Source organism: Notamacropus eugenii, chromosome 5 (genome assembly GCF_028372415.1).
Source record: "Notamacropus eugenii isolate mMacEug1 chromosome 5, mMacEug1.pri_v2, whole genome shotgun sequence".
NCBI classification, from domain to species: Eukaryota; Metazoa; Chordata; class Mammalia; order Diprotodontia; family Macropodidae; genus Notamacropus; species Notamacropus eugenii.
The window spans coordinates 437,973,804-438,262,161 of NC_092876.1; the positions used below are offsets into that span (position 1 = coordinate 437,973,804).

General features: G+C 38.1%; 2 protein-coding genes and 1 non-coding gene across 9 annotated transcripts in view; 1 reads left to right on the plus strand and 2 right to left on the minus strand.

The window, feature by feature from the left end:
- Positions 1-1,555: 1,555 nt before the first annotated feature.
- On the minus strand, positions 1,556-133,268 carry PRRG1 (proline rich and Gla domain 1). 4 transcript variants are annotated; one of them, XM_072615187.1, is made up of 6 exons: positions 132,891-133,023; positions 131,838-131,887; positions 94,954-95,135; positions 75,982-76,036; positions 35,518-35,678; positions 1,556-5,107 (listed from the first exon to the last, which is right to left on the minus strand). In XM_072615187.1, exons 4-6 carry the CDS (start codon positions 75,989-75,991, stop codon positions 4,583-4,585), a joined length of 696 nt encoding a protein of 231 aa, XP_072471288.1. In that variant the 5' UTR covers positions 75,992-76,036; positions 94,954-95,135; positions 131,838-131,887; positions 132,891-133,023; the 3' UTR covers positions 1,556-4,582. The 4 variants fall into 4 exon arrangements, with proteins under 4 accessions (XP_072471288.1, XP_072471289.1, XP_072471290.1 ...); XM_072615188.1 differs by lacking the exon at positions 94,954-95,135 and having other exon boundaries at positions 132,891-133,240; XM_072615189.1 differs by lacking the exons at positions 94,954-95,135; positions 131,838-131,887 and having other exon boundaries at positions 132,891-133,268.
- Positions 41,342-41,448, minus strand: LOC140509458 (U6 spliceosomal RNA). The gene has a single exon (XR_011968771.1). It is a non-coding gene; the product is annotated as a U6 spliceosomal RNA (small nuclear RNA).
- Positions 133,269-249,067: 115,799 nt separating the features above from the next.
- Positions 249,068-288,358, plus strand: part of CFAP47 (cilia and flagella associated protein 47) — a 917,896-nt gene continuing 878,605 nt past the window's right edge. For 3 of the 4 annotated variants that reach the window (XM_072615192.1, XM_072615194.1, XM_072615193.1), the window contains exons 1-2: positions 249,069-249,391; positions 283,294-283,445. In XM_072615192.1, coding sequence (XP_072471293.1) covers positions 249,239-249,391; positions 283,294-283,445 — 305 coding nt within the window. In that variant the 5' untranslated portion in view covers positions 249,069-249,238. Of the gene's footprint in view, positions 249,392-283,293; positions 283,446-288,358 lie in introns of all 4 variants that reach the window. The other variant, XM_072615195.1, reaches the window with a different exon arrangement.

The following is a 288,358-nucleotide window of genomic DNA, read 5'->3' on the forward strand; positions in this document are numbered from 1 at the left end:
TTTTGGGGGGAGGTGTGTAGATATAGGAGGGGGGAGAATTACACAGTGTAATCAGGTTTGATGAGCTTAGTCTGGTAATATACAATGTGGGTAATAGAGGGGAGAAGTAGTTATGAGGTACCAGGAAAGAAGTTGTTGATTTGCCATATTCAGGATACAGAAAAAGATCCCATTTTCGTTGCATAATTTTTGTTTTAAGAACCAATATTTACTTCATGGTGTTAACATATGTTCTCTACCTTCAGGGTGCTTTAGATGATATATATGAATTGATGAGCTGGACAGCACTCTCTGGACGGCAGGAAGAGGGACTAAATGGTTTGCTGCTTTGCAAACTTATGCCGCTTTCTGTAGGTCATTTAAGAGCTATAAATTCAAATCTACTGTCCTGTTTTGCTTTTCTTTAACTTTTTCATGGTTATTTATCCACACAGCAAGAATGGAACGAAGCTTAGGCTAAGAAAATCTTGAAGCAGCCTTGGTCTAAGTCAGGGATGGTGAGTATTCCTCCTTTGAATGAGAGAATGGATGAGATAGCCTAGACTAGGAGTTCTTCACCTTTTGGCAGTCTGGTGAAGTCTATAGACCCCTTCTTAGAATAAATAATATTATCAAGTACTTAAAATAAAATACATAGGATGACAAAGAGTAATAATTATTTCATGTTGTTCGGTTGTGTCCAACTCTTTAGTTTGCATTTCCTTCTCCAGCTCATTTTACAGATTTGAGGAAACAGAGGCAAACAGGGTTAAGTGACTTGCTCAGGGTCACAAAGTTGGTGAGTGACTGAGGCAAGACTGGAACTCGGAAAGATGAGTCTTCCTACCTTCAGGCACACTACTGTCTTTCCACTTCACCACCTAACTGATCCAATTATGTTATAACAGTTATCAAAATGTTTTCTAAAAGTTTAAAGACCCCAGCTTAAGAACAGTTGGTCATAGAACCAATTCTATGGTTCCATGAAAAGCCCACCATCTTTAAGATTAATAAACATATCTAAATCTAAAGAGGAAAGGCAGAGGTTTGAAACCATTTTATTCCACATCATTCAGATATGAATACTTACTTTTAACTGATTTGTGAGATGGTGAACATGGTGACATGGTTCTATATTCATTGGAACCAAACTGAAGAAGTTTCCTGTAGTAACAAAGATTTTCATCCTCAGCTGCTGTTTCTCATCTGCTGAACAGAAGTCTTTACTTCTGTTAGGCAAACATAAGCCAGTCCTTAAAAATCTCCATTTTTTGCCATTCTCAGATCCTGACAAAGTACACCAAAGCAGACAAACGCAATCCTCTCCTTTGGAAAGCAGGGGTTTCAGTTTATATCATTCCAGGACCATGTGATGCCAGCTTCCAAAGAAAAGTGTTTTTCTCTTTCGATATTTTAAATTCCCACTTAGAATATGCCAGTATTACATTTCACCAGCTATTCTCAGATTTCTTTCAGAGGAAAATTTTGGAGATACATCCCAAGACTGAAAATTTAGAGATGTACTCTGCTAAAATTCAAAATTCCTAGAGGGAAAAAACATTGGAAGGAGACTATGTATACAGTATCATTTTTATTGGCTACTATAATATTATGATAGCTTTGAGACTTGGCATAAAGAGTGTCTTGGTTTTAAAAATAGCTTTATTTAGCATACCAAAAATCACAGAGACAAAGAAAAACCTCATCTATTATGAACATAAACAAAATGTTTAAATACCATAATTTAATGTAAACCAAATGTCTTCAAATATTAAATCTTGTAATCAAATACATGTTATTTATACAAAACCAAGTTAGAATGACCTCCACAGTATCAATCAGGTAACCAGTCTTGAAGTTATCATTCAGCTACTGAACAGAAAAACAATGGTGCCTCTGTCCACATGGGTCATCAGAAAGTCAGAAACCACGTTATCGTTTGCATATGATGCAACTCATTGTTACATTCAAAGAAGGCAAGGTTGCTTGTCTTAGAGGTCCACAAATACAGTCACAGCATGTGGGAGGCTTGTAAAACATCCAGGGCTAAGGCTGTAAATTCTACTTCAGTTATTTAATGCAAAAATGATTCAATTTAGTTAGTTTAAGAAAGGTAGTAAATATATTCTGCAAAAATAAACCTTTATTAAAAACCACTGAAGGCAAATGCGATATCAATCAGATTGGAAAGGCAGAAACATAAAAAATATATTGCTACATTGAATGAGCCCCTTGTCTTCTGCAAATGTTAAGAAATTGAGTCTATAAAACTGGATTTTCATTTCAGGATGAGGGTGCAAATACCAAATCCTTAATGAATTTTAAACAAAACAGGTGCATTTCCCCCATCTGGCCTCTTTCACAGACATTTCTGGCTCGTTGCCTTTTATCAGTCATGTGTAGGGTTTTCTCTGATCGACAGCCATAGTCACTGATATATTTAAGGATTGGTCCTTTATTTCAACAGGTCCAAATCCATTCTGTATTGCAGTTTGGATATTCATAAAAAGCAGCAGTAAAATTAAGCCCAGGAGCTTAAAATCAGAAATAGACGCAATTCAGGCCTGTATAGTTATGGTGTATCTGGCTCTTGTCCTTCAATTCCTTCTAGTTGCCGGTCCAACCCCAGCCCAGCACTGTCTACACTAATTATCTAAGAAGAGCTTTGGGCCTACTTCTACAGAATGTTTAAAAAAAAAAAACCCACAAAACTTTTGAAGTAAAAATTCCTAATGGTTAGTCTCTAAAAATATGCCAAAGACTGAGGGGTCACGAAATATAGATTAAGAACTGGAAAAGATCTCGGAGGCCATATTGTGCCATCCCTTCATTTTATAGAGAAGGCTGTCTACTGTATGTTTATAGCCAGCCATGTTCATGACACTCAAGAAAACAATGTCCTCAGTGTCAAGACTGTAGTCCATAACTGAGTTGCTTAGTAACTACTGAATTTAAAGTCACTTATAAAATTTTCCCCTGGGCCTTCGGACAGTTATTGCTGAGCAAGCAATCCAGGTGTCAACATAGTAACAAATGGCAGAAGATGTATGGAACCAAGGCGGAATGAAGTACACTGGTGATAGCAAGGTCAAGAGAAGTTTATTTTACCCTCTTGACTGTGTGAAAGCACTATGAATTAATGATTCACAATTCCCGGGCAATAGACTGTTGTGGCTGGAACCTTTCACTAATGCACAATCTACTTGGTTTAAAGCCATCACCCTTCTTGTCTACATGTATGCCAAATATGCATTTCTTTTATCCAGGAAACAATCCTCTTTGCCTCTGTGGAGACTGGCCTTCATGGTTTTGCGGAGGAAGTGTTTGAGAACATGGGAGTGGGGCTGCATGAAAACATTCACATGGACAGGGTGGATCAATTTCCTATCAGTGCAACACAAAATCTCACCCTTAATTGCAGGGACAGCATAGCTGCCAAGACAGAAAGTTGGCATTCCTTTCTAAAACATTCTGCCTGAGGGGCCGTAACATCAACTCCCTACTTTTGGGGAGTTATGCCTGTAGCTCCTCCCCCCAAAACATAACAACATGAAAAGAAAACAGTGACAATCAAAGACCTATACAAGGCTATAACTGGATTCCAATTTGCCTCTGGCACTACACAATCTTTCTCTATCAATAGAAGACCAATATAAAAATCACAGTGCTTTAATTCTTTTATATCAAAGTTAATGGGAAATTACCTCCCTATAATCCCGAGGCAATGACTTCAGACTAACCTATAACTGTAGCAAAATAATTTTCTTTCAGAGTTTTTAAATCTTACTTATATTCCTAAGAGAATGGGGAGGAGCCAAGTGAGAGGGGATAAAAGTTTGGGATGGTGTTAATGGACAATGGGGAAGTAAGGAGGGAATTAAGATCAAATTTGAGCAATATATCATGCTGTAATAGATCTTTATATTCACTTTACAAATTATCTCATGGCAAAAAGAAAAAAGAGCACAAAATGAATCAATATGACCAAAGTCATCTAGAAATGCATAAACACTGTTTGGTTCTTTACCAAATACATCACAAACCCTGAAATGATATTAATAACCAATTATCTTACTACTTAAAAGTTGTTAGCACTTTATCATTTATTGCTGTCTCTGTCAGAAGTGTCTAAATTCAGATTACCACATGCATTTTCCTTTTAAGGTAAATGGGAAGTTAGAGAGGAAAGTTAGTCCAACAAAATTTCCTATTTGCAAAATTCACCATCATGTTGCTGGCATTCTAATTTGCAAGTAGAGTTAAGTGCTACACTTTGCAGCTTCTGGTGAGTCTCCCTCCCTAGATGACTAAGATAGAAAGATTTTTGAAGCCAGTTGCATATATACTGTGTTGGCATTTATATGCACTCTGATATAAACATTGCTGTGGGTTCCTATCTCCCCACTAGCCAAAATGAGTACTGATAAAATCTGAAAGAAAAGAGACAAAAACAAAGAAGGAAAATGATATGGGAGGGGGGAAGTGGTATGCTTTGAAGGTCCAATAAATTATGTAAATGCATGATTATGCAGTGATAAAGTGCTACAAAATTCTCCCATTAGTAGTTTAAAAAGAACCAGAGAAATGAAGATTCTTTACTGCTTTACTTGATGGTGGTGACAACAGGTACCATAGCAATAGCATTGGCTGAGCTGGAGTTCATGATGTCATCATACTGGGGGGGTGGATCTAAATGAGGTTCTGTTTCACTCCTTCTCAGGTCTGTCTGACCAGTGGCTTCCTCGTAGGTAGGTGGTGGATCACAGTTAGAGAGACGTGTAGAGACAGAATCTGAGCGCCCACCTACATAACCCAGAAATCCTGGGGACAGCCCACCACTGTCAAATAGTTCTTCCTGTGGGGAATGAACAATGTTGAGGTGGGACGGGAGAGGGCCTCGACCGTCTATCATAGTGCTGTCACTGCTAGCTTCCAGAGCTCCCCGTCTCATGTACATGGTTTGTCTGCGAGTTTTCTTTTTTAGGAGATATCTCCACATTATGAATAAGATGAGAAGGATAACGAAAAGGCCAATGATTAATGGAAATGCAAGGTAAAATGGATACCAGTTACTTCCTCTGCTACTTTCTCCCTGATGGTCCTTTGTGTAGGTGTCCCAGAATTCCTTCTAAAAACAGTAAGACAGAATAAATCAGAAACTGAAATGCTTAAAAGAGGACAAACAGAAAAAATGAACATTCGATAACCACAATGAAAAAAGGTAAACCCAGGTTAGGGGATTCAAATGACCCACACTACTTTTTCTTTCTTTCTGGAGGAAGCGGGGGAAAGAAGGGCAAACACCTTGCTGCCTGCCCCTTAATCCACTGTGCTCTCCCCCCACACCCCCAAAGTCCCTTGTAATCAAACTCTCAGCTGACTAGACCTGGGTTCTTCAACATTTTCATGTTTGTACTGTATGTAGCTAGGGGATTTTTTTTAAAAATAAAGGTAATAATGTGATTACAAAATTGAACTCCAGAAAAAACATTCTATTTCTTCCTCCTATAACATCATCAAGTCTCTGCTTCAAAATAATTGATTAATTTGATCCTAACTCAGGTCCAAAGAGCAGCCCAGCCCTGTGGCCAGGACTATTGATTTGTTTGTACCATCTTTAAAATTTTAAGCTTAAAATTTAGCTCTTCCTCCTCCCAAAGTTAATTACACTTATGTAGCTGCAGGAGCTACAGGTAATGAATTCTATTATGGAGACTTGGCTTTAATAACAAGAAAGACTTAGAATGAACAGTGTAAAATTAAAGGAGAAAGTGAAAGTCACAGAAGGAATAGTAAAATGAGAGTTTCTTCCCTTCTTCTGTTTGGTAAAGAGAAGAGAATACGGGACAGAGTTTAGAGTAAGAAGACCTGGGTTTGAGTACCTAGCTCCATCACTGCCTAGCCACCTTAGCCTTGCCATTCACTTCTGTAGTCTGTTTCTTCCTCTATAAAATGAGCAAATTTCCAAGGCTGCCGTAGAAATAATACTTGGGGATTCTCGGTTGGACCAGATGCTATCCAAGGTTTCTTTGAGTTCTAGTATTTTATGATGCTAAGAAACATTCATAAATTTACTGCTGCTATTACGTATATTTCAAATACGTAGATGATGGTGAAGTACACGTAGAAATGTGAACAGCCCCAACCAGATGATTGATATGGAAATGAGAAGCAGCAAAAGTACAGCACAATGTTAACTCTTTGCATTTTATGATTACTAATGGAGAAAACTTAACCAATTAATAATTCACTTCTTCTCTTAATTATAAAATCAGCCCCAGGCGATATTTTACACAATTCTCTTGCCTTCATTTTTTAAACAAGGTATTCCTAAAGATGTGTATAATTTTTTAAAAAAATGTACAGAGAAGTTTCTACTTATGAGAACACAACTGTGAGTCCTTAGGGGGGAAAAAACTTTTTGTAAAGTGAATAATTACTCCTAAGAGTCATCAGCATTGTAAATCCACATTTTTACATGATTTGCCAAAAATGGTGACAAAATCTGTAACAAAATTTAGTGGTACATATGGAAATTTGAGATTATTTAACATTTTATACACATAGACCAGAAATGATCACTGTAGAAAAATTAAGAGCAGATTCTTAAACACCTTTGGGTTTTCTTTTTCTTCAATAATAAAAAGACTGGATAAAAGACCAGAACACTGGGTCTTTTTAAGCATCTCTAAAACTAGCACATATAACATCAACATAATTTCCACAAAGTTTAATAGATATTAAACATAAAAGCATGGCAAACATAAAGCTTAATAGAAAACAAGGAATAATCTTTTGGACAACATATGAATGGCCAAGTATTTCAGCCAAGTGTGGTCCGTAATGGACTCTCAGTGACATACTCTAATCGAATCTGCTGCTCAAGAACCAAACTATCTAAGTCCAGAGAGACTTATTAATCAGTATGGGGTTCACCCTTAGGTGATAAAATTTTTCAGCCACAGCAAACTCATGGTGTGAATTATTGTAGAATTACAGGGTAATCAGGAGCATCCCAGTGGCTGTCTAGTGCAATTCCTTCATTTTACGGATAAGGAAACTGAGATCCAGGGAGTTTTAATGACTAGCCTGAGGTCACACACGTAGTATGCATCAGAAGGAGGATTTGAACAGGTCCTCTGACTCCAGAGTCAGTCACAGATGAAATTATGTACCATAGAAGTGATGATGTAACTTCCTGACAGTATATATACTAAATTATATTAAATTTAATAAAAAAAAGATTTCATGTTAATTTCTATTTTCAAATAGTTCATTCTCCACTCTTTGCCTGGAGATAGTAAGCTACCTTAGGAATTGTATGTGGCTAATTTTAAACACTGGATCAAATATCAGTCGGTGTTTTTTTTTTCCAGTCACCTACAAAAGTCCCAGGCCACCATTTCTTTCCTTCATCCACCTGTACCCTCAGAATAGGAACTAATATTAGTTAGACTAATTGCTGAATTACAAAATTATCTGATGCATACCACAACTAAATACAAATAGCACTTTGGATGCTGTCTATTTTTTAATTATCCAAAGAATGTCTTCCTTTCTGTTGTTATAAGACATATATCTTATATGTGTGTGATATATATATCTATATAGATATAGATATAGATATTCTGTTGTTTCTGCTATTATAATTTAAGAATCAATTTTGCAATATGAAAAAGAACTGCCCTCCTTGAGGTTCCTCACACCAAACACTCCATCTGTTGGCTATTCTCCTGATGCCTGGAATTCTCTCCTCCATTTCTGCCTCCTGCCTTCCTTCAAGTCCCAGTTGAAATCCTATCATCTATGGAGAAGCCCCTTCCTTATAACTCTTACTGCTAACCCTTTTCCTTTATCATCCTCTATTTATCCTGTATGAATTTATTTGTCTATAATCTGTATGTTGTTTCCCCTCTTAGATCATGAGCTCCTTCAGGCTAGGGTCTGTCTTTTGCCTTTCTTTGTATACCTATTACTTTCCACAGCGTCTGGCACATAGTAGGCACTTAATAAATGTTTTTTGAGTGTTTTATAGGAATGGATATGTAGACCCCGTGTAAGATTGCGTGTCATCTTGGGGAAGGAGGGGGGAGGAAGGGCAAGAAATTTTGGAATTTATGGAAGTGATCATTAAAAAGTGAAAACAAATAAATTGATAAGTTTGAAAAAAAATAAATGTTTTTTGACTTCATTGAGAACATCAGCTGGGTTACCAAGGCAGAGTGGCATTCTGTCATTAATGAAATAAGAGTCTGAAGCTTTAAGATCCAAATAATGCAGGGCACAATCTCTCTGAGACTGTCTTTCCTTGTCTGTAAGATGGAAATTACAATATGTTCACCATCTACCTCAAAGGATTTCTTTGTGGTTCAGTTCTTTCAGACTCTTTGTGACCCCACTTGGGGTTTTCTTGACAAAGATACTGGAGTGGTTTGCCATTTGCTTTTCTTCAGCTCATTTTACAGATGAGGAAACTGAAGTAAACAGACTTGGCCAGATTCACACAGCTAGTAAGTATCTGAGGCCACATTTGAACTCTGGTCTTCCTGACTTCAGGTGCAGCACTCTAGCTGCCCTGGTTTCTGGGAATATCAAAATAAGTGCAAGTGCTCTTTGACTATAAAGCAAATGTAAATGGCTACTATTAATATGTGAATTTATATAATCCATGTTACTTCTGCTTATTCCTGGTACTGATTGGAAAGTCAGAGTTCTGCAGGCAAACATCACCAGTTTCAACAAATTAAATTTTAAAAAAATACTCTGGCTGCTAAAATGATAATATGAAAAGCTCTAGAGGCATCCAAATGTCTCAAATATAGTCCAGAAAATTATTTTTAAAAAGGTAACAGAATGAATAATGAAAAAGAAATCCAAAAAGAAAAAACCCAAACAAACAGTAAAAACTTCTCTATCTGGGCCAGAACTGTACAAAAAAGACAACCAAAGGCCTATGGGTATGAAAGAGGAATGTGCAGGGAAGCCAGCACAAATCTGTTAATGCTGAGATCAGGGACATTCCAGGAATCACAGAAGTCCTCAGAATTCTGACCAGGAAAGCTCTAGGTATAAGATAACTAGGGTTCTGATGGAGGGGCCTGAAGTCTGTTTTCTGAGAGAAGACAAGCCAGAGGGAGGAGCACAAGAAATGAGAGAAAGGAGCTAACAGGGCCAGATCATTCCATTCGAGAATATGTATGAGAGAAGGTTGAAACTGGCCCTTATGTTCTAAGCTATTTATTCTCCTAGTGGTATTTTTTTTTTCTCCAGAGCTTTTATGTCATGAAAAATTTCATTTTTCATCTCTTCCTTCAGCTCTTCCAGGTACTCGGGTAGTTCTTACATCTGAGTCTCTCTCTTTTTTTCCCTCAAGCTTTGAGAATCACCGTAGAGTAACTTTCTTTTGGGTTTACCATTTGCGCTTATAAAGATGAACTGTGATAAAATACATAAAAATCATACTTCTAAGCACAAATCAGAACTTTCCCATAAAGATTAAAGGAGATGTAGAAAGAAAGAAATTGTAAGAACCAGTGCCTGGGTTCTGAGAGTGAGAGGGATCTGCTTCAGCTAGAGATTAACAGTGCTGATCACATCCTTTATCTTTCTAAAGAGGGGAATGAGTGGTAAAGAGAAGAAAAAGCATAAGAGGATGCAATGGAAGGAAATCAAAAATTAGTATTCCTGAAATGCCTTTTGATTAGGATAGAGGCATGACAGATTACAAAGGAGACCACTTTTATGCCAGCAAATGCTTAGAAAGAGCATCAGATTGAGTAGTGGCCAAGGAGTCCAAAAACAAACACCAGTAAGGTCTTTCCTCAAACCTAGGGCTACACAAAGAGATAGGAGAAATCTATGAGCACTAGTAGAAGGGGCCTGTCAGTGTAGTTAAGTGGACAGGAAACCCATGGGAGCTTTGCAAACAAGGCTCCCACAGCAGTACTCTGACTAGGGAAGCCCCAGAGGGAAGAGACCAGCTGGCATCCTGATCATGGAATGCCAAAGGGCAGAGATCACACAGGGCCGATATAAGAGAAAATCACCCACTAAGAGATGACAGATGACGATGAAGCCTGGCAATGCTCTGAGAATAGATATACTAAAGGAAATGTAAAACAAAGGTGGAAACCCAGGAAAAAGTGAGATTAGGACCTTGACCAACCTACTCAAGTGTAGGAGATGTGGAAGAGTTCTGCCCTGTGGCCTCAGACACCTGATACTCACTAGCTGTGTGACCCTGGGCAAGTCACTTAACCCCAACTGCCTCAATGAAAAGAAAAAAAGGAGGTCTCTCCTGGCACAAGGTTACAGATCAAAATTTGAGGCTAGAGATATGACTAAATAAGAAAAGATAACCAAAAGCTATGAAGGAATGTTATGGGACAAAAATCACCCAAAAGGAAAATCTGGAAGAAGATGGTAGAGTCTCAGAGGAGGAGAAAACGGCTTGAACGCAGGGTCTGCAAGAATACGTAGAAGATATGTAGCATGAGATAAATACAATTATAAATGAAATCAGTTCTGTAAGAAGGATTCTGAAGAGTTAGTAGCTTAGAACAGAAAGTCATAAAGCTTACTAAAGAAACAGACTCCCTGAAAACTAGATAAAACAGAAATCAATAATTCCATGAGATAAAAAGAAATACTAGGGAGGAAACTGAAAGTTTAAAAAAATGTAAAGTACCTATTTTTAAAAACAACTCACATGGGAAATGGAGAGAAAAATCTCCAGAAAACCATGATTCTCCTCTCCTCTCTCAAAAGCCTGGATATTCTATTTCATGAAGTCAGAAATGAAACCTAACCACATCTAGTAGAATCAGGTGGCAAAGTGAAAAAAGAATCCAAAAATCTTCTGAAATAAACTTCAAAATGAAAAGCCTTAGGAATATCATAGCCAAAATACAAAGCTGATTGCTCAGAGAAAAAAAAAATAGAAAAAAGCAGCCAGAAAGAATTTAAGGACAAAGGAAGAACCACGCTGGGTCACACAAGACTTAACAGCTATGAAGAAAGATCTTATAATATGATATTCCAAAAGGCAAATGAAAAGGTCTTGCAACTAGTAACTTATTCTAAGAAACTGAGTATAATCCTACAGATATGAAAAAAATTTACAGTATAATTCAAATTACACAGTACATAGTATTGACTCTAGAGTCATAGGAACCAAGTTTAAATCTTTCTTGTGATACTACCTGTGTGATTTTGGGCAACTTATAGGCCTCAGTTTCCTCATCTGTGAAATGATGGAAGTGGACTAGATGGGATGTAAGGTCTCTTCTAGTTCTAGATCTATGATCCTATAATAAACAGTATTCAAGCATTCTTGATGAAGATACCAAAATTGAGTAGAAATATGGAAATAGAAACAAAAGCAGTTAAAAGAAAAAGAAAGATAGATATATATTTCAGCAAATGGAAGGGGCTATGCCATGATCAAGAAATTATCTTCTAATTGGGGAGAAGAATGTAATTTCCCTTCAGAACCTTAATGTCCTCAAAGGTAACACAGAAAATTAAATAAGACAAATAGAGCAGGGTGGAGTTGGGGACTAGGAGTGAGATATGTCTATTTTCATGTTCTTAAGTGATTAAAAAAAAGAAGGAAGGAAAAATGAATATACTAGAGAAGAAAGCAAAAATGGGGAAGAAACACTATTTCAAGATCTATCTATACATATATATATATATAGTATTCACAGATATATAGATATATACGCTATATATATAGTAAACACATATACTATATGGCATTATACTTGAGAATGATTATGAAATGTTGATGAGGACCAAGAAAATTTATTGAACAACTGCGGAGTTCAGCAGACATTGGAATCAATATTAAACATTAGACAAAATCCATGTCTTTAAAGAGCTTGAACAGAAGGGCATCATATATTGATGGTAAAAGAGAAAATAGAATATTTTTATAGATATGAGTCACCAGTAATGGAAGAAAAGAAAAAGGTCTTCGTGCAACCTCAATGTCTTCTCTATATCCCCATTCATATAACACATAAGCATGAAGCACCTACTACATGAAAGTCACCAGGCTAGGAGCACTGACATAGTCTCATTTCACAGTCTTCAGTCTTACGTAAATTTCTATCTCTTTAGCTCATGTACTCCCATACTCTTTTCCTACCCACTCCAATCCTACTACTCAAAGAAAAATTCATGTTTTTTTCTTAAAAGATAAAGTTCTAAAGAAAATTACTCTAATGTATTAGTTCTGAATTTATCTACCCTTTTCCTAGAAAACTCAGTCTTCATATCATTTAATTATAATGAATACTCAGGAGAAAAAGTCAGTTGGCTCATTTCACAGGAGATTACAATATCTTTAATTAAGGTTAACAAACCTCAGAGCTTTAGTCATCCTTATTTATCTATGTGAACAAAAAAGTATGTGGTGACAGACTAATTTCTTTAGAAAATAGACTCTTCTCTACGCTAGACTGCAGATCAAATTAAAGCTTACTTAAATTTAAAGAATAAATTATATTTTATTTATATGAACAAATAAGGACAGTTCATACAAGCAATTTATTTTGTTGCCCGTATGGTAGAGAAAAAGTATCAATATGAGAAAAGTTCACATCCATGAATGTGACATTCAAAGTATGACAGAACAACATTTTGAAAGGATGAAAATAACCAGCCAAAATCTGCTAGTGTAACTTTTGAGTGTGTAATTAAATACTTCTATAAGTAATTTAGCAACATTTTACAGCACTCTGATATATATATATGCATACATATAAATGTATACATATATAATATTTATTTAAAAGTGAGAAGACTCATTAAAATTCTCAGGTTTTAGATAAAGCTAAAATTATATTATGATAAAACCAAATTCATTTGAAGCCATGAGAGGCTGACAACCACTTATTTTAGAAGGAAATTTTCTTCATGAAGGAGGCTTCATGTGAGGCTTTCCAGAACCAAATGAAATACTTGTCACAAGTCTTGTTACTTGTTACAATATCAAAATATTTTGCCTAGTTCTCTGTTACAAGTAGTGGTTCCCTGTGGAGCAGTGCAGGGAATAATGGGGGTATGTTTGGAAATGAAGAACATGTAACAAACAAAATATATAAATAAATCCTAAAGAGAAAAAGAAAGTGGAGAAGGATGGGGAAAAGAAGAAAGTCTATCAAGAATGGTGATGAGGATTTTAGTTTTTCTATTTTGTATTCTCTGCCTCCAACCTAAGAAGAGGAAATAAAATATCACTGGGAAAATGAATCAAGATCAGAAGGACTCGTAGGTCCATAATTTTGAAAATCACAGCTGTGCATTTTGCCCTAACATTCCAACAAGTAAGTCTCATCACAACTGCATAAGTTCAGGATCTAGTTAGCAAATGGGATGGATTTTTCAGTGATTCTTTCACACTGAGAATTGACAATGAAAGTTTTCTGCTGCAGAGCCAATATCAGACTTTTCTTTTCCTTCCTGAACTGCATGAAAGATCCTGGGAAAGGATCATTCTACCTTCAATGGTAACTACTTATGAGGGCCTTGGGCAAAATACTTTAACCTCTCTGGGCCTCAGTTTTCTCCTCTGCAAAATGAGGAGGTTGAATCTGATGACTCTTGGTGAACATAGGCAAAACAGGTAGCTTCCTAGGAAGCCTGATTTGAGAGAGGCCAGGAAGCCTCCTGCTACTTGGCAATCTCCCTCCCTCCTATTTGCCCCAGTGCCTGAAATCCACAATTCATTCCTCTTGTTTAAATACTGCCCTCTCCTTAAAATTGTCTTTTACTGTGATTATCAAATGAAGTTATTACTATGGCAGCATGACTTAATCAGATCAATGTTCTCTTTCATAAAAGGTGCCAGGAAAGCATGAGAGTCTTAAGAAAGGAAGGAAAATGGTAAGAAAAAGGACGATCCATGAGGCAAGTTAATAACAAAAAATTAAAATTTCTAATAGGAAAACTTCTCAACTGCTTAGGATTGATCCCAGCCATAATTTTAAAGAGGTAAAAAGTTAAAATGGAAGGGCGTAACTCATGACGTTAATATTTAGTGATACTGTACACTATTATGGGAACTGGGCTTCCTTTACTGAGCATTGTAATTATCAACTGATTTAATTCACTTTACATCTAAATATCATCTTGGGACTTCAGAATACGAAGTCCTTGAAAGCAACAAGATTATAATCCTGTAAGAAGCTTCTACAGTTCAATCAGTCCATCAGCAGACACAGGCACAGGATTTCCCCAGCGCTCTGTTTTCTTTTCTTCTCCCCATATTCCTAGTTCAGTTTGCTTAGATAAATCCCCTTCTGTCTTACAAATACTCTTACCACCTAACTGAATACGTTGAGTGGCTATAAATCATTAACAATATTGCAGAATGCCACAAAGGAAATTCCATTCTACTAGATGAACCTTTCCTAGCTTAGACCCAGAGGATCATGGAATCCCTTAGGCAGGACATGGCCATCAGGAGTGAGAGTTTTATTATTTCATCAGTCCCTCCAATCCAATCCAATCCTCCAAACCAAATATATCAAGGGGAGCTTTAACGTGATTTCAGCATTCTTCAGGCTGGCCCAGTGGTTTAAGTTTGGGAATGGAATGAAATGGGACTCTTGTAATTCATATATCAGTTAATAATAATAAAAAAACCCTTGTTTCCACAACATGAAAAAGATATTATTCATTTAATACGCAGCATTGATTTAGTTCAGTCCAGTTCCTTTGCCTCTGTGTGGGCCATGTTAGTACACCAACCAAAAATCATGCACCAATTCTGAGGAAGGAGGTCCTGATTACTTTTACTTTTGCACCAGTTTTGCAGTTCGTCTGTTACGAAGCTCTGTCTGTGAATTGAACCTTAGTCTCCTCGGGCCCATTAAGTCTTAAGGCCAGTTCCAGTTGCCTTCTAAGCCCACATGATCCTAGCCTTCATGGGAAAGATATTGTTCCTATAATACACTATGCCTTGTGTGTTCAAGTTCATAGAAGTCTTCTAGTGAGTCTTTCAAAAGCTAAGAAGAAATTAGTAAAAAAAAAAAAAAAAACTAAGAGAAAAGATGGCACCCTACTGAACAAGAGACAAAATGGGAAGAACAAAGACCCTAAAAACCTCCCTTCAGGTGCCTCCCATGTTCAGAAGAGCAAGTAAGTCTCCTGTTGCAAAGCTGGGACAACAGAAACATTGAATTTTTTGCCACCCTTTCAGAGGCTACTGCTAAGGGATTGTCTCTCTTTTCCCAAGAGGCTTGGCATATAGTTTCAGTTGCTTCCTATAATCACAAAGCAAAGCTCTACCCCACAGGTTCTCCAGGTCACTCCTGGAAAGCCACTGTCTAATGACCACCAGGTACTAAGAGTCTTACCACTTGATACAATGAGCCTATCTCAGCTGTTGTCTGTACCGGGGTCTATAGTGCTAGGTACCAAATGTTGTAGCCAGGTTGGCATGGAAGTGCAGAAATGGAATAAATGAAAGCCTATTAGACCATCTAATAGTCAAGAAGAGAAATTTATCTAGTCATAAGATGGAAGGATACAGCATTGATTCCGTAGGGTGCTGCTTCTTTGCCAGGGGTGGGGAACCTACAACCTTGAGGCCACCTGTGGCTTTCTAGGTCCTTGCATGTGGCCTTTGAACTGAGTCCAAGATCTACAGAACAAATCCTTTTATAAAGGGGATTTGGTCTGTAAAGTTTGGATTTAGTCAAAGGACCACACTTGAGGCCCTACAGGGCCACAGATGAGCTGGAGGCTGAAGGTTCCCCGCCCCTGTGATCTTGACTATACTGGCCTGGTCAGTATCAGTGAGAAGTGTCTATCATAAATAGATCCTTACTACTTGTTTCACTGGCTTTTGTACTTGTGTCTCTAGTAAACTACATCAGAAGTTCAACCTTTAGTCTCTTGATCCAATTAAGGCTTGACAAGGATTTCAGGGAAAAACAAAACTAGACTCGTCTGCATGGTAATATTTCTACAAAACTCCAACAAGCAGGTCCTGTGCCTCAAATTTTTCGTGCTGTTTCAGATTTGGGGTTGACAGTGGTATGGGAAAACTTACAGTAATGACTTAACGAGAGAAGACTTGAAGCATATATCAAGTTAGTGCAGCCACTCACCCTGGAATATCCCTCCACAAAGCCATCCTCACTTTTCCCATTGGTGAGCATCACCTGGCGCCTCCACTTTGTGAAGGGGCCCAAGGCGGCCTGCCCTCCAGGTCTGTTCCAGACTTTCTAGACTTCAAAACCACATCTGCATCACCCCCTGCTTTTGAGCTCCCGTTAGAAGAAAAGACACTTTAATGGTATTTTTGATGTTCGTATTTGTACATCTACTCAATGCTTGGAACAGGGTCAAAGTTTAACAAATTCTTGTTTCTCTCCCTCTCTCCCTCCCTCCCTTCCTTTCTTTCTTCCTTTCATTTTTCCTTCCTTCCTCTCTCCCTCCCTAACCACATTTAACCATGCAACTATTGTGTGGCACGGAAAGATCAATACAAAGAAAATCGGTACATAATAATTCTAATATCATGGGCCTCTGCTGACATCTAGGAGATTGGATGGGATGATCTCCAATTTAGTATGGTGCCTGGAATACAGAAGGAGCTTAATATTTCCTATCCCTTTCCTTCCTCCTTTTAAAGCTCTAAAGCATCTATGAATATATATATCTGAGTAGACCAAGTCTATACTTTCAAAATAGAAATTACATTAGAAAGTAGTGTTTAGACCAACAATTCTTAACCTTTTTTGGTGTCCATGGACCCCTTTGGCACTCTAGTGAAGTCTACAGACCCCTCCTCAGTATGATGTATTTCACTGTGTAAAATACATAGGATTGCCAAGAAGATCAATTACTATGTTGAAATACACTTATCAAAATGTTTTAAAAACATGTTCGTGGACAGCAAGTTAAGAATCCCTGCTTTATACTATTCCACAGTGAACAGGGCTTAGTAACTGATATATAATATAAAATTCAGAAAAAAAGACAGGTCATTTTTAAAACTTTAACAGAATATCAGAAGTTCCAAAATGCTATAACAATTAAACATCGTAGGAATATACTGACTGGTGCCATAACAACGGTTAGGATTCGCCTCTCAGCAAAGTACTTTTTGTTTTCTTTGTATGTACACTTCATTTACTTGTCTATGAACACAATATAATTACCTCACTCGATCTTCAGATTCTTATCACCAACTGCTAACTAGACATTCAAATTGGATATCCCAGAGAAAACCTGATGCTCAACATACCTAAAACCGAACTCATTACCTAGCTCCCCTCCTTTCTCCAAATCCTCTCTCCTTCCAAACTTCCCCATTTCTGTCAAAGATGTCCAATCCTTCCAGTGTTCAAAGTTCATAACCTCAGCATTATCCACAACTGCTCACTACATGTCATCCTACATATCCATTAACTGTCAAATCGGACTGTTTCTGTCTCCATAACATCTCTTGAATATGACCCCTTCTCTATACTCACAGCTACCACATTAGTTCAAGCCTTAATCACCCCTCTCTCAGATTATTGTCATAGTCTCCTAATTGGTCTCTCTGACCCAAGTCTCTCTCTATGGTATTTCATCCTACACATTGCAACTAAGATGCCTCTCCCTTATTCAATAAACTCCAGCGCTTCCTGATGGTTTCTAGAATCAAAAATAAACTCTATCTAGTTCAATTTGTTACTGAGTAGCAAAGAGTCAGTTTAAAACAATGAAATTCAATTTGATAAGCATTTGCTAATTAATTACTACGTGAGATGTTTCTCACATAGTAGACATATTATCTACTACAAGACAAGAGTATATAAGAATAGACTCTCACAGAGTTCAAGTTCGATCTCTTATACATACTGGCTATGTGATCTTGGACAAGTGACCTGATCTCTCAATACTCTGAGGAAATTCTAGGATTTTAGGTTCTGGAGCAAGCACTGAACTGGATTGGCAATGGGAATGTCTCCATTGAGAAACCACAGTTCCAGTCCCCTCCCTCTCCCCATCTCCCCCAAATGCTTCTTCAGACCTTTCCCATAGTGCTGAAGATGAAAATAGTCCCCTCCCTCAAGGCATTCAGCTTAGGGGAGGTAGGGTGGAGAACATGTATATAGTAAGTACAAAATATATATACAAATTATTTAGTGGGGAAAACACTAAAAAGTGAGCACCGAGGTGGTACAGTGTATGGATAACCTAGCCTAGAGTCAGGAGGACTCATCTTTCCATACTCAAATCTGGCCTCAGATACTCACTAACTATGTGACCCCAGGCAAGTCATTTACCCCATTTGCCTCAGTTTTCTCTTCTGTAAAGTAAGCTGTAAAATGAAGTGGTAAATCGCTCCAGTATCTTTGCCAAGAAAACCCTAAATGACATCATGAAGAGTTAGACTTGACGAAACAGCAACACTAAAAAATGGAAGCCAATTAGGAAAGGCCACTTGAAGGGGAAGGCACTTGAGGTGGGCTTTGAAAGGAATTATTGGTTCCAACAAGGGGAGAGAAATAGGGAGAACAATTCAGATGTGAGAAACAACTTGGACAAAGGAAGAGAGGTGGGAGATGCCAACTAGGCCAGTTTGTCTAGGATGTAGATTATCTGAAAGGTCATCCATGTAAGTAGTGGAGAGGGTCATGGAGATATCAAGAGGTCAAGCACAAAGATGAGGAGGCAGTGAAGCATTAAGTGAAGTGTTAAAATGTAGTTTCTTTGTCCATGACTGCAAATCTACCAATTGAGTTGATTTATTCCTTACCAATATCCAAAAAGTTTATGCCAACGTACCCTGGAAGTAGGTTAAAAAGTACAAGATGGAGGTGGTGGAGGGTTGGGGGAAGAGTTCAGCATTACTGGCAATACCTGTCATGTCTATATATTATTAGATAATTAGAGGTAGTTAGGTGGCACAATAGATAGAGCAAAGAGCTTGGGGTTAAGAAGACCTGCGTTCAAATCTATCCTCAGACATTTTTAGCTGTGTGACCCTGGGCAAGTCATTTCACCTCTGAATGCCTCAAGTTTTTCAGCTATAACATGGGGATAATAGTACCTGCCTCCCAGGGTTGTTGTGAAGATCACATGAGATAATATTTGTAAAGCACTTAACACAATGTCTGGCATACAGGAGGTGCTTAATAAATACTTGTTTTCTTTCCTTCCATAAAACTTAAAGATCACTCACTCCAAGCCTTACTTTACAGACAAGAAAAGTAAAGCTCAGAAAGATGAATTAAGTGATTTACCCAAGGCCACATAATTAATAAATAGCAGTCAGGGCAAGAACAGGTGTCCTGGATTTTAAGTCAATGCACTCTCCACTGCATCATCTGTCCCTGGCTAGCAGAATTCGTCTGCCTGGATGAACTGCTATTTTCCAACATGGTACTAAAGTAGCATGTGATCAAGTCATCTTTCAACTAAGACAATAAACATTTGCTGAACACCTAGAGTCATTAAAATCCCATAGTACATTCCCCCCACTTCCCTGCCAAGTAGGCAAGCTGTTCTAGTATCCTGCCCAAGTCCCAATTATATCTTGTCCACATAAAATTCCCCTATCAGATCTAACTGATCATTCACGTTGTTCTTCACTTCTTAATTATGACAGAATTGTTATTTCCGGCTTGACACATGACACATCCAAATGAGCAAGATAGGGAAGAGGTGGGTAAAAATATCCACATAAATAAACAAGCAAAGTTAAAAAAGTAAGACCAGAAAGTATGCAGTGTAGTCTTGTAGCTAGATTTTCAAAATGTGCCTGACTGAGTTTTCACGATTAGCCTATGAAAATTCAAGTAGCTTGCCAAATTCTTTCTTCTGTTTATAGTACTTGTAATCAATGACATTCTATTAACACAGCCTTGCAATTCCTTCCATCTTCCCTCCCTGGAAAGAGGGAGTGTTTCTTGAGTTCTAGGGTAGGCAGTGGAAATGACCACCAAGTATCTCTTAGCCAAAATGGTTACAACAGCCTAGGATGTCTTTACAAGCATTTCATGGTTCATAAAACATTTCCATAAATCTTGCTGGATCTCAACAACAACCCTATATTACATAGAACATGCACATGAAAATTTCTGCTTTTCAAAGATGAGGAAACTGAGGCCAACTATGATAACTATCTTGAATCTTGGGAAGTAGGTGAGTACTTATCTGCCAGGCTGATAGAAAATAGGACTAAATAATCACATTATGAAAATTTTAAATAGTACGTATAAACCACACATCTACACTGAAAGATTATACTTAGCAATTCACCTGATCATTACTGTTTCAAAATGTATAAGGCCATTATCATGGAGAAAAATTTAACTTTTAACAAGATCTTAGTCCTAACAAAAGGAGTATTTTTTGCTTAGTTACAACAAAATGTAAAGTTCATGTATAACACTTGGCCAGTCAATAAAAACTAACACTTAGCAGCTTTTCAAACATTTTCAAAATCGACTATGGCAGTAAATCCAGCTCAACAAAAGGCAAAGTAAAGCTATGAATTAATAAAATCTGATTAATTGGAACCACAGGGTAATTCAGTTCAATAAGCATTTATTAAGGCACTTACTCTACTACTGGGGATACAAACAAGAGGAAAAATAAACCCTTTCCTCAGGGAGCTTACATGCTCATACATTCTACCCCGAAATACAGCATGTACATACAATAAGCATGGTGAAAGTATGATAAGTGAGGGGAAGGAGATCAGGGCAGCCCCCGTAAGAGAGTGGACATAAGAGTCTGCCTTCAGGTCTAGAAGTCTCTGATACATAATATCAGCCTAACTATGACCACTAGTCATAGATAACCTTCAATGCTGCAGGTAAGACTAAGTTATAGACTACCTTCATACTGTTACAGTGTCAGGCAGGGATGTGCTAATAAATGGTTGACAACTATTTCTCACAGGAAAAGAAAAGGCATGCACTAAATTTAATTTGCATTGTTAATATTTTCTCCAATTCTTTCTTAAATCCAGAAAATCAACAAAAGGAAAAAAAGGCAACAAAATTAAAAACAAAATCCAGTCCTGATTTTCTAGTGTTTGTCAATTCAAAATAAAAATGTTCTCACCAAAAATTTAACAGTCAGCTCCCTAACCAGCAGGGACAGATCCCAGGTTCAGGATTCCTAAGTGCTATACAAGGAAACATGGGAAACAAACTGGCAGTCAACAGAAAGAAGGCTTTTCTTGAAGGGAACTCAAAACAAGAAGAACTGTTGGGGACAATGGGAAAAGTTGCACGTGTGGCCCCATGGAAAGTGGCACCCAGAATCCAGTGTTTTGTTTTATTTAATAGAGTTCTTACCTGGGTGAAGCAAGACCAGGTCTAGGTTGGTGGGGAGAGAGGGAGCCTGGACTTGGGGAATGGTACTGATTCACTAATTTATGGTAACATTATGTATGCCCCCAAGAATATCTACATATTTGATGGGATGTCAAACAAAATTCACCATAAAAGAATCATTTGGCTATTAATTAAATGCCTGGGAATTAGCTTCTTTAGCTCTTTTTTCTATCAGGTGGCTAAATTGCTTTGCACCACAAATTTAAATATGCAAAAATCAGCAGGGAGGAGGAGGAACATTTTCTGACATAAAAACATAATTTCAAAAACCACAAGCAAATAAATGAATGCAAACACAACCTGAGCACCCTGGGTTTACGGGGATGATGTTCAGCTTCTAGTGCCTGAGCCCCAACAGGATACACACAACACCAAATCTTCCAGTATCTGCCAGTTTCTCATGGCAGAGACAGAAACCTGAGAGCTCAGAAACTGTCTCTCACCACCTGGTCTGCTGTTTTCATGCCCGAGACTGACAAAATAACATATGCCCTATCCACATGACACTACTGCAAGAAATTTAACTGGAAGAGGCTAAGGTGCCATGGTAAATATTCTTGTCAAAGGCAAGTCATGTTAATTTAACTCACTTGGCAAGAAACACTTCAAACACTCAGAGTAAGGCACTGACATCTTGGCTTTCCAATGCAACAATTATGTATGGCTATTCTGAGAAATAACTGGTTTCTAAAGAGGAACACTGAGTTTTAAGGAATTAGGTTTACCTTATTTTAATCATGCATAAGGAGCATTAGTTTGTACAGATTTAAATAGGCTATCATTTACCAGATATCGACGTCTCTAGTTTGTGAACACAGTTAAAGCTTAAGAAACAATTACAAATAAACCAACAACGGATGTGGCCAGAATTTTACTCTGTGAGGGCACCTGTGAAACGAATTATCATAATGCAAGAATGAATTCAGGTTGAGAATAATATTGCAATATTTTGATAGACACATGATTTCCAAGAACTAAAACATTTGAAGGATAAGAGGGACCTCAGTGGCCATTAGTCCCAACTCATATACAAAAGAACCTAACAATAACACACTTGACAAGTGATTACTCAACCTCTTCTTGAACACCTGCAAGGAGGGTGAACCCACCCCCTCCTGAGGAACCCAGGACACTTCTGGAAAGCTCTCGTTGTTAGGAAGCGTGTCTGACGTCAAGTCCAAATTGGCCTGCACAATTTCCACCCATTGTTCTGTTTGGCTGCAGGGAGTAGAATGAGAGACAAAGTCTAATCCCTCTTCCACTCCTTCAAATACTTGGAACAACTATCACATATTCAGGTCTTCTCAGCCTAACTAACACACCTAGTTCTTACAACTGACTCTCATGTGATGTACATTCAAGGTTCTTCAGTGGTCTGGCTCCCCTCCTCTGAACATTCTCCAGTTTATCAATATCGTCCTTAAACTGTGGTGCTCAGAACTAAACACAATACTGTTGATGAAGTGTGATGAGGGCAGAATATATAACATCACCTCCCTAGTCCTATAAACCATGCATTTCTTATTGCAACTCCACATTCCATTATCATTTTGAATGGCAACCACATTATAATGCTAGCTCATCTTGATTTTGTAGTCCTTGAAAACTCCCAGATCTTCTTTCAAACAATTGGCTACCTAACCATGCATCCCCCATCTGGCATATGTGAAGTTGATTTTTTACATCCCTATATTAGACTACTTTTATCCATCACATCTTATTAGATTCAGACCAAAGCTGAATCCTGACTGTCCTCTTGTGTGTTCACCATTCCTCCCAGGCTTGTGACATGTGTAAATTTGATGGGCATGCTATCAATTTTATCCAAGGCACTGATAAAATGTTACATAGCCCAAGGCCAACAACAGAGCCTGAGGGTACTTCTCTGGAGCAAGGTGCCATATTGACTTGAAATCATTCATTCCTTACAGAAGCCAGCTGTTCTGAATTTGTTCAGTCTTGAATTTATCTAATTGTATTTCTTTCTTTTCTACAGTCTCTCCATATTTCCTACAAGAATGGTAGAAATACTCTATCAAAATCTTTGCTAAAATCTAGGTAAATCTATATCAATAGCATAGATGAGGATCTATGAGGTGATAGCAATGTGGTGCAATGGATAAAGTGCTTATTCCAGAATCAGGAAGACTTACATTCAAATCAGGCCTTAGACCCTAGCAGTATGACTCTGGGTAAAATACTTAACATCAGTTTCCTCATCTGCAAAATGGGGGTGATAAGAGCATCTACCTTGAAGAGTCACTGTGAAGATCAAATGAGATTATCTGTAAAGCCCTAACACAGTGCCAGGCACATAAGAGGAGCTGTATAAAGGTGAAAAATTATTATTATTAGTTTAGTAATCTTGTCCAAAAAAGGAAACTATTTTTGCCTGGTATGACCTTTCTCAAAGCATGTGACCTTTAAATAAGAGACCAAAGTATAAAACAAGGAACTTCTCTGCCCAGCATCCATATACACTAGGACATACTCTTCTACAGATTACCCTGTCACCAGTGGCAGAAGAAACAGACAGGAAATACGTTTAGCCAAGGCAACTGAAACTCCTTGGGTCATTTCCCAGCTGGAAGCCTTCTCTGTTTCCAAAGCTGCCCCCGCTTGAGGTCACACGTGAGACTGCTGATGTCATCTACTGGGCTAATTTCTCCAGGACTGGAAGGAACAGGTTCCATTCTCTCTATTCCTCCCTCCATGTCCTTTATCTCTTTGTCCGTCTCTCGATAAACATTTATTAAATGCTTATCATGTGCCAGGTCCTGTGTTAAATGCTGAGTTACAAAATAAAAAGGAAAAAAATCAGCTTCTACCTTTGAGGAACTCACATTCTAACGGGGGAAGGCAACATGCAAATGACTATGTACAGATAAAACACATGCAGGATAATTCAGAGACTTTTCAGAGAGAAGGCATTGGCATCGAAGGGGTAAGGAAAGGCTTCTTGCAGAAGCTGTGGTTTTAGCTGAGATTTAAAGGAAGTTAGAAGGCAGAGACAGGAAGGGAGAGAATTCCAGGAATGGGGGTGGGGGGGCCAGATGGCCAGTGAAAACATTGACCAAGTCAGGGGATGGAGTATCTTGTGGGAGGAAGAGCAAGGAGGCCCATGTCACTGTACCATGGAGGATAGTAGAATGTGAGAAGACTGGAAAAGTAGAAAGGGAATGGATTATGAAGGATTTTAAAAGTGAAATAAAGGATTTTTTATATTTGATCCTAGAAGTAATAGAAAGTCACTGGAGTTTGCTGAGTGGAGAGAGTGACATGGTCAGATCTATGCTTCAGAAAAGACTCTTTAGTAGCTGAGTTTCAAAAGATGGATGATACTGGGGAGATATCAAGGCAAGGAGACCAACCAGAAATCTACTGCAATAACCCAGGTGGGAGGTGATGAGTATCTAGACCAGGGTAGTATTGAAAATAATTTTTACTTTTTGTTATTTTGAACTTGATAGAAACCAATTATTATAACCTTCTGTATTCAAAGAACAAAAAATGATTATATGAAACTGTGAATCTCTAATACAAATAGCTTGCTTAATATAAAGCATAATAAATTCAATCTATTACTTTCAAAGTTGTCTTGTTGCCTCTATCTCCCTCTGAACTTCTGTCCACTTTTCTCTGTGTTTAAAAAGAATTCAAGACCCTCTTCTCCATTTTTTCTGGTATCATCCTAATCCCTAAATTTCCACCTCCCAAATTAAAAAACAAAACAAAACACTTTTCATAATGATAAATAAGTGAAATAAATACAAACAAATCCGCAGATAGGTCATGTCTGAAAAGGTCTATCTCATTCTACATCTCCCATCTATCACCTTTCTGTCATCCTCGGTATGACCTACCCTTGATGAAGTCATACTGGCTTTCTATTACCACTGCTTCCAATTATTTCTTTAATGATCTCTTATAGATTCTTCCTAGGAATGGAAATCAAAATAACTGGTCTATAGTGTGCAGACTGTTCTCTTCCCTTTATGAAAAATCAGGCAGATGATCAATCATGAAAGACTTAGCTACTCTGATCAAGGCAATGATCCAAGACAATTCCAAAGGACTCATGAAGAGAAATGCTATTCAGCTCCAGAGAGAACTGATGAATTCTGAGTGCAGAACAAAGCATACTTTTTTCACTTTCTTTATTTTTCTTGTCTTAAATTTTTTTTTGCAACATGGCTAATATAAAATATGTTTTACATGGCCTCACATATATAACTGATATTATACTGCCAGCTTCCTCAATGAGTCTGGGAGGAGGGACAGGAAGGAAGGAGATCAAATTTTTTTTAAATGAATGTTAAAAATTAAATTAAAAAGACAATAAAAAAGAAAAGAAAAATCGGGATTACATTGCCTTTCTCTAACCTTACAGAATCCTCTCTTATTTTCCATGATATTTCAAATATCACTGTTAATTGCTCAGCAATCACATCTGTCTATCCTTTCCAGACATGAGGATAGTGTCCAGCACTAGAGAGGTAATAATTTTTCTGTTCTCTCTGCTGGCCAGACACATCTGAAATATTGTGTTCTGTTCTCATAGAACACTGGAAAGTTGAAAAACACTGAGGGAAAAGCCATGATGATGGACGTCAGGACAAATCCAAATCAGCTGAACAGAGGAAATTTTAGTTGGAATTACAGAACAATATAGATGAACTCTTATCATTCCAAAGTAAATCTTCCATCAGCCTTAAATGATCCTTGAATGGCAAAAAGAACATCTGATTTCTTCATGAAGATTTCAGGATTAGACTTTGTAAACACTGAAGTCAGGTCTTCATTCTATCACATGCAGATCAGCAAAAAATATTTTACACTATGTTAAGAGAGCTGCATGTGAGAGATGGAAAAATATTTATCCTCCTTGAGATACCTTCACTGAGACGCCCTTACAAACTGATAAAAAATCTAGACCAACTCTGGAAAAAGTATCTCAAAGTCTTAAAATTAGATTTTGCCTTGGAAGATTCTTGATTCCCTAATGTTTAATGAGATTTTACTTGAATATGAGGGGCCATCTTCCAGAATATAAAAGCACGTTCAAAGGGGAGTTGTTCCAGGTGGCCCCCAGAGGGTAAAACTAGAAACAAGGGCTGGAGGTAATAAAGATATAAATTTTTGCCAAATGTAAAGAAAACCATCTTAATAATGAGAGCTGACCTCAAGTAAATTGGGTTTCCTTCTGCAGGACTGAATTCTCTCTTACCATAGGCCTTCAACTGAAGACTGGATGACTGCTTCTCAGGCAGGTCTATTGATAGAAGATTTTTGTTTGGGTAAGTTTGTTTCAATTTCAATTCTGTGATAACAATCAGTAGTTAGGGGAGGGAGAGGGAATAAACACATCCAAGAAAACACACACACACATCACTGTTTTTCAATTGGTATAGATACCAGCAATTAATGCACAACTGCATGTTGTCTAAAGTAAAATAATTATTCACGCACTGAATATTTCAACCTTGGAGCTGTTTAAAAACCAAAGAGTATAAATGCATCTCAACAAGTTCCAACTTGCATTCTTCCCTGGACTTATTCTCATTCAGCCATTGGACTGGCACAAATCACCCAAGAGTTTAAGTTCAAGGTTGTCTGAAGTTTAGTTCCGTTCCTAGGTTTAACCAGCATTGCATAATTAAGCACCATGAACCATAACATTCACATTAAATGGAAATGAAATTTGCTAGCAGAAAATCATGATAGATTCCTTTAAGCAATATGAAGTTTTAGGCATTTCTACATACTCTAAATTATATTGGCCACAGATTAGAAGTCAGAACAGTCTAAAACCCTTAAGAGAAGGTCTGGAGTGCTTAGTCTAACATATTACCTATCTATACTGAGATAGATACCTCCAATTAACATACCCTCTGAGAACAAAGTTTTCTTATTTTGAATAGGAATTCATTTATATGGCACTGTAAGGTTAACGTAACACTTAAAACCCTCGGTAAATATTATTACCTCTATTTAAAGATTGGGAAACTGAGGCACAGGGAGGGTTCATCAATATGCCTATGGTTACCCAAAGTGTCAAGAGTTGGGACTCAGGATTCCTGATGTACAGTTCAGTATTTTTATGAAACATCATGTTTTAAAATCCTTTCCTAAATCATACAGAGATGTACTGGAATATGGCATAAAGGCAATGATTTCACAAAGTGTTTGTGAGCATCTTGGAGTCTGAAAAATACTATCAGTGTACAACTGAGCACACAGAGTTCTATACAAATAGAAGCATGAAATTGCAACTCTACCTCTCTGTTTTCTCCTCTGCACAACCAGGAATGAATGAACTGAGCTACCTCTAAGATGCTTTTTAGCTCTGACACCGTATGATTCTAGAATTCAAAATATCTATGATTTTGTCAACACGGGTACTTCCCCTAAAGGCACAAATAGAAACCCATTCATCCACACCTCATATTGTGGGATTCTTGTCCATGCCCTTCCATAAATCACATTTCAGAATGTGAAAGTTAGAAGGGATGTCAGCAGCCCCCTAGTCCAACCCATAAACAAAAGAAAATCCCATTATTAATTTACCCAAAAAGAGACTGAAAAGCTTCTTCCTGAAGACTTTCAAGGAGGGGAGCCAACCCACCACCTTTCTAGGTCTGCTTCATTTTGGGACAGTTCAATTGTTAGAGGAAAAAAAAATGTTTTTTACATCAAATCCAAGATGGTCACTCTGTGGCTCTACCCACAAAGGTCAAATGGAACTACAGTTATCCCTTCTACATCATAGGGGTTAGGGGGGCATCACTTCCACCATCTGGAAAATCTCTGCAAAATTTTTTTAGCCCTCTTTTTATACCAGAAAAAAAAGTCTGAATTTTTTTCTTTTTCTTTTATGGGATATTTACATTATTGTAAAATTTGGGTTAAGTAGTTGGCTACCACATCCATGTGCCACTCTTCTCATCCATGACACCAGAGTCCAATTTTCCACCTCTCATTTGTGGCAGAAGCTACCCATGGATATTGAAGGAAATGCCAGCAGAATGTAAGTCCTAACAGATCCTATCCAAGCTGGCAAGGCACTGAGAACAGTCCTAGGGACAGATAGCTACTGACTACCTCCGGGAAGAATTTGTCTACACTCACTGTGTCCACTTCCTCTCCTCTCACATACTCCTCCACCCTTTGCAATCTGGTTTCTCACCTGACCCTGAAACCTAAACTGTTACCTCCCAAAACAATCCTTAACCTGATGCTCTTTTCCCACCTCCCTCCACCCCAATTCTAATCTTTCTCAACCCATCCACTTCATTCAACACTGTACACCACATTTTCCTTTTGGATATTCTTTTCTTCCCGAGACTACTCTTTTCTGGTTTTCTTTTTATTTATCTGACCATTCTTTCTCAGTCTCCTTTGCTGAATCATCGTTTATATCAGGTTGCCAACTGTGGATGTTTCCAAAGGCTTTTTTTTTAGAAAAAAGTCTTCTCTTGGTGACCCTATCAGGTTCCATGGGATTGTTATATCTATGCAAATGATGTCAAAACCTTTATATACTTACATACACACACACACATATGTACATATATACACACACACACGTATACACACACACATATCCCAAGTCTTTCTCCTGACTCCTGCTATGCATAACAAACTGCCAAACAGACATTTAAAATGTCCCAAAAACATTTCAGATTTAACACATTCAAAGTAGAACACATCTTTTTTTAAATTAATTTGTTTTCATTTTTCAAAAATCACAGAATGCACCTTTCAATCCAAGTCCAAATGTCTGTAAAAAGCCTCACCAATCTTCTAGTTCCCCAAGGTTACCATCTGAACAATAACTATTCTCAACTCCTGACTCTCTGAGCCTTCCACATATCCAACCAAATTCACGTATTTTCTGCTGTGTCTAACTAACATAAGCCTCAGAAAATAGAAAGAAAAACAAACAATAAGTTACCTCTGTACACAAATAATCTTTTTCAAAGTTGCTGTTTAGAAATGAGTAATATTAAATATACGGTAGAATATTTGACTCAAAATTAAGCTTATATCATCATCATAACAGCTAATGGTTTGTAAAGCACTTTAAAATATTACCATTTTTATTCTTACAACAACCCTGGAGTATAGGTGCTAGCACTATTCCCATTTTATAGATGAGGAAACTGAGGCAAGTAGAAGTTAAATCGCTTGCATAACTAGGAAGGGTCAGGCTAGTTTTGAACACAGGTCTTCCTTACTCTAGCTCTAGGGCTCTAGCCATGGTGCTGGTACAACACAGAAAAGAAAAACTTAGTTTTACAAGACTAATGGTAACTAAAGTATCCTGAGTCTTTAGTACAGTTGTGTTGGGCAGTTTTTGTAGATATATTCTAACAATAGCAGAAAATAAAAGATAATTTATAGATCGTCAATCTCTTCCAAGGTCATTTGTTTCTCCATTTAAAATGAAACTTAAGCACCTCCCTCCCTCTACAGTCTGCAAGTGTAATTTATATTCATAAAGAAAACTTTCTGATCGAAGATATTATAGTCTATGAAATGAGTTAGCCTAACAGCACTTAGTTCTAGGAATAAATCATCTTAGACATTCATTAATAAATAGTGAATAATAAACACTCCCAACTTCTCTGGGCCCAGTCAGTTTGGGAACAAACATTATAGTCTTAAAATCCCTGCTTAACATTACTTAGTAAGCTATAACTGAAGCCAAAGGTTCCTATTTTTTTTTAATTCCTCAAATTATTGCATCTACATTTAAAACAGAAGTGATCACATGTATGCAGGCACCCATACCCACACCCACAGAGTTCCTCTCCTGAGATCTAAGCCCGTTTTTGAGACTTCCCATTGGTTTTTGTGTCCTAGACTCGAGTAATGTTTTCTTGATATTCACAGAGAAGCTTCACTGATTGAAAATGACTGGAGAAAATTTCCTGACTTTGGCGTTGCAGCTCTCTTAATCTTGAGAGGGCTAGAAGTTAAGCAGTAATTTGGGGAGGTCAGGTTCTCTGTGGCATTTCTGAATTTGCAGTTTTAATTGATTCTAATAGCTTCATGATTCCTTGCCAAGAGTTCAGCTTTATTTTTAGAAGCTTCTGCCTATAAATAGAAGATGTGTTCTTTAAGGGGAAGGGAATAAGCACTTATACAGTGCCTAATATCACCTACTATATATGATAGGCACTTTACAAATATTATCTCATTTGATTATCCCCACAACCCTGGGAGGTAGGTGTTGTTACTATCCCCATTTTTACAGTTGAGGAAACTGAGGCAGAGAGAGATTAATTGACTCACTCAGGGTTGCACAACTAGGAAATATCTGGAGCCAGATTTGAATGCAGGCCTTCTTGACTTCAAGTCTTAGATCTGCATTCATAAAAGGAAAGGCAACTTTTGAGGGGTTAACAATCACTTTAACCAAGTACCTGTATCATTCACCTAATTCAGGGGAGTCAGAATCCTGAACTTCCAAGAAAATACAGAGAAATTAAAAGTCAACACATATGGCTCCCTCTGCCTGAATTCAAGAGATAGGTCCAACTGTCTGACCATAGTTACCAGAGAGGGAAGCACTGACATCTGGGTTTTCAAAGCCAAGGGGCTCCTTAGTGGCTTCCCAGAGTCCTCGTCTAACCAAACACTTCCAGTCAGTAAGCCCCAAAATAAAACCTGAACCTTATAGCCTTTATACACTTTTTAGAGTCAGAGGGTATCACATCCCTTAAGAACTAGTGCCTCATTAACAAACGGTGTGAACCTTCTTATAAACCTTCCCAGGCCCAACAATGGGTGGGAAAGATCCTCCTTAATCACATTCAAATAGAGGCATTATATTTCTTGATTATACTAAAACAAAAACCACAAAAGATTCTATTTTACTTGCCACTACAGGGTTAATCTCAGGTATGGCTGCCTATTATAATCTAGGTAAGGACTGGCACAGGCAACTTTTCTTCCACAGCAGAGTCCTACCCTGATCTATAGTTAAAAAAACCCTATCCTGAGAAGGATGAGAAAAGCAGACCAAATAGGGCACCTTCTGTCCAAATTATTAAAATCTGTCTGAATAGATTATCAGACATTTTGAACTGGATGTCCCAGAGGTAGACGAAAAAACACCAAAACAGAACATATGATCTTTCTCCCCCAACTCACCTCTCTCCCTAATTTCCATGTTAACTGCTGAGGACACCACCATCTACCTAAGCTCCCAACCTTGGTGTCTTTTTCAATTCCTCTTTTTTTAAAAAAATTAAATATGTTTAAATTTAAAAGTATTTATTCTTTCCACATCTCACCTTCCAACTGACCAAAAAAAAAAAAAAAAAGAAAGAAAGAAAATAAAGCTCTTGTAACAAATATGTACCATGATCAAACAAAACAATTCATTTTCACATTGGTTGTGTCTGAAAAATCTCTTGTTCTACCTGTTGCATGCATCCATCACCTCTCTGGGTCCTCATCATGAGTCCTGTGGAATCATAGTTTGTCATTACATTGATGAGGGTTCTTAAATCTTTCAAACTTGATTTTCCTTATAATACTTTTGTTTAAATTATTCTCATGATTCTGCATCTGTCCTCTGGAAATTATTATTAAAACACAAAGAAGAGTGTTTGTGCTGGTAACTTCCTCTCAACCTGAGAATGGGATCAAAACAATGTGGTCCCAATGACCTCCAAGAATTGGCAACCTTAACAAGTGTCTCTGCATTTCAGTGAGCCCTAGCATTCTTGTGAGATCTCATAATGGCATCGTGTTATTTGGGGATTGTTGGTTTGCACCTGTGATGTTGGCTTTGAAAGATGAAATGAAAGAGAAAGGGCATGGCCCATACAAAAGGGAAAAAGGAGCAGAAGAAGAAGGCAAGAGAGCAGGATGAGTTTCGAATTTTTTTTGGTGTGAGCAAATTTTTCATATGAACAAAATGGATACAAAAATGGATGGTTTCATGACTGGCATCTATTACGTTACAGTTGCAAAACTATCCTGATACTTTCTACTGCTGGGGAGAAACTATCATTTCAGTCACGTCTGACTCTTCATGACTCCATTTGGGGTTTACTTGCAAAGACACTGGAGTGGTTTGCCATTTCCTTCTCTAACTCATTTTACATTTGAGGAACTGAAGCAGGGTTAAGCAGCTTGCCCAGAGGCACACCTAGTGTCTGAGGCTGGCTTTGAACTCAGGAAAATGAGTCTTCTGACTCCAGGCCACTCCACCACCTGGATGTCCTAGCACTGTGCTACACACTTTATAACCATGATCTCATTTGATTTTCACAACAAGTCTGTGAGGCAGGTATTATTATTATCTCTAATATACAGATGATGAAATTGAGGCAAACAGAAGTTAAGTGACTTGTTCAAGGTCACACAGCTAGTTAAGTGTCACAGGTCAGATTTGGACTTAGGTCTTTATGACTCCAGACCCAGGTTTCTCTCTATCCATCACACATCTATCCTGTACTATTGATGTTAACAGCAACACTGCCCTGAACTAAACTGTACACAGTGAAAATTACTATGAAGTGGAACTTTGTGGGACTGTAATTTGATTTGATCACAGCTTGAATCCTGGTAAAAGTGGTTATTGTACTGAGTTGATAATCTGTTATACAAAGAAAAATGACCACAGGTAACTATAAGGTATGTGATGCCTGACACCCAGGCTAGTAGCAGAGTCAATTTTAGTTGTGTAGTGTTGGGGATAGCTTTATGGAGGTAATGAAAGGATTCTCTCCTCTCCCTTTCTCAATTGTGCTGTTTCCATTTTGAAGGGGAAAGTTCCCTACTTTGGAAATTATTGAGATTATGGTTACTGTACCCCTTGAATACAAATTATAAAGTGGATGCTGCAAATGTTTTCAGACCTTGACCTCAGATTCAAAGAGTTGATTTTTTATTTTTACTTTGCCATAAGAAGTCAGCCTGTACTTTTCAAACCAGACGTAGCAGGAACTATGTCAGAAGGATTTCCCACTTTCCTTTTTGTACTTAATTTTTCTGGACAACAAATTCCTTGAGACACATTTTACTGTCACTATACACTCCAGACTTATCAACAATGGAATATAAGATTTGATCAACCCTGTTGATCAATACCTGCCTCTGAGTCCAAAACAAGCTACCTGCTGCTCCCTTTAAACCCATACTTTATTTACATGTATCATAAATGAAGGGAATAGAAGAATGATAAAACTGAACTAGGCAATGTTAATTGCCTTCAACAATTGCCGTGTACTCAAGCGTAGAGTCTTCTCATTTCTAGCCTCAGACTGTCTTCCCAGATAGTCCCCATGGGAACATGCTATCAGCTCAACAAAGAAGATTGAGTCCTAATAGATTATCCCTAAAGACATGGAGCATGAGTATACACCAACCATTGAGAAAGGTTCCTCCTTCTCTTCAAAACACTATTTGCTGGCTGATCATAGCTAACCTCTTCCTAATCAGCTAAAGCCCAGGATATAAGTTCTGGCCTGCTAATCAGTGGTCTAGGGCTCCTGTAAGAAGTATCATGAATATAGGTGAACTTGGACTTAGAAAGAACTAAGTTTGATTCCTACCTCAGATACTTACTAGTTATGTGATCTTGGACCAGCCATTGAGTTTCCTTATCTGTAAAATGGGGATAATGGTAACATTTATCTCTTAGGGCTGTCTTGAAGATCAGAAGATACATAAAGAGTTTTGTAAATCTTAAAGTGTTATATAGATGTTATCATTACAGTGAGGTGGATTATCTGGGATGGAGTGTAGACCTCCATGAAGGCTCAAGAACTGCAGTGGAACTAAAGAAACACCCATAAATAAGGAGTAGGAGGAATTATACCCTGGGGTGATGGATTAGCTACTGTTCTTTTATTTACAAATCTTTCTATAGTCCCTACTATTTTTAATCATTGTCCTTTGGGTAGCAGTCAGGGTGGATTTTTGCCACAGATGAACTCGATATTTTCCTGTTACCTTTTCCTTTGGCTCACCCAAAGGAAAGGCCTACAGGATAAGGCCAATCGCTTCTACAAAGTCGTTTTCCAGAACTCAGAGAAGGAGAAAGAATTGTAAAGTTAGTAATTCTTCCAAGTATTGGCCTCCTTTTAGACCTCATCATAGTCCTCAAAGATAGTTTTGTATTATTAAGGACTTTTGGCCCTTCATTGGCCCTATCTAGAAGAGGAAACTTCTCTTCCCTAGGGATTTTCCTTCTCTGTGTCCTTCTATCTGGAGGCTGCAAGCTCTTTCCACTTTCCTGGTGCTTCAAGAAGAAATAAGAGAAGTCCCTGAAAATAGTCTTGGTCCAAAGTTCCTTCAAGCATCATTTTGACCTCTTTGCTTCGTCTTTAGAATGAAAAACACATTGTCCTTGAAAAGATAAGAAAGAGGAGATTGTAGAAGCCAGCTTAGCTACCTCTATTCAAAAAGTACCCTTTTCCTGTTCCTTCAAAGCAATACTCCAACTCTCTTCTCCTTTTTTTCTCAAATTATATGTTTGTATGTCAGAGAGGAAGCTGACCTGCTGAGAAAAGCCAGCACAATGTAATTGAGTCCTATATAACCTTTAAGCTTATGTCCTTCCTCAATTTCTGTGTTTTATAGTAGTATTCCTTAGTGCAACACTGAAGAAAAAGTCTAGATATCTCTCACAAAAGGAATTTCTTCCTGTTTGCTAACATCTATGATACACTTTGACCTCATAAAGATTGAGAATCACTTTTGAAAGAAGCAGCATCCCTCAGCTTAAGTCATATATCTTTTAATAAAACTGATCAATCTTAGTTTCATAAAACAAAGAACATTTTATTATATAATAATGTTTAGGAACAAAGTTATTCATGAAAATAATGGCTTCCTTCCAGGCTGCAGAGGTCATACCCCAGTTTATGAGAGTTTCTGAAAAAATACTGGGAAAAGATTTCTTAGTCCTATATACAAGGCTATTGCACAAATTCTTCTTTCTTTCAGAACAACCTTCAGGGTTCCTCAGAAATGCTCAGGTCGCAGACTCTTATTCACAATGAGGAGACAAAATGAGAGAGGCTGAGGAAAGCCAGGCTGCGTTTGTATTTCAGCTAGGCATATATTTTTGAAATGTAGCATTTCCATATTCAGTAGTATAGAGAGGAAAGACAAATCTACAAGGGAGTATCTTTAATTATGTTCCCCCTTCAATACTTACAGTCTTCACATCATTTTCAAAGGCTTCTCTTGCCTCTTCATAAGTACAGACTTCTTCTTTGCACTCACGTTCAATATTTCCTTGTCTTATCTCTTCCAAAAAACCATTTGCTCTTGGGTAACGCTTTAATACTGAATTGGCTTTCTCTTCAGTGAGGAAAACTGAAAAAGATGGGAAAATAAAAACACATTTCAAAAGCAAATTGGTTTTAAACATTCAAATGAAAACTGATGGCTGATGAATTAGCACTCAGTGGTCCAAAATCACTGAATCTCAGGGATTCCTCCCTGCCTGTGCACATAAAAAATATCACTGGGGCTCACTGGGTGTCTAAATGGCATAATTAATTGCTTTTAGCACACTTTTCTTGCACTATCCAGATGTCTAAATGCAGCAGCAATAATGGAAACATAAGAGATGAGAGACTGGAGGTTAAATCTGAATAAATAAATCTGAGAATTGAAGACGATAGTTTTATGAGTCATTATACCCATTCATTCATGTAACAGAAAATCAAAGCCTACTTTTCCTGTAACTTAGGTTTTGCCCCAATTTAGTCATCAATAATGAACATTTTAAAATGAAATTCTAGAAGCCTTAAAAAGAGAAGCCCAGAAAAGTCAAATAAAATTGATCAACAAACATTTATTAAGCACCTACTCTGTGCCAGGCACTGTTTTTAAGAGCTGTGGATATGAAATGAGTTAAAAGACAGTCCCTGCCTTCCAGGAGCTCACAAATCAATAAGCATTTTTAGTATGTTTGAGGCACTGTGCTAAGCCAGGGCAGCAAAGAAAAGCAAAAACAGACCTTACTCTGATGGAGCTGACAACTTAATGGAGGAAGAGGAAAGGAATAAGCATTTATATAACACCAACTATGAGCCAGATCTGATCCTGACAATAATTCCCTATTTTACAGTTGAGGAAACTAGGGCAAAATGGTTATGTGACTTGCCCAGGATTAATGTCTAAGACAGGATTTGGATTCAGGTCTTGCTGAAGGAGACAAAAAACTACGTACAAACAAGATATATTCAGGGTTCATTGTAGGTAACCTCATGGGGAAGAGTGTAACATAAAAAGAAATGAGAAAAGATCTTGCAGAAGGTAGGGTTTTAACCTTGAAGTAAGCTAGGAAGGAGGCAAGGAGGCAACCAATGAAAATCCCTTGGATTCTACTTCTGGGTAAATCAGCTCACAACCTCTCAAACTTCTCCAAAATAGAAATCATGCACCAAACATAAAGCAATTTTAGCTATTTCCATGGACAAAGATACCAAGAAGTCAAATAAGGCAGAAACTCAATGAATTAAAGGCAGAGAAGGCTAATTTCTAATCCTAATCAACACAAAATGCCCTCTCCTTCACCTCTCACCCTCTAGGCAGCATGGCTACAAAATTTGGCCCATACACTTGCAAGAGAATTCAGCTCTATAGTCCAGTCTCCATAAACCTAGTGCCACTGAGTTCCAAACAACAGAAATTGCGACACTAGTAAGAAGCGGTATCACTCAATGATGCCACAGGACTAGATCAGAACTGTGGAAAAGAGGGAATCAGAGCAGGACATGTACATGAGGCTTCAAAATGCCTGAAAGAAAGCAAGGGGCTGGGACTATGTCTATTCTCTCAGGAGTCAGTTGGGGCAGAAACCTAGGGTGGTTAAATGTACTGGCCAGCAGGAAAGGAGGCTGAGACAGCTTTGAAATTTAGCCCCCAGGGAAAATGCCTTCAGATGGAAGGGAGTGTGATAAAGTGAGTAATAAAGAAAAGAGACTAAAATTAGAAAGTACTTCAGGAAGAAAACTCAATTCAAAACCTTTAGCATAAGCAGGTAACCAACTGGAAAGATAGTAATAACAGGAAGGGAAATGAACTCCAGATCAGGGAAGAGAGACCAGGGATCTCTGAATAAGTATTGGCAAATCTAAAGAAAATGAATCAACATCTGATGAGGAGGATTCTGAAGAGAAAGACAGAACCACAGAGAGCAGGTTGTTCCTGGATGGTTTAAAAAAGTAATAAAAATCATGAAAGCAGAATTTATGGCCCACACAGCAGAAATCACTGGTAGAAGAGAAAAACATGAATCCACAGTAGAAAGTCTCATAACAACAATAATACAGAGATTGGGAATGAAAATACATGGAAGTAAAAGACAAGCTAGAAGAGAAGCAAAAAATATTTTTTAAAAAAGCATGATCTCCATTCAAACAAAACAAATTGATCTTCAAGAGGCTATACGTAGAATTTAAGAACTACAGGTCTTCCTGATATGTTAAAAAAAACTGAAAAACAAAACACCACAATTCAAGAAATAATACAAGAAAACTGCCTAGAATTCCTAAATGCAGAAGACAATAGAAAGAATCCAAAGATCTAGAAAAACAATCCATATAGCAATCTCGCGACATATAATGGTTAAATTTAACAATTACACTGGCAAACAACAAATTCTGCAAAAGACCAGGAAAAGACCTTCACATGTAAAGGAAACAAAATGTAAAAAACACCATACTATCCTGTACTCTCTCCCAGAAATTAGAGGGGAAAATTGAGTTAAGGATTCCAATGAACAAAAGAGCTCAAGCTGTAATCCAAGGTGACCCACACCACAAATCTGAGTCTAAGTATAAATGGAAATAAATGGGTGTTCAATAAAAAGAGTCATTTGAAACACTCCTCTAAAGAAAACTGGAAAAAAGTATTTGCTTCTCATGTAAACCAGACAGCAGAGAAACAAGAGGAACAGAATAACCAAAGACAAGTGACAACAAAATAACAGAGTCCTTTAAAAAAATGTTTCTTAAATGTTCACAAAGAGAAAATGGTGAAAACAGAAGTAAAATGGAAGCAATGGGGAAGAATTAGACCATAAACATCATGGATTAAAGCCTTACAATAAGCTGCCTACATGTAAACCAATGTTGTTGTGTGGGACTAAATTACAAAATTTATTGTTGTTGTTCAGTTGTTTCAACTGTGTCCAATACTTTGTGACCCCATTTGGGTTGTCTTGGCAGAAACACTGGAGTCGTTTGTCATTTTAACTGATTTTACAGATAAAGAAACTGAGCCAGAGAGGTTAAGTCACTTTTCCAGGGTCACCCAGCTAGTAAGTGTTGGTGGTGAGATTTGAACTCATGAAGATGAATCTTCTTGACTCAAGGCCCAGTACTCTATCCAGTTAAGTGCCCAAATTAGAAAATTAAAGGGCAAATAAAATGAAGTAAAGGAGAAAAAAATAGAGGAGAGTATGAATTGTACTCTCACCAAGTCAAAAGCTAGCAATAAGGGGAAAATAACTCCTGTAGTTGCTGAGGAACTCATGGGAGAATGAATGAAGCAAAGGGAGGGACTGAAAGAAAAGGAAGATGGAGGGAAACCTCATGTCAATGGTGTGACTAGGAACTACTGATGAATTTTCTTATTCTGTAAAGGGAACGGGAGCTTACAGGTATAATCTGCAGGGCTTTGGTACTCAGGGAGACTACTCATTCAGGATAGGGGGAAATCAGAGCTCCTAGGGGCACCCAGAAGAGTAGGAGGGCATGGAGAGATTTTGAGGCAAAGGAGAAAAAAATATGACCAAGGATAGGGTAAAGATGAATAATAAACTGCACATTCAGGGCCATGGGAAGATTCCTTCCATGACTCAATAGCCTCCCAGTCACTTGTGGAAACTGGTGTCTCCAAGAGTAAGGCGGGATAGCTAAGTGCCGCAGTGGAAAGAGCATGGGACCTGAAGTCAGAAAGGTTCATCTTCCGAATTCAAATCGAGCCTCAGAAAGTTCCTAGTTGACTGATCCTGGGCAAGTCACTTAACCCTGTTTGCCTTGGTTTCCTCACCTGTAAAGTGAGTTGGAAAAGGAAATGGCAAACCACTCTAGTATCTTTGCCAAGAAAACTCCAAATGGGGTCACACAGAGTCAGTGCTTCACAGATAACACACAGGAAGTACTGGAATTTTTGGATTCTAGCCTCTAACAGGTTCACTCTTGATCTCGGGTTAAAAAGCAGCTTTGTTTTAGTCTAGACTCCTCAAAGGGTTGCTGATAAGGGAAGCACTAACTCCAACAGCATTCCCTAATTACCCTTCTCATAGGGGCCAGCAAGAAGGAATAGCAAAGCAGCCAGTATCTTAAGAGCGTATGGAGAGGAGTGATATGCAAGAAGACTGGAGTGGTGGTAAAAGACCAAGTAATGAAGGAGCTACTTGCCAAGGGGAGGATTTTATATTTGATCCCACAGTCTAATAGGGAGTCATTGGAGTTCATTGACTGGGATGGTTAGAGGTGTGACACGATCAGAACTGTGTTTTAGGAAGATCATCTTGGCAGCTGAAGAGAGACTTGGGGTAGGGAGAAACCCAGAAGAGCACTGCAAAAGTCCAGGTGGGATGCAATGAGGTCCTATACCAGTGTGGTTGGTAGCAGTATAAGAGGAATGAAGAGGGAATGTTTGAGATCTATTAAAAGGTTGAATCAGCACATTAGACACAGGGTGATAATAACTCAGTTTATATACCCTGCTATGAGCACTCTCCTAAGTACTGGAAATATCTACCTCTTCTGACCCAAATTCTCAGATACTTTGCACCTTAAATCTCTGATTTTGTAATTTCTGTTCATGACACAATTATTCTGCAAATCACCTCTTTTCTTTTTAAATGGAAAGGTAAAATATGTCTCAGCTTTAAATTATCTACTGACCTGCAGTTTGCAAAGAAATTAAACACAAAGTAATAAACAGTTTAAAGGGGTCATTTGCTCTATATAATTATGTTACTAAGAACTTGAAAATGAGATTTATGGTGCAGAATTTTGAATTCAAATGTATCCATGAAACTTGGTTGTAGATATAACAGGATCCTAAATTAACCATAACCATAATAAACAGAATATAATTTTAGGCAAAAGGAGAAGCTTGGAATACTTAAAAATTCTCCTTATTTTTCCTCCAGAAATGTCCTGATTTCAGTTTCACCACTGGAGCAGAAAATTTATGAAAAGTAATCAGAATGAAGATTCAAGTTTTCTAAAAAAACCAACTGACCATGGCAAATTTTGACAGGTTTTTCAAGATATACTATCAAAGGAGCTGACTTAAAAGTTTTAAACAGGAGAAGTTGACTACTCCTCCTTTCTGCCTGTGGCTCCTTTCACCCCCAGTTTCCTGTTCCTGCTTCCTGAACTGCCAAGAGCTGTTGTACAGAGAGCAGAGTTGTCCAAGAGTGTAAATTTTGATATTTTACTGATCCACAGTCAAATATACTGGATTGAATACTTCAAATAACTCAACATAATAATAACTGACATTCATATAGTATTTGCAAAGCTTTTCAAAAATCTGATTTGATGCTTACAAAGTCCATGTGATGCAGAGGAACTGAGGCTCAGAGGGATAAGTGACTTTACTATAATCACAGTTGATGACAGAAATTTGTATCCCAAATGTCTGCTGCCTCTGTGTTAAGCACATTTTTCAAATACCTCACACTAAAAGATATTTTCATCACAAGGCACATTCTTAAAATGATTCCTTGGTAGAGCAGTTAACTGTTTTCCATCACAGCCTCCTTTTTCTCATTACTGCCTGATGAAACTTACAGACTCTTTTACAAACAATGTCTTTTTTCCCCCTTTCATCCTATTTACTTCTTTCTTTGTTAATAATTTATTTTCAGTTTTCAACAATCACTTCCATAAGTTTTAAACTTTTATCCCCCTCCCTCTCCCTTTCCTTCCCATGACAGCATGCAGTCTTATATGGGTTCTACACATACATTCTTATTAAACACACTTTCACATTAGTCATGTTGCAAAAATATGGAACGTTTCACAAATTTGTATATCCTTCTTGTGCAGGGGCCATGCTAATCTTCTCTGTACTATTCCAATTTTAGTACATGTGCTGCCAAAGCAAGCACAAAACAATGTTTTTAAGTGTATAAGATGAAATAAGTAGGATTACAAATGAACCCAAATAGAAATACAAAAAACAAGTTCAAAGTTCCCAGGTTTCAGAACCCTTGCTGATCAAGGTTAGAAGGAGAGCAGAAAGCTGGGAAACAATTTTTTAAAAGTATCTCTGATAAAGGCCTCTTTCTCAGCTACATAGAGAACTGAGTAAAATTTATAAGAATTCAAGTCGTTGAAGTCAAGTCAAGTCAAGTCCAATTGATAAATGGTCAAAGGATATGAATGAGCAAGTATCAGAAAAAGAAATCAAAGCTATCTATGATCATATGGAAAAATGTTCTAAATCATTACTGATGAAAGAAATGCAAATTAAAACAATGCTGAGGTACCACTTCATGCCTATCAGATTGGATAATATGACAGAAAAGGAAAATGACAAATGTTGGATAGGGGATACAGGAAAATTGGGACACATGTGCTATTGGTGGAGTTGTGAACTGATCTAACCATACTGGAGAACAATTTAGAACTACGTCCAAAGGACTGTCAAACTGCATATTGCAATACCAGTACCAGGTCTGGATCCCAAAGAGATTTTAAAAAAGAAAATAAAGAAAAAGGAAAAAGGGGACTATTTGTAGTGGCAAAGAATTGGAAAACTGAAATCAACTGGGGAATGAATGAACAAGTTGTGGTCAGATACTGTTGTACTATGAGAAATGATGAGCAGAATGATTTCAGAAAAACCTGTAAAGACTTATATGAACGGATGTAAAATGAGTAAGCAGAACCAGGAGAACACTCTTTACAGGTAAAGCAGCATTGCAAAACAATGAACTGCAAATGACAACTTTTCTCAGCAATACAGTGATACTGAGGACTCAGGATGAACAGTGCTCTCTACCTCCAACGAAAGAACGAATTGAGTCTGAATGAAGATTGAAGCAAGCTATTTTTCACTTAGTTTTCTTTTGTTCTGTGTTTTCTTTCACAAAATGACTAATATGGAAATGTTTTGCATGATTATACATGTTTCACTTCTATCAAACTGCTTACTGTTTGGGAGGGGAGGGAGAGAGTTTGGAGCACAAAAATTTTATTTAAAACAATGTTAAAAATTATTTGTACATGTAATTGAGGAGGGAAAAAGAACACTTGTTGTAGAAGAATTCTATGGGTGATGAGCAAAATAAATCACCATCTATGAAAAGAATGATCTGGGACTTGATCCTTCCAAAGGACAGAAGGAAATACTGGGGCTTCTGGTATTCATTCTCCTACACAGTCTTGTCACTCCTTCAGTGGATGGTTACATTGTTTTTTTATTTTTTTTAAACAATTGTTTTATTTTCTTCATTTTTTCCTACGTTTCTGTTTTAGTTTATTTCTATCTCCTCTAGTGCAGTCTGAGACAGGCTTCTCACATACCCAAGAGTAGGGCTGTTCCCTAAGTACCTAAAGCAATTGAATCACAGAAGGTTCATTATAAGACCTTTGGGATCTCACAACCTGAGGGTGGGGAGCAGTAAAGTAGCTTAATATTTTCTTTCAAAATACTGACACCCTGCTCAAAACTTTACTATCTCAAAGAATTTAAGTTTCAGGGCACTGATATAGATTTCTGGTGGTTCAAATACAAAAAAATACCCATGTGAGGATTCAACAGTTCCCTTTTTCTGGCTTCTGACTGGTAGACCAACATGAAGGGAAACCAAGTTAAATCAATTCAAGTCTATATTCATTTTGACTGTTTTCCTTAATACATGTAGGTAACCCTCTCATACCCCTTCACTTTTGCTAATTGATGGATGTTCTTAATCTCATTCTAATTTCAACCCTGCAGGGGTGGGGAACATGTAACTCTCTAGGTCAAGTGCAACCCCCTTTGACTGAATCCAAAACAGAACAAATCCCCTTAATAAAAGGATTTGATCTGTAAAATCAAATCAGTCAAAAGGCTTCACTGACCCCAGGACCTAAAACGCCAAATGTGGCCTCTAGGCTGCAGATTACTCACCCCTGTAACAACTTGAGTCAGGACAATTTGAGTCCGACCCACAAAGACACCACAAAAACAGTCTCAGGCTGTTTAGGCATCAGGGATCCATAAAGAAGCCTGAAGCCAACTTGTGGAACTCTAAAACTAGGTCAGCCTGAGCCAAAGTCATATACTGTGACACAGCAAATAATGGAACCTGACAGGACCAAACAGCAAGGAGAAACAGTCAACTTCTGATTGATGGGAGGAAAAGGAGAGAAAGACCAAAGCCAAAATTCATTGTGGGACACCGGGAGACACTCATAAACCAGGAATTCACATAGACAGCCTTCCCTTAAGCACCCAATTCATCCTGTGGCACCAGCAGCAGTGTCCAAGCTACAAAAGGAACAGGGCCAAATATCTCCTTAGAATCTCACTGTTTTCTGGGATCACAGAGATTAAAATAAAAGGAATGAAGGGGTAGAGGATGGATTTACCCAATACTATAAATTTTTAAAAGAAGGAAGAAGGGGAAAAGTGAGGGAAGAAATGAAAAAAAAGTGGGAGAAATTTATCTTTTTTTCCTCACATAATTGTTGTACAGAAGAAGAATATACAAACATGAAAGGGCAAAGAGGGAGACAAGCACTCTTATCTGAATCAGACAAAGAAGGATTGAACACAAACACAAAAAGTTTGCTGTACAAATAAATTCAATTAATCAGGAAAACAGGCAGAGAGACGGAGAGAGAAGATGGTTTATGAGAAACAGAAGGGAAGGAAAGCAAATAGAAGTAAAACTTTACCCTCAGAGGATGAATCATAAAGGGGGGACCAAAAGGAGAAAAACAAAGGATAAGAGCCAGCAATCAGGAAATGAACTGGCTAAAGAGAGGAAGGGCAAAGGACTGGGATTAAACTACTTTTCTAGTGTCAGTGACATTTCTTCTCTTAGTCTTTTATTAAGGCAGGTGAGAGAGTAAAGTGGGGGAGAAAGTATTGGGATAGGATAGAGGGAAATGAAGACTTTCATCCATAAAACAGAAGAGGATAGTGAAATGGATTAAAAAGCATCATCCAACAACATGCTCTTTACACGAAACACTTGAGAAACGTAAAGATTCAGATTTTTAAAATATGGACTTGGATGCCTGAGGTGAAATTAAAAAAGTACGGGTGGAGGAGGGGAGGGAGAAATCATGACCTCAGATAAGGCAACACTAAAAATAGACATGGTTAAAAGAGCATAACAGAGAAACTATGCTATACTTTAAATATGAGTTCTTAACCTTTTTTGGGAGGGGGAGGTGTATCATGGATCCCTTTGGTCATCTTGTGAAGCCTATAAATCCCTTCTTAGAATATTTTTTCAAAAAATCAAAATTGAAAGAAATACTAAGTGTCAGTTTGAGGTTAGTAAAAAAAAAATAAAGAAAAATAAAAAAAAATTTCCCATCCAGATGAATACACCCTGCTGAAATCTATGCACCTGGAGATTATATATGGATCCCAGGTTAAGAACCTTTGGCTTAAATATATCACAATGAAATAATCTATAGCTACCTACCTGTCTGTCTATCTATCTACATATCCCAAATGATACAGCATCTAAATAGTTACAGAAAGTTAATCAACTTAGTAGGGAAAATAGACAGCAAGATATATACAGGAATTTTATGAATATAATTATAAAACTTTTTACTAGACAAAATTATAACAAAACTTACGGGAGGAACAAAAAGTCAAAAATTTCAAGGAGAAAAAGTTTTAAGGAAGAAGGCCTAGTAGTACTATACTATAAATCAGAAAACATCAAAATAATTTAATACTAGTTTAAAAAATGGATTAAAGTTGATCATTTGAATGTATTGAGTAGACAAGATCCAGAAGCAACGGAATAAGAGTGGCATAGACTTCGGTAACCTGAGGACACCAACTATTACCTGTACTCACTATTTAACATAAACTCCTGGGAAACTAGAAAGCAGTGTGGGAGAAATGAGGCTTAGATTAGCATCTCACATCATCTACCTTAAAAAGCTCCCAGTAGATATGGATATAGATAATAGATAATGGATTATAAAAGGTCATGCCATAAATAAATTAGAGCCAACAGGGAAGCTACGGATAGGAGAAAAATTCTTGATGAAACAAAGGCTAGAGAGCACCACAAGTGATTAAAATAACATTAAAAAGTTTCTGCACAAAATTAACACAGTTAAAAGAAATAGGAAAATAGAAAAAAAGAAATAGGAATAAAAAGGAAAAATGTCTGTAGCAAAACATATAAAAGTCTTTTGATACATGTTGTCCGTTACTTAAGAGATGTGACAGACTAGAGACGGAGAATGAAGCATGCATTTTCAAGCATGATCACTATAGCACAATGACTTCATACATACACACACACACATATTTTACTAAGAACTTTTATTTTTCAGGACAGGGAGTGGGAGGATAGTTATGCAGGAGAAATAGTGATACAAAAAAAAAGAAATAGCAGCATCAATAAACATTAAAAAATACACAGAAAAGTTGGAAATTGAGAAGGTAACACAAGGCAATTGGTCCTATCGTGTTAAATATATATACATTTGTTAAGTTATATACATATAATAATAATTCTATATACAATCTCCTTTTCCTGGACCTCCTTATATACATACATACATACATACATACATATGTATATATATATATATATATATATGAAAATGGTCATGTTTGTTGACAATTTTCTAGTTCTAACTTTTTAAAGACAGCAGAATACACATTTGCAGCTAGCTGTCCACACAACTCTAAGATTATTTACCCCACCTGACAAAAAGTCTTCACTTGTGTTTTACCCATCTCATTCTACGGCTTTTTTTGTTTATTGGTTCAGCGATTTATTATTTCAATAGTTCATTCTTAGCAGAGTTGAGAATGAAAGCACAACCAATATAACCTTAAAAGTTTCTGCAACATTTCCTTGCAGCCTTCCTCACTGTAATATCACTGACATTTGTGGAGCGCTTCAGTGTTTACAAAGCCATGTCATCTAATCAGTAATTACTTCCAGAGGCAAGCACTATATTATTAGCATCCCCATTTTGTAGATGGAAAAATTGATCTTTGGAAAGGTTAAGTAAAGAGTTCCTACTAGAGAAATACTTTAGGATGATCTGGTCGCATTATGTTTATAGTTAAATATTTAATTTTGTTTTTTAATAAATTTTCTTTTTGCAAAAACATTTTTAAAAAAAGTTTTGATAACTGGTCCAAACTCATACAGTTAGTGCCAAGATTCAAGTCTAGGTTTCTCAGATCTATAGAGCTCTTGCCACTGTGTAATCTTTACAACAAACCTGGAACGTAGCCATTATTGTTATCACCATTTTACAGATGAGAAAACTGAAAGTTTCTCAGGCTGCATTTGAACTCAGGTCTTCTTGCCTCTAGGCTCAGAGGTCTATCCACCAGGCCACCTAGATGTACTACTGTCTTACTATTATTTGTTTGTGAAGTACAACATACCAAATACAAACTGTGCTAGAACAAACAACATGTGTGAAGCACAGGAGGAAGGTGGCTAAATTGCCTGTATGAAAAAAAAACATTAAGGATTACCTCAGAATAAACATTTTAAGATTACAATAAAATTATTTTAGGTTTTTTTTCAGCTTTTAATGAATATCAACTAAAGTAATGTACGAGAGCACAAAATTGGAAGAGTTTAAATCAATGGCTTTAAACACAATTTAAATGAGTGCATATTTTGTCACACGATCAACACTGAAATCTCAGTAGCATCACAAATAAAGGCTCATCCACTCAGTTAAAGCATCCTTGAAAGCAGGAGAGAAATTCCTATTTCTCCTAAAAGGTTAAAGAATGGGATGTGTCTGGCTAATTGCCACATGCGCACATAACTTCCCTTGATGTCAACACTTAAAATTTGAATATTCCAAAAAATCTATGATTTTATCCATGTAGACACCTCCTTTAGTTACCTGATGACCCTCCCATGCCTTAGTAGACTAACTTCTTAGCCCTACTCTCCCATTTTCTGCCTCCCCCCCCCCAAAAAAAAAATCATCTGGTGAAGAGTCTTTTCCTTGCGGTCTGTTTCTTCTTTCACAACATGACTAATATGGAAATATTTTACACGACTGCATATATATAACCTATATCAAATAGCTTATCATGTTAGGGAGGGGGAAGGGAGAAAAACTTGGGACCCAAAATTTTTGAAATGAATATTTAAAATCATCTTTACATGTAATTGGAAAAAATAAAATACTATTTAAAAAAAAAAAAAGAAGAAAAGTCCTTCAAGCTCTCCCCCAGCCTCTTATTTTCCACTGAATGCTACCCACAGTTTGTTTAAATAGTTTTCCATTCTAACAGAAGAAGCAAATTAGGAAGAAGGAAAGCAGGCAAAAAGTATTTTATAGAAAGAGGAAACCCAATATTTAAATGGATCCTTCATTTCCTTACTTCAGGAATTCCCCCGTAACCTTTTTATGTCCATCAATCCTGAGTAACTCCTGGTCAAGTCCTCCTGAAGCTAGGGCTTCATCTGCCATGTTGGAGACCTACCTTGTTTCCGCTTAGCATTGTCAGGGTGGGTAACAACAGAGCACTTGGCTATCTACCTGTCAACCTTGGTCTGGCCCACAATCTGCCTCCTCTTCCTATCGTAAAATTCACTGATGAAATCTGTCAGTCCTCTTCTTTGCTGTTCCTTTTTGGTTATTATATTACAAACTGCTCATGCCCACCATGTACTTTTCCCTATGAAAGACTCATTTCTAGTTTCAGAAAATGCATTCCATTTGTTGCTGTCATGTAGAAGCACTGGTAAAAGATTACCATTGAAAAGATGAGCCTCTCTCTGGATGCAGATAACATATTCCTTCATATGCTTTCATGGATCACTTGGGATGAATGAAAAGCTTTGCAATTCCCCAAAAACAATCTAGCTCACTTTCTTTCTTCCATTCATCTCTGGGCCCAACTCACCGTCCATATGAACTTTTCCAATTTTATGTGTGTGTGTGTGTGTGTGTGTGTGTGTGTGTGTGTGTGTGTGTGTGTGAAAGAGAGAGAGAGAGAGAGAGAGAGAGAGAGAGAGAGAGAGAGAGAGAGAGAGAGAGAGAGAAAGAGAGAGAGAGAGATAGTGTCCAAAGAAAACTCGTTAAAATTTGGGCAATAAACACTCTACTTCCACTTAGTCTTTTCATCTTACATGGTCAGGCCAAACTCCTTTAAGTGAGGAGGCTCTGTAACACTCTGGGTGTTGATAAAATTGCCATAAGGGCATCAGCAAACAGAAGCATCTGGAGGGATTTTTACCATCCACAGGAAAGTCCCCCTGAAAGTCGATCTCTTCCAACGCAATCACAAATACTTTCCCTTAATGGAAGGACTAAAGATGGTGCCCTGTTAGTTCAAGCTGAAGTTGGGATGAACTGAAACACTTATAGGTCATCAAACAGTTAACAAAAGGGATTTATTTAGCTATAGAACAAAGAACAACAGTAAGGACACATGAAAACTTAGTTTCAGTTTGGGTAAATGCAGCTTCTTTCACCGCTTTAAGGAAAATGGCCAGAAAGGCAGCGTATGTTAACTCTTGGGGTCTTGAAGCATCCACCAAGTCTGAAAGGACTGGACTAGACATAGATGTGGCTTTTTATACTTCTAGGTGACCAGGAAGATACATCAACATAGCCTGAGGGTATCAGGATAGGGGAAAATGAATCCCCTGTTGGGTGGGTTGGGAAACTTGGGGAACCCATGAGTCTGACCCATTCTGGTACAGTGAAAGGCACAGGTAAACCCTAGTGGGTATCAGTAGTATCCCAGAACCCTTCTCAGAATAATGGTTTGGTTTTTTAAAAGTTCATAATGAAAAGAAATGTCCTATTTTCAAGTTCAGTAAAAATAAAGATCTAATTTTTTTCTCCATTCAAGTTGATATGCACCTTGAAATCTATTGTACAGACTCCAGATTAAGAATCCTTGTCCTAGATTCATGCATAGGCTTTTGTATAGATGGTAAAGTAGGACTATATAGGTCACTGGAAACTGACGTTTTCTTGGTTACTTTTTTTTTCAGTATTAAAAAGATTTGAAGTGTTTTTTATCCATACCTTTAGCTCCTTCTCCATCAGATATCTTACATACAGGTCCTTCAACACCCTCACAATTGTATGGCCTATATGCATTTGATTTAACCAGCTATTTTTGTGATTTTTGCCCTGTTTTGGGCCTCTGCTACTTCCTCTATCCATATATTCTAGGACTGTATTATTTTGTGTTTGTTCAGTCCTTTCAGTTGTGTCTTATGACCCCATTTGGGGTTTTCTCAGCAGAGACACTACAGTAGATTTGCCATTCCTTTTCCAGCTCATTTTTACAGGTAGGGAAACTTAGGCAAACAAGATTAAGTGACTTGCCCAGGGTCACACAGCTAGTAAGTGTCTGAGGCTAGATTTGAACTCAGGAAGATGAATGAGTCTTCTTGACAGCAAGCCCAGTACTCTATCACAGCTGTAGCGTTAAGGTCCAAGTATATTGAGTGATTCCATTGCCTTTGATGAGGGAAGGATAAAAAACTATTAAAATAATTATTTGCAAAGCTTTTCCATTTTTCTTCTGTTTGGAATCTTCTAGTTTTGCTCTTTGCTCATTGGTCAGAACATGGTAAGTTTCCCTCTGCTCTTCCTGAATGCAAAGAGAAGCTTTAGGTACTCCTGGAGCATCTCTGGTGCATGCTGGGAAGCGTAAGGCTTTCTTTGTACTGGCTTTTTAATTTTTTAAATTATAATTTCTCCTTAGGTTTTCTAATCACTTTTCGGTCTGGCACTCTAGATATTTGCTGGCGTACATATTTGAGACCTGGGATCCTCTGCAACTATTTCATACAGTATATTTAAGACTGAACTCTACTAAACTGTAATAACCAAATCTCAGTTCCAAAGAAGTGATGATGAAACATCCTTCTGTCCTCTCAGAAAAAAGGCAGTGAGGTTACAGAGGTGGGGGATGGTTGCATACTATCAGATGTGCTTAGTGAGTCCACTGGTTTTGCTAAATCCTTTTCTTTATTACAAGGGACTTTTAATGGACTCAGTGTGGGTGAGGGGAACAGATTAAGAGAAATGACTGGTATAAAATCAAAGGGCATCAAAAGAACTAAAATATAACATTAGGACTGAGGCAGGCAACATTTATTCCTCACTTTTTCAAGCACCGTACCAGGGAAAAGAAAATTACTGGATATGTGAGATATGTCTGCAATGAAAAAACGTGTAAGAGCGAATCACGAGATTACTAGCAGTATAGCCTTGGATAAATCACTGTGGATTCCTTGGTGGTAAAATGGTTGTTTTAGACTCTATGGTGGATGGTGAAGGTCTCTTTCAGTTTCTACTTTCTGGGATTCTATGACTGAGGATGGCATTTATAGTTAAGAGTGAGGCACAGTTAGTTGGCTAAATGTGATCATGTGTGAGGTGGTCATTTAGCAAGATTTGTTTGGTTTTTTCTTTGTTTGCCAAAACAGAATAAGAAGGAAAGGGTACAAACATTTATTAAGCACCTACTATGTACCAGGAACTGCACTAAGCACTTTACAAATATTAACTCATTAAATCCTTACAAAAACCCAGTAAAGTAGGCACTGTTATTATCGCTGTGTTCTAGTTGAAGATACCGAGGTGGACAGAATTTAAATGACTTGGCCAGGGTCACACAACTAGTAAGTGTTCAAGGGCACATTTGAACTCAGGTCTCTCTGACTCCATGCCCAGTGCTCTGTCCAATGTACCACCTAGGTGCCTCTAAGAGGAAAGTCTCAAATATTTCTTTAGTTCTCAAACATGCAGAAGCATTATGGAATGGCTTTCTCACAGGTTATGTTTCTCTGACACACTGAACATACTCTTGGAATATCTGCCAAGCTCTGGCTGGCCTACTTTGAGTCAAGCTCTTCCGTCTATTGTGGGGTTTTTCTGTTTTGTTTGGCAGCTAAGCATGTTGTGACCCCATACAGATGGAATTCATTTCCCAGTGAAGACAAATATTCAAATACAACAATGAAGTTTTTCTTACTAAGAAATAAAGGATGGAGAAAAACAACAATTCCAAACTTGGTTTCTTTAGGTACCGTATGCTGGGTAGCATGGGGTGGTGGAAAAAGCAATGGAAGTACAGAATCTGAAGATATGAGTTCAAGCCCCAGCACTAAAATTTACAAACTGACAAAAGGCAAGGTTTTGAACCGCTCTGAATTTCAGTGTCCTTAGACTGGGAGCTCCTTGAGAGCACAGGCTGTATTTTGTTTTATTTTTTTCATATCCCCAAAGCTTAGTCCAACACCTGCCATACAGTAGGGGTGCTTAATATATGCATGCTGACTTGACATGTCCTGGGAGGAGATGACAATACCTGCACCTGTCTCAAATCACGATATCTATCAAAAGCAGCTCTATTTGGCTCAGTTCCAAGGAATCATATGCCCTTCTCAGGATAAGATTAACTGAAATCTCCTCACCAGGAAGATTGACTCAGGTTTGGATGCTCAACATCTTCCAATTCACCCTCAGTTGCCTCTCCTTTCTGACTGGAGGGCTGGAGCAATAAATTCCTCCCAAGGTCTTCCTTTATAGAGGGGTTACAACCTTTCCAATAACTCCATTTTCCAACAGCGGCTCTTTTGGGGTTTGAATCCAAGGAACCACATACCTCCTGGTACCTCTCCCACTCCTCTTTTCAGATTCCTTTTGTGTAGAGTCTTCTACAGTTAGATGGTAAGCAACTTGAGGGCAGGGACTTTCTCTTTTTCGTATTTATACTTCCAACACTTAGCACCTTGCCTGGAACACAGTAGGCACTTTATTTACTGAATTACCTACTATGTGCCGGGTATAGTTTCATTAGTGGAGCAAACTGAAGAATGAGACAATGGATGCAAAAATGTAACTTATACCTATGTAAATTGAAAGCTGCAACTAATGGGGAGCATTATTAAATATATATTAAATATAAGGGACAAAATGATATTAAAGTTTTACTTTTTTTACCTAAGACATTGAGGTGAACACAGTAACAGTAAGGACATAATCTATTTCACATGATGCATTGGCCTTACTCCTTACCAAAGCTAACCCTTCTACTTGTTTATTTTATCCAGTCTACTCCAACAGATTGTTCCCACTGTCATCCATTTATCACTTATTTTCAACCATCTCTATTATCTCACTTCTTATTGTCTATAAACATGCCTGTGTCTTCCCTATCCTGCCCTTTGCAGCTAAATTCCTTGAAAGGGCTATCTACAATAGGTGCCTCCATCTTCTCTCCTCCCACTCTTTTTAAAAATCCCTTAAAATCTGGCTTCTAACCTTAACATTCTATGGAGACTGCTCTCTCCAAACTCATTAATGATCTCTTAGCTGCCAAATCCAGTGGCCTTTTCTCCACCCTCATCCCCCCTTGACCTCTGTAGTCCTTGACACTGATCATCCCTCTCTCCTCAATGATCATCTCTTCTCTAGGTTTTCAGGATGCTACTTTCTCCTGGTTCTCCTCCTGTCTCTCTGATCGCTCCTCCCCTCTCTCTCCTTTGCTGGATTCTCCTCTGAATCACATGCTCTTTACACAGGCATTCCTCAGGGTTCTGTTCTGGATCCTCTTTGCTTCTACTTCTATACTCCTTGACTTGGATTCTCTGATCCCATGGATTTAATTACCATCCTTATTCAGATCATTTTCAAATCAACTTTTCCCTCTCAAACGGGATGTTCAGTAGACATCTTTAACATTTCCAAAACAGAACTTTTTCATTTTTCCCCTAACCTCTCCCCTTCCCTATTACTATAGAGGGCGATACTATCAGGCTCACAATCTAGGAGTCATTCTGGATTTCTCATTGCCTCTCACCCCTCATATCCAATCTCTTGCCAAGACCGGTCCATTTCACCTTTGCATCATCTCTCAAATGTACCCCCTTCTCTCATGATACTATTGCAGGCTCTAAACATCTCAGGTCTTGATTATTGCAAAGACCTGCTGGTGGGTCTGTTTGCCCCAAGTTTCTCCCTACCCCAATCCATCCTCCATTCAGCCACTAAGGTGATTTTTTTTACACAGCTCAAGTCTGATCATGTCACTCGCTACTCAATAAATTCTACTGCCTTCCTATTGCCTCCAGAAGCAAATACAAAATACTCTCTTTGACATTCAAAGTCCTTCCTAACCCAACCCTTCTACCTTTCCATTCTTCTTATACCAATATGTACTTATTCAATCCAGTGACACTGGCCTCCTGATTTCCAAGAACAAGATACTCCAACTTTCTCTGTGGCTCTCCCTCACACCTGACATGCTCTTCCTCCTCCACTCCACTACTGACTTCCCTTAAGTCCTGACTAAAATCCTACGAGCTACAGGAAGCTTTGTCCAACTCCTCTAAACTCCAGTGTCTTCCCTCTGTTACATATTTCCTATTTATCCAGCAGAAAAGCTTGATTTGTATATATGTGTTTGCAAACTGTCTCCCCTATTAGAGTATAAGTTCCTTGAAGAAAGGGACAATCTTTTGCTTCTTTTGTATTCCCAGGTCTTGGCACAGTGCATGGCATATAGTAGGTGCTTAATAAACATGTCCTGAATTGAATTAAATCTAGATAAATATACATAAGGATAAAAAGTGGCTTAGATTTATGGTCATTTACCTTTCAGCTTAGAATCATTTCTGAGACAGAGCTTGACTGTCACTCAAAAGGTTTCCACTAAAGAAGTTTTTCAATAAGTTTTTTTTTTTTTAATGGCTCCTTAGAGTTTGTTTGTTAGTTTGTCTTGAAAAAGAGACAAGTAGCTATTTTCCTTTGTGTCTTTAATACACAGGAACTGATGCCTTGGGGCATTTTGGATAAACTAGCATCTAAAATGTCCTTGAGCTTGGGGAAGAGGAGGTTCCATGAAATGAAAACAAGCATAACAATAGAGTTTCCTGGAATAAAGTTAGATAACATGCCAGAAATGGATTTATATAATAGAAGAGGCTCAAAGGAAGTGCTACTCCACAGAAAAGTCAATATTTTTTCCTCATTTTTTTCTGAGCATTACTATGTCTTTTCCCCAAGTCATCATGATCTTGCTGAAAATCAAATTTCTTTGTATATTTAGAAGTTTCTAGTCTAATGATTTCTTATTTAACAACACAGACTAAAAATATAGGAGAATAACCTGAGTCCCTCTTTTATTAGCAGCAGTTAGGGTAGTGGATAGAGAGCTTACCTTGAAACCAAAAGGACCTGAGTTCAAGTCTCACCTTGGACACGTTCTGCTTGGGTGACCCTAGGCAGACCAGGAACCCTCCAGGGCTCTGGTTCAACTTTCCAAGACTATATATTGCACAGAAGGTGCCAACCTGCATTGGCAAGCAAGGACTCTTATCCAGGGGCACTCCATACCAATGAATTCATAGTTCCAATTCCTCATAGATATAATGTTGGAATGGAGCATAAGGCAGTCATCTACTCTATCATCCCACACCCCCTGCACCCCACCCTGCCATTTTACAAAAGAAGAAATTTGAGTATGGACCTACTGATGTGCTACAAAACAACAGAATTCTGAAATGTCACGAGTATAAACCGGTTCACTGATAATAACAGTTAGTTAGAGGCAGTTAGGTAGCACAGTGGATAAGAGTATTAGACCCCATGTTTTCTTTTACAACATGGCTAATAAGGAAATATGTTTTGTATGACTGCATGTATGTAACCTGTAACAAAATTGCTTGCCTTCTTCTCAATGAGAGAGGTGGAGAGGGAGAGGATTTGGAACTCAATTTTTAAAATGAATGTTGAAAATTGTCTTTGCATGTAATTGAGGGAAAGTAATATACTAAATTTTCAAAAAAGACTATTAGATTCCAATTCAGGAAAACCTGAGTTCAAATATGGCTCAAACAACATTAGTACTACATGACTCTGGGCAAGTCACTTAACCTATGAAACAACATTAGTACTATGTGACCCTGGGCAAGTTACTTAGCCTATGTCTGCCTCAGTTTTCTCATCTATGAAATAGGGATAACAACTTACCTTACGGCGTAATTACAAGGACAAAATAGGACAGCTACATGAGCTAATGGATAAGAGCACTGGGCCTGAAGTCACAAAGACTCATCTTCCCGAGTTCAAATCTGACCTCTGACACTTAGTAGCTGTATGACCCTAGCCAATTCATTTAACATGTTTGCCTCAGTTTCCTCATCTGTAAAATGAGCTGGAGAAGGAAATTAGAAACCACTCCAGTATCTTGGTCAAGAAAACTCCAATGAAGTCATGAAGAGTCCAAAACAACTGAACAAAGATTCTTTCATTTCTATTAATCAGAAGAATCTAGGAAATGTTTCTATCTTCAGTAGGCAAAATGTATAGAGAATGAGTTTTACATGTGAATGCTTACTGTTAAAACACACACATACAAACACACTAACACAACCCAGGAAGCTTAAAAAAAAAATACCTGTCATGAAAGTAGGCAGGCAATTTTTCTAGAGGGAAAATCTTGCCAAGGAAAAAATGATGGCAGATGTCAACATCACACAGATTTGTATTACAGTTTTAAAATTCTGAAGATAAAGGCTTACAATGAATTGTTGACATCATCTTAACTACAGAAGCATGAATATACTACCACAATAAATCAAGAAATGGAAGGGCTTTAATGGAGACAAGTAAAAAGAAGTAATTAATTGCCTATAAATGTGTATGTAAGTTTGTCACTAGCTTCACATGAGTTATACACCAGAGAACTTTCAAATAAAATTAGGTACTACATTACAAGACAAACACTTTCCAGGACTTAAAGGGGATTTAAAGGTTTGTTCTGTTCTAGGAAATACAGAACAAGACAACCAGGTGTAAAGCTTTGATATGATCTCAAATGAGTAACAATAAATCAAAGGTGTATCATTACTATAGAATCCATAAACTGTGTATCCTTATCAGAAATATTGACTTTCTGATAAATGTTTGTGTTCCATGAACTACCGAAGATATGCAAATTAGAAAAATCTAGGGGCTAAAAGTCTCTTTTATTCCAGTTTGAATAAAAAATGGAAAATACAACTGATAGTATTTTAAAATTTTCTCTAAGGTTAGCTTTGTTGTGGGGTCACAACAAAAAAAATATTTATTGCTACCATCCTGACACTATTGATACGTTTGTAAAGTCCATTAAAAACTATACTTGTTAGGAAAAAAAAAAAACACAAACAGTATCACTGGAAATAACATTAGAGATCATCCCGTCTAATCCTCTCATTTCATATAAAAAGAAACTGAGGCATAGAGAAAAGTTACTAGCTTAAGATTAAAAAAAATTGAAATAGTTAAAAAAAACCAGTAGGCTAGCACTTCCCTTTAACAGTTTATAAAAACTATTATTCGGTTTTTCTGTTATTCTAACAGAAATATAACTCCATTACCACTACCAGGCAGGGTGAATGTTCTGGAAGGACAGCCCTGTAACAATGAATGCTGAATACGCAGTTCTTGCTGTTCAGTCATTTGTCAGCTACATCTGACTGACCCCATCTGGGGTTTTCTTGGCAAAGATACTGACAGAAGCAACCTCATGGATCAAACAAAGATACTGAAGTGACTTGCCATTTCCTCCAGTTCATTTGACAGATGAGGAAACTGAGGCAAACAGGGTTAAGGACTTGCCCAGGGTCACAGCTACTAAGTGTCTGAAGCCAGATCTGAACTCTGGAAGAGGAGTCTTCCTAACTCCAGACCTGGCACTCTATCTACTGTGCCACCTAGCTGCTCTCCAAAATTCTACCTCTCTACTAAAGTGGCAGTTGTTGTTCAGTCACGCTCGACTCTGTCACCCTGTGGACCATAGCATACCAATACTGTCCATGAGATTTCATGGCAAAGATACTGAAGTAATTTGCCATTTTCTTCTCCAGTACATTAAGGCAAACAGAGGTAAAGTGACTTACCCAGGGTCATACAGCTAATAAATGTATGAGGTTATATTTGAACTCAGGTCTTCCTAACTCCCAGTCCAGTGCTCTATCCACTGCATTACCTGGGCATCTCCTATTTTCATTTCCCAAGAGACTCCCAACATGCCCTAATGCAGCCAGCCCTCTCCTCAGAATTGCCCAGTATTTCCTATTTCTATCTACACCACTTACTGAGCACAGGGTGATGTTGTATTGTTTTATCTGTATGACCACCTCCCCTACCAGGCTGGGAGCTCCTTTAGGATAGCGAATGTGTGTCTTGCACATTTTTGTATCATCAGCAGCATTTATCATTGAGGGATTTAATAATTGTTGCTACTATATGATAATGAGGATTCTGATTCTTCAAAATCTTCTTCCTCTCCTCTCCCCACTCTCCCCAAACTCCACATGTTGTTTCCCATAATAGAAGTAATCTTCTTCAAGTATAAGACTGACTGCCTCATTCTCACTCCTTATTACCTCCAGAATCAGAGAGAAAATCCTCTGGCTGGCTTTCAGCGCCCTCCATAACCCAACCTCTTCCTCTCTTTCTTGTCCTCTTTCTTGTACTCCTTTCCAAGTTCTCTGAACCTGCAGCTCTGGCCTCTTTGCTGCCGCTCCACCTTCCAAACCTGTACATTTTCACTGACTGGCTGCTCCTATAGACTGGAATTCTCTCCCTCCTTCTAGTTCTCCTTTCCCTGGCTTCCTTCAAGTACCAGGATAAAATTCCACTTTCCACAAAAACTCTTTAATGGTCCCCTCTTAACACTAGGACCATCTCTAATGTATGTTCTACATGCGTTTTATTTGTGTTCGGTTGTTTATGTTGCCAGTTCTTTAAGGGCAGGGGCTTTTTTTGCCATTTTTTTTTGCCCCCAGCACTTATCTCAGTGCTTGGCACTGACAATAAATGCTTGTTAACTTGACTAAGAACCTAATAAGCTCTTTAAAGAAAGAAAGGAAAAAAGAAAGGAAAGATTTAAAGAAAGGAAAAACTGTTTCATTTTTATCTCTTTTTACAGTAAGATTCAGAAAAAGCAATGAAAGACAGAAATACACAGGGGCTTCTTTGGGATGTCTTAGGCCTGAGGGATAGGAGGCTCAGAAGAAGTTACTCATGCTACTTTGTAAGAGGCAGGATATGTGCCAAAATTTAAGCTGAATATTCCTTTATGGGAAGAAATATTGCTTCCAATTATCTTCACAAATGGGCAGAGTATGAAATCCAAGCTTGTAGAATTTCTTAGTTGTGTCTATAGATCAGTGGCTACTCCATATTATCTAGGTCAGGAGTATAAATTCCATATGAGTCATACCCAGGATAATCAAGGCAGTAACTAGTTTAGCTTTGTTTCCCCAGAGGAAGAGGAAAGATGCTTAAAAGCCAGAGCATGAAACAAGTGGTTTAGGGGTAATGTGAGCTGTCTCTAGAGACAGAGGACAAGAAGTTCAAATCACCTCTATGTCCTTCCTTTATGTGGAAAGGGAGGGAGGGAGAGAGAGATTTAAAGGGAAAAGTTATGGGTTCAAATATGGGTAAAAGATTAAAAGCAATAATGGTTCAGAAAAAAGGTCATGCAGAATTTAAAGATTTGATAGCCATGAAATTTTAGTAGTAGAAGGAACTCCTAGACACCATTCAATCCAATCTTCTCATTTTATGAAAGAGAACCAGGTAAAACTGATTTACCCAAGATCACAAAGCAGTTATTAGCTGAGCTAGTATTAAAGAAAGGGAAAAATATATATCTAAGAGTTTAAAATGGAGAAGAAAAATTATTTTTGTATTTTCATCTGATTTTGAAATGGATGCTAGTGGCTGCATTCAAATGTGTTTTATCCATTGTTTCACCACCCACCAAATATTTAGCTACATTAAACTACATTAAACTTATAACTAGTATTATTTATTGCCACTTTGCAAATGGGGAAGGAGTGGAAAGTAAGCAGCTAGGTGGCACAGTGGATAGATTGCTGGGCCTAGAGTTAGGAAGACCTGAATCCAAATTCAGTCTTAGACCTTTACTAGCTATGGGACCTCAGGGAAAGTCATTTAACCCATTTGCCTCAGTTTCCTCATCTGTAAAATGAAGATAAAAATAGCACCTATCTCTTAGGGTTTTTGTGAAGATAAGTGAGATTATAGTTGTAAAGCACGTAACACTGTGCCTGATGCATAGTAAGCACTATGCAAATATTAGCTGTTACTAACATCTTTGTCATGATTACTATTATTGTTTCTTCTCAAATAGTACTAGGAATATAGTTTAAAAAGCTATCATTTTTTTTTTCAAAAAAACTGTTAAGTGGTAAATAATAAGCAGTATCTACTTAAAACCATCAGCAAACATGATATGTAATGGGGATAAGCTAGATGCATTTCCAATAAGATCAGGGATGAAACAAGGATGACCATTATCACCACTGTTATTCAATATGGTACTAGAAATGCTAGCTGTAACGATATGAGAAGAAAAAGAAATTGAAGGAATTAGAATAGGCAAAGAAGAGATTAAGCTATCACTCTTTGCAGATGATGTGATGATATACTTAGAGAATCCAAGAGAATCAAGTAAAAAACTACTTGAACTAATTAACAACTTTGACAAAGTTAGCAGTTACAAAATAAACCCACATAAATCATCTGCATTTCTATATATTACTAACAAAATGCAACAGCAAGAGATAGAAAGAGAAATCCCATTTAAAGCTACAGTAGACACTATAAAATTTTGGGAGTCTACCTGCCGAAACAAACCCAAGGACTATATAAACATAATTACAAAACACTTTTCACACAAATAAAGTCAGATCTAAGTTAAGTGGAAAAACATCAGTTGCTCATGGGTAGGCTGAGTTAATATAATAAAAATGACAATTTGGCCTAAATTAATTTATTTATTCAGTGCCATGCCAATCCAACTACCAGATAATTATTTTCCAGAGCTAGAAAAAATAATATCAAAATTCATCTGGAAGAACAAAAGGTCCAGAATATCAAGGGAACTAATGAAAAGAAATGCTAGGGAATTTGGCCCAGCCTTACCAGATCTCAAATTGTATTATAAAGCAGAAATCATCAAAACCACTTGGGAGTGGCTAAGAAATAGAAAGGTAGACCAGTGGAATAGGTTAGGTACTCAAGACACAGTAGTCAACGAATATGGCAATCTACTGCTTCATAAATCCAAGGATACCAGATTCTGAGATAAGAACTCACTATTTGACAAAAACTGCTGGGAAAACTGAATAACAGTATGGCAAAAAGTGGGCATAGACAAATGCCTGACACCGTACACAAGAATAAAGTCCAAATGGATACGTGATCTAGGTATAAAGACTGATATTATAAACAAACCAAGGGAGCAAGGAATAGTGTATTTGTCAGATTTATGGAGAATGGAGAAATTTTTGACCAAATAAGAGATACAGAACATTATGAAATACAAAATGGATAATTTTGATTACATTAAATTAAAAAGTTTTTGCACAAACAAACCCAATGTAATCAAGATTAGGAGAGAAGCAGAAAACTGGATAAGAATTTTTGTAACTAGTGTCTGCGATAAAGGCCTCATTTTTAAAATATATAGAGAACTGAGTCAAATTTGAAAGAATACAAGTCATTTCCCAATTGCTAAATGCTCAAAGGATATGAACAGGCAGTTTTCAAAGGAAAAAGTTAAAGCTATCTACAATCACATGAAAAAATGCTCTAAATCTCTATTGATTAGGAAGATGCAAATCAAAACAACTCTGAGGTACCACATCATACCTATCAGACTGGCTAACATGACAAAACAGAAAGATGATAAATGTTGGAGAAGATATGGGAGAACTGGAACACTACTCATTGTTGGTGGAGCTATGAGTTGATCCAATCATTCTGGAGAGCAATTTGGAATTATGTCCAAAGGGCTACAAAAATGTACATACCCTTTGACCCAGCAATATCACTTCTAGGACTGTATCCCAAAGAGATCATAAAAATGGGAAGGGGTCCCACATGTACAAAAATATTTTTAGCAGCTCTCTTTGGGATGGCCAAGAACTGGAAATTGAGAGGATGCCCATGAATTGGGGAATGGCTGAACAAGTAGTGGTATATGAACGTAATGGAATACTGTTGCACTATAAGAAATGATGAACAGGAAGACTTCAGAGAAACCTGTAAGGATTTATATGAACTGATGCTGACTGAAAGGAGCAGAACCAGAAGAAATTTGTACACAGCAACAACCACAGTGTGTGAGGAATTTTTCTGATAGACTTAGCCCATCACAGCAATGCAAGGACCTAAAAAATTCCCAATGGACTCTTGAGGCAACATTCCACCCACATTCAGAGAAAGAACTATGGAACTGGATCCTAGAATTAAGCAGACTATTTTCTCTTGTGTTATGTTTTGTTTTATGGTTTCTCCCATTCATTTCAATTCTTCTATGCAACATGACTAAGGTGAAAATGTAAAAAAAACAAAAAACAAAAAAAATTATTAAGTGATGTACAATTGTCTGATTTCATTCTAATCTCAAAGCTGAACTACCACCTTTGGGTCTCAATCAAGTGCAGCCTTTTACATTTGGCATACACGGAAAGACTGGATCAGACTACCATTGTTGAATTTGGGAAACAGAAATATAGAGAAAGGTGACCCATGTAGTCTCTAAGCTTCTATCAGGGCTAAATGCTTACAAGAAGAGAGAATAGAGAGTAAATCACCTGTGGGCAGTGAGCCAGGTAAGGCAGATGTGAATGTTCTTTAAAAACCATCCTCTGGAGTGGAGCCAGGATGACAGAGTAGAGATGGCAACCCATCTTAACCGTCTCAAGATTGCCTCCATACAACTTTAAAATATCATACTGAATTCTAGAGAAACAGCCAACAAAAGGTTGAGGTGGTATATTTTTCCAGCCCAAGACAATTTACGTCACCAGGAAAGGTCTGTATCACTGAAGTGGGGGCCAGCCCAGAGAGCAAGCAGCAGCAACACCAGCTTTGGGTCTTGTAGCAGCAGAAGTATCAGGAGCCTTCAGTCCTGAGACAGTAAAGGGATCAGACAACTTGTCAGAAAGAGATTAGAGGGGAACCTGAGCTGACACTGGGCACAGGACCAGCTGCTATTTGGCAACTAGACTGCCCATGAGAAGTAGTTGGTTGTAGTTCCAGAGCAGAAAGCTCACAAAGCAGTGGTTACCCTGATACCAATTCCAGGGCAGAGAGGGACACTGGTGCTTGAGGTTGCAGGGGACCAAGGGTCCTTCCTAGGTAAAGACCAGTGCACAGACCAGGAAAGCAGTGATGACATCTCTCTCGGGATAGCACCACTTTGGAAAAACCCAAAAGTTGCGGACTCCAGAATCAGTTCTGAAAATAGGAGGCAGCACGAAACAGCCTGAAGCTTGGAACAGTGCTTCACATAAGCAGAGTCCAATTGTAACATAATGTTCAAGTCAAGAAACAGGCTGGAAAAATGACCAAACAACCATGATGACAGGGAATATCAAGACACAAACTCACAAGACAATGATGTCAAATAGTTACAAGCAAAGTAAATTGGACACAAGCCAAACAAAAATTCTTGGAAGAGTTAAGGGATAGATAAAAATGGTTGAGGAAAACTGGAAAAAGAAATGAGAGTGATGCAAAAGAAATATGGAAAGAGGATTAACAGAAAAACCATTAAAAACACAAATGGACAATAGTAAAAGAGACACAAAAATTCACTGAAGAAAAGAACTCCTTAAAGAGCAAAATTGGCCAAATGGAAAAAGAGGTACAAAAAGCTCGCTGAATATATTAAATCATTAAAACTTAGAATTGGGTAAGTGGAAGCTAATGATATCAAGAAACAACAAAACAAAGTCAAAAGAATGAAAATAGAAGAAAATGTGAAATATCTCATTGGAAAAACAACTGACCTGGAAAACAGATTTGCAGAGATATAATTTGAGAATTATTGAACTCCCTGATAGCCATGATCAAAAGGAGCCTAGACAACATATTTCATTACAAAGAAAAGCTCCCCTAATATCATAGAACCAAAGAGTAAAGTAAAAACTACGAGAATCTACTAGTCATTGCCTGAAAGAGATGCCAAAATGAAAACTCCCAAAAACATTACAGCCAAATTCTTGCACTCCCAAGAGGAAAAAAATATTGCAAGCAGCCAGAAACAAGCCACACATGGAGTCAGGGTCACACAGGACTTAGCAGCTTCCATGTTAAAGGAGTAGAGGGCTTGGTATATGATATTCCAGAAAGCAAAGGAACTAGGATTATAATCAAGAATAAACCACCCAAGAAAAGAGTATAATCCTTTAGGAGGCAAAATGGACACAATGAAACAAAGGACTTTAAATCCCATTTCTGATGAAAAGGCCAGAGTGACATTCAAACACAAGATTTGAGAGAAGTATAAAAAGGTAAAATTGAAGAAGAAATCATAAGGGACTTAATGTTAAACTGTTTACATTCCTACATGGGAAGATGAAACATGTAACTCTTAAGAACTTTATCACTGTTAGGATAATTAGATGGAGTCTACAAAGGCAGAAGACAAGGGTGCAAATTGATTACGTTGGGATAATCTCAAAAAAAATAGATGTGGAAGGAAAAGGTTTTATAATGGAGGGGAAAATGAGGATTGGTGGAAAATGTTTGAACTTCACTCTCACCAGAACTGGTTCAAAGAAGGAAGAAAAAAATATGCACACCCTCAGTTGAATATAGAAATCTATTTTACTTAACAGGGAAGTAGGAGGGAAAGGTAGGGATTAGGAAGAAAAGGGGGAAAGTTATGAAAGGGAGAGTGGATTAAGGGTGGCAGTTGTCAGAAGCAAAACAGAGTTTTTGAGGCAGGACAGGATAAAGAGAGAAGTACAAAGAGAAAAAAATAGAATGGAGGAAAATATAAAGCAATCATAACTATGAATATGAATGGAATGAATTCATTGGAAAAAACTGAAGTAAATAGCAGAATGTGTTAGAAATGCTGCTTATAAGAAACACACTTGAAATGGAAAAGACACACAGAGTTAAAATAAGGACCTGGAGTTGAATCTATTATGCTTTAGCCCAAGTAAAAAAGACAGGGGTAGTAATCACGATCTTAGATAAAGTAAAAGTAAAAATAGACCTAATTGAAAGAGAAAATGCACCTAAACAGTACCTTAGACAATGAAGAAAAAAAATTTTGCAGCAATTTTCTCTGATATAGGTCTCATTTCTCAAATATGTAGGGAATCAAGCCAAATTTATAGAAACAAGAACAATTCCCTGATTGATAAAAGGTCAAAGGATATGAATAGTTTTAAAAAGAAAAAAAAATCAAAGCTATCTACAATCATATTAAAAAAAATTCTCTAAATTATTATTGGTTAGAGAAATGCAAAAATGCAAAATAAAACAACTCTGAGATACCAACTCATACCTATCAGATTAGCTAACATGATAGAAAAGGGAAATGACAAAGACTGGAGGGGATGTGGAAAAATTAGGACACTAATGCACTGGAGTTTTGAATTAGTCCTATCATTCTGGAGAACAATTTGGAACTATGACCAAAGGCTATAAAACTGTATATGCCCATTGACCGAACAATACCACTACTAGATACTAAATAGATAAAAGAAGAGGGAAAAGGACCTATTTGCACAAAAATATTTGTAGCAGTTCTTTTTGTGGTGGCAAAGAATTAGAAATTGAGAGGATGCCTAAGTTGTAGAGTATGATTGTGAAGGAGTACTATTGTGCAAAATGAATAGGATGATTTTAGAAAAACCTGGAAAAATGTATACTAATTGACGCTTGTTGCTGTGTTTGTCCTTAGTTCTCAAAGAGAACCGCGAAATCAAGATAATGACATGACTTGCAGTTGACTTTGATTTCAGTGAGGGAGGGCTGTGCAAGGTCACCAACCTCACCTGCTTCTCCTGAGCCATCTGGGACCAGGAGCCTGATATTCATCAGCAGGACTGGAGATGGACCAGAATGAAATGTGAGACCCTGGCACATTCAGGGTAAGGTCTTATCACATTCTCACTTTGAGTGAGATACACCCATTCAATAAATAGGCTTCTTTAAGTACTTACTCAAGGGATGGCCCCTTTAATAAAAAAAAAAAATCAAACTGGGAGGGAGAGACCCTCAGGGTTCCTGGGTAAAACAGAAACAGTTACTATTTAGTAATTATATTCACTCTATGCTAGGTGGGTGAGGGACTTGTCCAGTCCATGAGCTACAGAGTGAGTTGAGTTTAAGGTTTGGTCCTTGAGCAAGAAAAGTAAACCCAAAGGAAAAAAGGCAGCTTTTGGCCATGGAGTGTACCTTCCCCTAGATAGAACACCAGAGAAGAGAGAAGAGAAGAGGGGAGGGAAGGAAAGAAGGGAGAAGAGGGGAGAGGGGACAGAAGGGAAGGGGAGGAGAGGGGAGGAGAATAAATAGTTATAATAAATAAATATATATATTTGTATAATATAAATAATATTAAATAATAATTAAATAATAATATAAATAAATAAAAACCACATAGGATTTTTTAAATGATATTTGGGAGGCCATTAGGAACTCTACCACATTGACTTTATTGGGACTATTTGGTGGTAAAAGGCAGTAGGGATGGAACTTAAAAACTTAATTAAAAGCTTAATACTCCCCCAGGGACCTGAAATTGGGGAGATAGAAAAATATGGCATATATGCCCTAGAAGATTGCTTACAGAGATAAAAAAAGGTCCACCTCAGTTTAAAAAGGTTAGAGAGCAAGCAGTGTCATTTGCATTTTTTAATCTTAAAAAAATTTTTTGTAAGTGATGACTTTCTGGGAGAAGAAGGGATATAGGGGAAATTGAGGTGATATAAAATTTTTTAAGATGATATAAATTTTTAAAAAGAAATTCAGGAAATTTCAAGTCTTCCTGATACCATATTCAGGATACTATACATTCAATTACACTGCCTTTCATGGGTTACCATGGTCAAAGAATTAATTATCCAGTGGCCAACCCATTGATGGGTTTGCCCTTAGATTAGTCTGAGAGTTCCAGAGCTTATACTGTAACATAAGCCTTCTGAGAATCCCACACAGAATAAAGTCCTAGAATATCACACTTGGGCAGTTAGCTGGTGCAGTAGATAGAGTGCAAGGTGTGGAGTCAAGAAGACCTGAGTTTAAATCTGGCCTCAGATACTCATTATCTGTATGACCCTGGGTAAGTCACTTAATTGGTTTGCCTCAGTTTCCTACATCTATAAAATGAACTGGAGCAGGAAATGGCAAACCACTCCATTATCTTTGCTAAGAAAATCCCAAATGGATTTAGACAAAACTGAAACAACAATAATCACACTTGCAGAGGACTAAAAATGACCAGAGAAAGTTTTTATCTTTGAAAAAAAGGCAAACATTTGTCAGCAATAGCTCAAATCACATTTCAAAGTTTCCTTTATCATGCTGAATATTCTAAAAAATTGTCACCTAAAAAAAAAAGCTTACTGAATATTCAACAAATAATAAGCTACATGACAAATTCAACATAAAAGTAGTTAGGATTTTTCAATCAGCCTTCCAGTGTTAGGGGTAAAGTTAACTTTAAAAATAGTTTGACTTGGACGTTGGCACAAGAAGGCTGTCACCAGTTTAGTTCACTGGAATTCTACATAATACATCAATATTTAACCAACGAATTGTTTTTCAAGTTGTTCCAACAATTTTTGGTGATGTTTTATAGAAAAACTGATTTTAACATATGCCCAATTACAACAGAATCTTTCACTAAAAAAAAGAAGAAAAACATTGCAGCTGTATGACTGAAAAGATGAAGTCTCTGACAAAGACATCTTGGGACAGAAAACTGCACAAAAACAATTCTACTCAAGAGGGAGCATAAAAGAGTAAGTCACTTTCAGAAAACTTTTCTAAGAACTCAGTGGCTTTCTGGATAATGTAACCCTGTAGAGAAGACAACTTTTATCATTTCTTCTGGAATGCCTAAATTGCCCAGGGAGAAAATGAAAAGGTTGTTACTTAGCCATCCTTGGCAACCTTACAATTAGTAACTAATGCCTAGTTACTTACTGTCTTATCTTTTTGGTCTTAGCAAAAAACGAAGAGAAAGAATAACTCACTTCATGGTTATTCAGCCCCTGTGAGGAAAAGTAGCCTCCAGTGTGCCATTAAGTAGGCATATAGGGCAGAACCCTGTGGATAGAATGTGCCACAGCTGATAGAACCCTAGGTCTGGAGTCAGGAAGACCAAAATTCAAATCTGGCCACGGACACTTAGTAACTCTTTTACAACTGAAGAAACAAAAACAAACAGAGGTTAAGTGACTGCAGCAGCGAGCACCCTGACATAACACAGGAGGGTCTGCTGTACAGGTTCTTAGATCTGCCTTTCTAAAAGGAAAGCAACTTTTGAGGGGTCAACAATTTTCTTTAATTACATTCACCAACAGAATAAATAAAGCAGGGAAATAAAGACCAACAGGCAGGACTTCTGCCTGACCCAAAGCAATACATACATCACAGACCAACAGACAGATCCAACTGTCTTTCTGTTACATACCTACATAGTTACCAGAGAGAGAAGCACTAGCATCTGTGTTTTCAAACAAGGGGATGGCTACGCAGAGTCTCATCTGGCACATGAACCTTCCTCCAAGCCCCCAAAGCAAAAAAACCTCACCTCATCTCAGTGTGTGTGTGTGTGTGTGTGTGTGTGTGTGTGTGTGTGTGTGTGCATGCACATGGGTATATACAGATATGTATGTACATATGTGTATATATGTATGTGTGCACATATGTGTGTATATACATACATATATACGTGTATACGTGTATATGCATGTATATATGTACATGTGCCAGAAGGCATCACAACCCTGGACCCCGTGTCTCATTAACAATTAACAAAAAGTGTGGGCCTTCCTACAAAAAACAAGGCTCTCCTAATCAAGCTTCCCCCAATGGGTTCCACTTGAGGCCTATTAATGGGAGGAGAAGATCTTTCCTTAACACAAATCTCATTCACATTACAGTGACTTGCCCAAATTACACAGGTAGTAAGTGTCTGAGCTATTCCAAACTGCAGGTTTTGAGGATGCCATGGCTATTATCTTTGTTCATATATCACAGAATTTTGAGTGGGAGAAGGGACTCATTTTATGAACTAGGAAACTAAGATCCAGAGAATGAAAAGGACTTGCTCACAGTCACAAAGACTGAAATTTACAGCCCAATATACTGGCTGTAATTGTGGTGATCTTTCCAATATATTAAAATATTTCTAGAGTCCTCATTTTATAAGCCATGAAACTTTAATGGCTTCTGTTCAGCCACGTTCTAGGTGTGTTAAACAATTATCTTTATGAATATAGTTCTATTATGCAGGAAGGGGGCTGCCAAATGGTCTCTCCCTTCCTTAATTTCTTATAGCACAAAAGCATTCCATCACATTTATATAACATTTCTTGTCCAACCTCATTCAAGAATTTATGGATACTTCCATAATTAGTGTCCTCTAAAAGAGATAAAAATATTTTTGTATTTTCTCAAATATTTTGTATTTATTTTGCTTAGGACCAATCTCTCCCGAATTTACTCTCCCTCTAGTACTCCTACTCCCTTCTCCCTTTCCTCCCCCTGCCCCTGTTTCTCTGTTGAGTGATATGCATTTCTGTACCCAAATGTGGGTATTCTTTCCTTCTTTGCCCAGTTCAGGTGGTGGTGAGATTCAAGTATCAGCTGTCCATCCTCCCCTTTTTGTTTGCATTAAGATTTATTTATGTACCCTGATTATGAGAGATAATTTCCCCTGACTTTCCTTTTCCTGACTCCCCCGCCTCTGCTGCCATTCCTTTTCCTTTTTCTATTTCTCTCTTAAAATTGAGATAAAATAGAACCATTGCCAAGCTTTGTGTAATTAGACTCCTTCTATGACCTCTTATAATGATAGGGCTCATAGGGGAGATATGTATTATTTCCCCATATTAGAATGTAAGTAGTTTATCAAATTCACTTAAACTGCCTTAGTTTCCTCAACTGCAGAACAGGGATGATAAAAGCATCCAATTCCCAGGGTTATTGCAAGGACAAAATGAGATATTTTAAAAACACTTAGCACAGTGCCTGCCATATAATAGGTAATATATCAATGCTAGCTATGATTAATGTCTTTTAGTATTTTTCATTCCTGTTTACCTTTTTATGTTTCTCTTAACACTTGTATTTGAAGAAAAGTTTTCTACATAGCTCTGGTCTTTTTTTTTTTTAAATCAGGAATGTATGGAAGTTCTCTATATCATTAAAAGTCTATTTCTCCCCCATAGGATTTTACTTGGTTTTTGCTGGATATGTTACTCTTTGCCTTCAGGAATACTGAATTCTAAACTCTTTATTCCTTTATGATGTTAGAAGCTAAATCATTTTTTATCTTGACTATGGTCTTGAATTTTTCTTTTTGCACCTTTGCAAAATCTTTTTTTTTAACCTAGAGGCCCTGGATTTTTATTACAATTTTCTTAGAAGTTTTTATTTTAGGGTTTCTGTTAGCAGATGACTACTTTGCCCTGGTTTGAAGAGATCGGAATAGCTTTTTTTTAAAATTTCTTGAAATACATTATCTAGGTTCTTTTATTGGTCATAGCATCCCAAGAGCTTAATGATTCTTAATATTTTTCATCTCAATCTGTTTTTGAGGTGAGCTATTTTGCTATGAGATACTTCATATTTTTTTTATTTTTTCCCCTATCTTTTGAATTTGCTTCAGTATTTATTATTGACTCATGGAGTCATTGGCTTCTATTTGGGTCATTATAATTTTCAGAGAATTTGTTGGCCGGGCAAGATTTGGTACCTCCAATGTCAAGCTTTTAGTAAGCTTTCCAATTCTATCTTCCATAGCTCTCATTTATTTTCTATATTTTTTCTCTAGAATTCTTATTTAATTCATAAAACCATTTTAAACGCTTTTAAAAAAAACCCTTGCTTCGTCTGCTAGTTGAATTTTTCTTTGAGGCACTACTTGTAGATATTTTGGAGTAATTCTAAATCATCCTAAACGCAAATCATAATAGCTTTTTATGGTGGGATTTTTTCTTCTTTGTTTCCTCATTTTTCCAATCTCCTTTCTGACTTCAAGCTTGCTGTTAGGCCTGGGCTCTATGCACTTCTGGAGGGAAGGTTTGGGCTGATCCTGCTGCTTTCTTGGGGGTACTGAGTGTTGTGTTATTCCAAGATCTCAGGAACCATTCAGGCTGTGGATCTGCAAACTTTCAGTGTTCCCAAAGTAGTCTGATCTAGCACAAAATCTGGTTACTGAGTTCTGCAAATCCCTGATCTGGCTTTGGTTCTGAACAGCAGCCCAACTGTTGCTTGACACAATCGCTATCCAACAGCGCGAAAGCATTGCTGGTACTAAGTCACAGAACTGTAGAATTTCCTCTGGTCTAGGATTACTATTCTGGTTATTCCTCTAGGCTAGAAGCTAGAACTTAAACACAGCTGTTCCTGGTGTTGGAGTTACCCTGTTGCTGCCTGAGGTTGAAATTCATGCTCTCAGCCGAGAACCTGCAGCACTTTCTTTCCTTGGAATGCCACAACTTGGCATAGGGTCTCCCTTTTTGCAGACCATTCCTGCATTTGGGGCTTAGGTGACAAAGCTGCTGGTTGGCACCTGTTCATACTGAGCCCCAGTGTGGGTTTGGAACCTGCTGCTGCCCTAGTACTCAGTGGAGTGCTTGTCAAACAATGTACTTCTGGTCAAACCCCATCCCCAGTGTCAGCAGACTTTCCTTTCTGCTTCTCTATGACTTTTTCTTGGATTTCCCCATCAGGATTCAGTCTGGTACATTTCAGTCTAGTACACGTTTACAAGATCTTTTTTGGGGGGTGGGTGGGAAATCAGCTGTATTGCTTCCTGCTACTTTGCCATCTTGGATCTAGCAATATGGTCTTGAAACAGAATTTATTAGTGTATCCTTCTCAGGAGAAGAAAGTCATTATACCCACATTGATTTCATACATGACTATTTTATGTACACAACTGTTAGAATATGATGCACCTCAGAGAGTAGTGCCTTCCCCATGTCTGGAAGTCTTAAGACAGAAGCTACTTGTAGATAAGGTTCGTGCTTTCAGTATGGGTTGCAGTATTTTATCTATATGGTTGTTTCCAGGTCTAAATCTCTGTCTATTATTTACTAGGTAAGTAAAGGTTCAATAAATATGAAAAATGGATTTCACATGCCCAAAGAGTAGATGGACAAAGGCTGACCATGGGCAACAATGATCGCCTGATGAGAAATTCCAGATACTTACTCTACTTCTAATATATTCTCTTTTGGTTGGTTTTTATGGACTTAATTTACAATCTCTTACATGACCATAAAAACATGGAATGATTTTTATAGCATATTTCTTCAAACCAAATATCCCATGAAATGCTTCTGGTTGCCTTTAAACACACAATAAAACCACCTGTCTTAGGTCCTTTATTTGCCTTGAATCTGTAAGCAAATCTTCCACATGGCTACCTATGCCTTCTAATTTCATTTGGAGTGAAAGTGTCAGAACTTAGTATGATTAAATAGTATGCATACTTTCTGGCCACCGGACAAAGATCTCACATTTGGAATGCCAACTGTTAAGACCGTATTAAGGGGTAGTCTACAAACAGTGATTCTTAACACTTCAGTGTTATTGGTAAGAAAGACGGTGGTCATGCAAAATGAAGTGTCCTTTTGAATCGTTTCCTAATTTGTCACAGCCAAAAGACACATCACCAAGAAGTCTGCTTACCAGTAATGAGCCTCTGTATATTTAGTTTACTGGTCATCACAAACAGACATAGTCTCAGACCCCAACGAAAGCCTTTTAAGTGTGGTAGACCCTGCTGAGGATTGCTCCCTGGTAGCAAAACCTATCACGAGATCTTTGTACTAGCCTTCCTTCATGCCTAGCATACTCTCTTTTCTTATCTCCAACTGTTGGAATCCCTGGATTTCCTTTAAAACTCCAAGTGTATGAGGACATTCCAGATCCCTCCAAAGGCTTGTTCATTCCTCTCCAAAAGCATTTATATAGCACCTACTATGTACCAGGCACTAGGCTACATGCTTTGCAAACATTACATCATTTGATCTTCACAACCATCCTGAGAGACTAGTATTTTTATTATTCTCATTTTACAGCTGAGGAAACTGAGATAAAGAGGTTAGGTGACTTGCCCAGGGTCATCTAGTTTGCACTTAGCATAAATATGTATAGGATTATATAGGATATTATATGGGATAAACACTTATTCTCTTCCTTTCCCCCACTCTAGTATTCAAGTCCTTGTTCTGTTAGCTAGGAAGAGGGAAGGTATCTTCATCAGAAACCCTAAGCCAAGCAGCAATGAAAACTCTTAGGAAAAATGGCCAAAGAAGTGGCCCAACTCCAGCAAAATTGTGGGTGCAGGGATTCGTAGGACTAAATCAGAATCCCTAGAGTTTCTGCCAATGAGTGTACCCCACCCACTGATGGAAGAAACCCAACATTAGACTAATCTGTTTTCTCCTACCCAAAGAAACAAACACTGAAAATGTGAGTCTTGAGAACAGACAGTAATGAATTCATCTTGGCAGCTTCCCAGAGGATAAAGAATACTGTTTTTCACAGAATAAATAATTTAAAGTAGTTCAATCTCTTCTTTGTTTCATTCAACAGCCTGAAATTACTTAATAAGAGCTGAAGTCAGAAACTCCTGCAATCATGTTAGTCAAAGAAATCCTACAACATAGTTGTTTTAATATTACTTTGCTATTAGATGTCAGCGAGACCAACAAGCATGTATTAAGCAGCTAGCAGGTGCCAAGCACAGTGTGACTAGGGATACAAAGACAAAAATGAAATAATCCCTGCCCTCAGAAGCTTTGCTTCTCTCAGGGAAACAACATGTCCACATACAGGAATATGCAAAATAAATATAAGAAGCAGGAGACTGAAAAAATGGAGGAAATGATAAGAGAGAGCAAGCATAGCATGAACCTCCCTTTTAACTGACGCAAACAAAGGAGGATTGAACACACACACACACACACACGAATTTGGTGTTAAAAAATGCATTCAAGTCAACGGGGAAAACAGGAATGGAGAGAAAGCAGTTTCAGAGTTAAGGGAGAATTGAAAAGGGAATAATTAAAAGCAAAATAAACTTAACTACAGAAGACTGATGGGGGAAGGGAGAGAAAGAGTAGAACAGGACCAGACAACTCTAATTATAGATTACTAGCATGAATTTTATTCCCTCTGTTTCAACATCCTATTTTGTTTTGTAAAGAAGGGAAAGGGAGGCAAAGAGAGGAAAATTAACACAGCTATCAATCACAACCATGAGTGTAAACAGGATAAAGTCATCCATAACACAGGAAGGTAGTGAGTGGCACAGCTTAGAAAGCAGAATCCAGCCATTTATGGCTTACAAGAAATTCACTTGAAACATAAAGATTCAAATGGGGTTCAGTCGAATCTTTTTCATTTCAGATGAGTTTTAAAAAGTCGAGGTAGTAACCATGATCTCAGATAAGACAATACAAACACACAGAAGAAATAAGGAAACTACAATAGGAGGAAATTACAATATGCTTAATGGGTCAATAGACAATGAAATAAAAATCAATGTCAAATATGAATATATGCCAAATAACACTGTATATAAAAATTTCAAGCAAAACTTCATTAAATTACAAGGAGCAACAAACAGCAAAAAAAAAAAAAGAATGATCCTCCTTTCAGAAAAAAAAGTCCAACAAAATTATACAAGAAAGAGAAAACAAACAGAATTTTGGAAAAGTCACGTATATTAAGCCTCTGGTAATTACTAAATGGGGATCACGAAGAATATACGTAATTCTTAATTCTGTATGGCAGTTGTACTACAAACCCGATCATATCGCTAAGGCACAAAGAATTCACAAACAAATACAGAAAAGCAAATATATAAAACATTCTTTACTAATCAGAACAGAATAAAAACTGTAGTCAGCAAGGTACACTTGAAGACAATTCAAACTTAAATGGATACTAAGTAATATAATCCTAAAAAAGTGTGGACCAAAGAATGAATTATAGAAACAACAAAGAGTTTTATCAAAGAAAAACAGCAAGAAGACAACAAACTGGAACTGTTTGGATCTAGCCAAAAAAGGAAGGGGGAAATTTACCACTGTAATCAAAACCTTTTGTGTAAACCAAAGAAGCAGGTGTCATATCTCAAGAGCAGTAATCACCAAAACCATTGAGCTCTAATTAAAACACCGCAAAACTATTCAATGGAACATATTAGGTGAACAAGATCAAGAAGTCATCTAGCTTAGGGGCACACCATTTGATAAACCCAAAGCCACTATCTACTAGAGTAAGGAATCTAGTCTAGAAAAAATGCTCAGAAAACAACAAAACAGTCTGGTATGTTAGTCTAGTCTCATCTAAGACTCTTTACAGCAAATTTCTCTCATAATGATCTGATAGCCAAGAAATATAGTTAATATTCATAAAGTAAACAAAGTGTTTAAGTTTTGGAAAGCACTTTACCTAAACTATCTCATTTGATATTCAAAACCACTTCATGAAGTAGGTATCACTATTATCCCCATTTTACAGATGAGGAAAACTAAGGCTCAAGAGAGATTAGGTGATTTATCCAGGCTCACAGAACCAGCAAGTATTTGAGATGGACCACTATCGTACTATTGGTGGGACCGTGAAGTTGGCCAAATATTTGGGAGGACAAAGAAAGGCATGAAAGAGGTATATGCACAAAAATATTTTTATATGGACATGAAGTATTAAGACCTGAGTTTGAATCTCACCTCTAACACTAGCTGTGTGACCCTAGATAAGTCACTTTCCTCCCTGAACCTTAGTTTCCTCATCTATAAAACAAGCAAAATAATAGCATCTATCTCATGAGGCTGCAGTGAGAATCAAGGGCAATAATGGATGTAAAGCACAGGAAACTTTAAAGTGCTACAAATGCGAGGTACTGTTATTCTATGGTGATGAATATTTAGCCAAGAGCTCTTCAATACAAGATAAGCAAATATGTCATTTCCTTTGGACCCAGGATAAAAATAAAACCAACTAAACAAAATCTGAGGGGAAGAGTTGTTTTGAACCAGGCCCAGGATTAGTTTAAAATCCCTCTTTCTCCCTTCATCAATAACTGCAATGGTGGCTCTCCAAAAGGGAAAAAAATGAAAGCGGAGGAGGGAAAAGGGAGGAGTATTTCCACTCCTTTGTAGGAGGAGACAATCAGCAGAAGCTGTTTCTTTAGTTGCATGCGGTTTGCTCCAGGTCATTTATTTCATATACTTGGGTTGGGCTGAGGTTGAATTTACGCACTCAGGTATAAACCTTGTGACACAAAAGAAGAACAAAAAAGTTCCCACAAAAGAACTTGGCATTAAAAATAGAATTGTTCCACCTGGGGTTAAGTTAATCCTAAAATAACTTGCAACATTAACACCACCTAAAAGTAAAGAGTAACTTACCCCTCTCCATGTCTTTTCTCTTTGGTTTTAGGTAGGCCCTTGGATGGTAATGATCCTGTATAAAACATGATATAAACACATGATCAGTTTTGCAAAGGTTATTTGTGAATTAGGATGAGTTTCCTAAAATCCAGATTCTTATACAGCAAATGTGACTGTGTCCTTTCGGTCTTTTTTCAAACCGTTTGATCTTAATATTAATCTTTTCTTTATGATGTAAATACAAGAGACAAATTGTGTAAACCTTGGCGCAAAGTTGATACTTCTCCTCTGGACAGATTTCTTCTCCAGCCTCCACTCTCTACTCCCTGCCCCTAAGCTGAAGTAGGAAGGAAGGGAGGGAAGGAGGAGGGGAGGGAAGGACGGAGGGAGGGAGGAAAGAAGGAAGTTACCCTACCACTCTACTTACCTCTCAGCTGTGGAAAATGCCTAGAGATCCCAGGTACAGTTTAAATTCCTGTATATTCTCCTTCAACTTGTCTGTCCCTTGGACAAATACAGTTCAATTCTCTATTAAGTTTAATGTATCTTCTGCCATTAACTAAAAGCATCACCCTCTGGGATGTTAATGAAATTGACAGTCATGATTAAGCACAGCATTCTATGCAAGTTATCACTAATAAATTATCTAATTTAATGATTAGACAAGCAGTATGGCGTATTGGATAAAATCCAGCTGGGAGTCAGGAAGATCTAGGTTGACATCCCTAACTCTGACACATACTGGCTCTGTGGCCCTAGTCAACCCAGACCATAAATTGCAGATTGCTACAGATTGCATTACTAAAGCTGGTTTCCTCTTTACACCCATGAAATCATGCAAAATAAAGTCTTTAATGATCACAGAATTAACAGAGGACAAAGAATAAAATACTTAAAACACACAAATACAAAAGTATGCAAGAGTAAAAAAATCCTTCTCTGTTTAATTTTTCGCAAAGGCATGAACAAAACATACACAGGTTGAAAAACTTAAAAGTGGTCTTACTCACTTGAACAGCACTGAACCCTTAATGAAGACAGGAAACAATCAATTAACTAGCAATTTTTGGTGGGGTACCAGCCATTACTGGATACTTTAAGGGTAATAAAAGAAGCATAAGACATGGTCTCTGCCCACAAGTTTATGACTTACATGAAGATAAGTAACGTGCCTATAGGAAGCAGTTAGAGGCTAAAACAATATAAATTGCGCTAAACGGCATAGTAGGAGCTGTCAAATAAAAAATGGACTAGACACAGGCATTCTAAGTCCTGGTCTTGTCAGTAACTGGCTATTTGACTTTGGGCAAATAAAACTCTTTGGACCTTGGTTTGCTTATGTGTAAATTAAAGGAATTAGCCTATTTCCTTTTTCCCCAGAACATGATAGTGCATCTTCAGTAAAGGTACTAGCATCAAATGGGGCAGCTAGGTGGTGCAGTGGATAGAGCACCAGTGGATAGAGCACCAGTGAGTGCAGGAGTCAGGAGGACCTGAGTTCAAATCTCACCTCAGACACTTGATACTCACTAGCTGTATACCCTTGGGCAAGTCACTTAACCCTAACTGCCTCATCCTGGGTCATCTCCAGTCATCTGATGAATATCTGGTCACTGGATTCAGATGGCTCTGGAAGAGAATTGAGGCTGGTGACCTGCACAGCTCTCCCTCACTCAAAACAAAGTCAAGTGCAAGTCATGTCATCATTTCTCTGATGGCAACAAAGGACCAACACACACACACTAGCATCAAACATAAACTTTTTGGTAAGGCTTTTACAATCCTTCCCAATCTGGTCCCAATTATCTCTCCAGCCTCTGTGATGCCATTAAACAGGCTTTCTCTCTGATCCTCACATATGGCACTTCATCTACCACATCTATGTCTTTGCACTGGCCATTTCCCAAGTCTGGAATGTACCCCCTCCTCACTCCTCAATGAGTTCCTTGTCTTCTTTCTAGACACAACTCAAGTACCACTATCTATGTGAAGCTTTTTCTGATGTCCCCTAATGGAAGTGCCCTTGACCACAAACTAACATGTAATTAACAATGTAGTTCTGATTTATATTGAGAGATGCAGCATAATATATAACCAATAAAGGAATGACCTCAGTGTCAGGAAGATGTTAGTTCAAATCCCATCCTAGATACTTAATTCGCTGTTATCTTAAAGTAGATGGGGTTTGGTACCCAAATGTTAGAGTAGGGTTGAGTAAAGCCATAGGTGGCCTGGAAGCTAAAAGTTCAAATTTGAGGTTATATATACAGTACTGGCATACACAGTGATGAATGTTTCAGTCCTAAAGCAAAAATGGTTTTCTCCTGAAAAGCTGGCCTAAAAAAGGGTAAGAATTTGTCCATTCCTCCCTTGTGAATTTTTTCAAGAGTGGCCTCCTTCTGAAGAGCAGGGGGCTGGATTAGCACAAGATGGTCACAATTACCTTTGACTTAGCAGCTACAGTGGTACCAGCGTAAAGATATAAAACCTACCCTGATCAGAACTATCTAAACATAGATGAGAAGGAAAAATCATTCTGCCTGTCTGCACAAGATTTTATGTTTTGCAACATGCTTTCCATATACTATGCTTCATTTGACTTTCCATAGTAAGTTACTTAAAGTAGGGAGTAAAAATGATTTATTTGAAATAGATGAGGAAACTGAGGATTACAAAGTTTCCATTTGTCATGAAATTGAAAGGTTACAAAAGTGGCCATCAGAACTAGAACCCTATTTGCCTCAGTTTCCTCATCTATAAAATGAGCTGGAGAAGGAAATGGCACATCACTCTGGTATCTTTGCCAAGAAAACCCAAAGAGGGTTCACGAAGAGTCAGACATGACTGAAAAACAACAGAAAATAACAAATATGCCAGGCGCCGTGCTAAGCATTTTGTAGTTATTTTCTCATTTGATCCTCACAACCCTGGTGAGGAGGTGCTATTATCATCCCTTTGTGACAGATAACGAAACTGAAGGAAACATAGGGGAAATGGCTTGACCAAAGTCACACAGTGTATGAGGCTGGATTTGAACTCAGGTCTTCCTGACGGTAGACCCAGAGCTTTATCTCCTGTGCCAATTTTCTTGAGGTACTCTGTAAGGAAGTGAACCCTGGCCTCCTTGCTGTCTTCTTACACTCTTATCTTCTGACTGAATTCTCATTGGCTGTCCCCAGTAACTGGAATTTTCTCCTTCCTCATTCCCAACCTCTGGTTCCATTCAAGTCTCAGCTAACATCCTACCTTTTAGAAGAAGCTTCCCTCTGTTGATTATTTCTAAAGTATCCTGTATATATCCTGTTTGTATAAAGTTGTTAAAAATATATCTTTTGTTTTTCTGTCTCCCCTGTATCCCTCTGATATCCCCAAAAAATCCCAAAGAAATCACTTACCAAAGATTAAAAAAAAAAAACCAATTAGCAAAACTGATCAAATACATTGAAAAAAAATCTGAAAATATAAGCAGTGTAGATCAATGTCATACTGTAATAACACTGAAGAAGATAATGCTACGCACAAATGGACTGGAAGTGAAAAGGAGAAAGAAAGGCGGAGAAAAAATATGCAACTCTCAAGTCCTTCACATAAGATTAGGAAACTTCCAGAATTCAAACTTCTGCTAAAATTTCTTTTGGCTGCCTGCAATAAACTCTGTTATTACTCTAAAATCAATGAGTTTGCTCCCTTAGTGGCATATCTAATGCACCCTCAAGATTTTCTCCCTGTATTCCTAAGGCCAAGAATTAATTATTACCTGCTCATGAGTCAGCCTCTACAGAGATTCTCATGTACCCTAGCCAGCGTGGAAACTGATCTTTTTCCCCAATGAATGTGAAAAACTGAGAATAAGCCATAATGAGAGAAGAAAGGAAAACTGAGACCCTTACAAAGCACATATAGGATGTGGTGTGGTAGGAGCAGGGAAGAGAAAAGCCTAGTCCAAGAGAAGCTGAAGTGTTCTGACAAGCTCTCTACAAAAGATGCTTTCATTTTAATCTCCTTCCTGAAGTCATGGTCCTTGTTGAGAATGAAGGACAAACAGCAAGCTGTGAGTAGTAGTAGCAGCCCCACTGGGGAACTGTCTAGTTCCAGCTGAGCAACGCAGCTCCCTCCTTCCTTCCTTTCCTTTTTTCCCTTCTTCCCTCTGTCCTGGTAGGGAATCATACTCTTACCTATGGGTGCTCTGCCCAAAGGAATATAAATTTTGGTCGCTGAAATGTAGCAAGATATCTTGAGGTTTATGAGCTAGATATCTTTTTATGAACCATGCCTTTAACCCAAATTACTCAGGCTCTGATTGACTGGCCAAAAGTAGGTCTCAGCCCAAGCCTCACTTGGTCATAGTTTGAATTCTGACGGGCAGGGTGACTGTAAATAGTAATTGTTTCTGTTTTGGCCAAAATCCCTGAGGGTCTTCCTCTCCCAGATAGATTCTTTTCTTTCTTGACTAGGTAAAAGAGACCATTTTTTGCCTCATTTTTTACCTAGTCTTAATCACAGAATAGGCATTGCAACAGACAAACATCTGGGAAAGATCTTAACTTAGAAAGGCTAAGGCCTCCCATTGCCTCTGGGACCATCTCCAGTCCTCCTAATCTGAATCTTGCTTGCCAATGGACTCAGATGGCTCTGGAGGAGAGAGTGAGGCTGGTGACTTTGCAGAAAACGAAACTGAGGTCCAGAGAGGCTAGGTAACTTGCCCAGGTCACACAGGAAGTAAGCATCCAGGTTAGAATGTGAGGCCAAGATATCTGATTCCAGTGTCAGTACACTTTCCATTCTATCACATTTCTTCCCTTCCTAGGTAGCTAGGTAAACCAGTGTATAGAGTGGTAGGCCTGGAAATCCAGCCTTGGACACTTCCTACCTGTGTGACCCTGGGAAAGTCATTTAACATCTGTCTGGCTCATTTTCCTCAACTGAAAATGGGCTGTTGAAGTAAATGAAAATATTTTAAATTGCTTAGCACATTGCCTGACACTTAAAAACGCTAACTTTCTTCCTTCCAATAGGCCTGTATTCATTCTTAGCCTCACAGACACCTACAAATTTCACCTGTCTTCCTCTAAATTCATTACTGAAAAAATAATTACAAAAATCTTATCATATTACACAAAACAATTTCACTGTGTATTTAAATAGTGGACTTCAAATAAGGTCTGTGCTCTTGGCTTAGCTCTTCCGTTGGCCATGTGACATTGAGTCAAGTTACTGAACTTTATGGCACCATAGCTTTGTCATCCCTAAAACAGGAGTAACGTTTAAATACCAGAAACATAAGTCACTCTACAGAAGGGGCTCTTAAACTTTTGTTGTGTCACGGACCCCTTTAAAGCCCATTGACCCCATTAACTTAGCGTCAGCAACTCTGTCTTGTGATTCAATAGTTTTTATGTAAGCTGTTTTTCTGTAATAATGTGGCATAATAATTTTCTGTAATAATTTAACAATACAAAATGCGTAAGATTACAAAGGAAACCAATTATATCAAAATAACCTTACCAAAATATTTTTTCAAAAACAAGTTCACATGGAAAAGAAAGGTTCAGCCTTTTGTTCTACAGAGTGGCTAGGCAAATAAGCTTCTTCTTATGTTAAGATTTTAGAATTATTTTAACTGGAACCTATTTTCAATCAACTTAAAATCTTCCAGACTTCTTCAATATTACTAACTAAACTGACTAGAAATATAAATGAATACCTTAAGTATTTCATCTTCACATGAAAGACCATACGGGAAAGAGAATTCATTTTATAGTGAAAATAGAGACAAATAAATAGGACTAACTATAATTCTCAGGTCCCCAGTGCCATATGCAAATTGAACAGTAACAAAGTTAGAGTTCTTAGAGAATACCATTCCATTAACACCACAGAAGTGACTTACACCTCTGGCATTTTTGGTAGGCTCAGAGCAGGGGTAGAAATGTCTCAGAACACAATGGTCACAGCACTTTTGTGACTACCAAAGACTGGTGGTATTTCTCAGGTTCCTCTGTGTTGATCCCAATTTTTTTATCCTTCATAAATCTTATTTGTACATAGTTGTATCCATGTTTTCTCCCTCATTAGACTGTGAGCTCCTGAGAGCAAAGAATATTTTGCTTTATTTGCAGCTTCAGGACTTATCACAATGTCTACCACATAGTAAGTACTTCAAAAATGTTCAGGGATTGATTGACTAATTGACTGTAGAGGACAGGAATAAAAAGATACTGGCACAACATGAGTAAACCTACCCAAACCACCCAAGGTCTATAATATCCTCATGAGAATCCAATGCCACAGTAAAGTTATTTGCAAAATTTTGTTCTAATTTTGTTTTGCCTACTCCGAGAGGTAAATTGGGTGGTTGGCAATGGCCCAAATTAACACCTGAGTCTAGCCAGTAACCTCTGAGCATCACAATATTTATTTACTGCATGGGACAATAATAAAGCATTCTATAAATGAGAGGAAAGTTATGTAGAGTGCTTTCCTCATTACAATTCTCTAACATAGTTAAAACAGGTATTATCACTGTTTTACAAGTATAGAAACTAAGATACTTGCTCATGGAGACACTGAAATACGCATTTCCCTTTCCAACACATATGTCGCTAAATTTTCTACGCCACTAAATGTCTCTTTTTAGCATGCTCTGCTTAATGCCATGCTATGTATTTTGTATGGAGAAAGTCACAACATGTAAGGGGATCTGGTGTCTTTGAAGGTAAAGGAGAGGTGAAGGACAAGGCATTTGATGCACAAACTACAGTGGATAACAAAGTGACAACTGAATAGAACATTTTGGAAACAGTTCAAACAAAAATTAATAAAGGCCTTTCTTAGGGAAATGGATTAAACATGATAATCACAATTTAGAGAAGTGGTACTCTTAGATAGGGCTATTGACCCATCTAGCAGCAATCTCCTATCTGTCCACTCCCTGAAGGAATTGGTATGACTGTTGTTCAGTCATGTTTGACTCTCCATGACTCCATCTGGGGTCTTCTTGGCAAAGATACTGGAGTGGTTTGCCATTTCCTTCTGCAGTTCATTTTTCAGATGAGGAAACTGGGGCAAATAGGGTGAAGTGACTTGCCTATGGGTGGGTGGGTATCACACAGCTAAGAAGTGTCTGAGGCTAGTTTTGAACTCAGGTCTATTCTGACTTCACACTCTATCCATTGAGCCACCTAGCTGCCCATGGTAGTGTTATCTTAATCCAATTTCTCTAAGAGGAAAGCTTTAAGACACTGATCAAGGAAGAAGGTCCCTTTTTTCAGTTCAGTAAAACAACTTGGGGGAGTGGTCAACTAAAGAACACAGTAGTTACTATAGTTCTGGATTATTCGTGGCAAATTGTGATTTTCTTCTTCAAGATTCCTATAAATCAGAGGTTCTCAAAATTATTCTTACTATAATAATACTAAGACTTTTCTATCTGTGTGAGGCTGGATTTTCTTCATATACTTCAATTGAAATGACATCACAACAGAGTGAATACAGAAGCAGATGTGAAAATCCAGCTGTTTGGCATTAAGCAAGACATTAAAGAGACTTAGAAAAATATACAAAACAAAGCCAGTCTTCTTACTCAGTGTTTTTAATTCTGGAAAATACAGTTGTTTCCATAAGAATGTTACTTATGTTAACATGTAATGGATTAATGAATTAACCCATTGTAAATGAATTAATAAATACTTTATCATTTTTATTTTCTAACATGATAAGCCACATAAACAAAAACTCTTTGGGGTCCTAAATTTTTAAAAGTGCAAAAGGTCTTGGAACCAGAAAGCTAGATAACTGCTGATATAAATGTTACCTAAAATCATCTTGGAGAAGAGGCATGACAATTCATGGGGAAATTATATCAGTTTGGACCTCCCTCCCTCTCTCTTTTTGAGCTGGAAATGTAAAGAAGAGAGGAAAGAAGAAGAAAGGAAGGAAGGAAGAGTGAAAAGGAGGGAGAAAAAGGAGGGAGGAAAGGAGGAAGGGAGAATAGGAGGGAAGAAGGAAGAGAGGGAGGGAGAAAAGGAAGAAGGGAGGGAGGGAGGGAGAAAGGGAGGAAGGAAGGAAGTTTTCTTCCTATTGCTTGTTCAGGACACTCCTATTCCATTTCTTTTGCATAGAACATCTTTCCAATTCACTTCCTCACCTCCAACTCTTAGGATTCTGTCCAACTAAATATTGATACAGAAAGTTCAGAATAAATTAGTTTGCTTAATTATAATGAAATTACTTGAAAAAAGAACACTTCTGCTCTTAAAATATTGACTTCATTATTTTAGTATTGACAAAGTGGTAGTTTTTGCAAAGTAGTTTTATTGACTCTTTAGTTAAAAAAATAGTGCCAGAAAAAGTACAGAATAAATTGAAGGACAAATATTCAACATGATTAATAATATCAGGTATAAAGCTATCACTTCACTAATAACTACCAAGTCATAGATATTAATTTTATATGACAATGGAGTGTATATCAAGTCCTCAATAAAATATTAAAGATAATGGAATCACAATCTAAATAAATTATAATAACACTATAAAAGAACCTTTCAATGAATGAACTATGAAGTTGCCATAAAGTATATCTACAAATTGACTGATAAAGTCAACTCAATTTCCCATGTTCTCTTCGTTTGCGGATTACATCAATCCCACGTATTCTGCTATTACCTTCAGGCCAATGATTGATTCTAGAATCTCCATCACTAAGCCTGTCCTCTTTCCCAGTCTTCAGTCCTGAATTTCTTACTGTCTGCTGGAAATTTCCACCTGAGATATTTAAAACACTATCTTCCTTCCCAAACCAATTCCCATCTTAATTTCTCTATTTCTAGTGATGTTATTAGCATCATTCTCTTAGAGATCTTGAAACCTTGTAGTGATTTTTGATTATGTCATAAATCATACCTGGTAACCAAGTCCTGTTGATATTTCCTTCAAAATGTCCCTCTGGTATTGTGCGCTCTTCCATTCCCACTAGAATGTCAGAGTTGAATGGGACCTTAAAAAAGGTCCTCTAGTCTAAGCCCCCACATCTTACAAAGGTGGAAACTGAGAATCACAGACTTGTCCAAATTGTCAAAGCTAGTGGTAGGGCTGAAACCTGAACCCAAATCTCATTTCAAACAGTGTACCTTCATTTTAAGTCCTTGTCACTTCACATCTAGATTACTAGAACTTTTTTTCAAATCTATTCAGCCAACATTTATTAATCACTTAACATATACCAGGCACTGCATAAAAAAAGATAAGTTTAGCTCCAGAAATATATGTACAAGTAGAAAGACAGTCCCCGCCATCAAAGAACTTACATTTTAAAAGGGGAAGTCAATATATAAAAGGAAGCTGAAAAGGAGGTGGGGGTAGGGAATAAGACAAAGCGGGGAGCGGGGTCTAGAGTAAAAACTGGAGAGGAATGAGAATCCACTGGCCTGGGCATCCTCCTTAAGTGAAGGCTCTGGGAGAATACATCCAATCAAAAGGAGAAGCACCAGAGTGGAGGGCAATTCCAATGTGCAAATTCCAGGACTGGAGTGAGGTTTCAGAATGAACAACTGGGACATGGTAGAGAAAATCTGTGGCTCTGATTTCTTCCCACTTCAATCTCTCCCGCATACTGCTGTCACACTAATCTTCCTAAAGCAATATCTGAACAAGTCACTCTTGTCCTTAAAACCCTGCAGTGGCTCCCTACTACTTACCAAACACTAAACTCCTTAGCCTGACATTTGAGGCCCCCTATAATAAGGTCTTACTTAGCCACCTTTTCACTATTATCTCCTCTATTCCCAAAATTGAAAGCACCACTCCACACAAATTATTCTTTCTTTTTTTTTGGGGGGGGGGGGGCCCGGGAACACAATAGGAATTAGGTGACTTGCCCAGGGTCACACTCTGTCTGTGGCCAAATTTTAACTCAGGTGCTCCTGACTCCAGGGCTGGTGCTCTGTGCCACCTAGCTGCCTCCACACAAATTATTCTATTTATTATTCCCTCAAAATGCCTTGTACTATTCAATATTATAATAATTATTTTTTATTGAACACTTTAAGCTCTACAAAATAATATATAGTTATATCTTTCACATTGTGACTTTCCCCATTGTGGTTTTGACATATTGTTGGTTGTCATAAGAAATTAAATGGGAATTTGGGGGAGAGTTTTCACATGATGGCCAGCAGAGAACACAGAAAAGTTTAAAAACTCAGAAATGCATAAAATATATGTATAATACTGCATAACATGAATAGATTTTATCTTTTAGTGGCATATAAATTCAGACTTCTCTGATAGAAAGGGAAGTTCAAAAGATTTTACACAGATTTCCCAGATCATGGGAGAACTTACCTTAACCCCAGAGATGTGGAAGGGATAATTATATTCAAACTAGCAAGTTTGGTTCTAAGATATTATCCTGATTTTAAAGCTGAGGAAACTGAGACTTAGGAAGATTAAATACCTAGTCTATGGTCACAAACTAGAAAGTGGCAGGGGCAAAATTCAGATTCCGATCTCTCTGAATTCCAAATCCAGCATTCTTGCTGCTGTATCACACCATCTCAACAGAGGGTATGCAACTTTGTAACTAATGTTATGTTGTCTGAAATTTCCTTACCAAGTATTCCCTGAATTGTATTCCAGGAACATGATGTAAAAAGGGATTCCAAAATAAAATGTATACATTAATGATACTTTATTCCTTGAAAATAGCAAATGTGAAGCAGTGTACGAGAGTGGAGAGGACAGTCTTAAAGACAGGAAGACCTACAGTCAATAAGGATTGGTTTGGAGTCAAGAGGGTATGAGTTCAAGTCCCCCTTGTGACATATACTTCCAGTTTAAGTCACTGGGCTCTCAGTATCCCAGGCACAACTAAGACTCTAAGTTAAATCCAAGTTGTCAGTTTTGCAATGGAAAGCTTCCAGAACTGGTGAAAGTCTAAGTCTGGACCAAAACATAAAATAAAACAAGAAATTATGTATGAAAAATGGTATTGTGAAATTTTTTTCTGTATATGTAATTAAGCTTACTTCCCTTTATTTTAAACCAAAAATGTCCCTTTATCCAATACTTCTAAGTTCTCCAAACCAACACTGATGGGTTCCATAAGAATATTTCAACCTCTTATAACCCAAAAAGATCAGAGAGAGGATCTGTACATGCAAAATTTTTTACAACTGACTTTTTGTTTTAACAAAAAATTGGAAACAAGTAGATGCCTGTCAGTCGGGGGAATGGCTGATTAAGTTTTCGTACATGCAAATGATGGAACATTACTGAGAAATGTGAAAAATGACAAATAGGAAAGAGTCAGTGATACCTGGGAGAATTTGTATGAAATGATACAAAGTAAACAAAACCAGGAGAACAATTTATAAAATAACTCCAGCATTATAAAGAAAAATAACTGTGAAAGGCTTCAGAACTATGCTAATAATTAACATTAGATAACGCTGTATGGTTTTTAAAGTGCTTGTATATGTTATTCCATTTGATCCTCACACTCTGTTGAAGTAGATACTATTATCTCCATTTCACAGATGAGGAAACTGAGGCAAACAGAGGTTAAGTGACTTGCCTAGGGTTACCCAACTAGCAATCATCTGAAAGAAGATTTTAACTCTGGTCTTCTGATTCCAAGCTCAATGTTCTACTCACTATACCACCTATTGACCTGTATAATTACTTATTATAATAACCGTGATCATATAATGGCCAATTATGACTCCAGAAATATAACAATGAATTGTGGTTCCCACCTCTTGGCAGAGAGGTCACAAGCCAGAAGTAGGAGAAAGTTTCGGCCATGAATCTGTGTCAGTCAAGATCCAGAACTCAAGTTCCTAATGCCAGGCTGAACTCATAACTGGCACCAATTTCATAGCCTCATGCCAAGGCGGAAGGAAATGAGACACTCTCAGGAGCAATCCCATTAGTAGGGCATACACTCAACAGCTGACCTGAGTCCCCAGCGGCATCTACTTTCTAAGGACTTGTTGCTCAGAGAGAGGCTCAGAATTTCTAGTGGATCTGAGTCCCATTCAACTAAGGCTCCATGATGTCTTACATTAGTTTTTAAAAGAAGACTTTTTTCCTGCCAGACTATGCCTCCAGAGATCATGCTCTGGAGGAGCAAAGCCCTGCTTAGCTTTGGAACTCATCCTGGCACTTTGCTAGTCAGCCTGGTGAGAATCACCTATGTTTAGCTAGCCTGACCCTGACTGTGCTTTACTGGGACCATCTTCCCTTCCACTCTGTTATATATGACATCTCCATTCTCGTTTTCCACTTCTTGCTCTGCAATAGTAATCAAATCATACTCTCATTGCTTCTACCTACTGCCTTAGGACCACCAAGGATTCCCCAGAACAAAACACCTTTTTATAATCACCCTTCCCCAATATGTTGCCTTCTCCCAATGTATATGGTAAGCTTCATAAAGGCAGGGACTATCTCTTGTAAGTATATCACCAGTGTTTGGTGGGAGAGCTAGCAAAATATTGACTAATAAATGATTTTTCATTCATTAATTCACGCTAGGGGTCTAGACTGGATCGATCTGGTATATACTTCCTCTTAGTTCCATCCCTTAGAATTTCTAGCTTCCTTACAATTCTGGTGCTACTTCCTATGTAAGGACTTTCTCAGTTTCCACCCCCAACTTAACTCTATCTACAATGATCTTTTCATCTAGATGACTGGGAAGTGAGTCCCTGCCTGGAAATGCCATGTCATCAGAAGCTCTCACTCCCTCTCAGGTCACTCTGGTCCACTCCACCCCTATCAGCTACCTGTCTTGTTTTCTTCTTGAATCCCAGCAGTTAGCGTTGTGGCTGGCACCTACATAATAAATACTTTATGTAATTTGAAAGCACTTCCTATATTTAATGTGTACATATCAGTGTACTTGTTTTATACCTATCTTGAAGGGAAAGACTGCTTTGCTTTATTTTTTTCTTCAGCATTCCATGCCTACCTAGCACAGTACTTTGTATATAATAGGTGTTAAATAAATGTTTGCTGACTTGAGAGCTCAGATCCCACAAGCGGAATATGTTGCTTATCTGGATCAGAATGAACTCTTCTTAGGGAAAGGGTGCAGGCTACTCACCCACTGACACAGAAGGTGAGGGACTTACGATGCACTGTTAATGTTTAATTGTTTCAGTCATGCCTGACTCTTCCTGACCCCATTTAGGGTTTTCCTGCCAAAGTTACTGAAGTACTTTGCCATTTCTTTATCTAGCTTATTTTGCAGATGAGGAAAATGAGGCAAACAGGGTTAAGAGACTTCCCTAGGATCATACAGCTACTAAGTGTCTAAGATGGGAACGAAACTCAGGTCTTCCTAAAATCAGGAGCAGCACTCATATCCACTGTACCACCTAGCCCAATGTATGAATTTGTTTTTCTGTGCTAATCTGTTACAAGCAGTTTTTCTTTTTTTTTAATTTGGGAGAAGATATGGTAAAAAAGGATAATGAGTGATTGTGACTTCAAGAAAAAAGAAATAAGACGGTCACTGAATTATTTTTTTTTCAAAGTACTTCCTGGAAGTTTGGTGGCACAGTGGATAGAATGCTGACTGAGGGTCAGGAAAACCTAAGTTCAACTACTAACTCAAACACTTGCTATCTTTGTGACCCTGGGTAAGTCATCTAGCTTCTGTCTCCCTTGGCTTCCTCATCTGAAAAGTGGGAAGAATAATTAGCACCCTACTTCCCAGGGTTGTTCTGTGGGATGAGATAATATTTGTCACGTCCTTTGCAAACCTTAAAGTGCTACACATGTTAGCTAGTATAATTTTTTAAAAAACCATAGAAGGGAATAGAAGTCTGGAAAAACAGATAAGCAAGACAGCTTTAAAACTAAAATACTGAATTTACTATATATATATATTTTAATGTGTTTTAATAGATATTTCAATCCTTTTTTCCCATTTATCTCTACATAGAGAAATATTTATGTTCATTGGTGTTTGTCAAGTACAGAATAACTGAAATTTTTTAAAAGAATGTCCTCATCCTCACCTAACTGGAGTGACAACAGAGCTCTGGGAAGCAGGTCAGATTAAGGCTCTGTTGGATCTTTCTATGGGATCTTAAATACTTCAAAACATAATTTAAAACTTAGCTGCTATTCTGTAACAATGACATCACTCAATGAGTTAGCAGAATGATACGGCAGCCAAAGGTCATGTGGTCTCCATTAGGCGAGATCTACATTGCAGCAATAAGAAAGAGGACAGTTTCTCTGTATTTTGCCCAAGTCTGACCACAACTGTAATACTGTGTTCAGAAGAGTAATAATAAGAATAACACTGAGAGAAGGACAACCAGGATGCTAAAGAAGTTTCTTAAACATCTAGAAATAAGACTGGTGGAAGGAGGTAGGGTGGGGCAGAAAGGAGGCAATGGAAATGACAGAAGTATGGGACTTGTTCTGTTTGGCTCCAGAAAGCAGAACAAGAAGCAATAGAGAGAAGATACAAAGAAACAAATGTAGACTTGATGTCAAGGCAAACTTCTTAACCAGTGGAGCTGTCCAAAACTGTCATGGCTATCTCAGGAGATGGTTGGGCTCCCCTCATTGAAGTGTTCCAGTAGAGTCTGGATGAGCTCTCGTCAGTTATCTCATAGCACATGGCCACTGAGGTTCCTTCCAACCCAAAAGACAAGGCAGGGACAGAAATGACATCCTGAAAACATGATCCTTGGGATCAAGAAATACTTAAAAATTAACAACAGAACAGCATAGAGTGTGGCAGTGGGAATATGGAATGGAAAAAGCGAAAGCAGAACAGATGACTTCCAGGTTAAGAGCTTACTAGGTTGTGGGTTATTTGTTTTTAGAGTTCATTTAAAAATTTTTTTTTGAGTTCTGAATGCTCTCCTTCCCTCCCACCGCTTCCCTATCAATTGACAAGGCAAGCAATATGGTATCAATTATACATATGAAGTGGAAAATACATTTAGCTATTTTGCCAAAAAACAAACAAACCCAAGAAAAATAAAGTGAAAAAAATATGCTTCAATTTACACTTAGTTCATTAGTTCTCTGTCCAGGGATGGATACATTTTTCATCATGAGTCTTTCAGAATTATCTTGGATCATTATATCGATCACAGTAGCTAAGTCATTCATGGTTGTTCATCATTACAATATTGCTGTTACAGTGTACAATATTCTCCTGGTTCTGCTCACTTCACTTTGTATTAGTTCTTATAAGTCTTCTGAGGTTCTGAAATCACCTTCCTCATCATTTCCTATAGCACAGTAGTATACTACAGAAATCATACACAATAACTTGTTTAGTTATTCCCCAGTTGATGGGTATCCTTTCAGTTTCTGATTCTTTGTGTCCACAAAAGAGTTGCTAAATTTTTTTTTATACATACATCTCCTTTCCCTTTTTTTCTTTTTAAATCTCTTTGGGATATAGACCTAGTAGCAGTATTCCTAGGTCAGAGGATATGCACAATTTATAGCCCTTTGTCACAGTTCCAAATCGTTTTCCAAAGTGGTTGAACCAGTTTACTGAACCAGGACTTATTTAGAACCTGGAAAGTATTAAAGGCAGAAAAAACAAGGAGATCCCTTCTTTGAAGAGGGGAGGGAATATGAATATGGAATATTATGTATACTATCATACATGACTGATATATTTATTTTACTAAACTATTTCCCCCTCTTTTTTTGTTATTATTACAAAGGCATTCGTCACAGGGTTAGAAAGAGAGAAGGGATATATTCAAAAATTAAGATGATGGAAAAAACAAGATATCAATAAAATAAAGCTTTTAAGGAACAGAATGGAAAGTGTCAAGAGGTCAACAACTCAAGCCACCGAGCTGGAATTAGAAAACTTTCTCTTTGGTATTCGAGAGCAGTAGGTAAGATAAATAAAATGAAAATCAGCATCATCTGACGCCAGCAATGCAAAATGGAAAAAAAACATTATGGCCCTGTTAAGTTTACCACAACAAAGAGAGAAGACAATGCAACAGAAATTACTTGTTCTTTAAATATTATTTTTGACACAAAATGTTTGTCTTTAAAGACTTTTTAAATGAGGCCCCTCAAATAAAATGAGAAAAATGCCCTTATGCATCATACTTACCAATAAAGAAAAGCTGTAGGTTCAAACAGCTCTGCAGTTTACCTCATACCCATTAAAGTGCAAGAAATAAGGGAGAAAAAAAGAAAAAAGACAACCAAAATAGTTGTAAAAATACAGGCACATTAATATACTGTTGGTGGACCCATGAATTGGTCAGTCCCACCACTCCAGAAAATAACGGGGAACTGTGTGAGAAAAGTCACTAAACTTTTCATTCTTGACCCAGTCATTCTTCTACTGGAAACTGACTCAAAGAGAGTCAGTTATGAAAAGTTCCATATATGCTAAAATAGGTTTAACAGAACTCTTCTTGGTAGCAGAATCTGGAAACAAAATGGATGTTCATCAATTAGGAAATGACTGAATAAATTGTGGTTTATGAAGGCAATCGAATATAATTATGCTACAAAAATTGAATAGAGAGTTCAAAAGCTTTACTATTCTACAAACTGATGCAAAGCAAAATAAGTAGAACTGAAAAATAATATACATAAAATAATTGCTATAATGCAAAGGAAAGCAACACTAAAAGATAGGAATTCTGATCAATGCAATGATCAATCTTAATTCCAAAGGTGTGATGAAAAAACACACCTCACTCCTCTCAATGATAAGGTAGTGGACAACAGGTACAGAATGAAGCATATGCCATCAAATACGATCAGTGGGTCAGTTAGTTATGTCTTCTTGATAAGAAAAGTTTCAAACGGAGAGGGATAAGAAATAGACCAATGTAAAAATTATCATTAAAAAAATTTTTTTGAAAGAAGATTATATGAATATAACAGAATATCACTTCACTGTAAAGAAAGTACATAAAGAATTCAAAGAAATACAGGAATATGTATATTACATAATGGACATCCAAGTACAAGAATGAGGAAAATAATCTCTACAATGTAAATGGAAAGAATAAAAACTTAACTAAATACTGTGTAATTATAATGGCAAAGGTTATTTCCAAAGAAGAGATGAGAAAATGCACTTCCCTTGCTTCACTGGAGAAGTGAAGGTTTACTAGTATAGAAGTGGAAAGGAAAAGGGAATGAGCATTTATTAAGTGCCTACTATGTGCCAGGAACCGTGCTAAGGGCTTTATGAATATTATCTCCTTTTAGAACTATATACACATATATGTACATATACGTATACACATGCAATATTAGATTGGTGTGTGTTAGTTTTTCTGAAAAGCTTGACTCTCTAAGAAGAAAAAGGAGGGATATATTCAGAAAATGTGACATAAAAATCAATAACAATTTTAAAATTTTACTAGAATTTTTTTTAAAAAGCCATTTCCTTCTACCTCTTTTTGAAATATACACTTATTTCTCTTCCTTTCGATTGAAATTGAGACATGAACGGTTGGGTTTTGAATATGCTGAAAGAATCTACACTCACCAGTACAATCAGAAATTTTCTAAATCACTGAAGTATCCTGAGAAGTCTATTAAACTTCTGCTTTTATTAGTTATCAGAACATACTGTGGCATGAACTGCTTATTTTGGTTTAACCTTTAAAACTTTAATGAGCTTCTTCAAAATAAGAGAAAAAACTCAGTAAAAGTTAGAATTACAGGAAATCAACAACGAAAAAGTGGTTTGATTAGATTTAATTTGGCAAAGAATCTTAACTCTAAAAGGAATATAAATTATCTGCAATTCAAATTTTCTCCAATAAACAAACTATTTGTGATCTTATAGAATTTTCAAAAATAAATTGAGTTGTACTGAGTAATTTCATTTGAACAAGGACATTTTGAGAGATCTGGAAAGCTTTATTACTCTACAAAGCCTGTGTACATGTGTCCCACAATGCCAGCAAATTCCCAGGTAGTAGCATCACATATCTTATAAGACAAACTGAATATGCCTCTGGAATTACAGAAGGAAACACTGCTCTCAGAAGGACCTTTAAAAGAGTGCCTAATGATACATACCATTGTCTGAAATGTGCAAGTTCAAGCAACACTCATTAAAGGTTGCTAAAGCTTGAAGGCCAGGGAGGCAATTCAAATGTAAGCCGTAAATCAATAACAGTGTAACATGTGTAGGCTGAAGTTTCCCAGTTACTTATCAAAATGTTTTCTGACCAGAGTTCTCATCAAGAATTCCCATCTTTGGTTCCCATTAGTAGAGCATGTATTCATACAGCTCCCATATCTGACTTTGAAAACAGAATAACCTTACTTTCACAATAATAAGATGATCTGCCATTTTGTATAGCACTTTCTTTTTTACAAAATGTTTATACACATTATTTTAAAATCCCAGTGGGCTAAACAGTACCAATAGTATCACCATGTAACAGATGAGAACTGAGGTACAACAATTAAGTGACTTGTCCAAGAACACACAACAAATAAGTAAGAGTCATGATCCAAACCAGGATTATCTGACTATAATTCAACGTTTTTCCCAGTACACCACAGTTATCTCCATATAACTGTAGTTGACCTTAAGAACAATGCTCCATTTTCTGGTCAAGGACTCATCTCCTATCCACAGCTATGAAGCCACAGAGCAATGTGAAGCTATTAAAAAACCTACATTTCAATCCACCCTCTCAGGATTACAGATTTAGAACTGCAGTCCAGCCCAACCCACCTCGTTTTATAGATGGGGAAATTGGGGCCCAGAGATGATACTCATATATGGTCACACGAATAATGAGTGGGGTAGCTGGAATTCAAACCTACATGCTCTGACTCATAAGATACGTGGTATAAAAACCTTTATCATTCACCACCATTATTTAGGATAGGCATGGAGGGAATAAGTGTGGTTCAAAGACAAGAACATTCAAGTCAAAGTTTGGCTATTTATAACCTCTGTGGTCATGGGCAAGTCACTTAACTGCTCCATTTCCTCACCTGTAAAATGAAGATGGGTAGATGGGTAGATAGGTGGCAAAGTGGATGGAGTACCAGGGTTGAAGTCTGGAAGCCTCATCTTCCCTGGTTCAAATCTGGACTCAGACACTTACTAGCTGTGTGATCCTGGGTGAGTAAGTTACTTAACCCTGTTTGCCTGGTTTCCTCATCTGTAAAATGAGCTGGAGAAAGAAATGGCAAACTTCTTCAGTATTTTTACCAAGAAAACCCTAAATGGGTTCACAAATAGTCAGACACGACTGAAATTACTGAACAACAAAAAAACAAAAATTATAGAATCTTTCAGCTCTAAATCAGAATATTTTTAACCTTTTTTTGTAGCAAAGGCCCCTTTGAAAGTCTGGTGAAATATATAGACCCCTTCTTGGTACAATGTTTACAAATAATAGAAGGAATTGAAGGAAAAAAAATTTCCTATAGGTTAGTGAAAACAAACATGTAATTCTTTTTCCCCATTCAAGTTCTGAGACCCTCTGAATTCTCTCCATGGGTGTACTCTAAATTCTGCATCCCTAAAATAGAGGAAATTTGTCTTTAAGGAAAGTTTTGTGAATTTCCAAGGTTAAAAGAAAGTAGAGCTGAGAGGAAATGAGGGAGATAAATGGAGAAGGAAGGAGAGAAGAAAATGGACACTACATTTTATAAATAGAAGTTAAAATCCCAAACCTCTTAGGAGGGACTTACCAGACACAAGAAAAATTACAACTTCTTCCCTCACCTTTTAAAAGTATTTTTAAGCATCAGAAAATAGTCTTTCCGGATTGGTGGCTTTTAATTTATGATGAGATGTCTAAACTAAATAAGAAACAAACTATGAAGACATAATGAATAGCTTAGTATTGTAATAAAGTCTACAACAAATTTAATCTGGAACATGTGGTGATATGCATATTGTTATAATACTGATGGTAATTAGGCAAGTAATTCACATAAATAATAATCCGTATTGATCCTAGCCCTTCTGGGGCCAATTGAGAGAACAAGAAAGATATTCTGGAGCCCCCTCTGAAAATATCTGAAAGAAGCTATGGAACCCAGGAAGCTATTTTTTTTTTCTCTGCTCATTCCCTGAATGTTGTTCTAAATTCCCCTTTGGCAAATTAGCCCACCCTGAGAAATTTAAAGTTATGCCAGGACTGGTCGTGCACACCTGTGGTCCTGGACTGGGCTTGCCTTATATACACTGTACAGAGGGAGTTGCCTCTCTTTATAGCAAAGCTAAAATTGGGCAACTGGAAAGGAAACTGGTGGGAGGAGAAAATGAGCTATGGATCACCCTTGCAGACAAGAAAGTTAGAGCATTTTTTTTTAATGGAAAAAGCTCTTTGAGGAGAAAGGAAAAAGTAAAGTTTATATAACACTTGGCTCCTTTCCCTTCTATCTCCCAAGGGGGATGACCTTATTTAAAGGAATATGCTGAGAAGTGTGATACAACGTACACAGAGATCCAGAAAATGTAAACGAAAACAACGCTGTAAAACAAGAGAATTTAGATTAAATGTCACGAACAATCTTACTCTCAGAGGACCTCTCTTGGTAAAGAGAATGTAAACACTCCAGTCATTTCAGTCATGTCTGACTCTCGTGACCCCATTTGGGGTTTTCTTTAGCAAAGATATTAGAGTGGTTTTCCATTTCCTTATTCAGCTCATTTTACAGAGAAGAAAAAAAGACAAATTGGATTAAGTGACTTGCCCAGGGTCACACAGCCAGAAAGGGTCTGAGGCTAGACTGGAACTCAGAAGATGTCTTCCTGATTCAGACCCTGCACTCTATTCACAGCACCACCTAGTTGCCCAGATAGTAAACTATGGGTGTAGAAGGTTGTGTAAGTTATGTCACTGGGTGGGGGAGAAGGGAGATTGCAGTTGTGCAGAAGAATGGAGAAATAACAGCCATATGAAATAAAAGGCATCCATTTTCAAAAGAACCAAAGTTGTCACTTCTTATCATTTCCCCAAACTACTATTAATTACTACTGCTTTAACCACCACCATCACCAATCAGTCTGAAAATTAGAGAGGGAAGATCAAGTCATTCTCTCTTCCCCAAAATAATTTTTCTCCTAAATCCCCGCAACTAGACCAGACAAACTGTCCTCATCCCCTCTTATCTACTGCTTGATTCCATTTGACCTCTCTCCTCAGGATCATATGCAAATAGAAACCGGTTTAGTGGTGATGGATAGAAAAAATTGGGATTGCTCCAAATGGAATTTGAGCACAAACAGAAGGTGTACTAGTTGGGTGTTCAGCCACCCTATTCAAATCATAATTATTAATGGCCATTGAGATATCACCTATTTGGCAACCTTAGACGAGATCATGATAATCTGACTGTTATAACCAGATCATGCTCAAGAAATACAAATCAGACTGAAATACTAAATTAAACTTTTACTTTTAACTATTACAACACATTTTGCTTATCGTATATGTAAAGAATTATTAGGGATGCAGGGGTGGGGAAAGGGTGGTCTAGAGATATAGCATACAATGGAGAAAATTATGCTTTTAATTTACTTCTAAAACCACATTAATCAGCAAAAAGCATGCGAGACAGAAGGCTGATTACAGGCAGGAGATTTGTCCATGATTTCTAGTCATCAAGAAATATTATTTTAACAGGACAGACAAGGCTTACTTACACAATCAATACTCAAAAGTAGGTAATTCATCTGCTCTCTTAGGCCTCTTAGTAAAAGCACTGAGAAGCAAAAGCTAAAACAAGGGCTAATTGTATATTCTACTCCAAGAAATCAAGGGTTTTCTCTATCATGATATGATCAAGGGCTAGCCACTTGTTTTGGGTCACTCTTAAGGAAAAGTTTCAGGGAAAGTTTCCCTCTAAAGGTTTATAAAACAAATATAGCACTAAAAATTAAAAAGAGGGGGGAGAGAAAGGCAATTGAAGATGAAATGAGCAGGTGAACTGAAGCCTGCAACCTTAAACTGAATTTAATTTAAATGGCATTTAATTTAAATGCCTAGTTCGGGGTTTCCCACCCTTGGACATTGGTCAATAAAGAGTTTGGTGCTCATGTTCTTAAGTAGTTTTAATTCTTCTATTCTACTTCTGATTGATTCTAAATCAATCTTTCTCTCCTCATCCCCAACAAAGTAGCAGAAGACCATGAGTGGGAACAGGCAGGGATGATTAAATTAGGCTCAAATATTGCCTCTTTATGCTTAGCTGTGTGACCATCCATGAGACATTTGATTGACTTCTCAGGACAATATTACTTGTAAAATCTATCTAATTCTCCAACTCTAACCCAGTAACCTTCTCATGTTGGCAATACCTTCATCCCATTTCCTCCTCTGGCATATGCCAGTCATGCTCACTTAAAACATAGCTCAGTTCTTGACTTTCCAGACTGTCTCTCACCTTTCTGGGTCCTAAGTACTTTCTCCCTGCTCCCTCCCCTACCCAGCTTCTCAGCTCCATTATATGTATTATCTCCAAAAAAATTTGAGCTCCAGGAAGACAAGGATCTTTTTTTGGGGGGGGGTAGGGAGTCTACAGGAGGTGAAGGTGGGGCATTTGTATCCCTAGCTCTTAGCACGTCTGACAGGCAGATAGACAAAGCACCTGTTAAGTCCTTACATACACCATTCAGGAGGAGACAGTGAGGCTGGTGACCTTGCACAGGCCTCCCTCATTCAAAGCAAAGTCAAGTGCAAGTCATGTCATCATTTCTCTGATGTCATGGTCTTCTTCGAAAACAAAGGACGAACACAACCTGTCCCATATGCCTGAAATGCTCTCCCTCCGTCATATCCAAATCTTGAAATCCATGAATTCTTTCAAAACCCAGTTTGAGTGCTATCTTTTGCAAGGCCTTAATTGGTCTCTCCATGTTCACCCCTTTCCCCACCCCTCATCAGCTCAATGGCTTCCCCACAAAGGTTACCTTGTGTCTGATGTGCTTCTTGTGTACACCCAAATATGTGCATTGTCTTCCCCAACAGCTGTCAATCTATTTCTCTTCTCCTTTACTGTGGCTGACATTCTTGAGAATGTCTAAATCTAAATCATGTGAATCTAAAACCTATCGCTTTATTTTCTTTCCTTTCGTTTCCTTTTTAACTCCACTCTCTGGTTTTATCACTGAATTGAAACTGCTCTCTCCAAAGTTATGGGAATGTCATGATTACAAAATCTAATAGCATTTTCTCAATCATCATCCTTCTTGACCTCTTGGCAAGAGGTTTTGGCCCCTTTTCTTTCCAAGTCTGGTTTACCTGATACTGCTTTCTCTTGACTCTCATAACCGTCAGAGCACTCCTCAGTCCTCTCTGCTGCATCTTCACCCAGATCACACCCCCTACATGGGAATGTCAACTAAAGGCTTCTTCTCTTCTGTACTGTTTCACTTGGTGATCTCATCAGTTCCCAAGCATTCAATTACTATCTATATGCTGATAATTCTCATATTTATCTAGTCCTTATTTCTTTCCTGACCTCTAATTTCTCATCTCCAACTGCCTATTGGACATTTCAAATAGGATATCCCATAGACATCTACAATTTAGCATGTAAAAAATCGAATTTATTATCTCTTTCCCTCCAAGACCCTCATACTGATGTAGAGGTTACCATCCTCCTCCCAGTCATCCAGGTCCACAAACAAGGTGTCATGCATGCCTCTTCACTCTTTCATTGGCCTAAATCCAATCTGTTGCTGAGCCCTCTCTGTTTTACCTTGCAAAATCTCTTGAATATGCCCTCTTTTCTGATGCTACCACCATGGTAGTGGCAGTCCTCTTCATCTCGTGCCTGGAATATCGCAATATCCTTCTGGTTCATTTTGCTACCAAAAGTCTCTCCCTACTCCAATCTATCCTTCACTCTGCTACCAAGGTGACCTTCCTAAAGTGCAGGTATAACCATGTCTCTCTGTCTGTCACACACACACACACACACACACACACACACACACACACACACACACACACACACACACACACACACACACACATATATTCAGTAAACTCCAGTGGCTCCCAATCACCTCCAGTATCAAACATAAAATGTTCCATTTAATGTTCAAAGCCCTTCTGAACTTCACACCAGCCCTCTTACAACTTATTACCCTCCACATATTCTTTAGTCCAGTGACACTGGCCTCTTCCTGTTCCTTTACATAAAACTCTCCATCTCCAGACTTTGCACATCTTCAATGACTATCTCCAGTGCCTAGAATGCTCTCCTTCCTCAATTCTGTTACTTAGCTTCCTTAGTCCCAGCTAAAATCCCACCTATATGCTAATGCCTTCCCCTGACTATCTCCAATTTATCCTATATATATCTTAGTTGTACATAGTGGGATGCCTGTTATCTCCCCCATTTGATTGAGAACTCCTTGTGAGCAGGGACTATTTTTTGCCTTTCTTGTATCTCCAGGCACAATGCCCAGAACAAAGTAGGCCCTTAATAAATACTTGTGGCTTCTCCTTTTTCTTTCTCTATTCTTTCTGGAAAGGGACTGGGGACAAGAGCAGAAGGGCAATCTCAGTCTTACTTGGTCTTTAATTAACCATAATATGAAACTGAAGCAAGCACCTCTTAAATTATTTAATGGAATTTTTTTCCTGTTCCCAGTTCTTAATTTAAAAGACAGAAAGGATTACAAATAAGCCAAGAGTTTCCCTCTTCTTTATACTTTCTCTGTGTTTATGAATCTAAGGATTTGTTTTATATAGGTTAATGTGGATGCTTGCCTATAGCTCCACATGGCTTACCAAGGAAAGATAAGTAAAACATAGCTCTTCTGCCCTCTACCTTTCTAGTCTTCTAGAGGAGAACAGCAAGGAAGACATTTAACTAGTGAAATTTCAACTAGCAGTTTATCAGTTATATTATAGCCTAACCTAAGGAACCAAGATGGCAGACCTTCATGAGCAGCTCAAGGCTCCTATCCTCAGCTTTGCTCTACCACCAAGGAATAAGGCCAGACTCCCAAATACTAGCAAATGAGATAATGTGTGTAAAGTGCTGCTAATCATAAAGTTATAGGATGGTTGGCTATTATGTTAATAAGGTAATTGAAGAAACTTATAATTAAAGATTTCCAGCCATCTCACTAGGCTTTCTTTACTTTAACCACTATCTCCTCCTCCTCTCCATGGGAACTCTGGATTCAGATCCTAGGTTCTCAGGATTTTACAACTGAGATTTTACCTCATCTAGCCAGTCATTTCCACCCTAAAGCCCCTTAAGGGTATTCCCCACCCTTTCTGGGACCTTTTAAAGTTATTATCTTCCCTTACTAGAATATAAGCCCCTTGAGGGTGTGACTATCCGACTAGCTTTTATGTGTATCCCCTCAGCAAAGAGTCAGGCAAGCAGATAGCATTAATAAAAGCTTTTATTTCTTAATTACAATTTAAAAATGCACAGTGGCCACTCAAGTTCCTCTTACAAAATGAATTCAGTGACTTTTAAGAATTAACTGCTAATGTATTTAAAACAAGAAAACCATTTCTGAAACATTAAGAATCAAATGTAATTGCATTAGTGCATTGTAGGCATTTAAAAACAGCTCAAGTATTTAGAAATCAGAGGACTCTGGTTATATGTAGTGATGCAAATGAAACTGATAGTATCAACCATTTTACACATTTTGTGTTCAGGCATGGCCAACTCTTCATGATCCTATTTGGGGTTTTCCTGGCAAAGATACTGGAGTGGTTTGCCATTTCCTTCTCCAGCTCATTTTACAGATGAGGAAACTGAGGCAAACAGGGTTAAGCAACTTGCTCAGGGTTAAACAGCTACTGTCTGAGGTTGGATTTGAACTCACAAAGATGAGTCTTTTTCACTCCTTGTCTAGCGCTCTATCTACTGTGCCACCTAGCTGTCCCTTTACATCTCAAAACTATTAGACCAAGAATTCCTGGAATGATATTCTCCTCCATACCTGCCCATTTCTACTCATAATCACATTAATGAGAATTTTATATTGGCTCCTGGAAGACCCACTGGTTAACATTCAGTTTAATCAGGAACTGTAACCAGAACCACACTTTTCTAGGAAAGGAGATTTACAGGAAAGGAGATTTACAGAAGTGGCTAGTTCCTGTCAATTTCAGTTTTTGAAAGTCTACTGCTACTGAACATAGCACTATTACCTCAACTTTTTCAGGCCAAAACATCAGTGAGCCAGTACACATTAGGGAAGTTCCCTTTCCCTCCTACACTCAAGAACACCTGATAAAATCTAGGTGATGAAGGAGGTAGAGCATTGGTCCTGAAATAAGATCTGAGTTCCTTGGGCAGGTCACTTAACCTCTGTCTCAGTTTCCTCAACTGTATAATGAGGATAATAATAGCACCTACTTCAGAGTTGTTGTGAGGATCATATAAGATAATATTTTAAAGCCCTAACAGTATCTGGCATGTAGTAAGTCCTAAATAAATGTTAGTTATTAATTAACCAACGCCTTGAAATTTAATTCAATTCAATAAACAGTTATTAAGCACCTACTATGTGCCACTGGGCTAAGTGCTGGGAATACAAAAAAAGAGGCAAAAGATAGCCCCTGCCTTTAAGGAGCATACATGCTAAGAAACATATATAAAGCAAATACAAGATAATCAGAAATAATTAACAGAGAGAAGCCACTGGAATTAAGAAAAGTTAGGGAAGGCTTCCTGTAGGAGGCAGGATTTTAGTTGGGACTGAAAGGAAGGCAAGGAGGTCAGCAGTCAGAGTGAAGGAGGAAAAGAATGTCAGGCAAGGGCGACAGGTAGAAAGAATGCCCAGAATCAACAGTTGGACAGCTGGGAGGAGGCAAGTGTCTCTGGATCAAAGAGTATGTGTTGGGGCAATTGCTGTCGCTGTTTTCTGTCCTGCATTCTCGAAGAAGATGTCAACTTGCAACTGAATTGGATTTAAGTGAGGTAAGGCTGTGCACATTCCTCAGCCACACTCTCTCCTTCAGAGTCATGAGAATTCAGTGGCAAGATACAGGTCAGGATGACAGGCCCAGGATGCAGTGGGAGACCCTGGTCTTTTTAAGCGAGGGTCTTTCCCAGTTTTCAGGCAATACCCATTCAGTGATTAATTGCTAGGTGTGTGTATGTTTGTCCTTCCTTGCCAAAGAAGACCATGCCATCAGAGAAATAATGACATGACTTGCATTTGACTTTGTTTTGAGTGAGGGAGGTCTGTGCAGGTCACCAGCCTCACTTCTCCTCCAGAGCCATCTGAATCCAGTGACCAGATATTCATCAGGTTGACTGGAGATGACCCAGGATGAGGCAATTGGGGTTAAGTGGCTTGCCCAAGGTCATGCAGCTAGTGAGTGTCAAGTGTCTGAGGTGAGATTTGAACTCAGGTCCTCCTGAATCCGGCCCTGGTGCTCTGTCCCCTGTACCACCTAGCTGCCCCAATTGCTAGGTAAGAACTGAGGCAAAAGACAGCCTAGTTTGACTTTCCAAAAGAACCAATACAGGAAGCGAAGACCCGCAGCGTTTCTGGCCAGAGCAGAAACAGCTGCTAATTTACACTCACTGAACAATCAAAACCCCATACCAAGAGAAAGCAAGGCTTGGGCTGGGACCTATTTTTAGTCAATCAGTGACAGCCTTTGGGTTGAAAGGCATAGTGACATAGCTCCATTTGAATCCCAATGGGTTTTATCAAAGACTGGTTAACCAGAACTATATTTCAAGAAATCAATAATGAAAACATGAGACAAAAGAGTTGTCACCTGAAGGCAATAGGGAACCACTGAAGTTTATTGAGTATATGAGTGACAAGAAATACACTTAGGATCATAGAATAAGAGCTAAAGAAAACTTCATAAGCATCTGGTCCAACCCCTCAATTTCACTGATGAGAACACAAGTCCTGAGAGTTTGAAATGACCTTCCAAAGGTGACAACAGACAGTTGGCTGAGGGAAGAAACTTGAACCAGATCTTCTGAATGCCAATCCAGTGCCCCAGATTCACTGCCATTTCTTGATATGACAAGAAATGCATTCTTCTCCTTCCTCCAAACTAAAAGCTGTTCTTCGAGTTCTTTGGTATCCAGGAACCGGATTCCTGGCTTAAAGGGGCAGCACCAATTTAATGCCAATCACCAAAAACTGCAGGGTAAGCACAAGACTGGGAAAGAGCCAAAGAGATCACATCATCCCATTTTGCAGCTCCTGGCTTGAGAAGCACTGGAAATAAATGGGATGCAATTAAGAAAAACTACCTCATCATCTCTTTCCTTATGTCTATGTAAACTACAAGGGTACAGTCATGTTACATACATGCAGCTTAATCAAGCAATCCTGCTGGAGATTCGTGGGGAACACCCATGAATAATGATAATAATGCACTAACATTTATACTAGCATTTTAAGGTTAAATCTTTGAGATAAGAGGCACTTTAACCTCCACAAGGACTTGTTCAGTTCTTAGTGACACTAAGAGAAAACAATTGTTTCTTTGAATATTTATTCATCTAAAACTTTCCTAAGTCATAAAAATCCAATTCAAGGTGGTATCTATCTTGAAAAGTCTTCCTACACACAGCAAGCCTCTCACCCTTCCCAATTACACTCATTCTAAGAAAGGGTATTTCTCTACCTTTCAGATTCTGATACTGAGTCAATGGTCAGTAATTCATTTCCCAAATAGAGGTCAATGGACAGTGTCCACATAACAACCCCGCCAAACAAAAACAAAAAACAACTCCATTCTTTTCTTCTACTATAGAATCATTCAAAGTTAGACCTGGAAGAAATCTTAGAGATTATCAATTCCAACCCTTTTCTTAATTAGAAAAATGAAGGAAGGAAACAAATATTCATTAAGCACCTACTATGTGCCAGGCACAGGCACTTGGCAAATATTATCTTACTTCATCCTCACCTTATTGTCTCCTTTAATCTTTGCAATAACCCTGGGAGGCAAATGCTATTATGATGTATCACCATTTATAGTGCCTAAAGAAGACAAGTCTTCAGACTCTAGGTCCAACACTCTCAATCTACTTTGCTGGAGGTCACTCAGCTAGTCAGTAACAAAGCTAGGACTGCAATATAACAAGGGTTCCCCAAGCGTGTGGGGGAAGGCAGAACAGGAAAGAGGGAAACAGAGGCATAGAATTAATGCAAAGGTCTTGTGAATATCATAACAAAATTAACTAGCATATTTATAATGCTTTAAGGTTTGCAGAGAGTTTTACAAATATTAGCACATCTGATCCTCACAACAACCCTGGAAGGTAGGTGCTATTATACAATTCCTGTTTCAAAGATAAGGAAACTGAGTCAAACAGAAGTTAAGTGACTTGCCCACGGTCATACAGCTAAGGGCAGATTTGAACTCAGGAAGATGAGTCCTTCTGACTCCAGGCCCAGCATCTAGACAGACTTAGTAACCAGGATGAACTTTATTTCCCCATGACAATAAAAATATACAATATGACTCAATATAAATGAGCAAATATACTTTTTTCAGCCTATTCCTGAAACATAACATACATCCATGCCTCTTTTTCCCTGAACAGTTGCTCATGATTAATGTGAAAATATTTTATATGATTTCACCTGAATATTTTTATTTCTTGTCTTCTCAATGGGTGGGGGAGGGGTAGGCAGGGAGAATATTTAGAACTTAAAATTAAAATTAAAAAAAATTACTTGGAGCAGCTAGATGGCACAGTGACTAGAGCACCAGCCCTGGCGTGAGGAGGATCCAAGTTCTAATCTGACCTCAGACACTTAGAATTCTGTGGCCCTGGACAAGTCACTTAACCCCGATTGCCTCAAAACAAGCAAACTAAAGGATGTAGTTGCTATTTTAGTTTAAGTTGTCTGTTGTTTTTTTTTTAAAGTACAATTTAACTGTAATGAGGAAATTCCAGTACGAAAACTGTCCAATGGTGCAGCCCAGCAGCATGTTTGTAACATAATTATAGACATACTGAGAGGTTAAGGGATTTGCCATGTAGGTCATGACATTAATCTAGGGCAGAATCTGAATCCAGGTCTTCTTATCTCTAAGGCCAGCTCTCTATCTACATCTCTCAGATATTACGGTTAACAAAATATTAATTTTACAGTGTTGCTTAATTTACAGTAGTTTTTGTTACATATTTCTCAATCAAGGTATATTAACCATATACAACAACTATCCTGGGGCTATGGAAAAATTTTTGCATCATAAAGCTAAATAAACCTGGCTGGATTTCAAGTTTCAATTCAAAACACCTAGGACTGGAGTAAGGCAATGCCAAACCTCTCATTTCAGTGGTATGCCAACATGCTATTTGCATCTCATTACCATTCATGAGCACATAGCAATTGGAATGGGACCTGTAATTCATTCTAATGCTGTAGCCTGCACTATAAACCAGTTGGAATTGTGAATAACTAGTTGGAGGTCGAGGGAGACGGAAGGAGAGAATAAGCTAAAAGTCACAGAATTTAGCAAAGTATATTTTGATTCATTTTAGTCTCTGTTATATTTATGGCCACAGTAAACAGTACAATAGAACATGTTACTTGTCATTGTTTGCAGTCACAGCTCAACACAGATCTGGGCTCCTCAATCTTTAATAAGAAGTGGTATAAGCGACCTCTGTACAAATTTTGGAGTTTTTTCATGTTAACAGTCTGGTTTAATTTGGCTGCCTTTGAAAGAAATAATGATGAAGATGAACTGTATTTAATTACCTAAGTCACTGTTCCCCACAGTCCTTACACAAAGCAGGCAGGTAAGAAATGATATTTGTCCCAGCCTCTTCCAGTGTTGTTATTTCTGCTGTACTATTCAGTTTATCATGGATACATTAAACGGCTGAGTATAAAGTCTTCAAAAACACTTTCTATTTATTTATTTATTTTGCAACTTCTATCAACTTCCTTATCTAAGTCTGTACTTTTCCTGATCAATTTGTTTATTGGACAATTTTTTTTCTTTAACCCTCATTTTAAGTTAAAGGGAAGACAAAGGAAGTATTTATAATACTACTATTTGTCAGGTACTATGCCAAGTATTTTACAAGTAATACCTCATTGGATCCTTATTATAATCCTTTCAGGTAACTGCTGTTATCATCCCTATTTTATAGGTGAGGAAACGAGCAAATGGAGGTGAAATGACTTGTCCAGGGTCACACAGCTAGGAAGTGTCTGAGGCCCCATTTGAACTCTGGTCTTCCTGACTCTAGGCTGAGTATGCTATCCACTGTGCCACCTTGCTGCCTAATTTGAAGTTTCTTATATAATAACAGGCTATGTCAATAATTAACATTCAGTTAACTGATTAGTGTAAGACTGGTCTTGAAGTTAGAAGATCTGGATTCAAATCCTAGCTCCATCACTTTTACCTTAGTTCCTTCATCAGTAAAATGGGTGACTTGATCTCTAAGGTCCAATTGGTCTCTGACGTTCTATAATTACTACTTATAATTTCCTTATAAAGAATTGAGTTTAAAAATAGCTCCAGATTCACTGGATAAAAAAAATAAAAGCTTTTATTGCCCAGAACAAGACAAATGGAAACACTCCGGTGTTAGCTGCCCACAAAAGAATGTCCCCTGACTTCACACACTCCTACATGGCTATCTAAGACGTACAAGGATCTATGTCATTAAAAACATTCTACACGCTACAGGTATATGACACCATTCTAGTTGTTATGAGGTTATATGCTATTTCACCGAACAAATATTTACACAGTTACGGTAACTGGCATTTATGTAGCGCTTTAAGATTCACAAAGCATTTTACATGTTTTCTCATTTGATCCCCACAACCCTGTGAGGGGCATCATCATCCCCATTTTACAAATGAGGAAACTGAGGCTAAAAGAGATTAAGTCCCGTGCCCAGTTAGTAAGTATCTGAGGCTGAATTGGAACTCCAGTCATCCTGACAACAAGTGTAGAGCTCTTTCCCACTGCACCTCAGTAGTTTTGGGGATGAGTAAAGTGGGTAAAGACCTTTTTCTTCTTCCACCTCTTACTTTGAGACTTAGAGAACTTGCCTTGCAATTGTTAATAAGACTCAGATGGGAACAATGACTGAAAAGATGTGCTTTGTTTCTTCAGTTGCAATAATCCTGTTTTGGGTTAAACCATCCCATGATTGGCTGTGTCCACTGGTAAGCTGTGAGGAGCACGATGACCAGTTCCTCCACACCTCTGACATGTCAGGGAGCCATGTGGGTTTAAGTGCTGGCCTTCTGCCTGCTTCTCTACCAAGCCTAGATGTGTGAAAAAGTAGTATGGGTTTCTGCTCATGACTCCTTCCAGCTGTAGTACAAACACTACACCAGAGGGATAACACTGGCAGTGCAGTTCAGCTGCTCATGACAGGGCGCTGCTTGCCTATTACACAAGAAGCCACCACAATCTTTAGCCATTGGGTGTGAACATTTGTCCTTGTCAAAATACTCCACAAACCATCAAGAAGCTAAACTCAACTCAAAGGTATTCCTTAATATACCAAGAGAAGAAGCCCAAGCTACCTGCTTTCTTAGCACTCGAAGCAGTGTTAGAGCTAGGATTCCAAACACTTCCTATTGCTGCTTATGGTCAAATCATTTTTCTGGGAGAGGAGAAAGGAAAGTCTAAAGTTATGGCTCTGAAGGCCTATTCAATGAATGGGCGTTAACTCACCGTAAGGGAGTACCTGTATAGACCTTGACCTAAAGGTCCCAGTGCATCCTGGGCCATCTCCAGTCATCCTGATGAATATCTAGTCACTGGATCCAGATGACCCAGGAGGAGAAAGTGAGGCTAAAGTGAGGCTGGTGACCTTCCACAGTCCTCCCTCACTCAAAACAAAGTCAAGTGCAAGTCATGTCATCATGTCTCTGATGACATGGTCTTCTTTGGCAACGAAGGACGAACACAACAACAAAGTAACCAACAAGGGCCACTACAGGCAGCTGGACACATCCCTCTGTCTCTAGGGTCAGCTAGTTGACCCAGAGGAAAGACTGCTGGATCTGGAGTAGGGAAAATGAGTCCAGATCCAGATTCAAACAGTTACTACCTGACAGGACCCTGGACTAGTCATTTAACTGTCTCCTCTGCCCACCTTCTATACTGACAATGTACTTTTGCTTATTGTTAGTGTAGTTTTGCTAATCTTAATGGAGAGATCTTTCCCATCCATTAATAGACCCCATGTGCCCTGCCTGGGTCACATGGAAGCCTGAGTTACATGAGTCTGAGTCCCATGGAGCCTGTGGTAGGAGTTGCTGAATGGGTGGAACAAGAAGAGGCAGAGCTAAAGCAAAGCTGAGAGGAAGTTAGTCATGAGAGCAGTCAGAGGTAGGAAGGATGCAGACAGCTGGCTAGCATGAGTGAAAGAGCTTGTTCGTGATTTTGTTTAATGGAGTTGGTTGGAGGGAAATATAACAGATGGAAGGCTTGGGGATGGTGTTGTCCTCTGCATTATTATTGGGTATAGATTTTTGTTGCTATGATGGATTTGGCTTTCTGCTGTCTGAATAAATGTATTGGTTCTGTCTTCCATGGGGAGAGTCTTGTATTTCACAATTCAGAATTGTGCCAGGATGTTCATGGCTGCCGCAGGCACTGTGAATATCACACTGGTGCTACATCTTCTAGGGTTATTGTCAGGATCCAGTGAAAAAATATTTGTAAAGTTCTTTGCAAACCTTAAAGCACTAATTAGTGCTGGCTAATTGGATATCTAAGTGATGCAGTGGATGCAATACTAGGTCTGGAATTGGGAAGATCTGAGCTCTCAGATACTTACTAGCTTTGTGGTCCTGGACAAGTCACTTAATCTCTGTTCACCTCAGTAATCTCATCTACAAAATGGGGATAATAATAACACCTACCTCCCAGGATTGTTGTGAAGCTCAAATGAATTAATAACTATAAAGTGCTTAGCACTGTAAGTACTATATGTTAGATATTTGTTTTTAGTTATTATTGGGCAACATGAGAACCCCAAGTGTGTGACACCAAAATACCAGGAACAACCTGACAAATTGGTTTTGAAACTTGTGCCATAGGGACAGAGAATTGCATTTACCAAAAATATTCTGTTTTTCTGTCTTATTGAAAAAGGATTCCATTAACTGGGGATCCCAAATATTGTCTTTCTTTTCAAAGCCCTTTGTAAATTTATTGTTAACACCCGTAAATGTAGCAAAGAGACACTTGGGATTTCTGTCAACATTATGTAGAAACAAGTTCAGTTCATAAAATACTGTTTGGTGATAATTAATTATTTCTTTTAAGTCTTCCCACATATGTGTGCTTGAAGAAAAGACTGAACTCAAGGCTATTATGACACAAAACAGTGAAATATATTTTTACAGCAGAACTATAAGCATAAGACTTGGGAGACCATGCAGCATGCCCAGGGTTGCATCCTCTGGATCTCTGTTTTCCCTACACAGTAAATATCAGGAGAGGAGTATAGGAAAGATCTCAAGAATCAGGTGTCCACTAGAGCTGCCATGCTGACTCATCTAGTCCAAGGAGGTAGATACTATTTCCAATTGAGCTGTCTTCTGGGGCTCCATGCTTCAGAATGGAATCAAGAATTTCAGAGTTAGGAAGCTGAAAATTTTGTTGAACTGAATATATGAAGCAAACTCAAGATGATGAGAGCACCAGTACTAAGCACCTGTCCAATTCTTCATATTGAGAACTTGAACTAAAGTAGACTGTGAGAAAAATACCTCCTTTCACACGTATGCAATGTTGTTAGGTGTTTCCCATGTCCCAGTTGTCTTTTGATAAAAGAGCAAAAATAGAATGCATGCAAAATTATGCCTTATTAAGCATGTTTTAGAGCAGAAAGAAAAATGGTGGCCGTCATTCCTACTTGGCTGTATTCAAGTAAGGAGGGGAGAACAAAGCCCCATCATGGGAATAGAGGAATCAGGCTTTTGTTTCCCCACTGAGGTCACAGAGCCTCAGTCCTGGAACCCATGGTCATGGTCCTATATTACTTCTATATATGGTGGTCCTTTGTCCTGTTTATTTTCTGTTGAGGAGAGGGAGAGGCAGAGTGAGAAGGAGAGGGAGAGGGAGAGAAAGAGAGAGAGAGGGAGAGAGAGAGGAAGAAAGAGAGGGAGAGAGAGAGGAAGAGGGAGAGGGAGAGAGGGAGAGAGAGGCAAACAATACTATAAGATCCTCCCCATTAGAAGCCAAAGCAGGCTGTTAACATAAGCCCATATTCTTTGTATTTTTTTTCCTTTTCTATTTTAAATGAAGGAGTTTGGAGATGGCTATGACCCTGTAAGCTTCTAGAAATTCTAGAGCAAGTCACCAGAGTTTTGCGAATGGTGATGATTAATTTTTGAGAATTTTATAGGAACAAGATGGTGAAGGATGAAGTCCAGAGAGACCTGCACCACCTAGTCCAGGAATAGGCGAGATGCAAAATCATCCATTCATAGGCCATGCTGCACTTAGAGGTAAATTTGGGTGGGGGGAGAGGGTCAATGCTCTGTAAAAACTACATTAAATCTGGTCTATACTCCTCAGGGACCAAAGTGGTATTGGGAAAAAGAGCACCCTCCCTTTCCCTGTGTTAAGGGAAAATGTTTCTATTTCTGTTCTTGTTACATTTTCAAAGTAATTACCCCTTTGCAAAAACTATTTTTAAAAAGTGGATGACCTATTTATTATCTGAGACTGACAAGATCTGTCAGTTAAAACATAACTATGGAAAACTGGTATGGTACCAGAGGGGCCAAATGGAGTCTCCTTAATCCATCATCTCTGACTCCACAAATGTCTATTTTACATTCCACAGAGTAGTTGAGAGCCATGATGAGAGTGTCGGGAGCAATTTAAGAAATGTTTCCTGACACCTCTCGCTCCATCAATTGTGCCATTAGTAAAGAAGAGAGAGAAGGAAAGGAAGGAAAGAATGAAAGAAATCCTCAAAACAACCCAGAGGAAGCGTTAATTTGAAGACAAACTGGAGGGCAGATATCATTATAATCCTAAATCTACCTTTTATCATGTAAATAATGGGTTCTTTCCTATAGGAAAATGTGGCGATGGGGCTCTAGTCTCCATTTGCAGGAGTTGGTAAATAAATTAAGGCTCTTCAAAGTATACAAATAGAAGATAGTGACTGTATCCAACCTACCTTACCCAAGGGCTGATTTTATTAATACTTTATTTTCAGCTAACTTTGATTATTCGTGTTAATTGAAATGAAGGTTAGAGTAAGTAAAAACCAAAATCCTGGTTCCAGAGTAACACATAGGGTCCTTCAACTTTCTCTCTGGCAGGTTAACAACTGTGTCAGTCTTCCTCCTGACACAAAGTATACTTTGGGAATCTCTCACTTGTGAGGCTCTCTGCCTCCACTCAGATGAAAGCTGGGAAATTCAGTTACCAGGCAATGTCCCAAGGAGAACCATGAGCTTCCCTACTGGCCTTTAAGCTCACAAGCCTTCAAAACCTAGAACAGTTTTATTTACACAGTAAAATACACAAAAAAGGAATTCCATCCAGGCCCTAGAGATTAAAGCCATCATCTTCCATTAGTCCACCCTCTCCCCAGGGACCTAATGGGTCCTGGTGTAAAGTACTGCCTATGGAGTTCCCATAACATATACAGTGTCACAAAAGTCTTAGTGAAGTTTTGAGTTTTAAAAAATTCAGACCTACAAATGCTGCAGATTTTTTAAAAATCATTTTAAAGTTTCACTCTTTATTTGAATGATATTAAGGCTAGAATTACAAATGCAAGCCTTTCAGTCACTGAGTAGCAGCTGATGAAAGTTTTCATCAAGTGCGAAAATTGCCTAGAGGAATGTATTACATCAGGGCAGAGGTTATTTTTTAACAAGAATGTTTTAATAATTGAAATAATTTTTGTAGATTGGTAGCAGTTATGAGTTTGAGGCAGCTAGGTGGTTCAGTGAGGTAGAGATCTGGCCAGGTGTCAGAAAGAACTGAGTTCAAATTGGCTTCAGATGCTTATTAGTCCTGTGATCCGGGGCAAATTATTTAACTTGTCTGCCTTAATCCACTGGAGAAGGAAATGGCAAAACACTTCAGCATCTTTGCCAAGAAAACCCCATGGCCAGTACGGTCCTACTATGGTCCATAGGGTCATGAAGAACTGGACACAACTGAACAACAAGGGGTTATAAGTCAGAAGTTACTGAAGCTCAAAATTAAACTAAAATTTCTGGGACAACCTGTAGTGCTCGCCCTCAAGCTAGCCCTTAACAAGGGGAATAAACTGATGACTGGATGTTCTCTCTTCCACTTCACTACTGTTTCATTTTTATTTCTCTGCAATCCCTCCCTGGTTCTCCTCCCTCCCTAGACATTCAGTCCCACATTACTGCCCTTTAGTAGCAGCACCATATACTCTGCAGCCCCAGTAGATGCTCGGCTACCACTTGGTGTTTTGTGCCCTACAGCTCCTCTGTAAATGAGCTCTTCTAAGGCACTGCTCCCTCGGTCTGACGTGTCCTGGATTCTTTTTACACCTGTCAATCAATCAAGCAGAAAAGCACTGAAGTCCCAGCTGTGTACTCCTGGCACTGTGCTGGCACTGGTGAATCAAACATAAAGAATAAAACAATTCCTGCTTTTTTAAGTAGGAGACACAATGAGTAAGTAGGAAGGAAAACAAACATTTATTAATTGACTATTATGTGCCAGGAAACAGAGTTTTACAAATATCACATTTGATCCTCATACCGTACTGGGAGAGAGATGCTATTATTATCCCCATTTTACAGCTGGGGAAACTGAGGCAAACAGAGGTCAAATGACTTGCCCAGGGTTACAAAGCTATTAAGAATCTGAGGCTAGATTTAAACTCAGGTTTTCCCAGCTCTGAACCCAGCCTCTATTCACTTGACCATCTAGCTCAGGGATGGGGAACCTGTGGCCTTAAGGTCACGTGTGGACTCCTAGGTCCTCAGGTGTTGCCTTTTGACTGAATTCAAACTTCACAGAACAAATCCCCTTAATAACAGCATTTGTTCTGTAAAATTTGGACTCACTCAAAAGGACTTAGAAAGTCACCTGCAACCTTAAGGCTACAGGTTCCCCACCTCTGGTCTAGCTAATAAAATTATAAGGTAATTTAGGAAAAGGTAATTTAGGAAGGGAGTCACTAACATTTGGGAGACTCAGAAAAAGCTTCATTTGGAAAATGTGTTTGAGCTGTACCTTAAAGAAAGGAATTCTGTGAGGAAGAAGGGCAATTCTGGAATTCGAGATGGGTAATACTAAAGCAGGACGAAGAGGCGATGAGCACGAGGGTGTCCTATGAGAGGCATGGGGAAGGTCAGTCTGCCAGGCTCCCAGCATGTGAGAAGTAATGCCCAATGAGGCTGGAAAGCCAGACTGGGACAGGTTGTGGAAAAAAACAAAAAAAGAAGACAACAGAGTTGACCTAGTAAAGGACATAGAGTTGACAACCAGACTTGACATAGTAAAGGAATTCTGATCTGCATGTAAAGAAGATGACAGGCAGCAGCTTGGATGGAGGGGAGGGGTGAGGGACTGGAGGCAAGGAGGCCAATGAGAAGGCTGTTGCAGTACTCAAGAGGAGGTAATAAGGGTGTGAACTATAGTGGTAGCTTTGTGAGTGGAGAGAAAGGGTCATGTTCTAAAGATGTTGGGGAGGGAGAAATGCTGAGACTTGAGAATTGATGTGAGTATGTGAGGTAAGAGATGTCCTCTCCTAACAGCTGGTGCTAGTTATTCTCCAGGATCTAGCTCCTGAGCAGCAGGCCCAAGAACCAATTACACTAGGGCCTGAGGGAGGGTTAAAGTTCCTCCACAGTCCCCAGGGCAACAGATTTGCCATTAGTATAGTTAACCCTTGCTTTATTTTCCATCCAGGTTCCTCTGCCTAACCCTCCACACAAAATCTCCTCAGATGGGTATGATCCATTGCATGGCTCAAATTAGTCTCCATAACCCACTCTAGGTTCTCTAGGGTGACTCAAGGGGAATTGGTAGGTTCCCTCACCTGGAATGGGAAGGAGTATGCTTTCCACTCACATTAGCACACCTCAAATGCGTCTTAAGACTTAGAGATAAATTTCTAGTCCTAACACATCATTCCACCTTTCCAGTTATACAGGAGAGCATAGGGCAGCAAATTCCTCAGGGCTGCTTCCTGAAAGACTGCCCAAAGAAATGACACTGGTTTTCCAAGTATCAAGGGAGACAGATGTAGATTCTTTTTTAGTCTTGTTGCAAAATTCAATTTGAAGTAGGCTGGTAATATGATAAATTTGAATTCCTCAGATTTACCAACAGGGAAAGGTGCTCAGAAAAACTTTGGGGGGAGAGGAACTGAGGGGGAGAGAGGAAGGATGGGATGATGTAGAAGGAAATTATTTTGTAATACATTGTAGATCACGTAAAATGAGTAACTATCATTCTGCTAACGTAAGAGTTGACTCAATTGGTACTTTACACTGAAGAATACAGAACATGTTTATATTTTGAAAAATGAATCACCCTGACCTAAATATAAAGACGCACTATAAAAAAAAATTATAATAGAAAGTGGTACTGCACATAACTATGCTAGGGGAGTCAAACAAGAACTAACAAAAAATTAATTAATTAGTTAATTAATTAAATAAGATAAAAGACGATTTTGATTACACAAAGTTAAAAAGATTTTGCATGAAATAAATCAATATAATTAAAGAGAAGTTGCAGAGTGGAAAAAATCATGGAAAAAAATCACTGAATCATTGATATCTAAAAATCATTTAGGCTGGTTTTGCCCACCATTGTTTACTTCTCCTTTATGAGGCTATTTGCTCATAACCTCCCATCATACTCCTTCATAAGATTTTTACAAACAAATTTATTCTGTTCTATCTTAGTGTTAGCTTTTGCAGCTGTCTCTCTCTGCTCAGCAAATAAGTCAAACATTTGTTGGCTAAGGCACTTTCTGGGCTCTATTGGTCTCCTTATAGCATTAGTTTAAATTATTGATGAAATTATTATTATATTAGGTTTCTATATCGCTTCTGTTGTCCATTTTCTATTTTTTATTTTCAGTAGACTGTTTAAATAATTCAATTAAATCTTCGTAATTTCCTAATTAAGAACTATTCTGTTTTCTTGATTAGTAAAAATTCTGATTTTAGCTCTGATAAATCAATGATCTGTGAACAGCTGAGGAATGAGTTTTTAAATTCCATTAATTATACTATATAATATATGCATATTTTATTATACTCTATTAACATGTTATATTAATCACGATTATAAATATTATTCCACCACCATCACATCTCTCACCTTGGCACATCTGTCACCTTCCATCCACTGACTTAGCCCTGACCCTCAATGAGATCCATGTCACCTTCTGTCCAAATCATTGGTCTCCCTGCATCCAGTCTCTCATTTTTTTTAATCTGTCATCCATCCACACAACTGCTAAAGTGATTTTCTTAAAGCACGGATATGTCTCTATCATTCCTCTTCCCAACACTCTTCAGGGGCTTCCTCTTGCTTCTAGGATGCAATACAAACTCTTCTGCCTGACAGTTAACACCCTTCACAATGTGGTTCCAGGTTAGAAGCCTGGCATGTTACTCTCCTTCATACATTTAATGCTCCAGCCAAACTGGAGCTTTGCTGTTCCTCATTCCCAATATTTTTTCCTGTTCGTGTGCTTTTGAAAAAGTTGTCTCCTCATGCGTCGAATGTGCTTCCTCCTCAATTCCACCTCTTAGAAGCCCTACGTTTCTTTCAAGTTTAATTTGGATACCTCATCCTACCCTGATTGTGAGCATATCTCCACCCGCTGGAATGCCTAAAAGATTAATTTCTAAGTTTGTAAACATTTTAATTTACTTTTTCATCTTTTACCTTTTTTTATTTTTAAATTTATTTTATTTATTCACCTTTCTGGTCTTCTTATACCTTATTACCCTTCCAACTCGGACATTCTCTCTGTTCCTGAAACAAGACAATTATTCACTGGCTGTCTGGCACACTTGGAATTCTCTCTTTTCTCACTTCTGCCCCCTGGCATCCCTGGCTTCCTTCAAGTTGTAACTAAAATCTCACCTGCAAGAAGCCTCCCCTTAATGTTAGTGTCTTATCTCTGTAATTACCTCTAATTGATCCTCTAAGTATCTTCTTTGTACACAGTTACTTACAGGTGGCCTTCCCCCACCAGACAGTGAGCTCCTTAAGGGCAGGGTGCTTTATCTTTGTATCCCCAGCATTTAGTGCAGGGTCTGGAAAAGAGAAGGTACTTAAATTTATCCTTAAGCTTTTTCACTTGACTTGCTGTATCTTATCTATACATTGGTTTTTTCCTCTCCTTAGATTAGACTGGATTAGATTAGAATGGAGTAGAATGTAAATTTAATTTAGATTAGATTATTGTGTAAACTCCTGGAGGGCAAGGACTATTTTTTGTTTTAATTTTGATCTCTATACCCTAGTATCTAGTGCTGAGTCTGCCATACAACAGGTGCTTCATAAATGATTGGTAAATGAATAAATGAGTTAATCTCTTGCCCTTTTCTCTCCTCCAGACACCCAAGTAGCCAATACTGAAAAAGAACCTTAAGCTTGTCTAATCCAACCCCCTCATTTTAAAGGTGAGGAAACTAAGTTATACGTACAATGTTACATAGGTAGAGAGAGGCAGAATCAAAACTAGAACTCAGGACTCATAACTTCCAACTAAGTGTACCTTCTATTACATGAGGTTTTCTGTCTTCCAACTGCTCTCTGAATAACTAGCTCCATCAAAATTCAAAATCATCTCAACCTCAAAATGCCTCAAACTTAAAATACCTTTTATATAGAACTAGACTCTACCATCTCTTCTAAAAAAATGGCAAAGCTCCCAAATATTAGTTAGGGTTTTTTTTACTCCTTCCTTCTGCCTGACACTTAAAATTAATCAGTTAATGTTGATGGGTGAGGTGAGTTTGGGAAGAAGAGATTCAGTCTTCTCATCTCTCAGGCTGGAAGTACAGCAGTCACTCACCAGCCTGATCCCACAACTGACTAACATGGAATCTATGACCTACTGTATTTGGTAGCCCACACTCCCAGGGGCTCACTATATTGGTAGGAGACATCTGATCGGCTTTAGCCCTACTACACCCACAAGCCTCAGTCTTTCTAGCTTCAGACATTAGAGACAAAAACCACTACACCTGGTTCCATTTAACATTTGTTAAGAATCTTCCATGTTTAAAAAAAAAGTCCCCAGCTCTGGCACATACATTCTGAGAAGAAACAATCTGTAAACATATAAACAAGTAGGAAGTATTCTGAGGAGGAAGAGAACAGTAAAAATACCGTTGGGATCAGAAAGGTTTTGCTTAAGGAAAGCACTTGGGCTGAACCTTTGAGGTCACAGTGAGGAGGGAGTATATTCCAGGTATGGGGGACAGAGTAGTCTCATCATTTCTGGGGTTACAATTCTTCTAATGTAAAATATCTGTCACACTTCTATTACCACTGCAACAGCCCTGGTTCAGGTTCTCACTACTTCTTCATATTTGATTACAGTAATCTCTTAACTGGTCTCCCCAATTCCAGTTTTTCCCATAGCCATGATATACCACATCAATAATTATACATGCACATATAATATTACATTTCTCCTACATATCATTATGACAGAGGTGGCACAATGGATACAGTGTCAAGCCTGGAGTCAGGAAGACTGGATTCAGTCCAACTCTTCATGACCTCACTTGTGGTTTTGTTGGCAAAACTGGATGGGTTTGCCATTTCCTTTTCTAACTCATTTGACAGATGAGGAAACCGAGGCAAATAGGGTTAAGTGACTTGTCCAGGGTCACAGAGTTAGTAAGTGTTTGAGGCCAAATTTGACTCAGAGACACGAGTCTTCCTGACTCCAGGCCTGGCACTCCACTGTGCCACCTAGCTGCCCTACTGAAGGGGTCCCATCAAACAAGCAATAACAACAAAAAGTTAAGAACTCTGCTCTAAAACTTCTCGACAAGAATGCCCCACCCCTCTTTCTCCTCCCATTCTGCCAATCCAATACCTATTTCTTGCTCACAGAGCACTAATCATTACCAGCTCCTCCTTGATCCTCAGTCATTTTTATCCTTAGCCCTTTTCATTGTTATTCATTCTTACATTTTCTCCTTGTGTTGATCGTATTTAATTCTGTCCAACCTTCCCAAGCAAACTATAAGTTCCACAGGGACAGGGCAGTATTTGCCTAGGAAAGCCTATTGAACATCATTATTACCAAGGGGTCCTATAAACCTCTCAAACTGAAATCATTCACAACTGAACTCATCATCATTTCCACCAAACTTCACTATTTTGGGGCACCAAGCCAACATCCTTCCAGTCTCCCAAGATTTGCAACCTTGGAGTAATCCTCTCACGCCTCACATTCAATAAGTTGCCAAATCTTGTAGATTCTACTTCCAACTAAGTCTGATATCCGTACTTTTCTCTCCATTTGTACACAACTCTCCTGGTTAAGTTCTCCTCACCTCTAACTTAGACTAATGTAATTGCCCCCTACTTTGTCTTTAAAATCCTGCTTCAAATCTCTCCCACTTTAGTCTTTACCATGAATGTTACGTCCAGCAAAACCACAGCACGTTATTTCCCATTCACCATAATTAGTCCTTCTTCTCCATCCCCCCTCCTCCATGATTTTGCACAGCATCTCTTGCATTCTAGGAATATGCTTCCTGCTCACCTAGGCCAGCAACCCTGGGAGTCTTCCCCTCCCAGTTTGATTTTTTTTTTTAATTAAAAGGGTCATCCCTTGAGTTACTTCTTAAAGAGACCCATTCACTGAATGTGCATTGTCTCACTCAAAGCGAGAAGCAGAAAAGGCCTTAGCTTAAAAGGACCAGGGTCTCCCACTGCATCCCAGGCCATCTCCAGTGTCCTGACGAGTATTTGACCACTGGACCCAGATGTCTCTGGGACAGTGAGACTGGTGAGAGGCTACCAAGGTATGAAGGGCTATAAATGCTAAACTGCATTTTATATTTGATCCTATAGGTGATAAATATCTACTGGATAGTTATATTACTTGCTGAATCAATGAAATTTTCAGATATTAGATGACTAGCAAAGTCAATCTGAATTACTGTATTTTATTCACTTTTCAACTGCAAATAAAGAAAAAAATCATCTATGACAACCCTTGGTACATCAGAAAGCAAGCTCAATATAATTCTTTCATATAGATCAAAATGTAAATGTTAAGAACTAATTTTTAAGGACCTGAAGGAGTCTGTTTCCAAACAGAATAATTCCACACAGAAAATTAAAATTTTATATAATACTTCATATTCATAAAATTTAAATACGTGGGCTTTCAATCTATTTTGCCTATTAACAGAAAAAAAATCTATTTTCAAATTTCATATGCAATAATGTCTTATTAGAAAAATCCAAAAAAAACTACTTGGATACTATGGGGAAATTACAGAGAAAGGAACATTTTTTCTTTAATTTTTCTGGACATATAAGTAACAGTAATAAAAAGAAACATGAAACATTCAATTAACTTTTTCTTGCAGAGATAGCAAATTCAAATTTCATGCATATGTTTCTGACTTTCTAGCTTCTCCCTGGCAAAATGCTTTTTTTAAAAAATAATTTTTTTCTCAATTACATTTATAAATAATCTTTAACATTTGTTTTTTTAAAAATTTCAGCAAAATGCTACTTATGGGATTATTGGGGCAAGTTACTCATGTAGATTTGTCACACACAAAAAAAGAATCATATCAGATGTCAGACCACAATACCCAGGTACCTACAGAAAAAATTGTAGCAGCTCTACAATCTAACATATAAAAAACCCTAGAAGCTCTACAATCCAGCGTATAACAACCCTTTCCTTCACACCAAACCCAAGTAGTTTGAGAATGCAGGTTAAGTCCTAAAAACACTTGTCTTATTTTTTAAATGCCAGGATTTGAAGGAGAACTAGTCTACATTCGACTTAATTCAAAGCTCAAGATTCAGAAAAGGCCAATGGCAATCATGGTTCTACAGTCATGCTGAACACAATCAGAAGAAAGTCTAATTCTCATTTAAATTCCACCTCCACCCCCCCCCACCCCCTTCAACTGCCACACCTTTTAAAGATCTAATAATAGGTTCTTTCACAAGCTCATTATCATTGTTTGAATAGGCTTTACAATAAGGACACCAATTATTACCAATCCAGGAGGAGAGAACTAAGCAACTTCAGGGATAAAATCTACTCTATTAAGCGTTTCTAGAGCTCCCTAAGCACTAGGGCACATTACCTTACTTTACATCTCATTATTTCTCATACCATTCCTAGAAGATAATGTACATCTACGTTTTCAAAGGGTGAACCTAAGGCATTCAAGAATTGTGCGATTTGCCTAAGACACAAATGCAAACTATGGAATGTGTCATGCGTCTTAGTAAAATATCCCAAGCTATTAAGCAGGTCATTACTGTGACTATGTCACTATCACTGACACTCTACCTTAGCAAGAAGCACCCACTGCAGACTGAATCCAAGGCTTCCAACTCCATTGTGGTGCTTTTTCCACTCTACTATACTTAGATAAGCCTCAAGGAGTTGTCTGAGGCTCAGAGTGGTGAAATGATTTAGCAATGATCATAAATCCAGTAAGTTTCATAGGTAATATTTGAACTCCGGTCTCCAAAACTTTCAGGTCAGTCAGTTGGAACACGTTTATTAAGTGCCTACTGGGTGTGAGGCATTAGCATGTTTGTTCTCTGCACTGAGAGTCCCTTACTCTCAAGGAGTTCACGGTCTAACAATACATGGAGGAGGCAACATGCAAATAACTATGTACAAACAAGATATATACAAAAGAAACCAGAAATAGTCCACAAAGGGAAGATCCTAGAATTGGGAGAGGCTTCATTTAGGTGATGGATTTTAGCTGAGATTGAAGGAAATAAAGGAAGCCAGGAGGCAGAGATGAAGGTCACCATTCCTGGTATTGGGAACAGTCAGTGTGAAAATGCCCAGAGTTCAGACAGAGATCAAATGTCTTATTCAAAAAATAGCAAAGAGGCCCTTGTCACTGGACAGTATGAAAACTGGGGGAGAGGAAGGTGTAAGAAAACTAGAAAAGTGGAGGAGGAGGTTCTGGGGAGAGGCTCCAAAGGTATGGAGGGCTTTAAATGCCAAACTGCACGTTATATTTGATCCTGTTGATAATAAATATCCCCTAGAGTTTATTAAGTTAGGGGGAGGGGGAGGTGACACAATCAGGCCGGAAGTTTAGAAAGATCTGTCAAAATGACATCTGAGTTGAGGATGGATTAGGAAGAGGCTTGAGATGGAGAACACCTGGAAAGGTAATGCAAAATAGTCTTGATGTGAAGATGATAAAGGCTTTGTATCAGGGTGGTGGCAAGTGTTCAAGGCTCCATAAGAGCATGTGTGAAAGAGTTTATTAAATTAAAATAAACAGGTATTGGCAACAGATTTTCTATAGAGAATAAGAGTGAGGGGGCTCAAGGTCCAGCACTATATCCACTGCCCCAAACTGCCTAAGTGAATGATTTATTTAAATAACATTTTCTAAAGAGGAAAAAAATTAAATATCACCATCATTATCATATATAAAGTCACAAAAGGATCCATATACATCTACATATATACACACACACGAAAATTTCAATTTTGTAGTCCTTGACGATAGACTTTAAAAACCTTTTGAATGAGTTTAGGCAAAATGTCCTAGAAATCACAAGACAAGCCTCTCTAGGATGGGCCTTAAATCAAACAGTTTCATTAAATACCACATAGATAACAGAAACAATTAGCAATCTCAAAAGGAGAGCAAACTTCCTGCCTCTAATTCCAGAAAACACTTGGTCACTCTGCTAAAGGGCACTTCTTAGTTTTTCCACCCCCATTAAGTTATTGCTTCATTTAAGGCGCTTCCAAAAGAGGAGAAAACATATGTAATAAATTACCGAAAGTATGCAGTGCATGAGGAAACAGTAAGAAAATAAATGAATCAGTCTGGAAACTTACCACGAGTGCTTGTTTTATAACACTTTCTTCCCACTACAGCAGAATCCTGTGTAAGGCAAATCTGGCCCATAGTCCATCTAAGGACCAAGTCAGAGGTACTGAAGAAATTCATTAACGTGGGAGTCTCAGCTTCCAAGAATATCTTATATTGAAACTTAGAATATAGCTGAATTTAACACAGTTCCAAAGGAGTTTTAATGAAGAAAGGAACTCTAACACACTAGAATATAACAGAATGCAGTACTGTTTAAATCATTCAGTAGAGTATGTCATGTGCAAGCATCATTAAACTTGAAAAATCCATCCTAATTAGAGTTAACAGCATAATAGAGAAAGTTCTATGCAACTCAAACAACCTATCCTTTCTTTCCCTTGTCAGATTATTCCATAAAACAGAAACTCAAAGTAAAGGTATATCAAATTTAATTTCTATGAAAAGGTTAGTTTAAGTTCTAAGAAATGAAACATACACCCCTCCAAAAAAAACCAAAAACAAACTGAAGAGGATGTACTAATTACCACTACATTTAATTTGCTACAAATGTAAATTAGTACTTTAAATCATCTGAATTTTCAAATCTTATTAGAATTAAAACACACTAATTTCTATTACAATCATCTAACACCTATTTATAGAAATGGTTCAAAATTCAATATTAATATAGCATAAGGATATAACAAAAACAGATATTTATTCAGACAATAAATATTTGCTGGATGCTTGTTCTATCTAAGCTATGACATGTTATGGTATGAATCTACTAGTAACTTTTGCCACAAGAATTCAAGGCATTTCCATAAACACATTTTTCAATCATTTATACATTTAACACCTGAAAAATAAGATATGGTTACTTATTCACCTGTAATACTAATTTCCAATATATGGTTGTATACTTAATATATATGGTGAGTACACAGAAAGATGTCACATTGTCTTCTGTCTTCTAATTTATTCAAATACAAAGGGGAAAATGCACTGGACTTAGTAGGTATAAGTTAAAATTTTACCTTGGGCCATTATAAGCTTTTAGATCATGCGTAAATCATAACATCTCAGAGCCTCAATTCTCCCATCTATAAAATGGGAATAATACACTACCTATCCCTTTCGTGAGTTGTTAAGGAAAGCACTTTGTAACTATCAAGGGATAGAAATAAATTTCATGTGCTTTTACCAGCCAATAGTGTAATGGTGTGACTAGCCAATGAGAATGCTGGCTTTAGAACATGTGCAATATCCAGATGGAGGTTTGATAAGCCTGTTTCTAGAAATTCACGATGAAGTCTTCCTCTCACCACTTTAGAGAAAGAGCAGGTATTCTCTCACTGTTTCCCATCTATTTTACGGTGATGAAAAGCCTTTTAACTGGCTGCTGAACACAAACTTAATGCACATAAAAACAGTTACAACAGATGGAGTCTGTTTCTTCCCTGGTGATAAGCAAGGGGAGAAATGCTGTGAGTTTCCAGGTAAGACAGGGAGCTTGGGCTGTCTCTCCCCCTGAAGGCATCTGCTTCTTTCTGCTGTTTCTGTTGTGTTTATTCCCTCCTGATCTTAGGTGATGGAATATCAGAGAGAGGATTGGTTTGTTCTAACGCTGAGAGTTTCAAAGTTCCCCTCCATCATGGGAGCCAGCCCATTATCTAAATGATGCTGCCTATCGGTCAAGGGAGAAGCTCATCCATCAGTTAGTTATGAGATAACTTTTGTAAAGTACTTAAAGCCTCTGTAAGTGCCAGTTATTATGACTGTGTCATGGAGTCAGAAGTAACCTTGGTAAGGAGGATGTTTTAGAGCCTCCATTTCAAGTTTGAGATCATTCTTCCCAGGAACCAAGGTGTATGGAGTGGAGCGTGTTCCCAGTTTGGGAATATTTCTGTGTTTGTAACAATTTCTCATCAATATATTCCCTCTGTAAAAGTGAATTGCTATTAACTGGTGAATTGATATTTGGAATATGGGAACTGGTAGAGTGACGCTGGAGGAACACATTGAATATGAAAGAAACACAATTAGAAAAAAATAACCCAGGCCCTCAAGGTAGTCTCTAGGACCCTAAGGAGAAACAGTAGCCATTTGCTGGGAACCCAACCTGCCAGTGGAACGGAAGGGTTATAAGAATAAGGTCAGAGAATGCGTGCTACATAAGCAGCTCCCTCTATTAACGCACATCAGCACTTTCTCTGAAGCTAAGGATTCTTTACAGTAGCCAGAGCATTGAGAAGTTAAGCGATCGCAGGTTCACACAGGACCAGTACATAGCAAGGGCAGAAATTGAACACAGATCTTCTAGGCTTTGAGACTGGCTCTATCCACAATGACACAAGACCTCTCATCTTGAGATGAAAATCTCTAAAAATGAAATACAGAAAATTGGGAAGAAAAAAGGACAACTGCTTAAAAGAACTAATATGAATGCACAGGAAATTAATGCACAATTTAGAATTTTTAAAAAAAACTAATTCTGAATGAACTGATCTGATTACTAAGCCAGTGTGATCTTTTTACTAAGCCAGTGTGAACTGATTACTAAGCCAGTGTCAGTGATCTTTTGAAACTTTCTGAGAAAGGGAGAAGTGGTCTAGGACCAGAGGAGAACACCCCAATTTTCAAAAAGGGAGGAGAATATAGTCTGCAAGTAAAAGTCTCTTCCCACTACAATCCAAATTCTACTTAGGTGTCTAACCTTTATAAAACTCAGGTTTGTCAACCCTCTATTCATCCCTGAGGCCTCCAGGATCAAATATTAAATCCTTTTTTTTTGGCATTCAAACTCATCAGCACCTGCTCTCACACATGTACCTTTCTGGTCTTCTTACACCTTATTTACCCCAAAAGTATTCTTCGACTTAGTGACACCAGTCTCATTACTGTTCCTTGCACAAAACATTGAATTTTCACTGGCTGTCTTTCAGGAATAGAACTCTCTCCCCTCTCTGGAACCCTCTCTCTCTACCCTGACTTCTTTCAGGTCTGAGCTAAAGTCCTATAGGGCAGCCTGGTGGTACAGTGGATTGAGTCAAGAAGTCTCACCTTCATGAGTTCAAATCTGGGCTTGTGCTAGCTGTGTGGCCCTGGGCAAGTCACTTAACCTTGTCTACCGCAGTTTCCTCACCTGTAAAATGAGCTTGAGAAGGAAATGGCAAACCATTCCAGTATCTTTGCCAAGAAAAACCCAAATGTGTTCCAAACAAGTCAGACTTAACTGAAAATACTGAAGAACAACGAAGTGCCACCTTCAGTAAGAAGGCTTCTCAGTGCTTAACCTTGGTGCTCTTCTCCCTCAGATTATGTCCACTTCACCCTGTATATATCTTCTTTGTACAGTTGTTTGCATTTTGTCTTCATCATTAGACTGTGAGCTCCTTGACTGTCTTTATATCCCCAGTAATTACTATAGTACCCGGCACACAGGAGGTGCTTACTATTTACATACTGACTACAAACTATAACTGTAGGGAAATACTTTCTTTTGTTACTCAGAAACCTTTATTTATTAATATTGTTTGAACCTAGTTTGATGTGGCTACAAATTTGTTGACCTTGTAAATATTCCCAGGGAAATCATACAGCTTCAGGGAATACTTGGATGCTACCCAAATCTAGGGTGCTTATATTCAGAGCACCTTAGATTTGAATGGTTACATTTACATCTCAATCAATTTTAATTTGAATCTTCCTGCTTATTTGTGTACAGTGGACCTTGACAGGGAATTGCCCTCTCTACATAATAGCTTAACTTCAACCAGTGGTGTCAGTTCTGGTACTTTGTATAATTTAAACCTCACAGAAACAGAGAAAGCAGCCTGGTTTTCCTTCTCTACCAAATACATTTCCTTCTAAAATTATTTCAGATTTTGGGGTTCATTCTCATGACTAACAAGATCAGTCAGCTTGGTTTCTGTTGGCAAAATTCCAAAACACTTGTTAAAAATGTTTTGATGTGTTTTAAAGAGAATTCATTTCTGGATACAACTCAACTCATTTCACACATCTCACAACAAACCCTCTCTTGTAACAAAGACAATTAAGCAAACATAACCAAAAGTGAACTTGTCTGCCAGTACAAGCAACATTCTGCACCCCAAATCTCCTACCATTCTCTTGAAAGTGAGCGAAGTTATCTTCCACCATCTCTAGAACACATTATTAAGGGAATGACTGGCTTGTGAGCATTCAGAAACGGAAGTACAGTTATCCTTTCCAAACTGAAGAGGTTAGAGCAGGGTGGGGAACCTGTGACCTCGAGGCCAAATGTAGCCCTCTAGGTCCTCAAGTGTGGCTCTGAGTGAAGCCAAATTCCATTTGTTTTATGTAGTTTGGATACAGGGCCACACTTAAGGACCAAGAGAGCCACATGTGACCCAAAGGATGTAGGTTCCCCACTCCTGGATTAGCAGCAGGTCACCCCTGAGATCTGGAAAATGCACTTAAAATTTTTTGATCCCCCCTTCATACCAAAGAAGTAGTCTGAATTTTTTCTTTTCGTTTTATGGAGTGTTTACAGTACCTTATTGTATTGGGTTACTGGGTTATAGGCTGTGTCATCTGCTCGTCTTCATGTGTCATCTACTTCTGCAAAATTCCCCCAAAATTCCCATTTAACTTCTTATGACAACCCTTGATATATTAAAACCACCATGGGGAAAGTGTCAAATACAGATTATGCCAGACTCATCTTTTTCCCTCCTAGGCAAGGTAACTCATATATGATGGCAGTGTTGTAGAAATAGTTCAGATAGATTTCAGCAACGTCTCATGCTACCCTTAAGAACAAGATGAAGTAAAGATGGAGTAAAAGTAGGTAGATTTTTAACTTGTTTAATGTCTGGAGAGGAGCAGCAAGACTGAGTAAATAGAAAGCTGATCTTGGAATACAGATAGACCTGGGTTCACAGCCCACCTGCTGGATGCAAGCCAGTCACTCTATCTCTCAAGTCTTCTAGTACAGAGCCATCAAACATGTGTCCCAAAACATTCCCAGTGCAGCCCATATCAGATTAAAATGTAACTGGGAAATGTCTAACAAAATAAATGAAAATACAATAGACCATAGATTATGTTAACGTGGATTTTTAAGTCTGTATGAAGACTGCTGGCATCCTTATACATGGTTTAGAGAGGCCTCCTTTTTGATTAGTTTGAAATCACTGCTTCAGACAGCTAAGAGTAGAAATGCAAAGAATTTGCCCATGTGTTTTGGTAGAGAAGTTTCCTTATCTGGAAGGTTTAATATACCAATGAGACCACAGACCCAGTGCATTTCCCTACCTCTCATGTCTTGCAAAGCGTCTTTCTTTAAACAGCCCCAACAGGTTAGATAATGAAAATATTATCCCCATTTGATCGACCAAAGACCCTGAAGCTCTGATTGTGTGACTTGTCTAAGATCTCATAGGCAGTATATGGCAGTAGGAACACAGCCTCAGCTTTCTTGGCTAGTTTTCACTTGGACCACTGCAACAGCCTCCTAATTGTCTGTCAGCCTCCAAGCTTCTCCTATCTAATTTGTCCTTCCTCCTGGAAGCTGACAAAATCCCTAAAGCACAGGTCTGATGTGAAGTTCCCTCCTTCAATAGCCTTCAGTGACTCCCTCTTGCCTCTCTAGAACCAAATAAATTTCTCTAACTTGGCATTTAAAGCTTTAACAATCTGATTCCAGTCCTTCCAACTTTATTACAAACTTCATTTCGACCCAAAATGCCCTACTTGCTATTTCCCTCGAATAATATTCCATCTTCAATCTTTGTACCTTTGCACCATTGTCCTCCTTGTCCAGAATGCACTCCTTTTCTCACTTCTGGCTTCCTTCAAGGGTCAGCTCAAGTACACAAAGTGTATCCAATCTCTCCAACTGCTTCTGCCAGCCTCCCCTCCCACCTCCACTGAATTACTTTGTAGTTACTTTGCTTACATTTTAGTTTTACTTTGTTGCAGCTCCTAATAAGCCCCTTGAGCCTGGCACAAGAACCTAGCATTCAGAAAGCATTTAAATATTCTTTAGATGAATTAATGAAAACATAGGCTATCTGGCTCAAGCTCCTGCTTCCTGCTTCCTCTATTTCAAAACCCTCCATGTTATCCACTGAACCTAGTCCTTAATGAAGACAGAGGCCTTTCTCCTTGGAGATTCCAACCCTTGATTCCAACTCTATTGTCCCATAAGTTACCTCATCTGTCATTCTCAATTTCATCTACAATCTCCTTATCCACTGGCTTCTTCTCTACTTAGTACACACAAGAACAAGTTTCTCCCATTCTTTTCACCTCCTCCCACCCCCCAAAGAAACCTTCATTTGAGCCTGCCTTTCCTTCAAGCTATCAAACTTGGATGAGTCACCTAACTTTACCGGATTGCCTCACCAGTCAAATGAACTGAGAGGCATCTGGAAGTCCCCTTCCACTGAGATAACAAGGCAATAAAGTAGATGCGGTGATAGATCTGGGATCAGTAAAACCAGAGTTAAAATCTAGCCTCAGACACTTACTAGCTTTGTGATACTGAGCATGTCACTTAACCTCTAGATGCCTTGGTTTCCTCAACTCTAAAATAGGGATAATAATGGCATCTATCTCCCAGAGTTGTTGGGAAGATCAAATGAGCTAATATTTGCTAAGTGCTTAGTAGAGCTTAGCAAATAGTAGACAATAAATACGTCTTACCTTACCTTCCCTCCTTCCATAATATTAATAATGTCTAGCATTTATATATGATTTATGATCCAATGATCCGAAATCGAATTCTCTATTTCACAAACTCCTAGAAAGAGTTGCCTTCATCATCACCTCTTCTGAGCCACTACTCAACTAGAACTGTGTGTGGGTTTGTCCTTCGTTGCTGAAGAAGACCATACCATCGGAGAAATGATGACATGACTTGCACTTGACTTTGTTTTGAGTGAGGGGGGTTGTGCAGGTCACCAGCCTCACTTCTCCTCCAGAGCCATCTGAATCCAGTGGCCAGATACTCATCAGAATAACTGGAGATGGCCCAGAATGAAGCAATTGGGGTTAAGTGACTTGCCCAAGGTCACACAGCTAGTGAGTGTCAAGTGTCTGAGGTGAGATTTGAACTCAGGTTCTCCTGACTCCTGCACTGGTGCTCTAACCACTGCACCACCTAGCTGCCCACTCCCCCCACCCCCCAGTTAATGTTCTCTCCTACTTCAAATTAACTTCTATTTACTTATGTGCGTACATGTTGTTTCTCACACATCCCCTCCACTGTTTTATTTTTTGTTTGTATCCCTAGAGGATACCACAGTATTTGGCACATAAATGTACATTCTTCAATGAATCTGTGACCTCATAGATGTGGAAGGAAAACAATCCATAATTTCTCATCCTGAGCACTTTCTATTCAGAAATGTTTGTTGTACTGAAAACCAGGTCAAGAAGAGACTGAACAGGATAGTAAGAAAAGTAGGTAATATGCCATACCTGGATTGATTCCAGGAACTGGGGGTGTATAGCCTAGAAAAGGCTTAGAAGTGACATGATAGATGTTTTCAAGTATTTTATGAAAGCAATGATTAGAAGAAATAGTGGGACAGGTTTGGGTTTGATGAACAGTGATTGAAGCTCACTCCATATCAAGCCCTTTTCACAATGCTTCCTCATCCTTATCCATCTTTCAGGTATATGAATTTTTGAATAATCTTTTCTTCCAACTAATCCAAGGCCTTGATGTAGTTACACAGGTTAGTGGTTCCATTTTTTAATACCTATTCCCAACATCTTAAACTTAGAACATTTTCCAACAATACTTGAAAATACTGAATTTTGAATTTATAAGGTTTTTTTTTTAAAGCCATAATGAATATAATGTAATAATATCCCATCCCCTAATGTGATCATGTCCCATCACTAAGGCCAATTAGTGGGACTTATCACACAGTAGACATTTACAAATGGCTACTACACTGGAAATTTTAATAATGAAAAGGTTTACATTTTAATGAAACACTGCCTTTGGAGCTGTTATCTACAGAGCACTAATCTTAAGGATTTTTTTTAAAGGATTAAGACCTTCCTAAATCAGTATTCAGCAAAAACTCAGATTGTTTCATACTTGGAAGATGTGGCTGGCTTTTAAACAGAACAAAGATTAGAAAATCAGTGTTTGTAGAACAGGATTCAACAGTGAAGGGAAAGGGGTGGAGGAGGAAGAAGTCCAGAATGTTTTGTTGTGTTTAACCAGAACAAAGGGGTAAAAATATCTACAACAGAACTGAGCCATGTTCTCATATGCACATACTATTGGTGCCACTGAGAACATAAGTTAGACAATGAAAACCTAAGAATCTTTAGCCAATCCAGGACTGAGTAGGTGGTGTTATTTTTTTTCCCAGAACCATATCATTTTCAGGCTCCTAATATAATGAAACTGAAGTTTTTCACACATAACCAACTTGTCTATGAAATTTAATCAGTCCTGTTCATCCCTTTGGTAACACCTTGATGTGTTGTTTCTCCAAATGTTCTCTAGCTTTGAGAACTGACTTCTCTCCTGACTTCACACACTATTTCTCTTTAACTTTGCCATAGCCCTTTCTTCCAACTATCTTCTCTCAAATCCCTCTCCTTTATCTTTTATGGATATGAACTCCTTTCAAATAAAGCATCCACAGCACAAATCACATCAGACAGACTAGCCCAAAGCAGCCCCAACAACTATGTTGTTGGTTTTTTTTTTTAAGTTATCCCCATCATGGCTCCTACAAAAAGAGTATCAAATGTCAAGGGAACAGAAAATTTTCTTCACTTCCTTCACTCCTCAGAAGTAGGCAACATGGTTGGGAAAGTGGAGAGAGCATGGATTTGGGTGCCAGAGGACCAAGGTTCAAATACCACCTCTGATATTACTTACCTGTGTGAACTGGTTCCAAGTCACTTCTCCCTGGATCTCAGTCTCCACATCTGTAAAATGGACCAGGGGTAAAAGGGGTAGAGAGAGGAAGAACTAGATGGCCCCAGAGGTCCCCACCAGCTCTAGAGCTAAGATCCTAAAGAAAGTTCCCCAATCCCCCAGGGCCATGCCTAAGTCAACAGTTAAACACCAGCTCGGATTCCCTCCTCCTCCCCAGCGGCTGTCACACATAGTTGCCTAGAAAACAGCCATTCCCTTTGTTAAAATTTCCACCAACACAATGAAGCGGAAAAATGGTCAATGCTCACGTGGAGGGAGTGGAGAGTGGGGGAGTCATAAAATCTCGGAGGGAGAAGTCATAAATCGTCACGCCTTCCCTGGCACTACCCCGCGACTAGATCTGTAGCCTAGACTACTCCTCCTCCAAGACCCTCACCTCCCACAACGAAGAACTTTTCCAGCAACTCCACAGCCCCAAAGAGAAAGACGAGATATAAAACTCGGCACAATCGCACAGCTCCCAAGAAAAAGGACCCGCTCTACCTTCCCGGGGGGACAGAAAATCACTCGCTGGGACCCAGCTATCCCGCCACCCCTCCCCTCCCCACCCCAAGCTACATTCTCAAGTCTTTCTCCCCACATTATCTGTCACAACTCCTCAGGCCCGTGAGTCGGGCAGAGCCCAACGAAACTTCGAGTTCGATCCCTTGCCCGGAGGCAAGTCGCCCACTTTCCTCCCGGTGTTGGAGGGTTGGCGCTCATTACCCCTTCCCCTCCCCCCAACACCCACAGAACTCCTAGTAATGCCCCAACTGGGCGCCCCACAGCTGGATCCTGTCACCCAGGCAGCGGTGGCACCACCCCCCACTGCTTCACGTCTCCTCTGGGCTCCGCCAGTCCTGCCCCGACTACTTCAGCCTGCCCAGGACAGGGGAACCTGGAACCCTCCCCACACGGGAATCCTCTTCTAGCCCCACTCGCAGGACCTGAGCCTCTCCCAAAGAACAACAGAGCTGGGGGCCCGGGGCGGCGGGAAGGGGGGGTCCCACTCACCCGGGCAGTCCAGCGACCGCTCCGAGCCCGGCCAGCTGCTACTACGACCACCGCTGCTGCAGCCGCTGCCTCCCTCCCCGCCAGCTGCGGCCTCGGCGCCTGCGCGTTCCTCCAGCTGCGCCCGCCACTGCCAGAGCCCGAGCGAAAGGGCCACTGGATGTGGGCGGGGGTGGAGGAGGCGGAGGCGGAGGTAGAGGCGCCGCCAGGGCCCCCGGGGACCTGGCTCTGACAGCGCAGCCTGCCCTGCGTGCAAGTGCGGCCAGGAGTTCCCTTTGCAGTCTGGTGCCACTGCAGAGTCCGGCCAGTGCCATCCCCATTCAGCGCTCCCTCGGATGGCACTAGAGAGCACGACTTAGGGGCTGTTAGGGGAGGCAGTGTGGATTCCTAGAATCCCACTCCCCTTCTTCCCCCTCCCCAAGCAGCCGGCTTCCACCAGTTCTGGCTTTCCAGAGCCTCTGAAGCAGCTGTGTTCTGGAGAGGGAGCAGCGTGGCTAAGGGACACTGTCCCCGGTACTATCTTGGGACATTTGTCTTTCAGGGAAGCTAACATATCCAAGGCCAGAGCCAGCAGGCCAGAGTTGGGGCTGAAGCACAGCCAGCCCTTCCCCCTTCGCTACCTCATTCAGCAGATGACTCTAGGTGTCTTGTTTCGGCATCCATCACCTTTAGTCTCCAACCCTTCTTGAGAAGGGAAGCACCAGGTGATACCCATATACCTCTAAATGGGAGTTTTTGTAAATACATGTATTTGTATGTATTGTGTCTATCCATCACTGATTGCCTTTGTTTGAGTACACAGAACTGCCCTTTCTCTGAGGACAAATTCTCTTGTCATCGACTTTTTCTGCTTGTTTCTTAAAAAAAAAAGTTTAATGCTCACTAAACTGACAAATCATGGAAGGCAGGCCCACCAGATACTTTGGAAATATAAATATATGCTATATATTTAGGTTTTGATTTTTTGAATACTCTATTCTAGAAATTCATTCAAACTTCTTGTTTCCTAGATCTTTCTTTAATAGCCAGTTCTTCACACCTGGAACTTTTGGTCCACATCCTGATTTTTCTGCAGGTCATAAGGGTACAGCATTTTTCCAGTTAGGGTCAAGTCAGCTGTGGAATCCTACATGCGTTCAAACCATGAAAATAAGCACAGCACAGACTTATTAAGGAATCATGTTGAATTCAAATAAAATTCAACAGAGAGGCTGAAAATAAAATAAGATTCTTCTTGTCTTTTGTTTCTTAGTTTGGTTTGCTTGATGTAGCTAATATTCTAGGCTGTACCTCCTAATCCCTACTCACGTTAAGCCCAGTCACATTCCCAGAGGATGGGTAACCCCAACCCTAATCCTAAACCTAACCCTTCCTTCAGAGTTCTAGGGGTAACCCTGAGAGATTAGAATGCCTTTTTTTAATACTATAGCTTCTAATACTTTAACTCGTGAGCCTCAACTAATATGTTACAGAGCCTAGGGAAAAAGCTTAGAGAGCACATGTGCCAAAGGAATAATTCAGTAGTTGATTGGAAATCCTTTTTTCCTTTTGTGAAATATTCATGATATTCCCCATAAGTATGTTGTAGTTTTCTATGGGGATTCTCTTAGAGTACTGAATTTGCCCTTCCTCAGAATGTCTAGTTTGTCTTCAGCTCCTAATGTAGAAATTGCCATTAGCTAAAATACCCATGTTGTTGTGATTGTTCAGTCATGTTGGACTCTTTGTGATGACCCCCATTTGGGGTTTCTTGGCAAAGATTTTGGAGTGGTTTGCTGCCTCCCTCCAGCTTCTCCAGCTCTTTTTATAGATGAGGAAACTAAAGCAAACAGGGTTAAGTGATTTGTCCAGGGTCATACAGCTAGTGTCTGAGGATACATTTGAACTCAGAAAGATGAGGCTTTCTGACTCCAGACCTGGCACTCTATCCACTGAACCACATAGCTGCACCTTAGGATACCCATGGGAAGTTCCAAATGTTCTGATTTTCCAAATCTACAAATCTTGTCAAGGGAGGGTAGGAGAAAAAAGTCAAAGTCTCTTCTCTCCTGAGCTACTTATTCTCAGGGGCTTGGCTTGCACTACTTTCAGTGATCTTGTCAGATTTTCTCAGGTTCAGGTTCCAAATTAGCTTCCTATTTTATATAAAAGTAAGGACTCTATGGTCATAACTGAGTCTGTTGGGCCAATACCAATACACTTAGTGTAAAGCATTATTTTGTTTCATCCAATGACTTTCATTCCTATCAAATTGATTAAGGGAATGTTTACACCTGGTTTATTACCTTAAATTGATGCAATAGAGTTGTTCTCACCTGATTAACATGTTTAAGTGGAATGAACTGATTGATTCAATCTACACTCCCCTCACCTTTATACTGCTGACCAGTGTAAATGGAAAAATTAAACTGTTTTTTTAAGAGCATAATAATTTCGACACCATGTGAAACATGGTTTCATAGCTCTAGAGCTTGAAAGGACCTCATAGTCCATCTATTGTGATACCTTTGTAACTTGACTATATGGAAGGACTCAGACCATTAGTAAATTCCAACCCACTTGAAGCTGATTTTTACTTGTAATGGCATAAAGTCTGAAACCTCTGGGCTTTGTAGTTCAGAGAAACAGCAATCCCTTCCAGTCCTGAGAAAGACAGAACTATGTTAAGATTCACAAATAGGGACATAGTTCCATTTGACCAGGAGTTTTTAAAATCCTTCTTTGAGAGAGTAGGGACAAGAGAGAAACAGCTGAGCAAAGCGCACCAGCAACAGTGCTATGGTGAATATATCCCCTTGTGGGAATCCTGGAGTGTGTGGTCTGGACTAAGCACTAACCTTAGACCCCTTTGCAAATCACCAGCCTTCTATGTGAAGAGGAGTAGATGAATGGTGATGTGAACCAAAAAGGAGGTCTTGTCTCCTTGGTAGTGGGAGAAAAAAAATCTTCTAAACCTCAATTCCTCCTTTATTTCATACAGAAAGAAGAAGTAAAAGGAGTTGTGTCCTGCCAACTTTGGTCCATGATGGCAACATCTGCTGTTTATACCTTGACTTTATAAATGAGGAAACTGAGATCCAGGGATATTAAGTGACTTCCCCAAGGTCATAAATTATTTTGCATCAGAAATGATATTTAAACTCAGGTCCTCTAACTTCAAGGCTGTCAACTGAACCAAACCAGGTTCTAACTTCTGGATGGTCAGGAAACAAACAGAAGTTTAATTTCAAAGTGAGGGAAATGGCTTCTAAGCAGGGAGGCAAATTAGACACACGTGCCCTAGTGGGAAAACTCGCTTTAGTGTGGGTAAATCTCAATACTTATCACAGTGGCTAAGCAGTGAACTATAACCCTGACAATGAGAGACAAAAGCAACAGTGAGACAAGTTTTATTCATAGCAGGATTTCATGACCCCAGCACGGATATAGCAGATGCCTGTCTAAGCTCAGAGAACACATGGAGCTGGTCAAAGCATTTCAATAATTACATGAAACAATTCTGGGATTTTGCTGTGACTGAGATCATCCAGAGGGTGAACGCAAAGGATTATTGTTATGCCAAGCTCAAGGCACAGCTTGCTTGCTGGGCTTTAGCTCTAGAAAACAGGGTGTCTCCTAACACCTTGACAAGCCCAATATGCATTCCTCTGTAACGCACTGTCTCCTCAAACAAATTATTTTACCTCTTGGACCTGTTTCCTCATCTGTAAAATGAAGGAATTGGATCAATGACCTTTAAAGTTCCTTCTAAACCTAATGTTCTATAATTATAGCCAGTGCCCAGTATTCTGACTGGCTGACAAAGGACATTTTTGTGAGAGAGCATAGTATACTATGCCTCTGTAAATCTGAACATCTCTAATATACTTTTTAATAATCCACTATGGATCTGTTATCAATAAAACTTTATATTTTTTTACTTGTGCTTCTCAAGGTAACACAGTTCATATGGATTGCCTGCTAGGTCTGTACTTAACAATAAGGAACAATCTAAAATCAGACTATGGATGGTACTGGTAAATGTCGATAAAGTTAATATAGGTTTTTCAGATCTAATAATTTTGTGTGTCTATTGATTTTTTTTAAAACCAGGTAATATTGTTACATTCTTGAGTGGTTTACTGTGTTTCTTTTCATCAGCATCACAATTTTAACCACCTTTTTAGGTCACTGGCACTCATCACCTTGAAATTATTTTTTTTATCTTCTCATTTTTTCAAATTCTGGTAATGTCTCCAGAATCTATGCCTTCCTTACTTCTCCCCTCGTAACCTAATTGAAGGCCCTCCTTATGTTATTCTATCTCAGTTGTTGACCTGGGGTCCATAGACTTGTTTAAAAAATACTTTTGCAACTGTATCTCAATATAATTAGTTTACTTTGCCATCCTGTATATTTAATTTTATGCATTTAAAAGAATTTTTCTGAGAAGGGGATGTATAATATTTCTGCTTCACCTCATCCTGAAAGATTTCTGCCAGGATACTCTTAAACCATAATTTTGATCGGTTCATTTCCCTGATTAAGAAACCAAGAACTTGGGGGGCGGAGTAGAAAGACGCATATACACATAGCTCCGAACCTACAACCCATAGAACATTGGTAAAAAGGAACTCATGGCGAATTCTGGAGTAGTAGAGGCCACAGCACAGTGGAGCAAAGGAGATTTCTGTTCCAGAGGGACCTGCAAACCTCTCGCAAAAGGTCCGTCGTGCTGCGGATGCGGAGACCAGCCCAACCCTGCCGCAGCCATGGCACGGAGAGGAGCAGATCTGAGTGGGCTTCAGGGACGGGATCTCCAGCGGCCGCGTGGGTCCCTCCACCCACAGGTGACGGGGGTCAGTGAGAGGGTCTTCTTGGCAGGTCGAGAGGGGAGTGGGGTCCCCCCATAACTCAGGCCCCCTCAGGAGGCAGTAGCTGACGCAGCGGCAGACCAGGGCTCCCCAAGCAGGCAGGAGCCTGGATCCATTGTTGAAGGTCTCTGCATAAACCCCCTGAGGGAACTGAGCCCCGAGAGGCGGCCCTGCCCTGACCTGAGTACCTTAACTTAATCTCACACTGAATAGCAGCCCCGCCCCTGTGGAAACCATGAGGCTGGGAAGCAGCATTTGAATCTCAGACCCCAAGCTCTGGCTGGGAGGATCAGGAGGCAAGGTGGGTGTGAGGAGAATATTCAGAGGTCAAGTCACTGGCTGGGAAAATGCCCAGAAAAGGGAAAAGAAATAAGACTATAGAAGGTTACTTTCTTGGTGAACAGGTATCTCCTCCCTTCCCTTCTGATGAGGAAGAACAATGTTTACCATCAGGCAAAGACATAGAAGTCAAGGCCTCTGTGTCCCAAACATCCAGACTAAATATTCTGTGGGCTCAGGCCATGGAAGAGCTCAAAAAGGATTTTGAAAATCAACTTAGAGAGGTGGAGGAAAAGCTGGGAAGAGAAATGAGAGATATGCAGTCAAAGCATGAACAGCAGGTCAGCACCATGCTAAAGGAGACCCAAAAAAATGCTGAAGAAAATAACACCTTGAAAAACAGGCTAACTCAATTGGCAAAAGAGGTTCAAAAAGCCAATGAGGAGAAGAATGCTTTCAAAAGCAGAATTAGCCAAATGGAAAAGGAGATTCAAAAGCTCACTGAAGAAAATAGTTCTTTCAAAATTAGAATGGAACAGATGGAGGCTAATAACTTTATGAGAAACCAAGAAATCACAAAACAAAACCAAAAGAATGAAAAAATGGAAGATAATGTGAAATATCTCATTGGAAAAACAACTGACCTGGAAAATAGATCCAGGAGAGACAATTTAAAAATTATGGGCCTACCTGAAAGCCAGGATCAAAAAAAGAGCCTAGACATCATCTTTCATGAAATTATCAAGGAAAACTGCCCTGAGATTCTAGAACCAGAGGGCAAAATAAATATTCAAGGAATCCACAGATCACCGCCTGAAAGAGATCCAAAAAGAGAAACTCCTAGGAACATTGTGGCCAAATTCCAGAGTTCCCAGGTCAAGGAGAAAATATTGCAAGCAGCTAGAAAGAAACAATTCAAGTATTATGGAAATACAATCAGGATAACACAAGATCTAGCAGCTTCTACATTAAGGGATCAAAGGGCATGGAATAGGATATTCCAGAAGTCAAAGGAACTAGGACTAAAACCAAGAATCACCTACCCAGCAAAACTGAGTATAGTACTTCAGGGGAAAAAAATGGTCTTTCAATGAAATTGAGGACTTTCAAGCATTCTTGATGAAAAGACCAGAGCTGAAAAGAAAATTTGACTTTCAAACACAAGAATGAAGAGAAGCATGAAAAGGTGAACAGCAAAGAGAAGTCATAAAGGACTTACTAAAGTTGAACTGTTTACATTCCTACATGGAAAAACAATATTTGTAACTCTTGAAACTTTTCAGTATCTGGGTACTGGGTGGGATTACACACGCACACATGCACACACACACACACATAGAGACAGAGTGCACAGAGTGAATTGAAGAGGATGGGATCATATCTTAAAAAAATGAAATCAAGCAGTGAGAGAGAAATATATTGGGAAGAGAAAGGGAGAAATTGAATGGGGCAAATTATCTCTCATAAAAGAAGCAAGCAAAAGACTCATTAGTGGAGGGATAAAGAGGGGAGGTGAGAGAAAAACATGAAGTCTACTCTCATCACATTCCACTAAAGGAAAGAATAAAATGCATGCTCATTTTGGTATGAAAACCTATCTTACAATACAGGAAAATGGGGGATAAGGGGATAAGCAGGGTGGGGGGGATGATGGAAGGGAGGGCATGGGGAGGAGGGAGCAATTTGAGGTCGACACTCATGGGGAGGGACAGGATCAAAAGAGAATAGAAGTAATGGGGGACAGGATAGAATGGAGGGAAATATAGTCAGTCTTATACAACACAACTATTATGGAAGTCATTTGCAAAACTACACAGATTTGGCCTATATTGAATTGCTTGCCTTCCAAAGGGAAGGGATGGGGAGGGAGGGAGGTAAAGAAGTTGGAACTCAAAGTTTTAGGAACAACTGTCGAGTAATGTTCTTGCCACTAGGAAATAAGAAATACAGGTAAAGGGGTATAGAAAGTTATCTGGCCCTACAGGACAAAAGAGAAGATGGAGACAAGGGCAGAGAGGGATTATAGAAGAGAGAGCAGATTGGTCATAGGGGCAATTAGAATGGTTGGTGTTTGGGGGGGGGAGGAGATAAAAGGGGAGAAAATTTGGAACCCAAAATTTTGTTAAAATGAATGTCAAATAAATAAATTAAAAAAAAAAAGTAACCAAGAACTTTACCATAGTCAACTAAGGCCTTTCAACCTAACATTCCAGGGCCTCCAGAAACCATCCTTTGTATTTTCGTAATCTACCAAGATGCTTGTCCCACTTTGGTCAAGGTATTCTGCTAGCCATTTTGCCCTACAATGATGTTCAAATTTCTGCCTCTTTGCCTTGGTGCAGATCATCATGTCCACCTCTAATATTCTGAAAATATGCTATGTTCAACTTTTGTTGCAAGAATGAGTTCCTTCCCTGATTGCTCCCACCCACTTCTCTCTACTTTTTTATGCTCTTTCAATCACTTGTGTTTTGATATAATTTGTTTTTCAGTATTACTGAGCTTCCCCTCCCCTCCTCTTTTTTTAAATGTCTTTTTGAAAAAAACAACAACTCTGTTATAAGAACTACCTCTCTGGTAGAAGGAAAAAGAGGCAGGAAGAATCTAGGCAACGTGAAAACAAAAAATGTCAATAAAAATCTATTTAATTTTTTTTTACATTCTGTAACACTGTGACCTTTCTCTGTCCTGTTAATTATCCTCATATCTTCCATACATTTGTGTCTTATCTCCTCAACCAGGTTTTAAATTGCTTAAGGGCAAGAGCTATTTCCTCACCTCTTTTATATCATCCCAAATCACCTGGTCTCCTGCTTTGCATGGTTCAGTTAATGCTTGTTAACTTCCAGGGTCCTGTGTATCCATAGAGTCTGGGGCACTTCCAGATTCTATGGAAATTTTGAGTGTACAGATTAAATTCAGCAAATCTCCTTTAAATTGAATTATTCAGGTACATAATTTCATCTCTAGCATTTACATATGAATTATCTTTTTTTGTATTACTCAGCTTGCTTAGGTAGACATTTTGTCCTAGGTTTCTAAAATTTTCTCAAATTGAATCTAAACTAGCACCATATATTGAAAAGAAAATGAGTATTCAAGTTCTGTGATTTTCCTACCAAGATTTATAAATGGAATATAATATTTCTAATGACAGTTTTTTTATTATATCTTTCATTATTCTATTACACCACCAAAACAGTATAATCCTTCATTCCTGTCACTATAGTAAATCACAGGGATGTGAAGGCATTTGAGTTTTTAGTGATGTATAAAGTTGTCTTTAAAATCTTTCTTCAACTTTAAGAAAGGAGTTCTTGACCTCTTCTGTCATGGGTCCCTTTGGTATTCTGGTGAAGCCTATGATCCCCTTCTGAGAATAATGGTTTTAAATGTGTAAGATAAAATACATAGAATTAGAAAGAAAACCAATTATGTTGAAATGCTTCTCAAAATATGATAATAAAAAAAATCCTTGTGAGTGAGAGGTTAGAAACCTCTCACAAAAAGAGGAATTCCTTGGTTCACCGAAGTATTATAGTAAAGTAGCCCCTGGGATACATGTGACAGTTTAAATATTGTCCCTGTTCTCAAAAATACTACAATCTCATACGTGGACATTTTTTAGGTGTTAATAATTATGTATATATTTAATAGAAAATCTAATCGCAAAATTGTCAAATGATAAATGTTAATTTAGGATAAAAGATTATATAATTAACTTAAAGCATAGGACCTCTAGCCTATTTAAAGAAAACTTTATTCCCAAACTATGTAACATAAGAAGGGTTTATTGTAAAAAATTACTCCCCCGTAACCTTGTAAAAGCCAACAGAAACTCTGTGTAAAGATGATTGAATTTTTTAAATGCATAAAGTTGAAGAAAAATGAGCAAGCATATATACTAAAAGCTTATTGGAATAGATAGAAATGGAGTATCTTGGGAAAAGTCCTGATCAGGGAGGCACAATCTAAAGTAAAAAGAGCTTTGATCTAGGAGTTGATTGAATGAACTTCTGACTTTAATTAAGCCTCAAGTTTTTTTCAATAGTAAAACAGAGATATTATGAACCCTATGTAACACACAAGGTATTCTAAGGGTCAAATGAAGTATGTGAGAATATTTTGAAAATTATAAATCAAATGTAACCTGCAATTGTTCTATGGGTCTTGATAATGGATTATCTTTTTTTTTTTTTTTTGGAGGGGAGAGGTGAGGCAATTGGGGTTGACTTGCCCAAGTTCACACAGCTGGTAAGTGTCAAGTATTTGAAGCTGGCTTCCTGACTCCCCTGTCAGTGCTCTATTCACTGGGCCACCTAGCTGTTCCCTTGGATTTACGTTTTTTGCAGAATCTCAGAGTTGAGATTGCAGAGGCCATTTGATACCACCACTACCACCACTACTACTACTATTACTACTACTACTACTACTACTACTACTACTACTACTGCTGCTGCTGCTGCTGCTGCTACTGTTACTAGTTACTGCTGCTAATACTACTACTACTATTACCTTTTGAGTCATCTTTGACTATTCCCTTTCCCTATCCCTCACATTCCATCAGTTGCCAAGATTTGTTTAATCTACCTCCACAACATATCTCATATTTGTCCCCTTTTCTCCAATCATACAACCACTAATCTGGTTCAGGCCCTCATTATCTCTTGTCTGGACTATTACAATAACTTCCTAATTGGTGTCTCTACCTCATCCATTCACTGAAAGCTGCCAAATTGATATTCCTAAAGCACAGGTCTGACTACATCCCTTCTCTGCTTAAGGAGCTAAAATGACTTCCTCCTGCCTCTAGGATAAATTATAAATTACTCTGCTTGGCTTTAAAATACTTCACAGTCTGTCTTCAGCCTTCATTTCCAGGTTTATTAGACATTACGCTCCTTCATGCACTCTATATTCCAGCCAATTTAGATTACTTGGTGTTCGTCATCCATGACATATTATCCCCAGTTCCTTCCATGTCTTTGCACAGGAGAAAAGGGTACATTGATGGGAATTGAGGGAGAATTAGATTACATTCCTCCTAGATCTTGTAAGTACTTACATTTATTTGTCTAGGGTTGGTGGAAAGAGACTCTCCTACTTGATTCTTTGTTTTTATTTACCTTGATTACATGTTTTAATTAAATATTGCTATGGGGAGGGAGGAATGTACTCAGGCTACATTATCAGATGAATACTGAACAGGAAAAAAGAATTCCATACCTTGTTTGTCTCTGATTTCTGTGCTTCTGCGTTTGGTTTGGGGTAATACATTTTAAGAGAAACATTTGACAAATTGGATATATCTGGAGAAAAGTGACCAGTTCCCATCTAAGGAATAGTTGGCAGAATAGGGAACTTTAGCCTAGAATAGAAAATACAATGTTGGGAAATTGTGACCAGACAGTAATTCACAAGAAAAAAAAAAGTCAGGGGATTTTAGCGAATGGCAAACTCACTCTGAGACAATACTGTAACAGGGCAGGAGAAAACCTAATGCTATCCTAGATTGTATGACAGAAATATATCAGAGCAAGGTTTCTTCTAATCCTGTTTCTCCAGTTCAGAGTCCATTTCTCCGATTCTGAGTCTTTCACTTGGGTAAGGACACTGATGAGCTGAAGTGAATTGAGAAAAGGGTGACCAAGGTGGTGAGATGACTGGGGCCCCAATGGAGCCACATGTGTTGAAGTAACTGATGATGTTTAGCTTTAAGAAGATTTAAGAGTAGGAGAAGGGATAGAAGAGCCACATCTGAGTATCTGAAAGCCTGTAATGAGGAAGAGACATCAGGATTGTTTTGTTTCACATCAGAAGACAAAACTAAGAGCAGTGGTCTAGAAAGGCACTTTTGGCTTAAATGGGCAGGCTTAGGAAATAGTGGGTTCATCCTCACTGAACATTCTAGAGCAAAGATTGGATAATCACTTAATGGTGTGATAAAAAGAATTTTTTCTTAAGTTCAGTTTGGACTAACAGGGATGGGGAACTTGAGGCCTTGAGACCACAGGTGGTACTCTAGGTCCTCAAGTTCAGCCCTTTGACTGAATCCAGACATCACAGAATTTGTTCTGTGGGCCACATTGGTTCTGTAAAGTCTGGATTCAGTCAAAAGGCCACATGGCCTTGAGGTTACAAGTTCCCCACTCCTGGGTCCCAGAAAACCTTTCCAACTCTGAGATTCTATGAAATAAAATACTGGCCAATAGCATATTTCTGGGATTTTTATTTTATTGTGTCCTTCTCCTGGATGCTTATTTATTTGTACAGATTCAGATGAATTTTCCCCTGCACCATTTGGAAGTGGTTTGGACCCTCTGAGATCCCTGGAGCTTGTAGAATTTTTTTTCCTCTTCTTAGGCTGAGAAGAGATAAAATATTGACTAACATTCTAGAATGGAGGCAGCGTTAGGCCAGACAGAGGAAGTCTTTTAACTGATTTGGGAAAGAAGTGGAGGAGGCATTAGCTGAACCATGGCATCAAAACAGTCTTCACCCTTCCCCATCTCACCCTTCTCTACCCCCAAGAGGCTGGGTTCTGTAACTGAACCTTCCCCATCAACAAATACCTCACAGGTGGCTGAACTGAATTTTTTTTTTTTTTATTTTCAGAATGTCTAAGAAACTATAGAAAGTTTTGTTTTGTTTTTCTCTCTAACCTTTCCACTCCCTGTACCTGCTGGTTATCAGGTATTATACAATTATTTCCCTGTATTTCTTTAATTTGTTTTTTATCTTGATTTGGAGTTTCTCCTCACACAAAATCTGTTCTTGCTCATAAAAGCTATGTACTTTCTGTTTACATCTTGCCCTCTGCTTTTGCCTTATATCAGCCCAGATCCAGACCAGAGATCTCTCTAATTTCTGTCTTTGTCCCACAGCTTCTTCAGCATTCTGGATGAAATTATCAGATCAGACTCATCTTAAACTGTAGCTCCCTATTCCCCCCTGACTGTACCTTTTCCTCCTCAGACTATTGTGAGGTGGGCGTCTGCATCTCAGAGGACCCAGTATCCCCACTTGTCAAACAGTGAGAGAGGGTCTTGATCAAACCAACCATCTACCTCCTTCTATGAACTTTTCTTTAGTCACTGATAATCTACCGGAACTGTTTCCTCAATCATTAACATTCTTCTACTTCTTTAAACCCATCTCCCTGATTCTGAATCTCTTGCTGTCATGGTACCAACTCCACTCCACATTGCTTACGCTCTTACTTCCATCCCTATAGACTGGAGGCCACTGAGGGCCCACTCCCAATCTACCCATCCCTTCTATTGTGTTCTCTGGAATGACTGTTCCATCGTTAAGAAATTAACTTTCATGTTAGTCCTTTTCCTTTCTTGATCTACCTTATGTTCACTAAGCCTGTCTCTCTTAATGACACTATTTCCCATTCCCCCTTCCTAGCACTAGTTGCATTTTCACTAATGCCATCCCAATCCATTGGTCACGACAGTAGGGCATTCTGCATACTTTTGCTTCTCATTGATACTTCCAGACTTGTGGTAACCTCATCTCTTTTTAGATTAATTCAATTCAAATTTTTCACCAAATCATGATTCTGGTAGCCATTTACTGTTCCTCAAAATATTCTCCATTTCTCAATGGGTTTGATGCCTAGCTCATGCTATTTTTCCTCTTCAACTTCTGTTCACATATGAGGAAATTTCAGCATATGTGTTGATGCTCCCTCAAATATCCTAAACTTCCCAGTTCCGCAGTTTACTCATTTCCTACGACCTACTCTTCCATTTAACCTCAGCTACCCATAGAGATGGCGATGTCATTGGTCAGGCCATCCCCCATAAATATTACACTTTCATGATCATATATGCTGAAATTCCTTTATCTGAGAAGAATATTTTATCATTCTATCTTTCTCTCTGCCTAATTCACCACCCCAACCCTATTCTTTGACCTCATTGATGATCCCTTCACCCCTCAGTTTTTTACCTGACTTTGACTCTAGCCCTAACTCTAGCACTCCCTTCTCCATCTCAAACATTTGGTGAATTAGCTCAACTTTATACCACCATTGTCTCCTTATCCTATCACCAAGCTTGCTCTGAGAAGCCCCCACCTTGGACTACTCCCACCATCTGCTGCCTGTGCTCTTATTTTTGAGCAATCACAGCCATGCTGAATGAGTCCAATACATATTTATGTTACATAATCTCAACTGGGCCCTCCCTGCAGCAAGGCAGGTCTTTTATACCTCCCTAATAAATTCATTGTTTCACTTACCATGACAACTTTTCCAAATGATTGAACATTGTCTCATATTTAATGGAAAAAATTGAGACTATTTGCTGAGAGCTCCACCTTCTTCCTCCTCATTTCATATTACTCAGATGGCTTTTGAAATAATTTCTTCCTTTAGTCTTTTCTCACATGAGGAGGTGGCCATTCTCCTAGCTGAGAAAAATCCCTGTACAGGCAACCTTGATCTTATTCTATCCCATTTTCTCCAGTAGTTTGGCACCTCTGTTATCTTCATTCTCATTATCCTTAAATCTCTGCTAGCTGCTTCTCTGCTGTCTACAAACGTGCCCATGTCTCTCCATTCTTAAAAAACAAAAAAAACAAAAAAAACCCTTACTTAAACTATCTAACTCAGAGAACTATTGCCTTACAGCTTTATATTTCACCTTCCTTTTGCGGCTAAATTCCGGGAGAAAACTGTCTGCAATTATGCCTCCTCTTCCTTTTATCTCACTTTCTTTTAAACTCTCTATAGTCTGGCTTTCCTCCTCATATTTCAACTGAAATTACTCTCTCCAAAGTTACCAAAGATCTCTTAAGTGCCTGATTTAATGGCCTTTGCTTAATCTCCATTCTCTTGGCCTTCATTTCTCACCAGCTGTATCTCTTCCATTGGACTCCTCCAACATCTTGTCCCCAAGCCATGTACCTTCTCCTCCCTCCTAACTTTTTCTGGTTCTTTTTGTGAGGGGTCTTCCCTGTTAGATTGTAAATTCTTTGAGAACAGGGACTGTCTTTCTTTTTCTTGTTCATATCCCCAGAGATAGCCTGGTATATAGTAGGCACTTAGTAAATGTGTATTATATTGTATTGCCTTGTATTGACTTCTCATCAGCTTTTAAAATTGTCTACTAGTCTCTTCTCCTAGATATTTTCTTCTTTTTATATTTTTGTAAACTTGTTCTCTTTTAGTTCTCCTCCTATCTACTCTTTCTCATTGTTCTTCCCTGACTTTTCATCTAGTAACTACCCTCAGCTGTGAGACTCCTTCTAGGCTCAGGCTTAAGCCCTCTTCTCTGCATCCTCTGTACTATTTTTCTTGGTGGTTTCATCAGCTTCCATGGATTCAATTCTCATTTCTATGCAAATGATTCTCCTGTCTATTTATCCAGTCCTGACCTCTCCTGACTTCATCTTCCATTTACTACCTATTGGACATTTTAAACTAGATGTCTTGTAGACATCTTAAACTCAGAATGCCAAAAGTGAACTCATCATTTTCCAGCCAAAATCTTTCCCTTTCTCTAACTTTCCTTTTATTGCTAAGGGTACCAATATCCCCTTAGTCACCCAGGCTAGAAACCTACTCCTCACTAGCTCTCACCATTGATATATCAATATAAATATATATAAGCACACACATATATTCCTACTGATTATACCTTTGTGACATTTCTACCATATATCCACTTCTCTCTTCTCATACCACCACCATACTGTGACAGGTCCTCATCACATAGACCAGGGGTGGGGAGCCTGTGGCCTCAAGGTCACATGTGGTTCTTTAGGACCTTTGACAGTCAAAGGGCCACACTTGAGGACCCAGAGGGCCACATGAGGCCACAGGTTCCCCACCCCTGACCTCTTAGACTATTGTAGTAGCTTTCTAGTTGGTCTCCTTGCCTCATATCCCTCCTCACTCCAACCCATTCTCTACATAATATTCCTAGACTGCAGATCTCTTGAGTCTCCTTATTACTTCTGGGATAAAGTATAAAATCCTCTATTTGGCTTTTTTTCAGTTTTTATTTTTATTTTTGAAGGAACAAATATTGTTAAATACTCCTCTACCTCATTGACCAAATTAAAGCCCAACAAACTCATCCAATACTTATCTACATAGTCCAGCAAAACAAATTCCCATATTAGCCATGTCTGAAAAATATATGTATCTTTCTGTATTGTAAATTCATCATTGTCAGATGGTCACTCACATGTTTTACCTTTCCCTAATTTACTTATAATGTGACTTTTTAAATCTAAATCATATATCTATTTGAAATTTTTCTTGGTATACAGTGAGATGTTGGTGTATACATAATTTCTGTCATACTGCTATTCAGTATGTCTACCAGTTTTGTCAAATAGTGAGTCCTTACCTCAGCAACTGGGTTTATCCAACACCATGCTGTTGGTTTGTTTCTCTATGTTGTGTACAGAATCTATTCCACCAATAGGCTCCTCTTTTTAAAAAACCAATACCAAACTTTTAAAATGCTTACTGCTTTGTAGTATAGTACTTATACTACAATATCTGATACTGATGGAGCCCTTCGTTGCACTTTTTTTCATTGTTTCCCTTTTGAACTTATATCGTTTCTATCTCCATAAAATATTCTTTTGGGAGTTTGGTATAACATGGAATAATTTAGGTAGTGTTGTCATTTTTATATTGGCTCAGACTAGCCATGAACAATGAATATTTCTCCAATTATTTAGGTCTTCTTATTTCTACCACAAGTATTTTATAATTAGGTTCACATGGTCTCTGGAAACATCTTAGAAAATATACTCCCAAGCATTTTGTAGCTTCTGTAGTTATTTTGGATACAATTTCTCTTTCTAGTTATTCTTGCTAGATGTGGGAGGTTATATTTAGGAATTCTAATGATCTACGTGGTTCTTATACTTGACATTTTACTAAAGTTTTTAACTATTTCAATTAATATTTTAGTTGACTCTCTAGGGTTCTCTAAGTATTTGTTGCTGTTCAATCATTTTTTCAGTCATGTCTGACTCTTCACAGCATCTGAAAAACTCTGGTTTCTAAAACTCTTCACAGCTTGATTCTTTTCTACATTTCCAGTCTTTACTCTCCACCATATATTCTACAACTAATGACACTGGCCTTCTGGCTTCTCTTTTTAGGAGATATTCCATCTCCTGACTCATGTATTTTCACTAGTTGTTCCCAATGTCTTGAATGCTCTCTCTCCTTGTCTTCCTCTACTTATTGGCTTCCCTGGCTACCTTCAAATCTCAGCTAAAATCCTACATTTTTTGATAAATCTTCCCTGACTTGTTTTAATGCTAGTACCTTCCCCCCAAGATTATCTCCAATTTACCTTCTATATATCTTGTATGCGTGCCCATAGTTGTGTATGTTTTGTGTCTCTCATTGGAATGTGAGCTCTTTGAGAGGGGGAACTATTTTTTTACTTTCTTTGTAACCCTAGATTTTAGCTTGTTGCTAAGGACTTAATATATACTTAGCAATGCTTGTTGACTTGAGGAGGTTAATGAGAGACTTTAGCAGTTATCTGAAATTCACATAAATTATAAGATAAGATTCAGATTTCAGTCTCTGGCCAATAATTAGGGAATCCCTGAAAGTGGGGGCTCAGAACCCATGTTGTTTTATTAAATGATTCAATAAAAGCTCCCAAAGGCAGCCTTCAAAGTGGCCTTTTTTTACCTTCTCTAGATTAGTTAACTTATTGTTGTAACAGAATGCGACTGATTAAATTTCCAATCACCATTTCAAACAGAGAGAAGAAGGAAAAGGGAAGGAAAGCTGTAGTCCAGCTCCTTAGGCAAGAGCTCCACCCTCAGGGGAAAGGGGGAGGAATAGGAGTTATACCTGAAGGGAAAGCCATGTCCTATGCGCACAGATAGGAGTGGTCTGGGGAGATTAATCTCAGTCTCCTGTCCAGAAAGGAGTTAGGAATAGAAAGTTAGCCTAGTTAGTTAGCTAGTTAGTTAGTCAATAGCTAGTTAATAGCTAGTTAGTTAGTCAGGGGATGAAACGTTTTAATGAGCCAAAGAAAAAAATAACTTAATCAAGGTGGGAGGGAAACAACAACAGTTACTATTTATAATCACTCCTATGCCAGGAGGGTCCAGAAAGCAGCCCTTAAGAGGAGTCTGGGCAGGGACCTAGTGTTGTCCAACCTCTGGGCTTCAGAGTGCAGTAGGTTTTGGGGAAGGGTAAGGGAAGGGAGGGGAGGGGAGAGGAGAGGAGGGGAGGGAAGGGAAGGGAGAAATCTAGTCAGTAAACCTCAAGTTAACTGGGCATCTTCTGGCCATCCAAATTTACCTTCCTTTGGAGAGGAGAAGGAAGGGGAGGGGGAGGCAGACAGGAGAGGAGGAACTAAGTTACCCAGCTAGCTGGGTTCCCATTCAGGCAGCTGTGTCTGCTCACAGATTGTGTTCATTGTTGTTGCTGTGTTCGTCTTTTGTTGCCAAAGAAGACCATATCATCAAAGAAATAATGACATGACTTGCACTTGACTTTGTTCTGAGTGAGGGAGGGCTGTGCAGGTCACCAGCCTCACTTCTCCTCCTGAGCCATCTGAATTCAGATATTCATCAGGATGACTGGAGATGGCCCAGGATGCATTTGCTTTCATATATACAGGAGATGCACTAATAAGAAAGGACCCCAGTAATTGTGAAGGGAATCATATCCCCTATCAAAACCCCAAAGAGCTGAAGACATTTGACTTGAACTTTTAAGGACAGAGAGGAATTCAACAAGTCAGTGGTACATGCATATGAAACAGTGTGAGCAAAGACACTGAGGGGAGAAAACATAGGCTCAGAGGGTTCTAGAGCTTTAGAGATCATCTCTTCTAAGGGTTCTTAACTCAGGCTCTGTGAGCTTTTAAAAAATTGATAATGGCATTTCATTATAAAGGGTTTTCTTTGTAATCCTATGTTTTATATTCCCTGGTGCCTCTGAGAAGCTACAGCATACGTAGTAGCTACACCCCAGTAAAACCATCTCAGCAGACTGACTAAAGCTGCTTGAGGCCTCAAACCCATCGGTGAGTTAGGGGGATGTCCTGTGAAGACTTTCTCAGTGAGTGGATGAGAATAATTTGTTTCAAAGGCCATGAAGGGAGCTATCTGACCTATTGAAATCTATTTACTGGTCACCAACAGGAGGTGGTTTGTCTGACTTAGAGTCAGAAAATCTTTTTAATTTCCTTTTCTTTCTTCCTTCTTCTTTTTGGCAAGGCACTTGGGGTTATGACTTGCCCAGTACTGTACAGCTAGTAAGTGCCAAGAGTCTGAGATCAGATTTGAACTCAGGTCCTCCTGACTCTAGAATTGACACTCTATCCACCTAGCTTCCCCTTAACTTTTCAGTTGCTAACTGCTCCCAGTCAGCATTTCAACAAATGGGCTAAACTAGGTTGAAAGTCATCAAACCCATTGGTGAATTAGGGGGAATGTCTACCCTAAGCATGTGAAAACTTCCCCTGGCAGAATGGGCAGAGGAGGACAATGTGTTCCAATGGCCTTGAAGGCAGATGAAACAGGCACTATGGAGCATTTGGAGCTTGGTCAGACATCAAAGACATCAAGGTCATCCACTATATACTGGGGGCTTTTGATCCTGACTTCTGTCTTGTCATTGGACTTTGGTGACTCTGGATGAGGCTGATGACTTTGGGCAACTCTGCCTCACTTAAATGCAGTTCACTTGCCAGCATGACATCACTCCTTGATGTCAGTGATCTTAGAAAACAAAAGATGAATAACAACATTTTATTTTATTATTTTTTTTTATTTAACTTTTAACATTTATTTTCACACAATTTTGGGTTACAAATTTTCTCCCCTTTTATCCCCCCGCCCCCAAACCCAAGCTTTCTAATTGCTTGACCTGTGACCTGTCCTGCTGTGACCTGTGACCAATCTGCTCTCTCCTCTATCCTCCCTCCCTGCCCTTGTCTCCGTCTTCTCTTTTGTCCTGTAGGGCCAGATAGCTTTCTTGACCCCTTAACCTGTATTTCTTGTTACCCAGTGGTAAGAACATTACATTTGGTCCTAACACTTTGAGTTCCAACTTCTTTAGCTCCCTCCCTCTCCAGCCCTTCCCCTTGGAAGACAGGCAGTTCAATATAGGCCATATCTGTTTAGTTTTGCAAATGATTTCCATACTAGTTGTGTTGTAACAACATTTTATATATGTATTTAAAAAACAATATCTTGAGAAGGGCTCCATAGATTTTACCAGAACACGAAAGGGGTTCATGACCATAAAAGGCTTAAGAAGCTCTGATTTAATCCAATCCCCTCACATTTTACCAATGAGAAAACTGAAACCTAGAGAGGTTAAAGACTTGTCTAGGTCATTTAGTAGATTAATAACCAGACCTCCTGACTCTAAATCTAGGGCTATTTCCAGTTTGCCATGGTGCCTTCCTCATAGAACCACAGACAGACAATTCAATTCAGCTAGTGGATATTTAAATTCCTTTTTACATTAGATTTTATGGTTGCAAAGCACTTGACACACATTATTGCATTTAAATCACACAACAGCCCAGGGGTGTGTTGATGAATGTTTAACAGCTCACTAGTGGTGGGGTAGGTAGAATGTACTCATTACACACTTTTAAGTTTAATTTGCATTAGGAATATTTTCTGCATTGTTTTCTTAAGTTCAGAGAAATCAACAAAGCAAAAAATCAAGCCCTGATTTGTAACTTTTACAGATTTTCAAGGTACAAATATTCATACTTTAAATTAATAATAGGCTCTCATGAACTAGTTTGAGCTGGTTGTTAATATGTCAAGTAAAGTCAAATTAAATCACCAGTCAAGTCAACAAACATTTCTGGAGCACTTATTAAGTGCCAAGCAGTGGGCTTAGCGCTAGAAATAGTGACAGAAATAGAAAACTGCTACTCACTGGCCACCATCCACAAATGTATCACTTCTAAGTTTAAGAATTCTTAAATCCTGTTACCAGTTCATTATTTATTGGCTTTTCGTTTCTCCTGCCTTCCCTAACCAAAACCTATTCTTTGTCCATACCATGATCTCTAAACCCTCGCTCTACTTTCTCCCTGTCCATCTTCTGTGCACACACTCTCTAAATGGAGGTATCCCACAGAGCTCTGTCCTGGGCCTTCTGCTTTTCTGTTTTTGTACTATTTCTTTGGTGATCTCATTAGCCCCTATGGACTTAATTATCATCATATGCTGAGGATTCTCAAATCTACCTATCCTTCCCTAAACTTTCTGCTGATCTCCAGTCTCATATTTTCAACTGCCTTTCAGACATCTCTGACTGAGTGTCCAGTAGACATCTTAATTCAACATGGACAAAATTGAACTTATTATCTTTTCCCCTTAGGCTCTCCCTTCCTCATAACTTCCCTGTTACTGTAGAAGTATCCTCCCAGTACTTCAGGCTCTCAATCTAGGTGTCATCCCTCTTCACTATCTCTCACCCCCTTATCCATTCTGTTAACAAGGCTTATTGATTTCACCTTTTCATCATTTCTTGAATATATCTCCTTCTCTACTCTGATACTACCACCACCCTGATGTAGACCCTTATTACTTCACATCTAGGCTACTGCAATAGCTTGCTGGTGGGCCTGCCTGCCTTCAGTCTCTCTCCTCTCCAATCTTTCCTATATTCAGCTGTCAAAGTGATTTTCCAAAAATGAAAGCCCAATCATGTCACCCCCTCTCTTCACACTCAACAAACTCCAGTAGATTCCCTGTCACTGTCAGGATTACATAAAAAAATCCTCTGTTGGTCACTCAAAGTCCTTCATAACTTCTCCCCCACCTCCACTTTTTCCTGTTTTCTTACATCTTACTCTCCATTATGTTTACTCCAGTGACAATAGCATCCTTGCTGTTTCATGAATAAGACCTTTTCTCTCTCAGCTATAACCATTTTCTCTTGCTGTTCCCCATAACTGGAGTATTCTCCCTCCTCATCTCTATCTACTAGCTTCCTTGGTTTCCCTTAAGGCTCAATTAAAAACCTATCTTTTACAAGAAACCTTTCCAAATCCCTCCTAATGTTACAGCCTTCCTTCTTTTAATTATTTCTCCCCCCCCCCCCCCCCCCCCGCCCCATACAGTTTGTTTGTACATATCTATCTTCTCCATTAGAGTGTGAGCTCCTTGAGGGCAGGAATTATCTTCTGCCTCTTTTTGCATCTCCAGGACTTATCATAGTGCCTAGTACATTATAGGCACTTAATAAACAAATACTTATTGATTGATGCTAATTAGCTTTGGCCAAAGGATGAACTCTCTGAGTCTCTATTTCTTCCTCTAAAATAAGGAATTTGGATTAGAACTTTGAAGTCCATATTGGTTCAAAATTCATGGTCTTCTCCAATCTTTCTTCCTCTTTTTATATACAGTGAACAAGGACTGATAGGAAAGAACACAAATAGTTATGAAGAAGGACCAGATCAACTCTGAAATGAACTACAGTTCCCTTCCCATAATGCTATGGCCAAGTTGCATGCACAAAGGGGAGCAAAGATGAACTTTTGTTGGAGAGAGGATCCATAAGAGGATGGACAGATGTCCTATGGACTAAGATGACTTAAAAATATGGATATGGTTGTACAATGTGAGCACATTACTGGTCAAGCAACACAGAGTTTCTGAACTAATGCATGAACTATGGAAGTCACAATTTTTTATCAATACTATATGGAGTGCAGAGCTGTAGGATCAGGAGCTGATTGACTAGCATAGTCTAATTTGGGGATGGGAAACCTGCAGCCTTGAGGCCACATGTGACCTTCTAGGTCCTTGGGTGTGGCTTTTTGACTGAGTCCAAATTTTACAGACCTACCCCTGTCTAATCTATCTAACTTGGATGCCAAAACCACTAATGAGCATATCCTGTAGCAGGGATGGGGAACCTGTGGCCTCAAGGTCAAGCCCTTTGACTGAATCCAAACTTCACAAAACATGTCCCCTTGATAAATGTGTTTGTTCTGTAAAACTTGGATTCAGTCAAAAGGCTGTACTCAAGGACCTAGAAGGCCACGAGTGGCCTCAAGGCTGCAGGTTCCCCACCCATGCTCCAGAGGAAACAAGAGAGAAACTAGATATAGGCACTGACTTCAATGACTTCCCAAACCCTTCTCATGCTCTTGGGATTTTTTCTAGTAGTAGTGAAAGATTATCTTTATGAAGAGAGCGACTGCACTTCTGGGAAGAATGACTGGGAAAGAAATGGCCCTTTCTAACTGGACTCTTTTGTGCTGTATAGTCTTTGTAATAAATTTACTCTGTGTTTAATTGGACATTGGGAAGGCACTTATAAATGGAGAGAACTCAGTATCTCCAGAACTGTCTAGAAAGCTAAAAAGGAGCCAAATGTAGATTTTCTCAACGTGATGGAATCAAAAGCAAAGATAGATAGAAAGATGGATATATAGATATGGATCTATATCTGGGTATACTTACTTTTATTATGCATATTTCATAGCCTTTGGGAGGGACTGTCCTCTATATATGCTTTTTCTCTTGTTCTTCTCATCAGCTCCCATTAGGAGAAGTGAGTTGGCAAAACAATTTCAGTAAAAAAACTGTCTACTGTTTGATAAACACAGGGAGTCCAGCTTCTGGGATAAGAACTCCCTGTTTGACAAAAACTGCTGAGAAAATGAAAATAGTGTGTCAGAAACTGGGCATAGACCAACGCCTGACACTGTATACCAAAATAAAGTCCAAATGCGCACACAATCTAGGTATAAAGGCTGATACTATAAACAAATTTGGGGAGCAAGGAATAGTTTGTTAGACTTATGGAGAATGGAGGAATTTATGACCAAACAAGAGATAGAGAATATTATGCAATACAAAATGGGTAAGTTTGATTACATTAAATGAAAAGTTTTTGCACAAACAAAGCCAATGCAACCAAGATTAGGAAGAAAGCAGAAAACTGAGAAAGAATTTTTATAACATGTCTGTGATAAAGGCCTCATTTCTAAAATATATAGAGAACTGAGTCAAATTCACAATTATACAAGTCACTCCCCAGTTGATAAATGGTCAAAGGATATGAACAGGCAGATTTCAGAAGAAGAAATTAAAGCTATCTCTATAGCTATATGAAAAAAATGCTCTAAATAGCTATTGATTGGAGAGATACAAATCAAAACAACTCCGAGGAACCACATCACAACTATCAGATTGGCTAACATGACAAAACAGGAAGATGATAAATGTTGGAGAAGATGTGGGAGAGTTGGAACACTAATTCATTGTTGGTGGAACTGTGAGCTGATCCAACCATTCTGGAAAGCAATATGGAACTATGCCAATAGGGCTATAAAAATGTCCATACTCTTTGACCCAGCAATACCACTTCTAGGACTATATCCTAAGGAGATCATAAAAATGGGAAAAGGACCTACATGTACAAAAATATTAGTAGCAGTTCTTTTTGTGGTGGCCAAGAACTGGAAATTGAAGGGATGTCCATCAATTGGAGAATGGCTGAACAAGTTGTGGTATATGAATGTAATAGAATACTATTGTTCTATGAAAAATGATGAACAGGCAAGCCAGAAAAACCTGTAAAGACTTCTATGAGCTGATGCTAGTGAAATGAGCAGAATCAGGCAAATATTATACACAGTAATAGCCACAGTAAGTGAGGACTGTTTCTGATACACTTAGCTCTTCACAGCAATGCAAGGCCCTAAAGTATTTCCAAAGGACTCATGATGTAAAATGCCATCCACATCCAGAGAAAGAACTATGGAGTTGGAATGCAGAATGAAGCAGATTATTTTCTCTTTTGTTATGTTTGGTTTTGTTTAGTTTTACTCATGCTTTCTCCCATTCATTTTAATTCTTCTATGCAATATAACTAATGTGAAAATGTGTTTAATAAGAAAGTATGTGTAGAGTCCATATAAGATTGCACGCCATGTTGGGGAGAGAGAAAGTAGAGAGGGGGAGAAAATTTAAAATTTATAGAAATGATTGTCAAAAATTGAAACAAATGAATAAATACATTTTTGGGGGAAAAAGTTCCAGGGGAAGAAAATATTCAATAAACTGTAAATTCTTTGATATAAAAAAAATAGATCTGGGAAGCAGATCAATAAGAATTAATTCAAGAATCCTCATACTACTTGAAAGCCCTTACCAAAAATGTAAGTCTGGATGCTACATTTCAAGAAATAATAAACGAAAACTACACAGATCTTTTAGAACAAAAGGACAAAGTGAAAATAGAAAGAATTCACTAATCACCTCTTGAAAGAAATTCCAAAAGAAAACCTCCTGGCACTATCACAGTCAAAATCTATAGCTTCAAAATCAAAGAATAAATGTTTCAAAGCTATAAAGAAAATTTCAAATAAACCACAGTAAATATCACACAAGACTTAGTAGCTTCTACTTATATGAGAGGAGGTCTTGGAATACAGTACTACAAAAAGCAAAAGACAGAGGTTTATAACTAAGAATGATTTCTTCTGAAAAAAGACTATAATTCTCCAAGGGGAAAAATATAACTTTTATTGGAATAAAGGACTTTGTGTTCTTGATTAGGGGATCACAGCAGAGTAGAAATTTTGAAATTCAAACATAAGAGTCAAGAGAAATTTAGAAAGGCAATTATTTTTGAGCAATATGATGACAAAATGCTAACAGTTTAATAATGAGAGAAGAAACAAATGTCCCTTCACAACTTTAATGTTTTTAGATATTAAGGGTGTTAAGACAAACAGAGGATGTGGGGGTGAATTTGTACTATTCTGATGGGTTTCATAGAAGAAAGAAAAGGTAGGGTAAAAAAAGTGAAAAGAATACATTAGAGTAGAAAGGAATCTTATTATTTCTTATAATCAGAGAATGCTAGAAGACTATATAAACATTTATGAAGGGTTTGGGGGTGAAGACATCAGATGAACCTCACTCTTATCTGAACTGGACAAAAGAGGGAACACATACACACACACACACACACACACACACAGAGTTTGGTATAGAAATGCATCAAACTCAACACAGAAACAGTGGTCTAACCACTGCCCCATGTGCCAAGGTTGAACACTGCTATGGACTCTAACACTGTCTCTCTGTACCAAAGTTTGAGTCCTTCTGTCTGCCTCCCTCCACCAAGGTTGGGATCAAGTCTTTAAACTCACAAGAATATGCATCTCATGCTTGGTGTCCACTCACTTAAGCTCAGAAAAAGAAACACACAGCAGAAAAGGTGGCTAGAGAGGTCTCTAGGATATTATATGTGCTCCAGCTGCCACAGATGTAATTTTTTTTTGCAAAGCTTAAAGTGATTTAAAGCCATTATTATGTATGAGCAGTTGCCATTTCTGCCAGGGTGGTTTTCAGGAAGTACAATGAAATTATTTCTTATAATTATAGAATTATTTCTTATTGACCTCTCTTCCATATCACTTTTTCTTTTGATAGCAGGTAGCTTACAATTTTCTTCAACTTTTTCCTCCACTCACATTTTCTCATTTAATTTGCCTCACCAACGGACTTTTGATAGGTGATAATGGGAAACCAATTCTTGAGGCTGGGTCCACCCAGGTTCCTCACTTCTCTCTTATTATAAGTCCCAATGAGAAAGAAGAGTTATATAATTCACAATTCCAGAACAACAGCAGGTGTCTCTCCTTTTAAACTGATGTAGCCTCACCCTGTTCACAACACCCTGGACTCCACATGGTTGTCTATATCTTTGACTCCAGATATAGAAAATTGTGTGTATTCCTTACTACTACTAGACAATTATATTTATCTCTGACTTTTACTAGATAATTGTGTATATCCCTGACATCCGCAATTGATGAGACCTAAGGTCCCGATTTCTACTCTAAATAAGACTTCTCTGAAGTCCTGGGGGGACTCAAGCACTGTCCCTCCAACTGCTTCCTCTTCTCCAAAGAAATGCTAAAAGATTGATCTATTTGCTTTCCAAAACTTTCAACTAATCCTGAATCTAAAGCAGCCCCATTTATATTGGTACCTGATGACTTCCTTAAAGCTAAACAGTTCACTATAGTGAGAAGGGTTATGGGGAGGTAGGGTGAGAAGTTATGGGAGGAGTAGGGGGAAAGAGATGGGAAAATATTTATTGGTTTTTGTCATTGGGAGAGAGTTCATTCATTTGTCTTATTTGTGAGTTTGTAGGCTCCTGGAGTAGCAGAGTCCTATGAAAACTTATAGGTATTAGGAAACATTATAATTAGAGATATTTTTCATGAAGTTTATGAATGAGATTACAAAGAACAGTCAATGAAAAAATAGTTTCCAAAAGACCCATGATGGAAAATGCAATCCACATCGAGAGAAAGAACTGTGGCATCTGAACGCAGATTGAAGCATACTATTTTCACTCTTTTTTTGTTTTTTTTCTTGTGATTTCTGCCTTTTGTTCTGATTCTTCTTTCATGACATGACTAATGTGGAAATATGTTTAGCATGAGTATACACGTATAACCTATATCAGATTGCTTACTGTCTTGGGTAAAGGAGGAAGAAAAATTTGGAACTCAAAATCTTATAAAAATGAGTGTTGAAAACTATCTTTACATGTCATGAGGAAAAATACTATTAAGTGGAAGAAAAGAAAACTAGTTGTGAGAATTGGGGATCTTTTGTCTATGACTGAATGGGTCATATGAAACAAATGTCAGCTTGACAGGATGGTTAGCTTTCATTATAGAAAAAAAGCAGAAACACAATAGCACAGTCTAAAACACACAGGAAGTCACAGGATCACAAATGTAGAATGGTTCATTGTTTTAAATCCATTATGTTTTTTTGGGTGGGTATGGGAAAAAAAGTAGCTGAGAGTAGGGTTCAGCTGACATGATGGCTTAGAACTGAGAGAGAGCTGAGTTGAAAAAAATAACCAATGACTAAATGCAACAAAACACCATTTTAAATAACTTTTAACTGTAATTTTGCAAAGCTGACAATTTGCCCACATTTTAATCAGTCTTCAGTTGTTGGTCTGTAGTTTTTCAGTTGTGCCCACTCTTTGTAACCCATTTGGGGTTTTCTCAGCAGAGATAATGGAGTGGTTTGACATTTCCTTCTCCAGCCCATTTTACAGATGAAGAAACTGAGCCAGACAGGGTTAAGTGATTTGCTTAGGATCTCATAACTAGTAAGTGTTTAAGGCCAGATTTGAACTCAGAAAGATGAGCTTTCTTGATTCCAGACCCTGTCATTTTATCCAGTTTGCCACCTTGCTGCCTTTAATCAGTCTACTAAAAAGTATTTTTCACACTCACCGTTTTCCTATAGTGACATATTGTATCTTGTAGAAGTGAGCCTTAGTGTGAGAAACCTTGGGATGGTGGTATATTTCCCAGGCTGATTAGTAAGTTAACTTGACACCTGCTTCATTTCATTTCATTCTCAGTCTATTCTAATTTCTTTGTTCTAAAACTTGAATCTGGGCCTGTAAAAAGTGGCGTGGATGCATTAAATTCCAGGTCAATAGGGTCCAAACTTTTGTATTTACACATCTCAACAGTAAAAAAAAAATTGCACACATAACCACAATATATGTATATTTACTCACTTTGAAAAAACATATACACCACTACACTAGTAATATATACTTTAGAAAACAAAACAAATAGACATTAGAGAAGGATGAAATAAAGATGAAATGAGATTAGATCTTAAAGTCAATAGGGAGTACCTGGAGTTTATTGAATAAGGGAGTGACATGATCAGAGTTACACTTGAGGAAAACCACCTTGGCAGCTGAGTGAAGGCAGGATTGGAGACTGGAGAGACTTGAAGGGGGGAGACCAAATAATCCATGAACGACTTGGTGAGGGAATGAACCAGGGTGGTAGATACATGAGTGAAGAGAAGGGGATGTGTGCATCCATAGATATAAAGAAAGAAAAGATTTGGCATGTGACTGAATGGAGAGAGGGAGATAGAGTAAGCAGTTGAGTTTGGGTATCTAGCATAGCAGAGTCCAGGAATGGACTTCTAAAATAACCATACAGTAAAAGGATACCATGGACAGAGTGTCAAGGCTGGAGTCAGTGAGACTTGAGTTCAAATATGACCTCAGATACCTACTAGCTGTATGACCCTGGGCAAGTCACTTAACTCAGTTTAACTCAGTTTTCTAGTCCGTAAAATGAGCTGAAAAAGGAAATGGCAAGCCACTGCATCATCTTTGCCAAGAAAATCCCCAGTGGGATCACAAGGAGTCAGACACAACTGAATAACAACACCCACAATTAGAGCATTTGGAAGAGGGGCAGATTTGAGGAGAAAGATAATTTAATGAGAGCTGCAGCACAGATCAAAACTCATTTATACCTTTTAGCCTATGAAACTCATTCTGTCCCACCTAAAGCAACAAGGGGAGAGGTGGATTCATGAAGTGATCTGGGGTAAGGGGTGCCTAGGATGGATGCAGAGTGTAAGACTGTGAGATTTTTCCCAGTTGCACTTGTATAATCACTAATGCATGCGTTCAGTTGAAAGTTAGGTTGTAATTGCTGTGAGAGGCTCATTCCCCGTTCAGAAGGGGTGAGGTTGAGAGTTTATGCTTTCAAAGGAGGGGGCCAAGTCACAGAGGGGCAGCTAGAAATCAGGAGGACCTGAGTTCAAATCTCACCTCAGACACTTGACACTCACTAGTTGTGTGACCTTGGGCAAGTCACTTAACCCCAGTTGCCTCATCCTGGGTCATCTCCAATCATCCTAATGAATATCTGGTCACTGGATTCAGATGGCTCTGGAGAAGTGATGCTGGTGACCTGCACAGCCCTCCCTCACTCAAAGTGAAGTGCAAGTCACTCAGGTCATTATTTCTCTGATGGCACTGTCTTCTTTGGCAACAAAGGACGAACACACATCCAAGTCACAGAGCTTTGTGGGATAAGGATAGATGTGTTGTAGACACAGGGTTGTCTATTCTGAGAGAGGAAGATGGAATCTATCTTCCCATTCTTTAGTTGGATGGTCACACTTGAGGTCCCTCTAAAGCCTTCTTGGAGTTGAGTTATGGCCTCTACTTTGAAGACCACCAGTGCAGAGGATTAAATCCCAAAGGCAAGATGAAATAAACCAAGGTAGCTTTGCATGAAGACCTGGAATGGTTGAACTGTGTAAATAATTAATAAATACTTCTTAAATTATTGAACAATAGGTGTCACAGTTTGAGGAGCTCCAGAAAAACTGAGAGTACTATGAAAAAAAGACTATATTAAACAGGAGACTACTCAATTGATTTACAAACATATTTTGATGGCCATACTTTGTTTTTACATCATCTAGATTTCTCTCTATATTTCCCACTCCCCACATCCCTTAAAATAAATAAATTCTGTTTTAAAAGAAAAGGAAACAGAAGAAAACAATTCAGCAAAACCTTTGACCAATACATTGAAAAAAACAAAGACTTATATGCAATGGTACCTACCCATATGCCCTTGAATTCTGCAAAGAGAAGAGGGGAGGGTGTCTGCTCATAGCTCTTTGGCATCAAGCTCATTCTTTTGCAGTTTACATTGTAGTCCTATCTATTGCTGTCCTGGCTCAGCTCACTTCAGTTTATTTTGGGGAACTTTCTAGGAAATGGTTCACTTTTAACTGAGGTATCTGTTAGTTTGTAATTCACACCCTGTGCTAGGAAGTAGAGGATTTAATGTGAACAGTGAGTGAGTGGGGCACTGGGGAGAGGCATGGAGAGGAGCATCCTGAGCACCCTCAGAAATCCCCAGCTATAGAGGGATTCCATTCTACCTCTGTTTAAGTTCATTCCTGCTTCCTCAATTTCCTTTTACCTTTTCTTCCTAACCTCACCTAGTGCTTCCAACAGGCAGCCTGTTTCTTTAAGGGACAGGGAGACCAATCTGGTTAGGCTGAGATTTAAAGGTCTCAGATAAGGAGAGTGGGGGTCAGAGCAGATTACTGAGATTTTATTGCTTTCCAGGGGAAACACCAAGCTGCCAGGTTGTTGGGGTGAGTGCAGAGATTGCTGCCTGAGGCCTTCTCTCCTAAATTTCCTGATCTTATGACTGTGGAGGTGGAAGAGAGTTACTTTGTAGCCTTTTTGACTTTGAAGTGTATCTTTTTAATGCTTAATTAGTAAAATTGGTTTTAATTGGATTTTATAGTCTAGGAGTACTTATTCCATTTTAAACTTGCAACCTGAATGGTAAGCTTAACTCACAATATTTTGGCATGAGTTGTTGTCATTTTTAAGACTAATAAAGTTATGTGGTTAAAAAAAATTAAACAGTAAGCCAAAGAATCCTTAGAGCAATGACTAATGAGATTATCATCTAATGGAGACATTTAGAGTAATTGTCAGTTGCAAAATTTCATCACCTGACAGAGTTTATGGATGATTTGCTTTTGCCAAGTTATTTGAATCAATTGTAGATTCTAGATGTAGGGATTTCCCTTTGTCCATCTTCCATGGAATACAATGGAAGTTCTGCATATTTCATATTTGTTCCCATAAAGACAAATTCACTCCACAGACAGTTCCCTGATTAGGGATTGCAAAGGAAGGGGTTACATTTTTTGAAGAGATGGGTTTTGTGGATTAAATTTATGTTCTTTTCCCATGAGCCCCCACTCCTTATGACCAACCTCCTTTGAGTGTGATTACCTCTTACCTTTTGGGTGGAGCCTCATCTGAATAGTGTTTGGCCTTAACTATGGTTCTTAATCCACTAGATGGGTCTCAGCAGGTCAATTGATGAAGTTTAAGACTGAGATTGGGGAAGTCCTAGGAGCTGTCCCAGAAAACAGGGCTATCAATACATATAGGGGATTTAGGGATAATGGAAAGAAGCCTGATGATCACCCTCATGTTAGGTGGGCAGGGGATAACGATATTCTTTTCTGTAATGAACTCTGGTCATGGTTTTCAAAACTTGGGGTGGAGAGGATGATTAATAGTCAGCCAATAGGAGTGTTAGTAAAATTGTATTAAGATATCCAGGACCAGGGTACTAAGTAATGCTGCCCTACCAAAATTTAGGAGATCCTTAAAAGCCTCTGTCCTGTTAGATCATTTCCTCCATCCCTTCTCCCCTCATACTTGCTCATCCCACTACCCTACCCAGTTGTTTGGAGCCACACAAATTATTATACCCAGATATGGGAGGGACTCCTAAGACAGAAGTCCTTGACATTTTTGTGTCGTGAATTCCATTTTTAGTCTGCTAAGTCTTATGGCCCTATTCTGAGAATAATGTTTTTAATGTATTAAATAAAATATATAGAATTACTGAGGAAATCAATTATTTTGAAAGATAATTCTCTCTGTCTCTCTCTCTGTCTCTCTCTGTGTGTAGTTGTCAATGTTCAGTACTTTTTTAATAGTGTCTGACTCTTCATGACCCCATTTAGGGTTTTCTTGGCAAAGGTACTGGAGAGATTTGTCATTTACTTCTCCAACACATTTTACAGATGAGAAAACTGAGGCAAACAGGGTTGAGTGATTTGCCCAGGGTCACACAACTAGGAAGTATCTGAGGCCAGATTTGAAATCAGGAAGATGAATCATTCTGACTCAAGGCCTGGCACTCTATTCACTATGCCACCTAGCTGCATATCTATATATATGCATGTGTGTATACATTCATATGTATGTACATATATGCATATATACATATGTGTGTGTATCTGTGTATATTTCTACATGTCTACATGTCTATATGTATATGCCTATATATGCTTACACACACACACACACACACACACACACACACACACACACAAGTTCTGAGACCTTAGGTCCCTAAGATTCATGCTATCTTAATAATAGGACATAGGACAACTGGAGCCTATATGCTTGAGCTACTGTGACTTGGAAAAGGAAAATTGCCAGATATATAAGATTGCTAGATACTGGCAAGCAGATTTCTATTATACCAGAGACCTTTGATGGCTTTATGGGGTATCCAGTTTCTGTGAGGGCCTTTTGGGAGTAAAACACAGAGGAAAGGAGTTCCCCGCTCAGTTGGAGGTGGGTAGAAGATCCCATTTGGGTTACATCTGTGGTGTCTGACCAGGGGCAATGTATAATGAGTTTTGACTTACCAGTACCTACACCAGACTTAGGGTAGCTTCTATGCTGGTTATCATATATGAATTAATATATGGATTTATTAATCCGTATCCATTTATCCATAATCCATAAACAGAAGCCTTTGGAATTTCCTAAATCATTGCATGTAGTTAATATCAAACAATATTGAAGCCTGGGATGGAGGTGGTGTTAAGGGTATTTCCTGTCTTTGTCTTTATAACAACCCCATGGGGATAGTACCTGGCAAGTGGTATTAGATTATTGGAAGCTGAATAAAGTTATGATGTCAGGTGCTTTGGCTATTCCTGATCTCGTCAGTGTTGGGACCAGGTAGCTCAGGCCTCCATAAGTGGTATGGGTTACTGATCTCAATATTTTCTCCTCCATTCCAGTAGCTGAGACCAGTCCGGAGTCCAGGTCTTTGGTTGAGAGAGTGGGAGAGGAGGAACCATGGGAAGCTTGAGAAGGGATGAAAAATTGGGGAACAGCCATTGTGATTGGGAGGTATATAAGGTGCCTTGCTGCAGTGAAGGCCCAGTTGAGATTATGTAACATAGATATGCAATGGACCCAGTTAGCTCAATATCATGATTTTTTCCAGCTCTGGTCAGGATCATATGAATATAAGAAAAGGTAAAAGATGTCTGGAGTAATCCAAGGCTGGGATTTGGCAGGGCAGGATAGGCAAAATAAACAGACTCAAGTGTAGAGTGGAAATAATCCACAAAAGGCTGAGATAGGGGAGAGAGGAGAGTATAGCCAGGGTAGGAATAATAGCCTAGGAAAGAACTGAGGAGCAAAGGGATTGTAGGTCATAGTGAGAATGAATAAAGGTATTAGGGGGTCATAAGGCAGAGGGAAGGATGGAGTGACAAAAAGATTATGCTTAGATGAAGACATTTCAGAGTCCATGAACATGCGAGCAGCAGACTTGTAGGTGATGGTAAGATCTAAGGTCTGATGATCTTTCTGGGTAGCTGAGGTGCCATGTAAGAGTAGGTTATCAGAACTGAGACTGAAGAACTGGTGAATGAGGACGTTTGAGGGAGTAGAAGTATGTAAGTTACAGTCCCCTAATAGGAGGGCAGGATTTGGAGGGAAGAGAACCTATGGAACAGGCACTGAATTCATTGAACAAGGAAGGAAAATGACTGGGAATCAGTAAATAATAGCTACTAGGTCTTGATTGGGTAATAAATATCGAGTGAATGAACCTCAAAGGAGAAGAGGTTACAGAGTGATGATGGTAGAAAGAGAGTCCCAAAGTAGCAAGGGGAGCTAGAAGTTATCAGATTCCTCTATCATGACTAATGAGTCAGTGGGTGAAAGTGCAACCCATGCTGAAAGGGTGGCCAGAGAGGCTGTGGCAGGAGGAGGAAGTCGAGTCTTAGTGAGAGCCAGAAGACTGAGGAAGTAGAAAAAAAGAGGTTTAAGTTGAAAGCAAATTTGTTAACTATGGAGCAGGCTTTCCAGAGGACATAAGATTTGTATGATGACAGCCAGGGGTTTAGAATCACTGGGAAGGGGACAGTTCAACTGTCATTTCCCTTAGTTGCATAGTCTTGTGAGGGAGCAGAAATCTTGGTGCCTCAGCAATTTTGCACAGATGACTGAATAATAAAATGCTGGAGGGTGGGGAGTTAACTGGAACTATATCTAAAAGTAGCTCATCCTCATCAGAAAAGTCCTCCTGAGGGGCAGATCCAGAAACCACTGGAGTGAAGTGCCCTTCCTCTTCTTGGGAGAGTACTGACTTAGCAGAAACAGCTTCTGGGAGATAGAATATCCAACCTAGATAATCAGGGATGTGATAACAAAGCTGTTGTTTTAACATACATTCTAGTGTGCTCTACATATGATACCAGCTGCTCAAGGATGTTGTGTAAGATGAAAAACTCAGTGAAGGTGATAGAGATAGACCCAAATCCAGTTAAATGGATACTCTGATCAGAGGCATCGGTATGAGGGCGCTTATTGGAAAAGGGTGTTCTCTATGAGTTCCTTGTCAGTGGCTGGTGCAGCAGTCCATGTAAGTGGTCCTGCCAACCTGCGTCTTGAAGAGATGCCAAATGCATTAAAAGGAAATTTCTTGTCCTGTAATGAAAGAAGAAATCCAAAATAATAAATTTGCCAAATGGAGGGCAGTTGAGAACCATGAGGGATCATGCCATGCTAATACTTAAATGGTACATGCCCACAAGTTTGACACCTTTTCTCTCAGGATGGGAGTTCTGGCAAGTCCTTTGGAAGGTCCGCCTATAACCTGCATGGCTGGTTAATGAGACTTGAAGGGTGGGGTGGACAAGATTTTTATTTATATTGATTCTTGCCTAATGGCTGTGGGTTTGGATGAATGATCTGAGACCTGCAGAGAACAGAATTGGAAAATTAAGGTTTCTCAGCTTTGGGGTTAATAGAGGAATTTGCTGAAACCTCTCATTACATACTCAGTAAGTAGTTTATGGGCCATGTTAGTGCCCATCAGAGCCCATCATAACTCTCTGTTGAATTAAAAAACCAGGCTGATGTGATCAATAAAGGGCCAAATAGCTGGGAATGTTCTATCATCAAGGAATGCATCTAGGCAAAATATCAGTGTCTAGAGAGAGGTTCCTTAGGGAGACAGATTATTATATTGTTCGAAGTCTCCAGGTCCAACCATGTGACAGGTGAGTTTCCCAGAAGGTCCACCTTTTAGTAGACAGGAACAAGAGAAGGTATGGCCTGGAATTTCATGCCTGTATTATTTCTCTCCTTATCTCAATCTCCTGGCTTCCCTGGCTTCCTTCACATCCATGCTAAAATCCTTCCTTCCACAAGAAGTCTTTCCCAGTCCTTCTTAATGTTAGTGGTTATCTTCTATGATCTTACTTGCAGCAACCACTGTCAAGACCCTCATAGAGCGCATCTTTTCTCAATATTACCCCCCCCCCCATACCAATGCCTCTGATTAGGCTACTCATTTGACTGTGATTGGGTGTATCTCTATCATCTTCATTGAGTTTTTCATCTTCCATACTATTCTTACACAGCTGGTATCATACATAGAGAACTAGAATTAACTTTAAAATAACAGTTTGTATCATATCTCTTATTATCTAGGTTGGATATCCTATCTCCTAGAAGCTGCCCTTGCTAAGTCAGTGCTATCCTAGGAAGGGGTCGGGCTTTTCACTCCAGAGGTTTCTGGATCTGCCCTTCAGGAGGACTTATCTAATGGGGATGAGCTACTTTTAGATATAATTTCAGTTAACCCCCTCCAGCATTTTCTTGTTCAGTCCCCTGTGCAGGATTGCTCAGGTATCAAGATTTCTGCTTTCTCAGAAGATTCTATGCAACTGAGGGAAATGGTTTTGATTGACAAGTTTCCTCTCCCCTGATGGTTTGGATAGTTCCTTTCTAGAAAGACTTTTGGGGAGCAAGGGATGGATTGATTAGGAGGAGCTTAAGTTTTTAGCTGCGTGAGGGAGATAGAACTATATTTTTATAATCATGAGGAAAAGGAATTTGCATGGCGGAAAGGGGGATCCTTTGGCTAACTTGGGAGTGCTTTTGAGTCCTTCAAAGAAGGTGAAAATGAGTTTCTTCATACAACCTCCATAGTAGAAAAGGATAGCTCATCAGTAGAAATCCTTAAATGCACCAATATTCGCAACTCTCCTCTTGATGGGGTTGCAAGATAGGAAGTTTTACTTGGTGAACTTGGGCAGTATGGGGTCAGTCCTTATGTCATCTTTGCTCCTGATGGAAGTTTTATTCAAGAAGCTGTAAACTTTCTAGTTATTTTAACAGATGATCCAGGCCTATGATAGGGATTGGTGAGGATGCTGGTGTTATCATCATTCATTTGGTGAGCCAGATTTCCCTGGTTCTGCTCCTGGCTATCATAGATGTTTTATCTCAGAAGACTTCTACGAATTGTCCTTACTATCACTTCCCTACCTTTTGAAGAAGATGGTTCATGTTGTTTCATGACTTTATTTGTATTAAGTTCTTCCTCTAATTAGAGGGTGGCTTTAATATTGTTTTAGTAGTGGAAGGTCCCCTACACAATTTTTGGGATGTTGCCACAAAAGGGTAGGATGTGGCAGAAGCTATGTTACTTTTGTGTGAACAGTGAGTGGGGCACTAGAGGGAGAAAGAAACCAGGCTGTTATGGCTGCACATTTCTGAAGGCAGGGTTGTGTTTGCGCCTCCACTGGGTTATTATTGTCTGAGCCTCTTCTCCCTCCTTTCCTTTTCATTTCTGACCCCTAACTTCCCTTCTTCTTTTTTTCTTAATGGCCCAACACCTGTGCTTTATAAACCTGGTAATTGCTCCAGCAGCATGTAGGTTGACCTGATCCTTCAAGGGGGAGATGGGCAGTCCTAGCTAAGATGGTACAAAAGGTCTGACATAAGGAGAATGACGATTGGGGAATATTTACTGAGCTTTTCCTGCTTTTGAAGAACAGTGAGGTGATTGGTTGCCATGGCAACTACTTTCAAGGGAATGACAAACTGACTCGTTGCCATGGTAACCTTTAAAAAAACCTTTCAGGGTAATGTCATATTGACTGGTTGTCATGGCAACTGCTGACCCCTTGCCATCTGCAGGGATGCTTTCCCTGATCTCAGTCTTCTGACCTTGTGATTGTAGAGGTGGCAGGAAGTAATTTTATATCATTTTAACTTGAAAGGGTATCATTGTGATGCTTAAATAAAGCATTAAGTTGGAACAATAAATATAAAATTGACTTTAAATGCATTTTATGGCCCAAGAATGCCTATTGCTTTTTAAACCTTGAGCCTGAAATGCTAAACTAAGCCCACAATAACCCCCAGGTCCTTGCTTTGCACTCTTCCTCTATAATCTTCCATACCTTCTTCCTTCACAAAAATCTTCCTAGTGAGGTGGAAAGACCACTGAATTTGACATCAGAGGACCTGTTTTGGAATTCTGGCTCAGGTACTTAGGACCCTTCAATTTGAGCAAATGATTCCCCTTCTGGATTTTGATTTCCTTTTTTGTAAAAGAGAGGGTCAGAACAGGTGATCTCCAAAGTCGCTCTCAGCTTTTACTCTTTCTTTTTCTTAGAGTTTTCTACTTGTTCTAAGTACTTTCAACTTTGCAGTCCTTTCTTCTTAAAAGATAAAATTTTGAATTCCACGCAATATTGGAATAAGCCTTTACAGTCTGATCTCTATCGCATGTACCACACTCTACTTTGTAAATTCTAAATGAAAGGATGGTGTTTCTTTGACAGGGATGCTAGACTTTGGAGCCATAAAAATGTAAGCGAAATATGTAGCATAACTTACTGAACTTGTATCTAGAGAGGAAATTATCTGATTTGCATTTTCCCTGAGTTTGACCATAAAACTAGATTAACTGGCTTTACCTCATCCAATCTATTTCTGTTTGGGAGTTGAGTGGCTTCTGGAAGCAAGTATTAACTCATTCTGACATGATGCATTTTGCTGTTTTGAAGCTTTCCCAGGAGACGGTCCTAGGGGCGGTTATTAGTGTTTACAATAATGTTTTAGATGACCTCATGCTTTCCTAAAATGAAAATTAGAATGATGAGATTAAAAAAAAATTTGCACAGTCTAGGAGTTGGTATTATGGATTTTTCTGAGATTTTGCTTATCTCATGTCATAATTTACCTTAATTTTTTTCTCCCTTTCTTTAATGCTTACTCTTTTCATTATTTCTTCCTCTTTTGCCCCTGTTGGCTTTAATATCCCATCTTCAAAGCCCTCATTTCTTCCTGCCTTTTGTTTCTTCAGAGCACTGATTATTCATGATACTGGGCTAAAATCACTCTATATCTCTGTGGGAAAATTCTGTTCAATTTTTCTTGTTGTTTAATGTTGATGAAACATAGTTTCTTCTAGATGAGACTGACATTTAAAAAATAGTTTCTGCTAATTTTTTTTTTACATAGTAAGCATTCCATCAATATTAGGTAAATGAATAAATGTGGTTTTGGTAATGACAAGCTTTTACAGTTGCAAAAGCTGTTGGATGTTAACGTAATGAGAATCGAATGAATCCAGTCTTTCTCGTTTAACTGTCTACCAGATGGCAGCCTGTTGGGCCATAACTGAATTAAAAATTGAGAAGATTTTCAGTTGGATAGTGGGGGAATTTTCATGGACACTCTTTCATCCCATCCCTTTCCTCCTAAAAAAATTCTGGAAAAGCTACACCATGGCAGAATGACCTTGAATTTGAAATCTGAAGTCTTACCTCTAGCATTTATTGTATTCCCATTGGCAACTTCTCTAAGACTCAGTTGTCTTACTTGTAAAATGGAAAACTCAGATATCCAGGGATAAAGAGAACTGGAAGATAATTGATACTTAATAGTAAACAATATAGCTATAAAAAGCTCAATTCAGTTCCTAGGACCAAAGAACTTAGGACTAGAAGTTACCTTACCGGTCACACAATCCAAGGCATGTCTTCTGACCCCAGATTCTAGTTTTTTTTTAAATGACACCACACTGCTCTCTTGTTACTCTTATTGAGTATAGATGTTTCTTTCACTGACAGGGAGTTTCAGAACTACTACATTCATTGCACAGAATGTGTCACAACTCTATCACAAAGCATGGCTTCTACAGTTTGATCATAGGCATGCTTTGTTGACCAAAATCCTTCTTTATAATTCAGTTCAACTTGAAGAATTTTAGCTACAACATTGTGTGAAACCTGAAGAATATTAAATTAAAGACACCTTGTCACATTGATGCCTAGATCAAAATACCTAGGCGTATTCTGACTTTTTCTGAGCATAAAAGGGAAATTGTAAGGACATTTTTCTGCTTCTGTACCTTGTGAACTGTTCTGTGGGTGATGGCAGCAGATGATAAGACTGAAGCAAGACATTTTCTTAGAAATACCTGGAAGAAAACCTACAGTACTCATGATTTCAGCTTTAGATCATTTATTAGGCGCCTTCGCTGTCTAAAAACATATCCTTTCGATAAACTTCACTAGGGTAGTACAAGCCTATACTCCCTTACATCTGGGGAAGCTGAGGTTGGAAGATCTCACGGGGGGGGGGGGGGGGGGGGGGCGGTTATTGAGCTGTGGTGGGCTAAGGCAACTAGGTGTCTGCACTGTTTAGAATTAATTTTTGTGCTCTTCCTAGGAACAGGGGATAACCAAGTTGTCTGGGGAGGTGTGAACTGGGTGAGCTAAAAAAATGGATCAGGTCAAATCTCCTTTGCTTATCAGTGTGTAACCTTTGCAGTTCCAGTTTGGGCAAGATAGAGAAACCCAGTCTTTAATTTTCCTTTTAAAATCTCACGAGGATTTGCAAATTCTGTGTACGAGCTGTCTTTCATTTTTCTGGTGTGACTACTGCTTTTCACAAAATCGCTCAATTAGAGAACATTTCCAGAATGGTTGGACCAATCCACATTCCATAAATAATGTGTTAGTGTCCCTGTCTTCTTTTTCAGAATTGATTATTTTTGTCTTTTGTCATTGACATTTGAAGAGAAGTAATATAAAACCTGTTATTTTTATTCATATTTCTCTTTTATTTTAATTTGTATTTCTCTACTGTTAATGATTAGGGGCAAACTTTTATATGGTTTTTGAAAGCTTGTTATTTCTAAGAATTTGCTTTTATCCTATTACTTGACACCTTCTTTCCTCTGCCCCATCTCACTATATTTTTGTTGTCATGAATATTCTGTTGTGTTTTCACTTGTGTATATGTACTCATACCTTTTCTCCCCTATTGGACTGTAAGTGCCATGAAAGTAAGGGTTGAATCTTACTAATCAGGGATAGTATATGACTATAACTAATGGAACACCGATACCAAAATCTCTGAAGAATTTAAATTGAGTAGCATATCATGCATGTTAATGTATTCTATCAGTTTAGCAACAAAGAACTGGGGAGGAGAAGGGGCATAAAAATGTCATCAGAATGATATATAACCAGAAAAGACTGCAGGTTTCCCGCTCCTGATAGCCTATGATAAATGTTCAATGAGATTTTGTGTAATGGGTACCACATGGCTAATGCAACCTCCCCATGAGAAAGTTGTTGGAGAAATGGCTTCTGGAAGAATCCAGATAGCATGTAAGGGAAGAGCATTAAAAAAAGACTAGTCATTTCCTCTTCTGCTTCATTTGTGTCTAAGAAGCTCAGTGACTCTTTTGCTCAAAGTTTCTGGTAAAAGGCTATGGGATAAGATCTTAGGACCTTCTTTCCAATAGGTCTATGGTCTTAACATTTCTGCTTGTCTTTTATGTGTTCTAGGTGACAAGACACCCTGATGAACAATGAGTGACTTTTTTGACCTAGGGCAATGGAAGCTCAGATGAGTATTCATACAGTGTGCTACATCTGGACATGCTTAAAATATATGTAGAACTTTAAGCACTAGTGTTTTCATACAGTTATTTTGCTTACTCTCAGATTCACAATTTCTCTTGGTGACATTTTTCTTATAAATTTACATAAAGGAATTGGTTTGATTGACAGTAATGTTTTCCTTCAAGATGTATTGCTTTCCAAGAATGTTCAGCCTTGTTGGCTTCCGTTTTTGTCTCTAATTGGTAACGTGGCAGATTCTGTTATGTAGTCTTCAAAACATACTGTTTGAATATTTTCTCTTTGCTTTGTTCACACGTATTCAGCATTCATTCCACAGCCAGCCAGAAAAACAGGCAGAATGAAGACTGATCCTGTAGTGAAGATAATTCACTCCAAAGGATTACAGCATGCAAAGAAAAGAAATTTCACTTACACAGCACGTCCCCTTCCTCTCTTTATCTGTACCTGTTTCTGACAGTTTTGGAAGCCCAAAGTAGATCTTAACATATTCAGTCTTATAATGACCACACATATATAACCTATATCAAATTGCTTGCCTTCTCCATGGTGGGGTCAGGAGCAGGGAGGAAGAAGAAAGAGAATTTGGAACTCAAAGTTTTATAAATGAAGGTTAAAATTGTTTTTACATGTAACTGGGGCAAAATAAAATACTAAATATATTTAAAATAATAAAAAATACTCAAAACAAAGAATTGTCCTTTAAAACTAAAAGAATGTTCCACCCACTTCTCTAAAAATGAACTGTTGTTTCCATTGAGTATAGCTCGCCCTCCGTAGACCATCTCCACAGTTATTTGATGTTGATAAAATAGGTAAGCCTAGAACAGAAGGGTAATGGCAATGAAGAGCCAATGGTAGAGTCATCCTAGGGTATGCAAACTCTGGACACACCCACCTCACACTCTATGAATGGCTATGGTGGTTAAGCACGTTTCTGGGGGTCTGACTGAGATCCTGAATAACACCTTCTGGTTATATTTCTTATTAACTGTATCAGAATGAGTCAATATATCAAATATTTCAGCCCATTAGCCTGCCATTTTATTTTAAAAATGTTATCAAAGAGTGACACCTATTTCCCACATGTGACACTTAGAAACAATGCATTTTTGATACTCTGGTATAAGCCAACCAAATTGATTAGTATGCTTTGGTTATATTAATTAATCAGCAAGAGAGTGTGAGTATGAGTTCCCTGTAGGGGGGAGTCATTCTTACATCACCAGCCTATTAGCCTCCTCTGTTTCTTATTCAGTACATAGCACAGCCTTCCTAAAGGCTGCCATATCCCTTTTGGCCAACAAAGGTTGCTCAGCCTGCAAATGTATCCTGGGCTGCTCCCTTTTGCTATGGTTCAAGCCCAAACTACAGATCTATTCAATGAATGGGTGTTACCTCATGCTAAGTGAGTACCTGCATAGACCTTGACCTAAGGGAGCCAAAGTCTCCTAGTGCATTTCCAGTCGTCCTGATGAATATCTGGTCACTGGGTTCAGATGGCTCTGGAGGTGAAGTGAGGCTGGTGACCTGCACAGTCCTCCCTCACTCAGAACAAAGTCAAGTGCAAGTCATGTCATCATTTCTCTGATGGCGTGGTCTTCTTCGTCAATGAAGGACGAACACAACAACAGCAGTCTAGGGCTGTGCTCCCCAAAGTGGGGAGGGTCACTGTTCTGGCTTATTTTATCTTTAGAGATGAGAGATTAACCACTTGAAAGGTGAGAAGATTGGTTGAATTCCACCTTCCTCATCGTATCCACTTGTGGGACTTTAATACAACCACACTTACCCTTGTCCTCCCAGACTCCTCCATTTTGCTCTCTTCTGTCGCTCTGCAAACTTCCAACCTTCTCCTCCCTTCTTTGATGCTTATGATTCCCCCAGGGAAATTATAACCTAATTGCTCTCCAGACACACACAGCAGGCACTGTGCAGGTACCACTGGGAAAATCACTACCTAGCATATCACCGCCAAGCCTATAGATAACCTCTTAGCTCCACCAGGCCAGGCACCCCCACCCCCTCCAGGCAGCGTGTGTGTTCATCCTTCATTGCCATCAGAGAAATGATGACATGACTTGCACCTGACTTTATTTTTAGTGAGGAAGGGCTGTGCAGGTCACCAGCCTCACTTCTCCTCCAGAGTCATCTGAATCCAGTGACCAGATATTCATCAGGATGACTGGAGATGACCTAGGATGAGGAAATTGGGATTAAGTGACTTGCCCAAGGTCACACAGCTATTGAATGTCAAGTGTCTGAGGTGAGATTTGAACTCAGGTCCTCCTAACTCCTGCACTGGTGCTCTATCCACTGCACCACCTAGCTGCCCCTGCAGACAGTGTAGCCTCTGCAATAAAGAACAGTGATTACTTAAGGCCTTGGTTCCCTCTCCCCTCTGCTTTTCATTTTCAGTGGAGCAGAGTGAGTTTCACAGGATGAACCGTCACAGATGTATTTTGAGCTGGAATAAGGAAGACCAAGGTTCAAATCCAGTCTCAGGAGTTTACTAGCTGTGTGCCCCTGGGCAAACTTAACCTCTGCTTCAATTTCCTCATTGCAAAATCATGAAAACAAGAGCACCCATAGTTGCTGGGAGGATCAATGAGGTGTCATATGTAAAACACTTTGCAAACTTTAAAGTTAGCTATTTTATTATCAATTTTCTTCACACAAGATACTCTATCTCCCATCTCATTGCTTGTGCCCAGATCTGAAATGCATTTCTTTCCTTCATTCTACATCATTAAATCTTGGTCTTTTTTTAAGACTCAACCTAGATACCATCTTTTTCATGAAGCCTTTCCTGATCCCATCAAATTCCAGGGCTTTCCCTCACAAACTTCTTTGTAGTTAACTACTTTGCATCATTTGATACTAGAAGCCCAGTGTGGTCCATTGCTGGTGCTTCTTGCTCTTTTTAAGAATGCAAATTATTACCAGGCACCTGATTTCCAAGCCTCTTACAAAACTGTGGGAAGGGATCACATATCTGACATGCAGAATCCACAAACAATGAAGAAGTTTATTGTAGAGCCTTGCTTTTCCTTATCTGACTCTTTTAGTCAGGTGTCAATTTCATGGAAGAATCTAGCTTTTTAAAACATTGGTTGTTATTTTTCTTTCTATAAGAGGACCATGACATCAGGGAGATGATGGCATGATATGCAAGTGAATTGGATTTAAGTGAAGGAGGGTTGTGCCAAGTCACTGACCTCACTTTCTCTGGAGTCATCTGGGTCCAGTGGTGAGATGGAGATCAGGATGACTGGGGGTGGCCCTCATGGAACAAGGGTTATTAGTTGGATGATATACTAAACAAAGCAATCAAAAGGTTGAAAACTGGATAAAAAAATTTACTTTTACAAATAAGTAAATATTTATAAATAAATAAATAAAAGTTCAAGATAAGAGTTCTTCCCTAAATGTAAACAATAAGGTAGAAAACTTCATATGAGACTAGTAGAGATTTTCTGCAGAGAAGAAATCCAGAGAAGACAGCTAATCACCATGTCAGGATGTTAACTAAAGGTGACAATAAAACCAGAGGAACCAGCTAACCAACAGAACAAACAGATCAGGATTTTTAAAACCATTACCTCTATGGTTCTTGCCTCCAATTATTCTATGAGGGATCCTCCACTAGGTTTGTAGACTGGTGTTCTCTTCAGAGCCTGATTAGATTGTTCATTGAAAAGGGCCAGGATATTTGGCTCTGAAGACAAGTGCTATTGCTTGGAAGTATGGGACACCAGATGAAGCGTTCTCACATACCCACTGACACTACAGTCCTCAACTGAGTGCATTATTACCCAATGGCACGATGACATCTTAAATAAAATAGTGAAGGCCATCAGAGTGCTGAAAATTACTGAGGTTCAGGTAAACAAATTTCCTAGGCATAGAAAAGGCACTTACACTGGATTTAGTAATCCTTGACTACACGAACTGTTCTACTGCTGTCACTGATGACACGATGCCTTTAAGAAATAGAGATTTTTGTTTTCCAGTTGGCTAGAGTGGGCAAAATTGAAAAATATCAAATAGTCTGTTGGCATCTGGCTCAGGAAGGCTACCAAGTATATAATGATAGCTGGGACTCTGGGATCCAGCTAATGACCTGGTATTATCAAAACTGAAAATCAGCTAGCAGACACTGATGGTGCAGGACTATGGAACAGAAATTTCTCTCTCTCTCTCTTTCTTTCTCTCTCCATACACCCACACCCACAACCAATATGTGTATGCATGTGTACATATACACAGGCACAACACACATATGTATATACACATACACATGAGTATATGCACATACATTTACGTGTGTGTGTATATATAAAGATATCTATATTTGTGTGTATATTGTCTATACATGTATGTGTATAAACATGTATTTGAGAGAGAGAGAGAGCGAGTGAGCAAGCATATGACTGGATTGAATGAATCTAAACTAGAGATGTGTCATTTTTTCTTTTTTTTTTTTTAGCAGGGCAGAAATGATTTTATCTTCAGTGAATTTAAGAAGTAAATGATAGTTTATTCTATATAAAACTGCTCCATATTATTTTACTTGTTTTTACATGATATACAGATTTTTTATATATACATATATGTATATATATGTGTGCTATGTTTTATCATTACCATGTATGTTATATATGTATACACATAACGATAATTGTATATATACATATAGTGTGTGTATATATATATATGCGTATATGTGAAAATTAGGAAATGATCCATCATACAACTATTATGCCTAGAAGTTTGTCTATTTAAAACATTCAGGAGAGATGGCAGTAATCTTCCTCGTCTTTTCTCCTTTTCCTTATTTCTGCTAACTCTTCCACCTTCTCCACAGTGATGGAGGCAGAAGGATGCATGCATTAAATAACAAAAGGACCGTGGAAAGAAGGACTTTACCCAAGGAAGGAACCAGAGCTTCTGAAGGCCAGCAGGGATTGTCGTGAGAATGAACCACAAGAGACGTCTGAGAAACAGCAGAATCAGTGCCAGTGGACATGAGGCTATAGAAAGTGATCTGAAACTGAAAGATGCAGGGCTAAAAGGGCTTCAGATAAGTTAAGAGGACCTGCAGGAGATGCTGCATCCACAGCTGGGCAAGAGGTTCTGTTGTCATGTGACAACAAAACTGCAGACACTAGTCAGGACCCCTGTAGGCCGTAGGGTGATACCTGACCCCAGAGGAAAAAGGCAGATCAGTAGATAGGGAAGAAGACCTTTCCTAACTCAAGACCTATCTAATAGACAAAAGGGGTCCACCTCCACGCAGACTTGTCTGACTAGAACAATGAACTGGAATTCACCTAGATTAGAATCTCTTCATCTTTTGATCAGATCTAAGCTTTCCCAGTTTCCCCAAGTGGGATCTGAGCCAGATTGAGGAGACTATTAAGTCCAATTTTATTATCAGCCCTATTCTTTAGAAGCTGATTTGACCTCACAGAGAATGAGGAAATAGAAATGGGAAAAATCCTAGAATTCTCCAATATTGACAGTTGGTAATTTTAATTAATGAAGTAATTATTCTCTCACACACATATTCCTTTGTAAAGGGTATAGAATTCTTGTCTCATTTTGGTTCATTATAGTCTTAAATTTTTCTAAAATCAATTTTAATCGTTTGATTTTAGCATACCTTGGTTGCTTGCAGGAAGAAAACAAAGACCTCTGGGGAGAGCTAAAAAAATGAGCCATACTCTGTGATCTGGAGGAGAACACTAGTTGAAAGCAAGGGGCAAAGAGTAAATTTGTTGAGAAGCTTCTAAGATTTGACGTTAGAACTGTGTGAATCCCTAGCTGCTTTGTGCCACTAGTTAGACAAATATAAATCCCAAGCTGTGGGAGTGTCCGTGATAGTTCATTTTGAGTTTGATTTAGTTTTCTACCTTACTTACTCATTTTCCTCTCTAACCAGGCAAAAATACGTAAGCACAAGAGATTAATTAAATATAGAATTTATTTTTACTTGTGTACCCTTTGTCCTATGTTGTAAAATAATCGTTTTTGGTGTGATCATTGGCAATGTAAGTGAACTTTGTCATAATTTCTCATAACTATTTCCATGAGCAAATATTAGATTGTAATGCTACATGAAAGCCTTTATAAGCAATTTTCCCTAAAGAATATCAAATTACCTCTAAAAATATTAGTTACAACCTTTGCACTCAGCCAGTTTCTCATCAGAACCAATAGATTACTACCATTAATGCTATCTTAATCTTTGTGTCAAGAGGGTGCTTTCCTTAAAGTTTTTAATCAAACTGACTGGGCTGGAGTCTAATCTATTTGGTTTAACTCCCCACACAGCTATAACCCACTGACAAAGTAAATTCCATTTTTTTTGTGACTGTAAGGTTTGGATTCTTAGCACACTTTGCCTTCTCATAGAAAATTTGAAAGATTAAGTTTAAACCTACTAAAGAATGTTTTCATCTTTCAACCCATGCAATAGGGAAAAGTCCTAGAAAGATTAGACTATCTTTTAAATATAATTGCCTTTTATTCTGACAGCTTGGTGCTTTAAGATAAGTGGAACACATTTTGATTGTGGACTTTTATAATGATATGGTTTCACAAATTAGAGGAAATTTCTCTTTGAGACATGATTATGTTCTAGTGAAGGCTTTCATGCAACTAAGTTGTCCCTCTTGTCTAGGACAACTGAGTATCAGGAGAAGATTCTGACATCCATTTCTAACAAAGATCTCCATAATAACTGACATTTTAATAGCATTTTAAGGTTTGCAAAGGTCTTTTCTCACAACAATTTTGTGAGGTAGGTAGTAAGTATAAGGATTGTTATCTTTACAGCTGTTCAGCATAAAATTCTAAGTCCTATTTTAATCTTAAATATTCCTTTATAACATCTCTCTTATACTACCACTTCTTAAGTACTTCAACCACTGTGCTGGTGGGTCTCTCTGCCTCAAACCTCTTCCTACTTCAATCTATCCTCCATTCTGCTAATCAAATTAAACTTCCTAAAACACAGATCTGACAATATCTCTACTATCCAATAAACTCTAGTGGGTTATTGTCCCCTCTTGGATCCAATATAGCTTCCTCTGTTTGACATTCAAAGCCATTCATATACTGGTCCCTTCCTACCTTTCCAGCTTTTGTATACCTTACTCTCCTTATCTCTCTCTCCATCTTACAGATGAAGTTGAGATGCAACAAAGTATGGATCAATTCTCAGCTGCCTGTGCTCATTTTGACCTAATAATCAACATCAAGAAAACACAGGTGGTCCATCAGCCACCACCATGCCATCCATACGTGGAACCGTCAGTTACAACACATGGAGAAGTTTTGAATGCTGAGGATAAGTTCACTTACCTTGGTAGTGTACTTTCTAGGGATGTACACATTGCTAATGAGGTTGATGCAGGGATTGCCAGAGCTAACTCAATGTTTGGGAGACTCCGAAGAAAAGTATGGGAGAGAAGAGGTGTTAAACTGACTATCAAACTGAAGGTCTACAGAGCCGTTGTGCTGACCTCATTGTTGTATGCCTGCGAAACATAGACATTTCTACCAGTGCCATGCCAGGAAACTGAATCACTTCCATTTGAACTGTCTTATGAAGATTCTGAAGATCACCTGGCAGGATAAGGTAACAGACACTGAGGTCCTTGCTCGAACTCAACTGCCAAGCATTCAAACTATGCTTCAGAGAACTCAACTCCGATTGGCTGTTCATGTTATTCAAATGCAAAATGTACGCTTGCCAAAAAGACTATTTTTATGGAGAACTTGTATAGGGCAGATGATCACATGGTGGTCAGAAGAAGCGATACAAAGACACTCTCAAGGTCTCTCTCAATAGTTTTGGATTTGATTGTGTGACATGGGAGACACTGGCACAGGATCACTCAGCATGGCATGCCTGCATCAGGAAGGGTGCGGTGTTCAATGAGCAAAACAGAATTGAAACAGCACAAAGGAAATGTAGGATGTGCAAATTCGGAGTATCCATCCTAAATATTCACACAGACTATTTGTGCCCAATCTGTGGCAGAGCATTCTGAGCTCATATTGGTCTGATCAACCACAATTGGACACACTGAAGCTTGACTTTATCATGGTGATGTCATTTTGGTCCCCTTTGAGAATGAAGGACAACAATCAACCTCACTCTCTTGCCATGTATAGGCATCCCTTGACCTTCATGGGTTTTGGTTATTTGAGATTTGGCTACAGCTAATTAAAAGGGAATTTCTTGGAGATTTATGGCATGTAGCAGAAAATCGAAGACTGTGTATATATGTAAAGAAAACAAAAAAGTCTCATAAATGTATAAATAATGTATATTATTTTATCTTTTACTAGTATAAATATACTTACATAAATTTATTTTAAACAGGTAAATTTGGTCAAAAATTTCAGCAAGATAAAGAACCACAAGTTACACAATCTCTTTGGGAAAGCCTCCTCTTGCCACCATCTTGATTCAGCCATGTGATTTTCTCCCACAGAGATCCTAGTATCGAGTGCTTTTTGTGGAAGGAAACCTGTGAAGCAGTGGCTACACCTGCACCTGAGGCTGCAAAGACTCTGCTTAGTGTGTGAGATAATGAATCAAGTGGGGGAACCTGCAGGTCTACATGTGACCTCAAGGCTGAGCGGTCCTGAGCTGACCCCCCCACTCCCTCTCACCAAACTCTGGAGTAGAAATGGCATTTTTTTTTATGGGTATATTATGTTTTACTTGTTTTGTGTTTTAAATAAATATGATCAGAATGACTAAAAATAAGTTTTGAGATGAGGCTAAGAAGTAATCATGATTTTTCATATTTGTGGGGGTCTTGAGTCCCTAACCCCAAGATTATTGGGGGACCACTATACTCTCTAATTCAGTGACACTGGTCTTTTTACTGTTTCTTGCAAAAAACACTCCATTTTCTCACTTCAACTTTGAGAGTTTCAATGGCTTTTCCCTCATGCCTGGAATGCTCTCCCTCCTTATTTCTGCTTCCTAGATTCAAGGGATCCCTTCATTCTTTCACTTTTTTACCTGTTGTTGTGAACGTAAAGATTGGTTTCTTAGCATAATGCTTTCTTGCAGGAAATTTGAAAGATTAAATACAAACCTAGTATTTAAATATTAATCAATAAATTAAATATTAATACTTAAAGTGTAACCATTTGTATATTAAATACATTAAATATTACATTAATATTTAATATTGATAATAACTTAGATATTCATTAATAAATTAAATATTAATTACTTGTGTATTAAATACAACTACATTTTCAATTTATGTAACAGTGAGATATCTTGGAAAGATAAGACTTATTGGAAAAAACTGGTAAGACAATATTTTAAATCCAATCGCTCTCATTCTTGCATTCTTGGTGCTTTGAGATATGTAGAACATACTTTGCTTGTGAAGTGCTACCTTCTGGGAGAAGCTCCTTTTAAGAGTACCCCCCAATTTATCTTGTTTATACAGGGCTTTTTTTTTTTTGCATGTTTTCTGCTTTATGAGCTTCTTAAGAGTATGGACTAGGTTTTGTTTTGTTTTTTTTTTTTTGGATGATCAGGGTTTACCTTTCTTTGTATCACTAGTGCTTAAGAGAGTGCCTGGGCAAATAAGTGCTTAATAAATACTAGTTTCTTGACTGACAGATGGAATTGAAAGGAGAAAAGTGTTCATGTGATTAGAAACTTAGAGTTGGAAGGATTCTTATAGAAATCATCTAGTCCAAGCCACTCATTTTACAGATGAGAAAACTTGGCCCCAAAGAGGTTCAGCTACTTGCTTCAGGTCATATAAATAGGAAGTAGCAGAACCAGGATTTGATCCTATACCCTCAGGTTCCAGATAAAAGCTTTTCCCCTTGCTCCGTACTCCTGTCTTCTTTCCTGCCTGGAGTCTCATACACCCAAATTCCCAATACGCTGTAATAAGCATGGTAACTTTCCACTGTTTTCCCTTGCTGTTGTAATGACTAAATTAATGAATAACATAAATGCTTCAATTATTTTGGTACTGAAGGAACCCTGAAGTTTATCCTTTGGCCAGTCTATAACAGGAAAAAAAAAAATCAGACTTTGCAGCTGCTAATGTGTAATCAAGATAAAAACAAGGTCTAGTGCAGAGAGAATATGACTCTATCTACTTAACTTATCTCTTGCTCTGGCTTAAATTCATTTGTAGGTAAGACACAGAGGACCTTAGTATGTAAGAGGATTTAACTCCCATTTAAATTGTTGTTATTAGTTGTTTCAGTTGTATCTGACTCTTCATGACCATCTAAGGGTAATCTCCCATTTGTTCACTTGCTGAAGGAATTGGTATTTCTGTGCTGTTAGTCATATATGACTCTTAATGACTCAATTTGGGGTTTTCTCTTGGCAAAGATACTGGAGTGGTTTGTGTTTACTTCTCCAGTCCATTTTCCAGATGGGGAAACTGAGGCAAACAGGGTTAAGTGATTTGCCCAGGGTCATACAGCTAGTAAGTGTCTGAGGTCTGATTTGAACCCAGGAAGAACTCCAAGCCTGTCACTCTATCCACTGCGCCACCTAGCTGCCCTCCCAAGTAGATAGCTATAATAGAAGACTTTGGCTTCTGGCTAGACACTGGAGTAATGAAGGGAAAACTTGACAGGACTCTCCCTGATGTGAGATGATATGACAGCTTTGGCTTAAAAAGATGTTAACCTATACTTCTGAGGAAAAGGTTCCAGCCTCTATGCCCTAAAATATTGAAACCAAGAAGGCTTGACTGGGTCTAAAGAGATACAGTGTGAAAGCAGGGAGCAAAACCTTATGTGCTCAGCAGATACTGGAGCACCATTCAGCTGAGACCAGAAGAACCAGCAGAGATGCACAGCAGTCACCGAGAGACTGGTGGAGACCGTGTCCTAAGGCCATCAAGATCGTAGCACAACTCAGCAGCAGAGACATTATTTGTCAAAACCAGTGACCTGCAAATCCAGTGAGGGCAGCCCCATGACATTACTGATGATGTGACCTTGGAGGGGTGAATTGTTCTAACATATGTATTCTCCATACGTGGACTTCCATGTTTACTTTCCTTGCTGTTGGTGCTTATATTTGTGGGAGGAGCGTGCTTTTGGTTTAGGGGGGATGGAGAATGTTCTGTTGAAAACTTTTCTTCTCACAACACTATTTCATTAAAATCTTTGCTTTGAACTAATTGTCTTCTTCAGCTAAGACAAAAATAAACATTGAATAATCGTTTGGAATGGATGTGGGCACACAGGGTACCTTGAATCTGGGGTAGCAATTTTTGGGACCTTGGGGCAATGCTATACAGAATAATGCTACAGGAATTTGTTTTTCTTAATAGAGTACAGATTATGTCTTTCTGAAGAGTCTACAGTCATTAAAATTAATTGTAATAATGATATATAATAATAATGATTAGCACAACAGCTGATGGTGACAAAATACTTTCAGATGCATTATCAAACTTGATCCTCATAACAACCTATGAAACTGGTCATACAAGTCCTGTTATTCCTATCTTTTTAAAAAAATATTTAGTTTTAAGTTTTTAACAATCAATTCTATAAGATTTTGAGTTTTCCGAATTTTCTCACCCTTCTTCTCTTCCCCTTACCCAAGACGGCATGCAACGTGATATCAACAATACACGTACAATCATATTAAACACATTTCCACATTAGTCATGTTGTAAAGAAGAATTAAAGCCAAAGGGAAAAACCATGAGAAAGAAGAAACAAAGGCAAAAAAAGAGAAAATATTATATGTTATTCTACATTCAGACTCCATAGTTCTTTCTCTGAATGTGGATAGCCTTTTCCATCACGAGTCTTTGCAATCGTCCTACATCACTGCATTGCTGAGAAGAGCGAAGTCCCCAAAGTGGGTCATCGCACAATGCTACTGCTGCTGTGTACTGTGTTCTCCTAGTTCTGCTCTCCTCACTCAGCATCAATTCATGTAAATCTTTCCAGGTTTTTCTGAAGTTTGACTGCTCATCTTTTCTTACAGAATGATAGTATTCCATTATATTGGTATACCACAACTTGTTCAGTCATTCCCCAATTGATGAACATCCCCTCAATATCCAATTCTTTGCCACCATAAAAAAATTGCTATAAATATTTTTGTACATGTGGGTCATTTTCCCATTTTTATTATCTCTTTGTGATATAGACCTAAAAGTGGTATTGCTGGGTCAAAGGTCATACATATTTTTATAGCCCTTTGGGCATGGTTCCAAATTGCTCTCCAGAAATGATTGGATCAGTTTACAACTCCACTAGTGATGCTGGCTCATAACTCCACCACTTTTCCCACATCTTCTTCGACATTTATCGTTTTCCTGTTTTGTCATGTGAGTCAATCTGATAGGTGTGATGTAAAACAAGTTCAGAGCTGTTTTAATTTTCATTTCTCTAATCAGTAGTGATTTAGAGCCTTTTTTCATAGGACTATAGATAGTCTTAATTTCTACATTTGAAAACTGCCTGTTCAATTATTCCTATTTTACAGAGAAAGAGGAAATTGAGGCTCATGGAAATAAAATAATTTCCCCATATTCATATTAGGTAAGTGATGGGGCCAGGATTTGTGTCAAAGTCCTTTGAATCTGAGTTCAGTGTTCTTTCTGTTATGCCATATTTATCTCTCCAAAGACATCAAAGTCAAAGAGTATGTTGGATCTAGTCATTACATCAAAATTATTCTTTAATAATGTGGTAGTTTTTTCATCCAAAGACATCTCAAATTTCAAATCATATTGCAAAATACATTTTACACGGTGAATTGTTGTGTTTCTTATTTTTGCTATTATTTCTTCTTGAGTAAGGAACAAAATTATTCGGGGAGTCATAAATAAATAAATGTGACCTTGATTTTTGTTTTTATCCTATACTATGTAGTGGTTAAAAACAGTGGGGTTGAAACCAGAAGACCTGAATTTGATAATTGGCTCTGCTGTTAACTTTATGAATTTGGGCAAGTCACTTAGCCCCTTGGGGCCTCAGTTTGCTCATTAATAAAATGTTAGAGTTGGCCTAAATGATCTTTCCAGTTCTTTCTAGATCTAAATCCTATGATCCCATATTTTTTTTCCTACTGACCTCACTGAGTGGTTATCAGGCAAATATTTTTAAATAAATCACAAATGGGATTATTATAAATTATTGACACTTTGCTGCTTGAAAAGAAGAAGCATTGTAAAGTAGAAAGAGTGCTGGCCCAGGAGTCAGAGGACCTGGGTTCAAATTCTGATTCTGTTGCTTACTAAGAGTGTAAAATAGACAGATCCCATCATCTTTCAGTGACCTCATCTGTAGAACGAGAAGGTCCAGAATGGGTTCTGGGAAAATTTAGCTGTGTGACTTCAGGCAAGTCACCTCCTCCCTGGGCCTATTTTCTTTTTTATGAAATGGGGATAGAATTATTTGTCTTGCCCAGCTAAAGGAATTATATCAACAACTCATGGTATTGATGCTGATACCAGCCAGCATTTAAAAGTTCATAAAACATTTTACAAATATTATCTAATTTTATCCTCAGAACAACCCTGGGAAAGTAGAAACTATTATTATCCTTATTTTGTAGATGGAAAAACTGAGGCAGACAGAGATAAAGTGAATTTCCTAGGTTCATACAGCAAATAAATATTTGAGCTTGGATTTGAACTCAGGGCTTCCTCAATGCAAGTCCAGTGATCTATCCAATACACAGCATAGATCATATGGGGTGATGTATATAGAAGAATTTATCCTTTTTTCTCTTTGCCCAACTGCTGTTGGGGGGGGGGGAGAGAAGGAGGGAATGAGGGAAGGAGTCAATCTTTTCTTTGAATTTGTATCTTCTTAGGAATTTATGGAGGTTTGGGAAAGACATCTTAGATTTTTGCCAAATGTCCTTCCTTTTTGGGGAGATAAAATGTTGGCAAAAGAAGAAATGGCATTTATTAACCAGGATCTTCTTCTCCCTACATTGGTATTATGAGTCCTGATGATTTTTATCACCAAGGAGAATATCCAAAAGTGGGACAGGATGTTTCAGGATAGAGTGGGCTCCCTGATCATTGGCAATATTGGAACAAAAGCCATATGACCACTCTGTAGGGTCTGTTGTGGTAATGATTCTTGTTCAGTCAAGGGTTGGACTCTCTGGCTTCTGGGGTCTCTTCCAACTCTGCCCATCTGTGACTCTGCTCATTTCCTCCCTCTCCTTAAGCCAACAACACACATGCATAATTCTAGCCTTCTTCCCATCTCTTTTAAGTCCCTTCTTTGTTGTCTCATACTCAGCAAACTTTAACCTCAAAACACCTGAGCAGCCTGCCAGGCCACCTGAGGAAGCAAAAATTGGACTGGGGATATTGTTGGGATACTGCTTTTTACCCAGAAGAGATTGTTAAGCAGTCATGGTAATGCCACATGCCATATGGGGTAGTTATACATTATATTGAATAAATAAAGCCCTACCATAGAAAATCATTGGGATTTATAAGAGTTCTTCAGGGTGGAAGTCTGGATGGAATGCTGAAGTGAATGTTCTAGCTATAAGGAACATAGTTATATTTATCAAGGATCAATTTGGAGTCAGAAGACCTAGATTTGAATCCTGACTCTGCCCCATAAATGCCTGTATGATGTTGGGCAGGACATGGGAAGTAGTTTTCTGTTACTGGGAGGCGAGACTGATGGATCTCTTGAGGTCAAAAGTTCTGGGCTGCAGTGGACCAAACTAATCCTGTGTGTTTAAGTTAAATTTGACATGAATATGGCAAGCTCCCAAGAACGGGGGCAAGGGCAACCCTAAGAAGGTCGGCAAACTAGCTTAGGTTAGAAACATAGCAGATCAAAGATCCCACATCAAGAAGGGTGAGATTGGATTCTTGTGTAGCCCTTCCAGTTCCAGTCTGAGGGTGACTACGTCCGAAAAAAAAAAGAAGAAAAAGTCATATTGCCTTTTTGGTTCTCAGTTTCTCCTTCTGTAAAATGAAGGGACAGGGCTAGGTGGTTTTTAAGATCCATGCTTAGCATAGAACCAGGTACATAGTAGGTGCTTCATGAAGTCTAGTTAAGTGAACTTCCAACTCTAAATCTTATGATTTGATGAATAGTGATTATAATTATGAATGTTGATTCAGAGGGAAAGAGGGAGGTATGGTATAGTTGTAAGTCAGCTGGATTGAGAGTCATTTGGATCAGATTTAGAGAGAAGAGATTTCAGAAATCTATTTTAACCCCCTCATTTTACAAAGGGATACTAAGGTGTGTCAGTTCTCCTGATTATGTGACCTTACATATGACCCTTCACCTTTCTGGATCCTAATTTCCTCAACAATAAAATGAGGGGTTTGAACTAGGTGGTCCAACCCTCATAACCTGTGATCCTGTCCTTTCTACTGAGTATAACAGAAAGAAATAGATATTTGATGGCGGAATGTGAAGTAACATGTTTTTGGGGGCAGAAGCCATCTTGTACTGATTTGGTTTGTACAGAGCCTAATTCTATGCCATACCTGTGGCGATTGTTCAGTTGTGCCTGGCTTTTTGTGACCCCATTTGGAGTTTTCTTGGCAAAGATCCTGGAATGGTTCACCATTTCCTTCTCCAGCTCATTTTACAGATGAGGAAACTGAGGTCAATAGGGTTAAGTGACTTGCCCAGGGTCACAGTTGAAAAGTGTCTGAGGTCAGATTTGAACTCAGGAAGATGAGTCTTCCTGATCCCAAGTCCAGTGTTCTATCTGCTATGCCACCTAACTGCCCCATGTCATACCTAAGCAGACATAATGGTTTTTGATTGGTAGATGTTATTAACTCAAGACCCAGCATCTGATATGCTGCTCTTAAACACATCACGTTCAATAGCAGGGATGGTCTGGCACCTAAAGTAGCTAGGTGACAAAGTGGAGAGAGCCCTGGGCAAGTCACTTAATATTTTTTTGCCTCAGTTTACTTAACTGTAGAATGGGGATAAGGACATCTACCTCACAAAGTTGTTGTGAACATCAAATGAGATAATATTTGTAAAGTAATTAGCATAGTGCTGGCACATAGTGGGCACTTAATACATGTTTCTGGATTTGATTAACACAATTAGCACTGTACCCAGCGCATAGTAGGTACTGTATAAATTCTTATTGTCTTCCCTTCCCTCTTAAACAGACCAGATTCAGTATAGGGACAGTCCTTTCAAGTCACTCTCTTCTCAATTTTTTTAAAAATCCACTTAAGAATTCACTCTGGGAAATCTCTGAATGTAGCTCATGTCTAGATCTCCACAGTTATGGGAATAGGGCACTTAGCTCTCGCATCAACATTCAATGTGAAAATATGTAGTACCGTCTTTATTTTGTTCTAAAATTAAGAAAATGCATAAAGAAATCCCAGCATCACGTAAAGAGGAAATATAATTCTCTCTTTCTTATAAATCCTAGAGTTCTACCTAATCTCCCAGAGTTAGTTTTCACCCTGAAGGAACTCAGGTTGCTGAAGAGTCAGCCATCAGACTGGAGTTGCCTGGGAAAAAGAAGGTTGGATTCTGCAACTTGGGATCCCAAAACTCTCATCTTTGTCCACATCAATCGCTGAATCAATCAACCTTTATTAAGCACTTACTATGTGCCAGGCACTCTGTTAAGAGTTGGGTGTATTAAAAGAGGCAAAAGACAGTCCTGCATTCTAAGAGCTTATAATCTAATGAGGAAGACAACATACAAACAAATATATACAAAGGGAGCTATATATAAGATAAACAGGAAATAATAAATAGATGGAGGGCACTGGAATTAAAAGGGTATGGGGAATGCTTCCTTCCCCAGGAAGTTCCTCTGCAAGGAAGGTGAGATTTTAGACTTATCGGAAGCCAGGCAGGTCATATTGTAAAGCGGTTTTGCTGTTGTTAAGTCATTTTTCAGTTATGTATGACTCTTCATGACTCCATCTGGAGTTTTCTTGGTAAATATACTGGAGTAATTTGCCATTTCCTTCTCCAGCTCATTTTACAAATGAAGAAATGGAAGCAAACAAGGTTAAATGACCTGTCCAGGGTCACACCGCTGATGTCTGAAGGTAGATTTGAACTCAAGTCTTCCTGACTCAAGGCCTGACATGCTATTCATTGCGCTACCTAGTTGCCTTGTAGAGAGTTTTAAGAAGGCCAACATTTCACATGGGATAGGAACATACACTCCAAATACAGACATTCCTTGTTTTACTGTACTTTGCTTTATCGTGCTTCACAGATATTGCAATTTTTCACAAATGAAAGGTTTGTGGCAACCCTGAATCTAGCAAATTTCTTGTTGACATTTTCCCAACAGCATGTGTTTATATATTGTCTCTGTCACATTTTGGTATATGTTACAATATTTCCAGTTTTTTCATCATTAGTCTATGTGTTATGGTGACCTGTGAGGGGTGATTTTTGACGCTACTATTGAGATCATTTGGGGTACCAGAAATGGTACCCATAGAAGACAGTGAACTTAACTGCTAAATGTTGTGTGTGTTCTGACTAATCCACTGACCAGATCTTCCCTGGTCTCTCTTCCTCTCCTTGGGCTTCCCTATTTTATGAGACAAGATATTGAAATTAGGTTGATTAATAACCCTACAATGGCCTCCAAATGCTCAAGTGAAAGGAAGAACCAATCTATGGGCAAACATCATTGTTGTATTATTGTCTGATCTTCAGCAGCCATTAGCACTGAGGCAAGACCGTCCATCAGCCAGAAGACTGTGACTTATTGAAGTCTTAGGTGATGGCTAGCATTTTCTAGCAATAAAGCATTTTTTAATTAAGGTATGTACACTGGTTTTTTTGGGCAGAATACTATCACACACTGATAGACTACAGTATAGTATAAACATAACTTTTATATGTACTGGGAAACCGAAACATTTATGACTTCTTTATTGCAATATTCACTTTATTGTGGTCTTCTGGAACTGAACCCATAATATCATCTGTACAGATGACTTAAAACATCTAAGGTGTTATCATAAGCAAATTAGAGGAAACCGGAAGAAATTACATTTCAGATCTATGGTAAGGACCAAACAAGAAAGAGAGAGAGAGAGAGAGAGAGAGAGAGAGAGAGAGAGAGAGAGAGAGAGAGAGAGAGAGAGAGAGAGAGAGAGAGAGAGAGAGACAGAGACAGAGAGACAGAGAGACAGAGAGAGGAAAGGGGGGAGAGAGAGAAAGGATCACAGAAGATAAAATGGTCAATTTTGATTACATAAAGTTTAAAGTTTCTTGCACAAGCATATGTAATGCAGTTAAAATTAGAAGGGAAATGAGTAACTGGGAAAAATCTTTGCAGCAAGTTGCTTTATAAAGGTTTCCCATTCCTCTGCCTCAAAGTAACCACCAGAGTTGGGAGGAGGGGCTGTTTGCTCTCAGAATGCAGGTCAGGTCTTAGCTTGGTTGCTGTCTGTCTTCTGATCAGAGAAAACAGCAACAAAAAGGACAGAAAGTCAAAAGGCAGACTCTAACCTTGACCTCCTTTTTAGTAGACACAAAAAATGTGGCTCAGACCTACAACAGTCAGAAGTAATCAATTCAGTCCTAATAGATGAGATATATAATCAAATGCTCAAACAAAGGCTTTTGGACTGTAGGTTCATCAGCAAACCCCTCTGTTAATATTCTACATAAGCATGGTGCAGTCAGTCAACAACAACAAAAAGGAAAAATGATGATAAAACTAAGCTCTTAAATAGCAAAATAAAACATCTACCTTTCCTAGCTAAGGGCCCAAGGTCTCCCAATGCATCCTGGCTCATCTCCAGTCATCCTGAGGAATATATCTGGTTACTGGACTCAGATGGCTCTAGAGGAGAAATGAGGCTGGTGACCTGCACAACCTTCCCTCACACAAAACAAAGTCAAGTGCAAGTCATGTTATCATTTTTCTGAAGGCATGGTCTTCTTCGGCAATGAAGGATGAACACAATTATAGCCAGAAAAATTCCTGAAAATAAAAAAAAAAATGGACATATTTTAGGGTTTCAAGAGGAGGAATGAATGACCATAAAGGTTGTGGAGTTATGAAAAAGGGAACAAGAAAAAATGGATCCTGCTATGAGGGTCTTACTTTATTAAAATTTATTTAGGAATATCAACATTAGTTAGTAAATTCATAATTTAATAAAATTTATAAACAGTATTTATAATGAATATATTATAATCAACATGATCTTATCACAAATATAAATAAAAATTATTAAATTTCTTAAAATAAACAATATTGATAATTTATTAATAGTTTATGGTATTGATGCAGTTTGAGGTTGCTGGGAACCCTGATATGTCAGGATACAGGGGGGTCCACCTGGAATGAATTCATGGACTCATACCTCCTTCCAATCAAATGATGAGGTTTATTGTGACACCAATAGGGGCTGGCAGGGTTCTTAGTGAACCTGCAGCTTAGTAGAGGTGAGACTGATGCTTATATACTTAAAAAAATCTGACATTGAAAAGATCTGGATGAGATTAAGGAGAGGCAAATAGATGGGTGAGCCAGGAGTGACTGACTTTTTGTCACGAGTGAACTAATTAAGTGATCTAGGGGGGCTGGGGAGGGTCAGATGCCTTGGGCGAAGGTACCAGTGATCTGAGCTACTGAAATGTATGATGAAATTCAGGGGCTCAGTTGCTTTCAAAGACATGGTCTTTTCTTTTAGGTTGTATCACCTCATCTTTATATTTCATTATTTATATGTTTTATTCATTAAAAATAAATGGGGTTTAGTTCAATTGCTCTATATAGATGTGAAAATTGGAGAAATGTTTTGAGCTTTGTAATACAAATTAATACATTGTAATACAAATAATACATTGATACAAATTAATAAATTTGTAATACAAATATAATAATAATTTGTGCTACAATGTATTGAGCATGTCAGCTCTGAACCTCCAAACGAATAAATAATATAGGGGAAGGACATGTGTGATGCGGAAAGAAGGCTGGACATAGAGACAGAAGACAAGGATTCCAGTTCTAGCTTTGTCAGTTACAACCCATATGGTTTTGGGTAAATCACTAGGGCTTACTCAGAGTATGTTTCTCAGTAGGAATGTGGTGTTGGCCTTGGAATTTTCCTCCCTAATCAAATAGAGCAATGCATGTTTGTTTAAGACAGTACCATACCCAAAGTATTAGAATTTCCTCATTTGGATGACTTCTTGGGGCAGTTAAAATTCCTCATAGTTTGAGGACACTCATCCATTGACCACTGGTCTACCTTGGAATGAGAATGATCCAGCCCCTGCAATAGCCCATAAAACCCAACTCTTGTCTCAGGTGGATTCTTTGATTTGAGCACAAGCATCCTGTTGTTTTTTCCACACTGCTTCCCCCTCTGTCCCCATGCTTGCCCAGTAAGACTAAGATGGAGATAGAGGGGGAAGCATACATTCTATCCTCCAATTCTACCTCTCGCCTTTCCTTCCAAACCCATCAATGTTCAAATCTGAATTGCTCCTGGAGTTTCCCTTTGTGTAAAATGGGAATAATAAAGCCTGCCCTACAGGGCTGTTATGAGAATCAAAGTAGATAAAGTATGAGAAAAAAACTTCATAAACTGTAAAGTGGTATAGCTATTATTATTGGAAGAATTTTTTTCTAGAAATTAAATGATTGAATATTTGTGTCTTGACAAACAGGTCTTATTGACCAATTGTTTTTTGTATTATAGAAAAGTCTACCATCAAAGCAGCATCATCTTAAACCTAAACTACTGGTCATTTAGTCAGTTAATCAACTTGAATTTTAAGTTGCTACAACGTACAAGACGCCATGTTAAGCAGTCATATTAAGATGTGTTTTCTTGAAGTTAGATTTTTTTCTTTACCCAGTTTTTACATTTTTAAATGAAAAATCTTACTAATATTATTAATGACCTATACATTGTAGTCATTTCCCAAAGAATACTCTCATAACCTTTCCTTATAACAAGAAGCTTGAAATTCCAATTTGGACAGCAGTTTTGCCCATAATTTAAGCGTCTCAAAGCACAGGCTGCACCAAGCAGAAAGCACCAAGAGTGAAAGCTTCTTTTCATCCAAGCAATAGGAAGAAACATCTAGCTTTTCTCAAGGTAATAGAAGTTGCTTGAAGCAGCTGCCAGAAAGCACAAGAGACATGGATGTTAATTGTAACTTTGCTGCAGACAAAGGGAGTAGGTTTTCTGCATGTGTGAGGATCTGACTGTTCAAACCCAATTAACATTAGGGTGAATCATGTAGCTAATCCTTCATGCATTGTGAAAGTGATGTGCCCCCGGATGTCACTGTTTCTTGCAGATGTAGAGAAATGATCATCCACTTGTCAGTTTAAAATAAAAAAAAAAAAGAAAAAGGAATTAAACAAAGCCAGACTGAAAAGGAAAGAGAGTTAATAGACTGCTGCATCAAATGCTTGGCACGCGTCCAATGTTCATGCCATTGAAAATTTTCTGCTCTACTAATTTTCTGCATTGTTCTCTGCACTAATGACCCATATCATTCATGATAGATCTCTGTACTGAAAATTATTTATATGAGCATTTTTATTTGAAAGACCATCTCACTGTGTTTTGTCATGAAGGCGCTTAAGGATGAAGCCCCTCACGGCATATTTTTTGTGTAGTAACTGAGAATAAGTGATCACTGAACAGCATTCTGCGATATTGCCCCAGGGATATTAATGTTGATGTCAATTTGCCTCCAGGTGTAGGGTGGAACTTAATCCAGGCCCCAACAAAGCAGTTTTGTTAAATTTCTTTAAAAGGTTTGGTTGATAATCTGCGTTGTGATTTCATAGGTTGGTATTTTCTAGATTTCAGATATAGAGTAAGAAAAACAGGGCTGTCCCTAGAGGAACTCAGGGCCCAGGGCAAATAGCACTGTGGGCCAGCCCCACTGGTAATATTATATGTAGTCGAATTCTAGTTAGAGTGAATTTGAGAGGCAGCCTTGACACTGACTAAAAGCCAACATGTAACCCGGGGACCTCTTTGGAAAAAAAGCTAGGCAGTTGCCTTTTGCCAGGCAGTCAACTCCAGACCCTCAGGCAGCTTGGTGGTGAGAGTTCTGAACTTGGAGTCAGGAGAGATCTGAGTTCAAATTCCACTTCAGACGTTAGCTATGTGACCTTGGGGCAAGTCACTTAGTGTGACAGCCTCAATTTCTTCATCCGTAAAATGGGGAAGATAATAGCACCTCCCTCCTAGGGTTATTGAGATGATCAAATAAGATACCATATGTGAAGTGCTTTACAGATAGATTTTATTTTGCATATATATATACTTATATTTTATATATTATTATATAATATATTATAAAATATGTTATACTTATGTATGTATTTACACACATATACATATGTATATATGTATATACATGTACATGCATAATAGATATACACATACATACATACATGCATATATGTTTACATATATACATACATATATATTTCTGATTTCTGGAATTTGTCCTAATCTAAAAATAGCTCTAAGATATTCTTTTTCTCTTTTAACTACAGCTGTCTCACTTCTATTAACACAAACTATGAGTGGGCCTAAAAGGAATCCATTAAATTATTTCTTGCTTAACCAGAGCTCTAACTAACATGAACTGAGCAGAACTTAGTCCCACGGTACTGGCAGGGGAAGGGGCATATCGTATCGCCACTGCAACAGGCATCACAGGCTTCTATCAGCCTGTGGCTACATGTGGTGTCACTACCTCCACACTAAGGTTAGTGTCCTCCTTGAATTTCTTCATCCTGGTTATTAGCAGGCCGTTTCCCTTTACATTTTAAACTCCTTAAGAGGAAGATCTGTGCCGTATCTCTCTTTGTGTCTTTAGAGCCAACAGTGTCTGGCGTAGGGGGTGAGTGGAATGAAACAACAGACTGCCTTCAATATTTCTGCCATCACTGACCCTGTTTGAAACATTCTTCATTTACTATTCCATCTTCCCACAGAAAGCCCTGTGAACTTTGACCAACATTCTGAGTCTCACATAGTTGTATGAATTACCTTATTGTGTGAATTAGTTTAATCAGATCCAGTTTCATCCAAATACTTTTTGTCAGTGCTGTTCCGTCGCTTCAGTTGTGTCCAACTTTTTGAGACCCATTTGGGGTTTTCTTGGCAAAGATGCTGGAGTGGTTTGCCATTTCCCTTTCCAGCTCGTTTTACAGATGAGGATCCTGAAGGAACCATGATTAAGCAACTTTCCCAGGGTCGTGCAGCTTGTGTCTGAGACTGGATTTGAACTCAGATCTTCCTGAATCTAGGTCTGGCAGTCTCTTCACTGAGCCACCTAGCTGCCCAATAAGTACACTGTTCAGGAAATCTTAGAGTCATAGGATGGATCATAGAGCTAGAGCTGGAAATGACCTCATAGGAATTCTAGTTCCACTCCCTCCTCCCAACCCCCACTCTATAAATAAGGAAACTGAGGCTCAGGGAAGTCTTTTCCAAGGTCACACAGGTACTAAGTATTAGAAGCAGGATTTGAGCCTGTATTCTCAGACTCCAAATTTTCTTCTGGGAGACCAGCATTCACCTTTTGAATCTTCTCAGGGTTTATGGTCAAGGAGGTAACCCCAAGGCAATCCATTCGCAGTATCTCTAGCATCTCAAAATGCCCGTTCTCAGGATCTCTAGTTTCTGATCAGAAAAAAAAAAAAAAGTGAAAAGACAGGAAGGTATCTAGGAACAGGAAGTTCTGAAACTTCACTCTCAGGGCTGCCTAGGCAAAAATACATAGCTGGTTACGTGTTCACTTGTAAGTCATTGTTTTCATCTTCTTCTGCTGGAAGTGGGACTTGAAAAAGAATGAGAATCTGTTCTTTTACTGAACTGCACTCTGGTCCAAGGAATAGAAATTGTAGGAATGGGCCAGCAGTATACATTAGCAATTGGCACTCCAAAGAGGCAGGCCATTTACAAGTTCAGTCTGAATTATTCAGTTTCCCATTGTTTTCTTAAGTCTAGAAATCAACAAACCAGTAAATCCAACCTTTGCTGGTGGCACTTGCTGGTTTCTGAGGTATAAATATTCTCACTGAAAATTTAATAATTGGCTCTAGGAGCTGGCTCTTCTTCTGGAAGAAAGCAATGAGGTCTTTTTCATATTTTTGTAAAGAATGTCCTTGAAAGACATCATTCAATCTCATTATAAAATTGGACCTCATTGAAGTCCTCTCAATTGACTTTTGAAGATATAGCATTGTCAATTCCTCACCTCTCATTCTTTTGGGCAACACTATCCTTCCAAGTCCTCCAGACTCCCACCCTAGGTATCATCCTTGCCTCCTCACCCTACCATAATGAATATGTTGCTAAGACTTTTCGATTTCACCTTTGCAACATCTCTCTGATACACCTTCTTCTCTCCCCAGACACTGTCACTACTATGGTGCTGGCCCTTTTCATTCCCTTCATGCCTTTCCTTTCTTTCTGTCTTTCTAGTCTTTACACCTTACTCTCTGTCATGTACTCTTTAATCCAAGTGACACTGGCCTCCTTGCTGATCTCCAGATAAGACACTCCATGTCTTGGCTGCCAGTATTTTCTCTGACTATCCTCCATGCCTGGAATGCGCTCTCTCATCTTCACCTCCTGGCTTCCCTTAATTCTCAGCTAAAATCCCGTCTTTTGAAAACCTTCCCCAACCCCTCTTAATTCCAGTGCTTTCCTTCTTTTAATTATTTCCTAAATATCTTGAATTTAACTTGTTTGTAGATATTTGTTTACTTGCCATCTCTGCCTTTTGATTGTGAACTCCTTGAAGGCAGGGACTTTCTTTTGCCTTTTTCTGTATCCTCAGTATTTAGCACATACCTGTCATATAGTAGTCACTTAATAAGTGTTTATTGATTGATCTGTTTTTGATATCTTCCTCTCCCAGAAATATCTTGTAAAATGATCTCTCAGTGTTTTCAAAATTTTGTTAATATGAAAATGGATTTTCTCCCTGTGCGCTTGATCTGGTTCAGTTGCTCTTTTAGTCTATATCATATAAGAGATAAGGTACAAATGTAGTCATTGATGATGATGGTCACTATCAATAATGATAAAAGTAAGCAGGATGGTGACTCATAGCTCTTAGTCAACACCCAAAGAATCATGGCAGTTTCAGCTTCATTCATCAACTCCAATTTTTAATTCTTCTAGTTGATCTGTCATTTTCATCTCTCTTTCCTCATGTTCTTCCAGGGTCTTCCCCAAGACGGTGATGTCTATTAGCTATACCAACATTTGCAAGTAGTTCATATTTTCAGCTACTTTCTTTAGCAGCCTTTGAAAAGTGGCAGGTGATGCCTTGGGGCATGTTTTAAAACAGGTAAAATCCAGTTGGGCATATGAATGTTGTCACATCCTTCACCATAGGAAGCTGGTGGTAGTGACTTTGCAAGATAAGAACAGAAAAGCATTGACTACCTAACAGATAAACCAGAGTTCTTGAAGCTTTAGTATTATGTATTGATCAGTTTGGTTTACATTTACATGCATACCTTTCCATTCTTTGGAACAACCACACTGGGTGATGCAGATGGGATGTTAGGCCTTGTGATGGTGCCATTAACCAAAAATACACTTGAGTTGTTCTCTGAGGTCATGTATCACAAAGGAATTTTCTTAGATCTTTCCCAGATTGAACAGGAATTGATAAACTGAACCTAGCTGGTACAGTGGGTAGAGCACTGGGTCTGGAGTCAGGAAGGCTTAAGTTCAAATCTGGCCTCACACTTACTAGTTGTATGATCCTGAGCAAGCCACTTGACCCTATTTTGCCTCAGTTTTCTAAATTGTAATATGGAGATAACAGTACCTACCTCTCAGAGTTGTTCTGAAGATTGTGTTTACACATTGTATGTGCTGTATAAGTGTTAGGGATGATGATTATCTTCTAAGTTTCTCCTCGGGCACTTACTGTGTCCTATTCACTGACTGAGACCAAACCTGTCTTATGGTTGGGGTGCTGCCTCAACCACTCTTTCCTTTCCTCTGGAATTGGGCAAGCCCCAAAGTCAAATTTCTCTGTATCTTTTTAAGGGTCAATGCATGTCAATGATGCTCACTATCATTACTTGACTCTACCATCTTATATACTTCTTCTTCGGCTATATAAATGGTCAAAACACTTAAAATTGAATCTCATCTTGTTTGTGGTATACTCCCAATACCTTGAATAAACTGGATTTAGTTATATTTAGAGCTGAAATTCCATTTATTCCCCTTATGTCTGGATACATCAGAGCTAGGGTATCCATTGCATTGTTGACACTAGTGATTTCTTCAAAGTCACATGAATATATAGTTTTTGTGGACATTTTCTCTGTAGCTGTAATAGAATGTAGCTCTGATGGTGATGTTTATGTGTCAGGCCAGCTTGGCCTCCATTCTTTTGTTACATTATCTTTCTAGACAGGATGGTTTCCCCCCTCCCCAGCAGTCCTATCTACTATCAGATTTTCTAAGGGCTTTAACCATTGAATCTGTATCAGCAGACCTTTTTTGCCTTGTATCTGAGGCATCCATGCATGAAAAGGAGCCCTAGGTCTAGATGAGCTGTCTTCTCTTGGTGCCTTTGTGCTCACACTTCATCTTGCATAACAATGTCTATTAAATTTATGAAGTATGATCGAGACTACTTCATGTAAGTGTCAACTTGATACCATTTTTAGTTCCAGGTTGTGTCATTATGCAATCCAACTTCACCTTCTGTCTTTGGCTTCTAGTTCCTCTTGGTAGTAATCTCTTTAATCAGTCATTCATACGCCCTTCAGATTTAGTGGGCTCTTTTGTTTTGTACTGAATAGTTTTCACAAAGGAATCATATGCTTACCTAGTGTCTCACTGACACATTTTCTTTTCTTTTTTAGTTTTTATAAGGAGGTTTGCTAATTGAGTTGAGGTTGAAAACTGACCTTATGAGTCATTCCATTAACCTACTCATCTTTTATAACTCAAATGCTTTCCTTGTTTATTCAAGCCTCCTATGTTTATTTCCCAGAGAAACATGGTGTTTTCTCAGAGAAAATCCTTGTTTTAGACTTGATATACCCCTCTTCAATGATATATCCAGTTTTGTTCTTGTTTGGTCCTCTCCAGACAGAATTTTTTTTTTTTTATTAATATGGAATCAGCCTTACTCATAGAGGAAGTGTGTGATTCAGAAGGAAAGAATCTTGCCTCAGTAATCTTTACGGGTTAATCTCCTCGAGTAGACCTAATTTGCACCTCAGCTGCTATGTTGCAAGCTTTTGCAGAATTCCTTTACTCACATGATGGATTAAAAACCAATTTCCAGGTATTGTTCCCTATCTGCATTTGTCAGGTATTTTTAGGTGTTCAGATGAGCCTGGTAATCCACAGAGCACAACTGTAGTATAGTCTTTAGTCCTCATTTTGCCATAAACTATTTTAAAATCCTCTAGCTCTTTTACTCTGTCCAACATTTTGGAATAATCTCATCATATTCAGAATCTATTCCAAATATTAAAAGTCCTATATGAAATCAATGCCCAGAAAATGAAAATATGTTTTACATGCAACATGCGTATTTTTATAGTATTGATCCATAATGACCATATCTGATGTATGACAGTATGAAGGTGAACTATCCATTCAGTCTCACACCATAAGCAGAGGTGTATTGGAGTCAGTTTGAACCAGTTTGTCAGGAACAATTGCTGCATTTTCATTATAAGCATTTACACTTTGAAAATCAGCAAATACTACAAAATTAGGGCTTTATTTATTTTTTGTCTAGATTTAAGAAAGTGAAGGGGAAAATTTAATGATTTAAATGAAATTCAAAAGTATGCCATACATGTTTTTAAGTTAATTTGTTTTTAATTTTCAACATTTACTTCCATAAGTTTTAAACTTTCCCCTTACTCCCTGATGGCTTGCAATTTGATATAGGTTTTATATATACATTCTTATTAACCAATTTTCACATTAGTCATTTTGTATAGAAAAATTATAACAAATGGGAGAAATAATGAGAGAAAGAAAAGAAAACAAAACAAAAAAGCAAATAGTCTGCTTCACTCTGCATTCAGACTCTGCAGTTCTTTGTCTGGATGTGGATGGCATTTTCCATCAGGAGTCCTTTGGAATTGTTTTAGTTCCTTGCATTGCTGAGAAGGGCTAAGTCTGTCAAAATCAGTGATCACAGACTGTAGCTGTTACTGTGTACAAAGTTCTTCTGGTTCTACTTACTTCATTCAGCATCAGTTCATAGAAATCTTTCCAGATTTTTCTGAAGTCTGCCTGTTCATCATTTCTTAAAGCACAATAGTATTCTATTACATTCATATATCACATCTTGTTCAACCATTCCCCAGTTGATGGGCATCCCCTTGATTTCCAGTTTTTGGTCACCACAAAGAGAGCTGTTTTAAATATTTTAGTACATGTGGGGACTTTTCCCATTTTTATGATCTCTTTAGGATACAGCCCTAGAAGCGGTATTGCTGAGTCAAAGGGTAGCACATTTTTATAGCCCTTTGGGCATAGTTCCAAATTGCTCTCCAGAATGGTTGGATCAACTTATAGCTCTACCAATAGTGAATTAGTGTTCCAACTTTCCCACATCTTCTCCAACATTTATCATCTTCCTGTTTTGTCATGTTAGCCTATCTGATAGGTATGCTGCGGTACTTCAGAGTTGTTTTGCTTTGTATCTCACTAATCCATAGTGATTTAAAGCATTTTTTTCATATGATTATAAATAATTTTAATTTCTTCCTTTGTAAACTACCTGTTCATATCCTTTGATCTTTTATCAATTGGACAATGACTTGTATTCTTATAAAATTGACTCAGTTCTCTATATATTTTAGAAATGAGGCTTTTATCAGAGACACTAGTTGTAAAAATTCTTTCCCAGTTTTCTACTTTCCTTCTAATCTTGTTTGCATTGGCTTTGTTTGTACAAAAACTTTTCAATGTAATGTGATCAAAATGATCCATTTTGCATTTCATCATGTTCTCTATCTGACAGATAAACTATTGCTTGCTCCCCTAATCTGTTTATAGTATCAGTCTTTATATCTAAATCATGTGCCCATTTGGACTTTATTTTGGTATATGGTATCAGATGTTGGTCTATGCTCAATTTCTGTCATACTATTTTCCAGTTTTCCCAGTAGTTTTTTTCAAATAGTGAGTTCTTATCCCAGAAGCTGGAGTCTTTGAGTTTATCAAAAAGCAGATTGCTATATTCATTGACTACTGTGTCGAGTACCTAACCTATTCCACTGATCTACCCCTCTACTTCTTAGTCAGTACCAAGTGATTTTGATGAATGCTGCTTTATAATACAATTTAAGATCTAGTATGGCTGCCATACATATTTTTTCTGGAGAGCCAATTGTTAAATATTTACCAATACACCCCTGAACACAAGATATTATAGAGCCATGCTTTAAACAAGTGTCACACACAAAAATAAAACAACCATGCAGATTAGTATCAATGCTAATCAACAATCACTAATTATTAGCAGTATCAATTATAAGAAAATGATCAGTAAGGCAAAATATATAACAACAGTGGATTTCACTTGCATATCACAAATGAGAAAGAAATCCATAAAAATGCAAAATTGGAATTAAAAAAGAATTCAATTCATTGGTGACCAAAGTAGCCTATGTTGGACTAGTTTTAATCCTAAACTCAAAAGGAGTTAACATGATATAAAAAAATAAAAATTCAGAAAAAATTTCAATTTTTCTGAAGTGCATATATAAATAAAATAATAAAATAAATTCTGTTTCATTGCTTCAACCTCCACATACCCTTATAGGTTTTTGGGGTAGTGTGGATAATGTCCCAAAAATAAGTTTTGTGGGGGTTGGATTCCAATAATGAATATAACAAAAATTATAAGTAATTTCCTACCCCTAACTTAGAGTTATCCAGGTCTAAGATCTTAGAATTGGCATCAAGCATAGTGAATTAAAAATAAAATTGATAGTTTTAGCTTGGCAGCATTTCTCTGTTGTTTTCCAGATAGTCTTGATTATTGATAGACTTAGTTACTTATAAAATAATTATTAGACTTCTCTTGATCTAGAAGAGGCTTGCCAGCCAATGCACCTTAGTATATGGGAGCAGTGTCCATGCCAGTAGATAACCTTGAAGGACAAACACCTCCTGATATCTTCTGATACCAAGGATGACATCATAGAGCAGTTGGGTAACTAAGAGATCAGGAGATGTCTGGAAGAGGCAGTGGAACCCATTCAGAAAGTGAAAATAACATAATATCTAGGAAGAGATGCATGATGGTGTTACCAGAGGAAGTCAGCAACCCTGCAACACTGTAGACATGATTTACCCATTACATGGGCTCTCTGGTCACCTGGATTCCTGATAGGCATACATTCACACATATTCCTTAGCCACGTGTTCTTTATTGGTGAAAATAAACATATGAGTGGAATTGCGAGCTTTGTCTTTGAGTTGGTTCTGACTCACAGAGTCCCCTAAATCTTCAGTAGCTTTTTGTGGACCCATTTGTGAGGGATGCCTCAGTTGTCATGAAAAGTAAATAGCTTTCAAGAATAATGAGGCTCCTTCCAGAGCTGTAACTATGGTATGGAGGTTGTATTTGTACTTTAGAGAAGGGATTTGGCCAAGGAGAGGAAATTTACCCAAGGAAATGTTCATTGATAGCATTTATTCCTCTAATGAAAAAAACAGGATAGAGTCTGGTGTAAAGGTAGGAGTGGAGCTCTGGGCACCTGGAGCAGGTGACATGTTCCTGTTGTGGGAGCCTTTCAACTGCCTTCCTAGCTTTTGGGTGAGGAGAAAGAACAGTCAGGGGATCCAGCAAGTGGAACTCAAACTTTGGCCTTGCCTAGTAAAGATAGAGACCTGGTCTTGGCTCAGAAAGCTCTCAAGACCAATGGTTGTGGTTTTTCTGGAGCTATCACACAGCCTGTCTTATGACTTAGAGAGAGCAGATGGTCCAGGGACCAGGGATGAAGAAAAGACTTGTTGATAAGTGGTCCATGAAGTCAGGGGAGCCCTTCAGTAGAGGCAAGGCAGGGGAAAGTAGACGAGTCTCCTCTCCCGAATGCATGTGTCTTTCTGGGGATTCCTTTACCTCATTTTTTCAGAAAATTCTTTTTTCCTAAAATTTAGCCCTACTTAACTTCTCAAACTTTTCTTCTGGTGCTAGGTAATGGTTGAATGTTTTGGGGTACTCTGTGAGGTGAGGGGAGGGCACATTAGGGTCCCTGGCCCTGGCTGCCTTAGGAGGGGGGAAATAATACCTCAGGCCTAGATGTGATCTTTCACCTCTCAGTATAGTCCATAAAAAGAGAGAGATGATGGGAGTGGGGCATTTAAAACAACACATCCATGTAAGGGAGGGAGACACCCCCTCAGATTTTGCTGGTGAGCCATGCTGGTGAGGCATCCCCCCAAATTTTCTTTTGTTGAAAGCTTTGCTCTCCCAAAGTATTAGAACTTTGCCAGGATGTGGATCCCAGGGCACGTGGCTGAACTTAGGACTGAAATACACCTAGAAGGACAAAGAGACCCTTCCTTCCTGCTGAGCAGCTTGTCCTAAGACATGACTTCAGAGGCTGCTGTCCAGGAAGCGTTCGTTTATGACCTCAGAGGAGGTCAAATTTCTGGAATGAGGACACCTGGTGCCTAAATTTAATCCAAGGTCCTTTACAGCTCTAACATAGGTGCGTATGTGAAATTTGAAGTCCATCGGACACTTTCTCAGATCAGTCTCAATTTTTAGTAAGACGTGAATGAACTGTGATCTTGGGCAATCACTTCCCTGGAGTATTTGTTTCTTTCTCTGTAAAATGAAGTAGTCATACTGAGTAATGCTTAATGTCCTTTCTAAATATAACATTCCTTTTAAAGTATTTTGTGGTGAAGAGTGTGTTCATTTAAGCCATGGGTATGTTAGTAAATGTTAACAGCTGGTTCTCTCCCCCCATTATGCATGATACTTTCCAGTTTAATTTGCATTTTCTCCATCACTTGCTTGTCTAGAAATCAACACAGCAATAAACCAGAACTAATTCATGGTATTTGTCAGTTTCCAAGATATAGATGCTAACATGAAAAATTGGATAATCAACTCTTGCTTGGTCCAACATACCCCTACTTTTCAGTTCTCTTTTAGTTCCCAACCATGTTATTTATTTGGATGGAGGAGGATGTAATAGTTACCACTATTTTCCCACATTCAGTAATAAAGCTTCTTGGATGCAGGTGATGAACAGCTAATCTTAGTATTATAGTTAATAAAATAATGCCTACCAAATGGCCTACTCTCTGTGTCTCTGTCACTGTCTGTCTCTTCTCTCATTGCCTCTGTCTCCCCCTCCATCTCTGTCTTTCTGTTTCTATCTCTGTCTCTCTCTGGAGCAGTGGCACCATGGTATTCCAGGGTCTCTATCTATCCCTTTCCCTACTCCACCATAACTGAAGGTAAATTTCATGCTATTTTGCCATAGTGATAGTTGTCCCAGTTGCAAAAAAACCAAAAGTTATGGTTATGGTTATGACTCTTTCTTCAATATACTGCCTTCCTGTTTTCTAGGGATGACTCAGGCAATATGTCACTGACTCTACAAGACTGGTGTCTGTTGTAATTTCTGACATCTTATGGAGTGTTATAAGATGCAAGTTCTACTCTTTTGCATTTCTTAATCTTTTTGAATTGTCAGTAGTAAAATAGATGTGCTCCGAATGAGATAAACCCTTCTAATTTCATTAAATCTAAAAATAACAATGTATGCACGACTCATCCTTCTTCCTTTTTTTTTTCTTTTCCATTTAGAGCTTATGGCTGGCTTTTGTGCTCCTGACCACAGAGAGAGACTTAGGTTGGCTGGAAAGTGAAAATACCACAATCTGCTGCCAGATCCCACTTTGGGCTTGCTTTATGACCTATCATTCCATCAACTTTTCTTTGCCAGAGTTACAAAATGAGAAGAAGGCTAAGAGGATGTGCTCTCCAAAATGGCTGGATCAGTTAAAAAAACCTACCAAAACAATGGGCAAGGTTTCAATGTGTTTTAACAATACCTTCCCTTGTTTGCCATTTGAATCTATAAGTCATATTCAAATGCCTCAGTTCTCGTCACTCTTTCCTGACTATCACAAGCATTAATACCTTGGTAGTCTCTGATTGGTGTCTTTGTCCTGCCATTTCAATTACAGACAACTAGGCTTGTCTTCCAAAGCCTTCTCCCTAAAGCACTTCTTTCAGGATAGCATGGCACAGTAGAAAGTACAGCACTGCTAATCCAGAGATCTGTCTTCTATTTCTGATTCTGCTTCTAACTAATTTTGTAGAACTCAATTTCTTCATCTGTAAAGTGAGGGAGTTTGCTTGAGATCCTTTCAGGGGGAGGGTCTATAAGATAAAAACAATTTTTACAATATTGTTATGTTTTAATTTCTTACATAATATGTATTGTTAGATATAACCCACATTAAAAAAAAAAGAAAGCTCTCAGAAGGGGATCCTCAATAATTTTTAAGAGTGTGAAGGAGTCCTGAGACGAAAAAGTGTGAGAACCCTGGGCTAGAAAATCTATAATACACTCTGAAGGTCTAAAATTTTCTGTTACTTTTCTACTAAAGAGATGTCTTATTTATTTTGCATATCTTACTGGGGTTTGCAAAAATCCTCTCCTCCTCCCCTCCCATTTTCCATAAGTACAAGGCAAATATCTTAATTCTGGGATGGGGAAACTGTGGTCTCAAGGCCACATGTGGCTCTCTATATCCTCAAGTGCAGCCCTTTGACTGAATCCAAATTTCACAGAACAAATCCCCTTAATAAAATGATCTGTTCTGAAAACTTGGACTCAGTTAAAAGTCTGAACCCAAGGACTTAGAAGCCACATGTAGCCTCAAGGTGGCAGATTTCCTGCCCAAGTGATAATTCAAGGCTATCTATCATTTGGAACTATATTTTATAGAGTTTAATTTCCTATTGCTCCCTGATGTGAATCCCTGTCTTTAAACAGGGTAAAGTACCCATTGTACTCTTTACTTAAGAGAATAATCCCACCTTCAAGTCTGGACTCCTACTATATACCAACTTCTCATTGTCTTTCAAACATAACATGTATATCCCTGTTTCTATTTCTTGCACACATAGGTTCATGTCTTTATCTGCCCTTTCTCTTCTCCTCCTTCTCCCCAAATCCTACCTAGCCCTCAGGAACATGGCCAAGCCCAACCACCTTCATGAAGCTTTCTTAGAAAGCTTGTGCTGGTCAGTACATACTGTTCTTTCCTCTTTTTGCTTTTATAGTCTGTATATCATTTTAGTACTTCCTTATTCTTTAATAGTTTCCTGTTTATAAATCTTACCTTCCTAACTAGATCATAAACTTTATAATGTCATGGCCTTTCGACTTTATTTTTCCACAGAGCCAAGCACAGTGTTTGATGCATAGGAGGTGGTCTATAAATTCTTTTTGATTAACTTAATGACATAAAGACAAACACACCAGAAAAGAATTACTTGGATGATGCTAGGCAATAGTTACTTATTTATGAATGTGGATCCATCATTCATCAAAACAATTATTTGAAGTCTATATGTTCTGTCATAAAGGGGATGCTGTTGTGTTTTTTGCTATTTCCTTATTTTATCATTGGTTGCTAATGGTCTCATTTTAAGTCATTATTAAAATGACAAGCTGAAGATCAAAGCCGTTGTCCTTTGGACCAAGTTTCTACCCATCTGCACCTGTAATACAAGATATTAGCCACAGTGAGTATGGAGAATTGTTAAAGCTGGTGTCTTATTTTAATTGTTCCTGTATTTTATTGTATACCACATAAAGAGTCTTTAGGGATAGGAAAAAATGTTTTGGTATACATTTGAATATAATATTCTGGGAAACTATTGCCATATTGATTCTAGTTATTGCTTTTAATTTGTTGGAGAATCTGTAGTATACCTTAATTTATTAGAAAACTTGAAGTTTGTTTATAATCACTTATAATGATTTATAAGATTTATATTCAACAAAGGGCACTTGAAGAAGTAAAAAATTAGAGGAGAAATGGTTTAATTCTAAAGAATTAGTGGATCAAAACCAAATTATATAAATAATAGAAAATTTCATCAAATCAAATGACAATGATGGAAAGATATATCAAAAATTTATAGGAGGAATCTAAATGAGGTTCTTGGAGAAAGATTTATGCCTCTAAATACTTTCATCAAGAGAAAAAAAACAAATCAATGAATTAGGCATGAAACATTGAAAACAGCAACTAATCATCTCAACCTCCACAAAATAACAAACTAAAAAAAATGGAAAATTAAAGAAGTATTTAATGGAGTTGAAAACAAAGTAAAACCATTGATTTGAGCAATAAAACTAAAAAAATTAAGATAAAGTTAGTTAATCTGATTATAAAAAAGAGAAAAAACAAAATATATGAGAAAGGAGAACTTAGAATTGAAGAAGAATTAAAAGAAAATTTCAGACTATTTTGCCTAATGATATGTTTATCAAGCTGATAGTTTAGAGGAAATGGATCAATGCTTAAAAAATTAAGGTATATACATGAACAAAAGAAGAAATAGAACATTTAAATAACCCCAATATTAGAAAAAGAAATTGAACAAAATATAAATAAACTTCCAATGGGGAAACCCCACCCCTACCTAGAACCAGATAATTTACAAGTGCATTTGATCAAATATCAAAAAAATTAATTTCAATATTGCACAAATTGAAAAAAAATGGGAAAAGAAGGCACCTTTCCAATCTTGTCCTATAATACAAACACGATCACAATACCTAACCCAGGAAAAGAAAAAACAAAGAAAGAAAATTGTAGACAGATATCCCTAATAGACAATTATCACAAAAATTACAATTACCACAAAAATCTAAATAAAATATTAGTAGACAGGTTACAACAATATACTGGAAAAATCATATATTATACCCAGGTTGGTTTATACAATGAATAAAGTGTTAGTTCAATATAAGGAGGACTGCAGATATAATGAAACCATATTAGTAACATAAACAATAAAAAATATTCTTACAACAGTAGATACTGAAAAAACTTTTGAAAAAATCCAATATAAGTTCCTATTAAAAACACTGGAAAGCACTTGAATAAATGAAACTTTCACCAAGAGCTAATATTATATGAAATGGAAAAAAATAAGAAACCTCTCAAATAAGATCACATGTAAAGCAAGGATGCCCATTACACCTACCATTGTTTAACATAGTCCTAGAAATTCTAGCATAATAAAACAAGAAAAACACATTGAGAGGGAAACAAAATTATATCAAGGGACTATTTTATTTTATTTTAAAAATTAATTTATTTGTTTTCAGTTTTCTAAAATCATTTCCCTAAGTCTTAGATTTTCTCTCCCTCCCTTTCCTCTCCTCCTCAAGACGGCACACAATCTTATGTGGGTTCTACACATACATTCTAATTAACCACATTTTCACATTAGTCATGTTGCATAGAAGAATCAAAACCAATGGGAGAAACCATGAGAAAAACAAACCAAAACAGAAGATGACGCAAGAGAAAATATTCTGCTTCATTCTGTATTCTGATTCCACAGTTCTTTCTCTGGATATAGAGGGCATTTTGCCTCAAGAGTTAAAGGACTATTTTATAGAGACAGAAAAAATAATAGCAAAATTCATATGGAGGAGCAAACGATCAAGAATCTTAAGATGATAATGAAAAGAAAGGAGGTTATCAGTATTAGATAAGGCCTCAAACTATATTACAAAACAGTAATCATCGAAGTGATTAATCACTGGAACAGAGTAGGTACATAGCATAAAGAAGAATGCATACTAGTAAGTATAGTGTTTGATAAATTCAAAGAGCCATGCTAATGGGAGTAAGGACTCCATATGTGGCAACAAAACAAAACAAAACTACTGGGAAAACTGGAACTCTGGTAGAAATTAGGTTAGATTAGCCTATACGTTCACCATATGCCAAGATAAACTCTAAAGGGATATATGACTTGGATAGAGAAGGTGACTTTATAAGCAAATTAGAGGGACAAGGAGGAAATTACCTTTCAGATTCATAAGTAAGGTGAGAGCTTATGGCTAAGCAAGGGAGAAAGAGTCTTATAGAAGATCAAATGAGCAGTTTTGATTATATGAATGAAACTTTGTACAAACAAAACTAGGGTAGTTAAAATTGAAGGCAAACAGCTAATCTAGATACTGTTAGGAGGTATACAGGTAATTGGGAAAAAATCTTTGCAACAAGTTTTTTCTGATCAAAACCTCATATCCAAGCTTTATAAAGAACTGATTAAATTTGTAAGATTGAGTCATTTTCCAATACAGAAATACCTCAGAGATATTGCTAGTTTGGTTCCAGACCATTGTAATAAAACAACTATAGTAATAAAGCAAATCATGTAAATTTTTTGTTTCCCAGTGCATATAAAAGTTATATTTATACTATACTGTATTCTATTAAATGTGCAATAATATTATGTCTTAAAAATGTACATACCTTAATTAAAAATACTTTATTGCTAAAAAATGCTAATTATCGCCTGAGCCTTCAGTGAGTAGTATTCCTTTTGTTAATGAAGGGTCTTGCCTCCATGTTGATGACTGCTGACTGATCCGGGTAGTGGTTACTGAAGGCTGAGGTGGCTATGACAATTTCTTAAAATAAGTCAACAATGAAGTTTGCCTCATCACATGACTCTTCTTTTCACTTGATTGATTAAAGGACATTGTAGGATTATACTTAATTTCAATATTGTTGTATCTCAGAGAATAGGGAGGCCTGAGCAGAGGGAGAGAGATGGGGAATAGCTAGTCAGTGGAGCAGCCAGAAAACACAACATTTAACAATTAGGTTTGCCATCTTATATGGGCAGGGTTGGTGGTGCCCCAGAACAATTCCAATGGTAACACCAAAGATCACAGATTACCATAACAGATTAGCATATGAAATAGCTTTAAATATTGTGAGAATGACCAAAACATGACATAGCAACATGATATGAGCATATGCTCTTAGAAAAATGGGGCCAATAGACTTGCTCCAGGCAAGGTTGCCACAAATCTTCAATTTGTAAAAAAATCAAATATCTGCCAAGTGCAATAAAATGAGGTATGACTGTAGATAAATGGTCAAAGGGTATAAATGGGCAGTTTTCAAAGGAAGAAATCCAAACTCTAAGCAACCATGTTAAAAAATGCTTTAAATCACTAATAATTTGAGAAATGCAAATTAAAGCAACTTTAAGGTTCTACTTCATAAGCACTGGATTTACAAAGAAGACTAAAAAATGACAAATATTGAAGGGGCTCTGGGGTAATAGGTACACTAGGACACTATTGATGGAGCTGTGGAGGGATACATCTATAATTATCCCTTCCACATTGCGACTTACCCTGTTGCAGTTTTGATATATCATAGATTGGCATAAGAAATTAAATGGGAATTTTGGAGGAGTTTTGTGGAAGCCACAGATGACACACGAAGGCCAGAAGACAGCACAAAAAGAAGTTTAGAAACTCAGAAATGCATAAAATAAATGTATGGTCTTGTATAATGTCAACACATTTTATCTTTTAATACCATAATAATTCAGATTTCTTTTCTGGTGCAAAGGGTGGGCCAAAAAATTTTACATAGATTTTTCAGATCGTGAAAACTTCCAATAGCCCCCATGATGTGGAAGGGATAACTGGATTCTGCAATTTGGAACTTTGCCTCAAAAGTCTCTGTGCTGTATTTCTAGACACATATCCCAAAGAGATCAAAGACAGATGAAAGTTCTCATACATAGAAAAATATGTACAGCAGTTCTTTTCATAGTTTAAGCCCAAATTGGAAGCCAGGAGGATGTCCATCAGTTGGAGAAAGGTGAAATAAAAACATATGTACATAATGGAATATTATTTTGCAATAAGAAATAACAAAATGAACAATTTCATAGGAAATCAGGAAGACCTCTATGAAAAATGAAATTTGTTTAACTAGATCAATTTGTAAAATGACAGCACTATAAAGAAAAGCAGCTTTGGAAGACAAGACTTAATAAATGCAATGGCAAATCATGATTTTGGAGGACTGAAGATGAAACATAATAGCCACCTCTTGCCATAATGTAATGGACTTAAAATGCAGAATGACACATTTTTGGAAGTGGCTAAAGTGGAAATTTGCTTTACCAACTATGCATATTTGTTTTGTGGTTCCATATTATTTAATTTTAAAAAATTGCTCCTTTGTAGGGAAGGGGATGTGGAAGGCATAGGTAATAAATGCATGTAAAAATAAATCATACTTTTTTTAAAACAAGAAGAAAAGAAAACTTAAAGTTTTACTAATTACAAAAGTTACACATGGGATTATTAGACTATGTCCCTGGAAAGCATACCATATATAATTTGGGAGCATTTTTTGTTATTAACCATAAGGAAGGCCTTTTTGAGGATATTTGGTGTCCCTCTTATTTTATTTTTCCTACCATCATTTTATGCCCTCAGTGTCAAATCATTTAAAAAAAAAAACATCAATAATTTCCCTACATGATCTTACACGAAAAGTTCATTTTCCATTTCTCTTAGTGGTTTTTTAGATGTTTATTATAGGTAATAATGATAGAGAGATAGCTCTATCTGTAGCTATAACAAGACCATGCTTTTTTACTTTTATTTTTATTAAAGTACAAATCATTAGAGATTATTTAATGTATTACGTAAGCTTTATGAGAGTATGTATGTCCACTAGGTTTGAACTTTTTCTTTTGAAACATACATGAATAGACAGTCACGTGTTTTTGCCTCTGCTTCTTTTAGATAATGGATAGGTTGCCAAAAATATTCATTTCAGGTTTTTCTGACTTTGGAAGATTCTGTTTGAAATGTAAAATTAGCATTGAATTCAACAAATGGAGGATAGCAACAGAAAGGATGAAATATTTCCATAGCCTTAAAAGATGATCGTTTAAGATTTATTTAAGAATTATTCATGTTATTTGAATTACAGGGGAATATCTCTTCCTTACCTACTTTGCATTAAAGTCTGTGTTAGGATAGAATAAATTGTAGGAGAACTTACGAGCAGCTTGAAATATTGATGAGAATTTCCTACTTTGAAAGACTGAGTGCATTCAGGAGAACACCAGGCTATTTGTCAAAATGTAAATCACTCAGATAAAATGTTTTAGTTTGTTCAGAGTTAGAATTTTGACAAAGGCTTGTTTTACCTGTATGTTTAGGGACTGACTTGCAATTGTCAATGCTTTTTACAATTTGGTCAATCAATCAATCGACATTTATTAAGTATCTACTTAATGTTCTCAGCTCTGTGCTAGATGGTGAGGGTACAAAGTCAAAAAAGCGAAATAGTCCCTGTTCTCAAGAAATTTATGTCCGACTGGGGGTGCACAACATCAGATCTCTATATACTATATATGTATATATACAGAGTAAAAATTACATATACAGTATACATTGCATAAATACTATGTGTTATAGCTATATAACATGTACTATGGCATATAATATATGTGTATAATAAAATATAGCGATATACTATATGCTATACTATGAACACATGCCATATAGCATATATATTAATAAAATAGTAATAGTTAACATTTATATGGTGTGCAATGTGCCAGGCATTGTGTTAAGCCCTTTACAGTTATTGTCTCAGTTGATCCCCATAATGACTCTGGGAGGTAGGTGCTGGCAGCATTGCTATTTTAAAGATGAAGAAACTGAGGCAAACAGTGGTTAAGTGACTTACCCAGAGTCGTACAGCTAAGTGTCTGAGGCTGGATTTGATCTTAAATCTTCTTCACTCTCGATCCGGTGTTATGTCCACTATGTCACTTAGTTCCCATACACAAACATATATAAAATATATAATATATATGTATAGGTATATTTATATGGAGAACTAGACATGTATACACACAACATATATATTACATATGTGTGTATATATGTATATATAATATTAAACATATATCTTATATATAGGAACTATATAAAGGAATATATATATAAAGGAACTGTAAGTTAGTTTCAGAGCAGGATTGGAATTGAGGGTCAGGGATATATCAGGAAAGTTCTAATTTAGGAGACAGTACTTGAGCAGACCTCTGAAGGGGGCTAGGTATTCTACAAGGCAGAAATGAAGAAAGAGTGCATTCTACACATGTCTATGCAAAGCCACAAATCCAAGATATATAATGTCATGAATAAGGAACAACATGAAGGAAGCTTTGACTGAATCTTTAACAAGATGAGTGTTCTAAATTAGGTATGTACATATAAAATAAAAATATCTACCAAATATTGCATTTTGCACCTGACAGTTAGTGCCAGGAAAGAACTCTCAAATTATTTTCTTCGAAGAGCTAGGATTTTGTTAGTATGAGTACTTCCTCTGTGGATACAGAGCTGTGACTTAGGACAATCAATTAATGAACAATACTTGCTACTATGTAGCAAGAACTGTGATAAGTATTGGAGATAAAAAGACATAAGTGAAAGCTTTTTCCTTTAAGGCACTTAGAGTCTTACAAGAGAAACATACAGACATATAAATGTAGGGGGATTGCACTTCATGAAGCATGTATGGGAATAATTCTTTAGGGGACATCCTATGCAGTATTCCATAGAGCTTCCCTGAAAACTTCTCTTAACTGCAAGGACATCTGCATCTCAATGTTGAAAGGATTTGGTGCTTTGAGATGATGATTTATTGTCCACTAAACATGAAGAAGTCAATAATTCAGTGAAACTTGAGAAATCCTGCCTTCTACCTGTCTCTCTTGCTTCAACATTTAAATTCAAAGATTCTACTTAGCTCTGGTTTTCTCAACAGGAATGTTTGGAAGTCCTTTATGTATACTCAGTTTTCAGGACATATTAGACTTTTTATTTGACCTTTTGTTATACAGTTTTCCAAGCTTTTCTTTTCTTTACCATAGTTACAAATTTGTCTTATGATGTAGTATATATAGTTATGGTTCCTTGGTACTTAATGTCTTTCTTTTTAGCCACTTGTGTTATTTTTTCTTCAACCTGGAAAGTCTGGATTTGGCTATGATGATTTTGCATGTAATCATTTTGGCGTTTCAGGAGACAATCGTTTAATTCTTTTTATTCTTTGCCTTGGTTTAAAGTAAGGCCAAGTATCTGAAGATGGATATAAGAATAGGACATGACGCTGTAGAAACAGAGTTAAATTGTGTTAAAGCTCAGAATAAGCTAAGACAGACAAATAAAGAGGACAACCGAAAGTGTGGTGTTTTTTGTTTGTTTTTAATTTTGAAGTTATATTGGGGGAAAGATCAAAGAGAACACTGCTTCTAACTAATAAGTGGATGAATACTGGGAAAAAAAGAGCTTTTCAAACTTTATTTTGTTTCTGTTTTTTCCTAAGGAGACTGACTTTGGGAAATGACAGAATGTAGAATATAAGAAAACAAAAATGACTAACAAAGAATTAAGAGAAAGTCACCTGGAGAAGTAACCAAGACCTGACACCTATTTTTCATAAAGGTAGAAATCACATTAACCTGAAGTGGAACATTCCAGATCCTAGATCAAATATCTATGTATTCATTTCACATGCAGGACTGCTGTTTTACATTGGACACATTCCCATCTATATTACATTTGGTTGGGAGAGTAAGTTCTAGCTACATTTACATATTTTCTTTTCCTTTAGGATGTAAGTTCCTTGAGGGTAGAGACTCTGCTTGCCCCTGCCTGATAAATATTAAGCACTTAGAAAAAAAATTTGAATTGACTTTGTCTTTGTATCCTCAGCATGTAGCTCTGAGCCTGGGGAATGCACATAAAGGCTTCTTGATTGACAAAATGAGAGTTTCAGGCTTTGCTATGAGTAAAATGAACGAGTTTTAATTTGATGAGGTTTTATGCCCGTAAGTACAAGAATTTTGTGAGATACATTTTGCCTACAGAGAGATATTTCTACTTTCTTCCTAGTCTCAGCTTTATTCTGGATGCTTAATTTTGAAAGTGACTAGAAGGGAAGTATTATTATACATTCCTTCATAAAACCACAAAAGACAGAACAGAAAACAGGAAAAGAGTATCATGTCAAGTCACTTTCTACTATGTGTAGTTCAAATAGGTAAGAAGAGGAATTAATGCATAGATGTATGCTTTTGGGAAGCAGTGATTGATGCTGAAAAGATACTGAGAGGGCAGTCTTTGAAAAATAAAAACCAGATTCAATTGGTTGTAAATTTGGTCCTGAAGGTGAGACTAACAAATCGATTAGTACCAGAATATGTACTTATCTGCCACATATTTACCAATAGCAAGGAGAATTTCTGGCATAAAGTAGTTGCATTCCATGCCATGACACTCATTTTTATTTTAAAAATTTTATGTGTCCATTTTCTAATTTACTTTAGACATCCCTTGCATTTATGGGTCTGTTTTGATTTACATAGCAATTCTAATACCACTGAAGACTATTTGTTCCAACTACTTATTGACGTTAGGAAGCTTTTCCTCCTTAATGCTGGTAGGAAAGAAGCAAAGTCAGGCATAATTATTTCAAAATGACTCATATGGATCCTTAGGACAATTTGAAATTGATGTTAAGATACAGGTGAATGTCTCTAACGATCTATGGTACAATTAATGTGAGAAGTAATGTCTCTAGATAGAGTGGACAATGGAAGATGTCACAGTGGAAGAGTTGGCAGAAATGTTTTCATTAAAGGTTTCAGAAGGAGATGTTCCCCAAGGGAACTTCTAAATTAGATGGCCCTAGAGCAAAAAATCATTTGATCTAAATGAAAAAAAAAGATGAACATAATAGCATCAGAATGCCTGAGAAATAATGAAAATTCAGTGGAAATAAGAGGTTTATAATGTCATATTTCATGAATGTTTCAAGTTAAATAAAAACTGTACTTTTCAGTTAGTCTTTTGTTATTTATTTTTAAAAGGGGTACAGATTTTAAAATGAGGCGTGTTAACTGAGCTAAACTAGGTATTTGCCAGCGCTGTTACCCACACTTGCAATTTTTTCCCCATAACATCATTTTGTCTTTCTATGGGGTCCTTTTCTTCTTTTAGTAGAGTATTTTTGAGGCTTTCTCTAGACAAATGGATAAACCTCAAGCATCCTGACTTCTAACTTCAATTGATTAATAGAGGCTTTTAGAGTTTTGAAAGGTAGTCAAGCACTGTCATGTTGGTAGAGAGTTATATAAGCAGTTATTTTTATTCACTTGGAGACTAAAATATCAGTGTTGGATGATGGTGGCATTAATGGAAATGACATTGTGATGATGGGAAGTTGGCGAAAGGAGAGTGAAAATATGTGTGTGTGTTTGGATGTATGTGTGTGTGAGTGGTTTGTATGAGTGTGTTGTGATCCGCACAGAACTAAATGGATACAAAGTGATGGGGTAGTTCTAGCCTGAGAACCCTTACATCACTGATGCTGCTTCCCTCCTCAAAGTAACACAGAAATGAAAGGATGGAAGTGGTCGTGGTCTGTCAGGAGTGGTATAGCAAGATTCCTTCTGATTCTTCCTTGAGAAGGAAGGTTTGTAGGGTTTTCAGTACTCCTCTCTCCTGCACACTTGAATCCAGTCTAACTGGCCTTTTCCTCTGTTTTTCAAGCACCCACACACATGCAAACACACATATGCATATACCCCTACACAACTCAGTCTCTAAGCTTTCTGCCTTTGTACTGCTCGTCCCACATGCTTAGAATTTACTGCCTCCTTCCTCTGCCTCACAGAATTTCTCTCTTCCTCTAAGATATCACCTTCTGTAATCTATCCAGTTGCTTTTTATTTTTGCCATTTTGTATTTATTGAGATTTGTTGACTTTATGCTGTAATAGGTTGTTTCTATGTAGAACTTTAAGGTTGATAAAACCTTTTATCCATATATATTATTTCATTTGATACACACAAAAGTTGCTGGGAGAGAGATGCTATTTTGTCTCCATTAAACAAATGAGGGAACTGAGGTAGGTATGAAGTGATTTAACTAGGGTCACACTGTTGGTAAATATCTGCAGTATTTGAACTCAGGTCCTTCTGACCCCAAGACCAGCACTCTTTCAACCACACTGTCTAGCTGCCCTAAGTATGTTATCTCCTCTTTCATTAGAATGCTAAACTCCTTGTAAGTAGGGATTGTTTCATTCACTATATTTTTACTCAATTGCCTAGCACAATACCTGGTGCATAGTAGGAAACTAATAAGTGTTTGTTGATTATTGATAAATTTGAGTGAGAATTCTATTAGAAGTTCATAAATCAAATCAATCAAGAAATCATTATATACGTGTTACGTGTTTATCCTTGTCCCGAGGACTAGGAAAGACAACAGAAATAGTCCTGTTCACAAGACCTTCATAATTTTGTAAGGAGAGGAACTATATAACCATGAAATAATTAATGTATGAGGTAGTATGTTTATGACTGTGTATATGCATAAATGTGTATAACTATTTATATTTCTATCCATATGTCTTGCATACACAGATATATGTGTATATATACATATATACACATACACACACTATATATTTGTGTGTATATATGTGTATATGTATGTATATGTAATATATACACGTGTGTGTGTGTATATATATATATATATATATATATATATATATATAAAACATATGCCAACATATGTAATAGAGGCATGCCTAGTGGAAGTTCTGTCCCTACAGCATGCTCTGCCTACTACCCTGTGGAAGAGGCTGGGGAGCCTGCTTCTGGAAAGGCATGATGATTGTAATATAAAGGTGGGCTTCTTGATTTAGAGCATGTGCAGACATTCTGTAACTGGTTGTGGTTTTCAAAGCACACGATGAAGAGACCAACTGCTGATTGGTCACTGAGCTGCAAAGTGCAAAAGGTAACCACCACCAAAATTAACCTCTTTCCTGCCTGACTGCATTCGAGGAGAGAGAGAGGATGTAATTCTCTAGCTGGGGAAAGACCTTGAGTCCTTCAAATTTAGGGACACCATATGGCCTATAGCTACAGATCTCCTTTTTTCATCTCTTGTGTTTTTTCTTTTCTATTTTAGGTGAAGGAATATTGGAGACGACTAAGACCTTGTGAGTTTCAAAAAGACAGAACAGGGAGTACCAACAGCTGAAGAGCTGGAGTTCATGGGATTTGATGGAAGCCAGATGGTAAGAAGCAAAGTCTTGACCTGGTTTACCCAGTATAGATCAAAGGCAACCAAAATAGAGCTACAGTGATTCATCCATTGGCTATGATGATTTCCAGAATGAAAATGAACTTAGTGGGAGTGGTGGGGATGGGGAAGAATGTAAAATAGAAGCTTCTTTAGATTTTGGCTTATTTGTCCCCAGAGACTGGTGTAGTTTTTTTTTGGGGGGGGTATCCCAAGATGTTGGGGAGAAATGCTCTGTAACTAATTTTGTTCTTGCTTTACCATTGCCCTAAATATCCCTTTTTCAATTGGTTATATGAACTAGGCACTAATCCCTACTCATTAATATTGGGGAGAACATACCAGAATGGGTGTGCAAGCTGATAGAATTAAAGAAAGCTACTTTGAGGCCCTTGGGTATCCAACATGTCTGTGAGAGTATGAACTAGATAAGGATCTTTAGAACTTCTAAGGGATATAGGCATACACAAGAATATATGCATATGCATGTATGTGCATATATAGCCATGATTGTTATTTTGTTTTTGTACTCAGTCTGTGGTGATATAGGGGACTTCCAGTGATGAACCTTCTTTTATCTTGCTGATCTACACTTGTTCTGAAAAATGATAGTTTTTGAGGATTGCCTGGGTCAGGGGTGGAGAACCTGAAGTCTTAAGGCTACATGTGGCCTTCTTAAGAGCAGCCTTTTGACCGAATCCAAATTTTACAGAACACATCTTGTTTTGCATTTTTGGATTCAGTCTGGATTCAGGCCAAAGGCCATATTTAAGGATTTCCAAGGCCACAGGTTTCCCTCACTCTGGCCTGGAGCACTGAGATGTTAAATGATTTTCCTAGTATCTCACAAGCCAGTATGTGTTGAAGCTAGACTTGAATTCGGGTCTTCTTGACTCTGAGGCTATCTTTCTGTTATGTTATGCTGCCTGTCAGTCATGCTTTTATAACACGCAGTGATATATGACATGTTGGAATACCACATAGAATACCAGTCAGTGAGGAATAAAAGTTGGGGATCATCCAAAGGATAAGGGAGAGATGCATGGTAGACCTAATGAACTGATCAGGAAAATTGCTGTACTGGACTTCATTCACTGAACAAGCATTAGTTAAGTGGTTACTATATGCAAGGCACTATGCTAAGTGCTGGAGAAACAAAGACAAAGGTGAAACAGTCTCTGGCTTCAAGGAGCTTATTCAAAGAGATGAATGACTACAAAAACAGATCGGCTTGTCATGTAGTGAAGGCTAGGGGTAACTGATGGACATCATGTATATTATATAATGTCAACTAGGCCCTCACTGCTACTAGCAATATTTCTCTACCGCACTTATCAACTCACTGTTCCACTCCTCATAGAGGTTCTTGTAAACCTTTTCCCCATTCCTTAAACATCCCAAGACTCTCCCTCTTTGATCCCTCTTAACTGAGAACCTTGTCTCATGTTTCAATGGAAAAATAAAGAACTTTCTCTTCTCCCCTCCTCATCTCACATAAAGAGGTGACCCTTCTCGTTGTTATCCTCTACCTGCACAAATAATCCCATTCCATCCTGTCTTCTGCAGCAAATTCCCTCTTCTATCATCCTCACTCTTTCATTTATATTTAATTTGTTGTTGTCTACTAGCTGAACTTCAGCTGCTTACAATCATGCCCATATCTCCTCCACACTCAATTGATCCTACCTACTAGCTATTGTCCCATCTTTCCTCTCTTTGTTGGCTAAACTCTTTGGGAAGGTTATCTTCACTAGGTACTTCCATTTCCTTTCCTCTTATTTTCTTGTCTCAACATAATGACTTCCCATCTCATTGTTCAACTGAAACTGTTCTTTCTAAAGTGCATATATGTATATATATGTGTATGTGTTTATATGTACGTGTTTATATACATACATGTATACATATGCACACACATATATAAATACACTTGTTTATGCATTTATTCCTTATAACTCTAAGGATTCTTATTCTAGTTCCTACTCACACAGATAAGCTGGAAAGGACAAATTCTTTGCCAATGATCTTTTAATCACCAAACCTAATGACCTTTTCTTGATTCTCATTTTTCTTGACCTCTCTGCAGCTTCTACTGAAACCATTTTTTCCTTGACACTGTCTAGCCGGTTTTTGTTGGTTCTTAGTTCTCCTTCTACCTATCTGACTGCCCCTCCTCAGTCTCCTTTGTTGGACCTTCATTGGATCATGCCTACTAACCATGGGTGAGGTCTCTGTCTTGGGCCCTCTTCTCCTTTTGTACTGTTTAGCTTGATGATGTCATCCACTCCCATGGATTTAATTATCACCTCTGTGCTGACGATTCTAAGATCTACTTATTCAGACCTAACTTTTCTGTTCACTTCTAGTCTCATACTTCTAACTGCCTATTAATATCTTGAATTGTATGTCTTGCCATCATCTTAAATTCGACATGTCCAAAGCTGAACTCATTATCTTTCCTCCACTTAAATTCTTCTCTCTTCTGAACTTCCCTGTTACTTTCTAGCGTACTACCATTCTCCCAGTCTCACAACCCAGACTCATCTTCGACATCTTGATCTCTCTCACTGACAATATACAGTCTGCTACCAAGTCCTGTCAATGCAGTTGTTACTATATAAGCAGTCCTCCTGATTAGGAGGAAACTTTAATGTATGTCAGTTTATACAGGGCATCCGGGTGGTACAGTAGATAATGTGCTGGGCATGGAATAAAGAAGACTCATCTTCATCAGTTTAAATCTGGCCTCAGACACCTACTAGCTGTGTGACCCTTGGCAAGCCACTTAACCCTGTTTGTCTCAGTTTCCTCATCTGTAAAATGAGCTGGAGAAGGAAATGACAAACCACTCCAGTATCTCTGCCAAGAAAACCCCAAATGGGGTCATGAAGAATTGGGCATGACTGAAAACAACTGAACAAGCATAACAGTTTATACAAGTCCCCTCAGATTTCTCTGAGTCTGTCATTTTCATAATTTCTTTCAGTGCAATAATATTCTATTATATGTATAACCACAATCTGTTCTGTCATTGCCAATTTATGGGAAATGGCTTCCTAATTTTTTTATTCTAGAGGATACTACTATTATTTTAGTTAATCAGCCTTACAGAGGGGCAGAGCCAAGAAAGCAGGGTCTTGCCTGAGCTCTCCCCCAAACACCTTCAAATACCTTAAAAAAGTGACTCTGAATGAGGTCTGGAGCAGCAGAACCGACGAAGAGAGAGAATGAGGACATCACATGAAGAGGCACAAAGACATATTACAGTACAGGGAGAGAAGGGAGGGAGATAAGCATTGTTTGAACTTTGTTCTCACTGGATTTGGCTCAAGGAGGGAATAACATACTCAGATATGTATAGGAATTGAACTTGCATTTTAGGCAGTAGGAGGGAAAAGGGAAAAGAAAAAGGAGGGGGGATCGAAATGAGGGCAGATTGAGGGAGGCAGTGGTCAAAAGCAAAAGTGAGGTGGGAGAGAAGGGAAAAAGAAAAGCATAAATAGTGTGTGTGTGTGTGTGTGTGTGTGTATGGAGAATAGAATAGAAAGAAAGACACAGACAGTAATCATAATTATGAATGTGAATGCGATGAACTCTCCCATAAAATGGAGATGGATAGCAGAATGGATTAAAAACCATAATCCTACAATATATTGTTTACAAGAAACACATTTGAAACAGAGGGATACACACAGGGTAAAGGTAAAAAGCTGGCATAGAATATATTGTTCTTCAGTTGAAGTAAAAAAAAGCAGGACTAACAATCCTGATCTCAGACAAAGCAAAAGCAAAAACAGATCTAACTGAAAAGAGATAAAGATGGAAACTACATCTTGCTAAAAGGGAACATAGACAATGAAGTAATATCATTGCTAAACATATATGCACCAAATGTACAGCATCCAGATTCTTAGGGAAGTTAAGGGAGTTACAGGAAGAAACAGACAGCAACACTTTACTAGTGGGGGACCTCAACTTCTCCTTCACAGAGCTAGATAAATCTAACCACAACATAAACAAGAAAGAAGTTAAGTAGGTGAATAGAAATTTAGAAAAGTTAGATATGGTAAGCCTCTGGAGAAAATTGAATGGGGATAGAAAGGAATAGACCTTTCTCTCAGCTATACGTGGCACCTACACAAAAATTGATCACATATTAGGGCATAAACACCTCACAATCCAATGCAAAAAGGCAAAAATATTAAATGTATCCTTTTTAGATCATGATGCAATAAAAATTATATGTAACATAGGGCCATGGAAAGATAGGCCAAAAATTAATTGGAAACTAAATAATCTAATCCTAAAGAATCAGTCTTACAAGTGCCTTCCTTGACTATACTCTTTGACCCCACCTTACTTGAATAGCTCTAGTATGTGACTCTTCTCTTACACTGCTACCACCTTGGGCTCAGGCCCTTATCACTTTGCACCTAAACTGCTTGATCTCTCTACCTCAAGTCTTTCCCCACTCTAGTCCATCATCCACTCAGCAGTCAAATTGCTTTTCCCAAAACTTAGGTCTATGTCTTCCCCTCTCTTCAGTAAGCTTCAGCAGCTCCCTATTACCTCTAGGATTAAATATGAAGTCCTCTTGCTGGTGTTCAAAGCCCCTCATTACCTGGCCCCTTCTTCGTTTTCCAGGCTTCTTATATTTATTCTTCCCTCCATTTCCCAACCCCTGAATTCTGTGAAATGGTGACACTGGCATTCTTGCTGTTTTTCTCACAGGACACTTCATCTCTTTACTCTCTGCTTTGTCACTGATTTCCTCTGTGCCTGGAATTCTTTCCTTCCTCATTGCTCTCTCTTGGTCTCCTTGGCTTACTTCACATATCAGCCCAAATCCCACCTTCTACAAGAAATCTTTCCCAACCTCCCTTAATGCTGGTGCCTTCCTTCTGAGAACATCTCTGATTTATCTTATATATGTCTTATCTGCACACAATTGTTTGCATGTTGCCTGTGGGCGTTTTTGACTTTCTTTGTATCTCTGGGCTTAGCACAGTGACTGGCACATAGTAGGTTCCTAATAAATGCTTGTTGATGCAATTTACTGATTTCCACCCAATTTTAAGTAATCTAGAGCAAGGGTTTTTAACCCGAAGACCATGAACTCATCTTCTTTTTTTTTAAATTTAATAATGGTAGCATAATTAATTTCTTTTGTAACCTTTTATTTTATGCATGTTAAAAATGACATTCTGAAAAGGAGTCCACAGACTACCAAAGGGGGTCTACCACAGAAAAAAGTTTAAACGCCCTTGTTGTAGAAGAAATTTCTAAGTCCAATGGGTGGATTTCATGTGTCTGATTTATGGGATGACATGAACAAGAGTAAGGAAATATGAACAATCCTGGATGGGATATGATCTGCATTATTGTAAGGAATATCCACATTAATGGGATCAAGGATGCATTGAAATATTAATGTATATGCAATAAATATTGAAAGAATAAAGTTCTCATGTGAATGTATAATATAATGTAATATAATATAACAAAGAAAGAAAAATGGGGGTAGTTAGTTGGTGCAGTGGATAGAGCACTTGCCCTGGAGTCAGGAGGAGCTGAGTTCAAATCTAGCCACAGACATGTACTAGATGTGTGACACTGGGTAAGTCACTTAACCCCGATTGCCTCCAAAAAAAGAATGAAGTTAATCATATATAAAGTGACTATTGAAAGAATAAAATTCTTATTATACAATATTATATCTAATACATATCCTGATATGTATTAGATATAATAATATGTAATATGATGATACATACTATACAATGAACATGTTAACTGCCAAAAAGAACTAGAACAGGGAAGGGAAATTCTGAAAGTGGATTTTCAAATTTGGTATCATATCAGGAGAATAGAAGTGTGCCTGCTGTGAAGTATGTAGATTAATCCTGTTATAAATAGATCACATGCACATATTGCTGTGAAGGAATCGGGTATCATGATAAGTAGCTCAGAAATATAGAGTATCCTGTTGTGTGCCAGAAGCCATAGTCAGAAATAGCAAGCATTAAACTCGATGAACTCTGCTCTTGTCAGATCTGGGAAATCACAGGGGCTTAGAGAAGGATATCAGTAAGGAAGGACAGCAGGAACTTGATGTCTCTGGCACTGTTCCAGGAGGAGGTAGCACTAATTCACATTTGCAGACCAATTCCATGTATATCTTGTACAGCATGTAATGATCTCATCTGATTCTTACAACCCCTTTATGAAGCAGATAGTACAAAGAACATTATCACCATTTTGCTGATGAGGAAAATGAGGTTCAGAGAGATTAAATAACTTGTTTTAGGTTAAATTACTAGTAAACGATAGAACTGGGACCTGAAGATGAACATTCCTAATGTTCTTTCCATTTGAGACATTGTTCAAGAATTTTATTAAAGACTAAAAAAGATTAGGGAATAGAGAAGAGGGAAATGGTCTGTGATTTCATTAGTATAGGGAATTTCTGAGTGAACATATTCCTATCAATTCATGTTGGCACTTTTGCTGCCACTTAGAGGCTGAGAGAGTTGTGTAGAGCAGTAAGAGGTTAAATGCTTTGCCCAGGGTCACATGCCAGTAGGTGTCTGAGGAAAGTCTTGGATCAAAGTCTTCCTGACTAATATGTGTATGTGTATACACACACACACACACACACACACATATATGTATTAACTGGCTGCTTAATGAATGTAGGCTGTTCTAGCTATAACAGCCTATGATTCTAGAATTACCTGGATGACAGATCCTCCCAAATATAGCTTTGAGAGAAATGATTATTAAATAACTAATTATTAATATGGGGGAAAACAGGATTTATCCCTCTCTGAAACCTTATTCTCTAGGAGGCCAAACCAGCATCTTATCTGAAGGATATTTGCTGATCATAAGATTGGATTGGTTTTCTCCCCAAACTTGCTCAGACCCTGCCCTGGTGGAGAAGACCATTGCCTTGTACTTAGGTTTGGGTGGGGATAAATTCTTTTATTAGATTGGCCAGAGTTGGGAGTGATTTGAAAGGAAATGATATTATCAAACTTATATTCACCCAGTCCCTCATTAGAATAGGTCCACCCATTCATTGTAATATTCATTCTCTCTCATTACTTGTTAACCAATTAAGTTGATTGTCACCCTTAGGAACACTCATTCTTCCAAGGGCATATAAGCATCGGGTGGGTTCCATGAGGGGTCTCTGGCATTCAAGAATGTCACTGACCCTTTTTATTAATTATTGCTATCATGTTAATAAAATTATTAACCAGAAATTATGTCTGTTGAATTTTTTAAATGTCATGGCTTAAAAAAAGGAAATAAATGAAAAGAAATTCTGAGTACACTAAATGACTGTCACAGAACCATGAATTTTACGAGAGGTTTTTAATATACTTGGTACATCTGTGACTTAGGACACCTTCAGACTCTGGGTTTACACAGACTAAGTTTGATGTTGGGAGCTAATGCCCAAAAGGATCATCCATTCTCTATGGCATATTGAACCCACTTGGAATTACTCTAAGAACATGTGGTTTATGTTTGACTTGTGTCTATGTTTTCTCAAATGGATTTCCAACTCACTGCAGGCACCCAAGGTAGCAATGTACCTGAATAGGAAAGCCTTTATTTCACCCAGGATAAAATGTGGAAGTTACAAAGAACTTATAGGAACCATAAATGAAAACACACTCACACACAACACTCAAATAATCCATTAGCTCCCTTTGGAAGGGTATTGAGTTAGAAGTCGGCATTAGGGCAACCCCTTCCACAATTCCTCCCAGATTCACTATATTGCTTTGTGGTTTGGATTCCCACAGAAAGCTAATACACTCTGTGACTCCTCAACAGTGATAAGCTAAAGAAATTCTTTACCAGTTTTAAGCTCCAGTCTCCCTGGTTACCATCAGACCTTCAATATCTCACTGACTTTACTTTCTAAATAGGATGCTTCTGAGAAAGGACTGGGTGATCTTCTTTCTGTAAGAGGCAATACTGCTCAGGAAATCTTCCCTCTCCAGCATGCCAGGTTTCTGGATTTTCATGCTGGGAAATTCTTGAATTTGGAGTTAACTTTAAGAAAATCCCCAGAATTGCTACTGTCTAGAAAAATTTCCCTTTTCTTGCTAGCAGGATACATTCTGTGATTATGCTGCCCAGGGAAACTCATAATCCCCTTCTTCCATGGAAAACTTTATGGTTCGTGGACCTTATTCATGAAGTATTCTCTCAGACCAAGTAAATATGCATATGTCAGACCATAGGATTTTGCAGGGCATCTATCAGTTTCCCAGTTGCTGACTTTTCTTTACCCAGAAAACTTCTTTCATGTAATCTCTACCTTCAGACTGTCTGTAAGTACATGCAATATGCCAAGTAGCCTTTTTTTTTTAGTCCTGGAGGCAGAGTCTGCAGGGACATAGACTTAATTCCCCTCAGAACCAGGCTTGCCCTGCTATGCCCAGACCTGTCTTTTGAGCATGCGAAGGTGAAAAAGACTCAAAAAGTAACCAAGCAAGTCTATCAGCTCACTTTCTTTTCAGTTTTTTATCTTAATACTTGACTATTTAATACTTAAAAGAAGTCATGCTAGTTAAAGAAAAGCAATATAAATGCATGAATTTAGAGTCAAGTATTGAGTCCTGGTAAAATTAGATATAAGAATACTAGAATTTTTGGTAATGTAGGTTTTTTTGTCAGCATCAAATAACATATACGTGATTGTATTGTAGACAATCCATATTTTTTGATTTGTGTCCATATTAACTTTTGCAGCTTTGGTAATTTGAATCGTATGCTCAAACTTTGTCAAATAGCAAAATACAACTTTGAAAATAATATTGTCTTAGACTCCTCACCTCTGGGCCATCTTTAGTCTAATGTAAAAATGTTACACTTTCAGACATTAAAAACTATAACAAAATAGTAGCTATGTGGGACACATTTCAATGGCATTTAGGGAAACTAACTGGTTTAGGTGGTTAAAATCTTGCGGGGAGTATAAAGCAATGTCTACATTTGGTGTGGGTTGCCAGGATAGCTGAAGGGGGAGGTCTCTGGGGCTAAAAAGTCACACTCTTTCTATTGCTTATGGTTTGCAAACATCACTTTTGTTTGGAGCCCTGGTTTGGTTGGTGTGGGATTTTCCTAATGACACATATCACAGCTCATCTGTGTCAAACAGCAGACTGTCTCCAAGAGCTTGGCACAGTCAAGTAGCTAACAGCTCACGATGGCCAGCCTGGTAAACTTAACTAGAGTGGTCCAAAGATGATAAACACAGAGTCTGTTGCTAGGCCCCTACTAGAAGCATAAGTTTTTTTGTCTAGTCATGTTTAAAAGATTTTTAAATAAGATTTTATTGATATTTTATGTTTCTTACATTACTATAGCATCCCTCCCCTGCCCTTACTCTCAGAGTCATCCCACAATGACAAAGAGCAATTTCTAGAGAGGAAAAAAATTCAGCACAACTGATTGATATGTTGAAAAAGTCTGAAAACATGTGTGATATTTAAATATATATGGACCTCCTGCCTCCACACAACATTGGGTGTGTCTTCCCATTTTTCTTCATTCGAGTCCCACTTGATTTTAAAATTTTGTTTCATTTTACTTTTGATTTTTTGGTGTGGTGTTCTTTTCATTTCTATTGCTGTGATTACTGTGTATATTGTTTTCTTAATTTTACTTACTTTGATCTGCATCAGATCATATAGATTTTCCCATGTTTCTTTGGATTCATTACACATATTTCTTATAGTACAGTAATATTCTGTTATCTTTATGTACCAAATTTGTTTAACCATTCCTCAATTGATGGACATTTACTTTGTCTTCAATTCTTAGCTATCATAAAAAAAGTACTGCTTTAAATATTTTGAAGTATCTGAAAACTTTTTTCTTATTGATGGTTTCCTTTGACTATCCTTTAAGTTTAGTAAAGAAGTCTTTGCAACAAAAGGTATGCACATTTTAGTCACTATATTTGCATATTTCCAAACTCCTTTCCGAAATGGCTGCATTACTTCACAGCTCCACTAACAATGTATAAGTGTGCCTCTCTTCCCACAACCCTTCCAACATGGACTGTTGCCATTTTTTGTCACATTTGTCAATTTTCAAGGTGTGCAGCAAAATCTCAGGATTGTTTTGATTTGTATTTCTCTCTTTAGTAGTATTTGGTGCATTTTTTCATGTGCTTGTGAATGCTTTGCAGTTCTTTTAAGAACTGTTCATATCCTTTGACCATTTATCTATTGAAGAATGGTTATTAAGCATATATAGTTTGTATTTATAAACATATATGTATTTATACACACATACACACATGTAAATATACATCTATAAATGGATACACACATATATGCACGTATGTGTATGTGTGTATCTATATCTTGGATACAGAACCCCTATCAGAGAAATTTAATATGAAGATTTTTTTCCCCTCATTTGATCACTTCCCTTCTTATACTAGAAGCATTAATGCTTTTAATGCAGCTTTTCAGTTTCAAATAATCAAAAATATCTATTTTATCTTGTATAATTGACACTATCTCTTGTTTAGTTAAGAATACATCTCTCACCTATAGCTATGAGAAATATGATCTACTTTCTAATTTTTTTTTATAGGATGATCTTTGATATTAATCCCAAGAATCTCTTCTCAATGTGTTATGGAGTATGGTGTAACTTGTTGGTTTTAGCTTAATTTTCCCCAGATTTCCCATGAGTTTTTTTTTTTAATCAAATAGAGAGTTTTTCTTAGGTAACTTACATTTTCCACTTTATGATGATAAACAGTGGGTTATTTTGTTTCTGATTCTTCCTTGTCTAGTCTGTTAATTATTTCAATTAGTTTTTTAGTTGATTCCCTAGGATTTTCTAAATATGCCATATGGATTGCAGAGTGATAGTTTTCCTCATTGCCTATTTAAATTCTTTCCTTGTCTTTTTCTTGATTTATTGCTATAGCTAGCATTTCTAGAACAATATTGAATAACAGTGGTGATTTTTGGCATCTTTTTATTTTGATCCTGGTTGTCCTAGATCATGGAAACAGTTGACCTTGCTTTATCTTTGGTAATAATTTCTGTTTTGGCAAGGTTAGAGAGGACATGGGGATCAGAGAAAATGTTTAGTTTGCTACCATGTAGCTCATGTCTGTCAGCTCATTTTTGTGGACCACAAGGAGAGGTGATGCTTTGACATATGTCTGTATTTCTGAGGTCCAGCCAGCTAGTCACTTTGGAGAAAACCCTAAACATCGAGAACCAATCAGGAGTCCTATGTTCTCTCAGTGAGGTGCCAATGAGTTTGCTCATGGTATTCATGAGGAGATTCCCCTCAGAATCAGCCTTACAAAAAAAAAAGTTATGCTCTATAATCCCATCAGTTTGATTGAGTGACTCATCAAATTGATAAGGCATTCCCCTGGTCAGCTCATCTTACATTAGTATCTGATAGACAATCTATTTTCCTTTACTTAAGATGCAAATTCTGAACAAGATTAACATTCTGATTTCCCAGTTAGCAGCAAATTAGATACAGAAATCTTGAAAGAAATTGAGGGAAATGTTTAGAGAGAAATGTGAAAACACTTGGAAATGATAGCTGGTAGTCTAACAATGAAGGAAGAGACAGAAAAACTAAGAAACAGGCACAGAAAATGCTATATTTTGTATTAATAATAATAACTAGTATCTATTTATCTATCATCTATCTATCTATCTATCTATCTATCTATCTATCTATCTATCTATCTACCTACCTACCTACCTATCTACCTATCTATCTATCTATCATCTATCTACCTATCTATCTGTCTGTCTGTCTGTCTATCTATCTATCTATCTATCTATCTATCTATCTATCTATCTATCTATCTATCTATCTATCTATCTACCTACCTACCTACCTACCTACCTATCTATCTATCTGTCTGTCTGTCTGTCTGTCTATCTAACTATGTATCTATCTATGTATCTATCTATCTGTCTGTCTGTCTATCTATCTATCTATCTATCTATCTATCTATCTATCTATCTATCATCTATCTGTCTATCTATCATCTATCTGTCTATCTGTCTATCTATCTATCTATCTATCTATCTATCTATCTATCTGTCTGTCTATCATCTGTCTTGCTATTTACCAGGCAATTTATAATTATTATCTCATCTGATACTTACAACATCCCTGGGAGGTAAGTGTTATTATCATCTCTATTTTAGAGATGATGAAAGTGAGGCAGAGGTTAATTACTTGCCCAGTTTCACATAACTAGTAAGTGTGTAAGGCAAAATTTGAATTCAGATCTTCCTTACTCCAGGACAAATACTCAATCCATCATGCTACCCAACTGACCCATTTTGTGCCTCTTCTAATAATAGATATTCATACTGATTACTGTCTACAAAAGAGGTCAATTTATGTTCAAGTTTATGACACATTTCTGGAAGGTTTCTATAACGATGAACAAAATACACAGTTCTAGCATTTGAAAGGGCAAATTCAAATTAAATGGAAATTTTTCTCATGTAGAACAGCTAATTTGTTAATGATATAGAATAAATTCATTCACTCAGTGAATTTTTTTGAAGTACTTACTCTCTTCCAGGCTCCAGGTTAGATACAGATGAGATACTAACTATATTTAGTGACTGGTGTAAGAAGATAATTTCGTAGATTTAAAATATTCTCATTATGATTTTCATTCATGATTTGAAGAATTCTCATTATAATAAATTCTTGTTGATTGATAGACAAAGGCAAAACAACTTTTTTTAAAAAAACTGATTTAGAATTGTTTTATGCAAAATAGAAATACTGTCAGGGAAGCTTCATGACAATGAACAACAGAGAGACTGAGACTTGGTAAAGGACTCTGCAACTGTATATTTGTTATTTCCATAAAGAAGACCCATGAGTGTAGAGGGTGGTATTTCAGTAATCCACTCCACTTTAAATGAATCATTTCATTAGACCACTGGTGTAGAACTTAAGATATAGGACTATGATAAATTGTCCATGGACCAAGAAATCTGATACATTTTATTTTTAAAAAATTATGTTATTAAGATTCATTAATATTTGCTACATTATTTATTCAAGAAAGAGGCTCTTAGAATGTATAAATATTGAAGATATTAGATTTGGAAGCCAGATTTGTTTTTAAATTAGAAAAGCTAAAATTAAATAACTCTACTTGGCTGTAAGCCTTGTATCTTAGTGATCTCTGTATTCCCCCATAACATCCAGAATAGTATCTTCTACTTAGTGGGCTAAATAAATATTTGTTTAGGGAATAAGTGAATCCTGAATTAATGTCTTGGTAAAGACTCTGTTAACTTGAAGGTCAATATTTCATGACTGAATTATAACTAAATTAAAATGTGATTGGTCTTGTGAATTATTTAAAATGTATGTGGTTGTAAAAATTATTTTTTTTTAGTACTTTAGTAGGCAAGGGAGCTTTAGAATAAGAGCTCTAATATTAGAACATTGGAGAACTCACCAACTCTTATATTTGAATAAAAAACTATTTCAAAATAATGAAAAAGAAGAACATGGGGATGGATCAGCAGATCCATCAGCTACTAATTCATTCACCCACCCCCTCACTCTTCAGCTTGAACTTAAAATAGTAAAATGCACATGCCCTCTTTTGATTTGCGTATAAAAGGGATGGGAGAAAAAAAAAACACAAAATAAACCCCCAACACTTCAGGGTCTAGATCCTAAATAGCTATTTCCAAACTCCCATTTAATTTAAACTCTTACAGTGCTTTTTCTTTAAGTTGTGAAATGTAGGAGTGGTTTGTAGTTGTTGTTCATTTGTTTCAGTCATATTTGACTCTTCATGACCCCATTCTTTTGGGGTGGTTTGCATTTCCTTCTCCAGCTTATTTTACAGATGAGGAAACTAAGGTAAATTAGGGTTAAGTGACTTGCTCAGGGTCACACAGTTAGTAAGTATCTGAGACCAGGGCTTTCTGACTAAAAGGGTGCTGTATCCACTGCACCACCTAGCTGCTCAAGGGTGTCAAGTTTAATATAAATCATTGTATTATAAAGCTTAAAAAACTAATACACATGGGAACATTTTATAATAAAGTCTGATTATACATTTTATTCATTCCTACAGGAATGGCCAAAATGCAATCAATGATTATTATTTGCTGACATGAGAGGGAAGGGTGGTGTAGAGAACAGAGGACTCATGTTTCTCATCAGAAAGTCCTAAGTTTCAGTGCTTCCTCTAAAATCTATTGGCTCTGTCTTTCAGTACCTTAGGCAGCTCTCTACAACTATAAATTGCAGAGCATGTTTCCATCTGCATTGGTCAAGGAAATTCATCTTGAGAGCTCCCTATATCACTTAAATCACAAGCTTAGTTCAAATAATTTTTCTGTCTCCTTTCTGAAAGACCTACTCTGTTGTCTTTAGGTTCTCAAGGGTAATGCCAGAGGATCATCCTCTATAAAGCAAAAAAAAAACTTGGATAGACAGTGTGTCTCTTGTCTGAGGACCAGCTGAGCTATGTTCAGAGAGGCTTAGCAATGGAGGAGCCACAGGATCATGGATTTTTGGCTACAGCAACTCTCAAAGACCAACTAAAATGTTGTAAAGGAATTACAATCTGCATTGGTAAAGCGTTCTTAGCAACATAGACCTAAAGATTGAAGGACCACTGAGGTCAGTCTCATTGTACATATGAGGAACCTGAGGCTTAAATTAATTGTGAATTTAAATTGACAATTAAATTACTTGTCCAAAGTCACAAAAGTGTTAAGTGGTAGAGGTGGGAGCCTACATCAGCAGAGATCCTTACTTTCCTCTCCAAGGTCAGCACACAGTCAGCTCTCTGCTCCTACTCCAGGGCTCTGCAGAACCATAGCCACCACAACTGGGAAACAATGAACAATTATCCCAGCCCCCATACTTTCCTTTTAGTTTGCAGATCCAGCCCAACTACACCCTAATATAACAGCAAGGACCCTGACATACACAGGATGTGTGCTGTACAGTTTCTTTAGATCTTCTTTTCTAAAAGGAAACCAACTTTTGAGGGGTTAACAATCTACTTTAATCAAGTGTATATGTCATTTCCTTAGTTCAGGGGAAAAAGTCAGCACCCTTGAACTTCAGAGAAAATACAAACAGAAATTACAAACAGAAAGACCAACAGACAGAGCTTCCAATGGTCTAACCGTAAACAATACATACATCATTACTAGAGAGAGAAGTACCAATATCTGGGTTTTCAAAACCAAGGAGCATCTCAAAATGGCTGCCTAGAATCTCATCTGGCACAGGCATCTTCTTCCAAAAAATAACCCCCAAAGCAAAACCTCACCTCAGAGTACATATACTCTTTTCAGGGCTGGAGGGCAGGACCCTGGTGAGCCTGTGCCTCATTAGAAATTAACAAAAGGTGTCTGAAGCTTATAAATGGGTGGGAAAGATCTTTAACTCTTCCCTCTACCCACCATTAACCTTACATTAACTTTACAAAGCCCTTTTTTCCTCCTCAAGTTGGGTTTATCTCAGGTTATCTTTAAATAGTAAGCATCTCCTGTATATTGCCAAGTATGAATCTAAGGGCTTACATACAATGCTTCTGTGATGTAAGGTGAGATATTTATGTCCTTTCAAATATTGTACCCAGGAGCGCTAGCATGTTAGAGTTCAAAAGAATCACAGATCCTTAGCATATTGGAGAATAAGTATGTGCTGGCTCAGGCAATAGATTACAACGATCAATCTGAGCATCAGGATTTTTGAGAGTTGTATTGTATTTTTTTAAAAATTAATTAATTTTTAGTTTACAACATTCAGTTCCACAAGCTTTTGAATTCACCATTTTCTCCCCTTCTATTCCTTTCCCCCATCCAAGATGGTATGCAGTCTGATATAGGTTCTACATATACATTCACATTAAACATATTTTCACATTAGTCACGTTGCAAAGAATTGTAACCAATGGAATGAGTGATGAAAAAGAAGAAACAAAACAAGAAAGAGAGAGAGGAAATAGTATGCATTGATATGAATTCAGACTCTGTATTCAGACTCTGTACATCTTTCTCTGGATATAGACAGCATTTTCTATCATGAGTCTTTTGGAGTTGTCTTAGAACCTTGCATTGCTGAGAAAAGCCAAGTTATAGTCTTTTAAGTGATGGAGTGGAATACCACTGAATCCATTCAGTTCTAGTCAGTTCTATTTCTGACTTTTTTGTTTATAGGTCACACCTGTAGACAGGTTGCATTGAGGCAGTATGGTACAGTCAAAGAGGGTTCAATGTGGGTTCAAATCCTGATTCTAACATTTAATATCTGAATGAACTTGAACAGGTCACTTAACTTTGCTGTAGCCCTTGTTTCCTCATCTATAAAACAAGAAAGTTATACATATCCTTTTAGTTCTTTTTGAACTTTGAGATTCTGTTACTGTGAGACTTTGGAACAGTCATTTATTTTTCTCTGGGTTTCAATTTTATTACGTGTAAGATAGCAAGGTTTGACTAGATGATTTCTAAAGTTTTTATAGGTCTAATTTATATACTTGCTAAATCCAGAAACAGAAACATTAAGGAATCCTGGAAAACCTTAAAGAATTATTCAAGTATGCATTTCTCTTAGCAGAGTAAAATCATTTACAATTTTTAAAATTATTTGTCTATTTAATGTAATTCTTTTTAAAAATGTAAATAGTATTTTATTTCTTCCAAGTACATGTAAGGATAGCTTTCAATGTTCATTCTTTACAAGATTTTGAGTTCCAAATTCTTTTTCCTCCCTCTTTTCCTTCCCCCCTCCCCAAGAGGGCAAGCACTCTTAATTTATGCATGTGAAATCATGCTACACATTATTGTGAAAGTCATGTTGTGAAAGAAGAAACACAACAAAAGGAAAACACACACATAACCAAAGAAAATGAAAATACTGTGCTTTGATCTGCAGTCAGACTCCCATCCGTTCTTTCTCTGGATATGGATAGTATTTTCCATCATGAGTCTTTTGGAATTGTCTGGGATCATTGTATAGCTCACAAGAGCTAAGTCTATAAAAGTTGATCATTGTACAATGTTGTTACTGTGTACAATGTTCTCCTGATTCTGCTTATTTCACTAAGCATCAGTTCATGTAATCAGTTTCCAGGTTGAGAAAAAAACATTTTTAAGGAACTTAGAATGTTTACATGCCTAATATCTAGCTTTGAGTTCTTTGGTGAAAACTTTTACTTGTCAATCTCATTCACTTGACATTGAAATTACGCGTAAAACATACTAAGAGGACTCTGACTCTCATGGGGCTTATGATCTAATAAGGTTGATAAGATATGCATAAATAATTATGACACAAAATAGAATCATTTTGGATTTCATCAGAGAGAGAGATTATTTCTGGTCAGAAATGATCATAGGATCTCATCCAAACTGAATTTTTTCATTACACTGACCACAGATTTTTTTTTGATGGTTGTTTCTATTTGAATGTCTTTAAAATGGCCTCATTATTGTTCCAATCTCACTAGCTCTTTGGGGGAAATTGATTCTATTTCACTTTAGCATTATCCAAAGTATTCTAGAAGTTACCTAGGTCAAACTGTAACTGCAGTGAAAGCAGAGAAAAAATTGAACTGAGAAAGGAAATAATCATCGATGAACAGTGGCTTTTCGAAACACTATGTTGGGACTTTTTTCATACTGAGCTCAGCTATAAAGCATACACATACATCAACCCCAATTTGAAGGGAGTTGATTGTATCTTAAAAGTCAGTAGAAATAAATATCTTGCAATCCAATAAAATCTGATCCAGGAGGTCAGGCTACAAAACAAACCCCATCTGAAATGTTAGCACTGGCCATGTAGCTCATTGATCTAACACCAATCAAAGGCTGGACTGCTGAATAAGGTCCAGAAAGATAGAGAAAAAACTCCCACTTGAAACTTCCAGATCTTGCTTCATAACAACCATAAAGTTAACCATAAAGTTAAAAGAGAACATGAAGAAAATAGGATTGAAAGTCATAGGAGAGTAAGGAGCAGTTGAAGTATGAGGACAATGTGAAAGAAAATCAAAGAATGAAGTAATGAGAAAATCTAAAGCAGTGAATTAGACATTAAATCAGGATAACTGGTAGAGAAGACTATGAATCAAAATAGAAGAAAAAGGAGATACAAGTGATTCAGGAAGCAAGGGGAAAAATTCATGAGACAGAGGTGTTAAATTTCAAAAAAGAGATTCATGCAGAAAAGTGTTTCTAGTTTTTATAGCGATAAAGCAGTAAAATCACCAAAAGAGTTATAGAGTAATTACTCTTTCAAAGGAGTCACAAAAAGAAAAGTTACATTTTAGAATTCTGCAAGTAGGAACTATTGGACCTTTCTTCCTAGCCCAGAGTACAACTCGACATTGGTAACTTTTTGAACTTGGTAATTTGCAGTGCTAGTCTAGAAATAGGAATTAGGAATGCTTAGGAAGCATTTGTTGAAATGAATTGAATTAGGAGTTTGTGGGCAAACTAGATAGATAATATTATGGTCTAGAAAACCCAGAAGCTTTATAGGCATTATCTTTCACAGCCCAATGGGTTCGCTATGCCACCCAGCCATGCCACTTTCCTCTGCCTACCATTGCCTTTCCTTCTCTACTGTTCCGGAGTCTTCCATGTGTGGAAACTTGCTAGAAACTTCCAGCTAATAGGTGTTCCCTGTGACCTGATTCAAATTCATCCAATCTTCTTGAGCAAATAGCTTTTTCCTTCATTCTCCCCTTTATTATGACTTAGAAAAGCATTATCAGACACAAACACTTCTTATACAAATAAAGCCAGGAAAAAAAGACTGACATATGAAATTTCAAATATTTGACATGTACTTTGCTTTTAAAAACTATTTAATCTGATGTGATATTATCACCACTGCCCAGCTTGTCTGTGTTCCCCTCCGTTCTTTCCCATGTATTATTTAAACTTATCATTGATACTCTTTTGTTCCTTTCTTTGCTTTTTTGGGGGGAATGGCATCATTACCACTCTCTCTCCTGCACTAATTCATCACTTCTCTCTCCCCACTTATTTATAACACTAAAGAAGTCATGAAAAACAAATTTGTGATATAATAATCCTTCCTGAAAATGCATGCCCAATTCTGCAGTTTCAGGATGCCACTTCTTCACTGAGTATAGCTATGTTTTCACCATCAGACACTCCCTGATCACCACCTTCTTGGGTCTCACCTCCTGTGTTTCCACCCCCTTCTCTCCATCTCCACAGTTTTCCGGTTGTAGAACTATGATCAGATCAATTCTGCCCTTATTTCTAGAAGAGTTCTGCTCCACCATGGCCTCACTCACCAGTCTTGTAACTTTCTAGATCAACATGGCCCCACATGGCCACTACTCCCCTAAGAGTATTGTCTCTCCCTCTTAGAGAAGAAGCTAAAGGACAGAGACTATCTTTGTTTCTGTATATCACATGGCAAAATTTGGTTGTCCATAGGAGTTCATCAATATTATATACCAGTTTCAAGATAGTATGCTTGCATGGGTTCTGGATAATGGACAATGCCCTCATGCTTTCCCAGTAACCCAGCAGGGGGTGTATGCTTTTTAGCATGATGCTTTCAGATACATTCAACAACGGAAAAAATGGCATCAAGAGCAGCTACTGTCAGGATGGTAAATTATTTAACTTGAAAAGCCTACAAGCCAAGATAAAAGTGGAGGGAGAGGTGGTACATGATTTTTTTGATCCAAGATAATTGTTCACTCAATGTAAACTCTGAGGCTGAGAAGCAACAGAGTATAGACCCATTCTCAGCTTCTTTTGCTAATTTTGGACTGACAATTAATGCCAAGAAAACAGAGGTTCTCCATTAGCCAGCACAGCACCATTCATACATGAAACCTTTGGTTATAGCAAATAGAAAAAAAATGAATGCTGTGGATAAGTTCATTTATCTTGGCAGTATTCTTTCCAGAGATGTACAAATAGATAACGAGGTTGACACATGCATTGTCAGAGTTAGATCAATGTTTGGGAGGCTCCAAAGGAAAGTGTGAGAGAGAAGAGATATTAAGCTGCCTACCAAACTGAAAGTCTACATAGCCGTTGTGCTGACTCATTGTTGTATGCCTGTGGAACCTGAATAGTCTACCAGTGCCATGCCAGGAAGCTGAACCACTTCTATTTGAATTATCTTAGGAAAATTCTGAAGATCACCTGACAAGATAAGGTACTAGATTTTGAGGTCCTTTCTTGAGCTAAACTGTCAACCATTTAAATTCTACTACAGAGAGTGCAAGGCTGATGGGCTGGCTACGTTCATATAGCAAAGCATTTGTCTAAAAGATTATTTTATGGGAATTTCACACAAAGCAAGCACTCCCATGGTGGTAGGAAGAAGTGATTCAAAGAAACTCTCAAAGTCTCTCTGAAGAACTTTGAAATTGATTGAGTGATGTGGGAGACACTGGCATAAGACTGCCCTGCATGGCATACCCTCATCAAAGAAAGTGCTGTGCTCTATGACTGAAGCAGAATTGCAGTAGCTCAAAAGATATGTCAGATGTGCAAATCTGGAGACATCTCTACCCCAAATGTTCATATGGACTATTTATGCCCAACACACGGTAGAGACTTCTGAGCTTGTATTGGTCTGATCAGCCGCAGCTGGACACACTGCACCTTGACCCCAACATAGTGATGTCATTTACGTCTTCTTTGAGAACATGGACCAAGCAACTGACTACCCATACATGCTCATTCATTCATGCATTCATTCATTCATTCATTCGTTTGAAATCAAATTTGCCATTACATTCATTAGAGGTCTTAAGGTTTTTTTTAAAAATGTCTTTACAATGTTATTGTATACATTTTATACAGCCTTCTGATGCTGTCACTGTAGCTGTCTTACAGTAATATCTGTTACATTCATATACCATAATTTGTTCTGCCATTCCCCTCACATATTTGTATCAATTCCCTATATATTTTGGATATTATAACAATTTGTTGTAATAATTTTTTTGTTAACTGTTACTCTTCAAATTCTAACCACATTAATTTTGTTTGTATAAATACATTTCAATTTTATGTGGTCAGTTTCACCTCTTATGATCCTTCTGTATGTTTCCCTAGCTATGAAAGGTATTTCCTCTCATTTCCTCTAGTTCATGATATCTTATATGAATGAAAACGTTTATTAAATGCTTACTATGTAACCAAAAATGTGCTAAGTAGAAATACAAAAGTGAAACAGTACTCAGGGAGTTTACAATTTAATGAGAGAAACAATTCATATGGAAGAGTGGTAGCTGGTAAAGGGAATCATGTTTTGGGAAATCACAAAAATTTTTGAGTGGAACAACAAGGTAGCCATTATCAGAGGAAGTGGTGGTAACAGTATAATTATTATTCTCAGATCAAGAGCTTCAAAGTAGAAGATGGCCCAGGGAAAGAAGGAATAAGAAGTTATACACGACTGGTAGGGTAGAAAATCGGTGGAGTGAAGATGGCAACTCAAAATCGTATATCTTGGTAGCATATTCATTTGCAGCTTATTTCAGAATATGGTGTGATATGTTCTAATTTCTTCTAGAATGCTATCTAGCTTTCCCATAATGTTGTGATTGAATAGTGATCTGGTAAAGGCCTCCTTGTTTCTTCTATTTTTTTAACTATCATATTTCTAAATTCTTGTTAATTTTTTCCACCAGATGAATTTTGTTATAATTTTTTATGGTTGGTTTTCTTACTATGTTATTTTGTTAAATACTTTTGAACTAACTCCATCCTTCAATTTCCTGGAAAAAATAAACACATTGATGGGACTCATGAACAATACTGTTGAGAGGATGAAGACACACAGAACCTGGGTTATCCTTGTCAGGATTCCTACTGTGGAAGTTGTGAAGTGCTTCCAGATACTATACTTGTTTATAAACTTCTCCCTCAGACATCTCCTGAGATGTGTTTCATCCTCTCTGTTGCTTTACTTGTCTTTTCCTGGCTTTGTTATATTTTTTTGAGTTTCCATAATGATCATTGAACATTATGTGAGGGTTTCAGATACACATGCACCTGATTTTATATGGAAGGAGATAATGGCTTTTATTATTATTATTTATTCTTTGTTGACTTTTTTGGCTACAATATCAAATTAAGCCAACTTCAGGGAAGTCAACAATGACACCAAATTCTAAAGCTCATATTTCATTGTCAACGTATTAATTCAGGTTTTATATCTGGGTTGAAATGAAGCACTCATAGGTCATTGGATAGTTAAAAGGAAGTTTGCTTAGCCCTAACATAACATGGATATACAATGTTACATACCTCAAGTAGATAGGATCCCCCTCATCTCTATATGAAAATGTGTCTGGTCATCTGGGCAGGGTTTATATGGTTCTCAGGCATCCACTATGTCTTAAGGGCACCAATACTACATAGGTAGAAACTTTTATGACTCTAGGTGTTTAGGAGGCCACATTAAACAGGCAGAAGTCACTAGCCCTGCTAACCAGATCCTTTAGGAAGATTGCTTTGGCAGTTGGAGCATGGACTGGAGTGGGGAGAGACTTGTGTCAGGCAGACCAATCAGTAGGTTATTGTAATAGTCCCAATGTGAAGTGATGAGAGTCTACACCAAGGTGATTGCATGTCAGAGTAGAGAAGGCGAATATTAGTGATGTTATGAAAGAGGAAACAATTACACTTAATGTATTGGATATGGGGTGGAGGCAGTGAGAGACAGTGAGGAGTTGAGAATGACAAGTAGGTTGTGAACTTGAGAACAGGGAGGATAGTGGTGCACTTGATTATAAGAGGGAAATTTGAAAAGAGTGTAGGGGTTTTGGGGAAAGATAATGAATTCAGTTTTGGACATGTTAAGTTTAAAATGTCTACTAGTTATCCAATTTGAGATTTCTGATAGGCAGATGGAGACATGACACTAGAATTAGACTAGTACTGGATAAATATATTTGAGGATTATGAGCATAGAGATGATAATTAAATCCTCAGGAGATGATGAGATCACCAATCAAGATAGTATACAGGGTAAAAAGAGGGGGCCCAAGTGTAATGGTAGTTTAAATGGGAAGATCTTTCCCATTCATTAATAGACCCATGTGATCTGCCTGAATCACATGGAAACCTAAGTCACATGTGGTGGGAGGAGTTTATTGAACAGATGGAACAGAAAGGGTAGAAGAAAGCTGAGAGGAAGTTGGTGAGGCTAGTCAGAGTTGGGAAGGACACAGATAAGCAGGCACAGCTGGGTTCCTTGTGGGAAGGCCCCAGCAGGGAGTGGGGAAAGGATTGGAAATGCCTTTGTCCCCAGCAGTGCTAATGTGTATTGACTTCTTGGTTACTATGACTGATCTGGCTTTCTGGTGTTGGGATTTGGCTTTCTGGTGTCTGAATAAATGTTGTTCATCTCCCCTCTTTATGGAGATTTTCTTATACTTTGTGATTCAGAATTATGCTGGCTCATTCATAGTTGCCCTCAGTGCTGTGCATATTGCCTGGGTGACACAACAAGAAAAAGTCTTGGGAGATACCCACAGTTAGTTACCATGAGCTGAATGAAGATTTAGCTAAGGAGACTGAGAAGGAGAAGTCAGATAGATAAATGTAGAACTAATGAGGAGTTTCCTTAGGCATTTCCTAAGGCATTTCCAAGCCTAAATCATATTCCTGTTTGGGACAAAAGACTTTGGTTCAGCATGATATATTGTAAATTCAAAGAATAAAAAAATCTTGGTTTGGGACATTCTGACTGGCTTTTGTTTGGAGGTGTTTTGGATAGGAGTGGTGACTTATGTCCTAGGTTATGAATCAGAAGTTGTGAGCCTTATCTTAAAAGCGTTATGCTAACATAGGATAATTTTTTTTCACAGCATATTTTTTCTTTATCTTTCTTAATTTTTGGGAGGGGAATTTTTTCTTTTTTATAGTTTTATTTATTTATTTTTAGATTTCAACATTCATTTTCACAAAATTTTCAGTTCCAATTTTGCTCCCCATCTTTCCTCTCCCCCCGCCCCACAATACCTTGCATTCTGATTATCCCTTCCTTCAATGTGCCCTCCCTTCTCCCATCCTTCCCTTATCCCCATCTTCTCTCTTTTCTTGTAGGGCAAGATAGATTTCTAAACCCCATTACCTATATTTCTTATTTCCCAGTTACATGCAATAACAATTCTCAACATTCGTTTCTAATACTTTGAATTCCAACTTCTCTCCCTTCCTCCCTCCCCACCCATTCCCATTGAGAAGGCAAGTAATTTAATACAGATTATATTGTGTTGTTTTGCACAAGATTTCAATTATAGTCATGTTGGGTAAGACTAACTATATTTCCCTCCATTCTACCTTCTCCCTCATTTATTCTATTCTCTTATTTGATTTTGTCCCTTCCCTAAAGTGTTTACTTCTAATTACTCCTTTCTCCCATTTGCCCTCCCTTCTATCATTCCCCTCATCCCACTTGTCCCCTTCTTGCCTACTTTCCTGTAGTGTAAGATAGATTTTCATACCAAATTGAGTGAGCATGTTATTTCCTCCATATGTGAAGAGAGTAAGCTTTACTTTTCACCTCTCACCTCTTCCCTTTTCTCCTCCATTGAACAAGATTTTTATCTCTTTTATGAGTGAAAATTTGCCCCATCCCATTTCTCCCTTTCTCCTCCCAATATATTCCCCTCTTACCCCTTAATTTTATTTTTTATAGATATCATCCCTTCTGATTCAACTCAACCTGTGCTGTCTATGTGTGTGTGTGTGTGTGTGTGTGTGTGTATGTGTGTATAATCCTTCCACCTACCCAAATACTGAGAAAAGTCTCAAGAGCTACAAATATTGTCTTTCCATGTAGGAATGTAAACAGTTCAACTTTAGAAAGTCCTTTATGATTTCTCTTTCTTGTTTACCTTTTCATGCTTCTCTTGATTCTTGTGTTTGAAAGTCAAATTTTCTCTATTTCGTTGAATGACCACTTTTTCCCCTGAAGTATTATACTCAGTTTTGCTGGGTAGGTGATTTTTGGTTTTAATCTCAGTTCCTTTGACTTCTGGAATATCCTATTCCAAGCCCTTTGATCCCTTAATGTAGAAGCTGCCATTTCCTGTGTTATCCTGATTGTATTTCCACAATACTTGAATTGTTTCTTTCTAGCTGCTTGCAATATTTTCTGCTTGATCTGGGAACTCTGAAATTTGGCCACAATATTCCTAAGAGTTTCTCTTTTTGCGTCTCTTTGAGGACGTGATTGGTGCATTCTTTCAATATTTATTTTGCCCTCTGGTTCTAGAATATCAGGGCAGTTTTCCTTGATAATTCATGAAAGATAATGTCTAGGCTTTTTTTTTGATCATGGCTTTCAGGTAGTCCCATAATTTTTAAATTGTCTCTCCTGGTTCTATTTTACAGGTAAGTTGTTTTTCCAATGAGACATTTCACATTATCTTCTATTTTTTCAAACTTTTGGTTTTGTTTTATAACTTTTTGGTTTATCATATAGTCATTAGCTTCTCTGAACTCCACTCTCATTTTTAAAGAACATTTTCTTCAGTGAGCTTTTGAACCTCCTTTGCCATTTGGCTAATTATATTTTTTAAAGCCTTCTTCTCCTCATTGGCTTTTTGGACCCCTTTTTGCAACTGAGTTAGCCTATTTTTAAAGGTATTATTTTCCTCAGCATTTTTTGGGTTCTCCTTTAGGAAGCTGCTGACTCACTTTTCAAGCTCTTCCATGGCCTGAGCCCATTGTATATTCAGTTTGGAGGTACTGGATTCAGAAGCCTTTACTTCCTCTGACAGTATGCATTGTTCCTCCTCATCTGAAAGGATGGAAGAAAATACCTCTTCACCAAGAAAGTAACCTTCTATGGTCTTATTTTTTCCCCTTTTTTTGTGCATTTTCCCAGCCAGTTACTTGACTTCTGAATCTTTTGTCAAGAAGAGGGTCCTAGTGCTCCTTTTCACCCCAGGACTGTACTCAGAGCTGAGATTCAGATCAGCTGCTCAATTCCCCCAGGGTCTTTAGGTGGAAGCAGGGATACCACTCAGGGATGATGCTGCCTGGCCACCCCTTCTGCTGCTGCCGCTACTGCCACCCCCTGGGGCCAGTGCTGGAGGGAAACCTGCTTCTCTTTCCCCCAGTTGGGAAAGCTCCCCTATTGATCTTTGAAGCTTTCTTTGGCACTTGTGGGTTGAGGGATCTGAGACCCTTCCTGTTGAGAATTCTGCCCTGGGGGCCTGTTCCAGTCCTGTTCCTCCTGGTGGTGTGTTGTGTGGCCAGGGTTGGGCTTCACTCTACTCAGTGTCCCATGGCATAGACCTTTCCTATTGGCCTTCCAGGTTACCTTTGGCTGGAAACTTCTTTCACTCTGTTGTTCTGTGGCTTCTGCTGCTCTAGAATTTGTTGAGTGTCATTTTTTACAGGTATTTTATGGGCTGTGGGGGAGGTGCTAGAGTATATGTGTCTTTCTACTCTGGCATCTTGGCTCAGCCAACATAGGATAATTAAGAAGGTGCTAGACTTGGAGTCAGAGGCTGTTGTTGTTCAGTCGCTTCGATCATGTCTGACTCTTCATGATCCCATTTGAGCTTTTCTTGGCAAAGATACTGGAATGGTTTGTAATTTCTTTCTTGAGTTCATTTTACTGATGAGGAAAATGAAGAAAATAGGATTAAGAGACTTTCCCAGAGTCACACAGCTAGTAAGTGTGAGACTGGTTTTGAACTCGGGAAGATTCATCTTCCTGATTCCAAGCCCAATGCTCTGTGCACTATGGTGCCACCTAGCAGAGCGCTGGAGATAGTAGAGGAGTCACAGGATCAGGATTCAAATGTCAGCTCTGGTACTTAACTACCCTTGCCATCTTTGGCAAGTCACCATGGGCTAGAAAATTCCAACCTGTAACAGAAGGCTCTGAGAGTTCCAAGCATGATGGATCAATTCATTAAGGAGTCTAGGAATCCCTAATTAATTGAATCTAAGATCTTCCCCATATTCAATGACCTCTACTGCTTGAGAGTGACCAGTATTTAAACAGATTGAGAGCACACTAAAAATAGAATGAGGTGGTACAATTTCATGATCATCATAAGTGGGGAATACTCTATGATCAATCATAACCACTTTGTCAACAGGTCTTTCAGAGGCCATTAACTCCAGTTATCTCAGCTGGGGCTTCCTAAAAGTCATAAGACTTTTGGAACAACAACATCATGGGGCCTTCCACAAGTCATAAGACCCCAGTGTTTGATCAGCTGCATTCTAGGGTCCAAATCAGTTGTGGTTTTGAAGCAAAGGTCACTGTGGCAGTGATTTACAGGGGGATGAGTGTACCAGCAAATGAACCTTATGACAGAATGGGGGAAATAGTGTAGTAATTATACTCTTATTACTTATCTAACAATGAATCTATCTGATAAATATAAGTAGTGGAATTGTGAAAACATGGTGGATTAATTATAACTCTTATTCTAACAGCATGAACATACATAACTAACTTCAACTTAATTTTATTTGGCTTGATTCACTAATACATTCATTGATACCCATTGAATCACAATGAACTGAGTTAATAATGATTAATTTGAGTAGGGGCTATCAAAATTATTGTCATCTAACTCTAAGCAATCTGGGCCACAGCTTCCTCATCTGTAAAATGAAGATGTTGGACTAGATGAAATTTGAGGTCTCTTCTACCTCTAAATCTATGATCCTAAAATCCTAGTTATTGTAGCAAAAGTGACAATATAGGCCATCATTTGGCTCTGAAGAGAAGGTACCTCATCTGAAGATTATAGCTGAAAGCCAATTGGTGGCTCACTGGAGGGTGAAAATGAGCAGACATAAGGCAGGATGTGATGCACGTCAGACAGAAGAGGAGATACAACATTTGTCAGAAATCCCAGAGGAGCAGCAGGATCCTATCATTAGATGAGATTAAAGGACCTGGAGCAATAGATGTATGAATTGTACCTGACCCCCCCATCACCCCAGAATGTGCTGGCTACATCTTCCCTTTGTGTATATCTCCTAGCCCTCAACAATCCTGATGAATGTCCACTTTTCCCACTGTGTGTGGATGAGTTGACAAGGGATGGGGTGGAGTTGGTGAGAGGTGAAAGAGAAGAGAGATAAGTCTCAAGTTTCTTGGGGCTCTTCCAGCTTCCAGTGATTCCTCTGGCTTTCGGCTTTGTTAGAAAAGATAGGCCATTTGAATTTCTCTTTAGGGCCATGAAAGGAAAAGACTCTGGAAAGAAGCCAAAATGTAGAACTTAAATCTCTCCTTATTCTTTGCTTGCTACACTAGAGACTACAAGGAATTTCCCCTTGGGTGAGATCTGGGATTCTTCTGGTTTAACTGAGTTGCCTCACATCCAAAAGAGTTCCTTCTCTCCATATTGTCTGATGTATATTCTGATACGAACACTTTCCCTAACTTCTGTTTGCTGTTCATTTGGAAAAATGGATTTCTTTGCTATTTGCTGTTTGTTCATTGTGGAACTGGGGGAATCTTGCACACAAAGATTAGGGTCCTCCTTTCTCTACTAATGAACAGTGATTAGAAGCTTAACTTGAATCTTAAAATTATGCTGTCTAGATTAACAATATTTAAGGGAGCTGAAAGATATAATTCTGCTCCAGTACCCCTACCTTCCTGTTTCCCTTGCTGGCAAGAATCAAAGTCTCTTTTGGAAAAGGGTCCAGGGAGAAGTTAGAAATGTCTACTCTGACTCCCTTTGAGCCATACAAAGACACCTCTATGCTACATGTAGGGGACAGTTTTGTTAGCCAGACAATTAACAAAACAATAAATAAAGTCCTGATTTGTAATGTAAATGCCCAACACATTCCCAGTGAGTGACTCCTACCAAATGCTGATTTAAAAATAACCAAGAAACTTATATGAAGTCAAATGAAATAAATGCCATACATACTTTTTACATGAGTTTTGTTGTTCAATTAAAAAGCCTTTATTTTCTCTCCTACCTTTCCCACACAATTAAAAAAAAAATCTTTTAAATTGTGTGTGTTTGGAGGGGAAGTGGGAGAGAAATTATTATTTAAAAAATAAAATGAACCCCCCCCAACCCCTCCCCCCACTCCCCCCCCCCCCCCCCCCCCCCGACACACACACACATACATCAACTTGAACACTTTCCAGGATTAGGAATGTGGCCATAGGCTTCTCCATTTCTCGGTACTTAGACTCGCTCTCCATCCTTTCCCGCTCACTCTTTTTTTTCCTGTCCCAACTCGTTACTTTCCAGGGGTTGCTAAGCAACAGCCAATCGGGAGCTCTTAGGAACATTCTCTTTGCCTTCTACTTCTTCGAGGTAGAGGCGCGGGGTCAACGGCCCCAGTTCCCACCAGGGAGCATGCGCAGAAACGTTGGGACAGGACCAGGCGGGTCGCTAAGCGACGGTCCCCACCCTCGACCCCAGCCCCCAGAGGAGCCTCGGACGTCGGGGATTCTTTTTTGTTGCCCCCCTGTCCTGCTCTCCTGGCTCCAGCGTCTGCCTGCTGTCCCCTCCCCTCCTTTGAGCTATGGAGAAAACGGTGCTGTGGTTGCGGTTGTGCCCCGCCGAAGTGCGCTTTGCCGACGTGCAGGTGGGGACGATCTATAGCACCGAAATCAAGGTGCAGAACATCGGCCGCAGCAACAAGAAGATCCGCTTCCTGGGGCCCGAGGACCCGCAGGTGATGGGGGCCGGGCCGGGCCGGGGGAGGATGGAGAGGGTCACCCGGGAGTGGATGCCCCGGTGTCCGCCACCAGCCCCTCCTTACCACCCGTCCTGTCTCTGCAGCACTGCCCGTGTCTCCCGGGACGGCTGTGCTGGAGAGGGGCTCAAACCTGGACCTTCCGTCTCCTTCAAGCTGTCAGTACTTACTAAGCACTTTACTATGTGGCAGGCGCCGGGTTACAAAGAAAGGCAAACACAGTCCTTGCCCTCAAGCAGGGTACCTTCTCCATGGGAGGCAACATAAACGTAGGAATACAGCATTTTGGAAGCATTTACTATGTGCAAAGCACGGTGCTAAATGCTGGGGATACAGAAAGAAAGGACGGGCCCTGCTGCACTCAACGATCTCATATTCTAATGGGGAACAGGGGAGAATCAATACATGTGGAAGCTTTCAGCGTGAAAACGACTGTGTACATATAAAATAAATAGCTGATAATCTCAGAGGACATTATTTTGTTATACTATTATTATATTATATTACATATATTTATATATATAATATATTTACAATTAATAATATTAATTATCATATTAAGGAGAAAGCTTTTTTTTTTTTTAACAGAAGTTGGGATTTTAACTGAGTCTTGAGGGAAGCCAGGAGGCAAAGATGAGGAGGAGGAAGAGAATTCCAGGTCTGAGGACTGACAGTAAAAATGCACCACTCCGAAATGGAGTGTCCTGTGTAGGAGACACCAAGGAGGCCAATGTGGAGGGGAGTAAAGTGTTAGAAGACTGGAGAGGCAGGAAGGAGCCAATCTGTGAAGAGTTTACAAAGCCAGTCAGAGGTTTTTATATTTGGGGAGCCACTGGATGCCCCTATTAAGTAGGAGAGTGATGTGGTCAAATTCCAGTCTTTGGGAAAATTGCATTGGCAGCTGAGCGGAAGACGGACTGAGGGAGGGAGAACAACCAGTGAACTATTGCAGTTGTCCAGGTCTGTGTTGATGAGGGTCTGAAATAGGGTATCCATATGATAGCAGAGAGAAGGGGAGGTATAGGATAGAGGTTGTGAAGGGGAAAATGACAGGACCACATTCTGTCCTCACCCCAACCCTACAATGATTTTTGTTTGTTTTTGTTGGAAGAGGGAGAAAGATTAGGAGAGATGCTGCTAGAACTACCCAGAATGCAATTGGCAGGATGCTTTCCCACCAGGGTTATCTGGTGGTTCTGGGAGATTCTCTGGAGTTGTTGCCAGAACAATTCCTGATTAGTTAGCATTTCGTGGGTTCATGTGTATATCATATATATACATATATATATATACATGACATTTGTATGTCTTATAATATTAGACCCTAAGATGACATGTACTCCAAAGTTAATGATGGTAAGAAGACATTTTCTATCTTGTGTCCTGAGATCTGTGCATTTTGTACATTCATTCTATAAGGGAAGGGAGAAGGGGACAAGCATTTCTTTAGCTCTCTGTGCTAGGTACCATGCTAAGCACTTCGCACATACTATCTTAAAATCATCTAATCATTTTTTCGGCAGCCTGATATAGTAAATAGAAGGCTGGACTTGAAGTCAAGAAGACTCCCACCTGGGACACTTAGCTGTGAGTCCATAGGCAAGTTACTCATCATTTCTGAGCCCCAGACAACTCTGTAAAGACTTTTCTACTAAATGACCTGCTTTGGTAGGTAGGTCCCAGTAGAATATAAACTCATTAGGGGCATGCATTGTTTTCTTTTTTGCTTCTCTATCTTGTGGACCTAACACAATGTGTTGCATATAGTAGGTGCTAAATAAGTGTGTGTTGAATGAATGAATCCTTTATGTAATAATAAAATTATTGGAAAAGCACCTGGGGTATTTGGAGTAAGCTGAGTCAGAAGACCTGGTTTTTGCCAGTTCTGCCCTGTGTGAACTTCAAAAGTCACTTAACTTCTCTTAGCCTCAGTTTTCTCATCTGTAAAATGGGCATAGTAATCCTTGGATTACCTACTTCATAGGGTTTTTATGAAGAAAGCACTTTGTGAACTTTGAAGCACCATAGCAGTATTGTTATTTTTATGATTATTACTAAGGTCACCTTTTCACCAACCTGCAAATACCAGTTTATTGCTCAGTAATTTTAATTGGTATCTGTTTCCAGTGAAGAATGACTGTAAGATTTCAAGCTTTCATTCTTAACAGAATGTATACACATGGACAGAAGGCAGCAAGTAACATTGTTGACTCTTCATTTTTTTTTCTCAGCCCAAATGGCCAGTCAGTTATCAAATCTTGCCTTTTTTACTTTTATCACATCCCACACTTCATGTCTCTTTCTCATTCCTTACACAACTGGCACTAATTCGTGCCCTCATCACCTCAGTACTACTGAAGTAGCTTTCTCATTGGTCTTTCTGTCTCAGTTTTCCCACTAGAATCTATTCATCTTGCAGCCACCAAAGTAATTTTCCTTAAGCATTAATGTGACTATGTTAGCCCCCTACTTAAACACCAGTGGTGGTCTTTGGTCTAAGAGAGACAGCCACAGTATCATCCTTTTATTAATATCCTGCTGGCCTTATTAACAAAATGGTTAAATTACCAAGAAACTGTGTCTCTTGAGTTTTTTTAAATGTCACAGTTAGGATAATCATGAAGGGATCAGAACCTTTCACTCTAGATCCTTAACAAGGACCTCCCTCTCCATTAGACCTATGTGGAGAGTTTCTCCACAAGGAGAGTTCTCTGTTAGGACTCTGTCCGTGATCTGACTCTCCTTTAATCAATTCCAAAAGAAGAGCAGGATGAAAAGGAGGGAAGATGAAGATGCTTTGACTTCTAATGTTATTCAATGGCAATGTCAACAGTGATGCCATTTCAAAACTCAACATTATTATAGCAAAGGCAGATGACCTTGGCATTGGAGATCCTGGATGCTATGAAAACACAACACTAAGAACTCCTCATAATGACAGCATAGCCAAAGTGGGAGTGAAATTCACTTAACTGCCTCTCCACTGTACATCGAGTAGAGAGCTTTCCTGACAGGCAGGTACCCTGTCCAATCAGGGATGAGTTCATGCTCTAAGGTTGGAGTGTTCCTATATTTAGCCTTTTCAGGTGGTTTGCCTACAAATGAAATCTCTTTTGCCATGCTTTTGAGGAAAAGGCTATTCTACCATCCTGATAGGAAAGTGGCACCTTGGGATAAAATGTAACAGCAGAGATGATTTCTGTGACCATCCTTTGAATCATGGTTTTTAATCGCTTCTATGGATCGCCAGTGACCAATTTGAGAGATTGCACACTAGGACCAGCCGCTGTATTTACCACGGCCATTCATATGTTTGTTTTCATTCCCCTGCAAATTTTTGGCATCGTTCTTGCCACTTTGGAGGCACTCACTTGTCTGTTTCAGGTCCCTCACTGGGTATTCTTTTCCTGTATTTTATGAACAGCCACTATAATTGGATTCTTAGCCTCTTTCCTTCATTTTTTCTGACCTTTAAACTGCATTTTGATGAGGAACCATGAACTTGTTTAACAGCCAATGTCTTATGAAAATCTCACTCAGAGGTTAACCAGGGAAGCTCTCAAATTCATAAATAGGTTGGTGTTACTTGCATATTGGGATTTTGCTCATGAAAACTGGCTAACTTCCATTTCCATGATGACAGTCAAATATTATCCTTATTTTAGCCTTTTTTTCTCTTCCATATTCAGTAGGTATCCAGACAGGCAATAAAATAACACATAAGGAGACCGCTTGGTTTAAATAAAATAATAATATGAAAAATTAAAGAAAAATAAACTCCAGTGGTTTCCCATTACCTTTAGGAACAAATATAAAGTCTGTTTAACTTTTAGATCCCTTCCCAGTCTAGTCCCAACCTATGTATCCAACCTCATTACGTATTACTCAGCTTCCCATATTCCATGCTCCAGCCATATTGTCCCTGCTGTTCCTCAGTGTTATATTCCATCTCCCATATCCACGCCTTTTCACTGGCCATTTGCCATTCCTGGAATACATCTTTACTTCACCTCCACTTCAGGTTCCACTTTCTACACAACGATTTCATGATCCTTACAATTACCTTATACTTAAATACCATGTATTTATTTTGCATTTATTCTCTTTTTACTTATTATCTCCTCTGACAGAATGCAAACTCCTTCAGAGCATGATGTGTTTCTTTTTCTTTTTGTTCTTATATCCCCAGTGCCTAACAGGATTCCTGGCATGTTGACTCTTAATAATTGATTGATGGTAATTAATTAGTTCCAAGGTTGACTTTTGGTTAAGGAAACAATTTAGGAGAAGTATTGTTATATTTTTGGGAGGTTAGTTAAGGATTTTTTTTGTTGCCCTGGTAAGTCTGAAACGACATCTTTTTGAAAGTAATTAAATTTGTTTCCATATTAGGTGATGGGTTTACAAAGCTATGACATTGTCCCAAAGGAACTTATAATCTAATGGGAGAAGGAGAATTATGCAGATAACTGATAAAATGAAGCATAAGAGAGGTACAAAAGAGAGATCTAGGCTATGATAGGGATGAGGATTTGTACCAGGGAAAGCTTCATGAAGTAGGTGTCATTTGAGGGGGCTTTAATAAGGGACTTTAACAGATAGAATGGAGATTGTCAGAGTCCATTCCAGGTATGAGTACTAGCATGAGTAAAGTTACAGAGACAGCAAAGGCTGGAGCAGGACAGAGTAGTTCATTTGACTAGAATGTGGAATGTCTTTAAGGTTATTAATGAATTAATTTTAAAGGTTTTTGAAAGAGTATCTTATTTTTATCAATGTTTTGTTTTTGCAATATCACTTCTGTATGTATTTCTTCCCATTCCTCTCTACCCAATGAGCCATTCCTTGTAACCAAGATTAGAAAAGAAAGAGGAAAAAAAAAACATTTCAGCAAAACCAAGCAGCACATTAACATATAGGACATCATATGAAACATTCTGCACCTAGTACCCAGCTTCTTCCAAGAGAGGATGGAGGTACAGTTTTCAACTCTTCTGTGAGTCCAAGCATGGTCATTATAATTATACAATATTCAGTTTCATTTTTTTCTTCTTTACATTACTGTAAAGGCAAGGACCCCAACATACACAGGAGAGTCTGCTGTATATGTTCTTAGATCTGCTTTTCTAAAAGGAAAACAAATTTGAAGGGTCAACACTCACTTTAATCAAGCCCATATATCATTTATTTAGTTCAGAGGAAAAAGTCAGCACCCTGAACTTCAGAGAAAATACAAAGAAATAATAATCAACAGGGCTTCCAACTGTGTGATTATAAGCAGTATATATAACACAGATCAACAGTCAAATCCAACTGTCTGACCATACATATATAACACCAGAGAGGAGAGTACCAACATCTGGATTTTCTTTCTTTTTTATTTTATTTGTTTCAGTGTTCTACAATCACTTCCACATATTTTAGATCTTTCCCCTCTCCTTCCTCTCCTTCCCCTCTACCTCCTCACTCCCTCTCTGAGACAGAAAACAGTTTTATATAGGTTCTACACATATATTACTAATAAATACGTTTTCGCCTTAGTCATGTTGCATAGAAGAAGTAAAATGATTAAAATGAATGGGAGAAATCATAAAACAAACCAAAACATAATACAAAAGAAAATGATCTGCATCATTCTGTGATCAAATTCCATAGTTCTTTGGCTGTGGAAGGCATTTGTCTTAAGAGACCATTGGGAATTTTTTAAGTCCTTGCATTGCAATGAAGTACTAAAAGTCTACCAGAAAAATTCCTTTCACACTGTGGTTGTTTCTGTGTACAAAGTTCTCTTGGTTCTGTTCCTTTCATTCAGCATCAGTTCATATAAGTCTTTCCAGGCTTCTCTGAAGTCTTCCTGTTCATCATTTCTTATGGTGCAATAGTATTCCATTACATTCATATACCACAATTTATTTAGCCATTCCCCAATTGATGAACATCCCCTTGATTTCCAGTTTTTGACCACCACAAAGAGTACTGCTATAAATATTTTTGTACATATGGAATCTTTTCCCATTTTTATGATCTCTTGGGGATACATTCCTAGAAGTGGTATTGCTGGGTCAAAGGGTATGCACATTTTTGTAGCCCTTTGGGTATAGGTCCAAATTGCTCTCCAGAATGGTTGGATCAACTCACAGTTCCACCAACAATGAATTAGTGTTCCAACTCTCCCACATCTTCTCCAACACTTATGATCTTCCTGTTTTGTCGTGTTAGCCAATCTGATAGGTGTGATATAGTATCTCAGAGCTGTTTTGATTTGCATCTCTCTAATCCATAGTGATTTAGAACATTTTTTCATATGACTATAGATATCTTTAATTTCTTCCTCTGAAAACTGCCTGTTCATATCCTTTGACCATCTATCAATTGGGGAATGACTTGTATTCTTGTATATTTGACTCAGTTCTCTATATATTTTAGAAATGAGGCCTTTATCCCAGATGCTAGTTGCAAAAATTCTTTCCCAGTTTTCTGTTTCCCTCCTAATCTTGGTTGCATTGGGTTTGTTTGCGCAAAACTTTTCAATTTAATTTAATCAAAATTATTCATTTTGCCCTTCATAATGTTTTCTATCTCTTGTTTAGTCAAAAATTCTTCCCTTCTTCATAAATCTGATACACTATTCCTTGCTCCACTAATTTGTTTATAGTATCAATCTTTATACCTAGATCATGTACCTATTTGGCCTTTATTCTTTTGTAAGGTATCAGACTTTGGTCTATGCCTAGTTTCCATCACGCTGTTATCCAGTTTTCCAAGCCTCACAGGCTACGAGACTGTTTGCCCCTTCTACTGATCCCACTGTTCCAGGATTTTTCTGGGAAAATATTTTATGATTCTTTCAAGGTCAACATGGGGAGGGGGAGAGAGCATTTTCACTCTGCCATTTTGACTCCCTGCAGTTTAAGTAGGTGAATTATAGACATTTAATCTGTAGGCTGATAGTCTCAGGAGCAGCCACTGGAGATACCTGTGGCTCGGTGGCTCTCACTCGCTTCATTCCACTGGACTCCCGTCCTGGGTTGATATACTCAAGATTCTGCGGTGTAGCTGCTGCCTCAGACCTCCCAGGACTTCCTGCCCAGCCCTTCTGTGACAGGGACACATTGGTACAGCCTGCCTACTGTTAGCTATGTGTTCTTCCAGCCCTGCAGAACAGATCTTTCTCATCGACCTTCCAGTCTGTCCTGGTTTGTGAATCTGCCACAGTCTGTCTGTTGTTCAATTCTGCCCCTCCAAAATTTGGTCAGATTCTCATATTAGAGGTATCTGAAGGAGTTTGTCTAAGAGCTTAGGTGAGGAGTTGCTCTCACTCTGCCATCTTGGCTCTGCCCCAACATCTGGGTTTTCAAAGACCGAGTGGGGGTGAGGGAGGACTCTTTAGCTGCTACCCAGAATCTCATCTGGCAAAATAAACACTTCCAATGAGTAAGCCTGAAAGTAAAATCTCACCTTATATTTATACACTTTTCAGAGCCAGAGGGCATCATAACCTTTGAGAACCAGTGCCTCATTAGTAAATTAACAAAAACTACTTGAGGCCTGTTAATGGGCAGGGAAGATCTAATTAACATTACAACAACTAAATTCATGATCCCTTAATTGTCATATCCAATGACCTTTTCTCAGTTCTCCTCCTTGTTGAACTCTCTAGAGCATATGATTATTGACAATGTTATCCAACAAGTACTTATTAAATGCCTATTATATTCTGGGCCCTGTGGTAGGCACTGGGGATAAAAAGACAAAAGACAGATAGTCCTTGTCCTCAAATATCTTATATCCTATTGGAGGAACCATTCTATGTACAAATAAGGATATACAAAAGAATACAAAGCAAAATTTTTTCCAGAGCAGGCACTACCAGATGAGGTTAGAGGAGGGTAGGGAAGGGAACACACATAGACCTAATGTAAAGGGTGACACCTGAGTAGAATTTTGAAGGATGCAAAGGATTCTAAGAAGCAGAAGTAAGGTTGCATAAGATGGCCAGTGCAAATGTTGCTGCTGTATGTGGTAACTAGCATGAAAGTCAGTTTGAAAATAAATATAATGAATTGGAAAGATGGGTTGGGACAAGATTGTGAAGGTCTTGAATAGCTAAACAGGAGAGCTTACAGTAGATCTTAGAGCAGCAGGGAGCCACTGGAGTTTATTGAGTGAGGGGAGTGACATGGTCATAACTGCAATTAGGAAAATCATGTCAAATATTATCTCATCCTCACAACAACCCTGGAAGAGAGGTTCTGTTATTGTCTTCATTTTACTTAAGAGAAAACTGAGGTAGACAGTGGTTAAGTGATTTGCCTATGGTCACATAGCTAGTAGGTGTCTGAGTTTGGCTTTGAACTCATGTCTTTCTGACTTCAGATAGAATTCTCTGTCTACTGCATCATCCAGTTGCCTTGCTGTGTATCTGTGGTGAGCTAACTTTCATATTTCAGAGACAATACTTTTATTTCTTTTTTTAAATTTTTTTTTATTTTTTTTATTTCACTTTTAACATTCATTTTCACAGAATTTTTGGGCTCCAAATTTTCTCCCCCCTTGTCCCCTCCCCCCACCCCAAAACACCGAGCATTCTAATTGCCCCCATCTCCACTCTGCTCTCTTCTCCATCATTCCTCTCTGCCCTTGTCTCCATCCTCTCCTCTGTCCTGTTGGGCCAAATAACTTTCTATACCCCTTTACCTGTATTTCTTATTTCCTAGCGGCAAGAACAGTACTTGACAGTTATTCCTAAAACTTTGAGTTGCAACTTCTTTTCCTCCCTCCCTCCCCTCCCCCTCCCTTTGGAAGGCAAGCAATTCAATATCAGCCAAATCTGTGTAGTTTTGCAAATGACTTCCATAATAGTCATGTTATATAAGACTAACTATATTTCCCTCCATCCTATCCTGCTTCCAATTACTTCTATTCTCTCTTTTGATCCTGTCCCTCCCTGTGAGTGTCAACCTCAAATTGTACCGTCCTCTCCATGCCCTCCCTTCCATTGTCCCCCCCACCCTGTTTATCCCCTTGTCCCCCACCTTCCTGTATTGTAAGATAGGTTTTCATACCAAAATGAGTGTGCATTTTATTCCTTCCTTTAGTGGAATGTGATGAGAGTAAGCTTCATGTTTTTCTCTCACCTCCCCTCTTTTTCCCCAAACTAAAAAAAAAATCTTTTGCTTGCCTCTTTTATGAGAGATAATTTGCCCCATTCCATTTCTCCCTTTCTCCTCCCATATATTTCTCTCTCACTGCTTGATTTCATTTTTTTTTTTAAGATATGATCCCATCCTATTCAATTCACTCTGTGCACTCTGTCTCTATGAGTGTGTGCGTGTGTATGTGTGTGTGTGTAATCCCACCAAGTACCCAGATACTGAATAGTTTCAAGAGTTACTAATATTGCCTTTCCATGTAGGGATGTAAACAGTTCAACTTTTATAAGTCCCTTATGACTTCTCTTTGCTGTTTACCTTTTCATGCTTCTCTTCATTCTTGTGTTTGAAAGTCAAATTTTCTTTTCAGCTCTGGTCTTTTCATCAAGAATGCTTGAAAGTCCTCTATTTCATTGAAAGACCATTTTTTACCCTGAAGTATTATACTCAGTTTTGCTGGGTAGGTGATTCTTGGTTTTAGTCCTAGTTCCTCTGACTTCTGGAATATCCTATTCCATGCCCTTCGATCCCTTAATGTAGAAGCTGCTAGATCTTGTGTTATCCTGATTGTATTTCCACAGTACTTGAATTGTTTCTTTCTAGCTGCTTGCAATATTTTCTCCTTGACCTGGGAATTCTGGAATTTGGCCACAATATTCCTAGGAGTTTCTCTTTTTGGATCTTTTTCAGGTGGTGATCGGTGGATTCTTTCAATATTTATTTTGCCTTCTGGTTCTAGAATATCAGGGCGGTTTTCCTTGATAATTTCATGAAAGATTATGTCTAGGCTCTTTTTTTGATCATGGCTTTCAGGTAGGCCCATAATTTTTAAATTGTCTCTCCTGGATCTATTTTCCAAGTCAGTTGTTTTTCCAATGAGATATTTCACATTATCTTCTATTTTTTTTATTCTTTTGGTTTTTTTTTTGTGATTTCTTGGTTTCTCATAAAGTCATTAGCCTAATACTTTTATTTCTTTAATTAAGACAGCATTTGAATTATACTTGGGTCATAAAATAGGTGATCAAGATGAGGCTTGAGTCTATGAATGGTGTTGGGTCATGTGTGTTAGACTACTAGCTGGTTGAATATGGTGATCTTATTTCAAGATTTTTATTGTAATTATTATTCAAAGACAACAAAAGTGATCAGTCAATGGATTAATATCTTTGCTTGAGAGACATTTCCAAAACTAAATGTACTATGTAATATCCAAATCTACCATCAGGTCTAAAGTGTGTTTTATCAAGTGAAGAACTACTGGCAGTGAAACTATCAACTTGGAATTCAGATGAAGAAGATAAACTTAATGATTCACTTGTCAAGGATCAGACTTCGCCTAATGGGAGACCGGAAAGGTGGTGATCCCCCATCTGAATGAATTTTCCCCCCTCTGACTCAAGGAGATATTAGTAACATTCTTATTTTAATTTATCCATTATTTTGCAAGAGTATGCCCACATATTTTCAAAATATGAAATTTCTCTTGAGAATTTTTAAATATGAAAAGTATTCTTAGAATACCTGTGGGGCTCTGAAAGTGACTGATGTTTTTCTAGGATTATAACTTGAATATCCTGTTCTGCTATTTTATTTATAAATGGGATAGTAGGAAAAAAATAGCTACAAAGCAAAGAACTTATTTTAATAATGAAAAAATGTGGTAACAACTGATTAATCCTGAAATTTTTTTTGTCAATATTGCACATTAAATAAAAATAAATTCTCTAAGGTATGAATTGAAATGGTACAGATTTCTTCTGAAAAGACAGATTTCTAAGAACCAACAAGGCTAAAATCAAAGAGAACATAATAAGGGAAGAGATAAAGGACTAACATTATGAAGGAAAATTAAATGAAATGGAAAGAACTGCATGGAAATCATTTTCAAAAGTGGTCACAAACTATTTTTAGGTAACTACGAAACAAAAAAATTACCAAGATCCTTAGAGCTTTATGTTATGGGATATAATATGTTATGCATGATCCAGTTCTTGAATTCACATTTGGACTTTTTCTTAGAAAACCTAGGTGCTCTCAGTGATGAGTATTAAGGATGTTTCCATGAATAAATCTGCATAATTGATGTCCTGTTCACTTAACCTTTCAGTCAATTGCCTGACTTTAAGGATGTAGTTTGCTGAAGAAAACCATTTGCAAAAGCCTGCCTATTTTTTCCTCATATTTTCATCAAGTCTACTCTTAATATATGTTTAATTCATTCTCATAAATATTTTTTAGCACTTGGTAAATAGAAAAAAGAATAACGAAACCTTTTCCACAATGGAAAAATGATACTAGAGTAAATATACTGGTATCTAACTGCTTTGGAGTGATGTTCCACAGGTGAAATGTAACATGAACATTAGGTAAATTTTAATTGAGTGCACAAGCACTGTTTTGCTTAACAATATATGAAATTATTAATTTTCTGAAAATGGTGACTGATAGACAAAATTGGGAGCCATATTGGAAATGAGGGGAAAAAAAAATACTATAAGGTTTGTCTGTTTTAGAGATGTGAAAGAAAAAAAAGTAACCCTTTGCTGTTGTTGTCCAGTGTTGTTAACATCAACATTGAAATAAACCAGAAGGATACACTTGCTAAAGGTGCTTGCTACTGGTATGGAGGATTTACAACATAGAGGCCACGTGAAAGAGGCAGTCACTCCTGTTTATAAACGCCATTGTGATGATTCACACCAAGCCTTGGAGACTTAGACTTTTAAAGTTTCTTATATGAGACTAGTAATTACAAAAGAATTTGACTTAACTATCTGCAGAAGGAAAACTCAGTGGCTGAAAAATGCTTATTGGCTGTGATAAGCTGGGATGAACAACTTATAGATTGGTTCATTAGTACATTTTTTCTTGGATACCTATTTCAGATGGAAAAGTACTTGGGTTGATAACTGAATAGGAGGAAGAGAGAAGGCTGGATTGCAGAAGAGGAAATTACACATTACTTTTAAAGATAATAAGCTTCTCCCTGAAATCCTCAAAGACTCATCCTTTCAACATTAATATAATCTGCTGAAACAAAATGGCTAGGAGCTGCAGAACACTGCAATCAGAATTATGAATCACTCAAAGAATAATGAAGAGACACTTGTTAGGTGTAAAGCTACAGCACATTATGAACAATGAATTGCACTTGGTTCAGTGTAAAATATATCTTCAAAGTGACTGGAAAAGCAATCCTTTCCACCTTCCTAATTAACTCATTATCTCACCACAGCTGTTCTTTCAAAGCTTTTCACTCCTCCTCAGTTCTCCCATAGCTCCCTCACCCTCACTCTCTTAATTGAGAACCTTGCCTATTTTATTGAAGAAATTGAGGCCATTTGCAGAGAGCTCCTTTTTCTCCTCTCTTTATCTCATATTACTTAGATGCCTTCTGCCACAGTTTCCTCCTTCATCTCATCTCACATGAAGCAGTGTCCCTTCTCTTTGCCAAAGCAAATCCCTCTATCTGCAGAAGTGATCGCATTCCCCATTAACCTCATATCATCCCCACTTTCTCATCTGTAATCTCTCCCTATCTACTGGCTCCTTTAATACTATCTACAAATATGTCTCCCCCATCTTCAAAAGATTTTTCCTTGACCCCTCTATATCTAGCCTGGATTTTGAGTCCCAAATCCTTGGGAAAAGCAATATATCCAAAACTACCAGTTCAGCTTCTAATCTGGGCCTGCATTCCATGTTACCACCAAAAACTGCTGACCAGCTACTATGAATAAGCAGATGGGTATAGAAGCCCTAGAAGTGGCAGCATCCCTCAGACCACATTCCTGTTTACTGGCTATCCTTCATAATCATCATCCAGGGAATCAGCTCCTGTGGAGAGAGGGACCAGCCATTTCTCCCAACTGCCCATCAGTGGCCTGCCACACACAGGTTTCTAGCTGAAGCAGCAAGGTACCCTAAAGGAGAGACAGGAGGAAGCATGTGTTAGACAAGTGAAGTTACCAGGACATCTTGATCACTATCTCTCCTTATACCCTGAGTGATACAGCCCAGGACTCTGAACCTAAGAAAAGTCTTGGGAATATCATTGCTTCAAGCCCAGTACACTCAGACAGGATCCAGGGAAGCAAACCTTGTGGGGATGTAGCCTGGCAACTGCTCCTGCAGGTGCTACAGCCATAGCTATCGAAGGCATAGAAAGGAAATTTCTTGTCACTAAAGTTCTTAGCACTATCAAATAGTTCAACATCAGAAACTGATATAATTTTCTTAGTGGAAATGATATTAAGGAAGAAATGTTAATGTCTCCTTTGCCACTGTACCCTAAGGATGATGGATTATGGACATTTTCCATTTTTCTTGCAACTGATTTCCATGTGTTATCTCCTCCATCAGTCCTTGAGACTAGGACTATCATTTTTAAAAATTTGTATCTTTAGTACTTAGCACAATAATTTGTACATCCAAATGATTAATAAATGTTTTAGTCATTCATTCAAAATATTATTTAACAAAAAGAGTTCATTGACTCTAGATTAAGAATCCTTGGATTATCTGAATTATTGGAAGTCATATAATGTCAAAAATGAACATGAAGTCTTTTATGTATCTATTTCTAATATTCATTAAACGTTTGATTTCCAAATTTTCCCCTTCTTTCCTGCCCCTCCATGGAGAAGGCAAGCAATGATTTCAATTATACTCAGAAAGTTGTCTAAAACCTATTTCTATATTAGCCATGTTGCAAAAACCCCAACAACAATAAAAAGTAAAAAATGTAATGAAAGGGAAAAGAGTATGCTTCAACATGTACTCAGAGGTCATCAGTTCTCTCTTTGGAGCTGGATAGCATTTTTTTTTATAATGGAATTGTCTTGGATCATTGTCTTGATTGGAGTAGCTAATAATTAAGATGAAGCATTAAATACATTTGGTGGATTCTTTGTGGAAGATTGGGATAATGTTTCAAGACTCATCTGAGACAAGAGGGGATATGGTCTTCACTGTTGGAAGGAGTAACTATGGGTGACATAGTGGATACTCCTTTTAAGTATTGAAGTTTGGGGCACCTAATCCTTTCCCTAAAGAACCTCAGTTTCTTTATCTTGGAAATGAAGGGATCATTTGTTCAGGTTCCTCTTAGTTCTAAGTCCTATGGCCATCTTAGCTGTTGCATCTTTGGTCAAAAACATATGCTATTTCTTTACTAATAAAATATCAAGGCCAAAGTATACCTTCTCCTTGGCTTTTAGGCCTGACCCGGTCCCATCTTACATGTTTGGCCATATTTCCTTTTATCATGCCTTCTGCTCAAGTCAGACAAATCTCTTCCTGAAACATGGCGTACTCATTCCAGCTTCCATGTCTTTACTCGTCCTGTTCTACCTCCCACCCCATCTAGAATTCCTTTTCCATTATATCCAAATCCTACCCATCTATCTCAATTCTTACCTTAGGTGGCATGAGTGGCAGATAGGTTGTACAGTGGATAGAGTGCTCGACCTACAGTAGGGAGAATCTGAGGTCAAACCCCATCTCAGACACTTAGAGGCTCTTTGATCCTGGGCAGAGTCACTTAACCATTGTCTACCTCAATTTCCTTAACCATAAAATGTGGATCATAAAAGCATATATTTCCCAGGGTTCTTATAAGGATCAACTGAGATATTTGTAAAGTACTGTGCAAACCGTACAGCACTGTATTAGTGCCGGCTCTTATTATTGCTTCTCCTATGGCACCAACTTCTCAAGCCCAACTGCTCTCTTCCTTCTCTTTAAAAAATTGCCTATTTAGTTTGATGACTTGAAAGTGAGATGACTTTTTGGAGGCAGGAGAGGTAATCAGGCTTACCTATCTACTTTCCCCACTATGGGATAGCAAATACTTTCCAAATGGGTGATTTTGTGGTAAGCTAGAGGCCATACCAGATAACTGAAGAGAGCACATGCTTGCTGTCTTCAGATTTGGTGAATGATATTAAATCACAAATAAGTGGTGAAGCTAAGACAAGGTTACTGGTTGTTTCAGTGCTTTTCCCAACCTTTGGGGTTCCTGGGTCCTATGCCAACCCATGCTGTGACCCAGCCTCTGTGAAGTCAAATATGTAGGCCCAACTTACAGAATGCTGTCAGCACAAGGGTCTTTCAGATTCCTCCCTTAAGTAGAGAAAAAAGTCTCTTCTTTGGCTGCTGTGTCTTATCAGTTTTTCCTGTTTCTAAAATGTGGAGCTTAGGGTCAGAGGACAAACTTTGACTTGGCAATCCAAAGGTGGTGAAGACAAAGCACTTATTGGAACATTTAGCAAAAAATAAGGTGTTACAAGTCACCCAGTACAAAGAATATCTAATTTCACTTATAATATAGGAAATCCCCAAAGTCTTAATGCAGTTTTAAACTTTAATAACTTCTACATTAAAAAAAAAAACCAACCAAACTTCAACTGATGCCTTTGAAAGATCTGTGTGTGTATATGACTCTATATATCTATTTTAGCAATTTCACACTGAACAAGTTTTAGCTATGAAGCACATCCTTTGCTAGTGTTCCACATCAAAAAGAACTGTGATAGCATGACAGAGAGTATTGGGAGGAAGACAGAGTAAAAGGTCTTGAGGAAGGCATTGGATGTTCCAACAGGAATGAATAAATGCACCTTTTACTTTTGCAGAAAGTTATATACATGGATACACATAAACTCATGCACATGTTACATTTTTGTCTAAAACAGATGTCCTTATTCTTATTTTGGGAAAATAAGTAAATATTTTTGCAAATATTTGTTTCCTCTTGTAAACAAGTTTTTTTTTTCCTTTTTTTCTAAGCAGATTATCTTAAGTTGAGACAGTTTCTCAGAAAGAAGAGATATCCATTGTGTCCTTTTAATTGTGGCATACCTTTGGCAGGTATCTTATTAAAGCTTCATTTTAATTATGTTGTTCACATGCCCCTAAGTTTGCATTTTTTAAAAGTCCAAAATCTGAAATTCCAGGTCATGCACAACCTTGTCATAACACCGTTAACTCTTAAATTTCACTTTTACTCAGCATGAAGTATTGGTATCAGCCAGGCTGGCTTTCTCTTTCTCTCTCAAGTAACTTTTGCTAATTCTTGCCTCCATACCTTTGTTGGTGCTATCTCTGTCCTCACCTGGAATGCTGTCTTCTTTCACCTCTATCTATTCTTCAAGACCTGGGTAAAGTTATACCTCCTTTATGAAGTTATATCTTCTTAGTCATCCTGCCCAAAGTGATTTCTTTCTCTGAACTGCTTTAATATTTGCTGTCTAAATAATTCATTTTATTCCTATTATACAGTAATATATGATTATATGCATGGACCACAACATTGTGGTATCTTGAAAGTAATGTAGGACTAAATCATCTTACTTATCTTTTGAAGAACCTGTATGTGGGTCAAGAAGCAGCAGTTAGAACTGAACATGGGACAACTGATTGGCTTAGGATTGGTAAAGGAATATGACCAGGCTGTATACTGTCATTTATTTAAGTTATATGCAGAGTATATCATTTGAAATGTCAGGTTGGATGAATTAAAAGCTGAAATTAAGGTTGCTAGGAGAAATATCAACAATCTCAGATATGCAGATGATACCACTCTGGTGGCAGAAAATGAAAAAGAATAAAGAAGCCTCTTGATGAGGATGAAAGAGGAGAGTATAAAAGCTCTCTTAAAGTTTAACATAAAAATAACCCCCCAAAACTAAGATGTTGGCAACTGGTCCCATTATTTCTTGGCAAATAGGAAGAAGAATTGGAAGCAATGTCAAATCTTATATGCTTGAGGAAAAAGATCCCTGAAGACAATGACTGCAACCATGAAATTAAAAGATGGCCACTCCTTAGAAGGAAAACTATGGCAAATCTGGATAGCATACTAAAAAGCACACCATATTGCTCACAAAGGTCCAAACAGTGAAAGCTATGTTTTTTCCAGTAGTAATGTATAGCTTTGGAAGTTGTATTATAAGAAAAACTGAGTGCTAAAGAATTGACACCTACAAACTATAGTGCTGGTGAAGAATTTGGAGAGTCCCTTGGATAGCAAGGAATAAAAATCAGTCAATACTTAAAGAAACTAATGCTGACTATTAATTGGAAGGACATATACTGAAGCTGAAGCTTAAATACGTTGGCCAAATAAAGAGAAGACAGGACTTGTTAGAGAAGACTCTGATGTTGAGAAAGAGAGAAGGCAAAAGGAGAAAGGGATGGCAGAGGATGAGATAGATAAATAGTGTCATGGAAGCAATGAACATGAGCTTGGACAGACTTCAGGACATAGTGGATGATAGAAGGGTCAATTCTGTGGTCGGTGGTGGCATGAAGAGCTGGACACGATCTTATGACTAAACAATAGCAGATAGGAGTAACTACTTTTTAGAATTTTAAAGTAAGATTGTTATGTGACAAAATATTTTGGAAAATGGATTCTCAGTCACAAATTCATAAAATCTTAGAGCTGAGCTTCAAATCTTCAAAGGAAGCTACGGTGTAGTAGAGAGAATGCTAGATTTCAAGTACAAGTGCCTAATCTGCTACGTTGTAGTTGTGTGACTTGGGGCAAATCATGGAACAGTGACGCACATGTATGTAGTACTTCAGTGTCTAGAAAGGATTTTTCAGATAAAAGAAGCACATCCTATTAAATGTTTTTTTTTCCAACAAAGTATTTCTAATCCATACATCAAAGTCATTCAAGATTCCTTAAGAGATAAATATACAAATATAAATATTCTGTTATATAAACACACAATAAAATAACCGTATTTAATGACCCTCTGAACATAAATTTGATTCAATTAAACAAGTATTTATTAAGCACCTAATAAATGCTGGGCATTATACCAGGTGCTAGGTGTACAGAGACAAAAAATGGAAATGTCCCTACCTTCAAGGAATTGATTCTGGAGGTAAACTAAGGTATAGTAGTGTTGAGGTTTCAACCCAGGGATGTCAAAAACTGTTGAGGTTTCAACTCTGGAACATCAGAAACTATTGAGGTTTCATGATATGTTGGGGTGGAGCTATCTTGAATTCAGAGTCAGACCACCTCTAATCCAAATATAGGCATTTATTGGGATTGACTCCTGTCATGAAGCAGACTAAGTTCCAAGAGGAACTAGCAACCTCAGAGAAAGCAAGACGGATTTTTGTAGGGTAAAGATGCAATTATGTAATAGAAATTTACATAGAATATAGGAATATGATTAATATTAACAAGACAGGAAGAGTTTGTTAAGCGATTAGTAATGGAGGAGGGGCACCATCTGTGGTTAGGTGGTTAAACATTCTGGCCATGCTGTCCTCCAGCTGGCTAGCTATTGTGGTCCTATGTGGTCAAGCTAGCTAGATAGGTATTGTAGTCTTGTCTTGGGCTAGATGGAGGATGTAATTGTAATTGAATACAAGAAAACACCTGTTCAAATATGTGGAAATGGATCTGGGGGCAGTAGCTAGATAGAGGCAGTGGCTGGGTTCCCACTGGAATGAGGAACTGGGAGCAGCCCTATTAGGATCCCATCAGTAGTATATTTAAAGTAAATCTAAGTGGATACAAAGTAGAGAAAAGGGAAGATCTGTAACAATGGGAGAGTAGGAAATGCCTCATATTGGAGGTGATACTTGCTTTGATCTTTGAAGGAAGCTAGGGATTCTGAGAAAGGCAAGCAGGGGTAGATTTCCATGTCTAGAGGAAAGACTTCAAAGGCACAGAGGTGGGAGATGGCATGTCAAATATGAGGAACAGCAAGTAGGTCAACTTGGCTGGCATGCATAATTGTGTGTGTCTGATTTACAACAGGCAAGGCATCATAAAACAGGGAGATGTACACTTGTTAAAGTTGTTCATTATTGCGATGGAGGGAATCTAGCATGGATCACAAGGTGAAGAGTTTGGAGAGGTCCTCCAGATAATCCTGTTTGTGGATGATGACATGTTGGTTCCATCAAGTCTTGGAAGAGTAGAGAGCAATGCATTTAAACCCTAAACACCGATTGCATAGAAGAGATTGGTAATCATTGAAAAAAATTTTTTTTTGCCTGACTATTCACATAAGAAAGACCAAGTAGATGAACAATTATTATATGTATATATGTATATGTATATATATAATTTTAATAGCAACATTTTAGTGGTGCTGCTCTTTGGCAGTGAGACATGGAATATTGTAATCTCTGATGAAATGAAAATGAATATTACACAGAGGGCAATGGAGAGGTGCATGATGGGTGTGAGCAGGCTGAAATGTAGTAAATGATGATCAAAGATCATCCATCTATGTCTGTCTTATGCTACTTATCCATGTCTTCCCAGAGATATGTCATAGGGATCCGTCCAATGTACTAGACTACTTCTTTGCTTATCTTGACATCAAAAGGACGCTTAGTCATCCCTTAATCTCCATGTGGCCAGTCCATCTTCTTCAAATATTTGTGAAGGTAGTTAAGGTGGATGTACCCTCCACACTTTTATGTCTTCAAAAGGAAGTGTTTCTGGTCAACAGTGTGGTGACTGGAATAACAGATATCCACTAAGTTTTGTAAACTCCTCACTCCTCATGTGCTGGTGACCTCTTTTGTTACCTTATATGACTGGGCAATTTCATCGATGGTTTATACTTTCCTTCCCTGGACCAATCACATCTAAGGAAAAGTTTCCTTGCCTTTTGGGGATGGTGTGTGGGGGGAGGAATAGCCTAGCATTCATGGAAGGAACTCTGGTAGATATTGCTCCTAGGAGATCTGAAAGTTCTAAAAGTCTTCTAGAGCAGTGGTGTCAAAGCTTCTGGATCCCTAGAGGCTGCATATTGACTTAAGAAATCACAAATTAACATTATCTATGCTTTATTGTATTTTAATTTATTATGTTAAACATTTCTCAATTTGTTTTAATTTGGTTCAGTCAAAGCATCCACCTTGAGTTTGATATTTCTGCTCTAGGGATGTTCTACCACTGAAATGGCTGTAGGGCCACATTGGGGGCTACCTTAATCTCAAAGATATGAGAAGTCTGACATAGGCAGCCCTGGAAGAGGAAAAGAAAAAAAAAACTAAAATAGAAATAGTTCCCTCTTCCCAACAACAAACTATGTAATGTTATAGCCCCCTGAAAAATTTATGATATAAATGAGAAGGAAGACCAGAATCCCAAATTATATATCTTCTTTTCAAAAGGACCAAGTTTCAGATCTTATTGATCTGTGATATGTGATACCAAATTATTCCATTTCATGGTGGGTCTCCTGATGTAGAGCAGTGCTGCCACTAGGGAAATGAGGGACAGCATCAATGTTGACACTTTGAGAATAGTCTCTGATTTTCATCATGGTTTAGGATTATCTGTAGTAAGGTAGCTAAAAGATCATTATGCTTTACCGATGTTTGCACTGTACCACCATTCTCTCAGTGTTCCTTACACACAAGCCAATACATCTCTTCTTTGGGAGTCCCATCAAGAGGATAGACAGCCAATGAAAATGCACACAGTTGGAAGATAGATACTAAATCTCCACACTTATAGAGACCTCTAGTGAGGGGCTGCCCCTTCCTTTTATAAGATGGCGTGGACTTTCCCTTTCCTACATTTCGAACTCAGGATTACTTCCAAGTCCAATTAAATATCTTTACCCCATTTATGTAGAGATAAATAAGTTTATCTCTTCCATGTCATTACAGAGAATACTGCCTATTGGTCTCCCAAGTCCTTTCAGGGAAGAAATTATCCCAGCCACCCCAGAACAAAGGATACTTGAACCATTTACCAAAGATGTATGAAGCTATCTGAGGGTGCAAGATTCTTGAGGCCTGGATCACTTTGTGCCTTGGACGGAATAAGGAAATTAACTCATCTTTCCTGAGTATGACTACTTGGAGGCTGGATTTGAGAAACTTTTGGCCCAGAGAGGTCTACCCTCTTCCTAGGTGGCAATAATTCATTGTAAATATAACTTCTTAGAGATGGGACACCAGATGCTGCTATTTGAGTTGAATGATGATGATAATATTGTTTGTTGGGGCAAACCACTTGGGTCTCAGATGGAAGAAGAGGGTCAGTTTGTCAGCTGGGAGAAGCTATGAGACCATAAGTGTTAGCTGGACACTCTGATTGGCATGAGGAGCTTGGTTGGGCAGAAATAGCCACCTCAATCTTTAGTGAGGTGGATAATATAGTCTCCTACTTAGTAAAAATATGACATCAGAACTCCCATGTCCAGATTGGCAAAAGACTTACTTTCCAATCTCTGCTGTTCTTGTAACAGAATCATCTTAGTTGTTTATTTCATCAGAGAGTCTCACGTGCCCCACAGACAACTGTTTTCAATGCAACACATTGGCAAAATCTTTGCATTGGTCCTATTTCCCAAAGTGGAGAGTCTTTGATTATCTAATACTGTTCTCCCAATGCCACACACCATTTGGCAAGACCCATGGCCACCACTCTGAAGTAGGTATAGATGAAAATATTATCCAATCCATCTCTCACACACAGTGGCCATTTGACTGATTTTCTTACGCTTGAGTATGACCTTTGTTTATGAAGGATACTAATATGTGAGGGAGTGAAATCTTGAATGTACCATTTCCATTTAACAATTGACACCTCCTTGGTCTATCCTTCTTGTCTAGAGGTAGTTCATCAGTAAGTACTTATTAAATGCTTACTATGTGCCAGGCACTTTATAAAGAATAAAAAGAGGCAAAAAGATCTTTCCTGCCCTAAGGAGTTCAAGTCTGATGGGGACCAAAGCAAGTTAAGTCAATAAGCGTTTATTAAATGGTATTATGTGCCAGTCACTTATGCTAATTAATGAGTGGGGAAATGAAGGAAAGAAAAAAGTCCTTGCCCCCGAGAGACTCACATTCTGATAGAGGAGATATCAGGCAAACAAGTATGTAAGTAGAAGATATATACAGGGTAAATTGGAGATAATCTCATAGGGAAAACATTACCATTGAGGAGGCCTGGGAAAAGCTTCTTTCAGAGAGTGAGATTTTAGCTGAAACTTCAAGGAAGTCACGATGTAGAGACAAGCAAAAACAACATTCTAGGGTATGGACAGTCAGCCAATGAGAATGCACAGAGTTGGAAGACAGAGTGTCTTGTGAGAGGAGGAGGAAGAATGCCAGTGTCACAAGATCATAGCATGTGAAGTAGAATGAAGTCCATGAAGACCTGACTTCTGAGGAATGCTGTTTTTCCAGTTTGCCAATGGTGCTGGCTTCTTTAAGAGAGAGACTCAAAACCGAACATCAGCAGCTGTTAATCCAGTCGCCTAGGGATACCCTGAGGCACAGAGAAAGGAAATGAAGTATATATGAGGAACAGAGACCAATTTGGCTGAATCTAAGAGTGTGGAATAGTAATGTTCAATGATCCTAGAAAAATTAGGTTGGAACTATTGTATAGGGCTTTAAAAGCTAAACAGAAGCATTTATATGTTACCCCATAGTAAATGGGAAGTTTCTGAAGTTACTGTGTAGAAAATATCTTTCATATATCCTAAGATCCAATTTTGTTTGGTATTGACCACATTGGATAGCTTAATTAACTAAAGGTTTCTATTTGGTCCTACTCATAATAGCATAGAGATTTCCAAAAGTTACCTGTTTGGGTACCTGTTTCCACGAGCTTGTGATGCTCCTTCTTTTGGTAGTCTGACCTGCAAAACTCCACGTAGAAACTGGGGTGCTCTGATAGCCCCTTTGGGGGTCCTGTAATAGGATAGTAGCTTGGTTTTCACTCTCTGGAAGCCCCTCATATCTAAGTTCTTTGGGGCTTTCGCTATATCTTAGGCTGATGTGGGGTTAATCGGTCCTTATTACCCCAGCGTTGGATGTCACGGTCTAGTTTTACTGATGCTTTCATAGGCTGTTGATCACTTACTTCCTTATCAGTCTCATGTCTCAGGCGTCACACTCAAAGATCCCTCCAGGAGAGGGCATGGTCATTGTTCTCCCACTTAGCTATTCTATGACTAAATAACCCTCCTTTTAATAATTGTTAGATTATATGTGAGTGCTTCATTATGTCCAGTTTTTGAGTCTAAATTATCAGACTCACCTATAGCAGGCCTAATATCCAGTTCCCAGAGACTTAGGACATGAATTTTGGAGGTCTAGGTTTCATCAGTGTAGGTCTTTAATGGAAGGTGTTGGTCCAGTTAGGGAAATGAAGGGTAGCACAGCAGGTAGATGTAAGATGGACCAGTTGGACAATAGGGTAGCTGGGGGTGTATAGCAGCAAACACCCTGACATATCCAGGATGGCCTGCTAGCACAGGTCCTTAGATCTTCCTTTCTGAAAGGAAAGTAACTTTGAGGGGTCAACAATCTACTTTAATTACATTCACCAACAGAGCAAATACAAGCAGAGAAATAAAGACCAACAGATAGGGCTTCTAACTGTCTGACCATAAGCAATACATACATCAGAGATCCACAGAGATCCAACTGTCCAACCATTACATACATACATAGTTATCAGAGAGAGAAACGCCAACTTCTGGGTTTTCAAAGCCATGGGGCTCCTTAATGGCTACCCTGAGTCTCATCTGGCACATGAGCCTTCTTCCAAACAGTAGCCCCAAAGCAAAACCTCACTTCAGAGTATATGTAACAAAGTCTCAGCTCCTGATTGGCTCAGAGTCAGTAGGCATGAAATCTACATGACTCAGTACAGCTGTGAACTGTAAGGGTTCAAAGGAGAGTGAGCCTTCAGATGCTCATAATTTAGCCTGAGCCTGGGAAACTGAACTCCAAAAAGAAAACAAAAAAAATTCCACTTTGCTTGCTGTTACAGTGTGCTTGCACACCTGATACTGTTTTTACAGGATGATGCCACTATTACATATATCCTCTTTTACTTGCCCTTGCAAGGATATATCTTCCTATATGTATATATGTACACACACACACACACACACACACACACACACACACACACACACACATATATATACAGACACACACGTATATATGTATATGTATACATATCTATCTAGTTATCTATCTTTAAAATCAAAGTTGGCTGCTGAGGTCCCTGTGCATATACATTACTCTTTTCAAGCAGTTCTTATTTTTCATGCTCATTGGTATTTTCTCCTTTTATATATTCATGATTTTATTCTTGAGAGTCTTCCCTTCCTCCTGAGTTGAGTTCTCCTGTTGAGTTAATTTTAATCTTTGGCATCCTATCTATCCTTTCTTTGTACTCTGAAATCTGTAATCCCTAAAGCCAGGATGTATGTCAGCAACTTCTCTATCAGAAATTCAAGGAGGGAATAACTATTTACTCCTGGGGAGGTCCTTTTCAACCTCTTTTAATATACACTGAGATAATTCCTTCTTGTTAGTTAGTCCCCTTTGTATATTCCATTCACTGGGCTCTCCATATACCACCAGAAGGACCTTTACCATAAGGTGTCATGGTGTCATGTCTGGGTACCTGACTAATCACTCTGTCCTCTGCATATGTATTACCCTTCCTCAGTTCTGCTACAGTGTGAGTTATGTTATCATTTTGATAAAATTTTGCCTTCTTATGTCAGAATGATCAGGACTAACTTTGGCTAGTTCCATAGTTCAAGTTTGAGACTGGAATGAGACACTTACAGACCATTGAGCAGGTAACAAAGGAAGGTTTACTTAGTTTTACACAGATAACACCAACTATGCCAGTTGTAGGGTGGGAGATAACACAGGAGAGACTAGAGTGGGAGCGGGAGCTTTTCTAGCAGGTTCACTCTTGATCTGGGCAGCCAGAAGGACAGCATCGGAGACATGATAAGGGGTTAATTAATTACTTTATTCTAGTCTTCTCAAAGGGGTTGCTGATAAAGGAGCACAACTCCTATACCATCTCCTAATTACTCTTCTCATAAGGAAGGGCAAGAATGGGAGTTCCAATTCCTACAGGATTCCCTAGGTCTCGATGGTGGCTAATCGAGAAGCACACAGCATTCTTGCTTATGCATTCTCCACCTAAGCCTTGAGGGGGACTGGTCAAGGCATGCACACATGCACATTTCCCTTGTGTATTCCTATTATCCCCTTACTGACCACTTGATTTATAGGATAACAGATAAAGAAGGCAATCTGCCAGCAATAACCTCACAAGTTTACATCAACTTCAGCAGTGTCATGGTGACTTAGCATAGTGCTTGCACTCTGAGCTGTTTATAATTTAACTTAAATGTTGATATTACTTATCCTTACTTCACACTGTGCAAGCATGGTGAAGATTTTACAAGCCATGAATCTGGGAACTAGTAAATTATTATGGCCATGGATTCTGGAAACTAGTATCTGTGAGTCTGGGAACTGTTATGTAAAAAAGAATAATAAAATCCACCTTACATACACTTAGCCATAGAATACAAAGAACGTTCAGTAAGGTTACAGTACTGGTTCGGGTAGGTATGCTCCCTCTTGTCTTTATACTAGAGTATGACTGATCATCAACATGTGGTGATTCAAATGCATGTGACACATCTTCCAGGTGTGAAGTACACTATATCCCTGTATCTTTTTGGCCACTATATCTATAGGCTGCCTATATATACCACATTCTCCTTCACATATCATCCAGCTGTCCATCTAGGCTGTCTTTCTATCTGCCTGCTATCACACATGTACCCTCACCCTTCTGTCCACCCTTCAGATCAAGGACTATGTCTTCATCTCCTTTTCATTTTTATGTTTGTATTGCTAGGTTTGGCATAGTGTTTGGAACAAAATGAGCGCTTAATAAAATTCTTTTTGATTCATTAATTTGTGGCTGTGTGTGTGTGTGTGTGTGTGTGTGTGTGTGTGTGTTAAGTTAAACAGGCAAATTAGCAAACTAGCTAATCCTGTCTTTGATGGGAATCATTTTCATGGGGGCAGAGTTATTCTTTTCTAGCTCTTTTCTTTAGCTAGCCCTTAAGAGGATTGAGGATTGGCTTTCCCTCAATCAATGTCTCCATACCCTCTCATTAAGGAAGAGACCAGATCTTCAGAGAAAAATCAAGGTGGGGGGGAACTTGCCTGAGGATTCTCCCTCTGAGGAAATCCCATCACCAAGGTCTTTTCTGTCTTTTAAGTCTGCTTATTCATGAATCAGACTTTTGTCAAGGGAAAACCTCATATTCAGCTTTTGTTTTGTTTTGGGAAATTTATAAAATATACTGACCCATAAATTCTTTTAGTTAAAGAAGTTTTAGCCAGTATCAAATGCTGGCAAAGTAGAAAGAAAATTTACTTTCTCTCTTCATTGCTCTCTCATATTTTGCTAGCTGCCTATGACCCCTTCTTCCCCTCTCCCATTCCAACTCCCCATTCATAGATAATGAAGTACTGTAAGACAGAGCTGTTAAGACCAAACGTTTTTTTCCGTCCTGCAAATTAAAAACTAAACAGATAATAAATATAACCTCAACAGGCAGAAAAACTTGTGAGAGAAAGTGAAGATTAAAACAATGAAGCACAATTTCACCATTTGTATGAGTCCTGGGGGGTGGGAGAGCAGAGTTCAGCACCATTAGACTCGCATCTTGCTTCCTACTTACACATTCTGGCTACATGAAATGAACACAGGTGGCTTGAATTGTGGCTGCCCCAATGGCTCGTTTGCATTAGCACCTTGATTTTCCATCACTTTGATGACTCCAGAACTTTTGACTTCCTGTCAAATTCCTTCCAAAGCATCTTCCTCCTAATCCTATGTTCACATATACGCTTCTCTCTCATGGTAACCTGGTCTTGAGGGAGAGGAAACAAGGCTGTTTGAAGTTACTTTCCCCAGAAACTTGCACAGGGTTGCCGCTAGAGACTTTCCTTAGCTTATAGAAATTCCTCTTCAGTGCCCTTTTCCATATTTGTGAGCTGAGGTTGGCAAGGGAAGCTAGTTATGTTAGACATAAAGGAACTTTTCCAAAGCCATCTTATGGAATATAGGAGTTTACAATAAGGGATGAAGCTGCTGCTTTGGCAAATGTAACAATGATTCCTGATAACAGAGTGAAGACAGCTGGTCCATTCTTATTTCATTTCCATTTTTTTCTACCAAGGAGAATGACATTTACAATGGAAATGACTAAAAATGACTAACATGGAGTTGATGATACCAAAGGTAAGCAAGGAGAACATAAGAGAGAACCTTAGGTATCTTTGAGAAATTCAAGCCATCTATCACAGATGAAGTACCTCTTTGGAACTGAAAGAACAGGAAGATGCCATTGATAAGGCAATGTAGATAATATTTAAAAGATCATGGAAAATGGGAGAGGTATCACAGGAGCATGGATAATCAAATGTCCTGGGAAAGAGAGGCATTCTCTAAACCATAGGCCTGCAAATGAAATCTTGACTTTAATTTCTAGAACAGTTTTGGAATGAATCATTAGAGAGATCTTCTCTAACAAAGAAAGGTGTGATTACAAAGAGCCCGCATGACCTCAATGTGGACAGATCATTCCAGGCTAATCTTATTTCCTTTTCTTTTTTCTTTTTTAGTCATTAAATTGGTACTATAGATATAGATATAGAATCTGGCAGAACATTTGTAAAGTATATTACAAAATGTTTTTGTGGAAAAAGGTAGATGTAGACTAGTTGATAACATGAGTAGATAGAGTTGGAACCAATTGAATGGCCAGATTCAAAGACTAGTTTGTTGTTAATGGCTCACTGCCAACTTCTCAGGTCTCTATTGGAGTACCCTAGGAATGGGCACTTGCCCTAATGCTGTTTAACATTTTTTATGAATGATTCAAAGGAAGATATAGACGGTGTGCACATTAAATTGACAAATGATACAAAAACAGGGAAGAATCGTTAACCCACTGAATGCCAGTGAGGATCCAAAAAGATCTTGACATATTAGAGCATAGGTTCCCAACTTATTTGGCCTGCAGCCCCCTTATCAAAAAAAATTACTCAATGCCCCCCCTCAGAAATCTACTTTCTTTAACCTTTTAATGTTTTTTTGAAATTTGCATCATTTCAAAAAATATAAAATATATTTTTAAAAAACAATGCATCTTAAATTTAATAATTTAATTGTATATTTGTAGTTTTGTCCTGCATTGAAATTTTGATGATACAATATTGTGTTATGTAACCCTATAGTATCATATTATAAACAAATCATCACACACACATATTTGTGCCAATGCATACTGGACCTTCTGACAATGCACAACACTCTAACCTGCCAACACTTGATTGTTTATATTTTTAAAGTTTAAATTAATTAATTAACTTTTTTATTTCACCATTCACTTCCATAAGATTTTGAGTTCCAAATTTTCTCCCCATTCTTTTCCTTCCCCCACCCCAAGATGGCATGTACACTGATACAAGCTTTATATATACCTTCATATTAAACATATTTTTACATCAGTCGTGTTTAGAGGAATTAGAACAGTGGAAAAAACCATGAGAAAGAAGAAACAAAAAAAGAGAGAGACTGAGCAAACGTTTTGATTGGCGTACAGAAAAAGAACTCTATAGTTCTTTTTCTGGATGAGGATACTATTTTCCATTGTGAGTTATTGGAAATTGTTAGCTTCTTGCATTGATTCTCAGAGATGAGTCTATCAAAGTTAGTCATTGCACAATGTTGCTGTAACTGTGTAAAATGTTCCTCTGGTTCACTTTCCTCAGCATCAGTTCATGTAAGTCTTTCCAGGTTTTTCTGAAGTCTGCCTGCTTGTCATTTCTTATAGAACAACAGTATTCCGTTATGTTCGCATATCCCAGTTTGTTCAGCCATTCCCCAACTGATGGACATCCCCTCAATTTCTAATTCTTGGCCACCACAAAAAAGAGCTGCTATATATATTTTGTACATGTGGGTCCTTTTCCTGTTTTTATAATCTCTTTGGGATACAGACCTAGAAGTGATATTGCTGGGTCAAAGGGTATGCATATTTTTGTAGCCCTTTGGGCATAGTTCCAAATTGTTCTCCAGAATGGTTGGATCAGCTTACAGCTCCACCAACAATGTATTAGTGTTCCACAACACTTGCTTGTTAAGACCTATTGGTGGACTTGACCACTATGATCAGTTATAACTTTCTTCTGTGTGTTCGTTTGAAAAATAATGTAACCACTTTGTCTTTAACCTTGTTACACAACAGATGAAACATACGAATGATTTTTCAAAATCTTATTCTCTTTCCCTACGCTTCCATTGCCCCTTTATTTTTATTCAACACCCCCCCCATTGCACCCAAGGCTACTGCCCCCTATCATTCCAATGCCCCTCAGGGGGCAATATCACCCACTTTGGGAACCTCTGTAGGAGCATTGGGCTGAATCTAATTAGATGAAATTCAGTAGGGATAAATGAAACATTTTACACTTAGGCTAAGAAAATCCATAGTATGGAGTAGATGCTTAGCACAGTGCCTAGAACATAGTGGGCACTTAATAAATGTTTATTGATTGAGTAGACATGATTAGATAGAAGGTTGATAAAAGACCTGGGAGATGAGGGGGACTGTATGTTCAACATGATTTTATACTGTGATGTGTCACCATAAAAAACTAATGTAATTTTGGGCCTCATTAAGACAAGCATAGCTTCCAGGAACAAGGCAGTGATAATCATTGTGTACTCTGCCCTCCTCAGACCAAGTGTGTGAGTATTATGTTTAATTTTGAGAGTCTCAGTTGGAAAAGAAAATTGATACAGCTCAGAGTATCTAGAGGAAGGCTACCAGGATAGTGATGGTCCTTGAGTCTATGTCATTTAGTGACAGCTTGAAGGAACAGAGTATTTAGCCTGGATAAGAAAAAGACTCAGAGAGAACATGATAGCAGGGTCCAAGTATTTGAAGGATTGTTAAATGGAGGAGGGATGACTTGTTCTATTTAGTTTTAAAGGGCAAAATGAGAACCAGTGCATGTAAGTTGAAAAGAGGAAAATTGAGGCTCAATGTCAGGGAAAACCTTGTAGCAATTAGAACTATCCAAAAATGGAATGGCCCGCCTCAGGGGAGGGTAGATTTCCCCTTTTTTGAGGTCTTGAAGCAGAGGTTGGATAAGTGCTTTTTTTCTATGTTATTTTAGGGATTCTTTTTGCCTTTGAATTGAATTAAATGAATGCTGAGGTTCTTCAAATTCCAAATTCTTTAATTCTGTGAAGTGTATTGCTCAAGGTGTATTGTATGCTTGGCTCCATTCCTAGGGCCAGACCTGTTAAATCTTCCCCTCTGAGGGTTCTCAGGTGTATTGAGGAGTTTAAGTCTCTTTTCTTCTGCTATTAACTCAAGCCAGACACTTCTTCCCCTCCCTAGTTGTGTTCTATCCATTTTGGGGAACCAGTAACTAGCACCCCAATTTCATTTAATTACTTGGATAAATGTATGTTTTTTTTGTTTTTTTGGTTTTTTTGCTATTCAGTAGTTGTAAAGATCTTTGCATAATAAATATTTGATGAGAGGAGAGTCAAAGTTTCTAGGGCATTCTTTCTTCGAGGAATGGTGTCCCAGAAAAGTTCCTTTAACAAAAAGAATTTCCCCTAAAGTAGAAATATTTAGGGGGGCAGGTGTAATTATTTTCCAATATCCTCTATCTGAGGAAGGCAGAATAGCTCTGTTTTATGGTCCAAATATCTTGCTCTCCTTTAAACAAGAATCAAACTCTCTTGGAGAGGGGTGAGGGAGATTCCAGAGATAGCCATGGATGTTCACTGACCCTAAGGTCATTTAGCATTTCTCCATTTCATCTCACACTACTGGCAGTGAGGTTTCACTAGCTGATCCAAGGACAGAACCCAGGCTTACATCAAAACCCATCCCTTGACCTGCCCTCCCTTTCTCTTCTCAGTGACGTAAAGATCCCAGCTTTAGGCTGTGGAAGTTTTCTTGGGCCTTGTAGTCAACTTGGCCATAGTCCTTCAGGAGCAAAAGGCTTCAAGATGGTTGAACCATCTTCAAACCCCAGTACTTTAAAATCACAACTTGGAAGCCCTAATACTTCAAAGCTCTGAACTGCTAGTGCTCAGTCAGAGAGCTAAAGAACAGAGGGAGTCATATAGGTCACCAGGACAGAACACTATATGTGTAAGGTGCTATATAGGACTTGACCAAGTCTGAGGGAAGAGCCCAGTGCCCTCTAAGCCCATAACAGTCATTTGGGGTAGAGATCTAGGCTAGTAAAACATGGATTTCCCAATTTAGGAGGACACTGACATTCTTTGAGATAGAGCATCTTGGAAACCACAGTCAGAGGGGAGGGAGTCAGGAAGTAAGTTATAAGGAAAATAAGAGAGGGAGGAAAGACTGAAAGTACCAATGATTTTAGGAAGAAAAAATGTCAAAGACCTTAAACATAAATAAATACATCCACCTGGAAAGCAGTATCAACAGAAGGGAATGTGACTTCTATATATAATAAATTAATTCATATATCTATGAATAAATACTAAAAAATGAAGGAAAATGATCCAATGCTTGATAAGACAGAGGACCCTGGGAAATTTGAGGAGAACTGGGAATCACAACAAGCCATTTCTGAGTGGTTTAAAAAGAGAAATGAGAATTATGAGAGCAGAATTTATGTCTTACACACCAAAAATAATGAGCAGTAGAGATATTATGAAGGTAGAACCAATAGGACTTGACAACAGATTAGATACGGAGAATGACAGAGAGTGAGAAGTAAAGGATGATGCTTGAATTGTGAGCCTGGGGGACTGGGAGGATGGTGATACCCTTGACAGCAATGGGTGAGTTTGGAAAGGGGGAGCATATGGAACAAAAGATACTAAGTTTAATTTTAGAGCTGTTGAGTTTAAGTTTGAATTTAGTTTGAGATGTCTGACAGGCAGTAAGGGATGGGAGAATGGCAATCAGCAGAATGGTTAGGACTGAATAAGTAGATTTGAAAATCATCACCATAGAGATGGTAATTGAATCTATAGGAGCTAATGAGATCACTGACTGAGATAGTATATAGAGAGAAGCAGGTCTGAGACAGAGATCTGTGGGACATCCATAGTTAGTTGGCATATCCTGGAGAAGATCCAGCAAAGGAGACTGAGGAGGACAGAATAGACAAATAGGAGGAAGACCAGGAGAGAGTAATGTCTTAAAAAATCTAGAGACAAAAGAGTGTCAAGGAGAAGAGAAGGATCAAAAATATCAAAGACTGCAGAGAGGTCAGGAAGGATGAGAATTGGGAAAAGGCCATTGGATTTATCAAAATTAAGAGATCACTGGTAACTTTGGAGAGAGCAGTTTAGGTTGAATGATAAGTTTGCAAGCCTGATTATAGAGTTAAGAAGAGAGGAAGAGGAGAGGAAGTGGAGGTGTTTATCTTAGATGGACTTCGCACAAGGAGTTCAATCACAAAAACCAGAGAAGGTGGAATGAGAGTGAGGATGCAGAGAGCAAGTGAAGATTTTTAGGATGAGAAAAACATTAACATATTTATAAGCACTCGAGAAGTAGCCAGTTAATGGGGAGAATTTGAAGTTGAGAGAGTGGGGATCAGGGGGGTGGTAATCTGCTGGAGGAGACATGATGAAGTGGGATCATTTGTGCAGGTAGAGGGGTTTGCCTTGTCAGGGAGAAAGGGCAGTTCTTTGTGTGAGACATAGGTCAAGGAGGATATAGGAGCAGAAGGCATCTGAATGATATTTTTTTTCAGTAAAATATGAAATAAGATTCTTAGCTGATGTAGTGGAGCAGGGAGGTATAGCCATGGGAGATTTGAAGAGACATGAAAATAATTGAAACAGCCCCTGTGGTGAGTGGGACATTGAGTTGATTACGAAGGTGTAGAAGGATTGTCTAGCAGCAGGGAGGGTCCAGTTGAGGTTATGTGATATTATTTTGTAGTGAACTCAGAACAGCTGTGTAATTTTTGGTGGTAGGTGATGGAAGTGACCCAAGATTGAGGTCTGGAAAAGAACAATTGGCTCTATGTTGAAGGGGCTAAGGAGGAACTCAAGAGAAGAAGACAGTGTTGATTTGAACTGGTTCACCATGAGTCTGGATAAAGCTCTGGAAAAGTTTCCTTTTTCCAAATCTCTGTACCCTTCCTCAGCCACCCCCCCCCATTACTGTTTGTTATCTGGTACCTGCTTTTTCCTTATGGTAAAGTTTGTTTTTTATACTGATTGTTCTTTTTTCACATAAATTCTCTGGTTTAGCCAGAAAGTTGTGCAATTCATGGTTGTCCATTGGTGGAGTATAGGGGAGATTAATAGGAAAACCAGTGGTTCTTTAATATAACCAGAATTGAGGTTAGAGGGTCACTCTTGGGTCTTGAAGGGATTTTTTTTATTAATAATTCTTATATTTGTATAGACTTTCAAAAATTCAGAGCTTCAAACTAAATCTTCATCTTTCCTTTTTTGCCTCTCGACTAAAAGTGAATCACAGGCAAGCTGCAGGTGCCTATGACCAAGTACTATTCCATGCTCAATGTGAAAAAAAAAGCAAGGTTGCATGGGAATGGAGGGCAGAGACATGGTGGACTGAGGGGATTTGTCTACTCTTGCTGCTAGAAAGATTAGGTTAGAGTGGCAGATATACTCCTTGGCCCACTATATTCCACACTGCTACCTATTGGTATCATAGAGACTAACTTAAACAATAGAAACCATTTAAAGAATATGGAATACCAAATTTTCCTTTAAGATTGAGCAACAATTTGATAGAATTTCTTTGTAAATTCTTTTAGTAAGGAATTTAGTTATGATTTGTTATAATTTAGTTATAATTTGAATGATCTTTTTTTTAACTGCAGTTCAAGTTGGACATGAACACTAAGGAAATAGCAATTGCTACTGGACTTCATGTGACAGCCACTGTGACTTATCAGCCTGTTAAAGAAGAAAACAGTTTTGACAAAATAAATATTTTAGTAGGAAAAAGAAAAATAGTAATTCCACTGATTGGGTATGTCATCTACATATTTTAATGCCAATATTTTCATAATTTTCCAAAGAAAAAAATGCAGTTTCTAAGTAACATATTTTACATTCTTTAAAATTGTAAAACACATTTTAACTTCATTTTCACCATAGATTAACTAAAAGGACACACTTTTAGAATATTTTGATGCTCTTTATGATTGATATGCTAGAATTTTTGCCTATATTTTGAAAAAATGGCATTTTATTGTTACTATATTGTTTCAATCAAAAAGACACTCTTTTATCTTGCTCCATGGAACACTCATTAAAAAATAATCTATTATTTAGAGTATATCTTTGTAGTCCAGCTAATATTTTATTTAATTTGAAAAACAGCATAATGGATCCACTTAACTCTTTTGTAAATAATGGAGAAGGTATATTGAATTTTAGAAGAGAAAATGCTGTTATTCTGAGGCTACATGAAATGCGTGGGTATCTAAGTATGGTGGAGAACTGAGTGACTGTCTTGGAACCATTGTCAACATCAAGTATTAGATATTTGTCTAGGTAGTTACACTTTCATTTTTAAATAAGAAAATTAGATTTTCTCTTTAATCTTAAATTTACTCTTGAAGCTAGGCTGTCATGCTTATTGGAGCAATCTTCTCACCTTCTTTCTTGAAAATAGCTTTCCAATGCCTCATCATGACATATACTTTTGGTTCTTGAAGACTATGCCATTAGAGTCTAAGCTCTGGCAAGTTCCAGCGACCACCCCATGGGTTGTCCATTAGGAGATTAATCCTTTGGCTGTGGTTATTCCAACTCAGGGAACAGGATAAAATGGAAACGGCCCTTGGTCATTCATGCTTCTGCAGTAAGATTAGTGGAGTGGAAAAAAGTGATTGGAGCTTCTGAGAATCAGTTTTTAGACCCTCTATGTACACTAGTTTCATACTCTAAGGATGACATTCTTACCATTGGTCAACAAAGTGATATATTACTGGAGGAACTGAATCTTAATAACATTTACATTCATTCTTGAATGAAACCAGAGACAAGGAAGTTGAAAATAAATGACAGGATGGTTCATAGGTTCTCCTTAGGGGGGAAAGAAAAATCGACTGAGTTGGTTCGATCTTTGTGGAACAGAAAAGTGCGGACTCACAGACTAATTACAACTCTGTCATTCTCTGTGTGACCTGGGTCAAGTCATTTAGGCTCCATAAGCTGATGTTTCCTGTGAAATGAGGGAGTTGGAATAGATGACCCCTAAAGTACTTTACAGCTCTAGATCTATCATCCTACAATCTTATGCCTAAACGCAGCAAGAAAAGTAATTTCATTGGAACCTTGGTTATCTTACAGTATATGGAACAAAAAAAATGCCCCTAAGATAATTGCCAATCTGCTCTGATTGCAGATGATAGGCAAGTGGGGAAATGCTACAAAGAACTTGACATGCTTCTCTAAACTATGTCAGCATATACATTGATTCTTGGTAGACAATGTTAAGATGTGCACAAGTGAAGATAGTGAAAAGTACTTTGGGAAATATGGTTCAAGATTAAGACATGAAAAGACAACAAAGGTTTATATACTGTCACTTGGAAAGCTTAAGCTTGTATATCACAAATACTTTTAAAAGAAGAACTGGAAATCATGGATGTGGCAAGCACTGAACAATAATATACTACAAAATATTGACTACATCTTAAGCCACAAGTAATTGGTTATTTGCATGGAAATAGCTTCTAAATTAGCTGTCAGTATACAGTCAAACTACTGACAGAACAAAGGGCAAAATATAGCATTAAATTGAAAGAAAAGATCAAGAGGAGAGGGTACTGAGTACAGTTCTAATATCACTTATTCATACAAGGTATTTTCACTAAAAAAATCTAAAATGGATAAAGGAAAAGAGAGTGGTCAGTAGCAATTCTGTTTTGGAATAATTTTATTTGCCAAATGTTATGATGGAGAATTATGAATAACATCACTTGGTGAAGTAGTGAATCCTATGGTTTACAAAAAACTTGGACAGAGAGCTAGCTAAAACAGATCACTGTTGAGACGTTTGTAAGTGGAACTTCACTAAAGAATTCTACTGCGTGTTTGAATGATTATAATCAACATACTGCAACGAGTAAGCATTAAATGCCAACTATATACCAGACACAGTATACAAAGACAACATGAAATAATTTGCTCTGAGGGAGCTATCATGGAAATCTATCATGGAAGATAATGTGAACACATTAATATATGTAAAATATACATGATAAATAAAAAAATCATTTGTTATAGCCTATGCAAAAGTATGGAGATGGAGATAGACTGCTGGGAGTGAAGAATATTATAAGGGTTGGCTGGACCATAGATAGTATGAAAAGAGTAATCAATCAGGAAATGTTTAACAAGTGCCTATTATGTGCGTTCATTGGATTAGGTGCTACAGACACAAGCAAAAGAATCAAACTGTCTCTAATTGCAAGGAGCTTACATTTTAGTGAATAAATGGAAGTCTAGAAAAATAAGTTGGAGTCATTTCATGAAGGGTTTTCAGGGCCAAACAGAGAAAAAAGTATTTGATCCTAGAGGTAATGGTGGTCTTGAGCTCATTCCATATGAAAATCAGTTGAAACAACTGAGGTTGTTTCACTCAGAGAAAAATAAGAGGAAGCATAGTAGATATGTTCATATGTTTGAAGTGCGGAAGAAGGATTCAGATTGTTCTATCAAATTCAAGTGAGCAGAACTCAAGAAATGAATGAGTAAGTCACAGAGGCAAATTTAGCCTTGATACTGAAAAGTAAAACTTTCTAACAATCAGAGCTGTTAAAAATTGGAATGGGCTTCCTCAAGAGGTGCTAGGTTTCCCCTTTGTGGAGGTCTTTAGTCAAAGGCTTGGATGATCAGTTACTGAACATGTTTTGTTTTGGATATGAGTTGGACTGGGTGGCTGCTGAAGTCCCAATTCCCAAATTTCTGTGATTCTGTAATAGGGAGTACTGTAATATAATAGGAAAGCATTGATTAGGGGAGGGATGCCACCAGATTTGTTTATTAGGAATTCACGTTGGCAGTTATGTGGATAGACTGGAAGAGACAGAGACTTGAGGAAGAGAGGCCAATTGTAATAGTGCATGAGGTCCTGAATTAGGGTAATAGTCATATAAGTGGAGAGAAGGAAATGGATATAAGAGATATTTTGAGATAGAACTGACAAGATTTGGCAACTGATTGGGAAATGTTGATGGAGAGTAAGTAGCCAGGGATGACACTTAAGGGTCATAAACCAGAATAACTGGAAGGGTGGTTATGCCTTTAAAAGAGATACAGAAATATTTAACTGAGAAAGTAGAAAAGGATCCTTAAAGTTCTCTGAAAGCATTTCCTTATACTGTATGTTAAGTTCACATGAGATTACTTGGTAGATGTTAACATAGAGATAACTTTGTTCAGCAGTCCTCTACGATCAGTTGAGGCATAATTCACCATACTCACTAATGGTGTTTGCCATTGTCGTAGAGGTATCTTAGGCAGAGTTTGAATGGAAAAGGGAAAAAGGGACAAATGGCAAAGTCCTTGGGGACTTGACTAATAACCTTGTGTTGATTCCTTTCAGCTTTAGAATACTACAAGACATCCTTAATTAGATTCTTGGCCATTTTAATTCAATGTAACAGTCCTCACAGGAAACAACCACCCCATCACCAACACCCCAACAACAACAGGGTGAAAATTCTATTATCCGTGAAGTGAGAAGGATAGCTCATTGAATTAGTTCAAATATCATGAATTGGCAGTGCAGATAGACAATGAACTAATTCTAGAATTGAACAGGAGGAAAACAGCAGGCTAAATTGCTTTTGAAATAAAATATATAGTACTTTGTTTATTATTTTCCCTTTTTCTTTTCCTTCCTCTTTTCTTCTTTAATTTTTTTTTTATTATGAAGGATTGCTGTTTCGGAAGGCTTAGGGGAAGATTAAAATGGGAGATGTGACAATTTTTAATGATCGTAGGTTTCTCCCTGACAAAATGCTCTCTTATTAATGCCAATATTTTCTCAGTGTGTATATGTGTGTTGACTTCTACAATTGGACAACGATTAGGGTTCATAGATGAACAACAGGAAGGGAATGAACTGATTCTTTGGGGAATTGCAGAGTTCCTTTAATTGCCTCAAGTTTCCCATGGAAACAAGGCTTATCTTTTGAATATTAATATTCTACCTACACACAGACACAAAGAGTATCTGTGAATTATAAATGAACTTCGTGCAGAGAGCATTGGAGACACACATGGTAGGTGTTTACAGACTATAACATATAATTTATGAAGAACTTAGAACAGGAGAAAGATTGTAGATGTTTGTCCTATGTTCTCGACATCTTGGGGGAAGGGTGGGAATGTTGTTGCTTGCACATGAATAAGATTTAAGTGAGGCAGAGTTCTGCACAGTCATCAGCCTCACTCTTTCCTACAGAGTCATTGACAAGGCAAAAGTCAAGAGGACTGGCAATGGTCCAGGAGTAGAAGATACCATCAAGGCAATGTATGATAGTCAGAGAAGATGGGCAGATGAGGGTGAAGAATGACAGGTGGACATCCACAGTGCTCTGCTTTTACCCTCGAAATATCATGAGAAAGAGAGAAAGGCCCCTAGCACGTTGGGTGGACACCATGTGGTAAACTTATGGGAAGACCTGCCCAAGAGTTACATAGGAATGTCCGGACCTGAATGCCTTGTTGGAAGGAACTCCTGAACGAATGAAATCACAAATCCATTTGAGCATTTGATTATTCTCCTGGTATTGCTGTATGGCTCCAAATCATGTAATGCCATCATCTCTGAGGAATAAAAAATGTAGGTGACCCAAAAGGCAATGGATAGAATGATGATGGGCATAGATAGGCAGAGTTGCCAGTAATGACTTGTGTAAAGGA

Excerpts from the sequence above, each read along its gene's own strand:
- PRRG1 (XM_072615189.1), bottom strand. Across the intron at positions 5,108-35,517 it reads TTGAAAATGATGTGAAGACT|AAGGAATTCTGGGACACCTA; the intron begins GTAAGTATTGAA and ends TACTGTTTTTAG.